This window comes from Mustela lutreola, chromosome 3 (genome assembly GCF_030435805.1).
Source record: "Mustela lutreola isolate mMusLut2 chromosome 3, mMusLut2.pri, whole genome shotgun sequence".
NCBI lineage: Eukaryota > Metazoa > Chordata > Mammalia > Carnivora > Mustelidae > Mustela > Mustela lutreola.
Window position 1 is genome coordinate 58,264,691 of NC_081292.1, and position 288,358 is coordinate 58,553,048.

At 35.2% G+C, this 288,358-nt stretch overlaps 1 protein-coding gene across 4 annotated transcripts; it reads right to left on the bottom strand.

The window, feature by feature from the left end:
* Window positions 1-56,939: 56,939 nt before the first annotated feature.
* HNF4G (hepatocyte nuclear factor 4 gamma) lies at window positions 56,940-179,755 on the bottom strand. Of its 4 annotated transcripts, none has more exons than XM_059166183.1 (10): window positions 179,559-179,755; window positions 80,786-80,957; window positions 76,048-76,142; window positions 72,710-72,816; window positions 70,505-70,660; window positions 67,575-67,662; window positions 65,228-65,380; window positions 64,864-65,100; window positions 63,798-63,920; window positions 56,940-59,401 (listed from the first exon to the last, which is right to left on the bottom strand). In XM_059166183.1, the coding sequence occupies exons 2-10, from the start codon at window positions 80,929-80,931 to the stop codon at window positions 59,280-59,282; spliced, it is 1,227 nt and encodes a 408-aa protein (XP_059022166.1). In that variant the 5' UTR covers window positions 80,932-80,957; window positions 179,559-179,755; the 3' UTR covers window positions 56,940-59,279. The 4 variants fall into 4 exon arrangements, with proteins under 4 accessions (XP_059022166.1, XP_059022168.1, XP_059022167.1 ...); XM_059166185.1 differs by lacking the exon at window positions 179,559-179,755 and adding an exon at window positions 115,690-115,792; XM_059166184.1 differs by lacking the exon at window positions 179,559-179,755 and adding an exon at window positions 84,115-84,216.
* Window positions 179,756-288,358: the final 108,603 nt, after the last annotated feature.

Sequence of the window (288,358 nt, forward strand, 5' to 3'; positions counted from 1 at the left end):
TAAATCTTTAAAAAAATAAAGTAAAATCATGGGGAAGCCTTATGATAACTAGTATTAGAATCTTTTACACTTTGGTCTCTTGGTTTCAATTCTTTCTCAATAAATTCATTAAAAGCTATAGTAATTTTGGTTGCCTATTAAGCCAATCATTTTAAGGACATCAAACCTTCCATTTGAAAGCAGGACATCATCTATATATTGAAGTAGCAATAAACAGAAAGAAGATCAGCAAACTGTTTAAAAGTTAAATATATGACTAGGGCAAAGATCACATTCTCTACTATCCATCGCTTCAATATCCAAGTACAAGACAAAGGGGAGACTGTCATTAAACCACAGCATGCCTGGTCCCCTCTTCCTCCTGAACCACCGTGCTCTTTTTCTGAAGCTGTCACATACATTGTGGTTATTACACCAATATGTCTGTGACATATGAAGAAGCAATTTTTTATTCATATCTGATTGAGAATTCTCAAGAATAGCCAAGTATTAATGCCAGATGGCTCTAACTGTGGCATTTCTAATTACTCAGCTATTCCCAAATTACCCTTTAGGAGTCAGGCTTATGCCTATAGTTCTCCAAAATCTATTTATTATACCAAAGGTCTTCAACAAATATTTGCACATTATCAAGTTAAATTCAGACTCCTTACCTCAGCACTCACAGCCCCCACTGCTCTTTCTTCCTTTTTAAACTTTGTATTGTAAAATAAGACACAGATTTGGAAAACCACACACAAAAATAGTACTGCTGAGTGAAATATTATAAGGCAAACACTCATGTGATCCCACTCAGGTCCACATACAGGTTTGTCCACCCAGAAGCTCCATGACATGCTTCATTCCAATGGGAGCCATTCTCTCTGCATTTCTTTATGGTTTCATCACCCAAATATGTGTGCAGCCCTTGTCACTATAATACTCTTTCCAAAATTTTAATTTGGTATCTTTTACATTTAAAAAAAAAAAAAACAGGGTTCCTGGGTGGCTCAGTGGGTTAAAGCCTCTGCCTTTGGCTCGGGTCATGATCCCAGGGTCCTGGGATCGAGCCCCGCGTCGGGCTCTCTGCTCAACGGGGAGCCTGCTTCCTCCTCTCTCTCTACCTGCCTCTCTGCCTACTTGTGATCTCTGTCTGTTAAGTAAATAAATAAAATCTTAAAAAAAAAAAAAAAACCCACCTCATAATCCCCTGTTCTCCCCTTTTTTCTATACAATTTTTCGGGTGAAGAACACACAACTGATGGTATCTTCAAGAACCCACAAACACATGACCTGAGTTTAGAGTCTAGATTTGCTGATTGAGTTCTCATCCTGCAATTTAACATTGTCCTCTGTCCTTTAGAGTTCCTGAAAATTGGCAACACTATGCAGAGACGCCATCAGTCTCAGGATTGATTTCTTTGATGGTGTGTTCTTCCAAGAAGAGACACAAAGTACCTATTCATTTTGTAATGTTTGCAGTTTGAAATGCAAAATACTTAGACCCACTCATTTATTAAGGATTGCAAAATAGTGATATTCTAATTCTATCATTTTGTTTTCACTTATTACGCGGAACAATTTCACAAGAAGGCTCTTTAGGACAGCTGATCTTGAAAAGCTGTCTCTCCATTTCCAGAGATGTCTGGATGTCTGGCTTTGGCTTTCAACCAATATAAGTGCAGTGGAATTTATGATGTTTTGTTTAAAACCCTAAACTCTCTGGTGACCCCCCTCCCAACCCTAAGGCCAGTTTATTTACTGAGAGTTTTCAGCTGGCATAACTATTAAGATAGACTGAGTGGTTATGTAACCAGAGGGGTATTAGAGACCCCCTGGAAACTTCCGCCTTGAACTCTTCTGAGACCAAATTCACTGCTCAGAACTTGGTGGTGAATCAAAAGGTGAAGTATATCTGTCCCTGAATAAGAATCATGGAGAGCTTGCACCTGAATGCCTCTTCATCTCCAATGCCTACTAGCATTCTCTTTCTTTTCATTTGACTTTAGATAATAACCTTAAATGAGCATGTTCTCTTTTGAGTCTTAGGAGTCTTTTCAACTATCCAAAACTAAGAAATACTTTCAAAGTCAACTCCTTTCACCTACTAGGTTTTTTTAAAAGATGTATTTAGGGACGCCTGGGTGCTCAGTCAGTTAAGCGGCTGCCTTCAGCTCAGGTCATGATCTCAGGGTCCTGGGATCAAGTCCCATGTCAGGCTCCCTGCTCATTCTTCTCCCTCTCCCTCTGCCTGCCACTCTGCCTACTTGTGCTATCTCTCTGTCAAATAAATAAAATATTTTAAAAAATATTTAAAAAATTTAAAAGATGTATTTATTTATGGGGGGGGGGGGGTAGAGATAATTCCAAGCAGATGCCCTGCTGAGCCCAGAGGTTGACAATGGGGCTGGATCTCAGATCCCAGATCATGACCTGAGTGAAAACGATCAAAAGTCTCAGGCTTGGGGCCCCTCGGTGGCTCAGTGGGTCAAAGCCTCTGCCTTTGGCTCAGGTCATGATCCCAGGGTCCTGGGATAGAGCCCCTCATCGGGCTCTCTGCTCAGCAGGGAGCCTGCTTCCTCCTCTCTCTGCCTGCCTTTCTGCCTACTTGTGATCTCTCTGTCAAATAAATAAAATCTTAATTTTTTTTTTTTTTAAGTCTCAGGCTTAACCTACTGAGCTACTTGGACACCCCTCATCTGCTACTTTTTTATATGATGGTTTAATTCATATGTAAGTACAGGACAAATTTGATTTCTTTCCTTTGATTTAACCACTTTTCAAAGTAGTGAATTGGTTCTGTTATCTTCAACAGGCAATCAATTATGTTTTTTTAAATATATTTTTAAGTTTGTTTAAACATAGTTAACAAGCTTAGATTAATTTCAATGTTTACCCTTTTATTTTCTTTATTTTTTGCTGAGCCTTTAACTACCCTCGTTTTATTAAGAATCAATCAACAGTAAATTATGACTAGTGATTGCAGTTATTTTCAAATATTCACAGGGACCCTGCAAACATCTTTCAGAACTATTAACGACACTTTTGCAAAAACATTTGATGGCAAGACACTTTTCATAAAATGTAATGAAATGATAATGGTGAATGGAGGTAAGATGCTTCAGTTACTTAAAGTGTAGTCATGGGTTTATCTCCATATGTTCTACTTTGCATTCCCCTTAAGTTCTTCCACTTCTGGTCTGGACATAATCAAAATTATGGCCTACCCTTCCCAATGAGGCCTGTCATCCTGAAAGCATGAGCTTGCATTTGTAGAGTAAGGGTGCCACTGAGGCTAGCTGGGGTGGATATTGGGACGGTACTGAAGCTAGGAAGTAAGGCACACATGGTCAGTGCAGGGTGCCCACCTTGCTACTCATTGGAATGACCTTGGGAACTCCGTAGGTCCTAGAGCTTAGATCTCATCCCTAGAACTTCTGACTCAATTAGTCCAGGGTCTCAATGTTTACCCTTTTAGAAGCTCAATTTCTCTCATTTGTCCCAGTCATCTTTGATGACTGTCATGCTTTTTGGTGTATCAAGATGCTCTAGAGTTATCTTTTGTATTTCTCCTCTGCTTGACTTAGTATCATCCATCAGCACAATCTGTATCCTGGGAATGCTCATTCCTGCTGGGTCAGCCATTGTCTTTAGGTCTTTTCAGTGAACAGAACTAATTAATAAATAAATATTTTAAAATGCTTTAAGAGTTTATACTTCTATTTTGGACTCTAAGTGAGGACTATAGGGTGTTTACTTAGCCTCTTTTATGTATATCTTCTCCAGACTGAATACACAGTGAACTCTAATGGATATTTAGGACGTTTATTTTTAGAAGGAGGGAAGTTACAGATGTTTGGAATATAGAGGATTCACAAAGATCAGGACAATAACCCAGACCTTGTCACAGGTGAGGCTTTACCAACCCTATGTACAAATGAATGGGAATGAGAGTATTGTCTCTGGAACCTAAAAGGATAGACAATTATGTAGAGTCAGTCATCTTGTTAAGAAATATGATCATGGTCATTGGACACAGCCAGTTCAAGAAAAACTTGCAGGGAGGAAGCCAAGAATTATTACTCTGGTCTCACTCTCTTTCCTCCTGATTTCCTTCTCCTGGCAAAATTCATGTTAATCATATTGCTTTAGAACCTGTTTTTTATACTTTCTCTGTTTGTTAATAACTATTCTTCAAAAGCAGTATTTCAATTGCTGAAAGATATTCTGTCACATGTATATCCTGCAAATAATGTACTCAAATAATAAATATTTAATCACTTTTTCTATTAATTTTCTGTTATTACCAAAATAGTTTTTTCTGCTATTATAAAAAAAATATATATGTAGCTAATTGTTTGCATAGGCTTGTAGCTCTACTTTGGGTAATTTGTATAAATACAAATGATATTCCAAACAGTATGTACATTTTTAATATTTGGGGGATATTTTGTAAAATCACTCTCTTGAAATATAGTACAACCTTGCACTTCCTCCAGCAATATTTTTTTTTTTCACACCCTGATTAAACATGTGGGCTTTGATGTAAGATTTCCTGGCATCAAAACCTGACTCCACTACTTGCTGGCTGTACAAGTCAAGTTCCTTAACCAGTCTCAGTCTCATTGTTCTATAAATAGAGATGGTAGTTATGGTATCTTCTTATAGGTTAGAAAGAGTAAACAAGATGCTGAATGTCTAAAACAGTGTCTGGCATATAGAAAGCAGTTGATAAATGTCAGTAGGCATTTAACTCTAAAAGCACTTCTTTGCCAATTTGATAAGTACAAAAGTTCCTTATTATTTTAACTTGAATTTCTTTAATAATCAGCTTGGATATTTTTTCACTTCCCTCTAGGTAATTTAGGTTTATTCTTTATGAATTATTTATTTATGCTTTTTACACATTTTTTATTTTGGTGGTAATTATTTTAAATATTAAGAAAGTCATCTATATATTAGAGATAGTTTGTATATTATATATATTTTAAATTATTTTCAGGTTGTCATTTGGGTTTCAGTTGGACATTATAGGTAATTGATTCTGTAAGTTTTTTTAAATGATTTCTGACTGTTGTCATGCTTAGAAAGCCCTCCACAACCCCAAATTACATAAAACAGCTTTAGATTCCACCAAAAAACAGACTCTTAACTATAGAGAATATACTGATGGTTATCAGAGGGGAGATGGGTGGGGGAGTGGGGGCTAAGGAGGGCTCTTGCTGTGATGAGCACTGAGCACTGGGTGTTAGATGCAAGTGTTGAATCACTAAACAATACACCTGAAACCTAACAAATTATTTTTCTTTATATAGCTTTTTAGTAATAACAGTATTATATAACTTGTATACCTATGTTTTGAATGCATTGGCAAATAATTTAGATATAAGTTGTGAAATAGGGAATCTAAACCTCATTTTTCCAGATGATTAAGACCTACACTAATAACTTTTTATGTACAATATATGATCTTATCCCGGATTGGAACTTTATTTTAGGTGAAATTGTTTATATAAACACGGGTATAACTCAGGGCTTTCTATTGTTTCACTCCTATGCTTATACTTTCTTACACATGTGAGTATATAGTAAGGTGAAGATGCCTTTATAACTCTTATTTTTAGCAATTTAATTGAATATTTTATAAAACAGTATATTTTAAAGTAACTAGGTCATAATTCATTTAAGTTTCCATGAAATAATTTATTGAAAGTCACCAACATTTAAGAGATAAACCCAATAATATTAGACTTCATTGTATGTATTTGGGATAATATTTTATGAAACTTACATTGCCTGTGTGTGTGGGGGGGGTGTGTCTGCATGCAGATCAATTCACATGCTGAATATGCTTCATACTGTAGGTTACAACAAAAAAAGAGTAAAAATCACTGCTGTGATAGTATTAATTCTTTCAGATAATACTAGAGTATTTTTTTTCAAGTTCCAATGCCCCCTACCAAAATTTGTCCACATGGATATTTACTGGCATTTTGTTAGGGATCACCATCTTTACAAGGCAGTTTTGTCCAAAGTAGTTTGCAAGACATATCCATTCTCATTACATTTTAGCATTTTTCAACATGTTAAAGAAATCTAATTAGAGCTAATATGGATTTGTCTTCTGTAATTTCTTCTCTGCATCTCCCTGAATTTTGTTCACTGCTAGGCAATGTAATATTCACTCACTGAATTTATAACTTTCCTTTGCATCAAGAAAACCTTATTCCAGAGGTGCTGGGTGGCTTAGCTGGTTAGGCAACACTCTTGATTTCAGGTCAGGTCATGATCTCAGGGACCTGAGCTTGAGCCTGGCATCTGGCTCCAAGCTCAGTGTGGAGTCTGCTCCAGATTCTCTTTCCCTCTGCCCTTCCCCCTCTCCATTCCCCCACAGTAACCTTCTCATCGGGCTTATATGTGCACACATTTGTTCTCTTTCTTTCAAATAAATAAATAATCTTAAAAAAAAAAAAAAAAAAAAAGCTTACTCCTTTAATATGTAGGTAAGAGCCATTTCCCTGCCAAATTAATGGGTAGCATACCCTGGATCATTTTTATCCTGAACTTTAAAATGCAGTTGACATATCACTGAGAGTTACAGGTAGCAATGAAACATTTGTCTACACTAAGAAATTGAAGAGTAAAGCTTTCACATACCACCTGGTGTTATATAAGCCATGATAGGAAAACAGTGATAAGATTATAATCTTTTACAAGCTTATTCAGCATTCATAAATTAATAGTCTCAATTTTAGAGATAGATAAATAAATATAGTTATATATAAAATTCTTTATGGTATCCTTAGCAGCACCAAAACCTCATATCAGCATGTAATATGTGCCTGAAATGTGCTCGGAACTCGACATGCATCACCGTATTTAAACCCAGCCGATGAGGTTTAAATCTCTATTGTACAGCTGACTCTTACGAGGTTATAAACTCACCTAAGTACACAAAACTGGAATGTGGCAGATCCAAGGTCATAAAAAAGAGTTGCTCACTCTTGTGCACTACAAAAGGAGCAAGAAAAAGAGTTATCTTATGGATTCCATCGTTTTGGAAGCCAACAGACAGAGAGATTCTTTTTCCCAAGTCCAGAATGTCCTTGCAGCACCTAATGGTCTCACTGAGAGGACTGGTTCCTGATTCTCTCCTAGCCATCCAGCTTCCTTTTGTAGCAGCTGGCCCAAGTTCAATGTCTCTCTTTTTTTCCTTTTTCCTGAATTCCCATTTTTCATTCATGTAACTTTTGAGAGAATAAATGATTCATCTAGTTGTACTTCATATACAAGACAAAGCAAGACAAGTTGAATGTTTTCATTTTTCACTTTGGGGAAAAAAATAAGCTTTTAGCCAAATCAACTTAAGAAACAGCTTGAATTGCAAGATAATACTGCTCCTGTAAGTAATTGCTTATGTGCCTGTCCTATTCATAGTGGAAGAGCTATGATTTATGAACATTTTTATTTAAAGTATAATCTTGGATTTATTCCAAATAATTGTCATCTTTGAAATGTTGTCAACCTTGCTAGCCACAGGGATGCCAGAATTAAAGTACATATCAGCTCACCACATGGTCCGCCCATTGGGCTCAAGTACGTTTTTATCCGCCTTTCTTTTATCGCGTATTTCCTTGCTTCACATTTATATTTAATCCATTGGCTTCTGTGATTTCTTTTATACCAGAGAGTATGTGAAACACAGGAGAAAATGAGTAGACATATTCACTTAGCAGGAGCTTTCTCCCTGATTCTCTCTCTCTCTTTCTGGCTGAAACTCCATTAGGCAAAAGTGCCCCTGGTATTAATCTAAGATGATTAGCTGTGAAGTGGAACACAAAGGCAAGCCTGGGGTGGAGCCATCTGAGGGCAGGAAGACACTTTAGAGCAAAAGGATCAAGAAGAACATGAGTTTAAGAGGAAAACTTTCAAATAATAATAGGCACAGGAAATAATGTTAGCTACAGCTGCAAACCAAATGGGAGAAGAGATCCACCAGGGCAGAGATGAATACCGGCCTCGCAGAAGCTGTGCGGCGAGCCCAGAGACCACCATCGCCATATTGCAGTTCAGTTGTTCGTCCCTCCCCTTCCCTTTCTAAAATTGTCGTAAAATTTTAAGTACTTGTTTTTTCTCCTACATCCCATCCACATCTTACTCCTGTGTCTTGCCTAACTTGCCACTGATGTTGTGTTTAGGCAGCACTGTTTATTGTATATATCATACACTCCCACAAATTAGAAATTACAGACTCTCCCTTGCAATTCTCTTAGGGAATGGATCTAGTTCCAACCAATACTAATTTATCAGCCATGACGCGTTTCACTTCTAGACTCTTAACAAATAAGAGTGTGCCATGTCCAACTCCCCAGGGAAAAGGTCACATTACAACATGTAAGAACACGATGGCTCGCCAATGAAAGAGCATCTCCAAGGACCGGCATCTGCCTTCCCATGAACAATTATTAAAAGTTGTATGTTAGACTTTTGTGGTCCTGAGGTCAATTTGTGCCTAATCTAATTTATACATTAAGCTATATTTTATTTTATTCTATTCTATTCTATTTTATGGGGCGAGGTACTGTTATGTATTCACTCAACAAATACACACAGGGAGGAAAAGAAGTCACCGCTCTCATAGAACTATCACTCTAGTGGAGGTAAAATGCAATGTAGTACAATGGTATGATGTTAGCTGATTGTATTTTCTCCAAAATGATCATAGATATGTGTGATTTTTCTTAATTTGTATTTATTTATTTATTTATTTATTTATTTCAGTTTTTCATATGAGTATAGTTGGCACACATGAAGCTACATTTTAACTAATATGTACATTGGTATTCATTTTTAACATACAAATTAAACGGACAGAATGCACGCTGGTCATGTATTAGGAGACTAGGATTTTACTTCCATCCATTCGATGTTCCTTTAAACAATGTGTATAGCGTTTCTACAGTATTTTAAATCATTGTTTCAGACATGCCCTAGGAATAGTCAATAAGAGAGATCCCTGTTCTCAGAAAAATGGTAAGATAAAAATTAGGTAAACAAATAAATTAGTGATGTAATTTAAAAAATTAATGTTTGGTTAAAAACAATGCCAGTATTAGGTAAGAGACCTAGGTTGGGGACTGTTCAACTGAATAGTTAGGGAAGACCTCTTTGTCTTAGAGTCAGACAGAGTGAAATAAAGGAGCTAGTCCAAATATTTCAGAGAAAGGTCTTGGGTATAAATGATTTTAGTGAACTAAGGAAAGGAAAGAAATACAACGTGATTAAACCATCAAAGCATAGTGAACCTGGAAAGAGTAGAAGTATATGAGGCAAGAGTATGTAGTAAGAATTAGAAATTTTTTAAAAAAATTCTGTATCAGAGAAATTTAAGTAGGGGAACTTATTAATCATGTTTACATTTTCCTAAGTTCATTCTGGGCATCATGCAGATAATGGATATATTTTTAATGCAGAACTGACCGGATCACTAATAAATTAGATGTGCAAAGTGTAGAAATAAAGAGATCAGTAAGAGCTCCTAGGATCCAGATCCATGGTGATACCATTCGCTAAGAAGGAGAAACCTGGGAGAAGTACTTGTTTCCAGATGGGATTTATGATACCAATTACACATCCAAGTGGAGTTGTTTAATAGGAAATGAAATGTAAAAATACAGAGCACCGTGGAAAAGTTACAGTGAGATAAAATTTGGGAATATTTTTATGCAAACTTCATTTAACTTGATTTGATTAAGATCGCTTAGGGAGAAAGCTTCGAGAAGAGTCCGCTGAGGATAGAATCCTGGAATATTCCCGTATCTGGTAATTCAGAGTCTTATTTCCTCAATCTCTTACTCCCCCTCAAAGCAAACTACTCAAAGTTGCTAAAAGCTTTGTCTTGAGAGGATCCAAAGGAGTGATTCTAGTGAAAATTTCAGGTATGGTGGTAAACTATTGGGAGAAATAAAGTCAGTAGAAGAACACTTTTGAAAAATCTATAAATCATGCTGTTTAGGTGGTTGCTCACTCTATCTGCAGCCCAGTCCTAGCTATGAAATAGTTACCTAACTCAGAGAATCCTCATCCTATGGCTCTACATAGGGAAAGTAAGAGCAAATGATCCTTTAATACATAAAGGGCATACAATCATAAATTTGAAATAAATTATCACCCTGCCACAAATCTTGATTGGGTTTCCACAAATAGCCCACTAGTGAAATATTCACTTGGCTAGTCAAGGAAGTGATAAGGGGGCCACAGAAATGAGTAATTGTTCCAAAAATGATCTGACCTAGTTTGTTACATGGCTTGGGGACATCACTCAAATTTTCTGTCTGTGTTTTGAAGCAAGTGCTTTGAAATGATCAGCAGCATACGTTCCATTTGCCATCTTTGTGGCCTATTTTCACAGAGAAACAACCACCATTGCTTACCAGGTAACACAGGTAGAGTTGTTACTGGTAACAAAAGGGACATCAGGGACAGAAGCAAAAGACGTCACAGTGAAATAATGATGTTCCACTCTTGAAAAGCCATGGCTGAATTCCAGAATACTAGCCATCAGCCTTTCTCTAGCACTTTAAATACTGTATCCTGACAAACCAGAGAAAGTTGCTAAATAAAATGCTTGGATCACAGTCTTAATTAGCGATTTCATGAAGGATCTTGAATTGTTTGAGAAGGAGAAAAATGATTCACTCTATTTTGGTAATTTCTTGAAGTCTCTTATAAATATACTTAGCAAAATTAGACTCACAGAATAGGCGTGGATGGGTTTAATTCGTCATGAGTGATCTTAATGCACAGATTAAGTGTTGCCTACATTGGACTGCAGTGGAGTATGTCGTCACCATTAGCAATTTGAGGAGGAATAAAAACAAAGGAAAAGGGGGCAAGTAGAATACTGTAAGAGGGCAAATGTATCTTCACCTTAGATCAAGCCTTGGCTCTTGGGATCCAGCAGTCTTCAGATTCATATGAAACATAGGATCCTGCTACTCATTGTCCCTTCTCCAAAGTTTTTCACATCCCAACACTCCCAACACGTGCCTAATTTACTTACTTAACGTTCCACGAGACTTACCGTGTTTCTTTTTTAAATTTTATTTCCCAGTTATATGTCTCACTCTGGGGGTTCTCCATTTTCTTCTGCTTTTCCAGCTTGAATCAAGCCAGTTGGGTATTGGGTGACTTTGAGTGTACCAAAGTTTATATCTATTACCAGTCTGAGAAGCCAAGGTAATAACTGGGTTTAGCTTGATGAATATGGTATATCCAGTCACTTTGTCTTGCATTTATATTTAGAATTGTTTTTGTTGTTGTTAGCTCTAGGCCTAACACAGGGCTTAAATTCATGACCCTGAGATCAAAAGTTTATGCTCTACTGACTAAGCAAGCCGGGCACCCCTAGATTTTTGTTTAATTTTGACTGAACTTTTAAATATCAAACACCTTTAGATAGTCATCCAATTAATCAATTTATTTATTAAACATTTATTGAGTACTTATGCTATGCCAGGGATCCCCTTATGATATGCTGGATATAAAGCAGTGAGCAAAATAAATATGCTCTAGCCCACAGGCAATGTGTGGGCTTCTATGGAAGTAGGCACTATACAAAAATTTTTCAATGAAATGAGATGACTGTTATGTACAGAGTGATTCTGGAGCTCAATGTAACTATCATCAGGAGCAAATCAGGTCCTGCAGAAGACCTGTGGGAAAACGAATCCCAGACCATCCCCTGAATTCTGATTCACACTGATATAAATTCCTGACTTTCAAATAAATTAATATGATTAAATTCTTTGTCTTCAAGGCAGTCTACCAGAGCATCTCTTGACATACCCAATATGTACACCTTGTTTTCCATTCATGTAAATCCTGAATACATAATGTCAGACACAGTAGAAATATCATAGAGTAAGGATTGTCCATTAAAATTAGACATTAATGTAGTTTCAAACCAAATGCTAATCTACACTTTGTTGAAAAAGGTTCTTGAGTCACATTTGAGATCAGCAAGAAGAGGATCACTTCAAGTATAAGTGATGTGAACATAAGAAGAATAACTCTTATTTGCCATCCCTGTGCTACACTGAGCACACCCTTTTGGACTACATGGAGAACACCTCTCCAAGACTGAATTTCTTGATGGTTAGACAGGGCTGCACCTTCTTAATTCACACGATGTCTCTCACATTCATATATTGATGTCATTATTTTCTAAATTCATACTGCACCTAGAAAAGATGGAAGCACCAAATGCAGAAAAAAAAAAGCTAAATCAATTTGGCAAGGTATGACATATATGCAATAAAGTAGATGCTCTTCTACTTTTTTTTTTTACTGAATTTATCCAACAATTGAAGTACTCATAGGATAAAAATTCATAGAATAGAGAAAAGGAAGAAAAAATATACATTTGTGCTCTAATAAACAACATGCAACTACTTATAAAACCTCCAAGTTCTGATAGTTTTCTCTCCATTAAAAACATTTTATTGGTATGAATGCATAATAATTGAATTTTTCACCTGAACAAAATGGCAAATTATTGCGATGTTTATTCTAATATGATTTTCATCGTTTCTTAAGGAAAAAATGTTTCACAATTTTCTCTTTACCAATACATTTCTTGGGTCTTTCTCCCTCAGTGCACTGTTTGTGCTGAGCAACTTATCATTTCGCATGCTTATTTGGCACTTCCCTAAGAGCTTATAAAAAGCCTTTCAAATAATCATTCAACCAGATTAAAATTTTAGAAGAGAATGCAATCGGTAGTTTTGTTGGGGATAGGGTGAACAACATTAAAAGAAAATTGTTAATGTTGTCTATACCACTTACATTGATTCATGGTGAAAAATGTTTCTTAGTTTATTGCCTCCATCTGAACAGCAAATCTATGTAGAAAATCTGATCAAAGCACACTCTTTAATAATGCATCATGCCTCACTATTGACATTCTTAAGTTGTGTTGACTTTTACAACACTGGTAATGGTAGGAGAAGCCTAACGTTAATAAGTAGACTGATATTTAAAATATATATGCTCCATCTGAGTATTTGGAAAGTCATCTGAATGCTGTCTGAGGTCAAATGAGAAAAAAAAATCTCTCCCAATGGCTGATGGAATAAATGTAGATGAATGTAGAAGAGTGTTTGTCTCTATGAATTTTCTTCTCATTGAGTAGAAACGTGTTGCTGTGTATCAGGGTTGCACTTTAGCTGTTGGGTACCCAGTGGACTGGTCATGAAGTGGCTGATTTGTGAGTGGTGAGTTTTCTGATTTCAGCACTAGAAAAGGTGTTCCAAGAGTGTTGTCTCCTCGGTCGGTATTCTAATAACCTTTCAGCACTGAATTGAGATAAAGCAATGGACGCCACTAATAGAATTTGCTGCAGGGAGGCCCATGGTGAATTGCTGACTTCACCATGAACTCTAGTGATGTAGGACACTAAAACAAAGCTGTAGTGAAGGAAAGAAAAGTGAATAGAACATAAAGAGGAAATACAATTTTTAAAAAATTATTCTGCATATGCAGAGACTATAAAATGGTATGTGATCTAACATACAACAATTTTCTGCATTCAATCCACTGTCCTCTTGGTTAAATAAGCACTATGGCAATGCACATGTTTCTATGCTGCTTTGCAGTACTTAAGATGGTATTATACATTATAATAAACAAAATGCAGGAATGTCACAGTTGGCTAAATTCCTATCAATTATGAACTTAATTTTTACACACATTTAATACTTATCTCATTTCAGACTTTGCTATACTGAGAAATTTTCTTTTAAAGAAAAATGGTTTATACAGTTCACTTCCTGCCATAATCAAGGTCTTTCTAACCTGATATCTGAAGGTTATGCTTCAGTGAATAATTCAGTAGGTTAGTGAAACTCTGGCAGCAAAGAAAGTGCTAATCTTAGATGGAAGCTGTGAGGGATATTAAGAAACAATTGCAAAAAGTGACATATTTAATAGAGAACGATTACGCCGTGCTACATCTATTTAATTTGAATTGATAAATTTTGCCAGTATTTTATGAGATGCAGACTAGAAATTATGTGAAACTTCAGAGTGTCACTTGAGTCTAGGAGAGAGAATAAAGACCTTAAAAATATTTTATTGTGATTTGAAAGACTTTTGGACCACTGAAGAGAATTTTGAAGAAACTGAAAATAAATTCACTGTAGGACTCTATTAATTTGAATTAAAAAAATAAAGGATATAGAAGGTGATTGGCCAAAAAATACATAAGGTATGGAATCAAAAAGAAATCGTGTCAGATGAGTCCTTGAAATCAAGGAATTCCTTCTGGACTGTGACTGAATGCAACTGGCTTCTCTCTCCATTTTTCAAGGGAAATGTAGTTGATCTGGCTGAGACAAGTCTGAAATTATGAATAATTGCAAGTGTGAAAATGATAGTGGGCAGTTTGTGGCCTTAATCACTAAATAGATCCGCATACGAACCCATCTTTGACATTTATAATTCTCTTTTGCTATGTGTTCGCCTGACAGTATTTCTAAAAAAGAGAGCATAAATTCTTCTAGTGCTTAATCTAGCAGTAGTTAATTTAGGAAATTTAAAATGGAAAATTTATTAACGAATTAACTTGAACAGTATTTATGTGTGGGGAAAGATATCTAGTATAAAACATCTCAGAATCCATTCTCCCTACTCCGAATATATTCCATGAAAAGTAGGATTCCACATCGAATCAGCTTGAGGGAAATACATAGTGTCTCTTCTTTTTGGCTATTCACAATATAATTTAATGAGTTAAAATGCCTGAAATGTCCTGCAGGTAAACAAACACAATTTTTTAAAATATATATTAACCAAAAATCATATTGCTTAAACTTTCACTTTCCAATTTTTCTTGACTTCCATATTCAGTCCTCTTCCATATAATTAATACTATTAAGATCCTGCAGAATGTAGTTTTTGAAAATTTCTCCTTATATTGCTGAACATGTATTGAAATTCCTATGTTTAAGTCACAACCTTCAATATGATGGTATTTCGAGGTGACCCCTTTGGAGACTAACTAGGTTTTAAACAAGATCTTGAGAGTAAAGCCCCTCATGATGAGATTAGTGCCCTCAAAAAGTGGGAGAGATATCAGAGCTCCCTCTCTCTGTGCACACATTCCCAGGAAAGGCCAGGTGACTCACAGCAAGAAGGTAGCTATCTTCAAGCCAAGAAGAAGTTTCTCACCAGAACCCAGTCCTGCTGGTACCCTGATCTTGGACTTCCCGACTCTAGGACTATAAGAGAATAAATGTCTCTTGTTAAACCACCCAATCTATGATATGTTCTCTTAATAGCCCAAACGGACTGAGACAATTGATTTATCATTTCTCATTTTATGTCCTATTTTATTCATATAGTATCCTTGGATGACCAAAGTTTCTTCTCTCCTCAACCCATACAGGGACATACATCGCAATCTTGTAAAAGGTAAGGCCTTTTAAAAGTGGAAAGCACAATGGCCTTGCCATTTTTCTTAACATGCAGGTTTTGCTGCTATGTATCTTGGAATAATTTCCATATGGACCATAGTCTTCTCCCCTAAGGCTTAGTATAGAAACTCTACATTATAAAAATTAACTAAGTCACCTTATATAAAAATTTAGAACAGATTCTGTAGTCAGTAGACAATTAGTGTGTGGTAGGACATCGTTATGATCATCGTTACAGCAAATATAAGAGCCAAACCAAACAACTCAACTATTACTAGTATGCATGTGTGTGCTGTAATAATACCACAGCAGCTTTGCAGTACAGCGATATAGCAGGTCGCGTTAGGAAAGAAGTGTGCCGGTTCCCTTTCCTTCCTAGCCCTCTGGCAGATTGAGAGAGGTAACCTTGCCTACCTAGTTACTGTAACAGATGCTGTCAGTGCCTTTTCTCACACCCGTGGACCTTAACCTTTCAGGATGCTCCTGCCAAATTCTGGTCTCCATACTGTGGTCTATGGCCCAAGTATGCCTGAGTGGGCTTTTGATCTGGGACATGGCCCATATGAAGCAGGTTGGACATACTGGTGAAATCAGTTATCTAGCATCCTCATTATTCTTTAAGAAGTGACTCTTAAGGATGTAAGGGCAATCTGGCTGTGACTTTTGTCACCCCATTGATCATTAATGTTGATGCGGCTGATCTGGCTGGTCAGGCCCAGGTTGCCTTCCTCCCTCAGCACTCCATGTGCCTTCTTCCTGAAGTTATATGCTCAAGGGGGTGGTGGGAAGCGGGTGACCTTCCCTGATAGAGGAGGACCAGGGAGCTGATCTTCTATCAAGGGTATAGGAGTAGCTGTACTCCCCTGCTTGAACCTCCAAACAGGCTCTCAAGGTCCATTTGGAGGAGAATGTAGGGTAGTCAAGCTTCCAAGTCTCCAGACACATCCAAATGAGGTGCTGCATGTAACAGCGTGTCTTTCTTGAAGAGAAAGAAAAGGAAGGAAGGAGAGGAGGAAGGAAGGAAGGAAGGAAGGAAGGAAGGAAGGAAGGGAAGACTCTTGAAAGTTGAGTATAAATCTCCCAGTTCACTTGCCACTGAGTGGGATAGTTCTGAGATAAGTGCACTTACAAATTTCCTTGAGGGAATAAACTCACTTCCTTACTTTTCCTTTGGTAAACACCAATTGTTTCATATTCCAAGCATCTATTTGCACTTGTAGCTTTGTCTCAAAGTCTGCTTCTAGGAGAATCTAACTTCAAACAACTGCACCTCCCTTGGGTGAGTAGGAGGCAGCCCTGATGTAGTTGTGACACACACACACATAAACAGTTTCCTCAAAGATGCTAATTTTTTGATCTGAAGTCTAGGCTTGTGACTGCAAAATTCTTATGCGTACCAGTTGATTCCATTGCCTTTTCCTGAAAAATCTTCAAGACTTATTTTCTGAGAACATTATAAAAACTACAAAACCAAAAATGAACTAGCTGGGAACTGAATATACACTCTATGCAATGGGAACACCAACTCTAATTGACCTTGACTCTGAAATCATTTCAGATCCATGAATTCCACCCGGGGAGAGCTTTACAAATATCCTGAAACTTCTAGGGAAAAACACAAATTTGTATAATCACCTGTGTCTCTGGAACCATACTTCCATTCCAACCTCCTTAATTTATATAAAATTCCTACTCACACAAATTAGCAATAAGTGCAGTGACTTTAGTGAATACTGGCAGAGGTGGGAAATGAGAAATAGTTTGTTCTGTAACAAGAAAGAAGCCATTTTTCTCTCCCAGAGCATTGCACAACTCATTGTCAAAATATTACCTGGCTACTATCACCTCTGCATTATAGAACATTTTTTACACTGTAACAGATATTACCCTCGCTTTACCTAAAGTCATTCGCTAAAGTATGCATCTCTCATGCCGCAATCTCTCTTCCTTTCTCTTCTCTTTATACCTCCTCTTTGACAACCAAATTATTTGTTGCCTAGACCCTCAGAGTTTCACCATCTCCCCCAAAGTCACTGCAAGAAATTTTCCTCTTGAAGAAGAATAATTCTAGTTCTACTTCTATACTGTCTACTTTACATATATAATGTTTATGTTTATGTAAATAGAATAACAACCACCAAAATAATGGGTTTTGTAATTACTTATCTCTTCTCACTCTGCCAGAGTTAATAACTCTAGTTAAATTATAGTGTTCAACACAACTTTAGAAGATAAACAAGTGAATATTGTTTATTAGTTACTCGTTTATTGTATCTGCATGAGAAGCAATACATAATATTGAAATTGAAATTTCAAAGAAATCCATGTATAGAAGAAACTACTTTTAAAAATTCTAATTCAAACTAAAATTGATATGAAGTATTATAAAGAAGTCAGTAATACTTCTGACACGACCAAGTGACATGGCAAGCATTACAAAGGTAGTGTTTGACTGAATGAAATTTCTAAAATATTTCCCTAGGGTAATGGCGATGTTTTTGTTTTTGTTCTTGTTTTCGTTCAGTTCGGGGCTTGAACTCATGACCCTGAGATCATGACATGAGCTGAGATCAAGTGTGGGATGGTTAACTAAGTCAGCCACCCAGGGGCTCCTATGGTATACGGATATATTTAACAAAGAATGGCTGGGGTAGTGTTCATCGTGATTCAGGTTCTATTTTATTTATTTTGAATGTTATATATTTTTAAAAAATATTTGATACTCCTAATTGTACTGTTAAATTTATTTTATCAGAGCTGATATACGAATTTCAATTAGTTGTGACTCTGCACTTCATCAATTGTTCAAAGTTTAAAACTGATCTTATTAGGGAAAGTTACTTTGCCCTACTTATTTTTCTTGTTCAATATGTCATACACACCTTTGCAAAGATACACAGATAGAAGATGGTAGATGATAGGTGGATAGCTAGATAGATAGATAGAGAGAGAGAGAGAGAGAATTAGTTTCATCTGTGGTACCCTTTTAATATATTATCTTCCATATTTCTACTTTCAAAATGCCATCTTCTACCCTTCTCTAAAGTGAGTCACCTTCTGCAGTCTACTGTAGATTTGAAATAAAGAGAATAAACCCCAAACTAAGTACTTCCTCAAAGAGGTTTTCCCTTTTCTTATTCCATGGTGATTTAATCTAAGATTCTTATACCGTAGGCCCAAAATTTCTGAAACCATGACTAAAAATGACTTTCATGCTGCTCTACTAAACTTTCGTTAGCTAACAATTTTTGGATACTTATTCAGTTACATTAGATTGCTTCGAAAGTTGGAACAAGAGAGGGTGAAGGTCATAGCCATCCTCCAGGATGCCTCACGGTGTCAGTAGTTATTCATTTACCAAATGTGTATGGAACATTATGCCAAGATTCACATAAATGAAGACCAAATGGATTTTGTTTTACAACAAAAGTAAACTTTATTTTTTACTTCTCCATCTTCAGAGTGAATACAGTAAAGTACCCACACAGATATTAAATATTAAAACATTTATCTTACGTGGACTGAATGAGCCACAGCCTAATTTCAAACTTCGCCATCAGTGCAACTTTTTCAGAGGCTAAAATAATTATGCAAAATCTTCTCCATCTGTGTTTTGCTTCCTAACTTGACTTTTCCAAAATATTTTCCACATATTGGCTAATTTTATCCTCACAGCAAATGGATAGATTATGTCATTGCCCCCGAACTCATCAATGAAGTAATAGACAGATGAGAAAAACACTTGACCCTTAAGGATAAACATGTTCTTTTCTAAGCTTCCATTCCAGTCCCTCCCATTTTGATTATGTCCCCATCACCCGGTTGGCTATGAACAAACGGTTCTATGAAGCAGTAGTAACTAGGGAACCAGTCATTCAGTTGTAGACTTCAACTATCCAACCATTATCTTAAAGCATCTGTGCTTGCACCTTTGTACCAAGTAAAACACTCTGCCAACACATCTCCCCAATCACTGCTATTGATAGAAAAACAAACAAAAGAATGACCTATCAGACTTTGTCCAAAATATGTGATTTAGTGGCTCTGTTTAGACACCACATAGAAAGGACATTTGTCTTGTAAGATACCAGCCTTTCCACTTCTGCCCTAAATCCTGTAATTTTCACTTACCTTCTATTTCATTTCCTCTCCATCCATCCATCTCCTCACTTCTGCCTTCAAGCGCACCCAAGACATTTACTATTAAAGAAAAAAAATTCAACACTGTAGCTTCCAACTAGTATGTATTTTATTTTTCCTCTCATTGTGTTTTCAAAACTTAACTTTCCACGATCTGTCTCTAGATAAACTTTAAACGATATGTTTTATAAATACTTGAATGTATCTAACATTTCAAATATATTAAATAGCACTCAGTGAAAAATACATCTTTCTCCCAACAACTGCCCATCCGCTTTTCCTAGAGGCAATCACCCTTTTGCCAGGGTACAGTCCCGAAGGTAGTCTAAAGGCATTTCAGTATATATGTTTATATCCTGATTGTTTTTGACACAATCAATTACATACAATGTGTGTTGTTCCCAGAGTTGGTTTTTTTTCACCTAATATTAATTACATTGAAAGCTGTCACATATCAGTACATATCAAAAGGCCTAGGTTTATTTTCGATGTTTCTTTTATTTGTCTGTTTGCTTATTTGTTTTAATAGCTGCTCTGTTGTCACTGTGTAGGAATACCACAATTTATTTACCTGTTGATGAGGTATCTCAAAGTTTTGATATTTAATAATATGGCAAAGGCTATACTCTGTAGACATCATTGCTCACATGGGCAAGTAGTACATGTACCAGATAAATATCTAGGCTTAAAATTTCTTATTTAAAAATAGAAAACAGGTGCCCCTGGGTGGCTCAGTCAGTTAAGTGTCTGCCTTTGGCTCAGGTTATGATCCCAGTCTTCTGGTATTGAGTCCCGCATTGTGCTCCTTTTCTCCCTTTGCCTGCCACTCCCCTCTGCTTATGCTTTCTTTCTATCTCTCTGAAAATAAAATAAAATAAAATAAAGTCTTAAAAAAAAATAAAAACAGGGTGCCTGGGTGGCTCAGTGGGTTAAAGCCTCTGCCTTCGGCTCAGGTCATGATCCCAGGGTCCTGGGATGGAGTCCCGCATCAGGCTCTCTGCTCAGGGGGGCGCCTGCTTCCCTTCCTGTCTCTTTGCTTGCCTCTCTGCCTACTTGTGATCTCTGGTGTCAAATAAATAAATAAAATCTTTTAAAATTTTTTTTAAAAATAAAATAAAATAAAAAAATTAAAACAGAACAAAAAATTCTTTTAATCTTTTCTCCCAATGTACTACTGAGTTATTCTATGCTTTAGTCAAAACAAATGACTCACCAATTACTCATCTTCACAACCTTCTTGTTTGCCTGCCTTTCTACTGATAATTTTGTGCCCTTTTCTTTATTTGCCCTGACCACAAATGCCACAAATCTAGGTTATCTTCTTTTTAGGTAACCAGACTTCCCCTGCTTCCTGAACCGTTCTCTAATCCTTCATTCATTGAGAGCACCCCCTTGCTTCCTGAGACCTCCGTGAACCCTTGTTGGCAATGAACTCTCATGATGACTTACTAGCCTCGACTTTATAATGTAGTCATTTGTATTAACACTTCAGTTCCCATCTGGTCTTTCAGAGGGCAGGCTATACCTTTTCTGTTTGCTTGTTCCTTAGTTGCACTTGAAACAGATCTGTATATTTAATAGACTCAATAAATGTTGGATGAATATTCACATTATTAAACAAATGAATGAAAATGAATGGTCATACATATTGGGTTTAGATATGGATTTTCTTGTAGTATTTGAGAACAAACATATTCTTCATGAAGAAGGATCTCTCTGACTCATCATGGCTTGAGGAAGTGTTGCCTTCTCTGCATCCCCTCCGTTGTCTGTTTTTTTAAAGATTTTATTTATTTATTTGTGAGAAAGGGAGAGAGAGAGAATACCAGTTGGGTGAGGGGTAGAGGGAGAAGCAGATTCACTGCCAAGGTAGGAGCCTTACATGGGGCTCAATCCCCAGACTCTGGGATCATGACCTTAGCTGAAGACAGATGCTTAACCAACTGAGCCACCCAGGTGTCCCATTATTTTAGGGTCTATATTCTACTGGGGTTTGGGAAAAAACCCTGGGTCTCATGTAAAGCAAACTACAGAGGTTCTGATTAGTTCTGTAAGAATTCTACAATTAAGAGAACTGCTATCATAAGGCACTGCTAACCTCCTTTGCTAGACCCACTGTACAAATAACAGAATGTGAAATCTTATGAGGTAAAGCTCTGTCATTCCAAACAGAACAGCCCATGGAGACTACTTTCTTAGCTCTGACTCAAAGGATCGGGTCAATTGTGCAATATTGTAAGTATTAGGACGGTTTCAAAAAAGAAGTTTAGATATTCTCAAATTTTGTAGGAAGAAAAGATTATTCAAAATGTGGTTTATAGGGTATTGTAGTATAGAAAAAAGACCGATGAATTATAAATTATAATGAGGGGATCTTGTCCTAATTTTACTCCTTTCTCACATTGTCCCGGCCCTTTTCCTCTCTGTCCTCCATCTTCTCATTGAATAAATAACGATTTAGCTAGAAAATGTGAAGGTCCATTTAAGTCCTAATGATCTATTTAGGAGTGGTAGCTCTGCAGATAGAAAACCTGCCTCCCAGATACAGTTCTACCATTTCGTGCTAAGTGAGTCTTGGCAAGTTATTTAAGTCTCTGAGTCTCTGTTGCCTTATTTTATTTTATTTTTTTATTTGGAGCTAATGATGCCTACTTTACACAGTTATTTTGGGGTTCAAATAAAACAAAATAAGGAAAAACAGTTATAAATTTAAAGTTATTCAAATATAGCTCTTATAACAGTATCATTATTTCCTTCTCAATTATGAATAGAGACAATTTTCATTCATATTGCAGTGTTTTTTAGGTAGCATATGTGGTGAATAAACCTGATGGGATTTTTTGATGATAATGATCAATTTCCACAACTTCTGCACTATTTTATGTATAAGGTATAAAATTTTGGGAAAGTCACATTGTCTTTTATCCAGAAGCTTTCAAGGCTTCTGGGAAACAAACAAAAAATTGGAGACAGAAATACATGATAATATAAAAGTGTCAAATACCGTGCAGGAAAATTTGAAAATAAGCCAACTGATGTCAAGATGTGTTAGACATTTCCAGATTCCATATAGTCGCTGCCATCATCGTCATCATTATCACCATCATCATCATCTTCGGTAACATTTTACATTTGAGCTCCAGATGTGCTCACTTTGGCAGCACATATACATTTGAGCTCCAGACATTTTCTTAAGGATTTTGCATAAATTAACTCAATTAAGATTGAAATCAGGTATATATCATTTTAATTTTGCTGGTGAAATTATGAGGAATATCTTCTTTGATAGAAGTCACATTAGTGATATCATCATTTTACTTCCCCAGAATCCATTTTATAATCTGAGATTATGAGTGTAAACTACCTAGCTCTTGATTTGCTGAATCACAAAAAGCATAACTTAATAGTAAGAATTAGTCCAAGTTCACAGAAATGAAATTCAGTCTTGACACTTTCTGGTTACTCCTATGTTTTCAAATATAACATGAAAGGAATGAAAAGAGAGAGAGTATGTGTTTGTGTGAGATGAGAGGTCTACAAAGCAGAAGAAAACATTAGGAAAAATTACTTGAAGGTTCATGATGATTTTTGTCCCTTTAAGATAAATTAAAGAACCACTCTTTTGAAATTATCATTGCTGAGGAAGATGAATATTGATGTTGATTGCAGTTTGGGGACCATTATCAATAATAATAGTGGATTCAGTACCAACACAGTATTAGCACGTAGCATTAATGCATGAAGGTATTTCTAAGCATCAAAAATGTAAACAGGATGTGTTATCCAGTTACTTTCTTTTTTTTTTCTTTGACTATTTGCATGTCTTAAGACTGCCCAAAAAAAGGGAGAAAATATTGAAGAGATGTTCATTATAAAGTCCACGTGCCTATTCTGAAACCGGTATAGTATGTAATTGTTTTTTGTTTCTTTATCCAAGTGAGAAAATTGACACTATTTGTCTTTCTGAAGATTTATTTTATTTGGTTATAGAATGCAACATTTTCAAAATCAGTAACATTTGTCTGTCTTCCAGTTAAGAACTAAATGAAAAGTCTAAAATCGTCAACATTATTATTGCACTAATGCTACCAACTGGAAGCAATTTGAAATTTTGAGAAACTAACTTGCTTTAAATGCTTTAGGCTTAAATAGCTTTTAGAATCTAAGGTCAATTATATCACTGATTTTAACAACATGGATTGGTCAAAGACTCAAATTGGTAAAGGTTGTGTTTCACTGAGCATGATTTATTTACTTTCCATATACAAAATTCTATTTTATTTTAAAAATAACAGGCTGCTTGACATATGGCCGGTTAAAGTTACCGTGAGCATGGTAATACAAAATGAAAGGACCATCCACACAGATAACCACAGAGGAGAGAAAACTATTTCCTCAAACCTCAAAGACATTGAATTCATTTACATATGATCAAATGTACTTAATGGGCTTAAACAATTTACCCAAGCAAAACAATTGAGTTTCCTTTGCTTTTGTGTGTTTGTTTGTAGGGGACTTTGGTATAGATGCCTTCATTTACAAATGAACCTTTGTATGTGTATGCCACAAGAGATGAGAAGTGGTATTGTCGGAGAGATCCTTGAACTTTAGGATTCTATTTCTTGGGAAGGGAGAAAGAAATCCTGTCCCCCAAGTGTTAGTTGTTGTGCTTGGTAACTCAGAGCTTCACATTAAACTTGCTCTTGAAATCTTGCCATCCCTAGATTTAAGGCAGTTATAAGTCCTTTGTTTTAAGCCTAGTTTGTTCTTAACCAGGAAAGAACATCCTTCTGCCTGAAGAATTTAAAAGTCCTGGTTTCCTGGAAAGCACTTGAATAAGATTCACAGGAAACATTCTGTTCTCTAGCAAAATAAGAAAGAAGGAGGAAATAAAATGCTTAGATTTCTAACAGTATGTAATTAATATCTTCCCATGAAACAAGCATCCACATGAAAGACCAAAACAGAAAGGAGTCCTCTTAAGAGTACTTCTTTTATTTCTTGCTTTTTAAAATAAATTTCTTAACTGTGTATGTTTATAGAATATGCATAAGTGACATAAATTGCATTATATAAAAATGCTAATATAAATTTAGGTATGTGCATATGTATATGTAATTTCTCTATATCTACCCATCTAGATGGATGTGTTATCCATATGGATAGATATACATAAAAAGAGAGGGATCGAGAGAAAAAAGAGGAGAAGAGTGAGAAGAAAGCAAATAGAAGGAAAAAGGAGAGAGAGGAGACAGACCTTTATGACTCGGGGATCTTGCAGGATCTGGTAACCACTTCATTTGCTTTCATACCCTTTGCTTTCTAGCAGTCATAGAGCTAAGTGGAGCATTCTTAACTGACTCAGAAAAAAGGAAAATCTCCTATCTCTTTTCTAACCCCTCCAATTAAATCCCTGCCAACAACCTGTACTTAGTCTCAAAGCATCTGTACATAATGCTGGGGATTACATTTAACTCTACTCTGGAATTGTGAATATTCATTCAACTGTATTTTCCCATATATAGAAGGAAATTATAAAAACAAAATCAATTCAATCAGTAGTCTTTATTTTAGAATCTGTAATAAAACACAAAAACAAAAAAAGGAAATGTAGATGGATATAAAATAATATTCAAGAAAACTATAGACCCACATAAGAGTATTATGAAGCAACAATTAGGGTGTGCATGTTCAAATTGTGAAAATGAATATTTCTTTCATAGAGCGTCATAAATGTTCAGGTTGTTCTAAACCTAAAAAAAAATATAATTTTATCTCCACCTAGTGGATACTGATGGTAAAGCAGGGATAAAAAATAAAATCTAAGGAATTCCCACCGTATAATAGCAAAGCAGGTTTGCCATAAAAATCTTGGAAATGGACACCAAATTGGTTTATGATATCTTGAGGAATTCTAAGGGATACGAGGGTACCTGTATGTTTTATTATTATTATTTTTTTAAATCTGGGACTGGATTATTCTCTCTAGATGTTAGAAAATAGTCCCTGCTCCTCATTTTGGGCAAGGGGTCTTGGCTGGGCAACATTAAACCAACTTTATGGTTTGCACATTAGAACAGTGTATTGCAACTTATCTTATATAGGAAAACATGAACTCTAAATGGGATTGAGATTGCTTTATTTGATTTGGTGGCTATTTGGGTGGGCATTGCCTCAAATTTTTGTCTAGAGAAAATAAAGAATTTGATGACAAACATTGGGAGCTGAAGGGAATTCTCCATAAAATAAAAAAATAAAAAAAAAAAGAAAGAAAGAGATCCTTAGATTTCATTAAGGATCTGCTTCTTAGACATTATTTTGATGGTTATGAAGGAAAAGCTGAACATTCAGGCATACTCATCTAATATCAAAGATTTAAGTAGAGGTTATTTGGTCTAACTTAATTTCCCTAAAAACAAAAACAAAAACACATTTTTTTAACCAGCAAAAGCATTTTTACCGAAAGAGGAAATGAAAAATTTTATTTTGGCTTTCTCCTTTAAGTGTTCAAGGGAATGTTATAAATATTTAAAAGCTGTGATTTACGGCTGTAAGATCAAGAAGTAGTGGACTGAGGTAATCTGCACCATGTAATATATTTAGCACAATAATGTTCATCACAAAGACAGATTTCTGGAGTATGTGTTGGGGGGAGGGTAAAATGCACTTCCTGGAAAGCCAAAGAATAGATGGCATTAAAATACCATGATTTCTGAACACTAAAAAAATGTACACTAAAATCAATCATTGCTAGAAAACCAAGATCATTGGTGGTTTTTAAAAAACTAAGGAAGGACCCAAACTAAGGAAGACTTAAAAAATCAAAAATATTGTTTTAAAAATATAGGAAGAGAAAAAAGAAAAGAAAGAATTTTTTAGCATTGAACAGTGAAAACTATTGGTACCTATAGATTTTTTATGATATAGAGGGATGAAGACTGATAATTGAGTAGATCTCTACACATGTAGGAAGATACATTAATACTAGCAAACATTATTCAAGAATACAAAAATTATACCACTTAAGCTGTAATTACACATAGAAAGTAAAATAAAATAGCAGCAGAAAAATAAATAAAATTCCAAAATAATCCAGCAACAGATCCTGAAGATTTGTTTTGCTTGTGCTTTGCTGGTTTCTTGATATTGCTCTTTGTTTTTTGGGGTTTCATTTCTCAAAATTCTTATATACTACTTATTCCATTCTTTTCATTTAGAAATGTTGTGGCACATGAGTGGTTATTTCAAAGGTCAGGTTTTCTAAAACATACTTTCATTGGATAGTTTCAAATAAAACTAAAATAAAACTTCCTGTCCAATTCTATTTTTCCTTTGATTGAAAGTTAATTTATAAATCCATACTATCCACCATCCTATTTATTTTTTGTTATTTCTCACAATCCTTTCCTGGCTTTCTATTTAGAAAAGGTTTTGGGTATCATTTTCACAATGTTAGCACATTTAATTTCTCGCTACTTTATTCTATTATTTTCAAAATTAGCATTAAAAACAATTTTCTAATTTAGTGAAACATTTTTTAAGAATCTTGAAAATGTTAATAAAGATTCCTCTTTTAAAACACTCTAATTGACAAATATTATCTCCAAAATCCAAAATTGAGTTATGCATATCAATATTTAGTATAATTTTTCTGGCCTATGTCATGATAGCTGAGAAAGCTAATTTAATCTCATAGTTGCTTTCTGTGTGTAATAACAGCAATGAAACTCTTTCCTATTTATCCCTGCACATGTTTTTGAAATTTTTCCTAGGCTTTCTCATTTCTTGTGAAACTAAATATAGACACTATGGCTGCTGTTGTCCTTCTACTAAAGATTTAAATTTAAGAAATAATAAATGCCTGTCTAGACAACCCTAAAATTGTTTTAGTTACTGATGTATGGATGACTGATAAATGTCATCTTTTCTGCCTGCAGTGCATTTTGAATCTACTCTACTGACATTTGTCTATAGCTGACCTGTGTCTACATTTTAGATTTACATGAAACGTTTAAGTTTTACAACTCTTAACTTTCAATTTCATTGTTCCTACTCTACATCCAATACAATAAAACAATTAGATCCTCTGCCATGTTTCTTCTTTCTCACATGGATATTTTTAATTAAACCAGCAGGGAAGATTGTAATCAAACGAAAGGCAACGGAATTTACTTCATCCCTTACCTAGTGAAACAATTATTAAATTCCCTAGCTTCATATTTCTCATACCGATAAAATTAAATCTGCAGCTCAGCTAGGAAGGGCAAAAGGGAAAAAAAAAAAAAAGGCAGTCCCAAGTAATCAAAGTCTATAGGTCTTCAGAACAATAATGCAAAATATATAACTCTGTTGTCTGGGAAATTGTTAGCTTACTCCTGTAGATATCATATCAGTTTTCCTCATTTTCACTTTATTGGGAAGTGTTCCTATATTTTACACATAATAACAGAACAGTAGCCCTTAGAAATGTGGTTATAAGACCTAATTAGGTTATTCCTGAACAATGTTTTTATAGAATAATGGCTTACCTTGAGTTGACCCACAAGTCTACTGAAAGAAATAGTTTTCTTGGCTTATGTTATATTATGAACAAGAAATTATCAAGAGCATGAATACGAAGAAGAGTTTTTCAGGCTGTATGTCTATGAGTCTTTGTTAGACATCTCATTACCCTGATACACTGTGACATGTGACATTCTTACTTTTCACCCTTTGCACTATTTACAATGCTGGAGAAGTTAAGAAATTTATGTAAAAAACAATCATCCTTATATGGAGAAAATAATTTAATTCCTAGCCAATAAAGAAACAAAGGCTGAGTGGCTATAGAAGTGATCACTTCAAGAACATGAACAATGATTGCTGACAGCCTTCCATCTGATTTAGGTTTGCACTAGACATTTAGCTGGCAATGGTCAGTGAAGATGTTCTTTCCATGTACGTATTTCGTTTAAAGAGCTTATCTCAAATGTATCAGTATTTGTTTCCATCACTTGGCTGTGAGATTAAGATCAGAAAACATAACGTTTATAGCCATCAAATACTTGACTTAGGTAGGCACTCAAAGAATGTTAAATGAATTAATGAATTAATTAATATTAAGAGAATGAAGACCCATAGGGGTAGGTTAAATGTTGATATTGTTACTGAATCCAGACTCTGTCATCTTTAACATTAAAATATCAAAAATGCTTGTTAATTTTCTGTAGGATCCTATAAAGAAACCTGAAAGTCATAAATGAGATTAAGCAGCAGATAAAAGCACAAAGACCCTGAAAACAAAGGGAGAAAAACGTTCTAAGTGAAAACTGTGTGAGATGAGAATACTGGATGAGATAGAAAGAAGAAAGATTACACGATTAAGATGGATATGATTTTACAACATTTTGATTATGAATTGAAGGTTTAAACTATGCTAATGAAGGAACTTAATGAAAATTAGGCTATCCTAACTTCATGATTCTCCTTTATGATTTATTTTGTTTGGATTTAAAAATGAATCCATTTTCTGTGAGGAATGCAGACTCTAATTTATGAAGTGATTTATATGGGCAGATGCAGACGACGTTGACTGAAACTGGTATTTGTTCAGGGATCCAGGAAATGGAGTTAGATCTGTGGTAAATGTGACTAGAGTCAATGCAAATTTTACAGATAATATAATTAGTAAGATGATAATGATTTTGAAAGCAATTTACAAAGATAAACTATGCTATCTTGTACTGTTTGGAATATGGATATGGATATAGGAAATCAAGAATAGAGTGCAAAAAAGTAAAAGGAAATCTCAGGGGGAAAAAAACGAATATTCCCCAAAGAGGATATAATAAAAGAAATTTTTAAAATGTAGGTGAATCCAGTATTACTCTCCTTAAAGGGATTATTACTATCTTCATTAATTTCCTTAGTTATTATTTTTCATCAATTTCTTACTTATTCTCTACTAGTTAACATAAATGGAACGTAGAAAAGAAGTCCCTACAGTCTGAATAGGTAATTAATAAATAAGAAGATAAAGTCAATAAATTTATCCAGAATGCACTACAGAGAGATTAAAACAAAAAAATATAAACAAGACTTTGAAATATCATGCCCAGAATGCAAAGATACTAGAAATACCCAACAGATGATATAAGTTTAACTTTTGATATGGCGGAATAAGTTTTCAGTGGACTGATCTCCCTACAGCTATTTACTGTTATAAACTCTGGGCAAAATACCATGAAACAACCACCTTATGGGTTTAAAGAGTGAACAAAAGCAAGCCTGTTTAGGATGAGATCAGAGACTTGGAAATAGAAACTCTCAAGGGGTGATTGCCTGTCCTTGTGGCTTTAGCCTGAGGGCAGGCTGAACTAGCAGTGGGGCATAGCTCCTAGAGAATTTCTGCCATCTTTCTGGCCTCAGGAAAAGGAAGACAGGACAACTAGAGAAAGCCAGAAAGCAAGGGAAGAATCTGCACAAGAGAGATCCAAAAAAAGGGAACCCACTTCTCTATATAAAAATCTGTTCCAGTCCTAGACTCTAGACCCAGCATATAAGAAGTCCATAAACCTCCCAGCTAATGTAAATGCTCAAACTGAGCTGCCCACAGCAGTTGGAAGAGAGTTTGCTGTTTGAGTCTAACCACATTAGATGACAAATCAAAAGTGTCATCTTTTTTTGGAGGAAGCTAACAGAATCCAGAGACTCTACAACCTAATATTCAAAATGCAAATAATGCAATCCCAAATTGTTGAATACACAAAAAACTCAAGAACCATGATTTGTTCCAAAGACAGAAGATAATCAACAGCAACGACTGTGACATGGCACACATGTTTGTACAAGAAGAGGATTTTAAAGCAGCTGACATAGCTCTGCCACGTTGTTCTAAAATTTCAGAATAAACTCATTTAAATAATATTCACTGAGCTCGTACATGATACCAGTCACTGTGTACAATAAAGCAAAAAGAAATAGCTGGTCTGTTTTTCAAAGAACTCATGACACAGTGGTAAGTCGAGAGAGTGTCCTACTGTTTAAGGGTGAGTGGCTCTGAGTGTATCTGTTTAACAGAGGGCAAAAATGTCAACAGAGTTGAGTTGTTGAGGTGTGATGCAGCTGAAGTCCTAAAAATGGGAGTGGGACGCGGAGAGTGGTCCCACTTCAGAGGGTACTGAAGAACGCAAAGGCTGTAGTATCAAAGGGAAATGGTAGAGACAGGAAAATTCACATACAGATAGATAGGATAGATAGATGAACCGTGGAATTGATCAGGTCCTCTGGTATTAACTGCTGAACCTTTCTTATGAAAATTGATAAAACCAATGAGTTGTGGCTCTCAAGAATGTCTCTGTTGTGATTCTGGGCAAGGTCCTCACATTCTGTTATTCTGCCTTTCGGTCATCTAACTGATTTCTGTCTGCCTCTCCTGTAATAATACCAGTAAAATACACTTGCAGAGAATTATTTTCTAAGTTTATATATGTTCAACAGTAATTTTTTAAAACCAAAACATTTGTTATAGACAGTATTTCCAAAGCTCCCAGCCATTCTGTTTCTCCTCACTATGTACACTTGTCTGTAAGTTCCAAGTCCCAGTGTGCTGGTTGTGGATGACTAGGACTTCCCGGGAAAGCCTTCGTCTAGGTGCTGATGCGGGGACAGAATTTCAGAGTCCTCCATGCCTCTCAGCAGTTTGTGAAAAGCTGCTCCTACTGATGCTGTTTGGAAAAAACTAACGGGGAAATCCTATCCTTGCATTTTGCTTTGCATGACCTACATTTCTCCTAATGGCTCTGATCTGATAAAATCGTCCAAATATTACTTAGGGGTTAACTATTTATCCCTGTGAATATGCAAGTTAACCGAATCTTCTTTAGAGCGCATAGCACAAATATAAATACCACTTTTTTCCAGACCAGACAAATATCCCCCCACAGCTCTCCGGAAAGAACTAGAGGCAATTGCATATGAACTGAACAGTGGTCAGTCTTCAGTCAGATATTTAATTCACTATAAAAAGATGACTTTTTCTTCTTTTTTTGCTGATTTAGCCTGCAGAGGTAAAGTTATGGTTTATTCAGAGGATGTTTATCCTGTATTAAAAGATGGAAGTGATAAGAAGATAAACAGAGCAAAGGAGAAATATGGTATGCAATTTTCTTGCTGATTTATTTTTATTGCTTTGGGTTTCATCATTTGCTTGGTTGTGTTATAAGGTAAGTAATTACTTAAAACAGTGGGAATGGGGTATCTGTTCATTGCTCCCTCTGACTCTGCAGTGATCGGGGATGTTCTAAGACAGTGGGTACCCTAAGATGGCTCATAACCTGAGAGTTCAAATAAATATTGCCAGACCACTGTTTTACATTTGTTTAAATAAGGAAGATGCTGGGATCTATAGGAAGAAGAAGGGGAAACAAAGAATTGTTTGTGGAATACCCTAATGCTTTGAGGAATGTACCTCCAAACTCCAAGCTCCAAAGGTACACTTTTTCACTTAGCAGAAGACTAGAATTTCCTAAGAAAAGACGCTAACGTAACCGTTGGTGAGGAGCCAAAGCTCGTCCTAAGTATTCCATCTTCCCACAATTGACAGAACTTCCCGTGAAGAAAGTTAAGGAAATACAGTTTTCTTCAGCCTCTTACATTTCTGGTCATGTTTAAGCATCTAGAGAACATTGAGTAATTCCCATATTGCTCCTCCCATTAAACCAGTTCCCATATTTTCAGCATTAAGCCTAGTTGTCTGACCTCTTTGACAAATATTACTTCTATGTCTCATAAGCATAAATATGACGACTTTTTAAAAAGCTTCTTTACTTGCTCAATATACACACGGGCATTAAAAAACATTAGACAGCTACGAGTAGCACCAATCCTAAACCAAAGAGGAAGTTAAGCTTATATTTGTCAGTTTTCTCTCTTTCTTGTCTCTCTCGCTCTCTCTCCCTCTCTCTGCCTCTCTGTCTCTATCTATCCTTTTTCTCTTTCAGCAATCTCTTCTTCTTCTTTTTTTTTTTTTCTTACACAAAGCCCTGTGTCAGAGCACCTTTCCCCGGCTTCAGTGTTATATGCTAATCCTCTCAGTAAGATTTGTCCCAGCCTTACCTACTCCCTTGAGACTTACCTTTTGGTATTATGTGCCTTTGGAATAATAGTCATGGATCTGATGAATAATGATGCAATAGGATATGTGTAAGTTCCTCGATAATTTGTTTGTATTGTTGAATTGATTGATGTAAATTTTCGACCAGGTCCACAGTGTTTTGTTTTATTTTGTTTTTTTCTTCTAATGGGTAGAACATTTCAAATCTCTTAAGTACACCAAGTAGAAAATTTGCAAATACTTCCTTAGGTAATTATTTATCTAGGTAATGAGAATTAAAAAACCTGTCAGATATCTCTATATAAATGCAGGTAGGCTATGATTAAGAATCATCTGTGGATACCATTTACTGTCTTTGTGCTCTGGGAAAATCATAAAGCCTCTCTAAGTCTCAGTGTCCTCACTGTAAAATGGATATTAATGGTACCTACTTCACAGAAGGGTTTGAGTCAAAGGGGAAAAAATAACGTACATAAAGTACTTAGTACAGCATGTGAGAAATAAAAGATTTATAATAAATATTATCTACGATTGCTGTTGTCTTAAGTCATCATGAAAATAATCAAGATCTCCTTGGTTTTATGGCCTAATTTAATATATTCTGTATTCAGATATTACAGAATACAGAAACAGAAGAATTTAAAATGACATAATCTTTAAAATATCTCCAAACTCTAGGGTCTAATGACTCTATAATTCATACAAGTATGAATTACCCTTGTGAATAAGCTTCCAGTCAAATACAACTCTAAATACAATATTATTAATTTTTTTTTTTTTTTAGTTTTCTCTTTTTCTTTGTAGATGTTTAATGGAGACGTGATGAAACTCAAAAACAATGAGATTCTAGGGTCAATTTTCTTAGTTTTACTTGAATATTAGATAAAACAAATGTGGGGGTACCTGTTTATTGATGCTGAGAAAATGAAACTAAAATCACCATTGAAACAAATAGAGGTCGATGATTTCCCCATCAGGTTAGATGACATCATTGTTAAAGATCATTTCTTTGGGGATGTGTTTGCTGTCGAGTCCTATTGACATCAGGGAAGATGCCTTCATTATCTGGTTGCCCTGACTGAATGCTCATGCCGTGAAACTTAGAAAATGTTTCTGCCAGTACACAGCAACAATTTGATGATTTTAATGTTTTTGCTCTTTCAAAACTCAGATTTTTTTTTTTTTTTTCCTAAATGGCCAAAGGCGGTAATGCCAGACAGGCTGTCCGATTATTTGGTTTAAAAATCAAACTAAACTCCTAAGTCCAGTTATCATCTTTTTGACAGATTTTGAAACAGAGCACCAGAGCTACACTACAAACTGTCAAAAAAAAAGTTGTGTTTCAATTCTATAGCTTCCCCAAGGCCTGGTTACCATTTGGTATTCTTAAGTTACTTATTGAATTTTCACTCAAGTAGTGTGGGTTTCTGAGAATTGTCAAGCTGTTCTATTAGGAAGAAAAGTTCGTTTGTAGAATGGCAATGTAAACATGGCTAAACTAGAGTTATGTCAATTCACTAATTTTTACTTCTCATAGGAATATATGTCATATTTGAACATGATTGTCACTCGGCTCAGAACGATCAATTTCTAGAGAGTTCTTGGTGCAATGAATACAGATAAAAGAGGGCCGGGGTTTAGTTTTATGCCAAATTTAAATATTTTGTTTCAAATTAGTATGTATATTATAAAATGGTTTTACAAATTATATTAATGGGATCTAGGTGTTCTCTAAAAAAGAGGAACCTTTGGAATACATTTTCCCCCCTCAAAAAATAAATGAGTGACAGTAGATATTTTGCTTTACACATTCTTGACATATTTCACTTCAGGGCATTATTTATAGTTTCCTATATTCCTTTCAAAATGGAAACATTATGGAAATACCAATTATTAATGGCCCTGGAAATTCAAGTAATTTATAGATTATGAGTGATCTAGATACAAGTGAAAGAAAGCAGGCCAAATTTCCATGTATGTGGCTAAACATTTGTTTATTAATGAGTCAGGTGTTTCTGGGTTTTGTTTGTTTTGTTTTAATAGTTTCTTTTTTAAAAAAAGATTTTATTTATTTAGCCGACAGAGAGAGAGAGAGAGAGAGAATACTGCAGGGGGAGACGTAGGCAGAGGGAAAGGGAGGTGCAGTCTTTCTGCTAAGCAGAGAGCCCAATCCATCCCACAACCCTGAGATCATGACCTGAGCCAAAAGCAGACACTTAACCCTCTGAGCCACCCAGGTACCCCTTGTTTTGTTTTCTTAAAGAACAAGAATCTGGGGGCGCCTGGGTGGCTCAGTGGTTAAGCTGCTGCCTTCGGCTCAGGTCATGATCTCAGGGTCCTGGGATCGAGTCCCGCATCGGGCTCTCTGCTCAGCAGGGAGCCTGCTTCCTCCTCTCTCTCTCTGCCTGCCTCTCTGCCTACTTGTGATTTCTCTCTGTCAAATAAATAAATAAAATCTTTAAAAAAAAAAAAAGAACAAGAATCTGATAGATTTTTAGATGTTCATTTTAGAAAATATATAGCATAATCTTCTCAGTTTACAGATATGAGGAAAATGTACCAAAGAAGGAGTGAACTTACTCATGGTCCTATCTACAGCATCCCACCAGCTGTTCTGTATGGTTGGCCATGAGCTCATGCTGCCAGAATGTAATCATTTATTTCATTCCAATTTTGTTCCCTCATACCAATGCATCCAGCGGTAAGGATAACTAAGAAGAGTTCTGACAACCATTCACCAAACACGACTTTCCAAAGACTCTCCTTTTATTTTGAAATATCTTGCAAAGAATGGAAAGCCAATTTGAGACAGGTCTACCATCTGAAACTTCGATCTCTCTAAGATAGAAGGATTACTAGGAGACAAATTAATGCTCCAGTGTTCTTTTAAGCAAATTTGGTGATAAACGAGGTGGGAAAGATACAATGGGAAAGGGAAATATTTCGTACTTTAAGGATGGAAAGCTGGATTTTGGTGGACATAGATTCTTCATCTTTGGCTCAAATGTACCCCAGCCAGCAGAAGCTTCCCTGCCTTACTATTTTTGTATATTTGCATCTGTCTACATGTCTACAAAAATAGAAAAAATAAAGAGGAGAATAAAATTAATCATAGTGAGTTACATCTTTACTCTGTATGTAATTCATTTCTCATAGCATTTTTGATATTGCTGTTAATTCTTAATTTCAAAGTTGTTGGGTTTTATATAGATCATGAGCTCAATACCCATAATATCCTCTTCTCCTCCTTAAGTATTTAGATATGTCTCCAAAATTCTACAACTTTATACTATGTTCCCTGACAGCAAAATGCAGTGATAGAAAAAAAAAAAACAATTACCTGGAGTGCTGTGTGGTTACTACTATATTAATATTTCCTGTTATTTTTATTCAGGTTCATGAATGATGTACTGTGCAGCTTGTTTGATATTCAATGATAATCTGACTATTCTAATTAAAATGTCTCTGTCCAAATAAATATTATGAAACATATAGTAACTTTACATGCAAATGGGTTGAGATGATTTTTTTTATACCATTTGCTAAGGTATACTTTATTATTTGGATTTAAAAAAAAGGTTTTGCTATATTGTGATCATTGTGACCATTTTATGAAATCCTCCAGAACCTCTTTGACTGGTTTTGACCATTCTGTCAGGAAAGGAATGGGAGACATGAGACAAAACAAAGGAAGAGTGTTTGATATTTCATTCTATCACCAGCAGGCTAATTTGCAATTTTCAGAGTCTATAACCCAACATTTCCTGTCTGCCACATACAGATAGAAATATGACACATAATGCATATATTCTAATTCCAGAAATTGAGAAGTAAAATTAATTATTTTTAATTTGTCTTTCTTAAAAGATAGCAATAAAATACAGCAATATCATAGTGTCATGCAATTTTTAAACTTATAACAAAAATCAGTTTTTATCCGTCTCCCCTAATTTGTCAAAATCTTGCCAGTCAGATTATTAAAGGATGTCATGACACTATTGAATAATTTAATTTTGTGTGCTGCATAAAGTAAATATCCAAAATACTCAGTAATTCAAACTCATATAATACATGCTGCTTTCAAAAACCTTTGCTGTGTAAAATATGTTTTCTCCTTAATAGTTGCTCTCTGTCTCACTTTCTCTCTCCCCCACTCTCTCTTTACATCAGCAGAATATGTACTGTTTTAAAGAGCAAACTCTATTTTTTCATCATAGCTTGGCAGTGTCTGTAACTTTTAATTATTTAAAATTCCTAATCTTTGGAGACAAAGTTTGCTTTTGCAAATGACTGTGTGGAAGATTATATAATTCTCTGTATTGTTCTTTCATTATTAATTTTAGCAGGGCATTTGCTTTGCTTTGCTTTTCTGAGTGGGTTATGGCAGAGCTTGAAGTCTGCTCAGTTGCAAGGGTGCCCTGTAGCAGTTCATATTTATTTCACTTGAAAAAAAAAACCAAAATACGTTTTGAGGCTGTACAAAACATTAAGCTAAAACAAGCAGAAGCTGATCTGGTTTGAAAAATGAAAAGCAAAAACAAGATTTGGAAAATTCTCTGTGGAGTCACTTGATGATATGAGGTAGGTAGGAGTCTGAGAGAACAGTCAAGATGGTGCTGGCAAGTTTTGTATCCTTTAGAGGAAAATAGCTAGGATATAGCTGGATCCTTTTGCCTGGACAGGTGTTGTGTTCAGGCAGTAGCCAGGGTGACAAGACAGCTCACAGGGAATTCCCAGCACATAGGCACTGTGCTTCAGGGGATGACTGACAACCAGGGTCAAACATACAAGTCTAGACAAGGCAGCAAGATGGCTACCAGGCAGGACTTTGAACATGTACAGTAACAACTAAAAAGTTGTAAGGCTGAGAGTTTGTGCAAAGCTGTATTTTTCATAGGAGTTTGTGGAATTATTAGCAGTTTCTTCCATGTGGATTAGAAAAGGGTAACTGAAGGTGCAGCAGCTAACTGGGATGGTTGGTCATATACTGAAGGGGAACAAAAGCTTTTCACATTTTTGAATACCCCAAATCTAAATCTAATCATTTAGTCTCAATTCCTTATGTGGGCATCCTTGTCTTGTTCTTGATCTTAGCATGATGTAATATATAATATCAGAATACTCTAATATTGTAGTATGGTAATATTCTAATATGTAATATAAGAAAGAAAAAAATAAACTAAGCCCAAAGTTAGCATAAAAAAGGAAATAACCATATTCAAAAAATAAATAAAATTGAGACCAGAAAACAAAAAATCAAAAAAAAAAAATCAATGAAGTTAAGACATTTTTTTTGAAAAGATAAAAAACAAACAGACTAATCTTTACTAGAGTAAGAAAGAAAAGAGAAGACTCAAATAAATAAAATCAGGAACAAAAGAGACATTACAAATAATAATGAAGATACAAAGTATCTAGAAAATACTATGAGCAATTACATACCCACAAATTGGATAAACTAGAAAAAAAAGTGCATAAAGTGCTGGAAACAAACACCCTACCAAAACTGAATCATGAAAAAATAGAAAGCCTGAACAAATAAAAAATGAGCAAGGAGATTCAATCAGTAATCAGAAACTTCCCAAGAAAGAGAAGTCTAGGATCTGATTACTTTACTGGTGAATTCTACCAAACATTTAAAGAAGACTTAATGCCAAAGATTCTAAAGGTCTTCCAAAAAACTGAAAAGGAGAGAACAATACAAAACTCATTCTATGAGGTCAGCATTACCCTTATACAAAAGTCAGACAAGGAACCATAAGAAAGAAAATTACAAGTAAATATCCCTTATCAGTATAGATGTAAAAATCCTCAAAATGCTAACAAACAGAATTGAACAGCATAGTTTAAGAAGCATGCACCATGACCAGTGGGATTATCAAGTAGGATTTATTCCTGGAATGTAAGGAAAGTTGAACATAGAAACATCAATGAATATGAGACACCATATTAGTAGGACGAACCATAAAAATCACATGATCACATCAACAGGTGCAGAAAATGCATTTGACAATATCCAACATTTTTCATGTAAAAAAACTCTTAATACATTAGGTATAGAAGAAATATAATAATATATATGCTCAATGTAACAAAGACCATATAGAATAAGCCCATAGCTTACATTATGTTAAGATCAGGAACAAGACAAAGATGTTTGTTCTTGTCACTTCTGTTCGACGTAGTACTAGAGGTCTGTTTAGACTTCCCAAATTCAGAAAGCGGAAGAGTGAGAGGGAAAGAGAAAGGAAAGAGGAGGGAGGGAGGGAGGGAGGGAGGGAGGGAGGGAGAATGGAAAGAAGGGAGGGGAATGAAAGATATCCGAACTGGAAAGCAAAGTAAAATTATTTGTGTTTGCATATAACATGATCTTGTATATAGAGAACCTGAAAAAACTCCACCCAAAACTGTTGGGACTGATACATTAATTCAGTACACTGGCAGGATCAGAACAATATTACAAAGCTATGGTAACTAAACCAGAATGGTACTGGCATTAAAAAAGACACATGGATCAATAGAACAGAGTCAGAGTCCAGATATATATATATAATATATATATATATATATATATATATATATATATTATATATATACTCAGCAAATTTTTGACAAGGTTGCGAAGAATTCAATAGGGAAATACCCAATAAATGGTATGGGAAAAACTGGATGTCCACATGCAAAAGGAAACTGGATCCCTAGCTACACCATTCCCAAAAATTAACTCATAATGTGTTAAAGACTTAAATGTAAGACCTGAAACCATAAAACCCCTAAAGGAAAACAGAGAAGATGCTTCTTGAAATTGGTTTCGCAAAGATTTTTTAGAGAGACACCAAAAACATAGGCAACAAAACAGAAAAATAAACAGGTAGGATTACATCAAACTAAAAAGGTTCTACACAGGGAAGGAAACAACTGACAAAATGAAAAGGCAACCTACAGTATGGAAGAAAATATTTACCAACCATGTATCTGATAAAGGGTTAGTATCTAAAATATATAAGGAGCTTACACAACACAAAAGCAAAGAATCTGGTTTTTAAAATGGGCAAAGGACCTGAATAGACATTTTTCCAAAGAAGATATAAAAATGACCAATAGGCACCTAAATGATTCTCAGTACCACAAATCACTGTAAATCAAATGAAATGTAAATCAAAACCATAATGAAATATCATCTTGCAGTCATAAGGATGGCTTTTATCAAAAGACAATAGATACAAGGCCTGGTAAGGACTGGAGAAAAGGAAACTTCTGTATTTAAATGGTGGCAATGTAGAATGGTCTTCCACTATAAAAGTAGAACTGACATTTTTCAAAAATTAAAATAGAACTACTACATGATCCAACAATCTTTTCCCAGGTATATATCTAGAGGAAATAAAAACAGTGTTTCAAAAAGATATCTCCAGTCCCATGTTATTGTAGCATTATTCACAATAACCAAAATATGTAAAACAGTTTATTTCCATTGGTAATGAATGGACAAAGTAGATGTGTTATATATACACAATGGAATATTATGCGACCATGAAATTGAAGTCCTGCCACTTACAACAATGTGGGTAAAGCTAGAGGTCAAGGATGAATCATATCATGCTAAGTGAAATTAACCAGACAGAGAAGGACAAATAGTGTATAATCTCACTTTTATGTGGAAGGAAGGAAGGAAGGAAGGAAGGAAGGAAGGAAGAGTAGTGGATCTTATAGAAATAGAGTAGAATGGTGGTTACCAGGGCCTGAAGATGGGAGAGAAGAGTGAAGGGAGATGGGGAGATGCTAGACAGAGTTCAAGCTCTGGGGTTCTATGGTACAACATGGTGATTATAGTTAATAATAGTGTGTGGTATACTTGAAATTTGCTACAAGAATAGACCTTAAGCGTTCTCACTACACATACATACACCTAAAAAGTTAAGTATGTATGAGGAATGGGTGTGGTAATCATTTTGCAAAATATATATATATATATATATGTCAAATCATCACATTATATACTTTAAATAGATAAAGCTTTGTCAATTACACCTCAATAAAACTGAAAAATAAAGAAAACTATATCTGAATAACATTACCATCCAAAGCAACAAGAGAACACAGAAGACTAGTGATTTTAGAAAGTCATAAACCAGTAAATGACGGCCACAGGGCTTCAGAATAAAAGAAAAATTATCTTTGTAGGTACTTTTTAATAGCAAAGATTGGATACATTTAGTTACTAAATAAAAGCCTTTTAACTCGTTGGTACTTTTTGAATATCTGACATAAAAGGCAGCAAAGTCTATTAAAAATATTCTCTATGAAAACATGTCTTGGTTAGCTGATTGAAGACACAGTGAATCTAAAAATTTTCACTAAAATACTCTGCCAATAAAACAACAAAAAAAATTATTCTAACATCCAAATTAACTTAACATTTCTTCTCCTTGGTTTTCTGCTTCCATCCACAAGTTTTAGTGAAGTTTCTCAGTAAGTTGATAACCTTAGTACATTTACTTCTCTACGGAAATGCAGCTACTAAAAGAACATTTTTTGTTTGCTTCAATTTTGTTTTGGGTACACTTTGGAAACATCTGTGAGGTATATAGAGAGATACCTGTTAGCTAACTCAAAGTTCCAAGAAAACTATATCTAACTCTGAAGAACATGATACATTGGGATGGAGGAGACATTTCTATGACTACGTAATTTAAAATGCTCTTTCTTGGTTTCTCAAAGAGTATCTAAAAAATAAAGTTCTAGCTACTTATAACGTGTCTTTGGTTATGAGTTATAAGGTATCCCACGGAAATATTTCAAGGGATGTTTACTAAGTTCTAATACTTCTAAACTGACAAAAATCCTTACAAAGGAAAATTCAAATCAGACCCCCTCACTCCTTAAGATTAGAGCTGAGTTAACATTTGAGATTTTGTTTTCTCCTACTTCTTATGTTTGAATTATTGTCACTCTTAGTTGTTTTCACTGATAGGCTTTATTAGTTTATCTAACTGCTTTTTTTTTAACAATTTTTTTTAAAGATTTTATTTATTTATTTGACAGAGAGAAATCACAAGTAGATGGAGAGGCAGGCAGAGAGAGAGGAGGAAGCAGGCTCCCTGCTGAGCAGAGAGCCCGATGCGGGACTCGATCCCAGGACCCTGAGAACATGACCTGAACCGAAGGCAGCGGCTTAACCCACTGAGTCACCCAGCCGCCCTCATCTAACTGCTTTTGATGGAAAAATAACGCTGTGACAAAGTCATTGAAGCCAGCAGGCAGACCTTTCCATAGTGTGGATACATTATCTCAAGGATCTCTACAAACGTTGTATGAAGTAAGATTGAAAATAATTCTCTCATTTGTAATATCCCATTGCCTGCCTTTACTTTTTTTTTTCATTTTTTAAAAAAGATTTTATTTATTTATTTGAGAGACAGAGATCACAACTAGGCAGAAAAGCAGGCAGAGAGAGAGAGGAAGCAGGCTCCCTGCTGAGCAGAGAGCCTGATGCGGGGCTCGATCCCAGGACCCTGGGATCATGACCTGAGCCGAAGGCAGAGGCTTTAACCCACTGAGCCACCCAGGGACCCCTGTCTGCCTTTTCTTATTAAGCATTTTAACATTAATTTTGTGCTTCACTTTTTCCTGTCAAGGTCTTCTCTGTCTCTCTTTGTCTCTCATAAAATAATCACAATGACCATTCACACATTAACAGAACTGAATTCACTTCCAAATGTCTATGCGTAGGATAGTCAATACCATTGGAGTCCTCCTGCCTTTTTCTGTGCTAGGATCAATAGTCATATTGAAGGTATTTTTTTCTGCATTTGGTTGGAAATAAAATTTTAACTCTGCCTTTTATCAGGTTGTTATCATTCCCTCTAGTTAATTATCACTCTACAATTTAAATCAAGCGTTTATCTGATATTTTCAAATTTCCTTTTATCACCTAAATTATGTATAAAATTTTGGGTTGTCGTCACACATACCTTAGTACGGGCCCACCAAGTTCATGGAATTTTCAAAGATTTTAGTTGGTTGACTTTTATCAATGTCTTACGTAACAGGCAGGAATAATTAACACAATTATTAAGGGAAATGATTAGCCATCTGATCACAAGCTTGATTAGCCATCTGATCACATGCTGAATGTAATAATTTTCCTCATACACAAATACCCCAAAATACCCCACAAGTTATTATTCTAACATACAAATTAGCTTCAGGTTTCCTCTTACTAAGGTTTTGTTTTAAAAAGTTGAAACTGCAGGTTAGTAGGCAGCAAATATTACTATCAATGATAATGAGTTCTTAAGAATTTACTGAGGATATGAATAATGAAGACAATAAATGAGAGGAAAGAGAAATATTTCTGTACTCAATTTTGCTGAGAACTTTTTAATGATTTATATACTACCATATGAGCTTTTTTTTGGGGGGGGGTCCATGTATGAACTATTAATGGTAGCCACATTTTTTAAAAATATAACAATCTCATGGACAATGTTATTTCTTCCATTGGAACTCAAACCATTAAATCCATTACCCATTTTTGTTTCCTTGTCAATGCAATCTGTCTCTTTGCTTTGCCCCTATTAATGCCACATTGAAAAATTGAATCTGTTCCGTAAGTTAGTCTCTAACCTCTTTTATTATTTGAAAGAGAGTTTAGTGCTTGGAAACTTGCTCAGGGAAATAGAATTCCCTTCTTAAAATTTTCCACAGCACAAACATCAGTATTGCAAGCATGTTCACCAGTAAGCCCCTGGCCTGCTTTTGAAGAATTGCTGAACAAAATGACTGAGGTCAATATGGGGCCTCTCAGAGGCTCAGCTAATTCATATGTTACAGGTGATGCTGATCCCTTCAGACTGAGAAAAGCCACTGCTTTCCTAGGCCCATTGTATGTGGGAGGTACAGGAATGGTGGGGAGCAAAGGGAGATGGTCTGGTCTATGTGCTTTCTGGACCTAAAGAGAAAAAAACCTTAATAAAAAACCATAATAAACTCAGTTTCAGATGCCTTAAAAGCACATTCCTTTTCTAGTCCCAGGCTTGATTTTTAAAAATATTAAATTATTTTATCACTTGACAAAATTATTGATCATTACTAAATGTAACTTACACATATTGGATCAGCTAGGATAATTTATTTATTTATTTATTTTTATTTATTTTTTTAAAGATTTTTATTTATTTATTTGATAGACAGAGGGAGATCACAAGTAGGCAGAGAGGCAGGCAGAGAGAGAGGGGGAAGCAGGCTCCCCGCTGAGCAAGGAGCCCGACATGGGGCTCGATCCCAGGACCCTGAGATCATGACCTGAGCTGAAGGCAGAGGCTTAAACCACTGAACCACCCAGGCGCCCCTAGAATAATTTAATAAGTGCTCAGTATTGAACATGTACTATGAATGAGGTCATCTAAAAAACACGTCAAGGGTTTCTTGTTTGTTTGTTTTTTTGTTTTTTTGTCTTCAGATGTATGGCAAAAAGATAAGACTAGCATATTTCAACCATCTGAGCTGCGCTGGACTCTGGGCCTTCTCAACTCAGTGAGACCACTTGGCCCTGCTTTGGAGTCCTCCCCCTACCTCATACAGGGTTTGGCTGTTTTCTCCACACACAAAAAACAAGGTAATTGTAGGAATCCCATGATTTTTTTCCCTTTCTAAGGGATCATGATCCTGAACTTTCATCTCTCCAATGTCTGAAAACAGTAGTTGCATTTACTTCACCCAGTTTTCTGTTTTTATTTTTATTTTTATTTTTTTACAGTAGAAGAGAAAGTCCGTTCTCATGGACTTCCCCAGGACAAGAAGCAGAAATCCCTACCTACATTTTTGAATTATAAACTTTCTAATTGCAGTGTAGCCCACATATTTTAAAAATGCACAAATCATAAACACAGAAACTAAGTTTATTAAAAGAGACCTCCATGTATGTAGCACCCAGATTAAAAACAAAACATTACCAATAGCCCTCTGCATGCCCCTTTCAACCGCTATAACCACTATTTTGACCTCTAACACCATTGCCTGTTTTTCCCTTTTATTTATAGTACATACTCTTGCGCCTGACTTGTTTTACTCGGTGTTATGTTCTTGTGATTAACTATGTTGTTGCATGTCATTCATTTATCTTTTTGTTGCAGAATATTCCAGACTGTTCCTTCTACTTACCACAACTAGGCAATCTCTGGTATGAAGCTATTACTAGTGGTGCTGCTGTAACCATTCCCAAAGAGCTTGTTTCAAGAACATAAGACCATACGCAGTTACATATCGCTCTAGAAATTAAACTCTTGGGCCATCAGGCATACGTTCATTTAACAACATACATACTGAAAAATAACTGTCTTCTGGGGCACCTGGGTGGCTCAGTTGGTTAAGGAGCTGCTTTCAGTTCAGCTCATGATCTTGGGGTCCTGAGATCGAGCCCCAGCTTGGGCTCCCTCTCAGAGGGAAGACTGCTTCTTCCTCTGCCCTTCCTTCCTGCTCATGCTCTCTTCACTCTCTCGCTCACTCTTTCTTGAATAAATAAATCAAATCTTTTCATTCTTTTCCTTCCCCTCTTTCTTCTTCTCTTTTGATTAGTGCTGCATTCACGAAGTTCACTACTACTGTAGATTCACCACAGAGCAGTATGGTAAGAATTAAAACCTGAACACTTTTGGGTCTGCCAATCTACACCTTAGTGTATCCTTCTTCTCCACTTTTTTCTCAGAAATATTTTTAGTACTCATTATATTGGTCTTGCATGTATTCCATTTAATTTTTTCTTCTTAAATTTTGATATTCCTGTAAATGGTATTTTTTATTTTATTTCCCAACTGTTACTTGATAGTATACAGAAATAATTTCTTTTTTTCCCTCTTTCTTTATAGTCTTTATGTCATTTATTTCTTTTTCTTACTTTAGTGAACTGGATTTAACTTCCAGTACGATTTGAACAGAAGTAGGGAGAGTAGATATTTTCGACCAACTCCTCAAAAGGAAAATGACTTTTTATCACAGTACTTCAGGTTGAAGAAGTTCCACCTTTGCTGTCATTTTCTGAGAGTTTGGAAATTAATTTGACCAGTTTTTCTCTGTATCTATTGATATTATTAGATGAGTTTCTTCCTTTATTCTGTTAATGTGCCAAATTATATTTATTGAGCGTTAAAACAACCTTGCATTTTCAGGATAAATTGCTCCTCATCATGATATATTATCCCTCAAATATATTGTCAGATTTCATTTGATAATATTTTGTTGAGTATTTTTTCATCTGTGTTCATGAAAACTATATGTCTGTCAGCTTTTTTACTTAAACTGTCCTTTTCAAAATTAGGTCTCAAGGTTATTCTGGCTTCAGAAGGAAATTGGAAGAATTTTGATCTCATTTATTTTCTAAAAAGGTGTGTATAAAGTCAGTCATATTTATACTTTAATGCTTAATAGAATTTGTCACTGAAGCCATCTGGGCCTGGGAGAAGGTTTTACATTAAGAATTTAATTTTTGGGGGGCACCTGGGTGGCTCAGTGGGTTGAGCCTCTGCCTTTGGCTCAGGTCATGGTCTCGGGGTCCTGGGATCGAGCCCTGCGTTGGGCTCTCTTCTCGGCGGGAAGTCTGCTTCCCCCTCTCTCTCTGCCTGCCTCTCTGCCTACTTGTGATCTCTCCCTGTCAAACAAATAAATAAAAATTAAAAAAAAAAAAAACTCAATTGTTTTGATGAATATGTTTACTTAATTTTTATAGTTTTTCTTATGTCTATTACAGAAATTTTAAAAAGAAATATCCATTTCTTATATATTTTTGTATATACCCATAAATTGTTAATGATTTTCTGTTATACTTTAATGTATGAAGAAGTTATATTGGTGATTACTCTTTCTTCCCTTATGCAGGTGATTCGTGTTCTCTCATTTTTTCTTGATTATTATTATTTCTTGATTATTATTATTTCTTGATTATTCACAAATGTTTCTAAGAACAATTTTTTACATATATTAATTTTCTCTAATATGTATCTTATCTTATTTTATTGATTTTTCCCCTCTAATATTTGTTATGTTTTCTAATTATTTTGGATTTATCTTATTTTTCTAGCTTCTTAGGTAGCAAGGGTACATCCTCGATGTTTTTCAACATCTGTTTTATAAAACAAGTGTTTAAAACTATAACTTTTCTTCTAAGCACTGCTGCAGCTACATTCCACAAGTTTGGGCATGCTATCTTTCATCAAGTTTTAGTACAAATGCATTCTGATTCTCCTTGTGATTTCTTCTTTAACCCAAGGGTTATAGTACCATACTGCTTAACTTTAAATATCTGTGACTTCCTAGATATGCTAATTTTATTGGTTTTTAATTTGATTTTGTTGGAGTCAGAAATCATATCCTATATGATTTCAGAAATTTGAAAATTATCAAGACATATTTATGGTACCACATAATGTTTATCTTTGTGAATGGTCCATCTGCTTTTGAAGAGTGCCTAATTTAGTTATTTGGTGTAATATGTCTCAATTAAATAAAATTAGATAATAATTTTGTTTACATCCCTTATATCCTTACTGATCCTATTTCTCAATAGATTTTTGTCAATTACTAAAACATGAGTATATAACTCCTCTAGTTTTGGCTGTGAATTTGTCCATTTCCTTCTTTGGTTATCAATTTATTGCATATAATTTTTATCTCCAATATTAAATAATGCAGATTTATCATTGTGTCCTTGATTGAGTCTATAATATTATAAAAATTTCCCTGATATTAACATAGCCGATAATTTTTTCTTACTGAACTTTTAAAGAATAATTCTATCCTTTACTTTTAGTATACCTGTGGCTTTATATTTAAAGTATAACAATATACAGTTGAATCTTGCTCTATATTCAGGCCGAGCATCTCTGACTTTAAAAGTTTAGTTAATTTATATTTAAGGCTATTATTGATAGGTCTGTGTTTGTTTACCATCTTGTATCCGTTCTTTTTTTTTTTTTTAATTTATCCTGTATGCTTTTTCCCTCTTTACCTCATTTCTACTTTATGATAGATTAATTCAGTATTTTTAAGTATTCCATTTTATCTCTATCATTTTATTTACAGCTCTTTTTAGCACTTTTTTGTGGTTGTTCTAGAGATAAGCAAGTGCTGGCTGTGTACAATACCTCTGAAGTTGAATGTCTGTCTTTTAATCAGTGAACTCAACAAATATTTGTTTATGTAAGCTTCATTCTGTGTTACTCTATTAGCAGTACAAGGATGAATAAACTGGACATGATTTCTTGTCTCATATAGCTTACACTCTAAATGGGGGAGAGGGGGAGACAGAGGAGGTGGACAAACAAATAGTAAAATGATTGTTAGTTGAGATACATTGTACTGATAATAGGAAAGGTAACTCAGGGGACGGAGTCAGGAAAAGCCTCTCTGAAGAGGTGACACAGAGTTGACACGTGAATTATTAACAATATGTTAACCATGTGAAGAGTATTCTGAACAGAGAAAACAGCATGGCCAAAAGCCTTAAATATCACTAACCAAAATGGTCCAATTTTACAATTTCCTAAGGTGGTGGTCTGTGCCAAATAAAGGGAAAAAAAATGGCTCTTTCAAATCCTATTTTAAACAAACCAAAATATCTTCACTTGCATGAATTGTAATTTCATTTATTAAAACGTAACTGTAACTGTTTTCTTTTTTATACTTATTGCTACTGAATTTTTTTTTTTTTTTTAAAGCTGTTAAAATGCACAAGTTGGAGAACTAATTTTGTGGTTCTTCAGGTGGTCTCCTAGGGAAGACTGTTCTTGTATCTGACCTTATCTGAATCCACCTGGGAGACAGGAGGCAGTCTTAGCCCCAGAGTGAATTGCTGTGAATACTTGGCCGATCTCAAAATCTATGTGTGACCAGCACTCTGAGTTTTCTGTAATTACAGAAAATTCTCAACCTGTAGGAATTAACTTAGAGTGATTCTCATTTATAGCACTCTCGCAATTGCACCTGTGTAATAATTTATGGCACTTAGGGCAGCAAGAGCACAGACGATGTCACACAGACTGTCTGGATCTTAAAGATTGCCACATAAAATTTGAACCCATGGAGTGTGTACTTGGGGTCATTCTAGCTACCTGGTTTAGGTGCGCCATTAATTCTCAAATGAGATGAACCACTTCCTTGCATATCTACTATTCCCTTTTTAGCTACATGTTTTTCCCATAATAATAGAGATATGTATTAAAGTAGATATTGTATATCCCTTTTAATTGTTGTCTATAGTGTCAAAAGCTTTTTGTTATACAATATGCAAATAATTGGTTTTCATTTCATAGTTCAATGATTAGGGTTCTACTTAGGTTTATAAAATGTTGGTCAGTAGATCCTTGGCTAGCTTATGTAATTTCCTATTGCAGTGCTTTACCACAATATGAAAAAAGCACTGTCATTTTAGACTACCATATAAAAAAAGGGAATATGCAATATTTTTAAGAATTCCTGTATATATTCAAGTTATGATCAATACCAGTTTCTTTCTTTTTATTTTTAAAGATTTTATTTATTCATTGACACAGAGAGATCACAAGTAGGCAGAGAGGCAGGCAGAGAGAAAGAGAGGAGGAAGCAGGCTCCCCACGGAGCAGAGAACCCGATGCGGGACTCGATCCCAGGACCCCGAGATCATGACCTGAGCCGAAGACAGCAGCTTAACCCACTGAGCCACCCAGGCGCCCCTCAATACCAGTTTCTGAGGCTCACATTTTAACTTGAGACTTTATTTAACTGGTTAAAAAAATGGATTTATTCATCTACCTTCTTGAAATTCTTGAAATATATGACAGCATTATTAAAATGTTTTTATCATAAATTGAATGAAAAAGAACATTATTTTCTAAGATGATATTTTAAAGAGAATTTTCTCCAAAACATGTCCTAAGAAACTAGGGGAAGAAATAGGTGTTACAATATACTGAAGACAACTGTCTAATACTTGCATTAGATCATGATTTTGAACTAAACATTACAACAATCATAATAAAAAATTATTGATTTTTTAATCTGTACTCTCAGGCCTCATGTGTGCATCTATTAATGGTTGTGAATATTTTTTAGTATTTACTAAGCCTCAGATTCCATGATAACCACATTTAACACTTTCTCAATTTATCCTTATCATAGCCTACCTGATGTTAACAGCATAATTACTTTTTTGTTTATGTCTGTTTTGTTTTATTTTGTTAAAAGTGGAGAAAATTGACACTCAGGAAGAACTTGCAAATAATTTTACAGATATTACACGCTAGAGCCCACATTTGAATCTAGCCTGAGCCTAAACTCTTAATCTCTCTGGTACACTGCATCCTAACTTATCTCTTGTCTGTTATAAATATTAATAACTTGTCAATCTTCTTCACTATATTTCAAACCCTTTAAGAACAAAAATGTGTTTCCTTCATTTTTGCATTTCTGACCAAATTCAGCTTAGTACATTAGTTCATTCCGTGAGCCCAATGTGTCTAAAATAAATATTTATGCAGTATTAAGTAGGCTTTATTTTAAAATTCCCCTTAATTTTATTTTTATTCAAGAATGAACACAATAGGGGCGCCTGGGTGGCTCAGTGGTTAAGCCGCTGCCTTCGGCTCAGGTCGTGATCTCAGGGTCCTGGGATCGAGTCCCGCATCGGGCTCTCTGCTCGGCAGGGAGCCTGCTTCCTCCTCTCTCTCTCTGCCTGCCTCTCTACCTACTTGTGATTTCTCTCTGTCAAATAAATAAATAAAATCTTTAAAAAAAAAAAAAAAAAGAATGAACACAATATATTTGACAGTAAAAATATTTTTTGTATGTTGGTAAAAGAATGTAGAGGCAATTCTATGGCAGTTCTATAAGATACATAATACTTTAATTATACTGTAGAGATGCTGTCGTGCTGTGTGTCTTGTGATGGCATTAGAGGTCATTTCAGATTTTCTTTTTTTAGACAAAGCAAACCAACCCTAGCTTAAGATCAGTATTTTCTTACACACACACCACTACACGTTTTGATTTGTGTTTCTGAACTTATTCATCTGCCAGATAACTGCTCATTAGATCTTTACATTTATATTTAAATTGAATTATTATGCAGTACAAGGGCACCAATGGCTTATAAATAAAATAATCAATAATATAACCTAATTTTACCTCTCTCTTCTACTGTCATTATCTTAGGGTGAATGAGCTTTACATGTTTTTCCTAGATTACCAGTGTATTAGGTCCACATCATTCCATAGCTTAAAAAAATAAACAGGCAATATTGCAACTGTCTACTAACCAGCCTGTTGTCTTAATGTTTAGTATAAGCAGGTGATTGACTTGTGTGAATTACAATTTAGATTAAATGAGTACAAACTCCTACTATAATAAAAAACCCTTTGTGTTCTGATGCTGTTTTGCCATTTAAATATAATACATTTTGTGTGGCAAAATATCTTTTTAACAAAGTTCATGTTTTAAAACACGAAAAATAAGTTTATGAAATCAGACTTTAAAATGTCTCTGAAAAAGATTATAGGCTAATAATACAGAGATTAAGTGATAATGTTTTACTTACTAAAAACGGGTTTTTTTTTTTACTATTTTTACTTTTAAAAGTTAATGTGATAAACTGTCTTACAGAAATAGTTACCATTATCTAAAAATAATCCATTAAATAATAAGTAAATATATTATTTTATCTTCAGCTCTTTTCTTTCTTGAACTTGACTAACAAAAAAGCATTCATAGTTGTGACTAATTTCTTGTCTTATTTAGAAACCACTATTGATCACCTAATAATTGTGAAGAATGCTGTTGGATCTTGGGAATGCAAAATGCCACCAACCTGTACTTGGCCATCACTCTAACTGACAATAAACAAGAATTAAAGCCTTGAAATAAATGCTATAAATAGCAGTATAAACAACAAACAGTAAGACATATAAGCAAGTCCTTAATTTACCTGAGAAGGAGGACCAAGAAAAGAAGGAAACATCAGAAAAAAAAAAAAAAGAAAAGAAAAAAAAATTGCCTGTGAAAAGGGGAAACCACAAGTTTGTTATTCAGAAATCTTCCATTACAGAAACCTTAACTATCATAACTTTCTCTTTTTTATTTTTAGGGGAAGGGGACAGAGGCAGAGGGAGAGAGAGAATCCCAGGCAGGCTCCAGGCCAGCACAGAGCCCAATTTGGGCTCGTCTCATCACCTGAAACGGAATCAAGAGGCAGTTGTTTTGGGCGCCTCGGTGGCTCAGTGGGTTAAGCCGCTGCCTTCGGCTTGGGTCATGATCCCGTGGTCCTGGAATCGAGTCCCATATGGGGCTCTCTGCTCAGTGGGGGCCCTGCTTCCCTCTCTCTCTCTCTGCCTGCCTCTCTGTCTACTTGTGATCTCTGTCTGTCAAATAAACAAATAAAATCTAAAAAAAAAAAAAAAAAAAAAGAGTCAGTTGCTTAACTGGCTGAAGCACCGAGGTGCTGCTATGTAACTTTTTCTAATGGAAACTCTGATCTGACCAGTTTCTTCATGTCCTAGTAATTACTATCTCCATGCATTTGTAAGTTGACTTCATTAACACTTTTCATGCCCCCTTTTCCTCCTTGTGCACACCTTAATTGGTGCCTTAATTTTTCTGAAGATAAATTTCAGAAACGTTTCATAGTTTTCAGCAGCTCAACATAAATAATTCTCATTAGATTTTTTTTAAGTTTGACATCTGATGGTATTGCAATCTCTACTTCATAAATCTGATTTTTACCAATTTCATTCTTGATGATACTGTAATCTGTATGTGTGATTAATTTCATTTGCAGTTGCCTAAATGAATCTAAATGAATTTTGTAAGTTTTTTTAGGTTGCATTCCCTAGGAATCAGACTTTGAGATTAGCAGGGAGGATATTCTGAAAGGAGGCACAGAGGCCAACTTTGGCAGAGCAGAAGTTGTGGTGCCTACTCAGTAAAGATGGCCCCGCCATAATGATTGATGTTCAAATGGTAACCCAATCATGCATTTAAATATGTTGCATTGTCTTTTCGTTATAGCAGCCAATTATTTTTCCAGTATTTTTTTTCCGATAGTTCGCAGTTATATTCATAAAAGTTATTGGCCTGTATGTTTCTTTGTATTCCCTCCATTTTTCTCGGGTAATTTAATCAAAGATTTCATCTAACTTATTTGTCATTTCAGAGCACTAGCAACCGGATTTATTACAAATTGTGTATTTTTTCTTGTTATATTTGTTTGGACTCTCTTGTTTATATATTATTTCCTACAGCACTAATTATGTTTATTTCTTGTTCTTTTTGTAATTTTTAAATAATATAGTGCATTTCACTTTTGTGAACTTTATTGCGATGTAATTTATATACAGTAAAATACACACATTTAAATGTAAAGCTTGGCAAATTTTGACAGATATGACCACCAAAATCATGCTGCAAATCTTCTTCCCCCAAATCCCCAATATCCTCCTGCCTCTTTGAAATCAGGTTCAAACTCAAGCAATAGTTGATTTGCTTTCTCACACTATAGAATAGTTTGCTATTTTTTTTTAAAGATTTTATTTATTTATTTGACAGAGAGAGATCACAAGTAGGCAGAGAGGCAGGCAGAGAGAGAGAGGGAAGCAGGCTCCCCGCCAAGCAGAGAGCCTGATGCGGGACTCGATCCCAGGACCCTGAGATCATGACCTGAGCCAAAGGCAGCGGCTTAACCCACTGAGCCACCCAGGCACCCTGCTATTTTTTTTTTTTTGATGGTATATACTTTTGTCCAGTTTCATTTGCCCATCATGTTTATGAGATTTGTCTGTTTTGTAACATGTATCAGTAATTCACCTTTTAATTTCTGTATTGATTTAATCTCAGTGTGAATATAACACAATTTATTTCCCCATTGACAATTTTCCGACATTTAGTTTGCTTCTAGTTTTCAGCTCTACTGAATAAAAAACTTTGCACAAGTCTTTATCTGACATTTATTTTCATTTCTTTTGGGTAATACCAAAGACTGGTATTTCAGGCTAAAATATGGCAACTGCATGTTTAACCCAGGTAAGAATATGAAAATTCTTTTCAAAGTAGCTGTACCATTGTACATACCCAATACCAAGTCTGGAAAAAGTCTTACTGTGTCTGCTTCCAATAATCATATATATTGGTATATATTTGGTAGCATTCTATTTGGTACCAAATTTGGTACTCTCACATTCATCCAGAATACAGGTATCTCTTTTTACTTCCTTTCAATGAAAATGTTTCTTCTCCAACTTGACTCATTTTCCATTTAACAGAGGGATCTATTTCAAAAAATCAATTTGGATCACGTTCTGCCCTACTTAAAACCAGTTGGTGAATCACGTCGATACAGTTACACTAAAATCTAACATACTTAGCATGGGTCATTAGGAACCGTGTCATCTGCCCTCTGACCCCCTTCACACTCTCAGGTTTTGACGCTAATGTTCTTGTTCACTGTTTACCTAATGTTCTTGTTCTTGTTTACCTATAGTCTTCTTTTAGCTTTTTTCTGAGAGCTCTCTCCTGATCTGTAAGTAAACTCATCTGGGAAACTCTCAGAACATCCAGTTGGACTACAAAGTAATGATTGGTTCTCTATAATTATTTGTATGACTTTAGCTTAATGTTTTCCCTCCTCAAAATTCCTCCAGGAATTTCAGAGCTCCAGTGGCCACAAATTTATGGCAAAGTGTAGGGATTTAATATATATATATTGGATAACCCATAAATGTTGCTTACGAGATCACTTTGTAAATTATGTACTAAAGTATTATGAAAGAATTATGTAATAGAGACACAGATGAACTTTTAATCTAATCTAAAAATAATTATATTGCACTAGGTAATTTTTTTAAACTGTGAAACTTCATGAGGTATCTAAGTTTGGGCATATATCTCCCATATTATTTTTAGTTGTCCGTTTCCTTTAATTTTTTTTTAAACTACTTTTTCACCAAACTATTCAACTTTTCTTTTTTTCTACAATGGTATATTTTATGAATTCTATTTTAGTTTGGCTAATGGTTATCTGTAAATTTTTAATTATATTTATTTTCTGAAGTATCAAGAAGAAATACTCACACATGTATGTATTTGTACCATTATTTGCAACTTGTGTAAAATTAGAGCTACTGTACAGTGTCTTCCTTCCTTTTACCTGTCCCTGTATTCCTTTGAAGCTTCTAGTACTTTTTTGTTTTAATGGACAAACTTTGTATTTTTCTAAATAACTATTTCTCTAAATAAGGGACCAAACTGGTTATAAGAAATGGAGTGCTTGGCTACCATGGTCATGGCAGCAAAGTTCACTGACTTCTTCAGTAATTGTTTATTTTCAGTTTCCATATCTGGGTAGGTAAATAGAATTCCCTTTGTCTCTCCTCTCCAGTTGCATCCTCCTCACCCAAGGTGTTGCCTTCTGCATAGATATGCCTATGTATTCACAACTTCTATTACCTGTGCCTGTAAGAAAGAACCTGGAGTGTTGGGGAGGGGATGGTGGGAAGGATACGTTGTGGGGGGAAGTTCACCATTGAGCTGAGTCCCTTCTTTCTTATAATTATTATAGTACTCTGAAGTTAGGATCTCTCTCTCTCTTCTGTAACTGAATACAACTCTCCCAATTTGGAAATTGCTGTGGCCCAGACCCTCTTTCAGTATGAATCCATCTGCCTCAAGGTAAATCAGGTGAATCACACTATGAGCCCCCAGCAGTGGGTCACTACTGTAGCTCCTTATGTCCTTTGATTTGATTTTCATTGACTGTCAACATTCTCTTCTCTTGGTCTTAGGCTCTCCTGTTACAACTTTGACATTTTTGAGGGCTCTATTTGTGGAATTTCGTATCACTTTCACAGACGTACCATTATGCTTGTGGTTAATCACGAACAAGTCTGCCTTTCTTTTACTCTGATGACATCTGCCTCATATTTGCAGAAAAAGAACTGAAAATTTCAGGACATGTATAGATTTTTTCTTACTTTTAAAGTCTTTCTCTGGGCAGTTCAGCAACATCTTGAAGGGAAGGAAGGAACGTAAATTTAAAAAATTTGCTCAAATGCCCAAGTTAAAATAGATGTCAATTTGCACTCGAGTATAGAGTCCAATAAAACTTATTATTAATACATGCAACGTTTTTCCTTTATTCTAAATTGCAATCCTCCTGTGACTGAAAGCAAGACTCTTCTTTGTCTTCTGAATTTCTCTATAAAATTAGAGTATATTTCTTATATTATCCACAAAAATATAAAAATTATGTTTCATATTTTAAAACAAGGTAGGCATTTATTTAAGTAATAACTAGTAAATAAGGAAAAAAAATGATTTTTAAAAAGTTAGGAGAATGTGGCATGAGTCGAATGTTGGCAGAGAGAGAGGGTCTAAAACTGAAAAAATGTGATACAAACCAATGCTTTCAAACTATGGAGAAAAATACCAGATAAAATAGCTACAATATTTGAGTGTTTTACTGAAAGACAGAATGTGGGGAAGAGGGCAGTGGTCAAATGGGAGTACTTCAGGTGTTCACAATAAACCTTAAGTATAATTAATGTTTTTAAATGATGTAGGCATATAACCCTGATAAAAGTAGAAATTTCACAAAAGAGTAGAATTTCCATAAAAGAGTAGAATTTCATAAAAACAAAATTTACTGGTCTTCACATTTTAAGAAATTTTACAAAGAAGCTTTAAATATGAACGAGGACAATGGCAATTAAAACATCTAGGTTAGGGCGCCTGGGTGGCTCAGAGGGTTAAGCCTCTGCCTTCGGCTCAGGTCATGATCTCAGGGTCCTGGGATCGAGTCCCGCATTGGGCTCTCTGCTCAGCAGGGAGCCTGCTTCCTTCTCTCACTCTCTATCTGCCTGCCTCTCTGCCTACTTGTGATCTCTGTCTGTCAAATAAATAAAATCTTTAAAAAAAAAAAATCTTAAAAAAAAAAAAAAATCTAGGTTAAAAGGTATTGCCGGAATATATGTAAGCCATGCTCGCCTATTTATTTTAATTACTGTCACAAAACTGTCAAAAAAAAAAAACCACATAGTAACGTCCAGATATGAATATTCTCCCTTTCATTAGCATCCAATTCTACAATTATTTAGAAATTGCTAATTAATTTTGCTCCAGCTTTGAAAAACCAGTATTGGTGAACTCCTTATGAATTTAATTAAATGTCCAAATAAAAAATACTATCAGTATCTCTAAAATTACAAAATCATTTTAAACAGTAATGAAGCAACCCTACTTCAGTTTTTTTTCTCAATTTTTATTTAGAAAGTCCAGTGAAACAACATATCACAGTTTGGAAATATTTTAATCTCACTATAATTTAACACTTACAAAATTTAGTAAGTTTTGATTTTCAACAATAAAATTTATAAAAATAATTTTACATTTATAAAATGAATCACTATTTCACAATAAATTATTCATAGTTATTACCTGAAAAAAAGTTTTGTGCTATATAAAAGCAGTAAGTTTCATTATCAATATTTTGAAAATATGCTGAAAACTTCAGTTCCTCTTTGCCCAGCATTTTTGGCAGTTAAGTATACAAAAATATTATATTAAAAATTCCCTGAACATAGTTATTAAAACAAAACTGTTAGCAATAATTTCTAAAACAAAGTTGTTTAGTAAGTATATGCAGATAAGTTAAAGGGCTTGCTAAGAATGAATTTTATGTTTTATATTTTAAAGATTTTTTAAATATCTATTAAGAGAACAGCACAAAAAGTTAAACAGAAGTCTACAAAAGACATTTGTATTTTTAAAGATGAAAAGCACAAAACTGAGACGCTAAGTAAATTCCCACAAAATAAGAGTTAAGTAAACTTTCCTCTTCCCTCATTCATTTTCAAAGATGCATTTGACAGTTTTCCAGTACCAGCTATTGAAGGAATTTTGATTTTATTTAAATCAATAATACCTTCTAATAAATCATTTCCCACTCTGAGTTAGTAAGTTAGTTAACATTAACAGAACCCTCTTCTTTATAGAATTAAGTGGGGATTATGAAATTTCAGAAATTTTGAGGTTCTGTAAAAATCACTGAATTCAGGTTGGGACACTGTTTTTTAGATCACTGATAATTACTCAACCAGTTTTTCCCTGCTTCTGAATAAATGTATGGTGTGTGTATGGTGTGTGAGAGAGAGAGGTCACTGTTTCCTGAGGTGGACCAACATTAACTGTTTTAAATAAGCTTCAGCTTTAAATCAAATAGGGTTTCCAATGAACTATACTCCTCAGTCCACTGGATTTTTGAAAATCTGCCGAGTCAGTGATTTGGATGCGTTTGTTTTCATCATAACCTATCTGGGATTCTATCTTTTTTTTTTTTAATTTGTTTTCAAATTTTTCTTTTTGGTGGGGGCGAAGACATGAAAACTACAACAGTGGTTTCTTATTCATGCTGCAACAAATTTACACTCATTGATTACATGTGAGTATGTGCTAAGGTAATAGGATGGACAGTATTCAGCATCTCTCAATTGTATACATTTGAAGACCATAGTGAGAAGCTCACATTTTTCATTCCATCTCAAAGATTTATTCTCATTAAAGTCAAGCAGACCTGGGCGTGAAGCTGGTGGCTCTCCTACTCCTCAGGTTTATGAATGTTTGTTACCTGTGAGTCTTAGGTGTGACAACACACGGGTGACAGATGGGGGTTTGTCTCCTAATAGCACTCTCCCTGACTGGTGCAGTTTAGTGGGTGCAAGGCTTGCCACCTAAAGGCTGCTCTCCCAGCCTTGCTGGGAACTGGATGTGGACATATGCTAAGTTCTAGTCAATGGTGACTACTTCTAGATTGTTTCAGGAGAGAATATCAATGTCTCTCTTGGTTGAGCCACTATTTTAAGGGTTTCATTTTTTTTTTTCTTAAACCATTTTTTTCTGTATCCTAACTGGTAAAACAAACATGTTTTACCCAGGATACATCTTCAAATAAAGCAGATTATAAGGAATAGCCAGTCATCCTTGGAATGGCTTTTTATGATTTCTTAAGGTAAAGATGGGCATATTTAACTGTGGGCCAGAAAGATGCTTTTTAGCCATGGGATACCCACAAGCGATCCTTCCTCAAAGAAGTATTTCCTGTTCTAGAGCAACTGCTTGGCAAGTTTAAAATTGATAAAAGAAACAAAACAAAAACAACAAAAAACCTTGGTTCATTGTACATTAATCTGGAGTTGCTGATCTACTGCTCTGGTCAAAAAAGACCACTTAGTTCTGCATCACATCACCACGAAGCAATTATTTACAGATTTAAATTAATATCAAGACAACAAATGAAAGCAGTCCATAAGATTCAATTAGTTCAGGAACAGTGCAAGGGAAGTTGGAAAAATACACTATACAAACATATGGAAATTCAGATATACACTGCTTGCACCAGAAAGTTTTAAACAATACGGACAACAAACAAAAGGAGCCTATAAACAAAAAACCCAGGATCCCATCTTACAACAGCACCATAAAGAAGCCTTGGCTCAAAGTTTGCCAAAAGTACTATCCTGAGTTATGTCAAGACCAACAAGTTTTCACATTTACGCAGTGCCATTCAGGAGTAAACACACTCTCACAATTGCTTTTGTTTGGAGAGAGGCTGGTGTGATATCACTGAAGCTTGGTTGGCGGCTATTTTGTACTGTTCTTGTCCAGAGCCCTGTGGTGGGGAGGGAAGCGGGGTCTCAGGAGTTGCTAAAAGAGAAGCAGAGAATTTGATGTGAGGGTGACCCAGCAAGTACTGTGTGACACCAATATACATTATTTTATATTGGAGATACTTTTATTTTTATTTTTTGGAGATTTTTTTTAAAAGATAATAGATAAAGTAGGATTATCTAATACATTAGGAGCTCCTTGAAGACCTATTGGAGTTGCACTGCCTTCTGAACTCTAGGATAGCATTCAAATGGAATAGAGCATGCTTGCACATCTTTTTTTGTTTTTTCCAAGATTTTTAAATTTATATATTTAAGAGAGAGACAGAGATAGCTAGAGAGGGAGCAGGAGTGAGGAAGAGAAGGAGAAGCAGGCTCCCTGCTGAGTAGCGAGACTGACATGGGGCTGAATCCTAGGACCCTGGGATCATGACCTGAGCTGAAGGCAGACACTTAAACGACTGAGCCACTCAGGCGTCCCATACTTGAACGTTTAATTTTTTTTTAAAGATTTTATTTATTTTCATTTGACAGAGAGAGATCACAAGTAGGCAGAGAGGCAGTCAGAGAGAGAGAGAAGAGGAAGCAGGCTCCCTGCTGAGGAGAGAGCCTGATGCGGGACTTGATCCCAGGACGCTGAGATCATGACCTGAGCCGAAGGCAGAGGCTTAACCCACTGGGCCACCCAGGCGCCCCTGAACATTTTAATGGTCACTTAATAGTCCCTTTAAAATCACTTCCCGCCTTTTTTAACAGCATTTATGAGCATTTCATTCTCTTACAGACACAGCAGGAAAAAAAGTCAACAAAAACAATTAAAAGGCTATTTTTTTTCAAATCTTAGAAAATGTCACAGTTTTTGCAATAAAAAATGCACATAAAATAAAATATATTTGGTTTGGATTCCACTAACTCAAAATATTAGATGACATTACAACTTAAGATACTTTTCAAGTGCTTTGAAACCTATATCATAGGTAAGAGCATCTGAAAAATACCAACTTTTTTGCTTCAAAATTATTCTGTTACACTGAGCTCATCTGTCCCTTCCCTATCAATGCAAAGAACCAGCCCAAGTAACTGAAAAACAAAGTTACAGCTTGAATACTTCATTGCGTAGAATAGTATGTCCTACCATTGCAAACTTTTACTATATTGTAAAAGAATCTAGGAACTATCCAGGCCTTTAATTTTTAAAAACCTGAAATATTTTAACATTCACATTTATTACCATTCCACATATTTAACAGAACAAGTAGAAAATGTTTTATGATCATACTGAGGAACTGCAAACTTTATAGATTTTTCTCCCCAAAATAGCTTTTAAAAATTCTATACAAAAACAAGAAAAGTTCCCTTTTGCCTCAATATGGCTTAGCAATTACTTAGAACCAACATCTCTAGGTATAGTTTAATTGACAAAAGGATAACCATATTTGTTTTAAAAAATTATTTCTGGATATTTGGGATGAATCTAAGACTACAATGGTCTGCTCTAAAAGGCCAGAAAAGTACACGTGAGCTTAAATTTCTGTGTGCGTATTTGAGGTTTTGCTTTGTATGAAACAAATGATTCTTATAAACATTATGCTGAAAGATGAAAAATAGAATGTGATTTTAAAAACATTAGAGTCAGTAAATATGCTTTTAAAAATACTAGAAAACTAGCATTTAAAAAGCAAAAGATTCAACCACCAGCAGAATTGTTAAACTTTCTTGCCAGTTGATGCCGACAATGTTTAATATGCTGTTAATGTGTTTTATTTTCTGAGTTTATGAATAACTCATCTCTAAGAGAGATGGTAATGGGCTTCCCTCTCTGCTCTTGACTATGAAATGAAAACGGTAACATATGCTGTGCAAGGATGGTCCCAAATTAATGTCTTTCAAGTACATTTATAGCCACAGGTTATACCTTTTCTGTAATTTGTGTGTGTGTGTGTATCTATATATATATATATACATATATATGTATATATATATATAAAATAACAATTTTACTTCTGCCTCTATCATATATTTAAAGAACTTTGTGTTTCAGACACAATTTACACATAGGTTTCCCAGTACTTGTATCTAAGTGATAGCAGTGGTAATAAGTATTTCTGTGGCCTCTACTTTTCATATCACTAGGTAGCAGTGAGATCATATGCAGTGAATTGTTACATTTCATTGAACATTTCCATGAAACCACAATGTAACTAGTTATTAAGGGCTGCTGTAAAGTCAGTAGGTAATACCAGTATGCATCATAATTACATGACAATAACTCATGGAATCTCAGTGAGTTAGTTGGTTTCGTGTTAAGAGGTTATACATCCGGGCACCTGGGTGGCTCAGTTAGTTAAGTGTCTTCCTTCAGCTCAGGTCATGATCCTAGGGTCCTGGGAGGGAGATGGAGTCCTACATGGGGGTGGGGGGGGGGTGTCCCGGCTCAGCAGGGAGTCTGCTTGTCCCTCTTCCTCTACCACTCCCATATGTTTGTGCTTTCTTTCTCTCTCTCTAATAAATAGATAAAAATCCTTAAAAAAAAAAAAAAAAAGAGATACATCCAAGGCAAATCTGATTACTTAGTATAAATTCAGACACAATTCTAGAAAGTTTGTCAAACAGAGGTTTTTATCTCTGAGGTAGCTTAAAAATTAGAATTTTTGTTAAATCTGCAACACTATCAGATGAACTCAGCTACTAACCCTTACTATTCATACAATCATTTTAGTTCCAAAGAGCTTTCCCAGAGGCCTCACTCTGCACAAATCTGACATGCACAAATTTCAGTTATCACAGCTTGGGTAAACAGACCGGTCCTGTAAAAACATGGTTCAAATTTCAGCGAGCTCGGGAACTCACAACTAACTGTGAGTAACTTGATACATAGAAACTTCCCCGTTAACTCTCTGGTCTATGTTACTTAGCTCAATAACAGATGTGCATTATGATCAGTGACCAATCACATCACATCTTTAAGTTTGTCTGTGACTGGTCACTGAATACATTTTATTCAGTTCGTGTACTGACAACTTTAATTGTGTAGTTGCGTTGCCTCCTTGTCTCCTAGTGATACATTCTCATATTTACCACTTAGCAAAAAGTGGTAAAGCAAAATTGGCAAAAGAAATAAAGAAAAAAGAAAGAAAAAGAAACAAAAAGTGATTATGCTAGAAGTGAATGGAGCATGGATGGAGTCAGACAAGAATTAGCTGCCCCTGGGAATGCAGATGTTGTTGCTGTTTGAGTCTCTAAACCTGCATTCTAAAGCTTAGTGAAGGAGAACTGATGGACATTAGTGAAGAAACTGATTGTGCTGAAAAGGATGATGATGTCTCTGAGGAAGTGAAACCTGTTCAAAAACAAAACAAACAAACAGAAAAACTTCACATTCAATGGATTCTCAGAGACAGTTCAGAGATGGAAAGTGCAATGGAAAATGTTGGAAGCCGATCCAAATTTCCAAAACAGTAAAATTCATCAAGGCATAAAAAAGATGCTCACTTCCACTTGCAAGTTAGAGGAGGAGAGAAGGTGGCCAGCACTGTTTGAGCTACACTTTGTAATTTTTTTGAAGACTTTATTTCTTTATTTTAAAGAGGGAGAGCACACACGAGTGATGGGGAGGAGCAGAGGGAGGAGAAACCAACTCCCCACTGAGCCGGATTCTGGGATCAAGACCTGAGCCGAAGACACACACTGAACCGACTGAGCCACCCAGGCGCCCCTACACTTCATAAATGTTTTAACAAAGAATTAAAACACGCAGATGAATCTAATGTTTATATTACACTGAACTAAATAAATCTCAGGATTTTTATTTTTTAATTTCTCACGATATTTATAACCTGTAGTTAAGAGGGTTCTTAAAGTTTTGGCAAACATTTTTAAAGGTTACAAGCAAACTATAATTTTCCTATTGATTATTAAGATTTCTTTGCATGGGTCCAGCTTGCACAGTCCTTCTTACAGTCCTGCATGATCAGGGAATACCAGAACTGCCCTTACATCCTGGTGTACTTTGGAAGCATTTACGTGCTCACATCCTACTTTAGGGAGTAAGGTTGGGCCTAAAGAGAGTAAGTGAATTGCTGAACGTCAGAATCTCCCACAGTTGAGTCCTAGAGAGGAAATGGTACCTAATTTTTTGCAATTTCTGGATACTGACAGATTCTTTCCCCAAATCCCACTTTTCCTCAGACAATTAAGTTTAATAGTATCACAGTTGAAAACCAACTGAGGGTTGCTGGGGGAGGGTGTTCGGGAGAGAGTGGTGGGGTTATGGACATTGGGGAGGGTATGTGCTATGGTGAGTGCTGTGAAGTATGTGAACCTGGTGATTCCCAGACCTGTACCCCTGGGGCTAATAATACATTATATGTTTATAAAAAAATAAAAAATTTAAAAAAAAAGTATCACGGTTGAAAAGTGGCCCAGATACTTACAGATCTGGTCCGTATGAACCAGCGTTGACATGGGACCTAAAAGTATAGTTTGTCCAGTTAATGGATCTTGAGACAAATGTGGGTGCATGGGATGATGGAGATGACTAGCGTCATTGGAAGCACCTACAGAAGATAAAAAGATGCTTACATCAGTGAAATTTAATCAGGGACACCAGCAAGTTTACCTTGCAACAAATGTTCTGATTGACAGCTTGAATATTGCTATTTTGGCAAAGTGCTTTTTGGGATTTCAAAAAGAAATTAATAGAATTGCTGCCATATTAAGGACAATGTCAGCTTTCACTGTGCATTGGTAGATTAATGTTGTATCACATTATGTTGTATATTAATAATGGACCTTGTGTGCCGTTTCCTGGAATCATTAGGTTTGCTGCCTGTTGTTAAGGCAATTCCAAGAATCACTTACCTCAAGTTTATAGTATTTGGGATCACACTAATAGCATAAACAACTTTTATTTCAGAAAGATGTCATTAGGAACACATTAAGTACCAGAAAACTAAAGCTAAAATAAAATAAAATAAAGTGATTTTACAAGGAAATTTAATCTAGATCAGAGCACAAAATAAATGATTTCTTAACTCATTCCTGACATTTATTGCCTCAACGAAATCTCATTTTTCCCTTTTTGTTGTGTTATGTCAATTAATTATTTCAGGAGCAAAGTGTTTATTTTTCAGGTTTTTACTATGAATATTTTTAGGTTATGTTGCAATGCTGGTATCCTTGAGCTTTCAAAGGAGTCAAGGCTTAAAAATATACAATCCAACCCCAAGGAGTACTAAAAATAGGAAGTGTATTTCTACTTACCATATTTGAAAGAATAAAATCTAAGGCAAGAGGAACTGTATAGCATAAAGATGGTGGACACTAGTAAGAATGAGGATTTCAATACGTTCAAGTATTTTTGTCTCCATCCAGTGGGTTCTGCAGACTTTCTAAATGTAAAAAACTGAGTTCTATATGTCACAGGCAAAAAATCAGTAGGTCAACCTTGTACAGAGTGGGATGCCCAGAAATAAAATGGAAATTCCTAAATGTACTCACCACCCAGTAACATTTCTTGAAGTAGATTGTCGATTTTAACCATCCCAAAAAGCTTCACGAACTGTATTTGCTCAATCATTTGCCAAGTGATGCTCTGCAGTGTGGGCAGGAGCAGAAGCAGCTCTCCAAACCTCCCCCGGGAGTCATACTGCCGGTCGTTGATGTAGTCCTCCAAACTGAGCTGCACTTGGAACCGCATGTTCTTAATCTTCACCGGATCACTCAGCCCTTTTGCGTCTAATAAAGGAAGAAAAGAGTGATCTAAAGATTAAATCTTACTAGAGTGTGAGAGTAAACAGTCTAATATGAAATAACAGTTTAGTTTTCATTATCGTTGTTTTTTAATGGAATTCTGAAAACAAACCTGGATCAAAAAATACGATTGCCTTCAAACAAGCGTATTCGTTGTCATCTATCTGAATTTCTTGAAATGGTCGTACCAGCTCGTCTAGAACCCGGTTGGCCACACGGCTGATCTCAACTTCACTGCTGTTACGGTGAATTACATAGTTGTTCCCTGGGGGGGAAAAAAAAAAAAGGTCAGCCACCCCCCAAAAAAAGACCGTCAGATATGATTTAATTTTTTACACATCAATGTTTTATATAGTTCTTCTCTTGAAGGAGTAGTAACAGTACTTCCTCTCAGCAGTGTTAGGTCAGTTATGTTAGAAAAACTTAAGAACACGTCAAGGATCAATGACATTGATAATATGATCACATGCATTTTAACAGCCTCAGTCACTAGTGATAACATAAAAGTACAGACCAATAACAAGCTAATAATTGACAAGGGAGAAACAAAATTATAATGATTAGCTTTCCACTATGTCAGTTATCTCTTAGTTTCTTACTCATTAAAGAGTGTAACACAAAACCTAAAGAAACTTCCTTGTTTACACTGGATAAAAATAGGACTCCTTTAGTGGTCTAGGTATATGTAGCTGTAATACCTCTCGAGACACGATTTTAACAAGTCTAAGTAGATGAATTCTAGAAAGTTCCTGAAATTGGATAGAGACTAGACGACCTACTCCCTAAGGACGCTCTAATTTCAAAATCTCTGGCTATAATGACAATAATGACAAAAGCTCCTAACAAAACAGCTAGGTTGCTATTTTCTGGTTTTGTAAAAAGCAGAATATTCTGAATTCTTTCACTGCAGGCAAGATAATCTTCAGTGTAACAACATGTGCCAAAGAACTCGAAAAATGTAACCCTGTTCCTCTTAAGAAAAGTCAGTTTATTTAATTATTCACGGTAAAACAATTTAGAACTAGGTAGCAAAGACATTTGGGTTTTTAGGTATATTGTATTCAAATCTATATTGAGAACAGTATAAGAGCAGTCTTCTAAATACAAGAGAGTATTTAACAGAATCTAGGAACATAGTCTCTAAGTCACATTATGCAGTTTAGAATCCTGGCTCTATCCCTCACTAGGTTTGTAACTTTAAGTAAGCTTTCTCTGCAGGCATTTCTCCACCTACAGAATAACAATGCCTATCCCTCAGGGTCATCATGAGGATTACATGAGATAGTGTGTGTTTACATGTAAAGCACGAAGAGATATGCATCTTACATAGTATGTCCTCAGCAAATATTAGCTATCGTTATAGTACATTCAATTTATTTCTATTTTGGGACATAATATCTATCACAAAAATAGAATAAACAATCTGGTCACCATTTCATACAGCCAGAGAGAGGTGGAGGTAATAATTATTCCAGGGACCTCAACTCTTTCAGTAGGAAACCTAATTTAAAAGGTAAGTAAGGTATGGGGGATTGGAACAATTACTTAAGGAAAACAAGAGCTTTCCCTTCGTGACTTATCCCTTGTTCAACCTGCCATTCTACTTTTGCCTCTTCCAGCACTGCTACTTAACCAACAGAATTCTCAGACACAGTCACCAAATTATTTTTTTTAACTCGGGATTTTGCATCGTACTGTTAGCCACGATATCCTAGGAAATAAACATGTTCCTTCACGTGTATTAAACAATATAATTACAAGTATTAAGTAGACACTGAAGGAGTGTGAAACAACACTGAGACTCCAATAAAGTGGTCACACAGATCACTAACTCTTTGTCCTGTAATGATTTAAGCATAATTCAATATTATGTTTATTGAGCAACAGCTCACTTTTATTTTTAAATTTTTCTCCTTCAGTGTCATTGAGAAATTATTGACATATATCACTGTATAAGTTTAAGGCGTACAGCATAATGACTGGATTTACATATATTGTGAAATAATTATCATGATAGTTTCAGCTCATGTCCATTTTCTCATCGATACAATAAAAAGAGAAGGAAACAAAATCCCCTTGTGATGAGAATGCTTAGAATTTACTCTCTTCACAATTTGCCCACATATTATACAGCAAGTGTTTATAGTCCCCACGTTGTTTGCTGTATCCTTAGTATTTATTTAACTTCCAAATGGAAGTTTGTACCTTGTAACCACGTTCTCCAATTCTTATTTTTAGATCTCAATGCACCCTGAATGTCTCAATGCCCTCTAAACTTCCTTGCAATCAAGTCAAGGAAAGATAGGGCCTTGAGTGAGGACACAATCAATTAAATCTAATTTGTAAAGTACCATTAGACAGTGTCTATGAATTCTTGGTACATACAGAATAGACCCTGTATAAGGATGAAGCATGCATAATTTCTTCTTAAATTAAAAAAAAAAAAAAAAAAAACTTACCCAAAAGCAAAATATCTTTATACACCATGGATCTCTTCGTAGCTCCAAGCAGTAAATGTTCCCCTGCGTGAGCTCTCAACAGTGCTACCTTAATGAAAAATTTCAAATTTAACAATTAATTATAAAATATGATGATTAGAAGATGGTATAATATGTATCTGATTAATTCAGAGTTCTTCAAGCCTGGGATCTTTTTGTTGTTGTTGTTTTAATAAACTGTAATATTCATTGAGACCTGCCATCATTAAGCTTTCTATTTTTCTATTTTACCATGTCAACAGAGTTTTACTTTTCAAAAATCTAGAACTTCCAAGTCAGCAGAAAGGAAACAAACCACCACCAACAACAACAAAAAGCAGAAAGAAAAGTATTTTAGGATGAAAAAGAATCAAACAAAGCAGAGTTCAAATCCTGGCTTGGTCATGTACTATCTGTTCAACCTTAGATAAGCTCACCAGTATGCTTGGGACTCTTTTGTTTTCATCTATCAAATGGAGACAGTGATAAAAAATCTCCAAGTGTAGTCAGAGGACTACGTAAGAAAGTATATGTAAAACACACTCTGTTACACATAATAAACCGAATAAACAAAAGCAAGAGAGGACTTGTGAAGAGGATGGGTGATCTGCTTGCTGACACTCTCTAGACTGAACCTCTAACTCTTTGCACTAAGCTCTCAACTGAGCTCTATGCATATACTCAACTGCCTATTTAACCTCACCACCAGGAAGAACAGGAAGCATTCCAAATACAACGCATCAAATTAATGTGTCTCCAACATCTTCATCGTCTTAGTAAATGGCCCCATCATCCAAAATACTTGTTCATGTCAGAAACAAGAGTCCATTTTGATTCTGTTCTAATTGTACAGCAAATCTAGGCACTGCTTCGCCATTGCTCCCACCCCCTGTGGAGCCTTTGTCATTCTTGATCTTGCCTAGCCTGAGCTAATAGGTATGCCTGCTTCCTTTCTGGTTCTTCCATCCTAAATCCTTGACAGAGCTTCCCAGAACATATTTGCAAGATAATAATCACTTAATATCACTCCTCTGCTGAAAACTCTTCACTGGTTCCTCATTATCTTTACGATAAACCCCAGAACTCCTTAACCTTGGCCTCGCTTTGCCCCCACCCACTTCTCTGGTTTTATCTTTCCATATCCCTTGTTCACGTTTCTCCAGGCACATTATTCCTACTTGCCTCAGACCCTTTGAACGTGATGTTCCTGTCCCTGGAATGCTTTGCCTGGCCCCTTTTCATTCAGGTCTCAGGAAAAATGTCTCATCTCCAACTTAATGTATGTCTTCCCATTCCACTCCAGTTATTCCCCAACTCATTCCATTCTATCTTATAGAATTTATCCCCACCTAGAATTGACTTACTCATAATCTGTATATTTTTTATTGTCTGTCTCTCCCAAATAGAGTGCAAACTTTATGAGAATAGTGCTCAATCTGTTTTTTTATTGCCAAATCCTCACAGTTCCTAAAACTGAAATGTAGTCTTACTAAGTATTTGTTTGATGAATTTTCTGAGTGAATTTCACTGATCTAGGGTCAGTTTTAAAAACTGTTAAGTGGAGATAATAACATTTATGCCAGAGCTCCTGAGAGGACTAAATAAACTAATGTAATATATAATGCAATTGAAAGCTACTTCTATTAGTGACTTAACCACAATGGACATTTGCCAATCCATGGCTATTAATGTTATATTGTTAGTATTCAAGTGTCCTTTGGTAAATACAAACTCTTTCTGGCAGGTTACTGGATTTTAATTTTCCAATTTTAAAATCACTGTCTTCATACACAAGTCAGCAACTTTTAAAGAGGAGTGATAATAAAAATATAAAACTGATAAATAACATAACCCTACTTATATGGCTTGAGGTGAGACACACACGTATGTTTTAGCAATTTAGCATTATTCATTCTGAAATAACCTTCCGAGCCAAGCTATCTTTATGATATGTCAATAACCCTGACTCACACCAGGAAGGCAGTTACAGAACATTTTAAGAATGATTTCAGATTTCATAGCACTTTTTTTTTTTTTTTTGGTGAAATGCTGTCTTAGAAATATAACTGCTGACTTCCTATGATCACTTTTCATTCTGGTTGTGTAAATATTTTGCCCTTCCTGGATTTTTTAAACAACATGCACCTTTCCCTTTGTTTCTTTGTTTTTGCGTGTTAGTGGTAAAGGGCACTGATCAGAAGATATAAAAATATATGTTAGGTATACATACGATGGTTTACTCAATGTGACAGAATAAAAATTTTCCAACTACTGGCATCTACAAAATATTATTAACTACCTATATGGAAGCATTCAAAATGAATCTGAAGTGAATAATCTAGTTTTCATAGACTACAAAATTAAAATTCTTAGCTATTAATTAAAATGTCTTAGGTATATTACAAAATATGAAAATATATGTAATAGGAAAAGATTATTATATCTGAATTCTATCTCTCTGTATATTTCAGAGTATGATTCTAGAGATACTTTTTGCCAGATATATTCTTTTTATATAGTGAGTGCTAGAATAAAATTGACAACATGAAAGGCAAAATTTTACGTTAACTGAATAAAGTGCCTACAAAGACACCAACACAACCTATGTGGTTTCTGTCTATGAGTGGTCTGGTATTTCAGTAAAAACTAAAGCTTTTTAAACTCTAGGAGGGAAGAATCCTGTCTTCCTCAACTTCACCCAATAAAGAAATCTGCAGGACCCCTAAAATAGAAGTTAAATAGATGTGCCTTTTGAGAGAACAAGATGAACAGACAAGAAAACCAATCTTTTTCTCATAACTGAATCTTTGTTAAATATGGCCAATCTACTATAAACATAATTTAAAAAACACAAAAACATAGCCAAGTTCGAAAAAAATTCCAAAAGCATTCATGACATCTTTTAACTATACCTGGTCATCCAGTGGCAACTCACAGAAGGCAGGAATATATTTAGCCCATTCCACCAAGACGAGGAGCTGTTGTTTCATGGACTCACAGACATCACCGATACTTGCAATCTTCTTAACATTTATGTCAGTGCTTGAGCCAGGGCTGGAGACTGAGATCTAGCATGAAGATCACATTAATTTACCATGTAAAATAATAATGAGCAGTATTTCTCTTTTTTCTATGACTGCAACAAGTACATAGCTTTGAAATGGGCATTCTCTTTGCCACAGTATCTTGAGATACACAGAACATTTTAAAATTGAGACAAACATACCTATCAGTACGAGCTAAATTGTAAACATTCACTGCACAGTACTATGTTCTGGGAGCAGTGCCTCTTTTTACAGGCAAAACCATAAAATAAGTTACTCAACTTCCAGGATATCCCTAATTCAAAATGACTATGCAAAAAGATATGCCACAGTCACATGAACATGCTCTGTGATTTAATTTTTATGGAAAAAAAAAAAAAAAAAACGTTTCCAGTGGATACAGTTTACCAAACAGGAAAAATGATTTAGAAGAGAAGCCAGAACTAGCAATGTTGCTGCATGACACGGAAACCCACCAAAGTAAAATTAAGAAACCAACTTTTGACTCAGCAACACTGAGAAACTTAACCTGTACTGAAAAAATTTTTCAATTATATATAATTTTGAACTATATAAAATATAAGTGGTTTTAAGATGTTTTTCTGCTAAAATTGCTTTCTAAAAGTTCTTATAAACTTAATTTTTGAACATATGTGTGTGTGTGTGCGTGTGCGTGCGTGTGTCTATCTCTGCGTATGTCTATTTCTTCACAGCCTCCTAAGCCATTCTGCAAACGCTCTATAGGATCATTAAGTAATCAAGGATTGATGATAATGGGGATGTTAGTCTCATCATACCACCCTCGTGCTATCAAAAATGAAAGTAGTTGCACTGACTCATTATAGAACCTGATTAATAGTTAGCTATTTCATAATTTTTTATAATAGAAAAATATCATTAACTTTTCTCATGGGGCAATGGTAAAATAAACTGTCTTCAAAAGGTTTTCTTATTCGATTTTTTTTTTTTTTACATTGACCAGTTTATCATAAAAAATACAATTCAGGAAAAGCCAAATGGAAAAGATGCATAGAACAAGGTAGGTAGGTAGGGGTGTGGAGTGGTGGAGAGCTTCCATGCCCTCTGCGGGGAAATCACTTTTCCAAAACATTGATGTGTTCACCAACCTGTTTGTTGTTCAAGAGTTTTTATAACCCAGTCTTCAGCCCCCTCTCTTCACAGATAGCCAGTGGGTGGGGTTGAAATTTCCAATCCTTGAATCCCAATTTGGTCCTTCTGGGACCCACCCTATGTCACCTCATTAGCATAAGTTCTGGAGAGGTCTGTTGGAGATTTTATGACTAACAAAAGGCTCTCTTATCACTCAGGAAATTGCAAGGATTTTAGGTCTTCTTCTTCTTTTTTTTTTTTTTTTTAAAGTAGGCTCCACGCCCAGTGTGGAGCCCAACATGGGCCTTGAGTTCACAATCTTGAGATTATGACCTGAACTGAGATCAAGAGTCAGATGTTCAACCAGAGCCACCCAGACGCCCTTCTTCGTTTGATTCTAAATGATTTATTTTTAGGTATATAACTAATGACAAATAATTTTAAACTTTGGAACTGATATTCTCATTCCAGAAATTTAAGATAATAAACTCCTTCTCTATTGGTTTCTGGATTCTGGCTCTTCCCTTAAATACTTGTTTCCAAAACGGATGCCAAGGTGGATTCTTTAGTTCAGAAACCATTTTCAAAGAAGGAAGCCCTGAGGATAGGTCTCAACCAAGCTTCCCAAAAGTCACAGTAACTGATTTTACAGACGTAATCAGTAAAGCAAGCTCCTGTCCCCAGAGGATTGTGCTATGCATTCAGTATTATAAACCAACCTTGTAAACAAACTTTCATTTAACAACATTAGACTGAAATACATTGCATTTTTCTGTTTAAAAATAGGAAGTTGTCCAGGAAGAGTCAAAATTAAGTCAACATTTCACCTAATATTTTCAAAGTAAAACTGTAGTTCATTTTAGAAGTGAGCCCATTTAAATGAACTTAGATTATTTTTGAATTACGCCTAAGTAGACATTTGATTCTGTTGGACAGGACTGGGTGCTGGAGTGCCGCAGGTACCTGGCGAGACCGAATTTCTGCTTGAGCCAGTGTGTTAATGGAGGGGATGTTGCTGCCATCAAATGTGCTTCTTCTGGTGCTTATTCTATCCCGTTCATTTTGCACAGCTAGGAGAGAAAAATCACAGTATTCATTGGCCAATTCTTTTCACTACATGTCAGGAAATACAGTTTTAAATTCAAAAGTAATAGTATAAAAAGAAAGAAGGGTTTACGGGGCAGAGAGGAAACCATGGTATGACTGAGGCTATTTTTTATTCTGCACCACTTTTAAAAAGAAGGCCAAGCCTATCATTAGATCTCATAAAATACTGCCTTTTGAAACTTCGTGATCGTAGGCGTGCCAGAAAGTGTTGGGTCAGTCAAGTCAGTTCAACCATGCAGTATCTGTGATAGGATGGTTTTTCCATTCTCTCAACGTTAATAAAACTGTAAGATAAGTAGAGGAAGAGTATCGCCTGTGAGATTGCCGAAGGCAAAGAGTATATCCACCATCAGAAGATAGGAATCACAGATTTTGAAATTTCCGTTTTTTTTTTTTTTTTTTTTCTCAAACACTAGGAGAAATGGAAAATGAATTTTATTTAGGAAAGGTGATTTTAAGCTTGCAATCTCATGATCTCTTATGAAACAATGTGCTTGGGACAGTAAACAATAATAAAGCAAAAGTTGCAGGAAGGGGTGTCTCCTGAGGAGACTAAGGTTTGAACATCAGCATTTTGGAAGGGCGAAGACATTAAGTATCAAATAAAAAGCTTCTAGGAGAGAGCTAGATCTACTTGTTTCAGAAAGGAAAGGGAAAGTAATGTGTGTTTCTGAATTCCTTATTGAAAACAAGACTTTATTTTATTTATTTATTTTTTAAACATTTTAGTTATTTAGTTGACAGAGAGAAAGCACAAGTAGGGGGTGTAGCAAGCAGAGGCAGAGGGAGAGGAAGAAGGAGGCGCCTTGCTGAGGGGAAGCCCAGTGTGGGGCTTGATCCCAGGACCCTGGATCATGACCTGAGCTTAAGGCAGATGCTTAACTGACTGAGCCACCCAGGCTCCCCGAAAACTACGTTTTTAAATGTAAGGAAGAGTGAGAGAGAGAGAGTATTACCTTGTATATTTGTCATATAAGAATAATATAAGTCAAATATCAATGTTAGATTTTTTACTTTTTTTTTTTTTTTAAAGATTTATTTATTTATTTCGAGAGAGAGTGAGTGAGTGTAGAAGTAGGAAGGGCAGAGGGAGAAAAAGAGTGAATCTCAAGGAGACACCATGCTTTGGCTCTGACATGGAACCAAAACTCAGAGTCCAATGCTACACTGACTGAGCCATCGAGGTGCCTCTCAACGTTAGGTTTTAAAACTTAGGAGTAAATATATCTTCAGTTAACCAAAAAGAATGAAAACAAGGCCTATCGCCCCTAAATTACTTAGATCAATGCTCTACCCTGTTCTGCTGGAGAGAGAAGATATAAAACTACTAGAATTTTTAATTAAATTATTCTTTTATTAAAGAGATGCACCAATTTCTATGCCAAAAGCTACTATCTACCCCATACTTACTATTAGCCATGAAGTCATTAATTTGGAAGAGAAAATACTGGACTTGGCTTTTAAGAGTGAGTAGTGTTGAAGCTGGGAATGAATCATTAATATTTTATCTTAAAATCATATTTACTGGTAGCTTACTCTTTTTTCCCCACAGAAATGATCATTGATTTTCAGCCTAAACTGACTCATATGGAAATGCATATGTGGAGATAAAAAATTAAAATGTAAGCTATGCTTTAGTGAATTTCATTTACATGATCAATCCTCAGAAACATACCAAAAGATATTGTGAACATTTGTAATCTTACTGCTATCATTTTTAAAAAATATTTTGTTTATTTATTTGACAGAAAGAGATCACAAGTAGGAAGAGAGGCAGGCGGGGTTGGGGGGGAGAAGCAGGCTCCCCACTGAGCAGAGAGTCTGATGAGGGGCTTGATCACAGGACCCTGAGATCATGACCTGAGCTGAAGGCAGAGGCTTAACCCACTGAGCCAGCCAGGCGCCCCACTGCTATAATTTTTAACATAAAACCATGTTTATATAGGATTCTATCCAACTAACCTTGGTATTATGTTATTACTGTAAATAAGAGAAATATATCTTCAAAAGTTACTTCCTAATCTATTTAGAAAAAACTAATGCATTATTCTATGAATGGTAGGAGACATAATTTAACTATTTTTTAAAGTAATTTTCTTTCAAAACCTGTGAATTTTTAAAGGAAATAGAGGATTTTTGACTTTCTTATACTTATGTAGGAGTAGTGCTGGGGTTCAAATAGAAATAAATGAAACTGATTGACAAACTATGTAATAAATCCTAAAAACTACTAAATATTGACATTAGAAATAAGTCATTTTATAATGACAAAGTGCTTCTCCTTTAATTTTGTAAACTTTATTTTGCCTTCTTTTGGAGACTAGTAATCCAAATGAAACCAATGGAATTTAGGTCTCTTTAAAAATATTATGACAGAGAAAAAACTAGCTATGTTCAAGGTAAGTTTGATATACTTTACATTTCTGTAGTATTTAACTTAATTTTTTTTTTATGGTTTGTGAAATAGTTCTGAAAAATATTTCTTGGTATGTAATGGGTATAAGCATGTGAACTGATAAGCATAAAATACTGCAGTGGTTATCTACTGCCAAATGTCTACATGTGTTCAACAGATTTGTTTCCAAATTAACCACAGTTAGAATGCAGAATAATATAATCAGATTATTTACTACATTTGAAATGAAATTAAGAAACAGAGTATGTGGTCCACTGTCTCTGTTCCTCAATGGAATATAAGCTCCCTGAAAGGAAGGACTCTTTTATCTGTTATGTTTACCACTGAAGCCTTAGCATCTGCAACAGTTTTTAGAAAGAAGTGCTCAATAAATATTTGCTAAATAAATAAATCAATGAATAAAAAGTTAATATTCAATCAATGTTTATGAGATAAAGATATTCAATTATTATTGACAATAAATGTGTGTTTAAAAGGTTTATACTTTCAACCTATTAAGAGATTTTGCCATTTCTCTTTTGAACAGGGTATCGGGATATTATTTAGATAATACTTCTCTTTCCAGGTATAACACAGTAGCAGAGGTACTAGTGTCTGGAATCAGACAATCATCAAAGACGGTGTCAGTGTCCTTGGGTAAATTCTTAAACTTAGGGAATTAGAGATTTCTCACTGAAGAAAATCAGAATTCACTTGAAAAAGTTATGTGAATGCATGAGGATGTATGTGTATAACAATTTCCACCAACAGTTATCATTATTATACTATGTATTATTACCTTCTTTTTTCATTCCTGCTCTGAAACACTTTCTTAATCGACAATATCTGCATTGATTCCTTTTGTCCTTGTCAACAACACATTGCCGACTGAACCTAGAATATCAAAGATATATTAATTTGCAGAAAATTGTTTATGAAACAAAAAACAAAAACAAAAACAAACACACACAGATAAACAGATAAACAGACCTTGTGTATATATGGTCAAATTTGGCCCAACAAGAAGAATGTGTGAGAACAGTTACCTGCAACTTTTCCAGTCTAATGGTCAGCACATATGTGGAAATACAAGCCTCACTTCTCATGCAGTCTTTATAACAAAATAAAACTGAATGATATTTGACTTTTCACCAGTATACACACTATACATTATCACTCCTATCCTGAGTTGGGAAAGCCAAACCTCGTTTAAAAATCCTTGGCATGTGAATTCTAATCGCTTATTGCTAAATGATTTCAGTGTAATGGAGAATATATCAGAACTTCATTCCTCTGCACTTTCATGCTTTTCTCTTTTAAATATCCTTCTATTAATTTTAAATGTGCCTCAAATGCAACCGAAATTTACTCTGACTGCCAAACTACATATCCAGAGGTGAAAACAACACTTAAAGTATGGTCTCTGCATAATTAGGTACTATCTCACAACCACTAAAATGACTATAATCAGGGAAAAAAAGAAAAAAAAAAAACAGACAATAACAAGTGTCAATGAGGACGTGGAAAAACTGCAACCCTCATACACAGCTTCTGTAATATAAAATGATGCAGCTGTTTGGCCAAAAGTTCGGCAGTTTTTAAAGAAAAGTTAGACATTACAGTTAGCATATGACCCAGCAGTTCCACTCCTAGGTATATACACAAAAGAAATGAAAACATATGTTCGCTCAGAAAGATGCACACAAATGTCCAAACTGCCATGATTCCTAACAGTCAAAATAAAGGTACAACCCAAAAATCCATCAGCTGATGAACAGATAGATAAAATATGGTACACCTACACAATGGATATTATTGTCTGGCAATGAATGGGAATGGAGTACTGATACATGGTACAACATGGGTGAACCCTGAAAACATATTCGAAGTGAAAGAAGTCAAGCATACCTGAGAGATACTGCTGTTTTGGTTTCAGGCCACCACAATAAAGCTAGTATCATCATTAAGTGAGTCAAATGAAATTTCTTGGTTTCCCAGTGTATATTAAAGTTATGTTTACACTATACCATAATCTACAAAGTGTGCAACAGCATAGTCTAAAATACCAATGTAATACCTTAATTAAAAATATTTTATTGCTAAAAACTGCCAACCATTATCTGAATGTTCCAGGAGTTGTAACCACACTGATCACAGATCATCATAACAAATATAATAATAATAATGAAAAAGTTTGAAATATTGCAAGAATTACCCACTGTGACTCACAGACACAAAGTGAGCAAATACTGATTGGAAAATGGCACCGAAAGACTTGCTCAACACAGGGTTGCCACAAACCTTCAATTTGTCAAAAAAAAAAAAAAAAAAAAAAAAAAAGCAATGTCTGTGAAGCGCAGTGAAGTGAGGTGTGCTTGTAATTTAATTTCTATCAAATGTCCTGAAGAAACAAATCTATAGAAACAGAAAGTGCATTAATCATTGCCTATCATTGGAGGGGAGGGAGTTAAGGGAAATGGGGAGCAACAGCTTAAGGGAGGAGGTCTCTTTACAGGGTGATGAAAATGTTTTAAGTTGGTTGTAGTGATGGTTGCACAACTCTGTGAACATACTCAAAACCTGAATTAAACACTTAAGAAAATTAAAATGTATGATCTCTGGAATTAAATGTGAGCTTGATGTCCAGTCCACCATTCACTCCTGATGGAACACGTGAGGATGTTATTTAAGATTCCCAAATTAATTTACACTGCCAAATTGGAAGGACTTTCAGCAAAAAGTTGTGTGCATGTAGGGTAAATATAAATCATAGACTTTGGAGCAAATATCAATCATCTAATAAAATAATAGTATTTCTTCCAAATTGTGTCATAAAATTACCCACATCCATATGTATTGGTATATTACTGATTATTTGTAATAATACCAATACCATTGATATTGATATTGTATCAAAGTACACTGATGATACAATGTACACTGTATCAGTATTACAAATATCAATTTGTAATAATTGGTATGTTACTGATTATTAATGATGGGAATAAAAGAACCTACTGATGATCTACAAAAGAAGATAGTTCTTCTCAAAATGATGGGTAGCCACTTTGAGCTGACTGAATATAAAATCTACTATAAAAGAACTGAGCTGGAAGAGAGGTATTTTTAGGATGAGGAAAAAGAACTGTTCACTTGGGAATTCATGGCTTCAGGAGAAGGAATCCAATTACCAATAAATAAAAGAGGAAAATACAACTAACTAACATTAATGCAAAAATTGAATAAACATATTGAGCACCTTTTGGGTACAAGATCCTGGTGTAGGGATTAAACAAAGGAATATGACCTGTCTCCTCCATTCGAGGAAACTATAATCTAACAGAGTACACATACAAGTTTACAAACAGCCATAATAAAGAAAACACGATGTGAAAAATATTGAAACAATTTAAAAGTGGTTTAGAGGGAAAGCCCAACTTCAATGGGACAGAAGAGCTAAAATAGAAATAAAATTTGTACATCTGAGGAAATGGATAAATTTGAGACCAGCAAAATCCGAGCTTAAAAAACCTTTACATTCCTACACCTTCATTATTATAATAAGTATTTTCCAAATGGAAAATCACAGCATTTTTTGAATACCAAAATATGTAAAGAAGGCTAAGTTGGCAGCAATACTCATGATGAGAAGGTGTGAGTCGCCAAACTGTACATGTGGTGGGAATATTTTTTAATTCCAAAAGTTGTATGGGAACACTCCTTTCTCACTTGAAGAAATCTTGAAAGCCAATGGTGCTGATATTTTGATTCTTAAAAGTCTTTGTTGAATTTAGTTGTTTGAATCACACTATTTTTCATATATACGTATTTCATCTTTAACAGAACATATGACTCAAAATATATTGTTTACATGTTATGTTGTGTTTATTATCACTGTTAATTTTGTAAATTTTGTAAAATCACTGAATATTTAATGTAATCATAGAGAAAATGTTTTTAATGAGGGAATCTACATGGTTTTTTTTTTATATCTAGAGCTTTAATGTACATAAAAGCAAGACTCATGTAAATATACTTTTTTGTTTATCAAGAAGATTTTAAAGTAAATGATTTACTTTTTTTTTTTAACCAACTTTAAGCCCTCCTGGAAAAATTACTAGACAACATTAGTTAGGTATTTGGAGAGTTATACATTAGCTTTTTCCAGACCCTAGAAATCAAATGGCGTCATATTGTAAGGGAGATTAACTTTTTCCTAAATGTCCAGTTTGTTCATAAAATAACACAGCAATCCTATACATGCTACTCATCAGTAGAGCAAACATTGATATTTTTATGTTAGCATCAGTCACTTTTTTAATAGTCCATATTTCATACAGATGTAATCTACATTCCAGAACTGTCATTCTGAAGATTCAAGGTGGAGTATCTAATCCTAACTTGTACTACAATGTTCACTAGATATTTTTGAAGCTTACTAGAAATATGTGACATATACAATAGAGTTAAATATATTTTGGACAAAACATTGAATTCAATGGCAAAATTGTGGCATGAGAAATACACTTAAAATTTTAAGACTGAAAATTTAAGCTCACTCACTGACTTTGACAAGCTACCAAAATCATCCACACTTTTATAATTGTGTTTGAAAGACTCAGGAAGTAGAGATGTTAAAAAGAAAATCAAGATGCAGAAAAACCCCCAGATTGTGAAACCATTTAAATACAGATTTAAATAGGTCCACTGGTATATGAACATGTGGTAAAACAATAAAGAACAAAAGAAAAGACAAACACCACATTTCAGACAGTAGCTACTCTGGGAGGGAGGACAGAAACAGAAACCGATAGAGGAGGTGTGTTCACTAAAGGCTTCGACTATATTGTCTAGGTTGGATGATAAGTATGTGGATTTTTTTATATGTTTTATAAGTCTAAAATGTTTCATAAAAAAGAACCACCTGTAGGAATGCATCCTGCATACACACCCACATACCCATACTTTTTTTTTTTTTAAGATTTTATTTATTTATTTGACAGACAGAGATTACAAGTAGGCAGAGAGGCAGGCAGAGAGAGAGGAGGAAGCAGGCTCCCTGCTGAGCAGAGAGCCCGATGTGGGCTCGATCCCAGGACCCTGGGATCATGACCTGAGCTAAAGGCAGAGACTTTAACCCACTGGGCCACCCAGGCACCCCCCACATACCCATACTTTAAACACAGCTTACAGATTTTTTTTTTTCCATACAGACTTTGTATGAAAATTCTGACTTCTTAAAAGATTTTATTTATTTATTTATTTATTTGAGAGAGCGAGCGAGCGAGAGAATAAGAGAATAAGTGAGGGAAGGGGGAGAGGGAGAGACATAAGCAGACTCCATGCTGGGTGGGGAGCTGGACTCTGAGCACAATCTCAAGACCCCAAGATCACGACCTGAGCTGAAATTAAGAGTCAGATGCTAACTGACTAAACCACACGGGTGCTCCAAAAGCCCTGATTTTATCCCTTACTTCTTGCACGCCATTTTGAAATGCCTCTAAAGATAACTTTCTCAAAAGGAGCATCTCAAGTACCTGCAGGAATAAACATGACTCTTGCGTATGCTGCGTCTGAAGAAGCCCTTACACCCATCACAGCTTGATGCTCCGTAATGCTTTCCTGTTGCTCGGTCCCCACATATGGCACATAGGCAGTTGACACCATTGTCTGTGGTATTCATACTTGTTGTCTCTGGAGCAGAGCTATCTGTTAAGAAAAAGCAGAGTAGCCTTCAAGTTAATACTAAGTATTTCTTATTTATATTACCCTACTAATTATTCACAGGCTCAAAACAGTCCATTTCCTTGACCTCTTGGAGCACACTAGTGCTCTCCTTTTAACCACTGGCCACTTCTGCCAGTTTCCATTCCAGTCTTCCCTCACATATTTCTGAAGATTAAACTTCGGGATACCATAGGTCTAAGTCCCCCCAAATATACTCTTTCCTAGGGAAAACCCATTTGGTCCCATGATGTTAAATATCATGTATATGAGAGAAAAATCCCCAGATTTTCTCTCTAGCCCTGATGTCATCTGTGGGTATCAGTCTGAAATGCCCAAATACCTTTTTAACTACTTCACTTTAAAGTTTAATAGGAGGGGCGTCTGGGTGGCTCAGAGGGTTAAGCCTCTGCCTTTGGCTCAAGTCATGGTCCCAGGATCCTGGGATCGAGCCCCATACCCAGCTCTCTGCTCAGCAGGGAGCCTGCTTCTCCCTCTCTCTCTGCCTGCCTCTGCCTACTTATGATCTCCGCCTGTCAAATAAATAAATAAATAAATAATCTTAAAAAAAAAAAAAAGTTTAATAGGAATTGCCAATTAATGTATCAAAACACAACTCTTCTATTTTCCCCCTTAAATTTGTTCTTCCTTCAGTCTTCCCTATGTCATTCAGTCAATGGTTCCATCCAGTACCTTGGGCCAATAACTTGGTGGTCTTCATTGGATTCTCACCGTCATTGTTCATATCTAATCTAAGTCCATATTTGAAATACATATCGAATTCACAACTTTTCACCCTTTTACCGTGCTCACCCTTACCCAATCGACTATACTCTTTCCCCTACATTACTGCAATAGGCTCTTATCTAATTTTTCTGTTTCCACCCTTGCTCCCCTACTGTTTATTACCCCAAAGTGCTCTTGGAACAAGAAATTCACATCATTATTAGTCTTCTGTCCCTAACCCTCAGAAACAGAATAAAGCCTGTGCTTCTCAGGCTTGCTTTAAAGCCTTGTGTGTCAAAGCCCCCTCCCACCTCTCTGACTCCATTACTTGGTACTACTTTCCATCCTGTTCACTCTTCAACAATGTCGCCTTTTTAACCTCCTTCGAGTTGGCAGCTTCCATCTCTGAATCTTCACCTTTGCTACTCCTGCCTCGAAGGAAAGTTCTTCCTCAAGGATGTTTTTGAACTGGTGGTCTGATTTCTGCTCCAGTCTCTGTCTATGAACTATTCTCTGAACACATCTAAGAGTCCTCCTTCATCTGCCCTCCAAGGAGAATCTAGAACCCTAATTATTTTTTTTTAATAACTACTTCATTCTTAAAAATTATGTACTAGTCTGTTCATTTACCACCCCCTTTCCCTACAGCATATAAACTTAATGATGTTAGAGAACTTAGATCTGTCTAAATTCTAACATAACAACTCATCATATCTTGAATATAACAAAAGATAAAATTAAAGTCTGTCATGTGTCAATTATATTCTGTGAAAACACATATATTCTGCTTACTAATACTTCTGACAGACATTACCATATATAATTTCGTCAAGGAAAACCTTAATGAGAGTATGTTTAAGGGTTAATCATGTGATGTTATGGAGTTTAACGTGAGGAATTTTTCTTTTTGGTAACATAAACAAAATTGGTTTAGAAATAAGACAGAAGTGTTAGAATTGATTATATTCTAGATTTATGGAAATGGGAAAAAAATTCAGCCCTAGCTTCCAGTTTAAAGTCAAACTTACATATTGTTAACAACATTATTACAAAACAAGGTAGACAACGCAAAAGTCAGTTGTGTTACATATTTATGCTAAATCTGTCCTTATTTAGTAATACACAGTCTTTTAAAAAATCATGATTCTCTGGAGACAAATATACTATTAAATATCTTTAATCAAATCTAAACCTAAGGAATAAAAATGGTGATTTCCCAAGATTTGCACTAAGGGTTTCTTTTAATTCTCTTCGTGCTAAAATTTCAGAATTTATCTTCTAAGGATTAAAAAAATCTTCCCACTAATAAGCTGTTGTTTATTATAAATATAATGAGATTAGCAGTTGTAAAACTGAAGAGCATAGCAGAACGTTGCCCTATCCTGAGTAGAAGATACATTCTCAATCCCGAACTATACCACACACACACACACACACACACACACACACACACACACATTTTTCAAAGTATACATAATTACTAGATTTGAGGTGTTCTGACAATTATAAGTAATCTTGGACAAGACATTTACTTGGGAAAAACCTAAATACAAAGTCAACAATAAACTATATTATATAAAGACCTGAACTCTAAGCAATCCATGCCTTATTTGAAGTTAAAAAGTTACAGTACATAAATACCAAGAGATTTGTGAGGCTAAACATTAGCTTGTCAAGTAGTAGAGTTATAATATAAGCCTTTATTTCCTTTCATACTGGGTTCAGTGCAAAACTTAAAGTAATTTTAAATGAAGTTTCTCATCAACAGCCATTGAGAACTGAAACGACAGGAGGAGGCAACCAGTAAAAGCCTCCAGAGTTCTGTATGTCATTTTAAATACCGCATAGAAAATGTACTTCACAGCCAGTCTGCCAACGTTACTTACCACTGGGATTTACAGTAAATAAAGTAACTTCTGAAACTGTTCTTTTTACCTTAACTGGCCTATGACAGAATTCTGAGGTCACTTTGTTACGCGAAACTAGACTTTTAAAGACTCAACATAAATGAACCATAACAGTATTAACTTAAATTTTGTGAGGAAATGCAGATACATAGTCTTAAAAGCCAAGCCCTGGATTCTTCAGCAAGGAGATACAGAGCGACCACCTGGGAAGCTCCGTTCTTACCCCTCCCATTATACCTGCTTTCCTTTATGTCTACAAGTAGATGAGGACTCACCATTGGAATTATACAGAATCTGCATAGTTTCAAACTCCAAAGTTGTGTAAGTTGGGTCCAATACTTCACTGTAATTTGCCATCTCCATGTCCAGTATCGGTTCTGATACCCTCATCATTGACTTAGAAACACACATACAAGTGCCACCACAGGCCAGCGTGTGTGATGGCTGCTGGGCTTTTCAATCTGTGAGTGATAATCCAAAGTTAACTGTTACTGTTAACAGTGACTTACGTGGGAGGAGCTGTAAAACTGTAAACTCCTCTGCAGGCCATATTCTGCTCACTTCTTTCTCTTTTATGGCATATGAAAGCAATTCCTTGTGATAATCTTGGAATGCTTCATGGAATCACCTTATCTGAAGTGCTTAGTGGACGAATATGATTTCCTAAATTGATTCCCAGTAGACAATAAATGATGTCATTAAGTAGTTAAAAATAGAAAAGAGAATCTCTCGGGTTTCAAGTATTTGTAACATGATTTATGCCATGCAAGGGGCTGAAATCACATACCACATGTTCTAAAAAATGGGATTTTACTGTTATAAATCTGATGCCTAGACTGTAAGTTAACACTTAACATAAGCACTTAACAATTTCCATTTTTCTTACTGTACAATAGAGCTAACTTTGTTTATGTTGGGGTAAAACATCTATAATTTGAAATGACAAGGATTTGTGATAAATTACAGTAGAAGCCTGGACATAACCCTAATACGGCTGGACATATTCTCCTTAACTATCTACTTAGGAATCTGTGTCCCTTGAATGTTTGTAAACTTCCCAAGGACACAACTACTATAGTTGCTAGCACGTTGTAGGCATTTTATAAAAATAGCTACATGAGTAAGTTTTCATTTCTTTTGACTTCTGATGCTTACTACATTCTAGGCACTGAACTGAAATAGAATTATCCTTAACATGTGTGGACCTATCCATTCCCATCATCAACCTCTAATACCTAGCATCTATATAGCACAGTACACCTTTTACACGCACACGTGGCAAGGGACATTTAGAATTTGGGGAACATTTAGAAGATAGGATTCAATGATTATATTTTACTTCTGAGAATACATTTATTGATTTTATTTTCCAAGAAAGCCACATTTACATTATAAAGTCAGAATCTCATTTCCTATGCTTGTTAAAAACTATGGCAAAGTAATAGTTCTTATTCAATTTCTTAATACCATAAACCTTGTGAATATTGTATGTTAGAAAATTGTTACATTTTTCATAGGAAGCCCAGCCTCTTAAAATATACTCAAAACAATGTGAAGAATTTGTGAAGAAAATAGTGGAGTCATTTTAGCAATCAGATTCACTAATTAACTCAACAGTGATCACTGAATAGTTCACTTGCCTTCATATTCTGTAGCACTCCTAATTGCGAGGATTGTATCTGAGGGATACATTTTAGGGACTTGATTCTCTTTAGTGAAGGCTAACTGTATTTATTCATTTTGGGAGATGTGGACAGCAAGAGAATCCCGTGGTTTTCATTCGCATGAATTAGTTCTCACTTGTGAAGAAGTAACACAGACATGTTTCCTGTGTGAACCAAGGCAGTGAATTGTGCATAGCTCACAGTCTTTCTCATCTATGTGGTAACTAAATAAGGCTGAGGAATATCACCCATAAAGGTGTCCCAAAAGAAGGAAAAGAAGAAAAGAGAAAGGTAGAGAGTCATTCATTTACAGAACTCAAAACACTAAGAAAAATGTGGATATAGCTCAGAAGAACAGTGCTGTCATAGTTTATTGTTCTACTCCATCCTGCATCCCCCGGGGGGGGGGGGCATCACTATTGGGCCAGGGCATTTTCCTTGAAGGGGGAAGGAGCTACACTTCATCCCAGCACAGATCCTCAAGCAGTCACTAGCAATTAATCAGAGCTGGCTTTCAAGATGAAACCTGTTTCCCATCCATGTTATTGTAAATTTTTTTTTTTCATTCTATAGAGTAAAAACTTGAGAATTTCCAGAAGATAAAGCAGATCCAAATAGCAGGCATATCACCTCAAGTGGGTAGTTTGTCTTCCTAATGATACTCAGATGTGGAAACACCCACAGCATCCAGTCAGGTTCAGTCCAGTGAAGAGAAAACTCTTTATGTTCTATATTCTTGAATAAATTACAAAGTACAGTAGAAGACTTCTTGTCTTAAGTACCAGGATTGGTAATTCACTGAACTCATTCAGCAAATAAAATAATTAGAACAGAAAATTGTGAAAATGGTGTATCCGTTCTTAATAGCGTTTTCGACTTAAATGTATAAAATGCTGCTGTTTTGTTGGCTAACCAAGACTTCTTATTCGAGTAAGTACTCACTGCTTGTGATTTCTTACTAAATTTTTTGTTTGTATAAATCTCATACACTGCCTTTGATGTCTATTTTTATTTTTTAATTGAGGAAAAAGTCAAAGCTATCAGTAAAACCTAAATGCAGAAGCCTTTTAAAATTTTATACTTTTTAAAAATACTTTATATATTTTAATCCACTTGCTTTTATCCACTTCCAAAGTATCCACTAGGTTTTTGTTGGGAAAAAAAAAATCTCTTTTAATACTCAGGCTTCAGTAAATTATGCAATGTTTAACTAGAAGGTGATGAAATAAGAAGAGCAAATGACATAACCATGCTACATAACAAATACAATTGACCTTTGATAACTATATACAGTTGGTCAGATGGTCAGGGGACACTGCAACACTTTTCCCAATAGCCAAGATGGAAAAAATATAAGTGTCCACAAATGGATGGACAGAGAAAGTGTGCCATACAATGAAATACTATTCAGCCTTAAAAAGGAATAAACTATTGATACACACTACACCATAGATAAACCTTCAAAACGTGATGCTAAATAAAATAAGCCAGTCACAGAAAGAGCTACTACATGATTACACCAATATGAGAAATCTATAGTCAAACCTACAGATTCAATGAGAAGAACTATGGTTGCCAGGGGCCAGGAGGATGGAGAAATGGGGAGTGATTAATTAAAAAGTATAAAATTTCAGTTAAGCAAGAGGAATAAGCTATAGATAATCATACAGCATCCTAACTGTCAATAATATTATACTGTAAGTTAAAAATTTGTTAAAAGAGTAGATGTTAAATGTTCTTACTAAATTAAAATAAAATAGATTTATGAAGAAAATCATGGGGAAATGATCTACCTTAGCAGTAATCAGAAAAAATGTAGAATAGAACAGTTAATGGTACAAACAAAAAAAGGTGCCTACTACTTAAGGAAGTCAACCTACTCTGAAAACTAATGAGTATGTTCCACAAAAGGAAGTTCAAAACCCGAGTTAACTCAGGGAGTTGGCTAAAGGGAGATTAGAGTTTTTCTTGTATTGATTTTAACATGAGATAGCTTGTTAATTACTTTCGTATATGACCAATACCTCTTCTCTACTTCCAAAATTAATTAGGCTAAATTGAGAATATTTTTATTTGCTTAAAAAAAAAGTAGGAAAAGGACAGCAAGATGGATGTGAAAGAAAAGAAAAAAAAAGGAAAAGAAGAAAAGGTCACAGAGAAAAAGTTTTAGTCATGGTTACTTTTGGATTTTTAATTATGCATCATAATCTGAGGAAGTATCACATTCTTTAGTATTTTTTGTGTTTTTTATGCTATAGTGATTGTGGAATATACATAATTTAGGATATGTGATTTTTGGAAACGTGCATAGCATAATTGAACAAAATAAAATTATATAATTTAATTGTATAAACCTTAGCTACATAAAACATTTATGGTATTTGTTTGCATATTTTCACATTAAAATTCAGGTATTTTCGGGAAAAAGACAGATGGACACCACACAGGGAGTCTTTCATTATTGCTTTACCAAGTACTTCTTATGGGTAAAATTCATTAAGGCTACATTAGATTAAAAGCTTAAGTAGTTATTAAGAGAACTATATTAATTTTATGCCTAGGTGATAGAGAAATAATTATCCTTAAATAAATGGAACTTACTAAACCCTATATTCAGCATAAATTTATGAGTACTTTTAAGCTTATTTCTAAAGGTTTAATTGGGAAAAACATCAAAAATTCATGTTAATTCCTAAGATAGTAATTTATAGTAAGTAGCATATATTTGCTAACGTAGAATTATATTAACTTAATCTAGATCCAAAAATATAGTACATGTGATAAACTATGACCTACTGAAAATCTCCCTTAACAGAGGTCACTTTGTAGTATATGTTCTGTAAGCTGAGCAAAATGTTAGTGTTATCATGGTTTGTGGGCCAAGATGTACCTTCTTAGCCCCAGTGTAGGGTAGTTCACTCCAGAGAGAAAAACACTATTAGTTGTAGGTAAAAGGTCAATATTAAAAAGCATAACTAATATTCCTGAAAAATGTTTCTCTTAGAGCAATGGTTTTCTAAACCGACATGTGAAATATTTATTTAAATTTCTTTAGAGCAACATAAATGAAAACTATATGGTGTTTAAAGAAGACAAGAACTCAGTTCACTATTGACTATCCAAGATAATAGCAGAAACATTTCTATCTTATCTGTAAGACTATTAAGTCTGTTAAATTGTTCTATATTTCATATTTAATTTAATCATTCCTTCATAGCATGTTTTAAAATAGAAAACAGGCTAATAAAAATCAAGGTTATTTTCATAAAAGAATTTTCATAAAAAGTATTTTTGTTTTATTAACAGGTTTTCTATTTTAAATTATGAAAAATAATTTTCACGAAAATAATCTGGAATGTTAATATCAATATTAAAACATTTCATTTTAAACCTGGTGATTCAAAGACCTGGGGATAAAAATATATGTATATAAAAAATATATGTTTATAAAAAATAAAAAATTAAAAAAAAAATAAAAAAAATAAAATAAAATAAAGTTAGAGTTAATAAACTTTTTCCTGTAATCTGATTTCTTTGAGGTTAATTTTCATTACCAAAAATAACATATTAACCCCAAAAGCACATTAGTAGTTTCTCTTGTTTCCATATTCTACCTTTTCAAGTATGAAGATTAAATAAATGTGATCCCTAAAAGTTAGATGAAGAATAAAAACTATCCACATCAATGGATAGTTTTCAATGTAAGGAAACCATTAAGTGGAGAATTAAGGATTCATTTAAAGCAAAGCTACTTTTCACTTTTCAAAAATAACTTCATTTAATATGCTTGTTTCTCTCATTATGCTTGAGAGAAACAAGCATATTAAAAAATTAAAACAAACGAAAATAGACATTTTAATTGTCAAAGCAAGTTGCTATTACTGACGTGCAAAGAAAGAAGTTTGGCACTGGCTGTAATGATGGGATTCTATTTTCAAAGAGCTTCATAATTCCTTTCTTAAAGTCCAGATTATATAGCATTTTTATATAAACCAAAACAATTCTCCTTGTCTTTTCTTTCTTCTTTTTCTGATGATCATGCAATGATCGGAATGACCACATGACTTGCCTAATCAGTCATTCCCAACATTAAAAAATGTCCACTATTATTATTTCTGGAACACACCTCTATCCTAAAATTGATGAAAAATTTTCACACTTAAACTGAGCTTCTATAGATTTTGTTTACATATTGTTATAATTCTCTGTGAATAAGTATAATTATCCATAGCTCACTGTTCAATTTACATTGCTCTTTAATTCATGACTATAGCCCAAGGAAGCAACTGTAAATCTTTATTTTAGATTCACCATTTATCTGATCAATGCAAATAACTCCCATCACTACTAAAAAGTGCCATTTTATAGAAAAATCTAAGTACACTGCACAGAGATAAACAGCATCTTATGAAATAGCTGAATTTGTTTAAAAATATGTTACTATTCTTTATAATATGCACAACTGTCTCAAATATTCATATTATTTCCTTTTTTCTCATTAAAAGATCAGATTATTTAAAAGCAGTTATATAAATAAATGTAAAGCCTAAAACTAAAGAGTAGAGACTGTATTAGCATGAAATCAGTTACTGTTAGGATAGACCAAGGGGTACTGCACAGCCCAGACATAAATGTAACCAAGAAAACATTCTGAGGAACAGGGGAGAAGTGATAGGAGAAATCTGCATATATTAAACCTGCCTTCAAGGTCAGTTGCCTTGTGATTCAAAACAGACTCTCCTTTTCAGGAGATAAGGAGCTGATTAGTACTAAATTATTAACTGAAATATAGATTATACTGGTAAGGAAAATAAAAAAAGTCTGGATATAAGGAACGTTAGGATTCGACAGTCACTTATTTCTGCATTGCCTTTTTACAATGGGTATTACCATTGTTGCCACTGCAAACTCAGCGAAGTTAGTCAGAATATTCAAGATTGTGGTGGCACTCTGATACCAAAGTTGCTGCATTATGCAAAATGAAGAGAAGGAAGTTGTCAGTTTGGGTCAGTACCTATTTCAAGTATGTTCTGAAGAGGTATAATATTTAATAAAAATAGCAGCAGTTTTACTATGCTGAGTGCAGTTAGATTTGAACATTTTGAACAAATGTACTATGACTGTAAATTTACTATCTTGGAGCCCAATCTATCCATCCAGATATCCATCCATCCATCCATCCATCCACCCCTACCTCTATATAAATATGTAAGTTACTGTTTCTTCATTCAAAAAATGTCGTAACACACCATACACACATAAATGCATGCTCTTTCAAGCTTTTTTATATACACAGGAAGAACATATTAATGTGACTTCTTTTTTTTAAAGATTTTATTTATTTATTTGACAGACAGAGATCACAAGTAAGCATAGAGGCAGGCAGAGAGAGAGAGAGAGAGGGAAGCAGGCTCCCTGCTGAGCAGAGAGCCTGCTTTGGGGCTCGATCCCAGGACCCTGAGATCATGACTTGAGCCGAAGGCAGAGGCTTTAACCCACTGAGCCTCCCAGGCACCCAGGCGCCTTAACATGACACTTAATTTAGAGAAAACTAAGTAATATTTGCCTCTCCATTTAATAAAGGTAGTTATACTAAATTTATTTCACCTCCTTTTAAATAGATTTCTTTTTGAAAAAAGCAACTGATTTTTTGAATATACCATAATGAAGTGTTCCTTTTGGAATAAAAACACAGGACCAAATTAAAATGATATTAACAGGTAAGCTCGTGGCTTTTAGCAAACTATTATTTCAAAATTAAAGTAACAGGCTATTATCGCTCTCAAGTAATTTGTACTTGTTTAATGTTTAACTTATACATTAGGCCAGTGATTCAGAAATTTTGCTGCACAATAGAATCATCTGGAAAATTTCTAAAGACCACAAGGCCCAAGTTGCATCATATGTTAATTAAATCAGAACATAGGATGGAGTCAGGTATCAGAGTTTTTTTTTTTTTTAATATTTTATGTATTTATTTGATAGAGAGAGAGATCACAGACAGGCAAAGAGAGAGGAAGGGAAGCAGGCTTCCCGCTAAACAGAGAGCCCGAAGCGGGGCTCGATCCCAGGACCCTGGGATCATGACCTGAGCCGAAGGCAGAGGCTTTAATCCACTGAGCCACCCAGGTGCCCCAATATCAGAGTTTTAAAAGATTTGTAAGTGATTCCAATGTGCAATGAAGTCTAGAAACCACTGCTTTCAGCTGTAAGTTACTCTTTATTTACTATTCATTCAAGTTACTCTTTATTCATTATTGTATCTCTAGGGCCTAGAATATTGTCTGTCACATGAGGAGTCTGCCACACTCCCCAAATACTTACTGAATGTATTAACAAAATACATATGTGAATAATTAACTTTGAGACAGGAGAGAATTTATATTGAACATGTAAGTATATTTTGTATGCCAAGAACTTTTCTAGTCACTGAGTATTTTCACATGAACAAAGAAAATCCCTGCCCTCATGAAACTTATAATCACATAATAATAATAATAAATAATAAACTTATAATCACATAATAATAATAAATAATAACAACAGCAGTAGCAATAATAATAACAATTTATATCTTTATAAAGAGATGAATAATGAAAACCACTTTCCACTGGATCCACAAAGCTGGACTGAAAAATGTAAATCTGTTTACCTGCAAAGAGGTATAAACCCTCCTATTCACTGATTCTTCAGTGACTGTCTTATTTTACACAGTTGTGTTCTCTTAGGAATTTCAGAGGGACAATACTGCAAAAACTGAACTGGGAAATAGAACCTCTGCTCCTAGGAGAAATAGAGGGTTAAGTACCTGTGAGCCTCTGACCAGATTTTTATCAGCCAATTTGCAACCTTGGTTTATGTGGGTTTCTGTTTTAAGACCCCTCATATTCATTAACATTGAACTTGTAGCCAACAGCATTATTAACTCATGCCTGAACGAAGCTTATCTAAAACATATTTTTCAGAGTTCTTGCATTAGAAACACTAGACAGTACTTTAGTACTACACTTAAGAGTCATTTTAAATAGCAAAATCACCAAACAAAACAAAACAAAACACACACAAATGAGAAAACCATGGCATTAAATATGTTGCGAAAAGGACATTTACTGGTATGAGAGCTGAAAGAAGAAGGCAGAGCATTGCCTTGCATGATCTCAACTGGGCACAAGCCTATTGAGCAACTCATACTTTTCACCAGTCAGCAGATCCAAGAATGCCTGCAAATGGACCTTGAGTATTGATTTTGAGGTTAGAAATATACAGTAGTAAGCAGGCATATTTGCAATCACGGAACCTGCAAATAATGAAGAACCACCATACATATGTATATGTGTTACTGAGATTTTCAATATGCAATAAAAGGCAAGATATTCATTGGCTGTGTAACATATTAATTATACATTGAAACAAAGAAAATTTCCTGAGAATTACAAAGTCCTTTGTAGTCTTTCATATATATATATATTTCTTAAATTATATATATATAATTAATATAATTATAATATAATATAATTATGTAATTATATATGTAATTAAATAAATATATAAATTTCTTAGATTAAATTTTAAAAAAGCTATGCGACTATGTTTCTGTTATAGATATTTGGGCTTAAATGTAAAGAAACAACTGGTATGTATTAATAAATCCTTTCGCTTTTAGGTTTGTCCATTTTTGTTGATATAATCTCTTAATGTTTGTTATTTGCTACAAGAAACCAAATAATAACCTTTCGATTCTAGAACCCTAAAAGTAAGAAACCTAATTCTAAATATCTTTCGTAAGAAAAAAAAAAAAAATTCAGCCTGATGCACCTGGGTGGCATAGTTGGTTAAGCGTCTCGCCCTTGGTTTTGGCTCAGGTCGAGCCCAGAATCAGGGTCCATGCTCAGCTTGGAGTTTACTCAACTGTTTCTCTCCCTCTCCCTTGTGCCCTTGCCCCCAATATAGATAAATAAATCTTTTTTAAAAAGTCAGCCAGTAATTTCACTGTGATACTGGAATATGATAGTAAATGGAATGTTTGTTCAGGTAAATACTGTTACACTAACATTAATGAGGGTAATTTCACTTTTCAGTGATTAATATGCATCATGATAGCAGAAATATTTTCTTCTAACTGTTCTCCCTCCAGCTGTGGAAAGGAAAATGAAAAAGAACAACCAAATTAAGGTTAGAAACATAGGCCTCTGGAAAAATTTAAACAATGAATATCTGTAAAATTTAAATAAATGAGTATTTGTATCAGAATACTGGGGGCAAAGATTGTTTTGATTAAGTGTTAAGAGCACATCATAATAATTTTATGGTATTACCACTGTATTTTAAATGAGTAAAAACTAATATCAAGTAGAAAAACTATACAGTAAAACTATATAGTATCTGATCTATTTTTCACAGAGCTGAAGCTTATACAGTTTTGATAGAACTCTTGAAGAGAAATAAATTTCTAGAAATAAATTTCTAGAAGGCTTGGACAGGGTCCAGAAGGGGCTCAGACAAGTGACGTCCTTTGAAACTGAAGTTTCATTAGCTTCCCTTGAAATCTAACCCCGACTTACCAAATACAATAACTGTTTTTATTTAAATTTATATTATCCTGATTTCTCCTTTACCTGTGGGGCAACTCCCTCTTTTTCTCTTCCTTATCTACCTCATAAATGCTCATTTTTTAGCTTGCTGCTCTTCTATTTTCTTTCAGAATCTCATGCACTTAAAATTACCATCACTATTTAGAAAAATAATTCCAAATTTTTTTGAATTTTTTATTAATTATTTTTATTAACATGTAATGTATTATTTGTCCCAGGGGTACAAGTCTGTGAATCATCAGGCTTACACACTTCACAGCACTCACCATATCCAAAATTTTATTACAATGAGTACTCCACTACAAAATGTAATTTTATATCCTTGGTGTTTTTTACGTAAATTCTATGCCCACTGTGGGCACAGAGATCATGACCCTGAGATCAACAGTCACATTCTCTACCAATTGAGCCAGGCAGTTTTTGATTAATCCTTTCACCTTAGAAAGCTTTCAGTCATATTCAGTAAATTTTCCACAGTATTCTAAGTGAGGGCCAAAAACTTCAATCTGGTTACTGTGAAGTAGCGAGCCAGGTGAGCCTACAGAACTAGCTGGTTTAGAGGTGAAATGTCAGGTGCCTCCATCCAAGCCTTTCCAGGTTTCAGAGGTAGTTTGGAGATGATAACATTTGTCTGTTAAGGCTGAAATATTACTGGAGCAGATTCTGGATATTGTCGTTGGTTAAAATTACATCAAGAGTATCAGAATTGCCAAAAAATATTATCCCCGAACTCTTATTATTGTGAAACAGGTCATTGCACGTTATATACATATACACAGATATACATATACACATAAAGTTTTATATATAAAGTGGAACCATTTACTTGGAGGAAACAAAAAGCTTTCCTTTCTGATTTTGTTGACTTTATCTTAGTATAATTATTCTTCCAGTAATATCACATATACACACACACAATCTTAACAATGAACAGCAAATTTTGTCCACTTTAATCTTATCAATTCAATGACCAAGTCAGGTTTATCCTAAGTAACACATTTCTCATTTATCCCTACCTATTCATTCCCAGTCTTCCTAATTCAAGATGCAATCACTTCCTGTGTGAGCTATTGCAATAGCTCCCAATCTTTCACTTGCTCCCTCCTCTCCCTCATTCATTTTACTATGTATATTCTATTCTGTATATAGGCAACTGTTTCTAAAATATGCATTTTATAATGTTAACATTCTGATACAAAAAAGTATGACTCTAACGACTTAAAAAGCATATAACATGGACATAAATATATAATGTAGGTTTTCAAAACTACTCACTATACAACACTAAATAATGATACATTTCTCAAGACAATCATTTTAATCAGACAGACTGATCTTGTAATTGAGTCTTTTCTCCTCATGGGGGATGATGAGGTTGGGTATGTAATTATAGAACGTTTTGAGTTTTGACTGACATTTCCTTTCATTGTCTCCAAACTCAGCACCTCTTTCCAGAGTTATAATCTTACCTAGTCATTTATATTTTTTATTGTACCTAGTATAATACTATGCATATAATACATGTAACATAAAATTTTATTTAATGAATATATTAATAGAAAGTCAATCCACATGAAATGTGTATATATCATTGGTTTCAAAAAGGTGCTCATATCTCTGTGTTCAAACTCTAATCTGTGGCTACAAGGGATTGTAAAGTTGCAAAAATTTATCAAGCTATGCTAATGTATCTATTATACTTCAATAAGGAGTATAAAAATTAATCTGCTGGAAGATTGTATCTTAAGGAAGTGTTACTATTTCTAGCAGTTTAAGGTAGTCCACATAAAGTGTCTTCTGTTAAATGTTTTCACTATATAGACAGCAGACCATTAAGAATATTCTTAGAAGTGACAATTATTGACAGTTTTATGAAAATTACAGAAGAGCAAATAGACAGTTATTTTTTTCTGGTCAGTTATAATCAATTTATTTTGTTAATGAAATGTCTTGGGAACCTTTTTACTAAGTTTAGTACACGCTTCAGTATTATGGATTTGGGAGAGGTTTTAAAAAAAAATCCATTGACTCTCATTACTATAAAAAGAAAAAAAAAACTTCAATAACTCTCCAGTTCCTGATATACTACTAGTTTCTTATATACTGACACTGCACATATGAGCTTTCCCTACATTCAATGTACTCAAAGAAGATTCACATAGATACCTCTCCACTTTTTTATTTATTGTTCATTACTAGGGTCCAGAATATTGGGACAATTAGTTTATTATATATATAGCAATGGGATCAACGTGTTTTATTTGTAAAACTGAGGGAAGAAGAAAATGAATTTTTTTCTTCCTACGAAAAGAAGCCATTGCAGTAATGGGACTTGGGGCTACTTAGAGAGCCTACCAGAAAATGATGAAGATATAATGTTCAAATCCTTGATTCTAGAAGGCTGAATTAACATCTAGGAAAAGCATGAGGGAGAAGAAATTCATCATCCTGTGGATTCAAGGGGTTATTTATTCTTTTGCATCTTTGACAGAAAGCTGGAATTCAAATCAGGTCTTTCTGGTTCCAACGGCTTTCCCTTCTTTTACATCATCTATTTTGTGTTCTTCTTCAATTTACATTATCTACTTATTTGAAGACAAGAGCCAAACTCCAGTGAAAATATTTCCATTATATAGGCGTGGCATAATTCCAGTTTTACATTAACTTATACGAAGTATCATTATTGAAAAAAAAAAGAAATACCACTTTTGAAACAACACTTCACTAAAATTTAGGAAAATTACCTAAAATTAGGGAAAAAATTGGGAAAATTATCAAACTATAGCAGTGGTTCTCAGTGAAGGGTAATTTTGCCAGCCCAGGGAAAGATCTGAAGATGTCTGGAGACATTTTAGGCTGTGACAACTGGGAGAGAGAGAAGGGGAAGTGATACTAGTATCTAGTGGGTACAGGCCAGAGATGCTACAAATCCCTAACAATGACAGAGTGCTGATGGCTCAGAGCAAAGAATTAATAGGTCAAATGTCAGTTATGCTAAGGTTGGGAAATCTCAACCTATAAAATTAAAGATATTTTAAATGAGAATCAAGAGTAAAAATGTATTTAAGCTTTCTGAAAATCACAACGCTCGACCATGATCATACGCTTGATCTTTTTGGAAATTATAAAGAACTGCTCAATCATTATTTATTTATTTGAACTTATTACTAGAAAATAAATGTTCATATAAATATATTGTGGTTTACCTATATAGACACAGCCTCTTATGCATCATCGTAACCCCAGTATCTCCATAGTCTGGTAGTAATACATACATAAAAAGTTTGTTTAATAGGGGCACCCAGTGGCTGAGATGGTTTATTATCTGCCTTCCTGGGTCCCAGGATTGAGTCCTGCCCCGGGATCCCTGCTCGGCGGAGCCTCTGCTTCTCTCTGTCCCTCTCCCTCTCCCCACAGCTTGTGCTCCCCCTCTCTCACATGAATAGAGAACACCTTAAAAAAAAAAAGTTTGTTTAATAAGTGAACTAATATACTAGCATAGCAATTGTACTTCCCAGGCAGAATCTTTTACAAAGAAGTCTAACAAATACAGCTTATTTTATTTTATTTTTCCATTGAGAAAGAGCTTTGTTGCCTCCAAAGTTAATTTTAATAACCAATTACTGGGAAGGGAGATATACAACAGCAGGAGATAGACGTGAACTATAACTTTATAATAAACATACAACGACATTTTAGAAGACGGTTTTCATTCAAAAGATAATGACTGTGTGTTTTAATGTTGTTAAAAATATGCTTTTAATATATTCTTTTTGAATTTTCTATTTGTGTGTTTCCTCAAGTGCACTGTCAGCCCGATAGTCACTTATACTCAGTTTTGTGTAATATCTTTGCTGTTTTAGCTGTCAGGTCTTACACTCTACAGTTTGGCAATCTCATCTTTTCTCATGGTTGCAACTATGTGTGTGTGTGTGTGTGTGTGTGTGTGTGTATGAATATATAATATATAAACATATAGATATAAATAAGAATAGGCAGAGAGAGACAGAGACAGACAGGGATACAGTCAGACTAACTAACACAGGCCTGTTCCCTCATCCAGCCTCACCTTGGTTGTCTCTCAGGTTGTCTCTCATGTCGAACTCAACATGCCCTAAATGGAAACTGTCTTCACAAATTACCTACATACTCCCAAGTCCAGACTACTTCTTCAGCATTCTCTTACCCTATAAATGGCATGCACCATCATCAGCTCAGAAACCCCAAATAAATTAAGTTTTACCAAGTTCTCTCCTTTTTTTTTTTTTTAAGGTCTTATTTATTTATTTGACAGACAGAGATCACAAGCAGGCAGAGAGGCAGGCAGAGAGAGAGGAGGAAGCAGGCTCCCTGCTGAGCAGAGAGCCCGATGCGGGGCTCGATCCCAGGACACTGGGATCATGACCTGAGCTGAAGGCAGAGTTTTTAACCCACTAAGCCACCCAGGCACCCAAGTTCTCTCCTTCTTCCCGGGTCTTCAGCTACTCAATAATCAATTCCTATCACATTTACTTCAAAATCAGCTCTTGAAGCCATACAACTTCATTCTATCCTTTTTATGCTGGTGGTCATGGAAGTGTGTAGTCTAGCGAATCTGCTCTGGGAGGCACAGTCACTGACTAATGGCCACAGCGGCTGCCCCTCTGAATCTCCTATAATGATCCTTAGTGAGGTCATGTTCCCCGTAACCACTGTTTTACACCATACACAAAAATTAACTCAACGCCGACGAAACACTTGAACATGAGCCCTGAAACCATAAAGCTCCTCAAAGAAAACACAGACTGTAAGCTTCTCGGCATAGGTCTTGGTGATGATTTTCTTTATCCAGCACTAGAAGCAAAAGCAATGAAAGTAAAAATAAACAAGTGGGACCATTTCAAATTAAAAATTCTGCACAACAGAGGAAACCACCTAGAAAATGAAAAGGCAATCTACTGAATGGGAGAAAATATTTGCAAATCATAATCTGATAAGGGGCTAATATTCAAAATATATAAAGAGGCTAATATTCAAAATATAAAAAGAACTCATAAAATTCAATAATGAAAAACAAACAATCCAATCAAAAAATGGGCAAATGATCTGAAAAGACGCTTTTCAGAGAAGGCATACAGACAGCCAATGAATAAATGAAAAGACGTTCAACCTCATTAATCATCAGAGAAATGCAAATAAAACCCCAAGGAGCTATTACATCAGATCTGTTAGAATGGCTATTATCAGGGCGCCTGGGTGGCTGAGTGGGTTGAGCCTCTGCCTTCAGCTCAGGTCATGATCTCAGAGTCCTGGGATCTAGTCCCACATCGAGCTCTCTGCTCCGCAGGGGAGCCTGCTTCCTCTTCTCTCTGCCTACTTGTGATCTCTGTCTGTTAAATAAATAAGATCTTTAAAAAAAAAAAAGAATGGCTACTATCAAAAAGACAAAAAATAACAAGTGTTGGTGATTACGTGGAGAAAAGGAAACCTTTGTGCACTGTTGGTAGAAATGTAAATTTGTATAGCCACTGTGGGAAATGTCATGAAGGTTTCTCAAAAAATAAAAAATAGAACTATTATATCATCCAGCAGTTCCACTTCTGGACATTTATCCAAAGAAAACAAAAAAACTAATCTGAAAAAGAGATACCCACTCCTAGGTTCACTGCAGCATTATCTACAATTGCCAAGATATGGAAACAACTTAAATGTCCATTGATAGATGAGTGGATACAGAAATTGTCAGATATGTGTGTGTGTGTGTGTGTGTGTGTGTGTGTGTAGAATAAAATATTATTCAGCCATAAAAAAGGAATGAAATCTGCAATTTGTGAGGGCATTATGCTAAGCAAAATGAGTGAGACAGAGAAAAACAAGTATTGTATATTCTCTCCTATATGCGGAATCTAAAAAAGGAAACAAAACAAAAGACCAAGCTCATAGACATAGAAAAGAAACTAGTGGTTGCCATTGGCAGGGGGTTGGAGAAACGGGGGAACTGTTCTGTTTTTATTTTGTTTCAGGTTAAATAAATTAAAATTTTAAAAAGTCTTCAATGATTTCCTACTGCTCTTAAAATGGAGTCGCATTCCTCTACATGGATTACAAGACACTTAAAACTCAGTGCTGGTCTTCCTCCTCAACTTCATCTTTTTTCACTCACCCCCCCCTCTATGCTTCAGTATTAATGGACTTCCTCAGTTTAGGTGTTGTCTCCATGCCTATTTACATGGTTACAGCTTCTCTCTTTCCCTCATCACACTGTTCTTCCAGTATCAGATCAACATTTGTTATTGTAATTACTTTGGGTTGTGTTTTCAGCTAGACTCCAAGCTCTTGGGAAACTGGTACTTTTGTCTTCTTACAGCTGTATAACTAATACCTGAAAAAAATGGGTTTTCAATAAACAATTTTTAATTAATTGAATAATTTTTATTTTTTTATTTTTTATAAACATATATTTTTATCCCCAGGGGTACAGGTCTGTGAATCGCCAGGTTTACACACTTCATAGCACTCACCAAAACACATACCCTCCCCAATGTCCATAACCCCACCCCCCTTCTCCCAACCCCTGGGGATCTAACTTCCTTTCAATTTGGATTTAAATAAACAGTTTTATAGGGGTGCCTGGGTGGCTTATTGGGTTAAGCCTCTGCCTTTGGTTCGGTCATGATCTCAGGGTCCTGGAATAGAGCCCCTATATTGGGCTCTCTGCTCAGCAGGGAGCCTGCTTCCCCCTCTCTCTCTGCCTACTTGTGATTTCTCTCTCTCTTTCAAATAAATAAATAAAATCTTTTAAAAAACACACTTTTATATATATGTATGCTAATTTATATAAAACTATCTTCATATTTATATTAATATTTATATAAGAAATATACAATTCATATTTTATATATACACATATATATACACACACATACACACGCAGTAAATCCCTGTGAAAAACATATCCTATTTGAATTTATATTTGGCTCCAAATGGTTCCAGCCCTCTCTCCAGCCCTTTTCTCAAACAGTGTCTGAAAATTCTTGCTGGGGAGGGAAGGTAGAATAGATGTTCTACCCTAACCTTCTTACTTCACAGGAGAATGAATTTTCTTACCTATACATGAGAGTTTCCCTCTGGTCTCTCCATTTGTTACAATTTTCTCTCTGTATATTCCTGCCACTAACACCATCACCATAGCCTAATAACAATATTGTTTAACATCAATATGATTAGTCCCTCATTCATTTTTGTCCTTTTTTTTTTTCAAAATTACTATCTCATCCTGTTTATGTTTGTAATGTTAAAATTAACTTTAGAATCCTTTTGACAAGTTTTACCCAAACTGTAAATCAATTCAAAAGCTTTCTTTACATTTTAGTTGTCTTACCCCCAAACCTGGTAATTCCATTTATTACTTATTATGTTTTATTTTAAAGCACTTAAATATATAATTATCTTACACTTGACACACCTCTGTTCACAATTATTTCCAAATACCATGTATTTTAAAAACGTATTACTAAATTTTAATGGAATTAGGTAATACTTTTTGAACCAGTTTTGAAATTTTATTAAAAATATTAAAGTTTTATAAAATATATTTGTAAAAAGACAATACTTATCACTTTCCTTGTATTTTTAATTATAAAAGTCTTATAAGGGGCGCCTGGGTGGCTCAGTGGGTTAGGCCGCTGCCTTCGGCTCGGGTCGTGATCTCAGGGTCCTGGGATCGAGTCCCGCATCGGGCTCTCTGCTTGGCAGGGAGCCTGCTTCCTCCTCTCTCTCTCTCTGCCTGCCTCTCCATCTACTTATGATTTCTCTCTGTCAAATAAATAAATAAAATCTTAAAAAAAAAAAAAAAAAAAAAAAAATAAAAGTCTTATAAGATTGATCATAAAAACAGGAAATTTTATAATCCATGTAAATTAAAATTTAAAAGTCAATTCTTCTGCTTCCCAATTTTATTCCCCGGTGATAGAATTATAGAGACAAAGATTGTAATAAAATAGGTAGGAAGGCAAGTGATGGGTGATATAAAATTGGTAATTATTTATCATTTCTATAGATCTATATATAAATTAAACATATATTTCATGAACACTCATTCTCCTATACAACATACATATATACATGTAGAATTTTCTATACATGTAATCATTTCATATGCCTACAGAAATTTTTAGCCCAAATAAAACTGTAATGTGCAACCATCGAGACATGAATATAATTCCACATTGATACACGGAGACCTATCTCATTTTTAATCACCAAATAAAATTATTTTTGCCAAAAAGATATCTCAGAAGTTCCCACCTAAGTTCCTGTGTAGCCCGGCATCCTATCAAAAAATTGGCAAAACTGAATGGGGAAAATAATCCTTGCAGATTATCTCTTGATATTATATAAGAGGAGAAAAGTCAAATGCGGAAAAAAAAACCGTACGCAAGCAGCATATTCGGAAAATATTTAGGAACTATAATGAAGTGTTAGTGAGCCAGTTCAATCACAAAACCTACTAAACCTGGAATTAAAAAGGTCAAAGGGAATGATATTCTAGTAATCAAGATATATGCTCCCTTGTAGGAATTAAAGGATATGAGAATGAGGTGGCTTGTTAATTATTTTCTCTGATTAGGTTACCTATTTATCCCCATGTACATTTAAATATTAATCAGAGATCCACTTTAGTACAGTGTTATTCAAAAGGATAAAATGAGGGAAGAGTTCAAGTACAAGATAAACAGGCACTTAAAATGGAAGATAAGAGTTCCCTGCGTGCAGAATCTAGTATTTAATAACTACTAAAGATGCTTGTAAAGCTTACGACAGATTTTATTTTTGCTACTTTTAACTTTTGTATTTATGAAATTAGTATTTGTTTGAACTTCCAAACTCAAGATTTTTATATAAAAACCACTGAATCTACTTTCAGACCTACTTAACGTTCAGGCTACACAGTTTTTAATACATTAGAAGATATGTATGCTGTGGTGGAAAGAAAGGGCACAACTGCCTGTAATAGATACCTAATCTTGAATTACTTACATAATCACTTTTAAAATCAGCTTCACATTTTTAAAATGCAGAACACTTTCATTTTCATTAAGAAAAATCACTAAATTAACCAATTTGAAAAGTGCAATTTTACCTCCAAGAACCTTAAAACTCTAGGGATGTCTATTCGCAATTTAAAAAAATAATAATTAAAATGAACCGTGTTAGTTATTACAAACAGACTGTCAAGGGTCATTCCACTTAAATCATTGAGGAGTAAGCAGAGTTAATTATTTAGAGTCTGTGTATCTACAAAATATTTAAAATGTAACAGAGTTAAATGAATTCATCACATTCTTCTTCAGATAATTTTTAAATTAGTTTAACATGCCGCAAGAATCCCCAAATACATATACTTGCAACTCTTGTATCATGTACTTTCTGCAACCCTTCTATTACGGAGGTTGCAATATAATTCTCCCCAGCATAAGGCATGTCTGTGTTTGTTTGTGAGTAACAGGACAGAGCAACACACTCAAAAAGACAGCCAGGTAAAATAATGCTCTTACATATTTTGCTTTAACTTTGTATTTTAGTGAATGAATATAATTTCAAAACATGGTTTTTGAGTTCCAAACTTCTGAAACTTTGGACTACTTATCTTGTGCTGAAAAAGGGATTAAAGAATTAGATAAAAAGAGAAGCCAACTCATGGTGGACCATAGATAATCCTAAATTCATTTGGAAATTCCAAAGGTGTATTTGGGAGCAAGAAATGGGTAGTATAAATCAATCAGAAAAAATCAGCTAGCGTGGAGCTTAGAGACATCTTAGACTAACGCTTCATTCATGCTTGAGGAAACCAAAAGGTTAAGTGATTTGTCAAAGGTTCACCAGTAAGTTAGCAGAAGAATCGGATTCAGCAATCAGTAACCACATCAAATATTTAGCGGGTAAAATCAGTACACCCCCAGACTAACATCTTTTTAGAAAATGTCACTCTACAAAAACAAGAGACCTTCTTTCTTGTTTTGTTTTTTATTTAAATTCTAATTCCTTCTTTCTAAATCCTAATAAGTTACCAATAAAATTCTCTGGAAAGAAAATTACTCAGTGATCATCATAGTAAGTATTAAGCATTGATTATATCCCAGATTCTGATAAAATTACTATAATAACTTTCATCAGTGAATGGAATGACAGAATATCTACCCTCCTTTCCACTCGTAGCCCACCAAATATGATTGGTGTAATTCAAAATCACAATACAGAGTCTGGCAGACAAGAGACTCGAACTAGCTTCCACAATTCATAATTCACTGTGTAAGATCTCAGGATTATTTATATGTAAGTAATAAGAGATCATTTAAGTTTGTAATAGAAATATCAAAAACCTAATAAATAAACAGTCATCAGGAGAACATAAATAGACAATTTAGACAAAGGGAAATGTAAATAGGTAACTAATACATGGGAAAATGCCCAAATTTGGTAATATTCAAAGGACATTCATCTCAAAATATAATTTAATGCCTAGTAAATTAGCTTATTTGGTAAATGACAACACTTTATGCAGATAACCAATATGATTCATACAATGCTGATAACCATGTAAACCGCCTTCCCCCAAACATGTATATGCATACTAACATGTATATATCAAAAGCTATTAAAATGCTTATAAATTTGCCCTAATAATGCCGGGTCTAAGAATGTGTCTTTCTTGAGATTTGATAACCAGAACTACCCTGCATTTATTATTATTATTATTATGTTCCATTAGCCAGCATATAATATATCATTAGTTTTTGATGTAGTGTTCAGCGATTCATCAATTGCCTATAACACCCAGTGCTCACCACTGCACTGGTATTTTAAAAGCAGAAATGCTATCGTTTAATATAAAGAATAAGGTTATATTTTCGTCTTCTTTCCTGATCATGCCTAGAATTTTACTGGCCTTTAGGATTATGGAGGCAACTCAGGCTCATGTATTCTGAAAATATTCTACAATGATTCCTAGATCGTTAAATCATCTGGAACTTTGCATTTATTGACTTTGAACTAGTTTCTATCCATAGCAAAGGATTACAGCTTGTGATGACATGATTTTCCCATATGTTCCCATACACTCCACTGGCACACCCATAGCTATCAACAATTTCCTTTCTATCCCACTCAAAAATTAATTTCCTAATTCAGGAGAGTGAGAGGGTCTTTACAGGTACAGCAATGATTTAGTTCTAACATAAACAATCTTCTAACTTTGGTCAAGAATTAAACAAATTACTCACAAAACACATAATAATTTTAACTCATCAGCTTGTCATGGCACCATGAGTAGGAAACCCTGATCTAGATCAGCTGCTACTGTGAGAATATCTTGACATCCTCTCACTGGAAGCCAAACCCTTGGTACATTCAATCATTCTGAGGTACTACTATTGCTAATAAAAGTATTATATAGCATTTATCAGATGATTCTTCTTTGCCAGGCCTGGTGTTACTTTATATTCTGTATTCAATACCTACAGCAGTTCTGCAGGTGACTACCATTTTTATTTTTATTTTATGAGAACACTAAGGTATAGACAGTTTAATTGCCCAAAATGAATTCAGTAACAAATCAAACACACATACAGAGCTACAGAATGTCAAAGCTCGTTCTCTAAACTCATTCTCTAAACCAATGCTTTTCATTACCACGTGAAATTTCTTCAAATGTTTGAGAATTATTTAACTATAAAGCTTTCTTTTTGGAAAGTAATCTTCCCTTCCTTCCAGATTCCCAAATTGCCCTTCCTAGTGGCTCTACCACTATTTTTGAGTTATTGTGGGTCTGTCCAGAGAAAAATCTATGCATTCAAACACTGTGTGTGTGTAGTACTAATATATAATTAATAGGGACACCTAGGTGGCTCAGTTGGTTAAGTGTCTGCCTTTGGCTCAGGTCATGATCCCAGGGACTTAACTTGAGAGCAAAGGGCTCCTTACTTAGCCAGGAGCCCGCTTTTCCCTCGGTCTGCCATTCCCCCTGCTTGTGCTCTCTTTCTCTGACAAATAAATAAAACCCTTAAAAAAATAAAAATAGTAATTTACATTATGTCCTACAAATGTCTTTTTTGCTTGAGAATATATCCAGGAAATGTTTCCAAATCATCCTCTAGTGGATAATCACTCGTCCAATGGACAATCAGGTTTTCCCCAGGGGTTTCCTTTTATAAATAATGTTATCATGAACAACCAGAAACATCTTTCCTAACAATGTGTGTTTTTGTAGAGACAAGCAGAGACTCTTTTTTTTTAAGAGATGAGGTCAAATTACTTCAAAGTGATTCCAATAATTTACATTCACTCCAACACTATATGGTTAACAGAATACCTCACAATCTCCTCAAATATTATCACTTTTATTTTTGCTAACCTGAACACTAGAAATATTGTTATTGTTTACATTTGCATTTCTTTAATTATTTATATAGACCAGGTATTGTACATACATACACTCATGTATACACTATTAAATTTTATAAATATGTATGTATATACATATTAATGAATATATATTTTATATATGTATATTTACAATTCAATGGTTTTAATAATATTCAAAAGGTTGTACAACTTTCATCACTATCTAATTCCAGAACATTTTTTATCAGACCCCAAAAAACTCGTACTTATTAGCAGTCCTTGGAAACCACTAATTATGATTTTCCCATTCTGGACATTTCACATGAATGGAATTACACAATATTTGCGTGTTTGCTTTCAATTAGCATGTTTCCATGATACATCCATGTTGTAGCACGTATCAGTCCTTCATTCCTTTTATGATTTAACAATACTCTATATAATGGCTATTTCCCATTTTGTTTATTCATCCATCTGCTGATGAAAATTTGAATTGTTTCCACTTTTTATTAAGAATAATGATGCTATGAACATTGATATATGAATTTTTTGTGTGGATATATATTTTAAATTCTCTCGGGTACATACCTGGGAATGGAGTGGTATGGTAACTATACATTTACTTACTGAGAACTGCCAAACTTTTTCCCAGAGCAGCTGCAACTTTTTGCATCCATCGAGTAATGTGTATGAGGTTTCAATTTTTCCACATCTTTGTCAACACTTGCTATTGCCTTTTTCATTATAGCCATCATAGTGGGTGTGAATTCTATCTCATTGTTGTTCTAAATTGCATTTCCCTAATGACTAATGACAATGAACTTTTCATATTCTTATTGGCTATTTACATAAGTTCTTTGCAGAAACATCTATTCAAACCCTTTGCCCATTTGTAATTGGCTTTTGTATGATATACTGCAATATAAGAGTTCTTTATTCTGAATATGAGATCCTTATCAGATATTTGACTTGCAAATACTATCTCCCATTCTGTGGGTTAACCCTTTCAATTTCTTGTGGTCCTTTGAAGCGCAAGTTTTTTGATTCTGGTTAAGTCCAATTTATTTTTCACTGTTAGTAGTTGTTTTGTTTTTTCTTCTCTTCTGTCGGTGCTTTCACTGACCAATCCAAGATCATGAAGAGGTAAAGCTATGTTTTCCTCTGATAGTTTTATGGTTTTGGCTCTTATATATAGGGCATTTATCATTTTAAGTTAATTTTGGATACAGTGTTAGGCAGGGTTTCAACTTCGTTCTTTTGCATATGAATTTCCAAATGTCCCTACACCATTTGTTGAAGCAACAATTCTTTTCCCACTAAATTGTCTAGGTGCCCTTGTCAAAATCAATTGACCATAAATGTATGGTTTTTATCTGGACTCTCACTCTTTTTCACTGATCTATATGCTATTTTTATGCCAGTATTTACTCTTCTTTTTTTCTTTTAACATTTTTAAAATTCAAGTATAATTAATATGTTGTGTTGTATTAATTTCAGGGGTACAATATAATGTTCAATAATCTATACATTCCTCATCAAGATAATATTCTTAATCCCCTCTATTTCACCCACCTCCCCTCTGGTGACCCCTCTGATTTATTCTCTGTACTAAAGAGTCTGGTTGTTTTGTTTGGGTCTCTTTTTTCTTTGTTTTGTTGTGTAAATTCCACATTTGCATGAAATCATATGGTACTTGCCTTTCTCTGATTTATTTTACTTAGCTTTATACCCTCCCCTCTAGGTCTACCTGCAAGATTTTATTCTTTTATATGGCTGAGTAATATTCTACTATATATATATATATATATATATATATATATATATATATATATTCCACATCTTCTTTATCCATTACTGTAGCTTTGTAGTAAGTTTTGAAGTCAGAAAGCGTGGGTCCTCCTATGTCCCTTTTTTCAAGATTGTTTCATCTATTCTAGGTCCCTTTCATTTTCTTTCTTTTTTTTTTTTTTTAAGATTTTATTTATTTATTTGACAGAAAAGGATCACAAGTAGGCAGAGAGCCAGGCAGAGAGAGAGGGAGAAGCAGGCTCCCCGCTGAGTAGAAAGCCCGATGTGGGGTTCGATCCCAGGACCCTGAGATCATGACCTGAGCCGACGGCAGAGGCTTAACCCACTGAGCCAATCAGGTACCTGGTCCCTTCCATTTTCATATGAATTTTAGAATCACCTTGTCTAGTTCTGCCAAAAAAAAAAAAAAAAAAAAAAAAAAACCTGGAATGTATTACAATTATGTTGAATCACTAGACCCATTTGATCCATCTTAATAATATTAAGTCTTCGTAACTATGAACATGGGATGTTTTTCCACTTATTCAGTTTTCTTCAATTTCTTGTAATCACGCATTAGACTTTTTAGTGTACATGTCTTAACTGTTTTGTTTAATTTACTCTATATTTATTCTTTTCAATGCTATAGTTAACAAAACTGTTTTCTTAATTTCATTTTTGGTTTGTTCAGTGCTGGCGCAACTTATTTCTTTTTAATTGGCCTTATGTTCTGTAGCCCTATTTAATTTATAATGCTCTAATAACTTTTTGGGGATTCCTTGGAATTGTCTATATACAATATCATGATCTGCAAACTGAGATCATTTTACTTCTTTTTCAGTCTGAATACATTTTTTTTTCTTTCCCTTTCTTCTTTTCTTTTTCTTTTTTCCTTTGTTTATTTTCCTATTTGTCCTAGCTAGAAGGTCCAATAAAATGTTAAGTAGAAGTCTCAAACACATACATCTTCTCCTGTTCCTGATATTTAGGGAAAAGTTTCAGTCTTCAAGCATTAAATGTGGTGACAGATGTGGGTTTTTCATAGATGCATTTTATAAGGTGGAGGAACTTCACTTCTATTTCTAGATTGTTAAATGTTTTTAACAAGAAATGGTGTTGGGATTTGTCAAGAGCTTTTTCTATGTCTACTGGGATAATCATGTGGCTTTTATCCTTTACCCTTTCATATGCATTGTCTGTAGCTGATTTTTGTACAGTAGATGAATGTTGCATTTCTGAGATAAATCTTACTGGGTTGTGATGAATCATCTTTTTTTATGTTGTCTATTTGGTTTGCTAGTAGTTTGCTGAAGATTTTTTTTATCTCTTCGTTGAGTCCTGGTCTATAGTTTTCTTGTGATACCTGTTTAGCTTTGTTATAAAGGTAAAATTCTGAACTCACAGAATAAATTCAGAAAGGTTCCCTCCTCTTCAGTTTTTGGAAGCATTTTCCAAGGATTTGTGTTAATTCTTCTTCAGATGCTTGTCAGAATTCATCATTGAAGCCATCTGATTGTGGGCCTTTCTTTGTGGAAAGTTTTTGATTACTGATTCAATTTTTTATTTATTGTAAGTCTTCTCAGATCTTGACTCACTTTGTATAGTTAATATCTTTCTAGGGATTTATTTACTTCATCTAGTTTATTAAATTTGTTGGCATATAATTGTTCATAGTGGGGTTTCATTGTTGTTTTCCTCTCTTATTTGTTATCTTGACACAGAAGATCTAAAAGGCTGATAAAGTTTTGAATAGTATACTCCAAAAAAAAAATAATAATCGTAATTAGGAAAATATAATTCTCTCAAAAAAATTTAATTTATAGACATTGTTGTCTGAATAAGAGTCTATATGCATCTGTGGCATTAAGCATGATTTTCCTAAGAGTTATATATTGATGATTGATGCTCTAAGTAATTATATGATGGAATTTAAGGATCCTATTGGTTCCCAAATGTCTTAGTGTTCGCCTGCAGTATGAATAATTAAAATTTCTTTTGAAATTTTCAGTGAGACCTCCTTTAATATGTATACTTAAAAAATTAAAATGTACTTTTTTGGAAAATTTTGTATCTAAAAACAGACACCAGGCTAATATTAAATGCAATTAAGCTTAGTTTCTCAATTGATTTGGCATATCACAGGATAATCTTCTTTTAATAAAACAGTAATTTAAGGAATCCTATGAATAAATTCAAACACGGAGTAGCAAAAGCTAGAAACACAAAAATATCTGGAGAGATTCAATGCTGTAGTGAAAACGAAGATACCTAGGAAGATCAGGGAGCAACCAAAAGGAAAATAGATTTGATAATAGGAATTAAGACGAAATAAAGATTTTCTGCCCTGAATTTATAATGATGTGCTCCTCTTCAATAGCTATAGGAAACAATGCTAACTTTGCCTCTGTGTTATTTATTAGGTATATTATTTACTAAGGTTTAGTCCTCTTTTAATTTCTCTACTATGTCCACAGTTTGGACTTCTTTCTATAAGAAATCAGATATTATGTCCTATGCCGAATAAAGTTAAATATGTTTTTCTAAAAAAAGATTTTATTTATTCATTTGAGAGAGAGAAAGAAAGCACGAGTCGGGGGTGGGGAGGCAAATGGAGAGGGAGAAAAGCAAACTCCCCACTGAGCAGGGAGCCCAAGGACCTGACATGGGGCTTGGATCCCAGGATCCAGAGATCATGACCTGAGCTGGAAGAAATGCCTAGTCATCTGAGCCACCTAGGTGCCCCTAAAGTTAAATATGTTTTAACAACACACGGCACACAAATACGAAAGCATTTCTTTCTGCCAATAAAGGGAACAGATTTTGTTTTACAATAGTTTTTTAATGTACCTAAGGAACTTTGGATGGTTTTAATATAGATTCAAATAAAAAGACAGCTCTGTTTACTTCTCAGTCATTAAACCCTTCTCATCTACAGAGCATTTACATACCCATTCAAATCTAGGAGCAAGCAAGCAAAGGGCTATGGAATCTACTTAACCAGGCTATTCTGGATCATAGGTCGCTAGAACCAAGGACATGTACTTTCTACAACAAAATTCATACTTGTTGATAAGACAACATGTCAAAATCTAGTAGACACTATTTTAGATTTTCCCTAAAACTGCAATTCTCATAACCACAAAATATTATGCTGGTTATCTGAGACAAGCAAAACTTCTTCTACACTTATTTTAATGTCATTTACACATGTAGTAATGATTTATTTGATACTGCTCCATTTTAATATAATTTCCACATGACATTGTTTCTATGTTTTCTGTGTCTTTTCCCTACTTTTCTAATTGCAGTAACATTAAGTCCTGTTAATTTTTGTGAAACAAAAGCCAAACATTGTAAGAACTCTTTCATGACAGTTATGAACTGTTACAAGATCAGTTTTGAATTTTGCAGGGGAGATTCTCCCTTTTTATAAATTAAATGGTAATAACAGGTACAATCTTAAAAATATAATCTGTGTCAGTCACACAACTATGAATAAAATGAGAATAAATTCATTTCACTCCAAAATCACTGCCCTTCCCACTTCTTCTATGATACTCATCTCATTCTATCCTTGATTTTTGTGATTTGATGACATACACTAGCTTTCTACTGGATCGTAATTATTCTTTGATGGAAATGAAACTACATGAAACTATGTTGTTTCCTTACCACCAAAAAATTACCTTGTACATAACTGCCAGGCCATAATTTATAATTAAATAAAAACTGCTATTGTCACTTTCTAAGGTAGATGTTCATTGTTAAACTAAAACATTTTTCTATGATTTTATATTTGAATGCATGTTTATTTCTACATATGCTGAGTTAAATGACATTATCTTAAATTTGGCCCTTTCAAATATTACATTTTACCACCATTTGTTCATTCAAAAAAAATTAATGGCCACTTTTATGTTCTAGGCACTAATCTAGGCAATAATTTCAAGGATTAATAAGTCAGAGTACCTGCACTTGATAAAACTGTTTCTAAATACACATGATTCATGATATCTGAATGTACAGTCTTTATTTATTACATTCAATAAAAACAAATTCAATCTGTAGCAGTATTCTCAATGGTCACAAATTAAAGCCCAATTTATGCAACTACAATAAAAACCTTATTAATGTTCGTCTCATTATTTTAGGCAATAAAGATGACTTAAATTTTCACTTACCTACCACATGATTTTTCCTTAGTCTCCTTCTACATTGTCAGCTGTATGTGTGTGTGTGTGTGTGTGTGTGTACTGGAAAGACAGGGAATGCTTTTTCCTCACTTCCTGCAAAAATACTCTGTCTGACTTTATTATATCACTTATTTTCATGCTGTCTGTTAATTTATTGACTACATGTTCATAGACTCATTGCACTCTGGTTTTTATAAAAAGGTTCAGTGTTTTATAAGACTTGGATTTCCCACAATTTTTTCAAAAAGTATGTACTCAATGAATTTTCATGATTGAATTCAAAGTTTATAATCATTTCGTTAGCAACCCTAATATTACCATGTATCAATGGATGCTGTTTGGAAACCTCACTTTTGTTAAATATTAATATGGTGATGACAGCCATTCTATTATTTGGCACTGATGTCTATGTCCGCAAATCCGCCTGAAGTAGGAAATGTAGTAACAGAGACAATAAAAGAATACATACTCCTAATTACCTGGGACAAATTTTCAAATTTCTTTTGGAAATGAAGCGCAATAAAAACATAATCAGGCTTAAAGAAATTAGTAGCAAAGAATTGATTTTCATGCAAACAACTCAACATTTTTAATATGCTTGTTTATTTTTAAACAATAGAAATATAAATAGATATACATGTTTTCACATGTATTTTAATATTTTATTATTCACATATATCTGAATATATGTGTATGTATGTGTGTGTACATATATATGTGTATATTGTATGTATGTTTTTAATGTTTTAAATCATGTCCCAGCTCTTTTCTGTCATGCATCTCTGTCATGCATGCAGATAGTAAGTCTGCAGGCTACCACTTGTTTTTTGTGTCAAATCAGTCTTATTCAGAGAAATGCCCCCACCTCTCCTGACTCGAAAAGGAAATAGGCAGAGATTGCTTAGGATGGGTAGTTATTCTCTCACTTTTTATCAAGAGAAATCAGCCCCACTGCTTACTAACCAAAGATAGAAAATTTCTTCCTGGCCTTCCTCATGTGGTTACCGTGAGGATGAAGGAGCCACAATATGTGAGGTTACCTGGGACTGAGAGAACAACAACTCAGAACCAATCACGTAACCATACGGGCTTTGGTTCTTCTCTGCAAAATGAGGTTAAGATTAATCTCATAAAATTATTTTGAAAAATAAATGAAATAAATTATGTGAGAGCTTTATGTAATCTCTGAAGTAGTGTGGTAAAGTCAGTTATTAATAGACGACAGTAGGATATATATGTAAGATGTTGCACAACATAGAGGATTACTAGAAAGCTCTTGTTCAGTGCTGGAATGTGGATTTTATCTGAAAATACTCTGACTTAACCAGCTTTTCAGTTTTCCTTTTAATCTTTCATTATGTAGCTACTGAAGGGACAGTAAAAGAATCTTCCTTGCCTTACATGTTTCTAGCTCTAGAACAGTTTTATAATAAATAATTACTTAACCAAATAGGATGGTATCTAACCTAGAATAATGGTTAGGGTGATTCATAGTTACCAGGGTCAAAAGACTTTGGAAAGAAAAGAAACAAGTGAGTGGGAACTCTAGGGATAGATGACGGGAAGGTGGCATTTTTAGCGGAACCTTGAAACATTGAAACAGTTTTAAGAAACAAGTATTTCAAGTCAGAAGTAAAGTATGAAAATAGGTATAGACAACTCGTTTTAAAAGCAACTGCCAGGGGCACCTGGGTGGCTCAGTGGGTTAAGCCTCTGCCTTCGGCTCAGGTCATGGTCTCAGGGTCCTGGGATCAAGCCCCGCATTGGGCTCTCTGCTCAGCGGGGAGCCTGCTTCCCCCTCTCTCTCTGCTTGCCTCTCTGCCTACTTGGGATCTCTCTCTCTCTGTCAAATAAATAAATAAAATCTTTAAAAAAAAAAAAAAAAGCAACTGCCATTAAAGTATGCAGGGAAAGAATGAAACAAGGTCATAACAATATATCTTGACATAAAATGGTGGACAAGAAAATCAGCATTGCCCTAGACCAAACTTTGCCTGGAAAGAGTATCTCTGAAACACGCTTGACATGTATGGCTACAATGGTCTCATTCTCTAAAGATAGCTTTCTGGTTTCCAGCTTTGCTTTTCCTGTGCACTCTCTTGCCCACAGCAGTCTGTCTGGAAATAGTTGGCTTCCTCTGCTTATAAATCTTCATAATGGATCAAAAGCTGTGTCTTTCAATGGATTTGTATTCCTGATTTCATTGCGAATCACAGTCCTCCTTACATTTCTATAGTTAGAAAAAATTTTCTAAAAGATGTTATGGTTTCAATGTACCATTATTTGCTACATATTTTCTTTATTATCAGCAATATCTATTGGTATTACATAAAAATATAAACATCCTAAAATTAAATTCTTTAGCAAAAATTATGTACCACTTATATCATAACCATGATAAATATCTAATATGTGCTTGTGCTAATACTCTATATTACCACATTTATTCTTCCAATAACCTTCTGGGTTGTTATCATTATTATTGTTGTTTTATTTTACGGAAGAATCTAGTACGTACAAAACCTAATTTACTTTCCTCAAGTCCCAGAAGCTCATAAATGATGGAGATGACATTGAGAAGTCCACACTTTACAAACATAATCAAGTGAATTTTAAGGAATGGATGGGATGAGAAGCTTCTTGAATTCCCAACCTATAAGGGATGCTACAGTAACTCCAGCCCCGAGTCACAAAGTAAATAGTGGTCTTGAGCCTAACAGTGTAGGAAACCAGGGAGAAAGGAAGGAAGAAACTCATATTGTCAAGCACAAAGCTTTTATGTTGAGTATTTTTATATGTGTATATATGATCTTAGTCAGCTCAAGGTAGGCAGTCACAGTCTTCAAACTGCCCGGTTTACAGACATAACAGTCTGTTTTTTATTATCCATATTGCGAACATTAAAAATTTTATGGTACACAGAATCACAAAAGAAAACTGAAGTAAGAAGAGAGTAATTTTTTAAAAAGGATCTGCAAATTTTTTCAGAACATTGATTCTACTATATCAGTGTATGTGAATTAAATGTGTATCTGATCTGATAAACAATTTTTACTTATAAAAACTATTTCCTCCAACATTAAATAAATGGCCTCCAAATATTTTCAACTTTTTAAATTTGAAAATGTGCTACTTAATTGTCCATGCAAAGTTCCAGATTGCCAGCCTGTCCAGGGCTCAGTGGGGAACATACCCATATAAGCATTTATGACAATTAGTAGACAACCTATCAGCCATAAGAATGACAAAGGTATGGTCATAATATGGTAGAACTAGTCATATTTCCAACATAAAGTTGTAAGAAAAACTTATAGGAAGGTGTGGTCAGTATACACTGAGACCTTTCAATATAAATGAGACCTTCGAAATCACAAGCAAGTCAGACAAGAAGAAAAGAGGTCTTTACAAGGTGTCAAGTAATAAATAATTTACAAAGCAATTTAGAAACCTCAGCAGTCACCACTTACAAGGCTGTGGTAGGGAACGGAGTCTATATTTGTAGAGAAGAGTAGAATCAATACAAGGAGTAAGCTGTCAGTTTTTTCTATAGTGTCAATATCTCAGACTGGCTGCTTTCACTGGTGCTCCTGTGGAAACAATTTCCAAAAGTATACTATTGAGTGACATGCTGCATGGATTAAATGATTTACTTTAATCCCCTAACTGCATGTTGAAAGACCAATAGCCCAAAAGGAATACTAGAAAGCCTGAGGACAAAGCAACCTATAATAACAGTGTGATTTTGGAATGGTTTATTCTTAAGAAAGCCCTAGTGCCACAGCTAGTTCCATGCAGAACAACAAGTAAAAATGAGAAGTGGCCACAATAGACTTATAATATCTGGCTACCAGGAGGATCATTCACAATATTGAGAGATCTGATTAAACAGATTTATTGGTCATCTTTCCCTTTTGTAAGTCATCAAATAAAATGGTGATTTCATCTTGAAACAGCAATGAGCAGTCTAAAGTCCTTTTTAGTCAGTATGTATGTGATAAGATTCAATAACAATTTTTGAAGTGTGTCTTATAAAACTAAAACGTGGTTTTAGCACTAAGTAATTAGGCATAAGAAGTACTTATCTCATTAAATCAGAAGGTCATAAAATTAAATTGACTGGTAAGTATAGAGCAATGGGCAGGTTCAGAGCTCATCTCTAGCCAAGGAGGTAGGTTTTTAAAAGGTGGCTGTCCAACGCCATTACTATGCAATTTTGACCTTTTAAATTAAGAGAAGATGGGTTCAATTGAGTTCTAGTTCCTTCCAGTACTAACAATTCTATTATTATAAACACTATTACTGTTCAGTGGTATAGCAGATTCCTCATTTGTGAACTACTGAGGTGTGCGGAAAGGCACCAAACCGTTGGAATAGAGAAGTAGTAAAATGCAAATATAAGAATAAATTTTTTTTTCTGCCATTCAGAAACATTTGCATAACATTTACAAGGTGGAAGAGATGTAGAAGCTATTGCTCATGCAGCAACAGGAAGCAAATATATGCCTGAGCTTTACCATACGGAAGTTTCTATAAAGCCCTCTGCTGTTTTCCTGGAACCCAGCCACCTTGATGTTGGAGATAGCTTCATCAGTGATGGCAGCTCCCTCGCTCCAAAGTTAGCAGTGAACATGAAAGCTAATAGCCTTCTTTCCTGAATTTTGTTTCTGTAGGTTTTCCAATGGTGTTGTGAGCTCTGTGTTTCTAGAATTTAATTCCTTCCTTCTTCAAATTCCTAGAGTGGTTTCTGCCTTTCTGACCAAAGTATAAATAAGACACAGTATTTTAGTATCTTTTAATAGATGAGAACCATCACAACACATATATGCCACTTAAAGTCAGAGGAAACAGAACAAGAAAGGATATCAAAGACACTGAGATAAAGTCCACCAGGAATGGATGATCCATACTGTCTCCATTTAAATTTCAGTCCTATCTGTACCATGAAGAATTGAGTATATTAATCCTTAAGATTCCTAATGCTTAAGACTTCTAAAATTGCATGATTCTAAGCTTATTGTCCCAAATGTCCAAATGGTCAGTTTTGTCAAATTATATATAACAGAAGCAATTTCTAAACTCCCTGTTAAGTGGTCCTTAGTGAGGAATACCATTGTGCTAGGGTCTGAGGATATAAAGAGAGAAAACACGCTTTCTAGACTTAAGGAGTCTTAACTATTTGTGGAGAGAAAAACTGGTAAGAATAATTAGCATGAATAACTGCAATTACATTATTCTGACTCTAGTTACTTCTGAAATTCAGAGGACAAGTCATAATTGAAGATTGGAATGATCAAGGATATTAGCTCTAAGCTAGACTTTACAGAAGGTGTAAATTTTGACTGGTGAACAAAAGAAAAGATTTGGGGGTTAAAGGAAATCGAGTAATAGATGTTTGAAAGAATGTGTGAGAAATGTCATTGGATCTTTAGAGTGGGATCATATTATGAAGGTTTAAAGGGAGCTAGGCAGAAATTTTCAGATTTGTTTCCATGAATGATTGGAAGCCATTAAATGTTCAGAAAGCAGTTTACAGATAAAAAGATCAAAAAATGATCAATACACATCTATCTTGGAAGTCTTCAATGTGGCAGGTCCTGGAGCTAAGAACACGTTATAAATAAAATAAATAAAAAGAAAAGTTGATCCACACATGCAATTATGTGCAAAAGAACAGCCTGTTTGTGAGTTGGCAAAAGAAGCCTGTCCCAAGGTAAACATAATCATGAAGGAAATTAAAGATTTTGAAACTGAGTTTTAAAGCACTGATATCATTCAGAAAAGAGTGAGGGAAGAAACAAGTGGGTTACTAAGTTTTGTCGTATTTTAAATTGTTGGGATGTTAAATAAGATTTTTAAAGTACTCAGTTTTTGAACTCACTTTTGGAGAGGGAATTTTCAAAATCAAATTTAAAATTTTAAGCCTAGAAAAGGTTTTTAAATTTTTGTTTGTCGTTTGCTTGAATTTGGCCAGGTTCCATCTATAAGGAAACACACTGATTTCTGCAAATGAACCATAGCAAATTATTACTAATTTAACTAAAGTACACAATACCATTAGGCAAGGACTATTGTTTAAGTGCACTTGTCTTCCCTCTCAAAGCTTAGCTCACTCCTCTGTAGATAACACAAACTCAACATGCATATGATCAGTGAAGGAAGAATGGAAAGCCAAGCCAAGTTATTTAAATCTAGTTGTTAAAATATATTAAAATTACTGTCAATGTCCAGAAAGAAATTATGCTGGGGTCCCTTCAAGAGGGACAATTAGAGCTTTACTTTAAGAGAGCTAAAGGGGAAATAATTTGGCAAAGTTGGTCTTTAAGGATAATGTGCAAAGGAAGAACAATCAGGTTCATCTGTAAGGTCAAGGTCAACAAGTCCAATGTAGTCACCAAGAAACAACAGCTAGAAATTAAGAATCCAGCTAGGGTACAGTCCGTTCACTCATCATTCATTCATTCATTCATTCATTCAAGGCAGGTAAATCATATGTAAGAATAGGCCCTGTATAATCACATAGGATTCATACCTGATTCTTTGGACCCAGAATATAATGAATGCACAGCTGAAGTAGACTTATATGGAGCCATCAGCTATCACAATCATCAGGATCCAGGTGTAGGCAGCATGACCTAACTTCATGCCTATCAAATGGTATATTCCAAGATACTTTATCCTTCCCTGTTAAAAGTATTTAACAAACTAGAGTGGTAGGAACCTGTAATGTTATTCATAGTCCTTGCTCATTCATATCTATTTCAAGAGCAGGAACAGTCCAGATAATAATCATGGGGAGGGAAGTCAAAAGTATGGTGAAAATTACAGAAATAAATTTTAAATTATGTTACCTTGGTGGGTTCCAGGAACAAAAAGAACTTCTGAAAGCTAAGTTTACATTGAATACTAATGTTTATAATAAATAAAATGTGTGTCTTTAAAACTTGATGTTATAAATTTGATTGCTAGTAGTGTAAGAGAAAATATCAGAAGAGGTGAAAGGCATATTATGAAGAAATAGGTTTAACCAGCTCAATACATTAATTATTTCAATGATACAGACTTAATGTGGTTTCCTGTTCTGCGGCCTTAGATTTTACACAGAATTTCAAATCGAAATTTTAAAAATGTATTTTAAAGGTTGACTTTGGATTTCATTAACCAGAAAAGTTGGTCAGCTGTTAGTTTTAACACCAAATCACAAGAGAGTTATCAACTCTGCAATACACAGAACTCTGATGTTCTCTTTCACAAAGTCTATTTACTCAGTGTTAATTCTTCGGGATTTGGTGCCAAAGAAATAGACTTGAGATCTAGACTCACCAGTTCAGGGTGAATAGATTTTAATAATCGTCTTTTTTTTTTTTTTTTAAAGATTTTATTTATTTATTTGAAAGAGAGACAGAGGAAGTATACATAGAGGGAGAGGGAGAAGCAGGCACCCTACTGAACAGGGAGTCCAATCTGGGCTCGATCCCAGGACCCCGTGATCATTATTTGAGCCAAAGGCAGATCTCCATTGACTAAGTCACCCAAGTGCCCCATGACTGTCTTTATTTTTATAGAAAATGATAAATACATGGTATAGAAAATTTGAAGAATATAGAAGAGTATGCAAAAAAACACACAGCAATTCTACCACTATTTTCATGTATCATTATTAATAAATAGGAAATTGGTGATATATTACCATATTTGACCTACAAATATAAACGTTTAATATAGTTCAGTAAGATATAGCTTTCTTATTAGTTTTATTAGTTATGCAAACATGCAATCAGAGGCTAAAAGCTTGGGCACTATAATTAAAGATACCAGAGTTTAAATTTAAGCTGTCCTACTTACTTGCTATATAACTTTGGATGCTTTTCTCCTAGATTTAGTTTCTTTATCCATAAAATGTGACCAAAATGTTCCTTACTCCACACCATTTTTGTGGGGTCTCAATAAGATTACATGAAAAGTTCTCAGCATAGTGCCTTGTATTCATTCATTCATTCACTCATTTATTCAGGTATTTACTGAATTCATTTTATGCCCCAGTCTCTGTGCCAGGTATTTGAGCAAACAAGTCTGACACAGTTACTGCTCAATTAAGCTTAGAGTCTACTGAGAGAGACAGATATTCAAAAGATACTATAAGGTGATTAACTATAATCATAAAAAGTATTATGAAGTAAAATTTAAGTGTTACGAGAATTACGTAACTGGTGGAGCATACCTAGTCTAAAGTGACTCTGAAGGTCAGCAAATGCTTTCCTGAGAAAGTAACATTTAATCAGGGACCTGAAGGAGGAGTAACCAGGCAAAGAAGTGGACCAAGAGAATTCCAGAGAAGACCCTGAGATCCTGAGATGGGTAGAAGCCTAGCACATTGGAGCAGTTAGGCTCAGGACTCAAGAGGTATGTTTCCATAAATGTGATAATGTGCATTGTATATTGTACATCCTGCTCTTTTCACTGACCATTACTTGTGAACATTTTCTGATATAACAACTGTAAATATTTATGCACCCAACACAGAAGCGCCCAAATACATAAAAGGAACTCATTGATAATAATGCAATAATAGTAGGGGATGTTAACGCCTCACTTACATCAGCAAACAGATCATTTAAACAGAAAATCAACAAGGAAACAATGGCTTTGAATGACACACTGAAACAGATGGATTTAACAGATATATTCAGAACATTTCATCTTAAACAGCAGAATACACATTCTTTTCAAGTGCACATGGAACCTTCTCAAGAACAGATCACATATTATTAGTCCAGAAAACAAGGCTTAAAAAATTCAAAAAGACTGAAGTCTAACATGCATCTCTTCTGACCACAATGCTATGAAACTAAAAGTGAATCACAAGAAAAAATGTGGAAAAACCACAAATACATGGAGGTTAATTAACATGCTACTAAACGATGAATGGGTCAACCAAGAAATTAAAGAAGAAATTAAAAAGTACACAAAAAAATATGAAAATGAAAACACAATGGTCCAAAACCTTTGGAATGCAGCAAAAGAGGTTTAAGAGGGAATTTATATCAATGCGGGCCTACCTCAAGAAGCAAGAATAATTTCAAATAAATGACCTAACCTTATACCTAAAAGAGCCAGAAAAACAACAACAAACAAAACCTAAAACCAGCAGAAGGAGGGAAATAATAAAGAGTAAAAATAAATGATGTTAAAACTAAAAAAAAAAAACAAAAAACAAACAAACAAACAAACAAAACCAGTAGAACAGATCAGTGAAACCAGGAGCTGGTTTGTTGAAAAAAATCAGTAAAATTGATAAAACTCTAGCCAGACTTACCAAGAAAAAGAGAAAGGACCAAATAAATAAAATCACAAATGAGAGAGGAGAAATACCAATACCATAAAAATACAATTAATTATAAGAGAATGTTATGAAAAACTATATGCCAATGAATTCTACAACCTGGCCAAAATGGATAACTTTCGAGAAACATATAAACAACCAAAACGGCAACAGGAAGAAACAGAAAGTTTGAACAGACTGATAACCAGCAAAGAAATGGATTCAGTAATCAAAAAACTCCCACAAAACAAAAGTCCAGGACCAGATGCCTTCACAGGTGAATTCTACCAAACATTTTAAAGAAGAGTTAATACTTATGCTTCTCTAACTATTCCAAAATATAGAAAAAGAAAGAAAAAACTTCCAAATTCATTCAATGAGGTCAGAATTTCCCTGACACCATAAAGAGATAAACATACCACTAAAAAAGAGAACTATAGGCCAATATCCAGATGAACACCGATGCAAAAATCCTCAACAAAATACTAGTAAAAAAGATTCCAATAATGCATTAAAATAATCATTCATCATGATCAAGTGGGATTTATTCCTAGGTTACAAGGGTGGCTTAATATTTGCAAATCAATCAACATGATATATCACAATAACAGAAAGGATAAAGAGCCATATAATCATTTCAGTAGAAGCAGAAAAAGCAATTGACAAAGTACAACTCCATTCATGATAAAGACCCTCAACAAAGCAGGTTGAGAAAAAACATATCACAACATAATAAAGGCCATCCATGAAAAACCCACAGCTAACATCATCCTTAATGGGGAAAAACTGAGAGATTTACCCCTAAGGTCAGGAACAAGATAAAGATGCCCATGCTGATCACTTTTATTCAACATACTACTGGAAGTCCTAGCCTCAGCAATCAGACAACAAAAAGAAAAGACATCCAAACTGGTAAGAAAGAAGTAAAACTTTCACTATTTGCAGATGACATACTATATACAGAAAACTCCAAAGACGGAACCAAAAAAATGCTAGAACAAATAAATGAATTCAGGAGAAGGGGGTGGGATTATGGACATTGGGGAGGGTATGTGCTTTGGTGGGTGCTGTGAAGTGTGTAAACCTGGTGATTCACAGACCTGTACCCCTGGGGATAAAAATATATGTTTATAAAAAATAAAAAATTAAAATAAATTAAAAAAAAAGAAAGAAACGGGAAAGGAGGCAAAAAAAAAAAAAAAAAAAATACAATCCAACTTACATTTGCACCAAAAGCAGTAAGTTACCTAGGAACAAACCTAACCAAAGAGGTGAAGACTGTACTCTAAACAGTATAGAACATGGATGAAAGAAACTGATGCTAAAATAAAGAAATGGAAAAACATCCCATGCTCAGGGATTGGAAGAACAAATACTGTTAAAATGTTTAAAATATGCAAAGCAATCTACACGTTTAATATAATCCCTATCAAAATATTAACAGCATTTTTTCACAGATCTAGAACAACACTTAAAATTTATATGGAACCAAAAAAGACTCTGAATAGTCAAAGCAATTTTGGAAAGAAAATCAAAGCTGGAGGCATCACAATTCTCGACTTCAATTTATATTACAAAGCTGTAGTGATCAAAATAGTATGGTAGTGGCACAAAAACAGGCACTTAAGTCAGTAGAACAGAACAGAAAACCCACAAGTAGACTCAAACTTATATGGTCAAGTAATCTTCAAAAAAGCAGGAAAGAATATCCAATGGGAAAAAGACAGTCTCTTCAATAAATGGTGCTGGGAAAACTAGATAGCAGCGTAAAAAGAAAGAAACTGCACCACTTTCTTATACTATGCACAAAAATAATCCAAAATGGACTAAAGACCTAAATGTGATACCTGAAACCATCAAAATTCTAGAAGAGAACACAGGCAGTAATTTCTCTGACATCAGCCATAGTAACCAGATATGTCTCCTGAAGCAAGGGAAACAAAAGCAAAAATAAACTATTGGAACTACATCAAAATGAAAAGCTCTGCACAGAGAAGGAAACAATCAACAAAACTAAAAGGCAACCAGTGCAATGGAAGGAAATATCTGCAAATAGCATATCTGAAAAGGAGTTAGTATCCAAAATATATAAAGAATTTGAACAACTCAACATGCAAAAAACGAATAATCCAATTTAAAAATGGGCAGAAGACATGAGCAGACATTTTTCCAAAGAAAAAATATAGGTGGCTAGCAAACACATGAAAAGATGATCGAATCACTCACCATCAGGGAAATGCAAATCAAAACTACAATAGAGTATCACCTCACACCTGTCAGAATGGCTAAAGTCAATAGAAGAAACAACAGATGTTGGCAAGGATATGGAGGAAAAACGAACTGTCTTACACTTTCGATGGAAATGCAAATTGGTAGAGCCACTGTAGAAAACAGTGTGGATGCTTTTCGAGAAGTTAAGAATAGAACTACCCTACGATCCAGCAACCACACTACTAGATATTTACCACAAAAATACAAAATACTAATTTTTAAAGGGATACATGCACCCCAACGTTTATAGCAGCATTATTTATAATAACCACATTACAGAAACAGCCCAAGTGTCCATCGATTGATGAGTGGATAAAGAAGATGTGAGGCATATATCTATATATTTATATATGCATATACACACAAATACATATACATCTATACAATGGGGTATTATTTAGCCATAAGAAGGAAGAAATTTTGCCATTTGCAATGACATGGATGAAGCTAGAGAGTATTATGCTAAGTGAAATAAACCAGAGAAAGACATTAACAGAAAGATAATGAATCACTACATTGTACTAAAACTAATAATACACTGTATACTAATGAACTGGTATTTAAGGAAAAAATTTTAAAAAAATAATGTAAAAAAAAATCTGTGAGATTTTCCCATGTTACTAAAAAACACACCTTGTCACGCAGGTTTAATGCTTATCATGAAGATATATAATTAACCATTCTCTTATTTAATAATTTGATTTGTTTCTAATAATTTCTACTTTAAGAAATTCTGAGATTAAAAATTCAAATTTACTTGAGATTATTGTCCCACAATGATATATTGGGTCAAAAAGAAAAATATTATCAGTTTTGCCAAAATTTTATTTCATTACAAGAATAAAAGATTTACATTCCGAAAGCTGTCATCCACTGGCTTCCTTAACTTTAGTCTTTCTTAACCTAACTTTTGAATCTTTACTAGTATCTGTAATAACACTACTAATACAATACTACTACTAAGACTAGGGTAGTTATAATTCAATGAAGTATTTCATATGAAAATGTCTTCTGCATAGAAAATTGTGTTAAGTTGGTTTTTCTTCTCATCATTGTTGTTAGTTATTATTAACAAACAGAAATAGTTCTAAGCAAATATAACTAGTAATACTTACTAAGAACTTAGCCTGTTTAGTCCTGCAATTGATCTTTATGATAAATCTTAAAGGAAAATATCTGGTATATACTTAGTTTAAAAATATTATCTGTACTTTCTTTTTAAATACTAGCTGCCTCCGTGTGTTTAAAGAGAATAGACTTATCACTGAATAAGCTCAGCTTTAGATCAAGGATACTGAACTTCAATGAAAAATTGCCGACTATACTTTCTTAGGGAGAAAAGAGAGAGGAGTAAGCTGAACAATTTACAGTGTGAGGCCGCTTGGTGAGATGCAGGGGGCAGTGTAACAAAGGCTGAGGAAAGAAATGGCAGAACTGTAAGAGTCTGTGCAGGGCGGGGCCCTCCACCGGAGGGAATTTCCGCGGGGAAAATAGGTGGATTACCCTTTCTATAAGAAATGATCATCTCTGTCTACTTTGTTAACAGGACTATTAGAAAGAAAAGGTACTGCGTAGTGCAGAGAACTCTGAACTACCAAAACTACTTAAAGAATTACATTTGTGCTGGAAAGAAAATGTGAACTTCTCTTGGCTGATTTATTAAAATAAAATCAAGAGAAATTTTATTCAAATTATTTGAAATAAATGAATATATATTTTAATAAATCATCACCTTTTTTAGGAATATAATCAATCTTATACTTAGTTTCGTAGAGTGCAAGATGATAAACAACTGGTGATTTCCTCATAATTGAAAAGCTGTCATCTTATCATAAACGCATCATTCCAAACTTTTTTTTGTTTGTGCATGTTAAGTTCATAGGTCATTGAGTTCAGAAGTGCTCAAGCATCCCTCCGAAATGCCCAGTCACTACTGAATACTCTGTTATTTAGTCATAAACAGAATAAGATTAGATTATTCTTTTAACTAGAATATGAAAGCTAATTGGGAATTATTTCAAATAGGAAACAATCATAAAACACTAGTATAAATCTAATATAAATACTATCACTGTTATATGAGGATTAAAATATGAGTGCTTGAAATTTTGTTTAGGTAGTTTAAAATCAAAACTATTTTGATGAGAATAAGTAAAGTGTGATCACTGGCAGATCAAGATTTAAAAGAATATAAACTTGTCAGTATTCTGGCATATTCTACTTTATTTAGTAAGTACTAAAGTTGCTCAGGAAAAGTGACAAGAAAGAAAACTATCTCCTTTGAGATTAACAGAAGAAGCTGGCACTAAAACCCTCCTCAATTTTTTTTTTTAAAGATTTTATTTATTTATTTGACACAGAGAGATCACAAGTAGGCAGAGAGGCAGGCAGAGAGAAAGGAGGAAGCAGGCTCCCTGCGGAGCAGAGAGCCCAATGCGGGGCTCCATCCCAGGACCCTGAGATCATGACCTGAGCCCAAGGCAGAGGCTTAACCCACTGAGCCACCAAGGCGCCCCACCCCTCCTCAATTTTCAGATGAGACTATTCTTCTAGGCAACTGACCAAGCCATCTGCCTCTTACTTAACTATAGTCATTCTGTGAAACGTCCCTTTTCTTGTTCTGGAAGGTATTTACATTATACTGCAGAGCATAGAGTAGGAAACACTGAGGTGAAGAGCAAAGATTTTACCTTTAAACATGAACCCCACTTACAATTTTATCATTCTGAGGATATTGTCATATTGTTCTTGACAGTGAAGCTTGACCTGGTTTTAAATAATATCATAATTTTACTCAGACCTATATAAAAAGGCTGTTCCAATAATACACACTAAATTTTGTTGTTGAACAAAGGTATAAACACATAGATCATGCTCATGTTAAGGAATGAAGACGTACATGCATGTGCGGTTCAGAGCTGTACATAATGGGCCATCGTACATTTTTTGTTATTGTTATTCTGGCATTATTTGGTTTCTATTTTTTAATGTAAATTTCCAAAAGCTAAAACTTTCGTAAGACCTTTAGGTGTATATTCTGTTTTACTGAAATGCAATTTGGTACTATTGATCTTAAATTTCCCTGTGGACAGTCTCCAGGAAGTCCATTAAGGCTCTGACCCCTCCTGATGACACACATGCTCTCCAGGGGGTGCCCTATCATTGCATCATTATCTTTCATTCATCCCTATACTCTTGCTATCCCTACAGGAATTAGAGACGAAGCTTTTCAAAGACATAAAAACCATGATAGAATGCGGAACAGGTAAGTGCCTCATAAAGAAATATGCTAACATACTGTTACTAAAATTCCAAGGAAGGAGAGTTTTTCCCTGGTGTATGAAGTCTATTCATCAGAGAGATGGCCATAGAGTTGGATCTTGAAAAATAACTGGAACTGCCACTGGTACAAATGGGTAGGTGAGTATCCCCCGAAAAATCTAGAATATAAAGCACTGGTAATTTGTGTGCCTAATTCTAGCCCAGGAATTAGAACAGAAGAAATGGATCAGAAAATATTAAAGATGGAAGGATTTCCAGATGTAATGTAGTCCAGGAGCTTTTCAAATCTTTATTTTATGGGAGCATCTTTTAAATAAATATCAAGCACGCAACCAAGAGGTAAAATACAAAGTCAATTATGTGGGAAACTAAAGTACTCCAGATCTGCTGGACTTGGCAGAGCACTGTTTGAAAGCCAACAACCTAATTCCAACCCTTGATGAGAGAATGAGATCCAGAGAAAGGAGGTTACTCACTCAAGATCAGTTTTGGGATTGGAGACCAGGCATCCTCTACTCTGCGGTAGTATGTATAACACTATGTATTACCTCAGCTATTTTAGGGTAAGGTTCAAGAAATAAAGTAAAATATTATTCTGGTATCACACCTAGATACGAGGAAACAAATAGTCGTGAACAGTTTCCCGCTCTCCAGCTGAGTTTGTATTTTAAATGCTATCTTTATTATTCACACTTAATTTCCCTGTTTTCATGTAAAACTGAAAATCATATCAAAGACCTGTATTTGCATATTCAAGTGCAGTCATGGAGAATTTTTCCAGAGCTGCCTGCTTCGCTCTCCTTGGCACTTCCAGCCTGGGTTCCATCATGGCGGCACACATGGACCATCAGTATGTGTCCCTTTCAAAAAAGGGAAGGCTATTTTTCCCAGGTTCAGATTTAATGCACTGCACATGGTAGGTATTTTCCAGTGTGTGTTACTAGTACTGGATAAACTTTTAAAACTATTTTGATTAATAACATAATTACCTTACATATAACATAAATAAGCCAAATATTACCTATTAGGCAATTAAGCATCCATTCAGTAATAATTATACTGTTCTTAAATAGCAGAGGATTTTTTTTCAAAAACAAAATTCTTACCTAAACACCAAAAAATATCTAAACTTTACTCAGAATTGAGAAAGTGTATGTTTCCATTTTTTTCAGTTTATGGTGAAGTGCTCCTTCATGTTCATACATGAAGTTAAACAAATATAGGACACTTGTTATATTCCCTCTTGTTACCTAGTTTCTAATAAACAAAATGTCTATTTAACCACTAAGTACTCACATAGCATAGCAATTTCTTTATACAAAACACACACATACACACACACACACACACACACACAAACTATTAAAAACAAGAGACAGGACCTCATAAATGACAGAGCCTGGTATTATTTTCCAGACTGACTTTATCTCTGATTTTTTACTGTGCTGTGAATAAGCGTAGCGCTCTAAAGACAGTCTCTGAAAGTTTAAATCCTGGCTCTACCACTTATTAGTTACGTGACCTCAGGGAAATGTACCTGAATTCTTTTTGTCTCAATTTCTATGTGTAAAAATGAAATAATATCTCACATATAACTGAGAAGTAAGTATGTTAATACATGTGAATCATTTAGGATTGTAACTGGCATCATAAAATTCTCAGTGTGAGTTATTATTTGTCTGGAACTATAAACAAATGAAGGAGTCACACACTTGTTTTTTTCAAAGAAGGCAGAAGAAAATCCAGATATTCCATATGGGTTATGAGACTAAAAAAAAAAACAAAAAACAAAAAAGAGGTATAGATTTTTAGAATTTTTAAGCTATGCAAGAAATTAAAAAAAGCTTTAATTAACTTGCAGGAAATATAGCCCACCTCCTTTTTGGTGTATGTAACTGCTGACTGTTAAAGGTAATCATTTCTATTTTTTTAGGTAAAACAATCATTTGCCTTCATTCATGAGCAAAACTAGGAAGATAATCTAAGAGGCTGATCTCTCTCTTACAAAGGGTTGAAGCTTTGGCAGGACAATTCCAGAGCTGTACTGAAAGAAGAGTTCTGTGCCTTAACATGTACGATGGGCCAATTCTGAGCAAGGCATTTTGCAAGGCCCTTTTCTAATTTAATCCTAACCAGACCCTACACTAAGATGTATTATTGTCCTCAGTTTTATAGATGAGAAAACTGAGACTCAAAAGGTGTAGTAACTTCAGCAGGGACATGTAACACTGACAAGTGACAAGACCAAGATTCTAACCTAAATTTATTTGATACCAAATGCACTCTCAGATCACTGCATCGCACTTGGGGACTCCAGAGTCTAACAAGACACTTTATTTAGTTTTTACAGTGGGCTCCATTAGCTACTCCATTCCCAGATTCAACATCTAGCTCTTACTTTGCTATAAATTTTACTATCTTCACTGACAGAAAAAGATGGGTTAAAAAAAAAAAATCCACTCTAAGATACTTGGGATTTCAGAATCTATATAATGACAAGTTTTAGGACTTTATTGTCTATAGAAGTATTATTACAGCTCTCATATCCAGGAGTTCCCTTTAAAGGTTTTTATCCTCTGTCTGCAGAATCATTTGAATTTCAAAATCATTTGAATTTATATGAGATTATGAATCATGAGAATTTGTTTTCATAATTTTTACAAAGGTGTAAATTGTAATACGAAGAAATGCAAGGTCTAGCAGAATAATAAACACTAGATTTTGGTTTTATTTAACTTGGACATAAATCCTATTTAGAATATTTATATACTTGGAAAATAGGCGTTTCTTGCTTAGGTATCCTTTGACCTTACACTCCAAATTTGGTCACCAGAATTAACTGTTCTTCCACTCTCATACATGTAAAGAAACTTTAATTCTAAATATACAGGATTCAACTGATAGATATGGAATAATTCTCCATAGTGTGATTTTAATAAATAGTCTAGCACTAAAAGTCATGATTCAAAAATTAACCTAAGAATCCCTTCAAAATCTCCAGGTAGGCTTTGACCACAGGGAACACATTCATGTGTCAAGTGAAATGGTTTTTCCTTTTTCACTTTAGGATAATCTAAAAAAAAAAAAAACAACCCAAAATATTTACAATACCTGAAGCCAAACTGGCAAACTCTAGTAGAGGCATTATCAATAAAAAATGACAAGATGCTAATAAAAAGAGTAGAATAAGGAGTTTACTTAATTCTAAAGCTAAATATTAAATCTTTAGTTTTATTTTGAAACAGGTAGGTTTTTATTTTGAAACAGATTAAGTAAACCAAAACAACAACTACTACATGAAGTGAAACTTCTATGCTTAATTTTCAAGTCAGATCTATTCATATTAGGAATGTTAATATTTTGGTCAGGGGCATTTACTTGTCTAAAGACTCTTCAAGTCTTTTTCTGTGGAACTGGAGCTGTCTTTTTACCTCACAACACTGATTTATTTTCCTAGCTCTAGAAGGGGTGAGGGACTTACCTGGTTGGGAAATTTGGAAAGGCTAAACTGGAATGGTGCATCACTCCATCTAGGCCCACCGAAAGTTACACAGAAAGAAATTCTCAAAAAAAAAAAGGACATGAATAAATTACATGAATATATGCAAATTACAAAATAAATTACAGTATATGCAAAAGCAAAACATAAAACAAATTTTAAAATTTGTGCTTCATTACACATTATTTCCTCACAAATGCTAAACCACACAACCCTGTCAATTTTGCCAGTAAGTTCAGCAAGTGTAAAAGCAACATCGCCTGATACTGAAGTTGACAGTAAAACATATACTTTAACTCAGAAGTTCAACAGTTTGCTTTGGAAATTGAAAGCAGATTAGAAAGTCATAAACAAATTACCACTTATAAACACTTAACATATATTTTAGTTTCTTCTCTATACTAAAAAATTTTATTTCTATGGTTTGTTGTAAATGAAAAATAAGACTTGGAACTGGCCATTTTGTCCTTGGCATTTTAAAATAAAAAACAATAAATAAATAAAATCTCTTTGAAGCCTTAGGTTTCCAGTGCTCATCAATATAACTGATCTAAGGGCTATTAGTGGCTCATAAAATAAGCAAGCTCAATAAAATAATCATAAACTTACAGTTTATTTAGTTCTGAGACTTAAGTGCTGGACCTTTGTACCTGACTGTGCCTGGAGACAGGTTCATTACACACACACACACACACACACACACAACACACATGCACTCATGCTCTCTTAATTATATAAAATCACAAAACCATGTTTATGGAACACCTATGATGCCATCATCTCTTTCCTTCAGTAAATAACAAAGGGGCATTATTTAGTTTCATTTTCTAAATAAATAAGTCAAGTAATGGCTTTTTATTTAAATTGTAATTATTTATAATTCTTGACCTCTAAGTTTCCTCGGAATGGCAGATAAACCATATTTTTTAAGAAAGGCTTGACTAATGTGAACATATTTTAACACTCTAATTATATTTCTAGCTTTCTGAACTTGCTTTACCATTATCAAATTCATTTTAAGTAATTTTTAAGAATCGGGAAATCCAAAACTTGAAATTGTATTTTCATACAATACTCCTCTTCTAACTTCCTAATTTACCACATAAATGGAAATGTTAACAACTTTGTAATTTCTCAAATGGCAGTAGTGTCCTAGACATATTTGGGGTGAATAAAGCGTATGATTCCTACACAGCAAATAAAATGTTTTTACACAAGAAATGTCTCTTGTTAGTAACAGAAAATTAGTAAAGTAATAAGATCCTTGATTTAGTTATCCCTGTCCACTTTCTTTAAGCTTCTATTGCCTACAATCAGTATCCCTGGTATTGTTGAAAGTGAGACATTTCTGTCTGCACTGGGAATAAAATGGAAAGAGCAAACAAGTCCCTGCCCTCATGGAACTGGCAGAGTCCATCCCAAGAGAATCATCATCCGTGTTCCTCTTTTCTTGAAGTATTTACCTATTCCATCCATTTCATAGCTGTATCATACTACCTTACATTTCATCTTTGTTTTTAAGATTTTATTTATTTATTTGACAGACAGAGATCACAAGTAGGCAGAGAGGCAGGCAGAGAGAGAGAGGGAAGCAGGCTCCCTGCTGAGCAGAGAGCCCCATGCAGGGCTTGATCCCAGAATCTTGGGATCATGACCTGAGCCGAAGGCAGAGGCTTTAACCCACTGAGCCACCCAGGCGCCCCACACTTCATCTTTTTAATCTAAATTCCATCTCCATAAATCAACTATTATCCTTCAAGAGAGGAATCTTAAATATACACATTTGCCCTCTGTACCTTCACTTAGTAAGGGGAACAATAGGGTAAAGTGAAAACACAGTGAATTCTAGCCTTAGCTCACCACTTACCCACTTTGCAAGTTTAGGCCAGTCACTTAACTTCTCTCAAGCTCAGTTTCCTCATCTGTAAAGTGAAGGGGATGGCCTGTATCAGTGGTTTTCAAATTCTACTGGGAAAAGTTTTCAGGATTAAAGGGAGGTCCTACAGCATGAGAGGAAGGGTCTTCACTCAAAAGAGGCAAATGGAGGCTTGGAACCCCTTCTCCTTCCTCAACTGCAGCTTACAATTTTGTTGTAAATAGAAAAATCTTGATGCTAAAAAATGTTTTAATTATTCCATCTCAAGGTTTTGCAATCACGTACTTCATCTTCTCTGCCACACAAGCTAAGGTGGAGGAAGAAGAATAGGATAGGAAGAAATGAGGTAGTAAAAAGGGAGGAAGGAAGACAAATTATTTTTAATAGAGTTTAAGTACTACTATATTTCAAAAAATTGTGTTAGGAACAGCATGTATGTTTCCTTATTTTTTCTATTAACAACTTCACAAGATAGGAATTATTAGGCCCATTTACACATGAGAAAAATACAGCTCAAGGTTAGATAACTTGATCAAGTACTACAATTAAGAAGCAGTAAGGCCAGAATGTTCTCTTTCTGTTATCCCAAGATCCCCTTAAAAAAAAACCTAACAAGGACATTACATTTGCTTTTTGCTCTGGTTTTTTTTTTTTTTTTATGTTTCCTATATTTCACCTTAATCCTCGCAACATTGAGGAGTAAAGCTCTGCATTATTCTTATTTTGCCAATTAGGAAACCAAGTTTCTAAGAAATGGAAGTGATCTGCCCAATACCAAAATAATTCAACGGGAGCAAGGATGGAATTAAATACCTGAATTCGTATTCTGTGTTCTTCCGAAACACCAAATTTTCTCCTTTAAAAGAAAGAAAGAGAAATAGGGAAACAGTAAAAGGGAAGAAGGCAGAACAGCGGGGACAAGTGGAGAATTATAATTCCACTGCTTATTTAAGAGGGCTAGGGAGTTAAATGAGATAATTTAATGGAAAGCACCTTGAAAAATCTGAAATACTCTATCAATATAAGTCATTATTATTATTATTTATTCAAACAATGTATACTGAAGTCGACATCTGATATTTTTGTAAAATTCCATGTGGTAACTGCAAATATAAAAGAGCTATATAATGAACTAATTGCTTAGACATACCACAGAAACTCATATAAAAGAAGGACAATCTGACACTCTTGAGATTATGATACAACAGTTGGTTATATATGCCTGCTTTCTGCTCGTGATATACAGTTCCTACTGGCAGTAGAATAATTCAAATTTTCAATTTTTCTTGAATTTCATCACAAACTTAATCAAAAGCATGGAAGTCAGTATTTTAATATCCTTGCACCATGTGAAAAATAATAGCATGCTCTACTACTGAACTCTTAGAGCATTTTTTATTTTGATTGTCTTCCCATTATACTGAGAGATTGTCAGGACCTTATCAGGAAGATCATCCAAACAAACTAGAACATTATTAAGGTTCCAGCAGTGCAGTAACTCACTGAATGTATGAGTGATTAAAAGCCATACAGTTGTGACAAGGACCATAAGGAGATCAGACAAAAGAGTTACATGTCTTTAAAAGAAAAAAAAAAAAAAAAAAAGACTAGAATGATTTAACCCTTTGTATCTTTTACCAGTATTAAAACTGCAGCATTATTTGATCAATTTTTAAAGCCTTATGTGACTGAATTCCTTATGGCAATTAATTTCCAAAGGTCAAAACAGAGGAAAATAGGATCAACAAACAATTACAACATAACTATCACCTTGCCGCAGAGCCAGCATTCCAAAAAATGATATTTAACAAAACAAGATGTCCTGACACTAGTAAAATGCTACCACTTTTGGATATTATCATTGAGGATAGTTAAACTTTTTTTGATTCATTGAGATATTTGGACTTAGAGACATATTCCCATTGCACTTAACATTCACAAAACTATTAATTAAATGCCTCCTATTTGCCAGACATTGCACTGTTCACTGTAAGTAAGGCATTATGTGGGAATAGATGCTCCTGGGAGGAATGAACAGTCTAGGGTGAGAGAGAAAATGCTAAATTAATTTTTACAATGGGATGTAATTGAAAAAATGCCTCTGCCACGTTGTTAAATGAAGCCGACTGACCTTTAAAACAAAAGAATACCAAAGTATTAATGCATTCTCCTAAGCAGGGAACAGTGATTACTATAGATTTTATTTTCTTCTTTATAAGTCACCTGATTTTTGTAAGAATTTTCTTATACATTTATAATCAAAAGTAAAGGATCCAAGAGAGAAATTCTTTAAGGGTATTTGGGTAGAATGCTATTAAAAACCCCAGGAAAAGAACACTGACTGAGAGTCAGGCAAAGGCTAAGAGCAAAAGTGACAACTGAACTGACTTACTGAGTGTAGAAGACAGTGGATGATAGCTGGAGTAGTAACAGAATCATCTAGAAGAGGAAAAAGTTTTAAAGACAGCATTCCACAGAGTTTGAGCGATGAATGGAGAGGAGATGGAAACTGAATGTTCCTCGGGAGAGAAAAATATTGAGACCAAGCTCTAAAGAGCTATAGATCCTGTCCTAAAGACATTCAGATTTTATCCTGTAGTCAACGTGGAGCCAGAGCTCTAGCAGTTGAAGCTTCTGACATGGGACATTCTCAGATTCCTCTTTTCCAAGATGGCTCTGACTCCAAATGTCTGTGAGGTAAAACTCTTGGTTGGAGACGAAAAATTCTAATGGAATTAAAATTGAGTCCACAGATTTGAAAGGCCATTGAGCTGGAGCTGACAGGACCTGTCCACCAAGTGGATGGATGGGTGAGAAAGAAGAAAAGCCAGCAGATAACTTGGAGAGATCTGAAGATTGGCAATTGCGCAGCAGCAGGATTAGGGGAATGAAGAATTAATGAAATGACTGATGTATGTTGAAGAATATTCACTGGACAGTTTGTACACAGGTCTTCTATTCACAGGAGAGACTGAGGCCCTTTGTCCTCTGATTTTCACCACCATTATAATAAAGTAACTACTTACATATTATTAACAAGTAAACAAGTAACATTTTTAATCTTACAAATGAAATTTTAAAAAAAGCCTGAAGAAGTTTCTAATAATGGCAGAATAAACAGAAAGTCATAAACTTCAAGAATACTCATATTCATATACTTTCCTTCTGATATAATTGGACTATTGTCCCAATTATTCAGTTTTTTACACTAGGATTATATATCCACACCCTGTGCTCGGTAATTTTATAGCGCCTGCACTGTGAGTGGAAGATACTTCCCCATCCCACTAATGTTGAGCTTGGCCATGAAAATGCTTTAACTAGTGAAACATTAGTGGACATGATGTAACAGAACTTTTCATGGCTTGGCTTGTTCTCTTGTGTACCTGTGATCTGCTGCAAAAAGAATATGCCATTCCACCTCCTGCTCCTTCCAACAGAACTTCAGGCCTGAAATATAATCAGAGGCCTGTAATATAGCTCAAATCCAAAGGATCCTAGCCTACATCAGCCCTATTACACCCTTGAGAGTATAAAAATAAAGTAACAATTAGCCACTGAGCATTTTATGGCTTCTTCTTGTCATGCAGCATGAGTGTAGCAACAGCTGACTAACACAGGTTTTCCTTTACCTCAGAGTAAAGAAAACAGAGGTATGTTTTTATTTTTCGTTAAGACTCGTTTTCTATAAAAGCATAATGTACTTGTAAAATGTATATATAATGTTTTTGTGCAGAAAACCCCAAAGTTGAAGATGGTATCAACAGTTGACTCCAAAAACCAAGGTCTTTGCAAATTTACCAGTAAAGTTACATCATTTCAACGAAAATTCATGCATGATTTTTAGTGAATATTAATAAGCCCATTGTAAACATCTATGTAGTTTTCAGAAGAATAAGAACAGCTAAGACAATCTTGAAGACAATATTTTATTTGCTTTTATGCATGTATGGTATATTTTATAGTTTAAAAATATTAAAATAAATAATAGAAATAGTTACAGAGCTGAAAAGAGATCTTAGAGTTTAAACATATAATAACCAAAGCACAAAATGTAAAGAACAAATGTAGAAAGAGAATAATAATAAGAAATAAGAGTCAAGACAAAGAATATTAATCTAGGAGGTCCAACTAATAGAAATGAGAATGAGAAAATTTTAAAAAATGGGAAAGAAGTAATCATTAAAAAAAACTTAGAAAACATCCCCAAATTAAAGCAGAATAGAAGTTTCAAAACTGGAAACTTGAGATCCCTAAGGGGGATCTCAAGTCCAAGAATGAAAAAAGGCCCACACTCATATCCTTTTGAAATTTTCTAACTCTGTGCGTCGTGAGATTTTCAAAAGCATATAGAGCTCCACAAGGGATGTTTTAGGGAGGAAGAAAATCTGAGACAACATTAGACTTTGAGGGTGAAAAAAATATGGATAATATAAGAGGAGGGAACAAAAAGAAACATAATTTGAAATTTCAGAGTTAAAAACAAACCTGTCTGAAAAAGTTAAAGCCCAGATATAAAGTAAATGTTAATTTAGAATATAGTCAAGCAATTGAGTTTAGTAATAATAAGCAAAAATAATAATAATAAACAAGAAGTAAGAGAATCCATTTGAAGACAGTAAACTTTTTTCCCACCACATCCTAGGTTTCTGGCGTGAACCTATACCCAAGCAGAAGAGTATCCTATGTGCCTCAGCATTAGATAGTACTTGTGGAGAGTTAACACAGCTTACATATTTCCAACCTTTACAGTCAATATATAGAAAAAAAAAGAAAGAAAGAAAAAGGACGACTTGGTGGTGGTTATAGGAAAATATAAATACAAACAAGCTTAGAGATGACCAAAGTAAGCCACAGGAGGAAGGAAAAGTTGAGGAAATGAGTATTAGCAGTAATAACTTATCTTAAAAAATTAAGAACACAGACCTGCTGAAAAACAGAAATGAATTTTTAACCACATTATTTCAAGTTATAAAAGTAATCAATAAAAGAACAAAATGAAACATATAAATGTCAAATACTGAAAATAAGGGCTAGGAAAGATGGGGTAATAATTTAAGGGGGACATATCCTCAAGTTTCAGAGCAGGAGTCAAGGAGACTGCTTTAAAGTTGACAAGCATGTGATCAAGAATTACAGAGTAGCACTCCCAACAGAAAAGAACTGAAAACCAACAGTTAGGAGTTGCCCTGAGAATTTGATGAGAATGAAAGAATGACGAGGCAGGGAGAGTTCTTCTTATTGTAACCGTCCTGTAAGAAGAGATTGCAATTAATTTTTAAAAAAATGATTTTTAAGACTGACTCACAATTCATGTCCCATAAAACTACCAGCTGTAAATTTGGAATAGCAACAGATAATAAAAAAAAAACTTCCATCTTAAAAAAATAAGTACCTAAAATGGAATGAGAAAAAGCCATCATCAGGAGAATGAATTAATTCAAATGCCCAAATTTAACACTGTTAGGAAAAAAAAAATGCAGGCATGAAGATGAATGCGAGTATAAATATGAAAGGGAAAAAGGAGGGAATACTGAGTACCATATTATTATCTGTTCAATAAAAATAAGGCCTGTGCAGAATGTAAACATACTTAGAAAACAAACAGTTTTTGCATGTTTAATCATTATCACTCAGTACTTGGGCCATTTGCATGCAGCCTGTACTATTTGACCACTTCTCTTTGTTATTTTCTAAAGGAGAAGAAACAAGCATTTGTGTTAAACACCTACCAGTTAAGTGTTTAAATACGTTTTTATTTGTTCTAAGGAATAATATTTGATGTAATTTTACCACCATATCAACGCTAAAGAAATAGCACTAAGAGATTAGATTTTTTTTTTTTAGGATTTTTATTTACTTATTTGACAGACAGAGATCACAAGTAGGCAGAGAGGCAGACACACACAGAGAGAGAGAGAGAGAGGAGGAAGCAGGCTCCCTGCCAAGCAGAGAGCCGGATGTGGGGCTCGATCCCAGGACCCTGGGATCATGACCTGAGCTGAAGGCAGAGGCTTTAACCCACTGAGCCACCCTGACCCCTAAGAGATTAGATTTATCTAAGATTAGAAAACGATAGAGCAAGGGTTTATCTGGATCCTAAACTACTTCTCTTATATTATACTACTATAGTCTTTTTAGTGATTATTAATCTTACTGACTTATATTTGGTCTACTAAATTATAATATCAAAATATTAATCTTAGAATACACACAAAACTGGGGCACCAGGGTGGTGCAGTGGCTAACAGTCTGCCTTCAGCTCAGGTCATGATCCCAGGGTCCTGAGATGGGACTATGCATTGGGTTTCCTGCTCTGCGGGGAGCCTGCTTCTCCCTCTCCATCTGCCTGCCATTCCCCCTGCTTGTGCTCACTCTCTCTCTCTGTCAGATAAATAAATAAAATCTTAAAAAAAAAAAATACACACACAACTGTACTGTTTAACTGTATCTTCCTTAGCTTCTGTGGTAGGCAAAATAATGGCCTTCCAAAAATGTCCTAATACTTGGAAGCTCTAAGTATGTTACTTTACATGGCAAAAGTGACTTGGAATATATGATTAAGTTGAGAATCTTAAAATAGGGAGAATATCCTGAATAAGCCAGGTGGGCCAAACGCAATCAGAAGGGTCCTTAGAAGATGGAGTAGGGAGTTAGAGGAGTCAGAAAAGAAGATGTCCTAACAGAAACAGAGGTCAGAATGATGGGATTGTTAGCTTTGAAGATGGAAGACAGAAGAAGGGGCCATGAGCCAAGGAGTAGAGAAAAACTCTTAGAAGCTGGAAAAGGCAAGGAAATGGATTCTCCACCAGAGTCTCCAGAGCAATGCAGCCCTCCTGACTTCTTAAATTCAGTCCAAGGAGACTCCTTTGGGATTTCTTGTGTTATAAAATAGCATCATGTATAATTATATGTGTTATTTCAAGCCACTCCATTTGTGGTAATTTGTTATAGCAGAAATAGTAAACGAATCTAGAATCGGCTTTAGAATCAGAAAGATCTGGGTTTAAGTCTGGGTAAGATTCTAAACCTCTATGAACTTCTATCTCTTTATCCACAAATCTGAAATTATAAAAAGCAAGTAGGGTGATCATTCATCTATAGTTAGAGCTCATTAATGGGTAAATACTATTATTAGGTACCAGCTATAGAAGAAAAATAAAATCTCTAAGAAAAAAAAAATGGTTAAGATCAGTTTTTTTTTTGCTTCCCAATGCCCAAAGTTAGCTAGCCAGTGATTCTTCATAACATACAGGCTACAAGTTGAAATATGAAGGAGGAAAACTGCTCCAATATTGAAACCACTTCATGATTTGAGCTCATTCACTGTACTCCTTTAATATCTAGCCTCTTTGGGGAAGAGGCAATATCCTTGACTGGCTATAAATTTATGAGTGTAGTTGCTTTTATGGCTCTGAATGTAATAGAACTTAAGTAAATACTGATAAGTTCTCTATTCTTCTGAGAAGTTTCCACCCACATAATATTGTCCTATCATTGGAAATCCCCACAGTTTTGATAAGAACGAAAGCAAGAACTCTTTTTTATATAATACTTGTCAATTAGAATCAGAACAACATTCATCATTTTAGTAGGAAAGGCTAGGTGATTTTTTTTAAAAAACCCACTTGAAGTCGGTATAATGAAATTTTATTTTTATTGTCTTTTGAGCACTTCAGCTGGTTCTTGGGAGGTTAATGTTGACTTTCAAGTTTATTTTTTTCAAGCATCCCTTAACATGGTTTGCATTTATAGATTAAATGGTAAACTGGATTAAAGGAAATAAGTATTTTCTGTCACCACAGTCTCCCCACATAAACTGACTATATTTGAAGACCATGTTCGTCTTTTCAATATAGGGATAGGTACTGCCTTCATTAACTAGGCCTGTAGGGAATTATAGTAACTCTTTGAAACCATTTAGATACTAGTTGTTTTTCAGGAATTCTTTGTGTTCACAGTGTATTTGAAGAGATTTTTTCCTCAGACACAATGAATTACGTTTTCTATGTATTGTATCATAACACTGCATGAGTTAATTACTATCCAAGGGGCCTCACAATCAGGAAAACTCTCACTGAAAACCATAATCACTCTAAAAAGTGTAGAATGTGACAAAGGAAAAATAATTTACTACATAATTCCCCCTATTTAGTTTTTTCACTGGTATGTACATCCCTTTAAGACATGATCTATGTTTTCTGAAAAACCACTCTTTAGGGAACCATAAATAATAGTAATAGTAATTATTATAAGAATAATTATTATTGAATAGAATTACTCAATAGAATTCTATTGAATAGGATGATGATGATGATGATGATGATGATGATTTTAAGTAGGCTCCACACCCATTGTGGAGCTCAATGTGGGCTTGAACTCAGGACTGACTGAGATCAAGATGTGAGCTGGGACCAAGAGTTGGATACTTAACCGAGTGAATCACCCAAGCGCCCCCAGGGAACCATTATTTATATCAACTAAAAGAAGATCTTACAGATTTTACACGTTTATTTAGCTTTGGACTAAATAAACTTTTGCTTTGGGTATTTCCTATCTGTAATGTGATAATGACTATTAGAACTCACCAAACAGAAAAGTCCCCATATCTTGTATGAAGCTAATAGATGTTCATTAAACACTTACAGAGTTTCATATATATATACATATATATATATATGACAGTATACATATATACATACACACACACATTTATGAGTTAACATTCCAGAAATGGGGAGCTTTTCCAGACTGCTTCAGCATTCTGAAGATAACTGCCTGTCCATGCTAACATGGACCATTCGTGTCTGGATCACTCCAATGGATAGGAGGTGTTATGGGCTGATTATCCATTTCCCCAAAATGTGGGTGTTGAAATTGTAATCCCCATTTGATTGTATTTAGAAGTGAGGCCTTTGGAAGGTAACCACTAGGTCATGAAGGTGGGGTCCTCTTGAATGAAATTAGTGTCCTTAGAAGAACAGAGCAGAGAGCTAGTTTGTTCTTTTTCTACCACGTGAGGATACATCAAGAAGTCAGCTATCCACAACCCAGAAGAGGGCTTTCACCAAAACCTGACCATACTGGCACCATGATCCTGGACTTCCAGCTTCTAGAACTGTAAGAAATAACTGTTTGTTGCTTAAGCCAACCAGTCACTGGAAATTTGTTAGAGCGGCTTGAACGAAGACAGGAGGTATGAATAAACAAGTATATGATTAAATGCATAAATGAATAAACACTTCCTGAAGGAACATATGTATGAATTAGTTACTTGATTTTACACAAGGACACAGCAGAGTTTACTTCTCTTTGCTTACACAAAGCCAAAGTACACAGTTCATTTATAAACACCAATACACAAGCAACATTTTGAAGTGAAGACTAGAATAAATATTTTATTACCCAGAATCCTATCACCTAAAAAAAAAAAAAAAACTATATTTTTTTCATGTTCCTATTAGTTACCGGATAATATTTTATATCATCTATCCATTTGGCACTGAGAAATAAGAATATTTTTTCTATATAATGAGAACAACCCAGGTACAAGTTTAAAATACTGCACATATATTAGGTTTCATATTCTTGACAGGCCACAGTGATCTCTCCTTCCTAAAAACTCATGACACTTTAAGAATTTCCTACTGACAAGGGATATAGCCATATATTGTTACAAGACATACTTGGTATTATTATTTAGCCTGCACTCTATTCAATTTTATATGTCATTTGCCCAGCTACGATGAAGCTCCTTCCTACTAGGAAATAGATATTATGTCTCTTTATAATTCCACCCTGGCTAGAAGAGTGAGGAAGATGATGGATAGGCAGATAGACAGATAGACAGACAGACTGCTGAATGAATGTCAAACAGATGGAGTCGTTATAAGTGAATAAAAAACAAATGAAAAAATTAAAATGCCTAATACTTTATATTGTATTTTGAATATAGTTACCATAGCTTGTTTCATAATTTTAACCACCTATGATAGAAACCATTACTGTCCCTTAAAATATATATTTTAAGATAATCAACATTTTTTCATTAATATCATATCTGTTCAATATGTAGTTAAAAAATCAGAAAACCATTAGGAAAATGGGTGCAAGAGTGATTACCATTATTCCCCTTAGCTTTCACTTTTGATTTAAAAAGCATTCGCGTGAGATTAAAACTGTTCTTAACTCTGACCCAGTTCCAACGCTGAAGCAATATGAACTCTGCCCCTGGAATGCCGACCTGTAAGTGGCGGTTATTGCTTCTTCCAATGAAGGTGTAAATTCGATTAAGTAAATGTACCTGTATCAGGCATTCAGGAAATGAAGAAGGAAGACACAATTCCTCAGCCTTCACGGAGCTTACGGGATAGTGCAGACATTTACATATGCATATCTAATTGTCAAAATCAGAACAAGTTTTTTGTTTGTTTTTGTTTTGTTGTTTCTTCTTGTTGAGTTTTGTTTGTTTGTTTTTGGTCTCCAGTGGAAATCATGAAAATTTGATTCCTGTTCCCTTTGGGAAAATGACTTGGGGTGTCTCTTTGTTCTCAGGATTTTTCTCATTTTGACAATTATTCCTCTAAGTAGATAAAGGCTAGCCCTCTAAATACAAACATTGGTCTTTTTTCATGGGATTATTTTCTTCTTTCCTCATTTCCTTTGTTGGGGTACACATTTTCCTCCCACCCTTAATACAAGACTTGGTCTTTAACTTTATCTTCTTTACTTATATACGCATTAATTCAGGGACTTCATGAACCACAGGGGCTGCTACTATTATTACTATTATTACCTCCCAAAGTTAGACTTCTAATCCTAACCACATATCAGTCCCCAGCCTAGTCTTTTTTTTTTTTTTTTTTAAGATTTTATTTATTTATTTGACAGACGGAGATCACAAGGAAGCAGGGGGGGGGAGGTGTGGAGAAGCAGCCTCCCTGCTGAGCAGAGAGCCTGATGCGGGACTCAATCACAGGACCCTGGGATCATGACCTGAACTGAAGGCAAATGTTTTAACCCACTGACCCACCCAGTTGCCCCTCCCCAGCCTAGTCTTAAAACACAACTTAACAGCTCATTATATTCTCCTTAAAATTAGTATCATTCTCTAATTTGTCCTCTACTGAGAATGGCCATCATCTCACTCCTGGTAATACACAAATATATATGAATGTGTATAAACACACGTGCACTTGTAAGGATGCATGTATTCTTACAAAGTATATATAGATTTATTTTTTTTTAAGGTATAGCAGATCTTTCATTCTATATACTACATCTGTCACAAACTCAATTTTATAATTCCTCAGGAAGGAGAACCTAATTTCTGCAACTCCTATGGCAAGTTTTTCTTTTCTTAAAAATTTTAACTACCTAACGATGAATGCTTCCTTACTGGTCACTCCTCTCAATTAATTAATCATCCTGTCCTGAATCCAACCTAATGCTGATGCCAGGCTCCTCATGAAGCCACTTAGCGCCCATGAGCTCAGGGCCATCTCTCAAGTTTACACCTCAGCCCACTTTGACCACCAATCTAATTTCACCTACAGATGCTCTTTCTAACCACTCCTACCAGCAAATCAAGCCCTTACTCCATCAGATCTTAGATCCTGCCTTCTCATTTCCAGAAAGGAGCCTACTCTCCCCTGTAGTAAAGCTCCTAAGAGTAAATACCCCTTTGCTGAGCAAGACCTGAGCAACCACCAACCCCACCTCCACCACTCCTTCACCCCAGATGTTCCACATACCTTCTCAGAGGTGTTCTCTAGTGCAACCAGAAGACCCACCTCTTAGATTCAATCTTACATGTCATGCTCCATGAAAGTTTCAACCTAAGAGATTACCTCTTTCCTCAAATAACTCACAGTAAAAATCTAAGAGAATGGCTTTAAAGTCACATAAACCCAGATTCTAATTCTGGCTCTGTTACTTGTCTCATTCTGGACATCCTCAGTTTCTTCACTTAAAGAAAGATTTACTTCAGGAGTATATTGAGGGATAAGCATAAAATATATACCCCATGGTGGGCACCAACTTTCCTTCTATTTTTTTTTTTAGATGTTATTTATTTATTTGACAAAGAGAGAGATATCACAAGTAGGCATAGAGACCAGCAGAGAGAGGAAGGGAAGCAGGCTCCCCGCTGAGCAGAGAGCCCGATGCGGGGCTTGATCCTAGGACCCTGAGATCATGACCCAAGCAGAAGGCAGAGGCTTAAACCCACTGAGCCACCAGGCACCCCCTTCCCTTCTATCTTAAGGCCAAGAAAGAATATCATACAAAGCTGCCTGATAAATCAAGGCTACCTTACTATGCTAAAAAAGGGGAAGACTGGCAGGAGTTAATACACATCCTCATCTCATTTTCTCTTAGGTGAAAACTGACGCACATGTATTCTCTTTACAACTAGCCTGCAGACTAGTCCATTGTTATTAATATGGAGACTTGGAACCTGCTCTGAATACTTGGTAAATGACTAAATTAATTAGTCAATGGATCTGTCCCAGATATATCAGACTTGATAAATATTTTAAAAAAATAACTGGTTAAAACAGATTCTTTATTCCCACATGGCTTTTATATAGAGTGTTAATTTTACCTTCACAATACCAGGAACATATTTCAGTCCATCTTGGTAAGAACTATATTTCTTACACTTTCTAAGGAAATTTTGAAGTCAATTCTTTATATTCTTTCTTTTTTTTTTTTTTTTTTAGAAAGAGAGAGAGCACATGTGAGCAGCAAGTGGTGAGGGAAGACAGAAGGAGAGGGAGAGAGAGAATCTTAAACAGGCTCCATGCCCAGGGTGTTATGCTCCACTTTAAAAAAAAAAAAAAAAAAGGAATTAGGCCTAAAAATATCCCAGATAAGATAGAACAGCAAATAAACTTGAAATGAAAATTAAGTAATTCAATAAAACACAGAAAGATTTATATTTTTCATAGGGCTATGCTTTCAAGGAAATAGAAAAAAGATTTTTAAAAAATCTTGGGGCCTCTGGTTAGCTTGGTTGATTAAGTATCTGACTCTTGATTTCAGCTCAACTCATGATCTCAAGCCCCAAGTCAGGCTCCACATGCAGCTTAAGATTCTCTCTCTTCCTCTCCTTCTTCCCTTCCCCTGCCAAAAAAATCTCAAGTATATAAATCAACAAATTCTTATAGTAACCCCATAAGTCCCTTCTTGAGTTGTGTTATTTATCATACCACCCTCAAATATTTGTAATCTCATTCTTTTTTTTTTTAAACATTTATTTTATTTATTTATTTGACCGACAGAGATCACAATTCAGCGAGAGGCAGGCAAAGAGAGAGGAGGAAGCAAGCTCCCGGCAGAGCAGAGAGCCCGATGCAGGGCTCCATCCCAGGACCCTGAGATCATGACCTGAGCTGAAGGCAGCGGCTTAATCCACTGAGCCACCCAAGCGCCCCTGTAATCTCATTCTTAGTAGATGCTCAATGTATTCTATATTAACGCTATACATTTCTATTTCCTCAAAATGTTTATGTTGAATTTTGAATAATTTAACTAAGATCTTATACAGAAAATAAGATCTCCAAAGTGTAGAAAAAAAGCCTTTTAGATACATGAAGCTCTGGACAGGTTTGTAAAATTTTGTGTACTTCTAGACAAAGAAGTCTCGGATAAGGAGTGCATTTTATGGTTCCCATAATCACTTGGTCAATAATTCACTAGATAAAAAGGTCCATACAACTCATTGTAACTGGTTCTGACTTAGAATACCTAATTCCACAAAACTATAACCATATTCTGTTAAGGCATTTTTTTCTTCTGTTTTGATTTAGTTTTTTGAAGATGAGATTAAATCAATTTGAATACAAAAAATATGCAAACACTGCAACTACTATTATTATTTTTAAGATTTATTTATTTATGGGGGGAGGGGCAGAGGGAGTTTGCTCAAGCACACTCAGCATAGAGCACTATGCCTGACATGGGGCTTGATCCCACATCCCATGAGATCATGACCAGAGCTGAAACCAAGAGTTGGATGCTAATGGACTGAGCCACCCCGGCATCCCTAAAACTACTAGTTTTTTAAAAACAGCAGTAACTTACTGAATTCCATTGTGTTAATTCAGTTGTGTTAATAGAGCATCATGGTTATTTATTAAAATCTTTTTAACATCCTGCTCAAAAATATAAAGGCAATTACCACTTTTATGAGCTTTTCAGTTATTTCAAGAATTCAATGACATTGTGGATGTGTCTGCAAGATGAAACATAGAACTGAAATAATTTATCAAGATAAATGTTACTAAAACATTTTCTTTAATTATTTGCACATTTCATTTTGCTACGCTTTAAGATAAATTATCCAGAAAATTATAGTTCTCTATGTTCATGTGTAACAAAAAATACCAGGTTCTACTAAATGATTTAATTGTTCCCTAGAGTACAAATACTTTAACATTACTTACCACATTGACTGTCATTGTTGGATATGTGTATAATTAAAAATACCAACATTTTATGAAACTTAATTTTTAATTATTAATCACTTCTATGCACCTAGAAGCAATGTTATTACCAAAAAAAAAAAAAAGATAAAATAAATAAAACAACTTTAAATTAAGAAGGATGGAAGAGTTATATGAAACATATCACTTTTTTAAAAAGTTCACAAATTTTATGTTCTCAAAAACTACATTTTGTGTTCTCAAATAGTGTACTCTGGCATCCATTTCTTAGGAAGTCAATCTCCTAAAAAGTTAATGTTTTACTGTTTCGAGGGTTGGTATATTTAATTTGAAAGATGAGTTATTTGTTTGGGTTTTGAAAAGATAGAAAAATGTTTTAAGGACTATGTTATCTGCATAAAAAGCATGGGTGTGGGAACAACAGGGAAGGACTGAAGACCTATATTTCATTTTTTATATGTGGTTGACAACCTTATTCCCTAAAAAATGCTAATGTTTTTAGTGATATACATATATACAAGTATTTCTACGTAGTTTGATTTTTTTTTTTTTAATTTTATTTAGTTAACATATAGTGCAATATTGGTTTCCAGAGTAGAATTCAGTGATTCATCACTTACATACAATAGCCCGGGTTCATCAAAAAAAAGTGCCCTCCTTAATAGTTTCCTTTTTTTTTTTTTTTAAAGATTTTATTCATTTACTTGAGAGACAGAGTGAGAGAGAGCACAAGAAGGAGAGAGCTGCAAAGGGAGAGGGAGAAGCAGTCTCCCATGGAGTAAGGAGCCCAATGAGGGGCTCAATCCCAGGACCCTGGGATCATGATCTGAGCGAAAGGCAGACAGTTAACCAACTGAGCTACCCAGGTTCCCAATAGTTTGATTCTTAATAGCAGCATTTTCTTATACAATTCCTTTCATTCACTCAAAAAATAGGTGTTTGATGATGCAATAGACTAAGTTCTCTCCTATGCACTGCATCTAGAGAAGTGTGTAAAGAAGATAAAGTCCCGGCTTTCCTGACCTCATTCTTGCAAGCCAGAGGGGCACTATAAAAAAATATATATCAAAATATCAATGACTGCTAAGTACAATGAAGAGAGATTAAAAAAGATGAGATGATAGAATGAGCAGAGCTATTATTGATAGGCTGATTAGGTAAGAGCTCTCCAAGAATTTAATGTTTAGGAAAAGACCTAGCAAAAATAACTGGGGAGTAGAGGGTTTCTGTGGAGGGCACAGAAGGAGCAAGACCAAAGCACCAACAATTTCATATTCTGGAAAGTTTAGGTAGGCCAATGTGATTGGAGAATGACAGGGTTGGTCAAAATGTACTAGCCAATGTACTAAAGACTTACTACACATGTTACTTAATGTTCAGTACCATCACATGTGATATACATTATTTTCCTCATTTAAAAAAAAAACACATAAAACATTAAGATCAGAAATATGAAGTAAGGCAGATCAATCACTTAATTCCTAGAACCCAAGTCAATGTTAGTAGTTCCTGTGCTATTTCATTTCCAGCAAGGAACAACACAGCCACAACCTATAGTCCTGGACCAGGGAATTAGACTGAAGATACTAGAACAGGCTGGTGGTATAGGGTATAGAAAGCTTAAATTCAAGAGGCCTGACATTATTGCTACCCTACTGAGAGCAATCATTTAATTCCTCAATGTTCCCTCTGAACATTAAAATCCCAATATAATCATTCATTTCTTTATTAATCACTCTGAACATATCTATTAAAGGCCTAATATAGAGTAGGCAATATGATTAAGAATTACAACAAATAATAATTTTATGTGCCTTCAGAGATCCCTCTTTCAAGTGGAAAGCAAACCTAAGGACATATCATTCCAAGATAATATAAGTTCAATAAATACACAGAAAAAGTGCTATGAAAATATAAAGCCAGGAAATATGGGGAATAAAGATGCATGATCACACTGGGCCTCTAATATTTTATTCAGTCATTGCATAACATTCTATGTATCTTGTGAGAAAACAATATTGCATAAATTCCCATCATAAAGTCTAAAAATTTTTTGGCAGACATGGGCTATACTAGGTTCTTCTGTCTCTCTCTCCTGTAACAATCCCTGTAATTTTAAATTAGTTTTCTAATAATGAGCCATATGCTCAAAAATCTTCACAGATCATGAATTTCTTCACTGATAACAATAATAATGGATGGAAATAATTTAACCTAGGTATAGAAGTATGGCCTACTACTAAAAAATGAAACATGTACATAGGAAAATAATGCATATTCTTCTTTCTTTGAATACTTAAGAAATAAAGTCAGGTTTTTCAGAATAATTTTAGAGTAAAAAAACTTGAAAAGCTCAAACTTCTATAAATGGTGACATGTGTCTTCTTTAACAACTACTCTGGATACTTTACAGCTGCAAATTTAGCTTTCGAAGGTTTGAATAAGCCCAAGAATAAGAAAGGAGCTCGACCAGTGATAAGCTATGTGCAGAGACTCATATGATGAAACTCTAGATAAGGGAATAATTGTAGATGCAGGTCACTGAACTCCAGGATGAATTAAGCTGAACCCAATAACTCTACCTTAAAGCGCTGGGGTCATTCTCTATACAGTATATGCCATCCCTTGTAAGGAATTAAAATACTACTTTTCTAATAGTGTGCTGGTGAAACAAAGAAAACACATAGAACTCTAAGAAATGAATCAGAAAATAAAATTTTTGATGAATTCAGAAGTTAAATGTTGAATTTTAGGTTGTATCTATGACATAAACAAACTTACCACTGTTCCAAATGGAAACAAGGAAAGTTAGTTCCTACAGTCTGCACCCTCCTCTACCTGAGACAATATATCATAAAGATGGAATCATTTAATTCCTCAATGTTATTATCATTCTAATAGAGTCAGTAAAACCAAATGTTTTAACATAAATGCTTTGTTAAAAGAGGTTTATGATTACTTCAAAATTACTAAATAGCAAATCTTCCACTGAATATTAAAATTCAATTTGACTGGTCATAGTTAACCCTTGTTACAGCGACCAGTAGCCCAAATTTGCACAGGGTGACAGTCTCTAACTATTGCCCAAGCATAATTAATAACAGCTTCCCTTGCTACTCTCAAGTCTCCTGATTTGCAAGGTAAGTTATGTTTGGAATACTATCACCTTTCTTAAGACTTAAAATAGTGTGATGGTGCACCTGGCTGCCTCAGTTGGTGAAGTATGTGACTCTTGATCTTAGGGTTGTGAGTTCAAACCTCATGTTGGGCAAAGAGCTTACATTAAAAATATATACATATTGTGACAAAGAATAACTAAATTTAATATCAGAGAGAAAAAGGGTAAAAAGCTGGAATTTACTTCTTCTGAAATAACATTTGATGGACCATTTCAAATGTTTTTTGTGTCCCTGATCCATTCACTCTATTGTCAACTAAAACTGAATGTTCAGTTAATTAAGCTGAGAACTTATTGGTACTATGCTACACACTAAAATAAAAAGTGCTTCAGAAATATGCCCTTCCTGGCAGAAAATAAAACCAAAAAGAAAATAAAGTGGCCTACCAACGGGCATATAGGACTAAAAGCTAACAAATAGAAATACAAAAGCAGCCACATAAAGGACATGCATATACCATACATTCTCATTTCCAAAGTAAACCTGAAAATAATCTAATGTCATAGAGTTCTTCATTACAGTAATGCTAAGACAAGTAACTTTTATTTTAGTTACTAACACTATTGGTATTTTCATTTTAGATACCAGAAAACTGGATGATGCCATTAAAATCATGAGGTCAGTAAGTAGGAAAGCCTGAGATTCAGCACCCCTGCTCTCTGTCATGATTTCCAATGATCCTGGTATTAATTCTACAATGGTCCTGGCGAACTCACTGAATGCAGGCACCTTATATATTTTATCCCAGAACACCTTAAACCAAATTTTTGTGTTGTCATGATCAAATCCTTATACTGAACTCAGTATGCAATGATGACCTCCTCTCCTTCAGAGACATTAAGATATGGATATTAATTTTTGAATTTTATTTTCCACATTTTTCTGATTGAAATTGGAACAAATGTATAGAATTCATGTGAACTAGAAGCTTTGTAATTCTGAGACTTTCCATTCAGGAATATCTTCCTATTTATTTAGATCTCTTTACAAGTTTTTCAAAAAGTCCTATTTTTAGTCTTACATATTTATAATTTTAGTAATTTATTATGAAACCTCTGATACATACAAAACAACATCTAGTATCTGCTCAATTTACTAATAATGAAACAAATATCCATATGTCCAGTACTTAGTTTATGAAGTAGAACATGCACCATCACTTTGAAGGCCCCTGGATACCATTCCTTGATTGAACTCCACTCTTAGAGTTAATTACTATCCTATGCTAATAATTCCTTATAGTACTTTGAGTCTTACCAGATATCTGTAAATTAATAACAATGTGTTATTTAGTTATTTCTGTTTGGGTCTTTATAGAAATTAAAATATTATTATTATATATATTTCTTTGATTTTATTTTTAAAACTGAACTTTGTGTTTATGAGATTTAAGTTGATAGAGGAGTGATTTATTTTCTCTGTTTTATAATACATTACCATGTGAACATAGCACAATGCATTTATCCATTTCACTGCTGACAGACATTTGGGGTATTTCCAATATTTACTTTTAGAAACAGTGCTGCCATAAATATTCTAGTATATGTTTCTAGTGCACATATCAACACGTGGTTTGTGGACTCAAGCCAGTCCATGAATTGTTTGTTTTAAGTCCATGATAGGATAAATACAGAAATGGGGGTAAGCATTTAGAAGCTTTAATAGTAACTGGATTTTGTTTTAATATTTGAGCTAGAATCAGTCAACTCATCTCATTTAATAGGGCTTCACCAGTCTGATGGTTTGAACTCATGTAAGTCACACTACGGCAAAAACCACATACGAGTTATGTGTAGTTACAATCGTGATATTTTAAAGATATTTACAGATTGGCAACTGTAATCCAAAAATGTATGAAAGTTGGATAAAATTTAAATACATATACATTTTATAAATATCTGTACATTCTTTTCATTTGTAAATAAGCCTTTTTTTTAAGATTTTATTTTTCTTTATTTGACAGAAAAAGAAGAGCGAAGAGCCAAAGGATCACTCAGACTACCAAAATCACCTCCCTTTAAAACTGCTTCACTGTTTAAATGACAGTCAGTAATTCCTGTTTAAACCCTACTGGCCGGAACTAGATGACTAAGAAACAGTTTACAACTATCCATTATAGGAAGGTATCTTTGGTAGCCAGATGACCAAGCAAAATGTGTGTGGGGTTTTGCTAATAAGTATTAGGAAATTGAAGTTCACTGTGTAATAAGCTACTTCAGAACTTAGTGGTTTAAAATGATAATTATTATGTCCTAGACTTCTCGGGGAGGGGGTGGCGGGCAGCTCTGACACGATTCAGCTGAGTCTGGAGGATCTACACTGGTCTCGTGCTCTTGTGTAGGACCTCAGCTGGGATGGCTGAGTTGTCTTCTCTTCTCATGTGACCTCTAGTTGCTCAGGAGGTCAGGCCTTCTTCCCATGGTGGTCTGAGAGTTCCCAGAAGCAAAGGAAGGCAAGCCCCAACACGCTAGTTTTTTTCTTCTTTTAAAAATTTTATCCATTTATTTGACGAAAAGAGAGACAGCAAGAGAGGGAACACAAGCAAGGGGAGTGGGAGAGGAAGAAGAAGGCTTCCCGATGAGCAAGAAGCCTGATGCGGGGCTCCATCCCAGGACCCTAGGATCATGACCTGAGTTGAAGGCAGATGCCCAACAACTGAGTCACCCAAGTGCCCCAATAAGCCCATTTTTAAAATTTATCATTTAACATTATAGCCAAATTAGAGTAGTAAAATTTGTGTAATTTATTTTAATGCCTAATTTATTGATAGCAACGTAAGCTTCAACTGATTTTTTGTTAAGACAAAACATACCTTCAAGAATGTAGTAGTACCCATAAGCAAAATAAAAGACAAAAGAAGTGATTCCAAATAAATCGAAACTAAAATATTAAAACTACCTCTGTGTTCAACCTAAGATGTTGGCTGTATATACTGTGATGCATTCACACAATGGAGAATTATGTAAAAGAATGAGGAAGGTCTTTGAGAAATGAAAGAAAATCTCAAGAGAATGTCATGGGGGCTGGGGGGGAGAATCAAAATGCAGAAAGCATATATAATAACCCCATTTGTTAAACTGATATATATTCTAAACACAGCAAAAAAAAAAAAAAAAAATTCCAGTGAATTTGGTTTACATGAGAGTTGTATAGAGTGGAAGGAATACAGGAGCGGGCATGGCTTCTGTAAAGGAATCTCTTTTTATAAATAATTTTTACTTTTGAAAGCATAGCATTCATATTAGAAAAATAAAATAATTAAAAACAAGAAGCAGAAAAACCAAAAAACAAACAAAAACCCAAACACAAAAAACCTGAAAGCGCGGTGAAACAAATGCGTTAAACTGTATTTCGAATGAGCATCGTAACTATAAGGGAGGAGAAAGAGAGAAGGGGAAGAGGAGAGGGAACAGGGCGAAAAGGAAACAGAGTGGGAAGGATTGAAAGCGGAAAATTTCAAAACTAGGATTCCTTTGTCCTGGATATCATTCGAGAAGCCCTGGTCCGAGGTACACTTAGCAGTGGAGCTACTGGCTCACAGTTCTTGCTGAATTTTACAATTAATCCCACACCGTTTTCTGAAGCATGGTACATCTACAGCATCTGCCAGTTCTAGTTGCTCAGTAATGCTGATATTGCCATTTAATCCTGGATAGAAAGGGAGATGTACCACTCACAGCGGTTTCAATTTGCCTTTCCAGTGATACAGGTTAGTGTCAGCATATTTACAAATTTTTCTTGCTTATTTGACTTCTTTTCTATGAAATGACTTCGTCTTATCCCCACTTTTTCATTGGTTGCTTGTCTTCTTCTCATTAGCTCACCACGTTTTTATATTTTAGATTCTAAATTCTGTTGATCATGGGCAATGCAAACATTTTATTCCAGCTTAGAACTGTCATTTCACTACTCTCCCAGGGCCTTTTGATGGAGGAAGTCCTGAATTTGAATGAAGGGAAATTTATCAAACTATCTCTAGGGTTGTGCTTCTTTTTAAACGAAATCCATTCATAGGAAGAGATCAAAAACATTCTATTATGTCCCCTTTCAAATTTAAGTTATTAAGCCAACTGGAATTGAATTTTATGTGAAGTGTGAGGTGGGGTCTAGTTTTATCTTTTCCATATTAATTGCTAATTTTCCCACCATATTTTGCCAGGAGACTAGGCTCCCTCTACGGATTTGCAATACTAAGGGAACAAGTTTCCATGTATGTGTGGGTTGCTCACTAGCTAAGCACTCTGTTCCAGCACTCTATTCCTGAACTAGCACATTGTGATAATTATAATAGGTTTAAAATAGATCTTGATATTTGATAGGCTAAGAGGTGCTTCCTTGTACTACTTTTTCAGTAGTGAATTAGCAGTTCTTGTCCTTTTGATCCACCGTATGAATGTTAAAATGAGGTAGTCAGCTTAATGAAAAGTCTTGTTGAGACTTGATAGGAGTTGCATTAAATCATGCAACAACTTGAGGAAAATGTTCATTTTAAAAATAGTGTGGTCTCCATTTATTTGGATGTATTTTAAGGTTTTTCAAAACAATTTTATAATTTCCATAAAAAATTTGCATGATTTTCATTATTCTTAGATACCTTATAATTCATGTTGCTATTAAAATAGCTAACATTTTCCAAGTTAAAATATTAACTAAATATTACTAAATTAACTAAATATTGTTAATATATGGAATTGTACTTGAATTTTGTTGGGGCACCTAAGTGGGCTCAGTTGGGTCATGATCTTGGGGGTCATTAGACTGAGGGTGCGGACTCTCAACAGGCTCCTCACTCAGCAGGGAGTCTGCCTGAAATTCTCTTTCTCTCCTTCTCCCTCTCGCTCTCACCCTCCCCTTCTCATTCATTCTCTCTCTAAAGAAATAAATAAATCTTCAAAAAAATTACTAATAATTTGTAGATTTTATTCCTAATAGGGAATCAAGTCATCTATATATCAAATCAAAATTTGTTTATTTCCTCTCAGAGTTTAATAACTTTCTTCCCATGCCCTTCCACCTCCTCTCCCTCCCTCTCTCACACATTATCATTTCTGGAATATCTTATTGGTTATACAGATGATGCCTAACCATTGGGATAAGAGACTAAACAAAGCCCTAACTACCAGGAAGCAAGGATCACTAGGGGGTCATCTCAGAGGCTGGCTACCACATGGAACATTTTTAAAATTTTTCTTTATCTTCTACTTTAAAAATAAACTTTTTAAAATTTTGTTGGTTATCAATTATTTGGCATATCTTTCCCAATTTTTATTTTCAACATTTTCTTTATTTTTCAGTTTAGGAGCTTTTCTATTAACAACAGAACTGGGATTTGTTTTGTTTTGTTTTCTGCCCAATAATCCCTTTTAACTGGAATTTTTAATCCATCCCTATTTATAATGATCACTGCTGTGTTTGGATTTGTCTCTACCATCTACTTCTACCTTCTGTTCTTTGTTAACTTTTTTTTTTTTTGGTCTTTCTTCATCTTGATCAATGTTCAGTGATTTTGCTATACTATATTAAAGTGTTCTGTTGGAGGGCCTGGGTGGCTCAGTAGGTTAAAAGCCTCTGCCTTCGGCTCAGGTCATGATCTCAGGGTCCTGGGTTCGAGCCCCAAATCAGGCTCTCTGCTCAGCAGGAAGCCTGCTTCCCCCTTTCTCTCTGCCAGCCTCTCTGCCTACTTGTGATCTCTGTCAAATAAATAAATAAAATCTGGAAAAAAAAAAAAAGTGTTCTGTTGATTATACTATACTGTATTACTGTCCTGAGATTTGTTTTGCTTTGTGAATATGAAGATTGATGTCTTTCATCAATTCAAAATCTGTTTCAGCCATCATCACTTTAACTATTGTGTCACCCCTATTTTCTCTCTTCCCTCCATCTGGCTGTCCAATTAGATATATGTGACATTTTATCTTTTTATCTTCCACATCTCTTAAAGTCTCTTTCGTATTTCCTAGCTGTCTCTCTGTTCTATATTCTTTGTATTTTCTTTAGATCTTTTATCTCAAAAAATTCCCATTTCAGCTGTGTTTCCTCTGTTACATAACCCATAAAATGAATTTCAACTATCATTTGCTATTTTTTTTAATCTCTCAAACTACTGTTTGGTTCTTTTTTTCAAATGTATGCTTGCTTTTAGTCTTTGTCTTTGGCTGTATTTTAGATAAACTGTATTATTTTTAAACATATTAAATATAATTAATTTATATTTTATAAGTGAAAGTTACAGTAGCTACAATCTTTTTGAATTTGTTTCTTGGTGTTTATCTTCTGAATAAATTTATGCTTTGTTCTTCCTTATTTAGTGCTGATTTTTAATACGATCTCATGCCCTTTGAAATTTTATCTTTAAGAATTATTTAAGGCCTTGACTTAAAGAGCTTTTCTTTTTGTGGGATTTTTGCTTGCTTCTGCAAAGTACTTGGGGAAATTATCAACCTTAAAGCTGAAATTTATTTTTCAATGTGAATTTGAATTACGTGAGGGTGAAGTTAGGAATTCGCTTCAGGTAAAACTTTCCTATGCTTACACTGCACGCAGAACCAAGACCAAGAAAAGTAACTATTCCTATTCTCCATCAAGAGCATATACATCCTCTCTCCCCCACCTCCTTCGTATCTGTTCTGCTTGTTTAACTGAACTCACAGTAAGAGTTTCCTTCCAGAGATCCTAATTATACAGAGGGTTTTCTAGTACAATCTAACCAATTTTTGCCTGCCAAAGCTATTTTCTGTTTATCAAAAATGTTCTCAAATCCTAAACTGTATACTATGAAGAACTGTCAAATATCCCAGAAAGAACATCTGTTTCAGGGCTTGCTAACTTCTCTTGATTTGTGATTTTGTGGTATTCATGTACTCTTAAAATTCCCTTTACTTTCCCACCAACTGAGCTACACAATTAAATAATCTTATTTAAAAATAATTTTGGGGGGGCACCTGGGTGGCTCAGTGGGTTAAGCCTCTGCCTTCAGCTCAGGTCATGATCTCAGGGTCTTGGGATCAAGCCCCACATTGGGTTCTCTGCTCAGTGGGGAGCCTGTTTCCCTGCCTACTTGTGAGCTCTCTCTCTCTCTCTCTGTCAAATAAATCTTTAAAAATTTCAAAAAATAGATTTCTCAAAAACTATATTCTGTTGGCATTTTGGGGTTTTACTAATGGGAAGATTTCTCTAGTTACACAGTCCACCGTACTATCAGATATTAAAGGGAAGAATGACTATATTTCTGGTTTGAAGAAAATAATGAAACGTTAGGATTCTAGCCATATGTCTTAGACTCAGAAAGGCCCTAATTTGCCTTCCCTATTCAAAGGGGACAGACAGCACAGAGCTACTTTTCAATCATTACACCTATACGAAATTCTCAAACAAGCCTAACATTAGACACCACTTGCTTCATTACTGAGAAAGTATATTATTTTAGCCTGGTGAGCAGTAAAGAACCGATAATCCTCTAATATGTTAAAGGGTGAGTCAGAGATTCCTATAGTAGAAGGAAGAGGTGATGACTGGAAATTGAAATGCAGAGAGAAAGAGACAAAAAAGACTTCCTTTATATTCATGTCTGTCTGTACTCTAAAAAAGGAGGGAGAAAAAATTGGGTCTTCTACCATATGGAATATTCAGTTCAAGACGTAACGCAAACCGTATAGAAACACACTTTTGAAAGAAGGCCTAAATTAAATCAGTATCTGTGCTCAGAAGTCTAATATACCCACATTTAATTTGTACAAATATGAGCCAAGTAGAGTCCCTTTAACCGATGGTCTTCTTCCTCTGTTCCCTCTCTCAGTTAAAGAGTACCACCAACCATTCATTTACGCAAGCTAGCAACTTAGAAACCATTCTTGAGGTATCTCTTACTCTCTCCTCAAATCCACTTCATTACCAAATCCCCTACATTTTGTCCTCAAAAGTTTTCTAAATCAATCTGTATCTTCTCATCCCCTCTACCAGTACCTTCATCCGAGCCTTCATAATGTGTTACCTGGACTACTAAACTGGTCGCTCAGCCAGTCTCCCCACTTGCCCCTACCTTTGCCCCTACCCAGCTGCAGCCACAGCGAGATACTCAAAATGTCAATCTGTTCACATCATCTCCCTACTTCAAACATCTCTACAGCTTCTCATCATTCTGGGAGAAGACAAAAGTCTTAATATTAACTATCAGATCCACGTTGTGATCCCACCTACCTCTCGAATAATATTCTTCCCAATACTTGTTTCTCTCTTTGCACCAATACATTGTCCTTCTTTCTTTTCTTCATTCACACTGCTCCTTCCTGCACCACAAAGCCTAGATCAGTTTCCCTACAACAAATACTCTTACCTTTCTTCCTTCTTTTCCAAGTTAGTTTCCACTCTTTATTTAGATATTAGCTCAATTCTCACTTTCTCACTGAAACTCCTTCTGCACTTCCTTGATTAGTTCATATCACCTACTGCAAAGCCTTATGGCACCATGTACTTCTTATTCAATAAACCTAGAGTAATTGCAATTATTGAATTAATGTCTACTTTACTCTAGCTGAAAGCTCCATGAATACAAAGATATTACCTAACATACTCGTGCCCCTAAGAAGCAGTTTATTTCGTTAAATTGTAAAATATATCAGAAAAGGAAGCATGCATATAATGTACTTGTACAGGTTAAATATTAATAATAAATGAAACACTGAATACCATTACCCAAGTAAAGAAAGAGCACATTGACAGCCTGCAGAAGCCTCATTTATGCCTTTCTACAGTCATACATCCACCTGCCAGATACATGACCAAATAATTAACCATTAACATGAAGTTTTGATCAATATTCCCACTCTTCCCTTCACAGAATATAATTAAGTACATTCATATTTATGTATTATGTACAAAAGTGTTTAGATTTTCTAGTTTTTGAGAACATAGAGAAGAAATCATACTCAACATGTCTCTCTCTGATTTGCTTGTTTCACTCAATGATATGTGTCTGAGATTCAACCATGTTGATGATGTACCTCAGGTTCATTCATTCTTACACCCATATAACGTTCTACTGAATGAGTGGAAAGCAAAGTCTTACTTTTGCTCTAGTGACAGACCCTGGGATAGTCTGTTGATTTCTGCATCAGGTGTTGCAGCACCTGACTCCTCAGACGTATGTGCAAGTGCTCGGCTAGGGTTTATAGCTAGGAAAAGAACTGCGGCTTGACATGCTACACAAACCTTCAGAGATCAGTTCAATTCATAAATTGTGAATTATATTTTTTGCTATACATATGTATTTATTGAAGTACTATATAAATTTTCTTCATTTTCTACATTTTTAATATACCTGTTATCTAAATCAAAGAATATGCTTTTGAAAATTTTTATCTTTTTCATTAATATAGTCATTTATTCAACAAATATTTACTGAGACACTCCTTATGTATCAGATACTATAGTAGATACCACAGTATTCTTCATTTTTTTTTAATAGTTATTCTGACAGTTAAGAGTCTGGATGCTTTTAGATGCTTATAACACCACACCCCACTCATGGTCTTCAGAAGATCAGGTTCATTCAGATACCAAGAACCAGAGTGAGAGCATACGTGAAAACATACCTGTGAAGAGCCAGTATGGGGTACATTGTCATTTGTTGGTAAAACTGTCCTTTAAAAAAAAAAAAATCACATCCTATTGCTTTACTTCCAATGTAATAACAGTGTCTTTAAATGTTCCATCCCAACTTTTTTTTTTCCCCAAAAGTAAAGGCACTTACATAACCATATGGAAAGGAACATACAAATTTAAAATGTTTAAATCTGATGTTTGTCTTGTTTTTAAAATAAATCATTCTATTTCTCCCCCACCTCGTCACGACCCCCAAACCTGGAAATGGCTTCACATGATGGAGTTCTAACAGGTCACTATTACTCCTGAGGACTAAAATAAACATTAACATAGTTTGATCAGTGGCAGAGAGTTTCATAGTAATTAGCCCATCATTATCACTTCCCAACTACTCTTTTCACTTTACACCCTTTTATCTTCCAATAAATAAGAATTGCAATAATGGAAACATTGTCTGGTCTGCAGTTCAATGATATAATTAAGCTTCAACACCGGGCTATAATTTGGGTGTCCCAGAGAGAAGATATTTATTGCCAACACACCCTGACAAATATAAAAGCTGCTTAATGACTATGCAGGAAAGCCAGTGTTAAAGAAATTTTTTGTGCTCACTTCCTGGTTGAGAGGTGTAAGAGAGGATATAAAAAATTCATCCATTTATTCAAGGGAATTTTTACCATAATATGAGCAGAAGATCTAATTCATAAGAATAGTTTAAATTCTTTAAAACTTATTGTTTTCATAACCTTACTTAAATGAAAAGCATGTTTTCAAAATCATATTCACTAATACACAGTAAAGCTCAGGATTTGTGTGTGTGGTGTTTGCATGTGCTGTGCTTACCTAAATTATTTACATGAACTCTATCTTAAACACAGTGCAAAGGTATGGTTCCATGAGGCTCATTAACATAAACAAATACCTACCTGTCAGTTGGTAGTGTGTGCTCAGTACTTACTAAATGGGAGGTGATACACATGAGCAAATTCCATGAGAAGTAGAAGTGAAAGGTGTCTGTAGCCAAAGCAGTTATAATAGTTGTATGCCAATTACATCTCAATTTAAAAAATAGTTATCACTATTTTTGTTGTTGTAAGAAAAGTTTAACTGTTTAGGAATGTATTTATGTGGACTAATATAGTTCCATGTATGATAGATGTGTACAGAAAGAAAGGGAATCATCTAAGACAGATCTAACTTGCTAAGTTTTGCCATGAATGAAACACAGTTTCTAAATACAACTTTGTTACTGCTTTCCTAAACTATTTATTCTCTCCCCTTTTGTATGATGAGTATAATTTTCTTACCAATATATAATACAGAAATATGTGTACTGGTATTTTAAATTGATTTTAAACCATAAAAAATTAATATTAGCTAAATATATGTATCCTCTATGATCCAGTAATTTGTTCTTGAGAATAATATATCCATTAAAAATTGGGGCTCAGGTCCAACAAAAGACATGCGAAATATGTTCGAGGCAGCTTTATTTGTAATAGCCCCAAACTGGAAACAATTCAAATGTCCATGGACAGTAGACCAAGTAAACTCACTGCTGTTTATACATTCAATGGCATACTGCAGAAAAATAAAAAAGAATTAGCTACTAATATATACAGCAACACAGTTAATAGGCAAATTTAACCTGTGTGTAAGTAGGAGCATAATGATATTTTTTTAGGAAACTGGAAATACTCTGGGTGTCAATGGTTACATTTTACATAAGTAAACCTTTGAGTGTATGCTTAAGAACAGTTAAAACTCTATAAAAATATCCTCAGTTAAAAACAAAAGCAATACAACAATATGTGTCAAAAGCTAAAGAAGGCTGACTTATTGACTTACTGAATTAGTAGTAGGGGGAAAAAAATCAATCTGTTTTAAAAAGCTGTGTTCATGTACAAACATGAACAAAATTATGAATAGGAAAAAAATTAAAATCAACCTATACAACAATAGGAAAACAGGTGATTGTGTTATTTCAGTTTAATGGAATTTTATGTGATATTACAAAAATAATTTCAAAAATTTCTCTAATAAGAAAAAAACTTAATTAAAAAAAATCAGTGAAAAAATTCAAATACAAATTACTCATGGTGAATAACTGAAACGAAAGCATGCCCATAAACACTTATATAAAAGACTAGGTAGAAATGTACAAAAAAGAAATTTGTGTGTGCTGAATAAGTACTTGTGTGTGCTGAGTAAGTACTTATTATTCAATTTTCATTTTAAAAAAATTCTCTGAAGCTGTTATAATTCTCCTCTAATAACGGTAAGAACATGTATAAATATATTCAATATTTCAAGAACTAATTAATGTAAAATGTTACCAAGGGGCAGAAAGGGGATTACATGTCAGATAAAGTAAATGACATAGGGAAGACATAGAAGAAAGCAAAAGTACTAAATTAATGCAAAAGGAAAAAATTCTAAGCAAAAAATTCAAATGGCTGTGTAGTTGGGTATAGATTTGTAGAACAGAAAACCAAGGAAGAGAGAATCCTGCCTTAAAAGAACAAACTAAGCCAACTGAGTATCCAGTAAGAGTTTAAGCAGGTAAGTGTTTCAGAATACCATCTCTGCTATTAACTAGCTGTATAATGTCCCTCTAAAAACAAGAACAATAATAACAGAATCATTGGGTTGTTATCCTCATTACTAAACGAGTTAAGGCAGGTGAAACATTTAGAACAATGCCTGCCAATAATAAGTACTCAATTAATATTAGATAATACAACAGGAAAATTAAAGCTTGCAGAAGAAATAAAGATTAATTTCATTTGACTTTTTTCTAAATTTAGCCTTTAAATATTTTCAAGCTCACCACTTTATCAAAGTTATATTTAGTTTGGTAATGATTTTTCTCATTACTCAGAAATTCAACATTAATTTTATCTAGTATTCGCAGAGGCCAGATTCACACAGTGGCAGCTTTGTAGAAATTCAACATGATATAGTAGGTATATAAGCAATATATAAACATATAAACAATAGTACTTGTTTCCATGTGAGCCTCACAGCTGATTTTTAAAATCTGGAATGTAGTGGCATTAAATTGCTAGAAACAGATAAATTACAGCCAGGATATATTAGGCTTGTGGTTGAGTATTCAACAGAGCTATTATTGCTTCAATAAAAGTCTATCATCTAGACCTAGAATACAGACTCCGTTCCCCACCCCTCAAAGCAAAAGTGACAGAACAAGAATAAGACACAATAAGATACTGTCATGAGGGAGCTCGTACAGCACACCCCCACCCCCCATCTCAGAGGCATTTCTTCAACAATTTCCTGTTCTGAAATTTGTTATATGTTTCTCTCTTTCCTCCCCTTTTATGGTTCTTTTGCTCCTCTATTCTCCATATGAATGGTATGAATGGACAGGTAATGTCCTCCATTGATCATCACCAACCCCCCAACAAAGGAACACGCACATACACACATACACACACACATACAAACAAAAGTAGTGGTTTCCAAGGTCTTCATTATGAAGCACAGGAAGAAATGAAAGGTGCTGCTCAGGACAATCCTGACAGGCACGGTGCCTGAGGGCAGAGGAGTGATCTGGCCCCTTAACAGTCCTCATCAGCTGCAGCAGCAACACCTGGAGGCATACTGGAAATGCAGATTCCCATCTCTAACCAAGAGTCAGATTCTCTGGTGGTCCCCAAAATCTGCAGGGTTATGAGCTCTCAGGTGATTCTGATGCCCACTCAATTTTAAAAATCACTTGTAAATGCCATTCCATATAAACCGCCTCGCAACTAAATCTTACAAGGAGTAGAAAGTCTAGCAGTGCCATTAACTCTCTGGTGTAAACTAACCCTTGTTAACTCGATTTATCTTCAAACATAATTAAGACAGAAATGATAGGTTTTAGACAGAAATGATAGGTTTTTCATTTTCATAAATGTCAGAAAATATTTTTCCACAAAATGATGAAAAAGTCTTCGAAAACAGAAATCTAACATATCTAATCTGAAAAAAACAATTCAAAGTTATATTGTCCCAAAATTAAATCAAAAATCATCCCAGACGTTGAAAGAGTAGTATACTGAATCTCATTTGAATCACCATTGGATCCTCACTGAACAACACGATAGCCACTGGCCACATGTGGCTACTGAGCACTTGAACTGGGATAAATGGAAACTGAAATGTGCTGTAAACATAAAAATGTACTAGATTTTGAAGGCTTAATAAGAAAAACAATGTAAACCATATCCTTAACAATTTTTATGTTTATATTGAGTCACATGGAAATGACTGCATTTTTGACATACTGGGTTAAATAAACGAGATAATGACAATTATTTTCCCTTGTTCCAACCAGCAGTTACTAATAATCATATCTTAATCCAAACAAAAAAATTATGTCATGAAATATAAGGTTTCAAGTTATTAAAGAAATTTTCAAGAGTCAAGAATGTGTCAGACCTTTTTGACTTTATAAAATATTTAGCATTTCCTTTCTTCTCTTGCTCTCCTGGCTTTTGTTTTATCCCTCTTTACAATGTCCACTCAAGTTGCTGCTTGCTGAGACGTCTCAACCAGCTGGGCTGATGTGATTATCTCCAAACAACAATAACAATAACTACAGAAGAACACACAAATCAGAGGAAATGCCTAGAACCCTCTCTGTGGAGGTGACATTTAAACTGAGAAGGAAAGGATGAAGACATTCAGGTCATGTTTATGTGTGGGAGGCTGGGGTGAGTTTGGAAGGAGTTTTGAATGAAAAGGGCAAAGTTGTGAAAAATAACTTGGCCTTTTTTTTTTTTTTTTTGAGAACTGAGAAAACGTGAATGTGACCAGAGGTAAGAGAGTGACCAGGGGAAGCCAGAACATCAAATGCCTCAGAGGCTGCAACAAAGGGTCTGGCCTTTATTCCAGGCACAATGGGCAACCAACTGGATGGATTCAGACAGGGGGTGATAGGTTCTTATTTATGTTTTAAGATCACCATTGAAGGGAACACTATGGAAACTGAAAGAACAGTTAATGGGCAGCTGGAGTTGTCCAGGTGTGCAATTACTATGCCTTGGATGACACAGCAGCAGAGAAGGAAGAGGTTATGGAAACTGCAAGGCTCTTTTGGAAGTAATATTGGTAGATCTCTAATTCACTGACAAATTAGACTGGGTGTGTAAGGAAAAGGCAGAAAAAGAAGAACTCCTGGCTTATGGTTTAAGCAAAAAATTGAGTTTTTTTGTTTGGTTGGTTTTTTGTTTTGTTTTGTTTGTCTGTTTTTTTTTTTTTTTTTTTTTTAAGATTTTATTTATTCATTTGACAGACAGAGATCACAAGTAGGCAGAGAGGCAGGCAGAGAGAGGAAGAAGCAGGCTCCCTCGGAGCGGAGAGCCTGATGCAGGGCTCAATCCCAGGACCCTGGGATCATGACCTGAGCCGAAGGCAGAGGCTTTAACCCACTGAGCCAACCAGGCGCCCCTGTTTGTCTGTTTTAAATATCAACTTCCAGGATCATAAGAGAAAATTAAAACTCATGGAGATGAAAAGAAATGGTATTTCCATCCATTTAGTAACTGCCACATACTAGAAAATGATGCTGGGTGGTTTCTTCTACGTTTTTGTCCAACTTAAGTTTTTCAGGAGCCCTATGAAAGTAGGTAACATTCCTCTAGATGAGAGACAGGCAAACTAAAGCACAAACAAGTTAAGTTACTTGTCAAGAGTCACTCAGTAGTAGCTCAGTCTACTGTCTAATTCCCTCTGTCTTAAATGCTTTACACATACCACCCCATACCAAGACTGATAATTTTCTCTAAATCAATGACCTACTGTTCCTAAGATATTTATTACAAGATGGCTGAAGACATACTGCAACCAATCTTCCACAATTTTACAACAGACCCACTGGAGTAAAGCACACTGCTCCAAACACTGTGATTTTCAATTATACTGTTAGTAAAACAAAAGTGTTTGTGAGGATGAATCGGAGTGCTTTTATTGCAAGCTGAGCTGTCAGGATTCTACCTGAGAAACTCTGAAACTATCTGTTTAATGCATCACTTCAAATGCAGAAACTCCCCTTTGCACCTGAAAGGCCTTGTGTGTTTGTTTATCTAAACGCCAGGGGAGACAGGATGCTGCCCTGGACAGATAGGATGCTGCCATGGATAGACGGGATGTGCAGCTCTGGGTAGGCGGCATGCAGCCATGGAAAGCGTCGCTCAGAACAGGCCTGGCATTTGGGTACTTACACTACCAGTATCAATGGTGCTTTGCTGTATGTCTCTTTCCCGTTAATTCCAGAAATACATAGTTTATCAGTCCTTGAATTATATCTAATGCTTCTTACCAGCGCTTCTAAACTACAGTGAGGTATGTATGTCTTATATGAGGTCTTAGACACAGCAGAGAGTAAAATCTGAAAGACATATTTAAAATGCTCCTCCAAAGTGCAAACACAGTATCTATCTGCCCTATTTTGGAGTTCAGCTTGATTTGGCATTGCTCTTTAACTTCTCATAGTCTCAGTGACACAAATAAACATTCATACCCACTGAATCTTCCTCTACTGCTACTTAATCAAAACACTGCACCAGTTACTCAAAGGCCAAGACAGGGAAATAGTAGTATGTACACATGCAGCATATAGAAATAATCTTGAAAAATAACAGACTTACTATTCATAGTCTAGATTATTCAGAGAAGATTCATCTTTCTATGTATTATTCAGTGATTCCAGATGGTATGCTCAAGCCGTATCATTTTTTTGCCATTTGTCCTAATCAGACTGGTCAAAAGGGAGGATGCATGAAAGCAATAATGACAGTGTGGATGGGGGTGAGTTTTAAGAGAGAAGAAGGCTTTCTAGATATCAACATGAATGGTTTGGGTTTTGGACTAAGTTGATTTAACTTACAGTCTAAAATAAATACATGCATGAACCATAAGGAAGATTTAAACGTGTAAAACTGTAGTAAGACTAACTCACTTCATGGTTACCCTGCTGTTACTCTAACCCCCAACCCTACTCTAACCCCCAACCCTAACCCCCAATACCTCAAAATATGATTGTACTTACGATAAGGTCCTTAAAGAGTAATCAAGGTAAAATATGGATGGGCCCTAACATAAAACTGGTTTCCTTAGAAAAGGAGATTAGGATATAGACATTCACAAAAGGAAAATCAAGACACAGGAGAAAATGGCCATCTCTAAGCCAAGAGAGAGGTCTCAGAAGAAACCAAACATGCAAACACCTTGATCTTGGACATCTAGGCCCCACAACTATGAGAAAATCAATTTCTGTTGTTAAAACCCCCAGTATTTTGTGAAGGCAGCCCTAGCATACTACCAACACCTATGTTAAAAAATATTTTATTCATTAATTTTCTTCAAGTAGAAAAAAAAATTTTTTTGAGATAAGTTCTGTATACTTTCCCAGTATCTGGAATATACTATATCAAAAAGAAGAGCTATATAAACTCTTGGTGTATATATTTCTATAGAAATTGATTTATATAATTCTTTATTATATGTATTATCAGTATCCAGGAAAAAGCAGTTTGTATATTCCAACATTTACCATAAACCAGTTTGAATGAGAATTATTTTTGTATTTATTTCTCCAACTATTTTGCTAGTTCCTAAACTCTAGGGATTCTATTTATTCCTTATACTACTTAAGCCACTACATGTTTTGTACATAATATTTACTCAAAAAACTCTTGCCTAATTACAACCCTTTTTAATGAAGGATACATTTTTATTATAGCAACTTATTTCAAATATACAAGTTATCAATTCAATTTCACAAAACAAAATGTCAGGTTTTGGACTCACGTATAAGGAAAAATATGTGCTTTATATAGGTAGAAAATGACAATGTTACTCAAAACTGTTTTAGGCTTATATAAAAGAACTATGTATTATGCATGCATATTGTTTACTCTTCTTTATTATTTAAGTGTTTAATGCAGTTTGAGGACATATATCAAAAATACTCTACTCAGATAACAATTACTCTACAAGTTGTACAAGTTTCAACTTTCTGGAACCAATGCATAATAGAAGAAAAATTCATAAGCCATGTGGTAACAGAAAGTAGTTCAGTATATACTATATATGCTAGGTACACATATCCTTACATTTACTATTTAACATATCCATAATTTCAGGTAGCAGGATTCTTTGTCCAGAAAGAAGCTGATCAACTAAACTAAGAAAGGAAAATCATCTTTTAAACACTCTAGGCCTTTTAAATTGTAAGCCTTCCTTCTTAAGAAGTTTCATTATCAAATAATCATAATTTAAGAGACTTTTCAACTAATACTTATCCCTAACACCTGAAGAGAAGATAATAATGTACACACAATTACAATTAAGTTAATATTCAAAATGCTTCAATTCATTGTGCAAAACTAGTTAAAATTCTGAAAGTCCACCCCTTAAAAGCCTCAGGTTTTACGTCATCAAACATGTGCCTATTATAATTGTTATCCCTGCTTTTAATAAATTATCTACAATTAAAAGCTCCAATTTAGTGTTGTACAATCTATTCCAGCTTGATTCAGGCATCAGTCCACCAAGGTGTTTGTCTACATATGCAGTTATTAGTAGGTTACCTTAACCTGAGAGATGCTCAGATGAGTCCAGTGAAATCAGTGACACGCTTCATATGAATAAGGATGGGACACAAAATATGAGGAAACTAAAATTACTTTATTTCATTATTAGCCTGAAAAGATACTGTGAAAACTGAGAGGAAATCAACTATGTAACATCTCTGTAAGAAGAGGAATCTAAACTCTGGAGGCGAACAGCCTTGATTCACCCCTGATGCTTACATTTAACTAGCGGTGCAGTCTCAGCTACGTCTTTCCCTCTTTGCCTCATTGCCTCAGTTTCCTCATCTGCACAATGGAGATAGTAATAGTCTATACCTTATGGTGTTAGTGTAAAGACTAAATGATTTACATGAAGCACTGAGAGCCCAGTGCACAGAAAATATTTAATAAATGGTCACTAGTCATGGTAGTTAATGGTCATAGTAAGTTATGGGTATGTGTTTATACCTATATGCATGTATATGAAACCTAAGAAGCAGGATAAATATATAGAAATATTAACATGATATAGAGAGGATGCAAATGAGCAAGTGATCTCAGTATTTGTCTCATGTCCGATTCTATATTGGATACTTTAAATAACGTCTCATTTAGCTTTTTTTTTTTTTTTTTTTTTTAAAGTAGGTTCTCTATGCCCAGCATGGGGATTAAATTCATGACCTGGAGATCAAGAGTCCCATGCTCTACCAAATGATCCAGCCAGCCGCACCTCGTTTAACCAACACACTGTGCACATGAGCAAGGCGGGGCTCAGATCACTTGGCTAACATCCTCATAGCCTTACAGGTTTGAGTCAAGTCTGTTTGACCTGATAGACTGGATCCTCTTTCCATTGCCCCAAACTACCTAAATCGCATACATTTGATGAGAAGGGCTTTGCAATATACTTCAAAAGACCCTGTGGCATTCCAGATTAATCAGTAAGAAAACAGCAGTCCCATGCTAAATCTGCATAGATATATTTCACAGTACCTGAGCAGTTTTTAAAGTGATTTTGAAATGATTACACAGAAGATATACAGGTAACACAGCAATGTGTATGGACACACTAAACATAATTATTAATTTGCTTTTACATACTTGGTAAGAGGGTATCTAAATATGAGTATTTGAGAGTATGAATATTTCTTTACCATGAAAAGAAGCCACAGAAATTAAAGATGGATGAAATTTCCAAAAAAGGAGCAAATGTGGAAATTGGAAATGTCAAAACTTCCAAGAGAGAAAAGAGAAAGAAAGAAAGAAAGAAAGAAGACATAAATTGTGAGCTTGTTCACCATGTAATTTTTTTCATGTTTCTAAGGTTGATCAAAGGGTGCATGTCAGTGATATGGGAAAACAAGTCAGGGTCCAGAACAGGACAAAAGAAACCAAATATACTGAAAGAATTATGTTAAAAAACTTCCTGTTATCTTTGAATTTCTCAAGAGAATTTTTTAAAAAATTAAAATTAAAGAAAAAAAAACAACAACTGGGTCATCCTATATGTTTCTTTAGCAAATTAACAAATACATATAATTTTATTTTATTCATCTAGAATCAGCTTACAAATAAAGGACAACTAAAAACATTCAGAGTCTACAAAATCCTCTGAGATTCTGGAATTTTTGTACCACACTGACTGTGAATTGTCATTTTCAAAGTATAACTATACTCCCAAACCTTTACCAGGGTCTACTACACCATTTCCCAGAACTCAGCAGGACTCTATCCCCTGCCCTGCTGGGAGAGTGTACTCCTTACAGACCAACACAACTATCACTCTTGCATCACACATTAAATTCAGACACACACACACACACACACACACACGCACACACACACTCACTAAAAAGACATTGGCTCAAAATCCAAAAACCCATATTTAATTCTGGCTGCACATGCTTCCAAGTCTTTTTCTTCCCATGGCTGTCAAAGGACTTAAATAAAATAGGGTAGGGGAAAACACCACAAATCATACATATAAAAGAATTCTATAAACTGTAAAGCAAGTATTAGAATCATTATTATTATTATTATACTGATATTTATTAATGTTAGTGCTCACAAAAAAAAAGTCTAAATTCCACAGCATGGCATAAAAAAGTGTCTATGTTCAGACCGCTTCCTATTTTTATAAACTTACTTCCACCACCTTTTCCTCTATTACCACACATCGGGGTCTCATAAAGTCATTAAACTAACTTTAATGACTGAAATATCATTTACTGTCTTCTTCTTTTAGTCAAATCCTAGCCCTTATATAAAAATAAATTCATATGGAGGAGAATAAACTTCTATCTGATAAAGGACTTGTAGCTATACTATATACAGAACTCTTACAATTTGATAATAAGAAAACAACTCAATTTTTAAAAGGTGGGTAGACAACCCATGAGAGACTGTGGACTCTGAGAAACAAACTGAGGGTTTTGGAGGGTTGGGGGGGGGGGTTGCTGGGTGAGCCTGGTGGTGGGTATTAAGGAGGGCACGGATTGCATGGAGCACTGGGTGTGGTGCATAAACAATAAATTTTGGATCACTGAAAAAGAATAAAATTAAATTAAATTTTTAAAAAATTTAGAAAACACACATACACACACACACACAAACACACACATACAAAAGGTAGATGGAGATGCATAGGGTTTTAACAAAACTTCACCAAAGAAAATACATGCATGTACATAACCTCATGAAAAAATGCTCAGATTCATTAGTCATTAGGGAAATGCAAATTAAAACCACAAAAAGATCTCATTACATAACTTTTAGAATGTTTAAAATTAAAAGACTGGGCATACCAAGTGTTGGTAAGAATGTAAAGAAACGAGAACTACTGGTGGCAACATAAAGTGGTATAATCAGGAACGAGTTTGACAGTTTCTTCCATAGAATCCAGCCATCATACTTCTCAGTAATTATGGGTGACCTCTGAACAACACAGGGGTTAGGGACACTGACTCCACACACACACACAGTTGAAAATCCACATCTGACTTTTGACTTCCCAAAACCTAACTACTTAGAGTCTACTGTTAACTGGAAGTCTTACCAATAGCATAAACCATCGATTTACAGACAGTTTGTATGTTATACGTATTAAATACTAGATTCTTAAAATAAAGGAAGCTAGAGAAAAGAAAATGTTATTAAGAAAATCAGGGGCTCCTGGGAGGCTCAGTGGGTTAAGCCTCTGCCTTCAGCTCAGGTCATGATCACAGGGTCCTGGGACTGAGCCCTGCATTGGGCTCTCTGCTCAGCAAGAAGTCAGCTTCCCCCTCTCTCTCTCTGCCTGCCTCTCTGACTACTTGTGAACTCTGTCAAATAAATAAATAAAATCTTTAAAAAAGAAGAAGAAAATCATATGGAGGAGTAAATATATTTATAGTACCATACCGTATTTATTATTTTAAAAATCCACCAAAAAAGTGGGTCTGTGCAGTTCAACAACAACCCATGTTGTTCAAAGGTCAACTGTATACAACACAAATGAAAGGATATGTCCACACAAAGATCTTGTACAAGAATGTTCACAGTCCCTTTATTTGCAAAAGCCAAAACTGAAACAAAAATGACACACTCCAAATGTTCATCAACAGGTCAACGAATAAACAAACTGTAGCATATCTTTGCAGTGTCATGCTATTCAAAAAGCAAGCAAACAAACAGAGAAGCACTGATAAATGCAACAAAATGAATGACTTTTAAAATAATTATGCTAAGTGAGAGGACCCAGACCCAAAGGAATACTGTGTGATCTCACAGATATAAAATTCTAGAAAATACAAACTAATGTGCAAGGGCAGAAAGTCTATCAGTGGTTATCTGAGTAAGGAGCAGGAGGCAGGGTTTACAAAGGAGCCTGAAGAAACCTTTAGGGGTGTTAGCTATATTTATTACCTTTATGGTGATTGTTTCACTAGTATAAATATGTCAAAACTTTTCAAATCGTGCTCTTTAAATATGTGCAATTTATTCTGTCGATTGTACTTCATGTATCCGTTTTTTAAAAAAGAAATAAGCTACTGATACATAAACTTAGACAGTGGGATCTCAAAATTATTATGCTGAGAAAAAGGAGGACACGAAGGTTTATATGATACTATCTTATTTATATATTATTCTGGAAAAAGCAATACTGGAAACAGAAATCACATCAGTGGTTGCTGCAGAGAGATGGAAGGGGCTACCTGCTCAATGGCATAAGGGAATTTGGCGTAAAGTGGGCACAGAAATGTTCTACATCTTCATCGTGGTACTGGTTGTATGACTGCATACATCTGTCAAAAATCACTGAAGGGACACCTGGGTGACTCAGTTAGTTAAGTGACTGCCTTCAGCTCAGGTCATGATCCCAAGGTCCTGGGATAGAGTCCTGCATCAGGCTCCCTGCTCAGCAGGAAGTCTGCTTCTCCCTCTGCCTGCTGTTCATCCTGCTTGTGCGCTCTCTCTCTCTCTCTCTCTCTGACAAATAAATAAATAAAGTCTTAAAAAAATAATGTACGTTTGGATGGATTTTATGCAATGTAAATTCTATCTCAATATAATTCTCAATGTAATTTTTTCTCAATTTCAAATAAATTATATCCTTCTTGACTTAAAAATAAAGAAATCATTGTCATATCTTGTATAATTTACTCCAAGAAAATTTAGTGGACCTTTTGGTAGGTTTCTATAATCCTCCAATACTCAACATTTGCACTTACACAGTAATAGTTTTTTTATTCATAATTCCAACCAGACATGAAAAATTTAGGAATCATTTCTAGTCACTGCTTTAGCCCCAATAGAGAATACAGTGCTTGAAAATTAGGTTTTTAACAAGCATTTTAATTCCACTGTTGGTATTTCACCTTCCTTCTCTATTCTAGTTGTTTGATTCAGTAAACACACTTTCATTAAGCTTCAGCTAAATGCCCAGCTGAAGAAGTGGGCAAGAACAAAACAGTTCCTACCCTCAGAAGCCCAACAGTCAGCTTGGGAGAATGATCAGCAAACATCCAACCCCAAGCTAGACAAGACAAACTAGTAACTTGTCTTGTCAGGGAAGCAACAAGATATAAGGAAATTGATATATTGGGATCAGGAGTCAGGAAATATTTTAAAGGTTTTTTGTTTTGGTTTGGTTTGGTTTTTTTAAGCAAAGACCTGCAAGATAAGTTGAAGTTGGCTAGAATGATGGGGGGTGGGGATGAGATGATGTTGGTGGTGGCTAAGAGTGTCAGAAGGAATAGAAACCATACTTTGAAGGCACCAAGCACAGTGCGTTTGAGGAACTAAGAGATTTATTCCAGCTGAAGAGTAAAGTAAGGGATCTCAAGAAAAGAGAGATGAAGCTTTAAATGGACATCATGGACCAATTCATCTGGCACTTCACGCTAAGGGCATTCAGAAGTTAACAAGTTGTTTTAAATGGAGGGGAAAAAAAACCAAAACAAACAAACAAACAAACAATGATCCAATCTATCTCCTCTACATCTCCCCACCTGTTCTCTGGGAAACTGACTGGAGGCTGGCAAGACTGGGAAAGGAGAACAGTTGGTTGTTGCAAAACTTTGGATTAGAAAAACTAATTATATTGTTGAAAATTAGCCCCAAATAGGGAAATAATATTCTCCCTATCTCCGCAACCCCCGCCCAACAATCTGACTCAAATGCTGCCAGTGCATCTTAGGGGAAAAAAAGAAGGAGAACTTTCATAACCCAAACTATTTCTAGATTTTGGGTGGCTCCCCATTGCCTAGAGGACATAGCTCAATATTTGGCATCGAGTCACCATCTGGCCCAGTGTTCCTTCTCCACATCATCCCTTGCCACGCCATCTACTCCAACTGTAACCACCTCTGCCCCAAATGCCTTTCGGACATGGAAAAGATCCTTGTTCAACAACATCTAATCAGAAAATCATTAACTCCTCTCTAGGCTACTCAAGTTAAGTGTATTCTATGTGTTTCCATTTTCCTTGGTATTTCTACGGTTTTGGGTTTTTTTTTTTTTTAAGATGTTAATTATTTGACAGAGAGAGATCACAAGTAGGCAGAGAGGCAGGCAGAGAGAGAGAGAGGGAAGCAGGCTCCCTGCTGAGCAGAGAGCTCCATGCCAGGCTCAATCCTAGGACAGGGATCATGACCTGAGCAGAAGGCAGAGGCTTAACCCACTGAGCCACCCAGGCACCCCGGTATTTCTATGTTTTATACTAATAGAACAGTTGTCACCTTACATTATAGATGATTATATGTATTGGTCTTCTAAGTAGATTATTTTGTTTGAGGGCAGAGACACTATTCATATTTGTATTATAGACATCTAGTACAGTATATATAACTTAATTTGTGCTAAATTAATATGTAGCAACTTTATGTGCAACTTACAGCCATGATGTCTGAAACAAGAAAGCACAAAACAAATGAACAAACAGTGGGACAGATATCATAATCTTAAGTAAGCTAAAAGCACAAGCAAAATACAACACAGTATGTGACCTAGAGGAACAATACTCAAAGATTCAAAATATTAAAAACATACTAAATTACTGGGCCCAGATGACGTTATTAGCCAATACTTTAAATGAGACAGGGACACACTACCTAGATGTTTATGATGACTTTTTGCTATCACAGATAAATGTGGTTCTTCTATATTTGAAATAGAATATAGAGAAAGTATCAAACATTCAACAAGTAAAATGCTTAATATAAATAACACAATAATTAATACACATATACTTTGTGAGTAATGACTATTATTCTCATAAACTCAGGCAAGAAACAATAACTTACTTGGGGATACACAGCTGGCAGAGAGAAAGGCTGAGATTGTGCCCAGATTTCAATGATCCAAAGCCCATGTTCTAACCATTCAACATACTCAGGGCAATCTTTAACACTGCTTAGCTGAAAAGCCCCCATGAAGTCAGGAGCTATGTCTATCTGATACATTTGAGGCCCATTAGAGGGCTTAGGCAGGTCTCTAGAGCTCCATAAACTCTTGAAGATATATGTAATTTGTTTGTGTATGTAAATACAATTTCTCTAGAGAGAGGGTCAATAAAAACAGGTGACACTTATTAACAACTTACTATAAATCAAGTAGTAGTTTAGATACATTATCTCATTCTATCAAAACAATAGCAGCAACACAGAATACATACTGGATACTTAATATATGCCAAATCATTGTTCTAATGTTTTCATGTATTAACATATATATAATCATTATACCAATTTTATGAGATACGTATTATAACTCTATACACTTCAAAAATTAGGCTGGTGGACTTTATAAGTCCCTTAACCTCGGCTCCCCTTTTAGTAAATGGTGGGACAGGGATATAAACATCTCTGTATGACAACAAAGCCTCCTTTCTTGGCTTATATGCCATGAGCTGGTCATCCTCAAAGACCTTCGTGTCCTTCAAGTCCTTCAAAATGTTAAGAAAAGTCACAAAATAGAAAAAAAAAAAAGGAACTTCTTATACATTTTCCAGAAAACCATCTTGATAAACCCAATGGTTTTCATGCCAACACATCAGAGACTAATTTTCCCACGCATGGAGCTTGTATTAAATATATGTATTATTACAATATCATGTATTATATACGTATTAAGTGTAAGTTAGGGAGTACAGGCAATAAGGCAGATTTGTTCTTGAACGGGCAAGATAGTACTGAGTTACAAAGGGACTTACTTATATAAGCAAATGTGTTTATACACAGCTATCGATACATCAGGAGGAGGGTTGCTGTGAGCTCTTACAGACATTCTGTGCCTTCCCTAGGGAACACTCAGACAAGACTAAGGGAATATAGCTTGGGCTGGGGGAGTGGGGGATCAAGGTTTCAGTTCTCACTTCCCCCTTAGTTGGTCACCCTTGTGCAATGAGCAACCTGATGACCAGGTAGAGCAGACATGGTTACTCTCCTGGCCTAGAGCCATGGTGCCTGGATTTGAATCTCCAGTTTTATCACCTGTAGATGTGTAACTTCAGTAGAGTTTTTTTCCCTCATCTGGGAATAGGAAAATTATTGATATGAACTGTAGAAATTTGTTTAAAGAATCTAGAAGAAAAAAATGCATGTAAATGGCTTGAAATAGTTCAGCATGTATTAAGAATTCAGTAAATATTAGCTATATATATATACACACACATACATGTATTTGTGTGTGTGTATATATATATATTTTTTATATATATGTATACATATATATTATATATATTATATATATATATATATATAAAACATTCCTAAATAGGTTGTCCAGCTGTAAGAGTAAGCCATACTTGAAGGATTCCTTGTGTCTGTGTAAGCTTATTACTAGCAATAGGGGACAATTCCTACATGGAGGGTGAACAGAAGTGATTCTACACAAAGGTATCATTGTATACCAAGTTACTTTGTTTGCATCTATAGCTTAAGGATCTAAAGCTAAGACATCTCATTTAAAACTGTGTTTTCATTCCCAAGTGTGTGGAATCCTCTTTTATGAAGGTGGCAAACACGGAAGTCAAGAGCCAAAAATCACAACAGCAAACACTAGGTACATACACGTTTGTAACATAGAAATTCTCACTTATCATGTACCAGTACCTCTAGCCATTTAGTAAATGGATAGATAGTAACAAATGCAATGGCATCCTTTACAAGCTCAAAATGAGATGGTATTTTGAAATGCATGTAATTACCTTTCTATTTTACTCTTTTTTAAAAAATTTACTTTATTTATTTATTTGAGAGAGTGCATGGGGGGGGGGGATGGGCAGAGGAAGGGAGGGAATTGTAAGCAGGTTCCACACTCAGCAAAGAGCCCAACATGGGGCTCAATCTCACAACCCTAAGATCACGACCTAAGCTGAAATCAAGAGTCTAGGCTTAACCAAGTGAGCCACCTAGGCACCCCTCTACTTTATTATATTTTTAAAACAAAATTCTCAAGCTCTCTAAGTCAGATTTTCCAAGACAGGTTTATATAATTTCCAAATTATAAAACTCCAACAATGACAAATCACTTTTTCAATCAGACTGGCAACACTTTAAACACATCAATATCATCCAGTGTTGGCAAGAACATGGTAAATACACTGTAGGTACTTAAGAAGGTTCCTTGCAATACCTATAGAATTTAAAGTGGAATATCCCCCTAGAGCCAGCAATTCTCTTCCCAGAATAAATCTATCTTCTTGAAAAGATAATGTACATAGACATTTACTACATCACTATTTGTAAGGTCAAGATTTCAGTCCTCACTTCCTCCTCAGCTGGTCACCCCTGGGCAGTGAGTCATCCTATGAACTAGTGAATATTCTGGGAGATACTGGCTGGTTATGTTGGGTAGATATATTAAAACAAACAAAAAAAACAAACAAAAAACTTCATATATTGACAGAGAAATATTTGATAAATATTAAATGAAAAATAAATTTCAGAACACTGGTAGAATATGAGCCATTAACATTTTTTTTTTAAATAATGAAAGGAAAATTTCTGTGGTTACGTAGGTGAAGGGAAACAAACCATGCCACCAATGGTGGTTACACACATGAAGTAAAACAGGGAAGGCGGTTCACTTTCTATTTTACCATAGTATTCATGTTCTTTATTACTTTTGGAATTCACAGAAATAACAAAAATTTTCAAAGAAATGGGGCACACAAAAGCAAAATTATTTGCGTGTGGGTATTAAAAAAAAATCTTAGCAACCACCAAAATTTGCGCTATTCCATATGCTTAGAATCACAGCTACAGAATAAAAGGCTTGTAAGATCTTAATATTCGTATGTAGTAAAAGTGGTGATGTGTTACCTTCATAAAGCATGCTGAGAAAAATTCTGTATTTGTGGCCCGCAAGTGGAACTTAAGGAGAAATGGAAAGAAGAGAACAACGGCTCTCAATTTCCATTCCACTTTTATTTTTAAGATTTTCTTTAATGTAATCTCTACACCCAACATGGGGATCGAACTCACGAACCCCAAGCCCAAGAGTCACATCCTCTATGAACTCAGCCAGCCAGGCGGCCTTTTACTTCATTTTGAAAAGAGACAAATGGGTAGTTCACCACCAACCACTCTTAGCGCCCTCTCCTCCACTCTCTCCTACAAATAGAACCAAGGAGGAGTCAACTCCGCCACTAACTTCAAACACAATAAATTAGATCAGGTGGCTTCAGGAGGAGTCCACAGAGGAGGAAAAGAGGAAGGTGTGGTGAGAGGGTGGGGACAGCAGGATTATTATGTAAAAATAGTGATAGCTGGAGAGGAAGAATAGTTTAACAATGAATAAATGTTTGTGGAGAAGAGAGAAGATACCTGAAAAATGAATGGCAAAGTGGGAAAAGGAACAAAACACTAACAGGAAATGTTGCTATCAATGAGGTGGTCAGCTTTCAGGACATCCCTTTAGGTCTAGAACTTCTGCATTCTGTACCCTCTAGCCCTTGGTGTCAAATCAAAGTTTACCTTAGATTGCAGGCTGGAGAGGGGTCCTTTGACTCTATTTTGGGCAAGACTCATGAACAGGCGGATCAGGTGGGAAGCGCATATATTCAATTCAAAGATCTTATCGGGTGTTGGCTTATTCCCCTTAGACAGGGAATGATTTTGCTTAACTGGTGCATTGTTCAAACAAGCTTCTAAGGGACATCTCTTTCCCAAGGAAGCTAAAACGGCTTAAATAGAACTGTATATATTTATGTAACTATTACATACACATACATAGTTTGCTTCTCAAATAATACTGCAGCAGCGTCACCGAAGATACCCAGTCCCAAAACGTCTTTGTGGGAGAACGGACAGAAGCTGAGCAGGGGGCTGGGGTGATGCTCCAGGACCAAGCATCTCCCCCACGAAACCTCCCCGGCCCGTAGATATCCATATGCCATGGCCTTGCCCCAGACCACAAACAAAACAAAACAAAACTCCACCAAAGCCCCCAGAAACCTGGCCACCACGTGACCCACCGACGGCACCAACGCTTTCTCGCCCCAACAAATCCAACTTTTATTTTACTTTTCCTGGGCGAACGGCCTGCGCATGCCCCCCACTGCCTCTCCCGCAGCCCTTTCTTCTTCGCTCCACCGCAGGCTGTGGGAGGCCTCGGGGTATCTACTTTCATCCCTGCCCCACGCAGGAATCCTAAGGCTCAGCCCCTCGCGGCCGGGCGGGGGGCCCCCCCTCCTTCAGCAGCCCGAGGGGCGCCGAGACTCCTCCTGCTGCCCGACACCGGCCGGGAGCGGTGGACTCCGGCTCAGCCCCCAGCGCGCCGCGCGGGCCGAGGAACTTACCTGCGCGGAGGCGCTCCCGGAGCTCCCGCGTCGGTCAGCTGCGCCGCAGCCGCCGCATCTCCCGGCAGCAGGTCCCCCCCCCCCCCACTAGCACCCACCCCAGCAGCGGTGTCCTGCGCCGCACTTTTCCCAGCTTGGGAAGTTGGCCGAAAGCGCGGAGGTGGGAGGTGGGAGGTAGGGGTGGGAGGTGGGGGTGGGGCTGGGTGATCGGGGAGAGGAGGCTTAAGGATTTTGTTTGTTTGTTTGTTTGTTTGTCTGGATCTCTAGCGAAGACTTTTGACCATATGCCGGAGAGTATTAGTTTTGCTCAATGGCGACGGGGCAGCGGCCTGACTCTCACAGAACGATCGATTTACTAAACAAACTGAAACGTGGGTGGGGATGTTAAACAGTAACCAGCAGCCTCAATGAAAACTGAAAGCAGCGAGGCCGCCGCCGCCTCAGCGCGCTCGTTTCCCTGTTCCCAAGGCCCCAGGACGACCGGCGGGCGGGCGGGCCAGCGAGTCCCAAACCCCGGTCTCCCGCTGACCCGGGCAGCGGCTCTCCAGGGCCTCCCCGAGGCCGCCAGGCGGTATCTGCCGCGCGCCACATGCCCAGATTCCCACCATCAGGGCGAGGCCCTCCGAGGCTTGACCATTCGGAGCCCTCTCCCCGCTCCCGCACCAGAGGAGCCCCGCCAGGTTCCGTGTCGGCGGCCTGAGGCCACGAGCTGCCCGCAACGCGGGCACCGTCAGCCCCCCCGGGTCACGCCTCGTCTAGGGCGGTGTCGACCCCGAGGCAGTACGTTTGCACCAGCCTCGGTGGAGAATGCAGATACAATCCCGAGCCACCGAGGTCCAGAAAAGGGCCGGAAGTATTATTAAAGGGAATGGAATCGGTTCCTAGGGACAGCGCCGCGGCCACACCGCTAGGGGAAGCCGCAACCATTTCATTAAACTGCACCTTGGCTGCCGGGGTTACCTCCTTCCCTGATGCTCCTGACCACCGAGAGCTCTAGGAAGAAGTGGTGGTCGAGTTTCCCTTCCCCTGCAACCCAGCCACCTGTGGCTTCAGTCATTAAGTACTTCTTTACATATGTATCTGATGGAAAGCTTTCTTTCTCCTAGGCTCCTTCCCAAGCCTTAGACTTCAAGAAATGATGTTCAAACCCGGTCCTGAAGCGCTGGTCATCTGGACCAGGCTTTTGTTAATCCGGCAATATAGCCTAGAAGCTGTGGCTTTTAAAAACATCTCAACAATTTAACTTGGTGGTGTCGGGAATGAATGACTTCGGGTCAAACAAGTAATTATCCTCATGAGATAAATAGTTACTTAATCCGTAAGGTTTTTCTTTTCCGACCAGGGGTTGGCGGGTATTTTAAGACTGTAATAACAATGCCAGGGAGATCAAAGAGCTAGTTTTTTTTTTTTTCTTTTTCTTTTAGATCGGGCTTACTGAACTTTCTCAGTTTCCTTCTTCTGAATCTCTTGCTGAAAGGCTCTTAAAAACAAGTAGTTGGTCGTTCTCGAGATCAGAACAAAGTAGAGAAATCATATACTATTTTCTTTGAATCGACCTTCTTGAGCAAAACCCATACTTTGGGACCCTGTTACCCACGAGGTCTGCAAACTGAGTCACGAAATCGGCCTCTGTCCACCGTGGGCTCCAGGAAACCCTCCTGGGAGTTGAGGCGGAAGAGTAACGATTAACGGGTTATGCTTATTCAACAGATCTTTCACAGGTGTGTTGTTTAAAGATTACCTGTGGACATTCTCCTTAAAACTATTTCCAGATCCTTAGGGAAGGTGGTCATATTATACGCCAAAATATAGATATAATTCCCATAAAACGTTAAAAATCTGAAGACAAATTTTCCTTCCCCATTCACTGAAGCATTAATGCTACCTGACATCTGTTGTTCCCAGCAGAGAAACCACATTTTAGTCCAAGAGTCCCCATTTACTTCACTGTTAACAATTTACAACGTCAGTGGGCTCGGTTTTGGGTGATCAGTTCATCGTCGATGCGTGGTAGAGTCACTGATCTACCAGGAATTGATCATCAACATGTTCTGCGTTCAAAATTATTTTGAAACCAGATGTAGAACTTTTGCCAGAGAATTTTGTCGCCACAAGGATATTGACTAACAATGAGAGAAATGACAGTGCAATCCAGGAAGTATAAACTCTGTTAAGACTTAGTTATTATTTAAATCACGGTGTTTAATTTAGAAAAATCTCAAGAGTTTATGTAACACCGCCAAATCTCCTTGGTCCATGGCTTGGAGAGGGTGGTTTCAGATGACTAAACAAACAAACAAAAAAGGGACATTAAGAACTAAAGAAAGGTATGAGGCGCTGGATCGGCAGTTTTTTACTAGATCAACCAATGCCAACTGACAAAGCTTTAGAGCATCACTTTTATTTTTTCTGAAACTAATTTATTACAATTCTTCATGGCATGGGTTTATGATGCTGAAAATGAAAAATGTGTTCTACAGAGATTGTGCCCTGATGCACTGCGCAGGGAGGTGTGTGGGGGGTACACAACGAGAAAGAAGAGATAAGGATAAATTTTTAGGGAAAGGTTCTCAATAAGAAAGTTCTGTTTCAATATTTTCAATATATAGTGTTTAAGGGTGAAGTATATACATATGTATTTGTCATATCTACTCTTTAAACCTAAAACTAAATAGAAAATGTAGAGTCAAAACCCTTTTACTTCATTTTCCTGTTAAATGTCTCATTTAGGCTGTTCTTTTCCTTTCTGCTTTGAGCATCTTTTTTACACCGTTTCTTCTTCTTCTTCTTCTTCTTCTTCTTCTTCTTCTTCTTCTTCTTCTTCTTGCCAACGGCACCTGATCGTCTTGATAAGAGCTCCGTTTTTTTCCACGAGCGGTTCTGATGCTTTTAATTAAAGCAGAAGCCATGGGCAGAGCTCTAGGTGGGGAGGGTGCTGGCTGGAGCGGGGAACCTGGAGCGCAAAAGTCTTCCAGATTTAAGCACTCAGGGACCCCATTTCCGCGGGCAACTCCACGACCCTAGCCCTGTACGTGAAACCATCACGAGACGCAAACGGGAACTTCCTTTTTCCTGCGGAGACGTTCCACGTCTGCTGACCAGGTTAAGCACCAGACCCTCCGCGATCGCGGTCGCACCCACACTGCAGCGGCCACCCAACGCGCGGACGCAGTCAGTGGGGATTACCATCCACCTTCACGCGCGTTTACACGCAGGAGGAAAAAAAAAAAAAGAAGAAGAAAAGAAAAGGAGAAATCAAAAACTCATCCAGTTCTCCACCTACGGGTCCTTTCTGGATTTGGGCAAAGCCCAGTGACCCTTTTACAAGGTCCTCATAATGTCTGGGACTGCGGGCGGGAGGGTGGCCATGGGGACTCAGGTGAAATTAAGGGTCTGGTTGGCGCTAAAAGCGTCCCTCGACTCAACCGTTGGGGTTGTATTTGACCCTAGGGCCGAAACAACGGGTAAAGCAGCCTACGCCAGAATTTCAAAAACTCCCTGGAGGCCACTGAATGTTTTATGCATCAGAAGGGAAGGCCGGGATTCCGGTCACTAGGACTGGGAGCGGGGGAAGGGCTCTACCAGCCAGGTTGGGGGTGGGGATGGAGGCGGGAATAGCCTGAAGCCTTCCAGGCCTTGGGAGCAGGGCCGAGGACTTTTTCTCCCACTACCGCTGACTACCTTGCTGTCCTCGTCCCTTTTAAGGCAAGAACAATCTTTTGCTCCCTAGCGCAGCCCAAAGCAAGGGCACAGATTGCCGGAGCTATAAAGCGGCAGGCTGCCGCCCCTGGGAAGGGGGATGCCTAGTCATTTCATCTCCTCTGACCCTGCACAGTTAGCCCCCAGCTAGGTCTGTGCCTTGGCTTGGAGCCGTAGCGGATTGTGACTGCGATTCCAGGGCTTTGGTACCCTCGTCTGTTATCTGATTTGCCGGACATTTCACGGAACACCCACCTTTCCTGTCTGGAATTTAACGTGGTGAAACAAACAAAACCAGTATAACAGGCAGACTGAATACGGAGGAGGGACTGATTAGCATCCCTCCCGCAGCACCAGTACCAACACGGTGTTGATCCTCAAAAGCAACGTCTAGAAACGTGCCGGGCCCTTTTGGGGAATCAGGTGCTTACAAAGAGTTGAGAAAAGGTATGGTCTCCAGGACTAGGCACACTGCTTGTTCACACATTGATCCAGATAAAAATTAATCTTTTTTTATGTTCAAGTCACAGATGAGGAGTACCAGGAGTAAGCCCACAGGAGTGTCTCCAGACTACTTACCTGTTAATATAATAAATAATATAAATAAAGTCAAGATTTCAGATTTAATGTCTAAATTGAGACTGCTCTTCTTATGTTACCAGTCTGGCTAAGACACTATGAAAATCGAACATTCCATGATTCTCAGTGTCAACGAGCAGATCCCAGCCAAAAAAAAAAAAAAAACCCAAACTGGTAGGCTGGATCTCTTTTTCCCACCCTCTCTCTTTGTAGATTTCCTACTGAAGTATGGATTGCCAAGGTCTCTGCAAGATTTGCAAACTTTTACAGTCATTTATGGTGCGTGCAATAAAAAAAAAAAAAAAAAAAAAAAAAAAAGAAGTGATATGAGCACGCTAGTTCAAGTTGTAATGCAAAGATGTATTTCGTGCCCTTGGCAACTATCTGCGAGACTTGTTTGTCTTTGCAGAACACGCCCTTCTCTGCAATGAACCCCTCGGTGACAAAGATTGGCCCTTTATATTTCCAAGGCCTTGGCCCCTCAATGGAAACGCACATGTGTTCAAACCAGAAAATCTGATTATTTCGACCTTGTTTTAAACAAAGAAAAAAAAAATTCCAATCAAAATTGTGGAGAAGAAAGAGAATCTTTTTAAAGTTTCCTACATCCCTATTACCTCCTATCAAAAAGACAAAAAAAAAAAAAAAAAAAAAGAAAGAAAGAAAGAAATCAATTACTGAGTTATCATATAATTTCTAACTGCCTCTTGCATAACAAGGATCCATTTCCACTGTGAGAAAATAAAAAGATTGGGTTATACAGAAACAACACACTATTTTCGGTTGTATATGCCCAAAGGAGAAAGGGAAAAAAAAAAAAGAAAACCTCAAACATGTTACATGAAAATACACGTCTAGGTAAATATAGATTTGTTGTTAGGATTTAGGTTTATAATTTTTCAATAAAGAAAACAAACATGAAAGAGGGCTGTGTAACTGTAGATAAAACCTAAAGGCATTATTAGAAACTTTATATCCCTTTACCAGTTTTACCAGTTTTTTTTTTAAGGCTCTGTGTAGGAAATGGGGGCGGGAAGAGAAATAGAAAAAAAGAGACTAATTTCTAAAATTTCCTGCTTTGAACCAAATCGGTTTTCTCATCTAGTGCTGCAAATAAGAATAGCAGATACATAGCTTCTGAAAGGTATTCAGAATCCTATACCTGCCATCTAGTGGTCATAAAAGAAAATGCTGATTCTAGACATCCTTTAAGGACTGTCTCTAGCTGTTTTCTTACAAGTAAAACAAGTCTAAGAAATGAACAACAAAATTTAGTTAAATCTGAAGGAAAGGAGATAAACAATTGCTTTAGGGATTGTATAACATGACCAATCAACTGAACTCCATTTCCTTTTGTTTTTAGCAATCGTTAAGATTACTGAGCATTGCTAAGATAATCATTTCATTATTATATTTGTTTTTCTTCTGCAGAGATTTTCACATAGATATTATGTTGTTTGGTTTTGTTTTGGATTAAATTCATTATCAGTTTGGGTTCCAGTTGATATTCAATTTTAAGAAAATTGAAAAGGAGGCTAATATCTTTCCTATTTGGACAAATAAATAAACATCTTCCATTTCGCAAGACAATGAGAAAGAGAGAAGAAAGGAACAAATAAAGGAATAAAGGAAAGAAAAGAGAAGAGAGAGAAGATGGAGCTAATTATATACTTGAGTTTGATGCCTTGTTACAAGTATTGTACTCCTTCGAAAACTGATTTCATCGAATATCAAAAAAAGGATAAGTTACAATCTATTTAGTATGGCACCTTAAACTTGAGGTTCACATTATAAAATATTTAGCATATGCAGAAAGTTTGCTGAACGGAAAAGTCATTAAAAGATCATCTCCATAGTTTATTGATAACTGATTTTTTTTTGAGAGCTTACATTGTGCCAGGCATAGTTTTATGGGTTTTTAATCAGTTAACACATGAATATTTACAACAACCTTAGAAGACCTGTGTTATTAACACCCTTTTGTAAGTGAGAAAGCTAAAGCAGATTTATGAAGCTGGTAAATTCCTGATCTGATTCCAGAGTCAAGGCTGACAGCTTCCATGTCCTACTGCCTCCCATAGAGAAAAGAGGCAAAAAGAGACCATTGAAATTCATGTTTTGGGATAAATAGATATGAGATACACCCCAAAGAAACATTTGTTTCAATGTTAAAATTTGGTCTTCAAAATATTAGATATCCAAATTAAAAAAAAAAAAAAAGTACGGTTCATAAAAATCAAGTACTAAAAAACACATACTGTTGTAAGTGATGTATTCATTTACCTCATCTGCTTAGTAGAATTTTTGACAGCTATCATGCAAACCTTTTCCATAGGTTTGTCCTACAATTTATGTTCACTTGTCCTTCGATTTTAGTAATGAGTTACCAATGCTGAGCAACACAGTTCTTGAAAAGCCCTCCAGCATAGTGCCAAAGATTTATCCCTGAATTTTACTGGTGCTGTCAGCTCAATTATCTTCCCTTCTTGCTTCATTCTAATTTCAAATTTCATTTCCTAAACAAAATGTATATACATTTGGAACATATTTTTCTTTTCTAATTATGCAAAATAGTTCCTCTTTTCAGGGCACCTACTTTTAAAATATGAGTTAGTTCAGGAGTCAAGAATTTTAAATCATTACAATTAAATGTATTCAAATTCTCTGCATAAGGCTGTGCCATAAGAAAGAGGCTTTCTCTTCTGGAAGCATATTGGTAATTTTAGAAACCGTAGGTGAATGATTAGTCTTTGACCTAAGTTGTTTTCTGTTTTGTTTTGTTTTAACCCACACTATTGAAATATTAATTATGAATAGCACTTAAGAGTAGTGAATGTTTTTCCAAAGCCAATAGAAGCTGGCTTGGGATTCCTGACACAGTTTAATACTCACAGATGAAGTCACCAGTTCTGCCTTCCTGATCTCTTACATACCTCCAATCAAGATCAGACATCAGATAAAAGCTGGAGACTACAGTAGTCAGGCCCTTTCTATCTCTCCTGTGTCTCCCTGCAGATCTAAGCACGCTTTCCCCTTCCCGGGTAGAAATGCGGACACTCAAAGGAAGAAGAGATTCGGCTCCCATTTAAGGTTAATCCCATCACCTGTGTTCTTGATCCTAACCCTTCCTGCGGATGCCTGGCCTTGTTCTATCAATTATTTCTTTTTCTTATATCTTCAAACTCTCCCTCTCCAGTGGCTTCTTCCCTGCAGGCTATAAATATGTTTCTCTTACCAATAAGCAAAAGATTTCAAAAAGAAAGAAAGAAGGAAGAAAACTAAAGGAAGGAGGGAAGGAAGGAAGAGAGGGAGGGCGAGAGAAAGAACCTGCTTGCTCTCCTCGGTCCCTTTCTAATGTTGCCCTATTTTTTGGTCCTTTGCAGAGGAAAAATCACTAGTCAAGGAAATTTTATGGTCTCTTCATCAACACCCTCTGTTCACTCCTCCACACACCAGATTCTGGCTTGCATTGGTTCCCCTCCACAGATTCTCCTCTTCGGAAGGGTAGCAGTGGCCCCCTAGTTGGTATTTAGTTCATCTGCTCCAGTAGGTTAAAGTAATGGTTTTATTTTTCACATATAACCAAATGTCTGGAGGTAAGCAATTCCTACCTATTAGGGCAATTAAACAATGTTGCTAGGGCTCAAGCTCTCTCTGTGTCCCTGTCCTACCATTCTTACTGCGGGACTCCCATCCTCCTGGTTCAAGTATGCTTCCTTGATTTGATCTGCATTCCTGGAAGTAAGGAGAAGGAAGAGGAAAGAGGCAAAGGATCACTCAGACTATCAAAATCACCTCCCTTTAAAACTGCTTCACTCTTTAAATGACAGTCAGTAATTCCTGTTTAAACCCCACTGGCCGGAACTGGATGACTAAGACACAGTTTTACAACTATCCATTATGGGAAGGTATCTTTGGTAGCCAGATGACCAAGCAAACTGTGTGTGGGGTTTTGCTAATAAGTATTAGGAAATTGAAGTTCACTGTGTAATAAGCTACTTCAGAACTTAGTGGTTTAAAATGATAATTATTATGTCCTAGACTTCTCGGGGAGGGGGTGGCGGGCAGCTCTGACACGATTCAGCTGAGTCTGGAGGATCTACACTGGTCTCGTGCTCTTGTGTAGGACCTCAGCTGGGATGGCTGAGCTGTCTTCTCTTCTCATGTGACCTCTAGTTGCTCAGGAGGTCAGGCCTTCTTCCCATGGTGGTCTGAGAGTTCCCAGAAGCAAAGGAAGGCAAGCCCCAACGCTCTAGTACTTTTTTTTTTTTCTTTTAAAGATCTTATCCATGTATTTGATGAAAAGAGAGACAGCGAAAGAGGGAGCACAAGCAGGGGGAGTGGGAGAGGGAGAAAAAGGCTTCCCGAGAAGCAGGGAGCCTAATGAGGGGCTTGATCCCAGGACCCTGGGATCATGACCTGAGCTGAAGGCAGATGCTTAACGACTGAACCACCCAGGCGCCCCTGCCCTAGTACTTTTGAAGCATCTGTTGTTATCATATTTGTTAATGTCCTGTCAGCCAAAGCCATTGACCTTGTTAAGCCAGGTTCAAGAGGTAGAGAAATTCTACTCCCTGATAGGAAGGTGGTCCGGTCACACTGCTTTTAGGGATGAGAGTAACCTGTGGCCATTTTTTCCTCATCTACTTCCTAAGAAAGTACAAGAGAATAGGTATTGGGTGGGCAACAGTAGTGACTGCCTCATCTTACATATTTAAACTCTGTTTAATTTGTCAGGATCTTAATTAAGAATACTTAAAAAAAGGTCTGTCCATTCTATGTAGCCATTTAACTTTCTAACTCTCTACCTCCAATTTTTTTTTTTTAAGATTTTATTTATTTATGAGAGATAGAGAGAGAAAGAGAGAGCACAAGCAGGGGGAGTGGTAGAGGGAGAGGGAGAAGCAGGTTCCCCACTGAGCAGGGAGCACAATGTGGGATTCTTGGGACTCAATCCCACGACTCTGAGATCATGACCCAAGCCGAAGGCAGGAGCTTAACCCACTGAGCCACCTGGGTGCTCCAGATTCCTGATTTTTAAACCATGCAGTCTGTGGTAATGTGTTATGGCAGTCTGAGCACGTGGGAACAACTGTGCAATACACAGAACTTGTTATGTAATGTCAGAGTAACTCTGGACACCTGGAATGCCACCTAAGAACCTTTGAGGCAATCATCCATCCTAGGCAACAAATCCCAGTTCCCAACAATATGAAGATAACTTTCAAAAATATTTATTTATTTGGGCACCTGTTTAAAAGCCTATTAAAAATAGGTTCCCATCAGCTCCAAACTGCTTAGTGTGGCATGAAAGTTCCTTCCTAATGTGGCTTGGTTCTTCCTTGGTGCCACTGATTGTCACAGTCACTCATAGGTTCTCCAGCCAAATGACAATAATGAATTGGCTTCTGTTCCTTGTACCCAAGCCTGCCTCTGTACTTTTATACCTGTTGTAACATCTATCTGGAATATCCCTCCTTTTTTATCTTTTGGGTGAATATTCACTCACTTTATGAACACTGCTTTTTCTTTAAATGAATCTTTAGCTGTAGTCCCCCCCCCCCCACCAATCAAGCTCCCTCCAAAAAAGTCTGTCAGTTTTCCCTTCTGTGCTATATATATATATATATATATATACCATACGTGTCTTGCTTCTTCATCCCTTGGTTGTTTATATGTCTGTAATCTTTAACAATAGGTTTTGTGAAAATGAACTAATAAATTTGGCTTCACCATCAGAATGTTTTATTCTTCTATGATTATATAATATGTATTTGAAGTTCCTTTTACATTTCTTTCAATAACATTTTGAGGTAGTAATAGAAATTGTCTGCATTTGGGCTGCCACAGCCTTACTTCAGAAAGCACCTTAGGCTCTCTCTTTATTCCTCTTATAGATTCCTCCATATAGATGAGCCACTGATGGAATATGAGATATACATGTATGATTACTGATAGTTCAATGCTTTATTTCTTCCAAGGATATCTGCATTTTAATCGTGCCAGGCAAAGATTTTAAACCAAGGAAATAAATCTTGAATGGTGGAATTTCAGCCAAAACCAAGAGTAAGGACAGTGGGATTCCTCAGTGTGGCCCTTGAATTTTACCACATTTCTGTCTAACTCTTTCTTGTAGGTCTAAGTTTACCAATGTTCCAATTTATACATTGCAGACATAGTATGTTAAAAAAATTAAGGAATCCGTGAATTTTGTGGGAGCTATTTGTCCAGTTTTATAGATGCATTTGTAATACTTCCAAAATTATCCTCCTGCCATTACTACCTCTTCATAATCACTAATAATGGTAACAGTCATTAATTAAAAATGTTCATGTGTCAGGAACTGGGCTAAACACTTTACATATTATTTCATTTAATCCTCATAAAAACCCTAAGTGGAAGGTGTAAAAACGGAAGCATCAAGCAAGAGTTAAGTGAGAGGCACAAAAAAATGTAGTAAAGGCTTGAACCCAGAAAGCTCGCTTTTAGTTTCTTTTAAACAATGATGTTACGTGACTTGCTCAAAACTGCCCCTTATGCTGAACTTGGATTTGACTGAGCCATCATTTTAATGTAGTTCAAAAGGATTTTCAAGCTGGTAGCGTTTCAGTTCTACCATGGACTTCTGACACCTGATGTTAATTAACCAGCCTATTTTGCCTCCGTGGAATTCCTGCCAACCTGACCCACAGTGAGCTCTCAGGACTGCTCTCACCAACACCCAGTCTTCTTACTTCTCGACCGGTCACATGGTGTTCACACCAGGTCACACAAAGTCCTTTCCACTCTCAGAACATCTCTTCCCCAGCCTCAGATTGTACACCCAGTCACAAAAGCAAGCTTCCTTTCCACACCATAAACTGAAGCTTCAACAAAGCCTCTGCAGGTGTGAATATTCATATTCTTTCTTTATATCTCTGTTATTTAAAATGGCCATTCCAATCCTCCAATCTGCTGAAATGTATAACCTCAGTCTGTGACTCAGTGATTCACTCACGCAAACACTTCTTTGGTTATCATTGGTGCCTCACTCACATTTAACCATGCTCCAAACCTCTTTGGCCTGACTTTCTTGAATTCCAACTCTGTATTTCTATCTGCTCAGAAACATCTTCATCTGATTGCACCCTACCATCACCTCAACCGAACTCACTGAAATATCCTCTCCCTACAAAATACCGATTTCTGAGAAAGTTGCCATAATTTTCTGTATCACTTCTGCATGACACCTCAGAATAATTTCCCTATTTCTCGTTCTGCAAGGCCATTTAGTAACAGGCTGCTGGTGTTTTTCTTTACAAAAGCTCTTGTACCTGGGGTGCCTGGGTGGCTCAGTGAGTTAATGCCTCTGCCTTTGGCTCAGGTCATGATCCCAGGGTCCTGGGATCGAGCCCCAGGGAGCCTGCTTCCTCCTCTCTCTCTGCCTGCCTCTCTGCCTACTTGTGATCTCTGTCAAATAAATAAATAAAATCTTTATAAAAAACAAACAAACAAAAAAGTTCTTGTACCTGTCTTTCCTCATCCATTATATCAATGCAGTAATACATGAACTGGTTCCTTTGCCTTTAGTTTCTTCCTTTCCAAGCCAACCAATGTGCTGTTAGTGTCATTTTTTTTTTCTTCTAAAACACAATATACTTTGTTTATTAAACTTTATGTGTACAGTATTTTAAATGACATCAGAATAACAAAGGAGAACTATTACAACTTCTAACAGGAGCATATGTTGATGTTCACATCTGGTCCCAACTTATTTCTACAGCTTTTTTCCCCTATGTTAATTAGATTAGTCTAGGCTGTGTGGCAGCAAACAGAAGTCCAAAATCCAGTGGTATAGTTTAAAGAAAAAAAAAGTAGTCTACCTTCCAGGTAATGGCTGCTTCAGTGAATTTGTGCACTAACAGGTGACAAATTATCAGTGCTACTTAGAACTTGTGGTGCCTCCGTATTCACCGCAGCATGACCTGGGAGAGCCTGGAGAATCACGCAAGAGCTTTTCAGCACCTCAGCCTCAGACAGATACGTGTCCCTTTGGATCAGACTTCATTGTCCAGAAATAGCTACATGGCCCCACCAAACAGTGAATAACAAGGAAGTGTAATTGTCATGTGCCTAGAAAAGAGGAATATGAAATGGAACTTAGTAAACTTACAGCATCTGTTACTTCTTAAAAAGAAGTCTCAGGGCCATCCGTCCATTTATGCGGGTCATCTCACTCTCCTGCAGCATTCTTTCCACTTTTCTTTTAAGGCATAACAATCAAAGCTCCCTACATTCAGGAAAAACAAAAACAAAAATTGTTCTGATCACCATAATTCAGAGAGTTTTCTATTTTCCTTAAATTCTTCTAGAAACATTTTCTCCCCTCTGTCATTGTTTTGGTGATGGGATAGCTCTTAATGTTACCCTCTGAATATTTCTGAGTCTCTATCTTCTCTGTACTTACTGTATGGCTTTAGGTAGGTGGGACCACGTGACTGGTTGTGAGCAGAGGCTGTGCCACTTGTGAGCTGAATCATTTAACTGATGCTAAGACATCCTGAAGAGCTTTCTTTGAGTCTACCTTGGTCATTAGGCATGATCCAGATAGTACATGCTCCATCAGCCTCGGTTGCAAAAGTGAGTGCCTTACGGAGTACAATCTACAGCTGCTCCACCAGGGGTATGTGTGTAAGTGACACAAAAGTCCTTGTATTTAAACTGAGACCTGTGGGTTTGTTAATCCAGCCAATTTTAACTGAAACAAATTGCTACCAGTAGTAGGATGCTACATTACAGAGATACTAAGACTCTAAAAGTATGTAGCAATAGTTAAAGGGCTAAGCATACCTGTGTGGTGAACAAACAGGTTTCACAAACTGGGATCTGGGGTGCCTGGGTGGTGCGGTTGGTTAAGCACTTGCCTTTGGCTCCAGTTATGATCCCAGGGTCCTGCATTGGGCTCCCTACTCAGAAGGGACTCTGCTTCTCCTCCCTCCCCCTCGCCCCGTGTTCTTGCACTCGAGCTCTCTTTCTCTTTCTCGCCCTCTCGAATAAATAAATGAAATCTTTAAAAAAAAAATGGGATCCATGAAATATGTCAGTGAAGCATTTGGTAAACTGTAGATTGTATTAACTTGGAAGAGAGATTATACGTCTAGTTAACTTGAGTGCTAGGAAGCACAATTGGAAAGTAGTCATTAGATACAATGCTTGTTGCTGTTGGGTATGTTTGACAAATATTATAAGTATGATTACAAAGTGATTTTTCTGGTTCATAAGTGGAAGTGAAAGAAAATAGAAAGGCTTAGGGAACTTGTAGACTTGGAAAATTAAAAGATTTCATAACTGTAAAAGAGTAAAAGATAGATTACAAGCCCTTGGCAGGTGAGGAGGATACCTTATTGTTGGTGGATAGAGCAGTGATAAACACTGGTGCAAAATGGCTTAAGAGCTGCTCAAGATTTCACTGAAGGGGACCCGGAAAAAGTTTCCAGTGGAGGAGAATGTTATGGAATAGATGGTAATGATACAAGTATTTGTAAAAATGTGGGGGGAGCAATGCCTAAAAGGAGAGTGGAGGTTTCTTATTTATATATGGCCCAGGTTATAAATTATGGTGTCCATTACAATGTGACTTACAAACCTCTGACTACAGGGAACTTAACTGATCAAGCTGCTGCACTTTGATATCTATTACCGTGTTTACCCTTGTATCATTGTTTCCACGTGTCCTCACAGTCAGCGACTGAGTCCAACAAGGTAGCCCACTTCTAGCAGTTAAATGATTACTCTGACGGCTGACTTTGGCTACAGAAACTCCTTTGACAGTATGGCCATCTAGGATGCTTCTACCCAACCTTCCTTTCCTTTCTCCTTCACTCAGGGTCAGATTTACATCACATGCTGCTATCTCTCCTATTCTTCTCTGGATCCTTCCCCATTCTCTCTCATAGTTTTTTCCCCTTATAGAATAATTAGACATTTATTCCCATCTTGGCATCTGTTTCTTGGAGGACCTGAAGGAACACACTATTCTTAGGGTATGGGGTGAGAATAACTTGTCTTTTTTTCACAGATGTCCATCTCAGGAAGAGCTACAACCAGACCTGCTATAAAGACTATCATACATCACCCTCAACTTTAAGAACTCTGATACATCACCCAAAGAATGGGGACTTTGAGCTTCGTGCCCTGTTAGGTGGGACTTTTGTTTTACTCCCGTGGTCAGAGGGTGAGTGTGTTTTGACTGCATAAAGAAGAATGAGCCAAATATTTGATTATCAGATTCTGAGCTGTGGTCATGATAAAAGCTTTTCACTATCTCTGAATCTAAACTTCCAGGGATATGTTAGATAGAATTTTCTGATGCTTGTCATGGGGTGGCACCAAGTGACTAGATTTGGCTAGTGAGTTCTAACTAGGTGAGAGCAAATGTATATATTTAGGCCAGGACACACATTAAAAAAAAAAAAAAAGTATCCTACATGGGTAAGAAATAAACCTTTAGTGTTTTAAGTTATAAGAAGTTAATTATTTGAACATAATTCATCCTAGCATTTCTCCAACTAAGTGTGTATCAGAATTACCTGGAAGATTTGTTAAAATACAGATTTTGGAGCCACAACCCTTTGAGTTTCTGATTTAGTACATCTGGGGTGGTACTCGAGAATCCACATTTCTGAAAATTTCCCAGGTGGTAGTGGTGCTGCTGCTCCAAAGACCACACCTTGAGAAACTGATCGAACCAATCCTGATTTACACAAGTATTAACCCCAACATTCTTTTGAGCCTATGTAACTATGAGCATGAAGCTGTTTAAGGACAAGCCGAATGGAGGTCACTTTTCTGCACAATGGGGATCCTACTCAAGTCCGAAACAATTGGGAAATTGCTTTTCCCATCAATGGAAATGGGAGATAATCCCAAATGTTCTCTACAGTGTGGGCAATATACTTAGCAGTCAAAGCATATTCAGTGAAAGACAGAAGACTTTGGGACTGTGCAAATATAAAAGAAAGCATGAGGAGTTGTACTGGTCAGCACTCAGAGAACAGAATCTACTCTAGTCAGTTTAAGTGGGAATTGTTTTAGTACGTAGTATCGAATGGCTTATAAAAATGTTAAGAAAAATGAAAAAAAAAAAAAAAACCTATAGGCATTGTGTCTATCCTCTTTACTGCTGTATCTCCACTTTCCATAAGTACCTCATACTTAATGTGCGTGTTTGATTGAATAATGCCAAGAATTCACAACTTTTATTCTAGCCTCTCATCAACCTTGTTCATTGTGCCTCATTATCAGCAAATGTGTAGGTTATAGTTGGGTTTAACTGAAAACTGTTTAACATGACATTATTTGAGAAAATTTACTCTTTAATTTTCTCTTCATCTGTATGGTTAGAGGTAAGATAATGGACTCTGCTTAGTGTTCAAATTACCAATTTCTTAAGAGGTGAGTTTAGAGATGTCATGGATCATTTTAGAGATACAATCAACTCCTAGCTTTTACTGAAGCCACCTTTCAGAAGTTCACCGAATAAACCTTACTTTAAAATTGGTATAGGTTTGCTGAATTGGACCCTTCAAATAAACTAATTCCATCCTATGCTAATAGAGTTGATTAAAAAAGGAAAACACATACAAAGATCCTGAAAATTAGGTGGAAGTGAATAACAAAATACTACAAAAAAGAGATTTACTGAAATCTAACAAAAATGTTTTATTTTAAAGATGTTGTTTATTTATTTGACAGAGAGAGATCACAAGTAGGCAGAGAGGCAGACAGACGGGGAGGGGGAAGCAGGCTCCCCGCGGAGCAGAGAGCCCAACATGGCACGGCACTGGGTCCCCTCCCAGGACTCTGAGATCATGACCTGAGCCGAAGGCAGAGGCTTGAACCCACTGAGCCACCCAGGTGCCCCCAAAAATGTTTTTTTAATTAAGTCTTTTCTGTTATGGAAACTGAGTCAATATAGCCTAACCTATTTCTATCATCTATACATCTTAGTTATCATGTGACACCTATCTTGCAGAGAAACAAAGTTGAATTGAAGCTGGTATTCAGGAGTAAAACAACTATTTTTGTTGCTGAACATTAATTTTTTTTTAAGCTAGCAGCCAGGTGTTTGAAATTGGACTGATTTGGGAGGAAACAGGTGAAAGAAAGATCATTATTATGAGGTCCATTTTTATGCAGCTTCAAAACAATGATATGGGAAAGCATACATTTTTCTTAATCTTCTTTTTTTATGTGAGGAAACCTGTTCATGCAAATGTTACATGTTACCAAGCACTGCTCGTATATCAGGCAGTAATCAGTTCACATAATGTTAGCTCCTTCCATTCTCTGTTCACATCTGTAGAGCATAAATTGGTAATTGTGTGGTAACTATGCAATTAACTTATGACACCACTGTACCTTTTCATTAGCATCACCAAGAGTAGTATTACCCTCTCGGTGACCTCAGTGTAAGTGATAACATCCTTAGCTGTTAAAGTGGAAAAAAAAATTAAGAGAATTTAGTGTTGTGAAGGGTGATGGAGTGACAGCCTTGAAGACTGGAGCCCTTTTTATCTACCTTGGCACAAATACTGAAAATGCAAACCTCTCTAAGCAGCCTCATTAGTACATCTCACCTCTTTTCTCTAAGAACAGAGGATTTCCTACTTATTCTTTTACTTGCTAAGATCACTTGCAGAGTTATCTATTGAGTTCACAATTTTTTTCATGAAGGTTAATGGCTGAGAGAGCCCTCCCAGTGTTACTGGTTTATTTGCCCTGCTTCCAGACAGTACTCAAACTAACAAATACATTCACTCTATCTGTTCGTACAGCATAACTTTGGAAATCCTTATCTTTAATTCTCATTTATTAAATGTCTATTTGAGGTATAAACAAAAACTATTAACCATTTTGTAATTACTTTTACATTAAAAAAAAGAAAAAGGGGGGATGTCTGGTTGGCTCAGTAGGTAAATCATGAGACTCTTGATCTCATGTGAGATTGAGCCCTATGTTGGGCATAGAGATTAATTTTTAAAAAAATTACTTTTACGGAAAATTCATTCAGTGTTGGCCAGGTTTTGCTCTTTAGGTTCATGTTCTACTGAAGATAAAATTGAAAACAAATCATGTATTTAGTAGTACAGCCTTTCTTGAACTATGAGATAACGGAGAAGGGAACTTACACTGGAGAGGGTTGTGTATCTTAGTGATTAAAAAGTAAGGGCTCAGAAATCAGATTCACTTGGATTTGGGTCTAGATGTCCCCATTTCTGTTTAATGAGGGCATATAAGAAAAAACAAATTATTAGAAAATGCTTCTCTGAGTTATTTCAATATGAAGGAGTATTAGAGTAATCTAGGCATAAGGAAGAATATTCTAGAAAGAAAAACTAAGAAACTGTTATATGAAATGGCCCTATCATAAAAGAGAGCCCAGCATACCCACCATGACTTCTAAATGTGTGTATGGGGTATGTGTGTGTGTTTGTGTGTGTGTGTGTAGGTGTGTAGGTATGTTGTGTGTGAATGTGAAGAAGAAGGGAAGAAGGAAAGGTGGGGAATGCAAGGTAAAATAGAAGGATTTTCATAAAATATGTGCTTTTGAAAAATCATACTAGTTGCAGTATAAGCCATAGACGGGACAAGAATCTATGTGGGTGATTAGCTAAAACTTTATTGTATGGTTTCAGGCAAGAAATCAAAGTAGTCTTCACTAGGGTGCTGGCAGTGGGGATAAGAAAGGTGGATACAGATTCAAGAGCTATTTAGGAGACAAAGCTGATAGGACTTAGATATTGGGAAGTGAGGAGAGGGAATACCATGGATGACCCTAGGTTTGGGCTTAAAGACGTAGATAGTTATTTACTCACATGGAGGATGCTAAAGAAAACCAGATTTGTGTGAGAAGACCAGAGATTAATCAAGGTGACCTTCAAGTCCCCAAGAGGAGATCACAAGTCCACAGCATCTCACATCTACCTTTTTAGTAACTTGCAACTACTTTTGTGTCTTCCCATACATTTTCCACAGTGAAGCCAGAACCATCTTATAAAATCTCAAATTTGATTACCACACTTCTCCTTCAGCTTAAAACCCTTAAATCACTTCTCACTACACTTAAGATTTAAAACAAAACAAAAAAGTTAACAATCTAAAAAGCCTGTCTGATCTGTTCCCGCTTCTTCTGTATTAGATTATGGCACTCTTCCCCTTACTCATTAGACTTCCTTTACATTGGCCTTCTTTAGTTTCTTGAAAGCATCATGATCTACAGTGACATGCTGAACAATCTTGGCTTATCTATCTTCTACCCATCCTTCAGTTATAAGCTCAAAATCTTTCAAGGACATCTTTTTTGCTATATGTTCTCCTGGTCCTCCTGATTTTCTTTTATAACAGTCATTACTGTTTGTAAATTTGTAACTGTGAGACTATAAAACATCAGACTCTTTATGAAAGATTATATCTGGATTGGTAGGATATCACAGTTTATTTGGATGCTGTGGTGGGCAAAATATTGCTCTCCTCCAAAGGGTTCCATGCCCTAAACTGGAACTCGTGAACATGTTATTTTATATAGTAAAAGGGATTTTGTAGATTGATCAAGGGCCTTGAGATGGGGAGATTATCCTGGATTATTTGAATGGACCTCATCTAATCTCATGGGTCCTAAAAGTAGATAACCTTTTCTGCTATGATCAGATAAAGAGGTATAGTGGCAGAAATAGGTTCAAGGGATGCTACTTTACTGATGGAGAAAGGGGGACTCAAACCAAGAACATAGGCAGCCTCAAGAAGCTGGAAAAGGCAAAAAAATAGGTTTTCCTCTCCATGAATGAATGTAGTCCTGCTGCACCTTAATTTTAACCCATTGAGACCTGTGTTGGCCTTGTGATCTAATGAACTATCAGATAGTGAATCTGTGTTAAGTCAGTAAATTTGCGGTAATCTGTTATAGCAGGAGTAGAAAACTAATAGAGATGAGATTATGAATTTTGTTTGTACCACAACTAATTCTAAGCATAGTTCTGGTACACAGGTTCCTAATTCACAAATTACATTGTTTATCATGATGTCAAATCTCATGAAAATATAGTAGTCTAAATTATTAATACAAAAAATTATCTTTAACTTTGATCTTCTTAATTGAATTCTCAGTAGCAATTCATAATAATATCAAATGTTTCACTTCAGAAAAAATAAACTTACAAAGCTCTACATTGATTCCATAAATTGTACAAAGTAATTATTGTTATTATTAAAATTGGCTTATGTAATTATTGCCCATAGCTCTGAGAGTAAAATTAATTCAGAGTAATGGTTTTTGATCTATATGAAAAGTCACAGCACAGTGTTATAGGTAAATGTACCTTCTACCAGCCATGCTTGTTCAGTCTTTGTCTTCAAGCACCATCTTTTTAGTGTAACTTCTGAAACAGTTGTTAATGCTTCTTCATCTGGTTTGTTTCTTCTTTTTTTTAATGTGATTAGTGATGTTTTCATACTCCCACAGTGGATGAGAGGGTTCACAAATATTTTAAACCAGTTATATATTAATTACCAACTCTCCTAAGGAACAAATTTTTGTACTTTTTTTTTTACAAATATGATTTTTTTGCTTTCTTGTTGCCAAAAGTGTTTATTGCAAAATAAAATAGTATATTTTTATGACATGTAACATGATTGTTCATCTTCCATTTTACATTTTATGTAGGCCTAACCTATAACTCTCCTTGTTTCCAGATATGGTCTATGGCACAACTGGCTAGAATATCAAGTGGTCACCCAGGGAGGGAAGGGGTCAAATAAGTGAGCCGATGGCCCCTCCATCATTCAGACCGACCAGAGAATTAACTGTCCCTAGCCACATGTGTCCATCTGAGTGTCATGAGGAACTTATACTCAAATTTCCCCAGACCCATGTCCCTCAAGTGTCCTTTAAGTTTGTATGACTATTTTCTTTAGGATGAATTTCTTTGTTCTGAGGAGTCTTTGTTCTTAGTCTCCTTCAAAACTGAAGAATTTTGTCACAAAATGCTACTTTATCAATATCCATTTCCTCTCACAAAACATTACCACCCCTGATGCAAATATACCTCTAGCTGTTCCCTCTTGCCTACAGTCCACATAGTGCTCGGCATGTCTGCTTTCACAATTTGAAGAGCTTAGGGCCTTGCTCTGGAACCCCTGCCATCTGCTTTTCTTCAAGTCTCTGTGTTCCTAGATCATTTGACATAGTAATAGAAACTCACAAAAGAAAAATTCAAAGCCTAGAGTAACTGCCACAATTATCTGCTTTCTTGAAACAAATTTGCTTTGCAAATGCATCAGATATGACTCTCAGTCCACAAACCAGTTGTACTGGAAATGGAAATTCATATTTTGATACCAAACTTAATGTCTATTTCAAGTTTCCAATTTCCATGACAGAAAATTAACCTCAGGCAACTCCAGGTGATCTTAGTTAATTCAGGATCCCTCTCCAGTCCTCTATCTTCACCTCGTCAGAATTATCAGTGGCTTTCTTAATGCCAAACACTAAGCAATAAAGACTTCCTAGGATCCACCTGTCTCTGCTCTCTTCTCCTAAGTTGCACGGGTTACTGGAAGATTCTTGGTCCTTGGTCTATCAGCTGTTACACCATTGTTCCTGAATCCTGACTACAAGCCTTCTCTAGATCACCCTTCTTAGCTACTTCCACACTTCTCTCAGGGGCACATGATCTATTCGGATCTCACTCTATGCTGCTCTAAGGCTGCCTTGGGCCCATATCCATAGACACACAGATCCTTTCTTCTGCTTCTACTCCCTACTGGCCAAGGGAGTTCTGGGTCTAAAATCTACCTGAAAAGAGTCAAATATGGCCAGTCACTATACTCCACTGAAAGAACTTGTGTTCTAAATGGGCAAAGTAGAATCAGCCACTACCAGATGCCATGCTCGGGCCTCAAGGGGAAATATACTTCAAAGTCAGAAATCAGGCTACATTTTCCTAGTCTTTATTACAATAAAAAGAGTTGCTAGCTATTCATGTGGCTTTATCATTAGTAGATTAAATTTAAGATTAAGTCCAACTGTATTTTTTCATCACTGTTATATTATTTTGTATTCTTGTGCCTCTGTGTTTGGAACCAAAAATATTATTAGTTCTTACAGAAGTGATTTACAGACCAAAGGAATATGTCATCTGAATTTTTTTTTATTTTAAAGTTTTTTTTTTTTTTTTTTAAATAATTTCTACACCCAAGGGGTGGGACTTAAACTCATGACCCTGAGATGAAGAGTCCCAGGCTCTTCTGACTGAACCAGCCAGGTGCCCCATATGACCTGAATTTGAAATCATCTGAGGTGTAGAAATAAGTGATGTGGGAAATGGATTTGTTTGACTTAGTTATGTAATTTTAGAAATTTATCCAGTGTATTAGCAAGGCAGCAAAAGTAGGGTAGAGCTTTTATGAAAAAGAAAACCTATGCCTCCACCTTCATCTTAGTAAGGACAGAGCAGTTAAAACTTCTTTACATAGGGCTAGTATTTGGGTTCAAGTCTCTACTATGTACTGCTGTTCCAATAATTGGAGACAGCTCTCTTGCCCTGTAACTTTCATGGACTCTGGTAACAAATTCAATTGAGGAAAGAACCCTAACACAGATGTTTTCTCAGGGAAATACATATATTCTTTGCTGTATTTCAGGTACGACAGGCAAAGTAGATTTGGTTATATTTTGAAAGAATCCTTTTATTTTCAATTATTTATATCCTGTCATTTTCTCCAAAGAATTTAAGATGAACTCCAGTAGGATCTAAATTGTTGTTCCAGTCTGAATGGTGTAAGAAGAGAAATATCTGGTCCCCTTATTATGTTGAAGACATGTTTTCAGAAGCCAGTGGAGCTTCCCATCTTTTTCTCTCCCCTGATTATACTCTTATAGTAGCATAAATTCACTTACTAAGAAGACAGTGTTATGACATTAATCCTCTTCTTTTCCAGATCTCTAGTAGGAGGATGGTAAACATCTGGTGTCTATAACAGTAAATATAAGAATGCATATTTTGCAGACATTATGCCTTTTTTAAAAGTTACATTCAAAGCAATAACAAGATACATCCTACTGAAAGTTCTTGATATTCCATTCTGATTCTTTACTGTTCACAAACATTAGCTGAAAGACTGTATGTTTAGAACTGTGAGCAGTACTATGTAGACTTAAAGGGAAACAGAAGGCATGCCATTTTCCATAGAAAAATCTAGAACCTAATGGAGAGAGTAAAGGCATACTTATAAGAAATGACTAAAGGAACTAAGCATATCATTATTCTGTAATGTCAAAGGAATGATCAAATTTCTATTTTGTGGCAATACAAAAACAAAGAAGCAGGGTAGGACCAGTCAAAAGAGGCTGATAACGGGTGGAGTTCCACAGATCACTAAGACTGAAATGAGGGGCATCCGTCATGCCTAGAATTATGCATCAGATCTGGGGAGGTAGAGAAAAGTTATCCTAACTCTACAACTAACATAAATATATTTTCCTATTCCCTTCCACTGATTGATATAAATCTTAAACTGTTTGATCTCAACTTTTTTACATTACCCTTTAAACATTCTATCATTCTCTGATTTTTTAAGATACAATATCTAGCTCACCAATGTTTAAATGAAAAACATCATGCAGTTCAGTTCAAATAAAATTGTAAAACAAAACAAAATTTCTTATGAATATATTTTAAAACTCTATAATTTTAATCAATAAACTTAGCCCACAGATACTTCCTATGATCAGAGGACCTCTGAAATCACTTTCTCTGTTCAGAAGAAAAGTGGAAAAAAACACTAAAAGATAAGCTATAATTCTTGTTTTCCAGGAGCCTGTTGTTTTCATCTGCCCAGAAATCCTCTTCTTTTCTGGGTACTATCAGAACAACCCCACATAACTCCCACACACTCATACAGAATTTGGGACCTACTTCAGAACCCTGAGTGTTTTGATAGGTTATGATGTCTTGCCAGGCAGATTATTCAGCCCCAGCCTAGCCCATTCACCAACCACAGAACACATCTCAGGCTGAACTAATGATAGTTTTATATCCTCTTGGTCATAGTGTTCAAGAGGTAGATATGTGACCTAAAGTGGGACAATCAGAGCCCTTCCTTGAATTTTTAAAGTGGATGGAAAACAGCTCTTTCCTCGAGAATTGTAAACTGTTAAGATATAAACTTAAGACAAGTTCCCCACTATATTGAACTACCTGACTCAAAATACATTACTGGAAGTCAAGACCAGTGATGGTGGTTGTGGCTGAAGAGAGAAAGCTGGAGGAAAAAAGTAAAAGAGTGTGCTAATGCTATTTGAAGTCCAAGCTCCAGCTTGTGTTACTGAAAGATGCTCTACTCCTATCTTTCTATGGCTTGGTTATGTGAGACAATACATTTATTAAGCTTTTTGAGTTGGGTTTCTGTCACTTGTAACTGGAAGTTTCATAATACAGAATTCAGGATGTGTGAATGAATTATAGAACAAGAGAACAAAACATAATAAAATTATATAATTAAAATTCAACAAAAGTTCACAGAAATAAGGCAGAGCCATAAGAAGGAAGCATGGAGGGGCACCTAGGTGGCTCAATGGGTTAAAGCCTCTGCCTTCGGCTCGGGTCGTGGTCCCAGGGTCCTGGGATCGAGCCCCGCATTGGGCTCTCTGCTCGGCGAGGAGCCTGCTTTCCTCTCTCTCTCTCTCTGCCTGCCTCTCTGCCTACTTGTAGTCTGTGTCTATCAAATAAATAAATAAATAAATCTTTAAAACAAAAACAAAAAAAGAAGAAGGCATGGACCACTAAATCTTGTTAAGAATTTTGAATGGAAAGTAAGATTTTAAGATTTTAAGAAAAGAGAATTCTTTACTTATATAAGTTTATAAGCAAAGGAATGGAGGCAGAAAGACTATAATATAAACATACATTTACATTTTACAAATATACAAATTTACAAATATACTATATACAATTTACAAATATACAAATATACAATTACATTTGTGTAAAGTAAAAATATAAATTTCAACTATATACATAACCTATGACTGAGAAGTATTAGTTCATTTTATCAAATTACCTGAAAATTCATTAATAGGAGTCTAATTTGGGATAATAATTCTTTTGAAAAAGACATTAGGCATTTAGAAGTTTATTAGTCACTATACTATATTATGGCATAAATTAATGTGGTTATTTCAATTCTTCTTAAAATATAATTGTTATCAACCAAATTGAAGGAATGGGTGTTTTGATAAAGAGTCAAGAAGCCAGGAGAAACCATGACAATCTTGAGGAAGAAAAAAGATGGAAAATTTGTCCTAACAATTATCAATACTTATTTTAAAGCTGCAGAGACAGTGAAATATTTGTGCAGCAAAAGAAAGATAGGCACACACACTAGGAATTAGGCATTGATTTAAGATATGTATTCTTTTTAAACTTTTAATTAATTAATGGAATTCTCTAAATTTTTATTGTACTTCACTTAAACTTGGATCTACATTATGTTGTGTCAAATATAGAATGTAGATAAATGGCAGTCCTCCTAGGCTGTAAAGCTGTGAAAAAACCTTGCTTCTATAATAACAACAAGAAAAACAAAATTTAAAACAACAACAATGTCCTATGCAGCTAGTAAAGAACATTGAATACAGGGAACGCTCAATGAATTGAATTTTAGACAAAGAAGCCCTCCACATGTGATCAGAGAAGCACTACCGGAAGTGAGCATCTAGTCTTGATAACAGTGAACAGAAGAAAGTCCTACAATAGAAAGAGAATAAATAGGAATAGAAGGAATCATCTAGGTCTTAGACAAGAGTGTGGGCTGGAGAGATGAGATAGAATCTGAAAGAAACCCAAATATAAAACAAATTGCATTAACAATTCTCTCCTACCTCCCCACAATGTGAACTTAAGTTTCACCCCTCACAACAAAAGGGGAGAGAGCAAGAAAGAAAAGAAAGAACAAAGAATAAAGAAAGAAATGGAAATAAAGGGGAAAAAGAGTGGTTTTGGTAAAAAGCATAATGAAATCACAGAGAATCACAATTAATTATGGGTTGCCACATGTGTACCACGTTTTGGTTTAAAAATATCTGAAACTTCGATCCAGCCTCAAATGATCAAAATGGTAATAACATGGAAGTTTGGGGATTACTACTATCATGGGCAAATTCAACTGAATTTGAAGCTATAACCCAACCCCATTCAACTCAATTTTAAAAGGTATCTAAATAATTAGCCCTTCACCCTAAATGCCAGGCAGAGAAAAAGGTTTGGATTTCCTGAGAAATAAATAAAACCAAATTTAAGAAAATCATATCTTAATCTCCACTGTTCTCTACACAATGTTTAATAACTCTTAAAAGTAACAAACAAGGGACATCTGGGTGGTTCAGTGGGTTAAATGTTTGACTCTTGATTTCAGCTTAGGTCATGATCTCAGGGTGGTGAGATTGGGCACCACATTGAGCCCTGTTCTGGGTACGGAACCTGCTTAAGATTCTCTCTCTCCCTTGCTCTCTGCCCCTCTCCCCTCTTTCCCTCTCAGAAGAAGAAGGGGGAGGAGGAGGAAGAATAGGAAGGGGAGGAGGAATAGGAAGAGGAGGAGGAGGAAGAAGAAGAAGTAGAAAACATTCTCTCATTCCTTATTTCTCAATGAAAAATACATTACCAATATTACCTTACTACTGGACATTTTTCAATAAAATATTTTATTAAGCAGTTGAGTTCATATATAATTAGGAATATCTGACTCTAGAATCTTCATTCTTATCCATTTATTTTAAAAAGCACACAGCATACACACAAAAATCCTAAAACCCATAGTTCCGAGTATAGTAATAAAGGCATAAACATTTCGATATAGAACATTTGTACCAATATTTTGGACAAAAAAAATAGGTGTGGAAAATAAATTTCATACATATGATTTTAGTTCTTCCCACACATATTTGCCTAATTTTTGTGTCTTCAAAATTTTATGCTTCTAAGGAAGAAATCTCAAGAGAAATTAAAAATATTTTGAACTATTTAAAAGTGAAAACACAAATTATCAAAATTTGTAGGATGCAACAAAAAGCAGTGCTTAGAGGGAACTTGACAACATTTAATGAATATATTAGGGGAAAAAGGAGATCTAAAATCAATAATCTACCCTCCATCTTTGAAGCTAGAAAAAGAGGGGAATGTTAAATCCAAAGTAAGTAGAAGAAAATAAGTAATATGAATTAGAGCAAAAATCAATGAAATTAAAAATAGGAAATCAATAGAGAAAATAAGTGAAACCAAAGCTTGTTCTTTGAAAAGATCATTTAAATTGATAATCCTCTAAGAAAGCTAAGAAAAAAGAGGACGTAGATATTAATATTGGTATTAATGAAAGAGAGGATAATACTATAGATCCTATGGATATTAAAAATAATAAAGGAATATTATGAATAATGCCCACAAATTTGTTAACCTAGGTGAAATGGAACAATTCCTTGAAAGACACAATCTGCCAATACTCACACCAGAAATAAATGATTTGAATAGGTCTATACCCATTAAAGGAACTGAATCAATAATTAATAACCTTCCAAAACACAAAACACCAGTCCCTAATAAGTTCATTGGTAAATTCTACTTCATATTTAAGGAAGAAATTATAAAAAATTCTTTATATTCTCTTTCATGAAATAGAAGAACAAGGAATACTTCCTAAGTCATTTTCTGAGGCAAGCATTACCCTAATACCGGATTAAGACATTACAAAAAGAGAAAACTACGGACCAATGTCTCTAATGAAATAGATGCAAAAGTCCTCAACAAAATATTAGAAAATTGAATCCATTAACATATAAAATAATTATATACCATGACCAAATGGGATTTATCCCAGGTATGCACGGCTGGTTCAACATTAAAAAAATCAATAAATGTTGGGATGCCTGGGCGGTTCAGTTGGTTAATTGTCTGCCTTACGTTCAGGTCATGATTCCAGGGTCTTGGAATGAAGCCCTGCAGGGCTCCTTGCTCAGCAGGGAGCCTGCTTCTCCCTCTGTCTGCTTTTCCCCCTGCTTGTGCTCTCTCTCTCTCTGACAAATAAATAAATAAAAGCTTAAAAATAATCAATAAATGTAATCCACCACAGCAATGGGATAAAGGAAAAAAAAAATCCCACGATCATATCAACAGCTGCAGAAAAAGCATTTGACAAAATCCAATAGCTATTCATGTTAAATACTCTCAGCAAACTAGGAATAGAGGTGATCTTCCTCAACTTGATAGACTATATATACAAAAACCCTACAGCTAATATCATACTTAATGGTAGAAAATAAAAGTTTCCCATTAAGATCAGGAACAAGGAAAGGATATTCCCTCACATCACTCCTTTCCAACATTGTAATGTAAATCTTAGATAATGCAATAAAACAAAAAGGGAAATAAAAGGTATGCAGAATGGGAAAGAAGACACAAAAGTATCTTTGTTTACAGATAACATGATCATTTACGTAGAAAATCCTAAGGAATTAACAGTAACAACAAACCCCTGGAATTAATAATCAAGTATAAAAAAGTTGCAGATAACAGGGTTAATATACAAAAGCCAATCACTTTCATATATTCCAGCGATGAACCAGTGAAATAAAATAAATTTAAAATAAAAGCATGGTACTACTCACATTAGCACCTAAGAAAAAACCACTTAGACATTAACCTGACAAAACATATACAAGATCAATATGAAGAAAACTGTGGAATCCTGATGAAGAGAATAAAAAAACTGAATAAATAATAAATAGATAGAGAAAAATTCCATATTCATGGATAGGAACACTTGAAACTGTCAAGATGTCGGTTTTCCCCAACTTAAACTATAGACAATGCAGTTCCAACTAAAATCTCAGCAAATTATTTTGTAGATATCAGCAAACTGATTCTAAATTGGAGCTTGAGAAGCAAAAGACTCAGAGTAACAAACAACAATATTGAAAGAAAAGACAAATTTGGAGGACCAAGAGTACTCAACTGCAAGGCTTGAAAGCTACAGAACCGAGACAGTGTACTATTAGTAAAATAGCCAAATACATTAATAAAACACAATAGAGAGCTTAGAAATAGGTCCACAAAAATATAGTCACCTGCTCTTTGACAAAGAAGAAAGGGGGCAATGGTAGTTTTTTCAATAAATGGTGCTGGATTACTAGATACCCATATGCAAAAAAAAAAAAAAAAAAAAAAAAAAAAAAAAAAAAAAAAAAAAAAGAGAGAGAGAGAGAGAAAGAAAGAAAGAAAAAAAGAAAGAATCTAGACACAGACCTCCCACCCGTCACAAAAACTAACTCAAAATGGATCACAGCCCTAAATATAAAAGGCAAAACTATAAAACTCTTAGAAGAAAACATAAGAGAAAACCTAAATGGCCTTGGGTATGATGACGACTTTAAAAACAACAGCAAAGGTGCAATCCATGAAAGAAATAATTGATAAGATGGACTTCATTGAAATTAAAAACTTTTATTATGTGAAAGATATTGTCAAGAGAATGAGAAGATAAGTCACAAATAGGAGAAAATATTTGCAAAAGACATATTCAATATAAGACTTTATATTGAATAATAAATGTATAAAGACTTTTTAAAATTTAACAATAAAAAGACAAATAACCCAATTAAAAAATGGGCCAAAGACAAACACATCACCAAGGAGGACTCACAGATAGCATTATAAGCATAGGGAAGGATAGTCCATGTTGTATGTCATTGGGGAATTGCAAACTGAAAACTAAGATACCACTACACACCTATTAGAATGGCCAAAATAAGAAACAGGGAATGAATTAAATGGTGGTACATCCAGACAATGAAATATATTTCAGCTGTGAAAAGCAATGAACTATCAAGCCATGAAAGCCATGGCTTGTGTGTATTTCTAAGTGGAAGAAGCTAATCTGAAAGACTGTATACTATATGACATTCTGGAAAGGACAAAGCTTGCGGAGAAAGTAAAAAGATCAGTGGTTTCCAGTTATTGAGTGCGGGGTGGGAGGAAGAATAGGTGGGGCACAGAGGATATTATGGTAATGAAAATACTTGGGATGATATTATAATGATGGATACATGTCTTTATACATTTGTCAGAACCCATAAAATACACAATATCAAAAGTGAACCCTCAGGTAAACTGTAGACTTTGACTGATTTGGAGTGTCAGTGTAAGCTCATCAATTGTAACAAATGTACCGTTCTGGTATAATATGTGGATAATGGGGAAGCTATGCATGTGTGAGGGCAGGGTTATGGGAAATCTATGCACCTTCCTATCAACTCTTATGACCTAAAATGCCTCTTAAAAATGAAGTCTAGGGGCGCCTGGGTGGCTCAGTCATTAAGCGTCTGCCTTCCGCGCATGGTCCTGGGTCACGGTCCCAGGGTCCTGGAATCAAGCCCCACATCCGGCTCCCTGCTCATTGGGAGACCTGCTTCTCCCTCTCCCCCACCCTCAGCTTCTGTTCCCTCTTTCGCTGTGTCTCTGTCAAAAAAAAACGATGAAATCTTAAAAAAAAAAAATGAAGTCTAAAAAAATTAATGTTTCCATATTTTTCTTGGTTTGAGAAGGAGAGGCAGACAAACTACACTGAAAAGTCGGACATTGAGGAAACTAACCTTGATCCATTAGCTATGTGCTACTTCAACTAGAATGATTTTAAAAGTCACACGTTTCAATGAGAACTTATTCACATTACCATTTCTAAGATGAAATGCTAAAGTTGAAAAATAAGTGCTGTTGGTTGTTTTAATGTTTTTCTTAGTTATCATAGTGATCGTATTCTAAATTTGCATCCTCACCTGACTAAAACTTTGTATATTGCTTCTCTAAGTTTTATTGACTGAAAAACTCACTATTCATAAAATTGGCAATAAAATCATACAGGATAAAGATATTACACATTTGAAAATCAATTCTAAGCAGTTTTCACCTCAGTTATATGTGTAGATGAGCCTCCATATTTAAGTGAACATTACATTAAATCTCATATGGAATGATGCCACAAAACCCTAGCAAAACACTCTCTTACCAATAAAATTATTGTGTTATGCAAATGCACTGATAACCTCATATACTTGTTTTACTGAATAATCTTTACATTTTAATGTATTGAGAATATTGTTGCTTTTTGGGAAAATAAACTACATGGATTATTTTTCATAATTTTAAATTTATTTTTCTTTCTTTTCTTTTTTAATAGACATAAAACAAAACACTCCTTTAGTAAATTTACACATTTGTTTTGTCTCTGCCTACAAAATCTCTTATAATATCTATAATTTTTCTTCATTTCATCTTGTTCAAGTTGTTATAAACTTTTTATTTCACTTCTTAGAAATAACTACATTGAAAAGGAAGTCTCTTTTTTAAAAGACATATTCAGAACGTTTGTAAAATTATGTAAATGATATATAGGAAATTAAAGCAATATATACATAGGCTTTTTTCTGCCATTACCTTCCTTTAGAACAGCATAAGTTCTTTCTTTGATTTTTTTCTACTTTAGTGAAACTTAACAGTGTTAGCATAGGCTTATCTATTACAACACAGATATTGTTTCATTTTATTTATGAAGCTTGGGCTATGCTTTCCATAGGGTTATGAAACCTGACATTTAATTGTATTTGTGTATGTGTGTATATATGTCTTTCACATATATATATATATATATATATATATAGTATATTTATTATAAAAAGGTAATACATACAGTTATTCAACTTTAGGTGCTTAGTGTGTGGGGATGATGTTTTACAGAAGCTGTTATCTTGAAAATGTATCAGTGAACTAATTTAGAATAAAGAACAATGATATTAAGATGGAAAAATTTTCTTGCTATGAAGAAAAATATAAAAGCAAGCATAAATTCAGAAGTAATAAAAATATTTTAGATGATCTTAGAATCATACAAATACTAACTTAGTGTAAGAATAATTTATTTTCTTTAATATACCGATTTTCAAATATTGACTGGAAAATTCAGATGTATTTCCCTAAAAAGCCACCAGATGGCTATATGGGGCCAAGATTTTGAAGTTTTGTTGTTGGTCTTTTATTCCCCCCCCCCCTTTTTTTCCCCTTCCTACAAAACCAAAGATTAAGCAATTCCTTACATAAATTTTATGGAGTTTTGAAATAAGTGAAGTGTGATGCTATGATGGATATGAATGCAATGACGTGTGCGTGTGTGTAATTGTTTCTTTTGATTTTATTACAAATATTATAATGTGATGAATTTTAAGGAATGTCCAAATCATACAATTTTAAACACTTAAATATTTAGCTCTTTTCTAGTCCAAACTCTTGTTTTATTGGTTGAGAACTTGAGATCTGAAATATGTGTATTTCTCCATCTTCTGGGCTTTATTTTCACTGGCAAAGTGAAGTCTAAGAGCATTCTCTAGATAATTAAGTTGCAGGATTGGGGAAAGGACACAAGAACTACCTGTAAAACTACTCTACAAATAAAAAAATAAAAAATAACAGGATAATTTGCTTAAATGACTCAAGATATCATATTATCCAAATGTTGGAATTTTCATGTTGCTTTCATTCTGTCAAAGCATTTCAAGGAGAATTAGGCAAAATAGAAGGAAATCTAAAATATTTTTATGATTAAATACTATCAGTATATTTTGATCTGGAATATAATTATCTTAAAAGTAATTCACTTTATGTTACCATAAAAATAAAAATAATTAAATAAGAGTATCACAACTGTGTCAAGTACTACTATTTAACATAATCAATTCTTGTAAAGCTTTGTGAAGGCACATTAGTTTAGCACATCCTTATTTTCCAAAAATAACAATCATCTTGACATATTTTTTTTTTTTTTTTTTTTTTTTTTTTTCCTGAACTATTTCGAAGCTATTTCACTAGTTTGTTTTGGTTATGATTTTAAGTATACTTTAAATTTTTATAAAATTATATTTATAATTATATCCAATGATACTGAAATGACAGCGTAATAAGCCTTTACTATCCTTTCTGTGGGAGAACATAATTGTACATAATCATAATCAAGGGATTTTACTCAGAAGGAACAAGTTGCCCTAGCCTCCAAAACGCAATTGTTAACCTGGGAATATTAATACTACCTTGCTACAGGCCCACAGCTAAGAATGGAAGCAGAGCTTAGGAAATTCCAAGGAAGTCTGGGTAATGCCATTTTAGTGGGGTCAGAATTTATATACTACAACTCAGACATGCTAAAATGCAGCATGGTTTATTTCTGTGTTTGATCTCATCTTACTCTAAAGTACCCCTTCTAACTGATTAAGGAGAGGAAAAAAGAGAAAACCAAAATCAAACCTACAATTTTAATAAGCCAATATTTAGTCCTGTTGTTGGTGTCTTTTGGATGGTCGTTTCAAATACATCCCCATCTGGAAGGGTCTTCTCTTCCCCCTTTCTTTACTAATATGGTATGACACAATGGAGGGCAAAGAGCACCTGTCTTCTTGTTTGGGGGAGAAAAGTCATCGAGTTGACCTGTTTTCTCAGTCTATGCTGTTTCATGGTGATGTCCCTGGTGCCTTCATAGCACTGGTATCCTACAACAAGGTCACTCTGGAAGTCATGGTTCACCAGGATTCTCATCATTTCCATTTCCCCTCTCCAATCTCTCAAGAATCTCTGTGTATGCCACATAGACTATGGGGAACTGGCCCACACTTGAAACTTCTGTTTTCATCCTGCTTTGGCAGAACCATGATGTTATGATGTGCCCTATAATATAGTTTTTGTTCAGCTTTCTAAATAGGAAGCTGGGCACAAAAAGAGCCTTTGCTTTCAGTTTCCCTATCATCTTCTTTGGGCTTTATTATTTCTCATCAGAACATCCTACCTTCTCTTCCAGGGTGTAGTTGAGGTTGAGTAAAGGGAAAGTTGATTCTGTACCATGATGTCATCTTCTCCAAATCTTTCTGACCCCAACCCAACACCAAAAGACTATCTTTTTCCTGTGGATTGCAGGGACTTTCCATATATTGTTTCATCCTCTCTTCCATGTCTTTTAAAAAGACTCTAAGCTCAGACTCTAAAGCTTTGCTCTGGCTTTGCAATGGAAAGTTTTGTGAACAGAAAGCAATATTTTTCCCTCTCTTTTTTAATTTGAAACAAGATTTTATTTTTCAAAAAGGCCTAATGTTCAAAACTTCCATTTCACTATGAAAGTGTATTTAAAAAGTGTGATACTCAAAGTTGAAGAATAACCACTTTGTTTTAAGCTCTGTTCACCTTTCCTCTATAAAATAAGAAATTAAAGAATTAAATGGATAGGGAGACATGGAAAACCAGAATCTGTAGTGAAAAAGAAACACAATGATTTCATATTTCAAATATATTGTAACAAATAATCCTAAAATTTGTATAGGATCACACACACACATGATCACATCAAAACAAAAACAAAAAAAACCCAAATAACAAAAATGATCTTAAGAATGAAGAATAAAGCAGGAGGTATCACAATCCCAGATTTCAAAATATATTACAAAGCTATAGCAATCAAACTAATATGGTACTGGCACAAAAACAGATATATAGATCAATAGACCAGGAAAGAGACCCCAGAAATAGGCCCATGCTTATATAGTCAATTAATCTACAGCAGAGGAGACATGAATATACAATGGGGAAAAGACAGTCTCTTCAGCAAATGGTGTTGAGAAACTGGACAGCTGTATGCACAAGAATGTAACTAGACCACTTTCTTATACTAAACACAAAAATAAACTGAAAATGGACTAAAGATCAAAATGTGAGACCTAAAGCCATAAAGCTCCTTAAAAAAAAACATAGGCTGTAATCTCTTAGACATTGGCCTTAGCAATATTTTTCCAGATATGTCTTCTCAGGCAAAAATATGCTTTGGGGACTATACCAAAATAAAAAGTTTTTGCATAGCAGAGAAAACCATCAACAAACTAAAAGACAACCTACAGAATGGGAGAAGATATTTGCAAATAATATACCCAACAAGGGGTTAATATTTAAAAAAAAAATAAAGAACTTTTACAACACAACACCTAAAAAAAGAATTCCCTCAAAAAATCAATTAAAGTCTCAAATATAGTATCACTGCTTCATTATTGACTAAATTATAAAAATTCTTATGCTTAGACACTGTGTTCCTGATATTGCTACATAATTCTTGGCAATAAACAATGAAGTGGAATAAAATTTGTATTTGATTGGCACTGTATTTTGTTGTTTGCCCATCTGGTGAGCCATGAGAAAATAAAAGAATGTCTCATGTAAAAGCAAATTCACTTACTCATTCATATATTCATTCATTGAGTGCCAGATGCCTATGAAAAAGAACTAGAGCAAAAATAACAATAACAATACAACGCTACTTTTAGCCAAACATAGACTCTCTACACCAAAATGCAGTATTTAAAGAAGACTTCAAGACATTAAAAGGGCAGGATCAGGGCATCAGTTTGTGGTTAATTTTTTCATGGTGCAGTTAACCTGAGAGAATCTTCTGGAAAAGAAATTGGTTCTGTTGCACTTGTTAATACTTTTATAATCGGGAAAAAAGCATCATAAAAAGATGATTTTGACCTCACCCTGGCCTAGAGTTTGGCAGCTCTAATTAAAAAGTGAATGTACCCAATGTCTTACAGAATAAAGCTCTTTTATAACAAATAACCTTTTGATGGAGAAACCACACTGTTTGTACACCAAAAAGCAATTTTAAGGCTTATCTTGAGTTAATGCCAGGGTAAATAGAAGCTGAAGCTTCTTGCCCTTCTTTTCTCTTTACTAAGGAATCAAAGCAGATCTATTTCAGCATTCTGCTTTTACAAATATACTACTGTAAATTTTATGCAGTTTGTAAGGACAAAATCCCTCCCAGTGACATTTTGGAACAAAAATGAAAATTCTGGATCTTTGGTTGTGTGGTGACCAGATTTTAACAATCTGTACAGAAGAAGCCTTATTGTGAGGGAAGCCAAATTTAATACTGAAATGTTCCAAAGAGTTGTCAACAGTTCATTTAAGGAAACATTAAGGAAACATCTCACTCTTGAAATTTAATTTTGACCCAGTTCATAATAGTTGGAAAGTTAGAGTATTTATGTTTTAGTTAAGGACGATTTTTTTGGGAATCCGGTTTAACTCCATAACTTAATGTATGGAACCAGATTAAAGGTAGGTTTGTTTATACAGGAATTTCAAATTGGCTAGTTCTTAAAAGTCCACCAGTGACAAGTTAACAGATAGAAGGAATTTCAACAATCACCAGAAAATCAGTTCTAAAAGGGCAGACTCTAATCTTTTAAACATTGATCAGTCTCTTGTGATAATTAAATGCCAAATGAGATGGGCAATTTGTAGCTACACTTCTTGTCCCATAACCACTTGCAAACAAACCATCACCAATGAGTATTTATAGACTAAGCTCAAGAGAACTTAAGCAGTTCTTCGTAAAGTACTTTGTTTAATAATGTCATATAATATTCCCATGCCTTTTATAATTCATAAAATACTTTCATGCATGTTATCTTATTTGGTCTTCTTATAATGTGGGCTGGCTAGCCTTTTAAGATTTTTGTTTCCTACCATTTTACAGATAAGTAAATAACGAGAACTGCGTGCTGTGAAAAAGGTTATGCAGCTAAACAGAGGAAGACCTGGGATATAATCAAATGTAAGATTTCTCATTCAAAACTCTTTGCATTGGTATAAACATACCATTCTTATCTATAAATCTTATCTATAAATGTATCTTCTTTATTCTTTCTCAACATTTACAACAGCAAGACATCACAATGGTTTGATTCAGTTGTTGCCTCTAATGTACCTCTTCTTAGCTCCTAACCACTCCCATTAATCTCCCATTAGTCTTCTCCTATAAAAGATATCCAACTAGGAAGAGCAAAAAAGATAGGGCATCTATCTAGAAGATTTTCAGTTTATGTTCCACATGTAAACAGCGTAGAAAACATTACTCTAACCTAAAAATAGGTCAAAAGATGAACAATATGAAAAATCAACAACTCTTCTGGATCTATAATAGAGTAGAAGACACAGGGTAAACCATCGTTCTCAATACTGGAGAGAAAGACAAGTGAACACAGGGAGTAAAAACCTAACCAAAACAGGAATTCACATGCAAAAACTGTCTCTTGGACTAATACCAGGGTAAGAAAACCTAAACTGTAACTGACAGTTTTTGGAGGCTCAATGTGGACAACTCTGATAGTTTAAAAAAATCCAGGGGGAACACAGTTATAAAAGACCCCCATATTTTTGCCAGTTTTCGCTTTGGGAACCTGACCAGGTTCTCACAGTAATCCAAGAAAAACAACCTTGTACTTCAAGTAATAAGAGAAGAAAAGGAATCATTTTGATATATGCCAAAGTACTTTGTTTTTATCAAAGCTTGCCCTCAGGGGAAATTAGTCAGCCAGAGTCTAACCTGCTGAGATATTAACAGTCTAACTGACCTCTTGGGAAGGTAAATATCCAATTATGGCCTATTCTAACCATCCTATTCTACATAAAGGAAGGATAAAAAGCTTGAGAAACTCTCGTCAAGTTCACAGCCTAGAGGCATAGACTTTTAAAGACTGAGACTTAATTATAAGACTATAGAACTTCTCTCCTACACACATCTCACCTCTGCATTTCTAAAGTCTTATTTACAGCAGGTCTTTTTAACAAGTACAGCCTGTGTCTACAAAGAAAAAATTAAAAGTCATACTAAAAGGCACAAAACACAATTTAATGAGACAGAGCAAGCATCAGAACCAGACATGACAGAGATGTTGGAATTATCAGACCAAGAATATAAAACAGTTATGAAAGGGGCCCCTGGGTGGCTCAGTCATTTAGTGTCTGCCTTCTGCTCAGGTCATGGTCCCACGGTCCTGGGATCAAGCCTGGTGTGGGGCTCCCAGCTCAGCAGGAAGCCTGCTTCTCCCTCTCCTACTCCCTCTGCTTGTGTTTCCTCTCTTGCTGTGTTTCTTTCTGTCAAATAAATAAAATCTTCAAAAAAAAAAAAAACCTGTTATGATATATATACTAAGTGCTCTAATGGATAAAGTAGACAGCATGCACAAACAGAAAGGCAGTATAAACAGAGATGGAAATCCCGAGTGTTAAAAAAAAAAGGTTAGAAATCAAAAATATTGTAACAAAAATAAAGAATGACTTCAATGAGCTTCTTACTAGACTGCGCATAGCTTAGGAAAGAATCTCTGAGCCTGAGGATATCTAGATAGAAGCCCCTAAAACTGAAAAGCAAAGAGAATAAAGACTGACAAAAACAAAACAGAATTTATAAAAAATGTGGGACAACCACAAAAGGCATAATATATGTATAATGGGAATCAGAAAAAGAAAGAAAAGAATGGAAGATAGATTTGAAACAATAATGACTGAGAATGTCCCCAAATTAATGTCAGACACCAAACTACAGATCCAGAAAGCTCAAGGAAAATCAATTAGAATAAAAGCCAAGAAAAATACATCTAGACATATCATTTTTAAACTGTAGAAAAATCAAAGATAAGGCAAAAATATTGAATGAAGCTAGAAGAAGAAATCTTACCTATAGAGGAGCAAAGATAAGAATTACACTCAACTTTTCTTCAGAAACTATGGAGGCAAAAGAGTAGTGTGTAATATTTAAAGCATTAAGAGAAAAAAAACCCCACCAACCTAGAATCTGTACCCTGCAACATTATCCTATAAAGGTAAAGGACATTAAAAGCTTTCTCAGACAAAAATTGAAATTTGTTGCAAATAGACCTATTTTGCAAGAAATAGTAGAAAAAAAATTTTTCAGAGAGAAAAACAATAGTACGGGTCATAAACTTAGATCTAAAGAAGGGGAGAGCATTAGAGAAGGAATATCAAAGATAAAATAAAAACTTTAATTTTTTATTATTCTTAATTGATCCAACAGATAATTTATTTGAAATAATAATAATATCAACAATGTTTAGATTATATATATGATTATATGGATATATTATGTATAAATATGTATCTATGTTTAGCTTATATATAAGTGAAATGAATGATAGGAATGCTAGCAAAAGACAGGGAGCAGGAGTTGGAATCATTTTCTCATTATAAAGTATTCACACTTCCAGTGAAGTGGTATTATGTTGTTTGTGGATCAGTTGTAAAATGTATATTGCAAATTCCAGGGAAACCAATAAAAAACATTTAAATAAAGTATAACCAATATGTAAGAAAAAAGAAAAAATGGAATCATAAAATGCTCAATTAAAACCACAAAAGGCAGAAAAGGAGTGGAAGTCAAAAATAGAAACAAGAACAAGGCAACAAACAGAAAATAGTAACAAAATGATAAATATTAATCCAACTATATTAATAGTCAGTTTGGATGTTAATATTCTAAATCCATCAGTTAAAAGACAGATTGTCAGAGTGGATCAAAAAACAAGACCCAATAACATGTCGCTTCTAAGAAACTCTCTTTGAATATAAAGATGCATACAGATTAAAAGTGAATGGATGGAGAAAAATATACCATGCTAACATAATCAAAAGAAAGCAAGAGTAGGTATTTTAACTTTAGACAGAGTGGACTTCAAAGGAAGTAGGGATAATGTGAAACTTTTTCCTACCCTCCTCAATGTATCTTTTCTTACTTCTGGGCTCCACTCAGGTGCTGTAATTCCTCACCTGGAATCTTTAGCTTTTGTTAAGGTATTTTTGTTCATGGATGGTTGTACAAATTGATGTTTCTGGGAAGGGACAATTCCAATACCACCATCTTGCTGATGTCACTCCCACATTACAGTTGTATTTTTTTTAATTTATTTTTATTTTTTAACTAAAATTCATACTTTATTCACATTTGCTTGGTTTTTTTGAACTTTCTGAGTATAGTTGGTACACAATGTTACTTTAGTTTCAGGTGTACAACATAGTGATACAACTTCTCTATACTATGTTCACCTCAAGTGTAGCTACTATCTCTCACCATACAATACTATTACAATAACATTGACCCTATTACCTATGCTGCATCTTTTATTCCCACAACTAATTCATTCCATAATCAGAAGCCTGTATCTCCCACTCCTCTTTACTCATTTTGACCAGCTCCACACTTCCCTTTCTTCTGATGACCATCAGTTTGTTCTTTGAATTTATAGGTTTGATTCTGCTTTTTGTTTATTCATTTTTCAGATTCCATATAGGAGTGAAAACATACGGTGTTTGTCCTACTCAATCTGACTTATTTCACTTACTTCACTTCACGTAGCAGAATACCCTCTAAGGTCCATCCATGTTGTCTCAAATAGCAAGCTCTCACCCCCTTTTTGGCTGTATAATATTCCATTATATATATACACACACACACGTGTGTGTGTATACATGTATATGTACATAAATATGTATATAAATACATATATGTGTGTACATACATATGTATGTATGTGTGTGTGTGTGTGTATATAATGGAATATTATGCAGCCAAAAAGGGGGTGAGAGCTTGCCATTTGAAACAACATATATGTACATATATATGTACATATACACATGTGTATATGTATATATGTACACACACACACACACACACACACACACGTCTCCTTCCTTAGCCATTTGTCTATCAATGGACTTAGTTACTTCCATATCTTGGCTATTGTAAATAACATTGCAATAAACATATGGGTGCACATATCTTTTCAATTGTTTTCATTTTCTTTGGGGAAATATACAGTAGTGGAATTACTGGATCAAATGATATTTTAACTTTAATTTTTTGATGAATCTCCATACTGTTTTCCATAGTAGCTACACCAATTTACATTCCCACCAACAGTGTACAAGAGTTTCTTTCTCTCCCCATTCTCTCCAACACTTGTATTGCTTATCTTTTTGATTTTAGCCATTCTGACAGGCGTTAGGTGATATATCATTGTGGTTTTGGTTTACATTTCCCTAAGAGTGATAGTAAACATCTCACGTGTCTGTTGGCCATCTGTACATCTTTGAAAAAAATTCTGCTCAAGCCCTCTGCCCACTTTTTAATTGGATTGTTTGTATTTTTGGTGTTGAGTTTTATAAATTCTTTATATACTTTGGATATCAATGCCTTATCAGACATATCATTTACAAGTATCTTCTCTCATTAAGTAGGTTGTGCTTTTGTTCTGTCAATTGTTTCCTTTGCTGTGCAAAAGCTTTTCATTTTGATGTGGTCCCAATAGTTTACTTTTGCTTTTCATCCCTCGCATTAGGAGACATATCTAGAAAAATGTTGGTATATCTAATGTCAGAGTAATTATTATCTATGTTCTCGTTTAGGATTTTTACAATTTCAGATTGCATATTTCAATCCATTTTTAATTTTTGTGTATGATATAAGAAAGTGGTCCAGTTTCATTCTTTTGCATGTAGCTGTCCGGTTTTTCCAACAGCATTTATTAAAGAAGAGACTGTCTTCTCTTCATTGTATATTATATATACTTATATATATATATACACTATATATATAATATATATATTAAAATCTATATGTTTTACTGTGTATAAAAGATTATCCTTGGTATAAATTAATTGACCATCTAAGAGTGGGTTTATTTCTGGACTCCCTATTCTGTTCTATTAATCTATGTATGGATTTTTATGCCAGTATCATACTGTTTTGATTACTACAGTTTTGTAATATATCTTGATATGTGAAATTGTGATACCTCCAACGTTGTTGTTGTTTCCCTCAAGAGTGCTTTGGCTATTTGGGGTCTTTGTGGTTCTATACAAACTTCAGTACTATTTGCTCTAGTTCTATTTCAAATGCAGTTTGTTATTTTTATAGGGATTGCTCTGACTCTTGTAGATTACTTTGGGTAGTATGGACATTTTAGCAATATTAATTTTTCCAATCCAACAGCATGGAATATCTTTCCATTTGTTTGTGTCACCTTCAATTTCTTTCATCAGTGTTTTATAGCTTTCAAAATACAGGTCTTGGGGCACCTGGGTGGCTCAGGTGGTTAAACAACTGCCTTAGACTCAGGTCATGATGCGGGGAGTCCTGCATCAGGTTCCCAGCTCAGCGGGGAGTCTCTTTCTCCCTTTAACCCTTTCCCTTCTCATGCTGTTTCTCACTCTCTCTCCTCCTCTCTCTGTCTCTCTCAAATAAATAAATAAATAAATAAATAAATAAATAAATAAAATTTTTAAAAAAGTACAGGCACTTTCACCTCCTTAGCTACAGTTGTATTTTTTTTAAATATTTTTTTAATTTATTTGACAGATAGAGATTACAAGTAGGCAGAGAGGCAGGCAGAGATAGAGAAAGGGGGAAGCAGGCCCCCCACTGAGCAGAGAGCCTGATGCAGGGCTCAATCCCAGGACCCTGGAATCATGACCTGAGCTGAAGGCAGAGGCTTTAACCCACTGAGATACCCAGATGCCCCTACAGTTGCATTTTTTAACTATTTCACCAGATGATTTCTGAAACACACTGATATTTGAGAACCACTGCTTTAAAGAGTAGCATCCATAATTCAAGCAGCGCATTCCACATTCTTTGACATTTGGATCTATCCATATCTCATCTCTGCTCTACCTTCTATTTTTCTTCATGAAACTTATTTCAGTTGAACCTAATTCCTTGCCATTCTCGAGTTCACCAAATTCTTTCTTTCCCTGAATGTTTCTTTGTTCATTCAGCTCAGTCTGCCTAAATACCTTACACAATGCACAGATTCTTTTTTTCAATTACATAGATAAATCAACTTTTCTCCAGTACCTAGTACATCCTAAAGGAGATATAGTAGAAACATAAGTATTGAGTCTGAATCATTTCCCTCACCAGGCAGACTTCATATGTGTATTTGTCTTTGAAATTAAGTGAATTGTGGAATTTTTATCAAATAGTTGCACTTAATTATACACTTTAATGTATACATGTCACGTTCAGACATAGAATATTTAATACAAGAGATATTTAATATAAGAAAATTTATTCTTTATTCTTTAATTCAACAATGTTTTTCAATAGCTACCTGTATTTAGAAGATATAAATGAGTGCTTTGTTTCTGCCATAAAAAAAGAGCAGAGTTCTATAATTATATCAGAGAATAGCCTATTATGTCTATATTGATGATGCTCATTATTAAGAACCACTTACTTATATTAAATGTCTTCTTTTTCTGAAATCAGGAAATTGTTCAATACATTAAGAAAGATGTATAATTGAAATTGTTTAATTAATAGTAAATACTGAAATTCTACTGTCAGAATTAGACAGCAGAATTCATGTCGGTTTTATGTATATAATAGTCTTATCCACTCAATCACCTTAACAGTCCCTGATGGTGCCCGTTAGACTTCTGAAAGACCAGGAAGGCTGGGGACATATTAGGCAAAGGTACATTGAAAATATTTTTAGAATGTCAGCTTGGTCAAGAGAATACCCCAAACATACCTTTCTGCTTCAACCCTTTTAAAATGAATGGGTAACATGTATTCATGTCTTAAATGATTTGAACCAATTTATGCAAGTAAAGAACCAAACAATCACCACCTATGGCAAATCCATGTATCCCTAGTATTATTATGTGGTCAATTCTGATTTTTCCACTTTAGTCTTCTTTTCAATTGCTCAGATTTGTCAGATCATATTTTGCTTCTATGATTTATCTCCTTTGATTTCCAACTTGTTCCAGACTTTGACTTTCTACATTTTTTCCATATAGGGCTTTTATCTCTGGTATTAGAGCAAAGCAGTTTACTCCGAAACCCCAGAGAACCTACAGCAGCTTCCTACCTCCCTCATTGCTCGCTGCAACCTTCCTCAATCCCCCACCTCCTACATGACAAAGAATAGAGACTGAGGAATAAAGACTTTGGGCTCTGGTCTTTCTTTCTTTCTTTCTTTCTTTCTTTCTTTCTTTCTTTCTTTTTAAGATTTTTATTTATTTATTTGACAGACCGAGATCACAAGTAGGCAGGCAGAGAGAGAGGAGGAAGCAGGCTCCCTGCTGAGCAGAGAGCCCGATGCGGGACTCGATCCCAGGACCCTGGGATCATGACCTGACCTGAAGGCAGAGGCTTTAACCCACTGAGCCACCCAGGCACCCCTGTTTTGGCTCTGTTAACAAGAATATCCCTTAAACATACTTTATGATACTTAGTTTATAGTACTCACATAGTGGTGTAATTATTATATTTAAATAACAATAAGAGCAAACTAAAATAAAGAAAAATAACCCAAATTATCTTTTTATAGCACACCATTTGCTCGACACTCTGTGCACCTGTAATAATTTTTGTGTATTTTTCCATTTCATCTTCACATGAGATATATATACCATAACCACTCCCCAAAGAAGTGTCTGAGATGTAGAGAAGTTAAGTAATTCCCCAAAACTCTCAAGTTTCAGTGACAGTTTTGAATCTGGATATGTTAGCTATAGGACTGTCTTTGATCATTACACATTGCAAGTCCTACTAGCAGCGAATGAATCAACTTTCTGTTCATATTTGTTCTATTCATTATGTACTCTTAGTAACATATAAAGCAAAAGAAAGCATATAAAAAGCAAAAGAAAACATAGGTTTCCAAAAAGGTACAAGCTGTGAGGTAGACAGACATGTAAATAAACAAATATAATGTGAATGACAAAGACTAATGGAAGTAACCAGAATATCTCAGAATACACTGTGCGAATATGGAGAGGGAAAGCTTGAACCTTCTCCAGAGGATAAGGATCTATGTGGTCCTATCAAACTTTATAGAAGTCAGACCTTCAGCTAAGCTTAAGGATGAGGATGAGATTGTCAGGTGATGCCTGATGTCAAAGATGATAAATACTCATAAGGACATTTCAACCTCAAGCTTAAAAATTGGATTGATTTGAAGGATTAAGAATAAAAAAGTTTAAGTATGTGTTATCCAGTCTAATTACTTGAAAGTTAATTTTGAATTTAGTTATGTTAATGGTAATTTTCCTTTAAGAACTCTTTTTGTGATTATAAAAAAAGACTGGGTCTACCAACAGCAAATTTTGGAATAGAGAAAACTTTTCATAATGTAAAAGATTATCCTAAAATACCAGAGTTTCAAAGTAATGAGATTTTGTTTTATAATATATCTAAATGTTATATTTTAAAAACATGGATTGGGAAAAATTCTTAAGCATGATGTCAGTGAAAATAGCAAAAGAATTAAGATACAGATGAGATTTTATGCCAAAGTTTAATTTTTAAAATTTTACCATGAAATCAGTTTTATAAAATAAAACACATTTATAGTAAGATAAATACCATAGTAATATGTAAAATTGTATGAACTTACATACTCATTTTTTTCATTTTTTATTTTAAATTCAAATAGCCAACACATAGTACATCATTAGTTTCAGGTGTAGTGTTCAACAATTTATCAGCACATATAAAGCCCAGTGTTCATCATATAATGTGCTCCCCTTAATCAAGAAATGGACAGAAGATAAGAACAGACTTACATAGTTATTTTAAAAACTTACTGCTGATAGGGTACCCTGGTGGCACAGTCATAAGCATGGGATTCTTGGTTTTGGCTCAGGTCGTGATGTCAGATGAGATCGGTTTCCACGTAAGGCTCCCTAGTCAGCAAGCAGTCCATTTAAGACTCTCTCCTTCATTCTTTTGCCCCTCTCATACAGGCTCCCTCCATTTTCTCTAGTTCTAAAATAAATAAATTAACCTTTAAAAATTTTTAATAAAAAATAAAAATTTACTGCTGGTAAATAACTTCAAAAGAGAACACACCAGTGTACTGATACAGAAAGCTACCTTGATTACTTTTACATATAAAACTTGTCTTGGGGCGCCTGGGTGGCACAGTGGGTTAAAGCCTCTGCCTTCCTCTCGGGGATAGAGCCCCACATCGCATCGGGCTCTCTGCTCAGCAGGGAGCCTGCTTCCTCCTCTCTCTGCCTGTCTCTCTGCCTACTTGTGATCTCTGTCTGTCAAATAAATAAATAAAAATCTTTTAAAAACAACTTTGTCTTTCAGTTGGTGTATAATGAGATTTTACATGTGTTGAATTATAAACAATATAGAAAGAAAAACAACAAAATGCAGCCTTTGTTCTTAAGAGATTACATAGTTCAGAAAAGATATTAAGTACATAATTAACAACATCAACAATAAAATTAGGCAAATATACATACCTAGAAAGGTATAATCATCTAGGATTAATGGTTATGAAAGCTACTATAGAAGAGATAGCATATCTAGGCCTTAAAGATTTACTGACATTTAGGTAAGTATAAAGAAGGGAGAAATAACTGTAGATTAAGATTTTAACATAAGCAAATATATAAATTAAGGCTGTCTTAACTAATAACAACTTTACCCTTTGCAGACACTGCTAATGGCATTCTTCCTCTCTCAGAAGTTGTTGCAATCCTCAACATAGTTAATATCAATCAATCATCACTGGCAGGGGTGAAGCAAATCTGCTACTGTTAGGAAAATATGTGCAAAAGTAAAGTAGGAAAAGGAAGAAAGTCAATTTATAATAAAGGAAATTTGTAATAAAAATAGAGCAGCTTAGTTAAAACAAGTTTTTATAAAAACAGTAAGGGATGATGGGAAGATAAGTAGTAGTCCCAACTGGCACACAAGATTTTCTATTTTTTTTTTATTTTATACAGGAATACTTCAGAGATATTGTGGGTTCCACTGTAGACGACCACAACAAAGTGAATATCACAAATAAATTTTTTGGTTCCTCAGTGCATGTAAAAATTATGTTCACACTAAAAATTATGTATGTATAGATTAGAGGAAGTAGTGTGCAGTAGCATTATGTCTAAAAAAAGGAATGCATATACCTTAATTAAAAATACTTTATTCATAAAAATATTAACCATGATCGGAGCTTTCATTAAGTCATAATCACTGATCACAGATCACCATAACAAAAATAATAATAATAGAAAAGTTTAAAATATTGTGTGAATTAATTAAATGTGAGCAAATGCTGTTGGAGAAATGGCACTGATAGACTTGCTGTATGCAGCACTGCCACAAACCTTCAAGTTTGTCAAATATGTAATTACCTGTAAAGCACAATAAAGTGAAGTACAATAAAATAACATATGCTTGTATTTATGTTTTTGTATTGTCAGTATATTATTTTTTCTCTACCTCAATATTTGATACAATAATTCTGGTATTCTTACTACTTTTAGAACCTATGAATATTTCTATAGTCTCCACTCAGTTTTCTTTATCAGACATTCAATATAAATACAAGTTTAGCAAACATGTATTGAGGGTCCACCATGTGTTGAACACAGTACCAGAGACTGGAGATACAGTCATGCAGTACAGATAGGGTTTCTGTTCTCTCGAAGCTGATGATGTAACATACAACAGAATTAACTAAATGATTACATTCTGAGAAGTTTGTTTTGTTTGTTTTGAGAAAGAGAGAGCAGACAAGGTGGGAAGAAAGAGGCAGAGGGAAGGAAAGAGAGAATCTTAAGCAAGCTCCATGCCCAGCATGGAACACCACATGGATCTCATGACCTGAGATTATGAACTGAGCTGAAATCAAGAGTCAGAACTGATCAACTGAGCACCCAGGTGCCCCTCTGAGAAGGTTTATAACAGAGAAAGTACAAGGCATTTTGCTCATATCCAAACTTCTTAAGATTGTTCTATCCTGACATTTACTTACTCCTTTGTTTATCTCTTTATTTATGATTCCAAAGAGTTCTTAAAAGTCTCCAAAATTTTCTGGTCTTTTACTCTTTTTTTTGATAATTCTCTGGTCCCCAAATATATAACCACATCATTATGTTTAAAGTAAATATCTCTCTTTGATATTTAGGATAGTTCTTAAGATTTTGAACATAACAGCTCCCTATTCTTGTTTAAAAAATACTAGTATGTTCCATTCCAATTGTATTATCTTAATAGGTGATAATTCCAGCACTTGTGCACTATGGTCTTGCTTAAACTGACTGAAAAATTATATATCAAAACCAGATCCTTGTAACCATGGAACTATGTGTGGGAGTACTTTAGGAAACAATAGTAAGACAGCAAATGACCTAACTCCATGAAAAATTCATGTTTCTTTGAAAAAAATCATGTGACAATATACTATCTTTTCCTATCCTACTTCATGAATTGCCTGTGGGTACAGGATACACTTTTGGGCATTTTTGAATTTAGAAAAATAAATTTCACCTCTAGGAAATGAATGTGAGATTGGGGATTACTATCTTATTTCCACCCGTATTTCAGAACCATGGTTTAATTTTTATATATTACTAGGCAGAGTAAGCAGTACCTCCAGAAATACGAATGTAAGTGAAATCTACAAGTAAACATAGGTAGCAAGTGTTTTAGTACTCTACACATCTTTATATGAAATTGCATTTCAGAATATATTGAATATAAAAAGTTTGATGTCTTATTATCATGATGAGACAAGAATAGAAAATGGCAGGGACTATAGGCAATTTATTTTCATGACAAGCCTGCAATCATGAGAATTGTAAACATAAACCATTCTCATTGCCATTTCAAAACTATAATCTTGTCCTCCAAATATGTCACACCTGGGCCTCAGTTATTTTAAATGACTCATTTCATATTTCTAGATATTCTTGACCAGTCTAGTTATCAGATCCAACCACTTCTAAAATAAATGTATATTATTCTTGTCTACTCTATTGAATAAAATTATACCAACACAGAATGCTAGGTTTAGATATTTATGAACCACCTAAGCTACTTGATAAGAATTAAAGTGATTTTGTTAAAAGTATACTTTCTGAGTTTACATTTTGATGTGAATATAAATAAGTGAATATTATAGAAGATGTTATTAAACGTGCTTCTTAAAAAATGAATTAGACATTAGGGATGTTGTGTGCATGTATGAGTGTGCATGTGTTTGTGCCTGTGTCATAATTAGAGCTCTTATAACCTTAAGTGTCTAAATTACATTGTTGACATGCAAACATAAAACCAAATAAATGTTAAGAAAAAGGTATCATAAAGCCTCATATCAGAGACTTAAATACATTTTGTAGTTCAAAGCAAATACATATTCATTATCAAATGTATTCTATAAGAATTATAGAAAAAATTTTCAATTTTAACAAGGTGAAGGATCATCTTGGATTTCAGTTAACCTACTGTCATGATATACTGGCTAAACATACTGACCTTGATTTAATAACACATATTTTTGTTATGCTATGTTCTTTGAGAAACATAATTTTAATATTATATTGAGATAAATACTGCTATATGCCTATACATTTTTAGATTCCATTGATTATTATAACTTTGTGGGGATGATTAATGAATGAACTGTGATTTCATTTATTTCTGCTTGGTTAATTTACTTATTCTCTTATTACTAACTCAAATACTTCTCAGTTAAGATAGGACTTCTGCCAAATAAAAAAATATTTATTGGATTCCTAATGTACATCAAGAAGAATTACAGAAAGTACACTTTTAGGTAACTTAGAGACAACATTTGAAACTCTTTAGAATAGTTTGTAACCATTTTTTGAAATACAAACTACTTTCAAAATCAACTGTAAAGATGGAGATGTTCTACCTAGAAGAATCTAACCAAATTCTTCATGAAATTTTATGGGGTTCAGAGAGCTCTTGAAATTTAAGATATATCCTGATTATAAAATCTTACAAAAATTATGTTGAACTAGTTGTATAACTATAGGAACATTAATTTAACTCACCGTGACTATGCCCTCATCTGTATGTTCTGAAAAATTTTAATACTTATCTTTTGGGATTGTTGCAAGCATTAAGTAGATTAATATATGTTAGGTATTAAGTTCAATGCTTGGCTCAAAGTTGTACTATACGCATGTTTGCTTTTACTGTGGTTATTGTAAAATATTTTAAGTAGGCCAAAGGGAAAGTAAAGCTTCAATTTTTTAAGCCCAATTTTATGAATATATTGAACTTAGGCTAAGTTTTCAGATAATTTTGGATTGGCATATAGGGAAGCCAATTGTTTTCAAAAACTGTGACTATACTTTTAAAAGTAGAAAAATTAAATGGCACGATTCACTGAAATACATTCAAAAGCAGAGTGCTCTGTTAATGGAAGCCAGGGCAGCCAAAAGAAAAGGTGAGAAGTCCTCACTTTTGATCCCATGCTAAGGAAGTTTGTTTGGATAAGTCAAGGAGAATCTATGTCTCTATCACATACTTTCCTAACTTCAACCTCAATTATTTTTACTTTGTACAAGACAAACAATGGTAACAAGGAGAAAAAATACTTAAGCACAAACATAGCTAAAATTAAATGGCAAAGAAAAGTTAATATTTTCAAAGCAGCATCAATGAACAATTTTATAAAAACATTAAGACATTATGGAGAAGGAATGGTGGATTAAAGAAAGAAAAAATAAAGATTAAAAAATAGAATAATTATTTGGCCTTAAAGGTGTAAATATGTAAAGAGTAGAGTATAGGAAAATACTTTCTGATACTAATGGAATGCATTACATTCCTATGAATTCCATTGACATGTGGTAACATTTTGAAAAACATTAAGTCCATTTCTCTTTTTCCTTTGAGGTGACTTTCATCTTGGCAGCCAGAGGTCTTTGTCCATCTATTTGGTAGAGGTAAGTGAAAATGGAGGAGAGTTATACTTTGCTACAGAAGGAATGAAGTTATGTTCAGGTTTTGATAGGCAAAATATAATTCTCTAGCAAGACTACAGCCTAGAAAGAGGATTTCTCATGGTTTCTGTAATCTTCCTCTCTGTTTAGCACATTTTAGGAAAGTCAGAAGGAAGCAGCACTTAAAAGTTGCCTTGCAAGGTGAAGATGCAACTTTTGTCTATGACAACTAGGTTGGTTAAATGGGAATTAAGAAGATATGACAGAAAGAATGAATTTAAAAATCCCAACTGCATTTTTGTCCTTAAGAATAGCTAGGAGGAGAAATGGGAGAGGAAAGTGCTTATTTCTCTTGCTTTATCTTGAGATGTTAACACGGAAAAGACATATGTTAGATAAGGTAATGGACATAATGAGAGTAGAGGTCCTGTTCTAGCTTCTTTTTTGGTTCCTTTTGAAGTGGCCATATTTCAAGCTTCTTAGAGTACATATCAGTGGACTAGGAGCTGTTCATTTCTTGGGGGAGAGAAAGCTCTGGGATTATTCTCAAGATCAGATGACAGGGATTTACATTAGATTGGTCTTTTATTTTCTTCCCATTAGCAAGTGAGTAGAATCATAGGAAGAAAGCCCAATTACTTAATGATTAAATAAAAGTGATTATGTTAATTTCCTGCATATTTGAATATTTATGTTAGTTAAACCATTTACTCAATATATTTTATATGCTTGATCTTCATGCTCACCCTCTGTTATGTTCCAGTGTACTAGGGTCTCTAGGGTGGGAAAGGGGCAGCTTTACATATGTCTGGTGCCCTAGTTTTTGTACCTGTTTACTGTGATTTTTGCAGCTGTTGCCCAGTGGACACTCCTTGACAGCCTGGCTTTGGTGCTTATGGGGTTTTCATTCTTGGATCCCATAGGACTGTGGAAATTGGAGAGACAGTTCTCAGCAGGCTGCCACCCCAGGCACTACACAGAGATAGCGGGCTGAGCCACACTCCCAGTCTTTCTGTGAGGGAAGTTGCTATGTCCCAGAACTTTGGCCTGAGTTGCAGACTTTAGGTTTGGCACAAATTTAGTGACCTATGGAGCTGTTCTCCAGGAATATTGGGTATGGAGGTCATCTTGGTTCTCCCCTTCTGCCTTGCTCCAATTCACCAGTATCTCTCAAGAAAGAGTTTATACACTAGCCTCTGCAGCCCCAATTTCTGCAACTGCTGCTCAAGGACACCTCCAGATCACCACACTCCAGGGTCCAGTGAGGCTTTTGCTTGTGTCCCACAGGACTGTGAATGTTTGTATACTTTTAAAAGCTGATGCCTTTTAAAAGCTAAGGCTGCTTTCAGTCACCCAGAATCTAGGTGCTAGGTTCTCCCCTGTGGGACACGAAGAGTCTTAGCACATGCTCAACTATTGGGAGTTATTAAAAATATAATACGCTGCTTGCACAAGCATGGAAGTTTGAGAGAGAACCAGGAACTGAGACAGGGAGGAAGGACAAGTTCCATCCCCTATATGAGGCCACTCCTTAGAGAGAGGGAGAGAGAGACTGGTTATTTTACCTACTGTAAAGGAACGAAGGTAGAGAGTCAAACAAAATGAACAAACAGAGGAATATGTCCCAATTGAAAGAAAAAGATAAAACCTTGGGGGGGGAATACTTTAATAAAATTAAGATAAGTAATTTATTTGATAAAGAGTTCAAAGTCATAGTCTTAAAGATGCTCACTAAATTGGAAAGAAGAGTGTATGAACATTATGAGAACTTCAACAAAGAGATGGGTAATATAAGACAATACCAAATAGAAGTCAGAGAGCTGAAGCATATAATTGAAATGAAAAATACATTAGAGGGGTTCAATATCAGATTAGATGAAGCAGAAGAAAAGACAAGTACATTTGAATAGAGGACAGTGGAACTCACTCAATCAGAACAGTAAAAAGAAAAAAAAATTAATCATGTGCCTAAGGATTTGCCCTCCAGGATATTTATCACAGTATTATTATTATTTTTTTAAAACATGAAGTTGAGGAATGTCAAAGAAAAATGTTTAATGATACTTATTAAAGTTTATAGTAAGGAAGGATTTATTTAAAGAGGTTGCATACCACTGTGCTAGGTATAGTGACTACTATCAGGTGATTTTGCAGTGAGGAAGAGAGGTTGGGCTCAACTCTGAATACTCCATAGGCAAACTGGAATTTATAGTCAAGGAGCAGGGTGGAGGCTAGTGGATAGTAAATTACTAAAAGAAACTATTAGGGGAAAGGGGGATTCTGGCTTACCCAAAAGACAGATCAGTATAATCAGACATCACCTGGGGGATGATGGAAGATGAAGAACCCAATCAGATACTGAAGGCAATAAGATATTGAGGTTGGGGGGGCTGTGAAATTGAGCTAGAGAGTTCTCATTAAAATGGGATTTTATAAGAAAATGAACAAATGGGCCTAGAAGAGGGTTTAGTAGTAAGTTTAGTCAAACAAAGAATCTTTGTCTGATGCTTTATCCATATATATCAATTATGAAGTTACTACATTATATTTCACTTCCAGGACAGTGAAATGATAAATGTTTTTCTGTCAGAAGAATTTTCTTTCAGTACAATATGCTTAAGCAAAAAGCAAGTGATAATAATAAATTTCTTCATTTGTTTTAATTTCAAACCCATTCTATTTTGGTTGCAATAACTATCTTCCTGTAGTCACAAAGAATTGAGGACAAAGAATAATACTGTGTCTATGGTTTTATTTTATCCAGATCTCCTACTTCAGGAAACAAAGAAATTTTCTCTTAGTATTCATAATGTGCTTTACTTTCTCTAGGTAAAATCTGAAAATTCTATATAGAAAATGATAAAGTTGAAGGCATTTTAAACATATAGAATTTTTCACATAAGAATACCAGAGTAAATTTAGTTCAGATTATTGGGAGAGAGGGAGAAAAAACCTTTGAGGTAAAGTATAGATTATAAATAGAAAGACTGCATATTAACCTCCCAGTTCCTTAACCAGTAATTATACTGGAGAAAATTCTGATTTTTTAAATGTATGAAAATAAAATAAAGACTCATGATTTGGATTTGGGAAGAATTCCAGAAATGACTGAAGGCTGTTCACACATTCTTTTTTTATAGCATTGCTTTTCACATAGTAGGTACTTGAAAAATGTTTTCTGAATGGATCAATTATCCTTTGAAACACCTGGAATCAGTTAACCTAATATATTTACCTGGAATACAGAGTACATTTTTCCAGAGCTGAAGATTTGTCTGCAGCACATTTGAATAATACAGCCGTTTCATTTCCTCCATCTCATTTCCCTTCCCCTTCAATCTTGGCTTTCCTGTAAATGCCTTCAACTTCACTGAAAATTTCACCACTGACTATTCTATGCCAGTGTAGAGCCTGAGTGGTGGTCCGGGCCCAGACCAATGGCCCCTGGGCATTTCCCTGAAGTAGCTCGAACTTTCAGTTCTGGAGTTTGGATTTTAAAATACCTGCCAACAATATGCCAGCCGTACAATGAGCCTTTGGATTTTTCTTTCTTTTTTACTGAAGTTTTTTTTTTTTTTTTTCATACACTAGTTGTATTTTTTTAAAGAGTTTGCACTTTTTTCAAAATGTTTCCTTAATGACATTATTTTATTTGACCCAACTCAGAAGGAACTCAATGACAGGGTGGTAATAATAGTTTATTTTATTTTAGCTCCTGTTGTTTCTAAGTAAGAGCTCCTAATTTAGTTGTTTATGTGTGAATTATCATACCGAAATTTTAACTAGGGTGTCCACATAGAAAAATGTGTCTTCTCTCAGTTCCTTCATTTATTAGTTATAGACAGTTTACAGTTTAGGGGTCAAAACCCCTAAATCTATATCCCAGCTCTCTTCTATAAAAGCTGTGGCTTGGGCAAGTCACCAGACCTCTCCAAGTTTTTGTTTCTTTATCTTTATAATGAGAATAATATGATTAAATGAAGCATTGTGTCCAGCAGACCTTGGGTATCTACAAAGATGAGTTTTACTCTATCTTCTCACTTCCAACTGAGAAACCCCAGGTTACTCTCTGTGCTTCTCACAAATTACTCTATCATCTCTTTATATAGTTCAGATCTACTGTCATAAACCATTTCCTACCGAACAGAATCAGAGGCAAGGGTGCTAGTGGTGATGCTTTACTTGTTGGTTGGGGGGTGGGGGTGGGTAGGGGCAGAGTACAAAACCAGAAGAGCAAGAATGAATGTCAAGGGGAGTGAGGCAAAGAAAGATGTGAAGCCATGTGAAGCACATTACTGTGCTCACTACTGTTTCATGATGGGCCATGAAGAGTTACAGTGTCACTCTGCATGCAGGACTTTTCTGGATGGGCTGCACAGACATACTGTCTCAGAGTAATTCATGGGATGTAAGAAAAAGGGGGAATTTATCTGCATGGCTCCACTAACTCTTGCTTTCCCATCAGTCAAAGTTCAATCCATGAAGAGTTAATGCTCTTACCTTGCTCTGGGATGAGGCATTTGGAGGCTCCTTCAAATCCAGATCTCAAGACCTGTAGTGGTGTAATGTTTCCTTCTAGTTCAGAAGTGGTCACAGGGGCTGGTTGACTGGATGACAGGTGACTTTGAAGGAAAAAGTCCAGCAACCAACAGCAAAAATGGATTGATCTCATATAGGCCCAAGACTATCTCTTAGGAATATGCATATGAATCAAAGGGATCACTCAATTAAAATTTACTCTGTGAGTATTCTTTTCATAAAAATTTTATCTGGGGCCACTACTTCTCTTAACAAAATCAAATGTCCTTTTTACTCTAAAACAATGCCAACTTCATTATGAGTACTACCAAGATTATATTTCTGACCTGGAGAATGATTACATTTCTCATTGTGATAAGAACATATTCTGGTAATCTTATTTTATATTAGGTATTTATATTAGCATCTTCTTGTGTTTAAAAAAAATTTTGTAAAAAAAAAAAAAAGCATTAGTAAAGCATAATTTAAGGACCACATAACTAAGTTCAGAACAACTTAATTTTCCTGGTATACACTCTGAACTTTAGCAATCAAGTATAATATATTTAAATCATGATTTAACAGTACTAAGTTGACATATTATTTAATGTATCATATCATGTGCCTGCACAATTTCATCATTATACTGAAAAAGCAAGTCACTAAATAAGTGCTATGGTTTCAACTACTCCTTTAGTAGTAGAATGCAGGTTTGTCATTATTCATATCTATTTCATCTTATGCCATGATAATTTTAAAATAAAATGCCATCCCCTATTTTCCTGTATATAAATGTATATTTGTAGCATGTCCAAAGTAATCAAGATGAAATGATGCTTAGTATGAAAGTCCTTTCACGATCAGAAAAAGTGGTTTTGTAGAATGAAGGTCCAAAATAAAACCATAGAACTACATATGTGATGGCCTAATGGCTTTCTTTAAAATATTTCTGACAGAGTCAATTTTGTTAAAAAAATAACCCTGCAAAACTAACTTCACTTCTGAAAAAAGGAGGAATAATTCTAAGGTACAGAACCCATGAGGCTTTTTGGTCTCGTGAGTTTTAAAAATTTAAAATCAAATTATGATAGTCATTGGTATATTTGGTATGTCAGGATCTTCTTACATTAATTGGCCATTGTTACTTTGAGTAAGCTACTTAAGCTCTCTGAGCCTATGGCTCCTTTCTCACTAATCATAAACAGTAATTGCTGCCTAGGAATAATGAGATATTTAAATTTCTGTCACCCTTGGAATAAAGCTATGTCAAATTTAATTTCATTTCTGGGTCTTGCTCCATCACTTACATTCTCTTTCCCTAGTAACTTCGAAATTGCTCTTTGCCTTATCCCCTTTAATCAGTGCATCAAATCATTACCCTAGTCTCAGCAATACTCCTCCACTAACCATAACTCTCTTTTCCATGAAAAGCTAAATTTCTTAAGAGAGTTTTCTCACTTTTGATATAATCATATATGAGAACAAAGAACATTAGTAAAGCTAAGTCTTGACCAGTGTGCCTGGAGTAGAAGTACAGATAGATACAGTGAAGTTAAAGGTATAATCAGAGGGATTTCCAGATTCTTGTCTAGCATGGAAGGAACTTAGAAATCATTACTCTGAGGGCACCTGGGTGGCTCAGTGGGTTAAAGCCTCTGCCTTCAGCTCAGGTCATGGTCCCAGAGTCCTGGGATCGAGCCCCGCATCGGGCTCTCTGCTCAGCAGGGAGCCTGCTTCCTTCCTCTTCTCTCTCTGCTTGCCTCTCTGCCTGCTTGTCATCTCTGTCTGTTAAATAAATAAATAAAATCTTAAAAATTAAAAAAAAAAACTGAAAAAGATACAGCTCTTCTTAGATCTTCTTAGAAGTGAGGTCACAGGACAAATTGCTGCCCTCATAATTGGAGAGACAGGTTCATAAAGAAACTCACACCTTACCAGAACAGAGATTCTCTCAAAAATCTCCACAGGAACCACTATTGGGGTAGGAAAATGTGAATTGTAATTTTACAAATTGCTAGGGGTTCAGAGTAGACAAGTCTGAGAGTTAAAAACTCCAGGGCTGAGTAGTCACAAGGGGTTCCCATACTTATGTGAGTTTGACCTCCAGAAATTTAACCAGATTCTTACAGTGAGTATTAGAGAAGAGTACTTTCCTGCTTCTAGCAGAAGGAGGAAAAAAAGAAGCATCTGGAAATATTCTGTAGCAGTCTACTTTGAGAGAAAGAAAGAAAGAAAGAAAGAAAGAAAGAAAGAAAGAGAGGTTTCTTTCTTATTCACAAAATAGCCCAGATGTCAGTGGTCAGGGCTGACAGGGAAGCTCTGTCACTATCACCCTTGGCTTCTGTGTCTCTTACCAGAGTGGCTATTCCAGCTTCCACCATCACATTTGTATCTTATTGAGCAAAGACCATGCATACTCATTCGTTTTTTTCCTCAGATTTACTGAGGTATAATTGACAAGTAAATATTGTATATATTTAAGGTAGATAACATGATGTTTTGATATATATATACTTCATGAAATGATTACTACAACTAGCTAATTAACATATCCATCACCTGATATAGTCACTTAATTTTGGGTGAGAAAACTTGAGATCTACTCACTTAGCAATTTTTGACTATATAATACATTATTATTATTATCATATGAAGTATATTATTTATGGTATTGTATATAAAGTATTGTATCTTTTTGTGTATGGTGAGAACTCTTGAGATTTACTCTCAGCAAATTTCAAATGCACATTATTATTTAATATAATACATTATATATATTAAATCATATAATATATTGTATATTGTATATAGTCACCATGCTATACAAAAGTTCTCTAGAACTTATTCATGTTAAAACTGAAAGTTTATACCCTTTGACCAATATATCCCCATTTCCTTTATCCTCAACCCTTAGAAATCACCTTTCTACTCTCTGTTTCTATGAGTTTAACTTTTTAAGATTCCACATGTAAGTGAGATCATACAGTTTGTCTTTCTGTGCCAGGCTTATTTCACTTGGCATAATGTCTTCCAGGTTCTTAACAAGGCTTTCACTCAAGAGAAACTATTTTATCATGGTCTAAACTACAGGGTTTTATCACAGCCTAATCGACCTTGGGGAAGAGAAATACATAATTCCAGCACACTGTAGTCATCATGTCCCATATATAATGGGATAAGGAAAGGGGGAACTTCAGAATTGAGGGGGAAATGTTCATTAAAAGACTGAGATCTAATTGTAGGACTGTAAAATGCTTCCCCCATACACACACATTATCACCACTTTACTAAAGGCCTACTTATCACAGTTCTTTTTAGTTTGTACATTAGGTGTGGCTATCAAAAAAAAAATTACAAGGCATACTAAAAAGCAAGAAATACAGTTGGAATAGACAAAACAAGCACCAGAATCAGGTTTAGTTTTGACAGGGATATTGGAATTATGAGACCAGAAATATAAAACGACAACATTTAATATGATAAGAACACTAATGAATAGACAGCATGCAAGAGTAGATGTGCAATGTAAGCAGAGCGATGGAAATTTTAAGAACAAATCAAAAACAAATGCTAGAGATCAAAAACATTGTCACTGTAACAGAAATGAAGATCATTTGATAAGCCCATTAGCAGACTGGACATGGCTGAAGAAAGAATTTCTGAGTCTGAGGGTATCTCAATAGAAATCCTCTGAAAAGCAAAGAGAACAAAAACTGAAAAATAAGAACACAATACACAAGAACTGTGGGACAACTCCAAAAGGTGTAACATATGAAAAATGGAATAGAAGAAGAAGAAAGAAAGAAAGAAATGAAAAATAAAATATTTGAACCAATAATGACAGAGAATGTCCCCAGATTAATGTCAGACATCAAATTGCAGAACCAGGAGGCTTAGAGAATACCAAGTGCCATGAAAACTATACCTGGGCATATCATTTTCAAACTATGATAAATCAAAAAGAAGGAAAATATCTTGAAAGAAGCTGGTGGGGGGTGGGTGGGGAGAACACCTTACCTATTGAGGAGAAAAGATGAGAATTATGTCCAACTTTTCAGAAACTATGTAAGCAAGAGGACAGTGGAATGAAATTTTTAAAGTGTTTAGAGAAAAAAAATACCAACTTAGAATCTGTACCCCACAAAACTATCCTTCAAAAGTGAAGAAGAAATTAAGACTTCCTCAAAAAAACAAGAATTAAGGGAATTTATTACTAATAGGCCTTGCAAGATATATTAAAAGAAACTCATTAGAAAGAGAGAAAAAATATAGGTCAGAAACCTGATATATACAAGGAAGAGCATCAGAAAAGGAGTAAGTGAAGGTAAAATAAAGATTTTTACTTTTCTTATTCTTAAGTGATCTAACAACTAACAGTTTATTGAAATTTTTAAAATTTTATTTATTTTTATTAAGGTACAATCAGCATAACATTGGGTGATCTTCAAGTTTAAAACTTGTTGATTTGATATATTTATATATTGCAATATAGTTACCACCATACTATTAGCTACCACTTCTATTGTGTCACATTATTATTATTTTTTTTTTACTTTTTGCAGTGAAAACAACTGAGATCTAGTCTCTCAGCAACTTTGAAGTTTACAATACAATATTGTTAACTATAAGCACTGTGCTGTGATTAAATCATCAGAACTAATTTACTTACTAGTTTCAAATTCGTACCCTTTAACAAAATCTCCCTAATTCTCCCACCGTAATATATAAACATAAATTCTTTCATACATAAGAAATAAATACTCATTTGGAATTTTCCTGAACTGTATTTAAAGAAAAGTTCCTTGTCTTAGTGAAAGAGAAATTTGACATTACGTCTTTGTTGAATTATCTAGAAGAACAATTATTGGATTGAGAACAGTAGACTATATGAATGAACACATTTTAAAAGGGTGGTTCCTCCTGAACTGCCATTTAGTAATTATGAAATTAGAGATATTAAAAGGTCTTAGAGAAATAATGGAAAAAGATTATCACAGCCTCCAATGATTGGGAACAGCTGGTCTTAGCACTTCCTATGTGGTGAAGCTTTCTATTAAAAAAAAAAAATATATATATATATATATATATATATAAACATACACACATATAAACATATATATATGTTTATATATATATATATATATATAAACATACACACACACACACACACACACACACACACACAGAGATATATGCACTCTATAGTTAAGAGTCCATTTCCATGGAACCTTCTCCAGAATAGACCACATACTGGGTCACAAATCAGGACTCAACTGATACCAAAAGACGTACATTATTCCCTCCATATTCTCAGATCCCAGTGCTTTGAAACTGGAGCTCAATCGTAAGGAAAAGTTCAGAAGGAACTCAAACACCTGGAAGCTAAAGACCACCTTGCTTAAGAATGCTTGGATCAACCAGGAGATCAAAGAAGAACTGAAACAATTCATGGAAACCAATGAGAATGAAGACACTTCGGTCCAAAACCTATGGGATACAGCAAAAGTCGTCCTAAGGGGGAAATACATAGCCATTCAAGACTCCCTCAAAAGAATAAAAAATCCAGAATACACCAGCTAACACATCTTAAAGAACTGGACAATCAACAACAAATCAAACCAACTCCACACATAAGAAGGGAAATAATCAAGATTAGAGCAGAGATTAATGAAGTAGAAACCAGAGATACAGTAGAACGTATCAGTGAAATTAGCAGCTGGTTTTTTTTTAAAGAATCAATAAGATCAGTAAACCACTGGCCACACTAATCCAAAAGAAAAGAGAGAAAGCCCATATTAATAAAATTATGAATGAAAGGGGAGAGATCACAACTAACACCAAGGAAGTCGAGACAATCATCAGAAGTTAATATCAACAGTTATATGCCAATAAGCTAAGCAACCTAGATGAAATGGATGCATTCCTGGAAAACTATAAACTCCCAAAATTGAACCAGGAAGAAATTGACAACCTGAATAGACCAATGTCTAGTAACGAGATTGAAGCAGTGATCAAAAACCTCCCAAAAAACAAGAGCCCAGGACCTGACGGATTCCCTGGGGAATTCTACCAAACTTTCAAAGAAGAAATAACACCTATTCTCCTGAAGCTGTTTCAAAAAATTGAAGCAGAAGAAAAACTTCCAGACTCTTTTTATGAAACCAGCATTACCATGATCCCCAAACCAGGCAAAGACCCTACCAAAAAGGAGAATTTCAGACCAATATCACTGATGAATATGAATGCAAAGATTCACAACAAGATCCTAGCAAACAGGTTCCAACAGCACGTTAAAAAGATTATCCATCATGACCAAGTGGGATTCATCTCTGAGTTACAAGGATGGTTTAACATTCACAAATCAATCAATGTGATAGAACAAATCAATAAGAGAAGAGAGAAGAAACACATGGTCCTCTCAATTGATGCAGAAAAAGCATTTGACAAAATTCAGCATCCATTACTGATTAAAACGCTTCAAAGTGTAGGGATAAAGGGAACATTCCTGAACTTCATTAAATTTATCTATGAAAGACCCACAGCAAATATCATCCTCAACGGGAAAAAGCTTGCAGCCTTCCCGTTGAGATCAGGAACACGACAAGGATGCCCACTCTCACCACTCTTGTTCAACATAGTATTAGAAGTCCTAGCAACAGCAATCAGACAACAAAGAGAAATAAAAGGTATCCAAATTGGCAATGAAGAAGTCAAACTCTCTTCACAGATGACATGATTCTTTATATGGAAAACCCAAAAGACTCCACCCCCAAACTACTAGAACTCATACAGCAATTCAGCAACGTGGCAGGATACAAAGTCAATGTACAGAAATCAGTGGCTTTCTTATATACTAACAATGAAAATACAGAAAAGGAAATTAGAGAATCGATTCCATATAGCACCAAGAACCATAAGATACCTGGGAATAAACCTAATGAAAGAGGTAAAGGAACTATACTCAAGGAACTACCGAACACTCATGAAAAAAACTGAAGAAGACACAAAAAGATGGAAGACCATTCCATGCTCTTGGATCGGAAGAATAAACATTGTTAAAATGTCTATACTGCCTAGAAAAATCTATACTTTTAATGCCATTCTGATCATAATTCCACCGGTATTTTTCAAAGAGCTGGAGCAAATTTGTATGGAATCAGAAGAGACCCCGAATCGCTAAGGAAATGGTGAAAAACAAAAATAAAACTGGGGGCATCATGTTACCTGATTTCAAGCTTTACTACAAAACTGTGATCACCAAGACAGCATGGTACTGGCATAAAAACAGACACATAGACCAGTGGAACAGAGTAGAGAGCCCAGATATGGACCCTCAACTCTATGGGCAAATAATCTTTAACAAAATAGAAAAAAATATACAATGAAAAAAAGACAGTCTCTTCAATAAATGGTGCTGGGAAAACTGGACAGCTATATGTAGAAGAATGAAACTTGACCATTCTCTTACACCGTACACAAAGATAAACTCAAAATGGATAAAAGACCTTAGCGAGAGACAGGAATCCATCAGAATCCTAGAGGAGAACATAGGCAGTAACCTCTTTGATATCAGCCACAGCAACTTCTTTCAAGATATGTCTCCAAAGGCAAAGGATACAAAAGTGAAAATGAACTTTTGGGACTTCATCAAGATCAAAAGCTTCTGCACAGCAAAGGAAACAGTCAACAAAACAAAGAGGCAACCCATGGAATGGGAAAAGATATTTGCAAATGACATTACAGAAAAAAGGTTGATATCCAGGATTTATAAAGAACTTCTTAAATTCAACACACACAAAACAGATAATCATATCAAAAAATGGGCAGAAGATATGAACAGACACTTCTCCAATAAAGACATACAAATGGCTATCAGACACATGAAAAAATGTTCATCATCACTAGCCATCAGGGAGATTCAAATGAAAACCACATTGAGATACCACCTTACACCAGTTAGAATAGCCAAAATTAGCAAGACAGGAAAGAACGTGTGTTGGAGAGGATGTGAAGAAATGGACACTAACTTTTTATCAGATATGACATTTACAAATATCTTCTCCCATTCCATAGGTTGCCTTTTAGTTTTGCTGATTGTTTCCTTCACTGCGCAGAAGCTTTTTATTTGGTGGGGGGATGGGTTAAATAGGTATGGGAGACTGAGGAGTGCACTTGTGATGAGCACTGACTGTTATATGGAAGTGCTGAATCATTGAAACTAATATTGCACTGTATGTTAACTAACTAGAATTTAAATAAAACTTAAAAAAATAAAAATATAATATAAAAGAATTAAAGCAGATTATTTTGAGACAAGTGAATAAATTATTCACAAAAATAAATAGTTAAGATAGAAAATCTAATTGTGGCAGATATGGTTGAAGTTTGAAGAATAAGATAGATAGGACATAGGATAGTTTTAAGATTATCTTAGTATTATAAACAAATTGAAACTAACCGGAGATTCATTTTTCTCCCTTCATTTTTCTTTGTTTAAAAAAAGATCAATTCAGTCTTGTTATTAAGTTAAAAGAATTTATAAGTATATATAATAAAATATGAAAGGTTCCTTTCATTTTCACTTTCCTCACAACTCAACTATAAGACAAAAGTAGAGACATATTTGGTTTGAATTATTACAGAACGATTTCTTACAAATCTATTTGTAATTTGTTTCATATATACATCGCATTGTACACATTACTCCACAACTATTTTTTTTTATTTGAAAGAATTTCATCAACATCTTTTCATGTCTGTGTATTTGTGTCTCCTCTGTGCTTTTTAAATGCAGTGTTAATACTCCACAAGGTAGTAGACCATACTTGTTCTATGTACAATTAAGTCGATTTCATTGTTTTGTGTTGTTTTTAACTTTTAATTTTGAAATAATATCAGATTAATCATTTTATAAAACTTCCATAAATTTTAACATCTTAGACAACTGCCGTAAACTAATCATAATTAAAAATTTAAATCAATATCATACTTACAACGCATCAAGAAACTTCACTCAAATTTTCCAAATTGAATTTGAATTTGGATTTGAATTGCATTAGTGGAATTCTTTTAATGCTCTTTTTACTGATTAATACCTAAATCTAAAATCACACATTGTGTTTAATTGTCATGTCTCCTTAGTCTCCTCCATCGTGGGACAGTTCTGAAATGTCCTTTGTCTTTCTGACCTTAAACAACTTTTGAAGATTACTGGCCATTCATATTGGAGAATGTTCCTTAACCTAGATTTATGGTGTTTCTTCATAATTTAATCCAAATTATGTATTTTTTGCAAGAACACTATGGAAGCAACGTAGTTGCTTAATATATCATTTCTGGAGGTATATGATGTTAGTTTGTCTCATTGATGGTGATTTAAAATTGGTCACTTGGTTAAGTTGAAACTTTAATAACAGCTTTTAAAGTACTTTTTAGAGGTTTTACCACTCTAAAATTACTATTTTTTCCTTTGTAATTATTAAGTATCTAAGAATATTTTGAGAATAAGAAATATTCTGGTTCTTATCCAACTTTTGCCCACTAAGTTTAGCATCCATTGATGATTCTTGTCTGCAACAATTAGTGGTTTGTTTATTAATTGATAATTTTTTATTTTTGTCATTCTGTTTACTAATTGGAATTCTATTGCAATAAAAAGTTATCCATTCTCCTTTAGTTATTTATTTATTATTTGAATATTATCTGGGTTATAGTCCATTACTATCAATATTTATCTCTTTGCTCAACTTGCCTCATATTTTTACATTGGGAGCTAATTAAAGTTGTCTTTGGGGTCTTTTTGACATGACCTTGTCATTTTTTTAGTACTTTCTTATTCTTATACTTTCTTATCTGTATTTCCCATGACCCAGAACTAGAATCAGCCATTTCACCAAGGAGCCCCAGTATATATTTATTTACTCATACATCCACACACATCTGTTTCTATTTCTATATTATTTGTCACACACACACACACACACACACACATATATTAAAAAGCATGATTTCGTACTTCTATCTTCAATTTCTATTCAGGACTGCAGTGTTCACTCTAGCCTTCTATTTTCTCCAGCAGTGGGTAGACTGGTTCTCATTATTGACATTATATTTATTTATTGTTTAATCTTAGAATATATATTAAAGGTTTTCAGAATTGCTAACATATAATCCTGTGAAAAAATTTTACTAACTATAGAACTCCATTTGTATATTTTATTTGTAAATTTTACTAACTATAGAACTCTTATAAAATACAGTTGAAATATTATTTTCCAAAATTATTTGTTAGTGTTTTTCTTTATCACTGCCTTCAGTGTGGTGTGTTACTACTTTATAATGCAGTTACCTTTTATTTTACTATTTGTATCCCTTTTTGGGTTTCCTCATATTGGGTTAAATTTATGATTTGATTTAATTTGATTTGATTTAACCCATATTGGGTTAAATTTATGATTGATATTATAAACAATGCTGTCCAAAGTACCTTTGTTCTAATGTCTTCATGTGCATCTATAAGTATTTCTATAGATAGATTCCTAAAAATGGAATTTCTAAGTCAAATACATGCACATTTAAAATTTATATATAGGCAATATTTTTCATAAATGTTAATACTATTTGTACAATCTAATCAATTACTTCTGACCCTTCTCTGTTGCTCATGAAGATCAAAACTGAATTTTAGAAATCTTTTTAAATTTTGCTAAATTCATTAGCAAAAATTGTATCACTTGTTATTTTAATTTGTTTTTATTTTAATACTGCTAGAATTCAGTATCTCTTAATAATATATAATTTGTTTTTATTTCAATAAGGTTAGACTGGAGTATATATTAATATATTTAATGTATGTCTTAATATACTTATATTTTTCCTGTTAAATTCTTATTCATTTACTTTGCCTATATCGCTAGGCATTTTTCTGTACTTTCCTTAGTAATTTTTGGAGAGTTTTTTATTTGTTTGTTTAATATAGTGGCCATTAACCCTGTTATTTATAAAATATTTTGCAAATATTTTTTTCCCAGATGATCACTTAACTTCCAGGTTTTTGGGTGGCTTTTGCCATTTCAATGTTTTTAGTTTTTATAGAGTGAGATCTATCAATATATTTCTTTATGAGTTTTTGTTTTCTTATGTGGCTTAGGACAGCTCTCTCTATGGTAAGATAATAAAAATACATACAAAATGTGTAAATAATTCCTCCTCACTGATTTGAAAACATTTGTGCCATATTCTAAATTCCTATAAAAACTTGAACCTATGTCTACATGCACAATTCTGGTAGTTTTCAAAGTAAGGCCTGTGGACCCCTAAAGTCCATAAGACCTTCTACCAGATCCACAGATCAAAACTATTTTCAACATATTTTAAGAGTATATAACATGTCTGATTCAATGACAACATACTCATTGGGAAAACATTTAGTGGATTGGACACAACTCTATTTTCCAAAATGCAACCACAGATTAGCTACAGAAACAAGAGTTCCATAAATATCATCAAAATATTCTGTAAAAATCAATTCCCTATATAGAATTTACAGTACTTAATTTTTAATTATAAATTGTGTACAACATATTCTTTAAGTTTGCAAAGTTTAATTTAATGTATATGTATACTTTTACTACATACATTAAAAAAAAACTTTTTGTTTTATTTATTTTAAATAAGTAAGAGAGAGAGAGCATGCAGGAGCAGGGGGAGGGGCAAAGGGAGAGAAGAGAGGAAAAAGACTCCCTACTGAGCTCCGAGCCTGAATGGGGCTTCATCCCAAGACCCTGAGATCACAAGGTGAGGCAAAATCAAATCTGACAACTGACTGGACCACGCAGGCACCTCCACACAAACATTTTTTAATTAAATGTCATGGAGAGGGGCAGCTGGGTATATCAATTAGTTAAGAGTCTGCCTTTGGCTCAGGTCATGATCACTGGGTCCTGGGATTGAGTCCTGCATCAGGCTCCCCAGTGAGCAGGGAGCTTCACCCTCTGCCTGCTCTGCCTGTTGCTTTCCCTGTTTGTGCTCTTTCTCCCTCTGACAAATTAAAAAAAAAATGCATTCGGATGTACCTAAAGCTATTGAACATGAGCAATGAACATGAGGGCAATCAGAAAATATGCCAGGAAAATCACTTCTATTGACCTCTGATGGAGCTGTAGTTGCTCAAGGGTCTTGGATAGATCTCTAAGCACGAGTGTTAACTTCTGCTACTCCGGGGTTTTGGTGAATAATGGGAGGTGCTCATGAATATCAAGTATCATCGTTTGAATGCTAAAACTAAGAATCAGAAAAATCTGAAAAGTGCCTTGGCACAGTGAATCATGACTCATCTATATGGCTGCACTCAACAGTAGGGAACTTGAAGTACTAGCCCTGAAACTCAGGATACATTAAACATCCCTTAGCAAAACAGATTGGCTGAGCTGTTCAATTAGTTTTTCAACACTGGTCCAATATACCTGTGGTCACATGCCCAGAGCCTAGGAAAACATTTCCCTAAGAATGGATGTTCAGGGTAATAGAATATTTAAAAACAGAAAAATAATGAATAGATTTCTCCACACTTATCTTTCAACAGTCTCTAGATATTTAACAAATTTTGATTATCTCTCTATATATATGATTTTATTTATTAAATAATTATTTAAGTATTAAATATTTATTTGGAAATTTGAATATATATTTAAGATTTTATTTATTTATTTATTTGAGAGAGAGAGAGACAGTAAGAGAGAAAGCCACAGCACTGGGGAGATGGAGAAGCGGGCTCCCTGCTGAACAGGGAGCCCGATGTGGGGCTTGATTCCAGGACCTGGGATAATGATCTGAGCTGAAGGCAGACACTTAACTAACTGAGCCACCAAGGTGCCCTATACTTTGGAATATTATAGACAGCATGCTGTCTGGGTATTACAATGTTTGGTCATTTATAAGATTTATTCTTTTCATTCAAATATGTATTGAGCCTCTAATATGGGCCAATACTATACTAAGTCTTGGGGATACAATGGATGAATTACCATAAGAAAAAAAGAAGGCAATATCTAACCTTAAGGAGCATATTTCTGGTGAGGGAGAGTTTTTGGTTAGATAGACAGATACATATAGCAAGATTTTATCAAGAATTTTCAGAAGGGATGGTTCCCTTCTTGATTTAAATCCAAATAATTATGGTCATTCCCAGTATATTATAGGTAGGTTTTATTTAAAAATACATTATGAATTCAATACTCATTTATATTTCATTCTTTTTGTAGCCATATATACTTTCAACATTTACAAAAACTTTTCTTGTGACAGTGATTTCTTTATAATCTAATTATATTATAGTTAATATAATTAGAAAATATAAATTTGATCTTTGAAAAAATAAATTTTCAAATTTATAAATTTATTTATAAAATTTATAAAATTTTCAAATTTATATATTTATAAATCTTTGAAAATATAAATTTTATAATGTTTTTATAAATATAACTTTTCAAAGATTACTTCGCAGTTATAGTGTAAGGGAGTTTAATGAACAAGTCATTTTTTACCCTATAGACAAGTATTATATCCTGGCAGTATGTCTTTCTAAACCTAAAAATAGTTCCAATATCTTTTCTATAAAAAATTACCTGTTGGCTAATTGAATTTAAAGTAAAAAATAAAATCACAAAAAGCTATTTACTTTTTCCTTTCCATGTTTTTCTGTACATTCAAAAAATAATATCTTTAAAAGAAAGTTTGAATTCATTGCCTTAATAGTCACTATCAACTCAGACTTTTAAAATCTGGTTTCTATTTCCTCTTAGAATTACCATTTGAGAGTCACCACTGACTGCGGTCACCAAATCTACCACCATTTTTGTTCCTATGTTTCATTACTTTTCTTCAGCAGCTAAGATTTTTCAGTATCCTCATTCTCTAAAATGTCTGAATCAGTCCCAACTCATTCATTCAATAATATTTTCTGAGACTTAGCATGTAGCTGACCCTGTGCAGGTGCTGTGGACAAACAGTAAACAAAACAGAACAAAGACTTGCCTTTATTGAGCAGATGTTATGAGATAAGTAAGTTATATAGTATACTGGAAAATGATAAGGACTATGTAAGAAAATAAAGCAAGGAAAGGAATAGAGAGTGAGGGGTGAATGAGTTTGTAGTCTACAATTCCCTTAACAATGGCTAAGAATACATCCTCAAGAAGGTGCTATTTGAGCAAAGATTTAAAAGAAACAAGGGTGTGAGCCAAATGGAAATCTGGCAAAAGGGTATTCCAAAGAGGGAACAAACCAGTGTCAAATCCTAAGACAAGAACATAAGGGCAAGTGTGGCTGATACAGAGTGAGCCAGGAAGAGGGAAGCATGACATGAGGTCAGAAAAATAAGTAGAGTGGGGCGCCTGGGTGGCTCAGTGGGTTAAACCTCTGCCTTCGGCTCAGGTCATGATCTCAAAGTCCTGGGATCGAGCCCCGCACCAGGCTCTTTGCTCGGCAGGGAGCCTGCTTCCTCCTCTCTCTCTGCCTGTCTCTCTGCCGGCTTGTGATCTCTCTCTCTCTCTCTCTCTCTCTCTGTGTCAAGTAAATAAATAAAAATAAAGAAAAATAAGAAGAATGATACAGATATTTAATAGAGGTCTTGGCTACACAGACAAGCCTCACCTGGGGGAGGCAGTTCAATTTTGTTCTGAATGATAAATAGGAGCAAACTAGAAAGAGAGAACAATATGTGTAATGTGTCAACATGTCACATTTGGGGGACGGCACATGGTTTTAGGTGACTGGAGCAAGGGTCCTTTAGAGAATGAGAAGATGAGATGGGAAAGCGTGGAGCCAGATCATAAAGGGATATGATCACAAGGGTAAGACAGCTGAATTTCAGTCTACAGACAGTAAGGAGTCAAGGCATAAGGTAAAGAGAGTAGCATCCATGATATGGAGAAAGAAATGTGAACCAAGTGCCATGGCTCTCCTAAAGGCAACAAATTTCCTGACCTCTTGGATTTCCTTAGCAGCCTTCTACAGCCTCCTTCCCACATTTCCCAATCCTCACACACCCAGTCTGCTCCAGTCATATTGTGTATCTTTCTTAATTCAGTTGGTTCCCTCTACATTTTTTGCATTGGTTATTAAGCTGTTGTCCCTCATAGTCATCCATATTCTGTTCTGTGATTCTGCAGTTAAAACTCAGAAACCACATGTTTGCTTTGGCAGCTGTTTCCTATTAGGTTCTCCCAATGAAGAGAGATTGGAAGGCTGGAGGAAGAAGGGAAATGGTCCCTTCTTTTTGCTTGCTATTCCTGTCTGTGTCACCTGAGGAATGACTCTTAATCCCTCTCACGCAGCTCAGTGGTAATGGGTTTAAAATTTTCGCTTCCCTTGTTTGTTTCACAACCTATATAGCCTTATCAGAGACACTAGCACCGGTCATCTGGTGCTCAGCTTCTCCGAGGTGTAGACATAGCTCCTTGGGGTTCCTCTTCAAAATTTCTGAGCTATCGGTATCAACAGGACAGCACTTTTCCTTAGAAGCTGTGGGTGTCAACCCCATGGAAAGCCTACTCCAACCTTCTAGAGTCTAATGAACAACTCCTTATTTTTGTTCTATTAGCCCTATGGATGAAGGCTGTCCATTGAAATTACTATCTGTTATCTCAGTTGTGTTTGTTTGTTGCCTTTGTCATCCTTCAGTCCTCTATTAAATTTTCCTCACGAAAACAGGTGGTGCAAAAAGATATTTTCTTGACTAGATGCTCACTGATAAATTTCTTTATTTTCCTTTTCACTCCAAATATTCAGCTGAAAACACTTTATAGGCTTTTGTTCCTATTGAATCTTCGAAAGATTCTTCTCTTACATGTTTTTATTTTTTTTATGTTTTTACCTAAAAACTCACTTCAAACTACTGAACATGAGTCTGAGAGCCTGCAATTGTTCTAGACATCATAAGGGGTGCAAAATAGTAGTAGTGGAGTAGTGGTGGTCATGTGTTAGAGGACAGAGAGATAGAAAGAATGACAGACAGATACATCAATATACATATAGATAGATAGATACAAATATATAGACAGATATCTGAGTTAAACAGAAGACCTCGATATTATATGCTACTTTGGCAACGAAATAAAAGAAAAAGCCACCACTTATATTGTTTCTATAATTGGTAAATTTTTTAAAAAGATTTTATTTATTTATTTGGCAGAGAGAGATCACAAGTAGGCAGAGAGGCAGGCAGAGAGAGAGGAGGAAGCAGGCTCCCTGCTGAGCAGAGAGCCGGATGCAGGACTCGATCCCAGGACCCTGAGATCATGACCTGAGCCGAAGGCAGAGGCTTAACCCACTGAGCCACCCAGGTGCCCCTAATTGATAAATCTTAATGAATACCATTCTTCTTGGTATGTTTGTCTTATTTCATCTTAAGACTGAACTAATGCAATCTTTGTAGTTATTTTACATGGATAGTTCAATTCCTTCATATATACACTGAAATAGCAAGAACTTAATGTTAAACTGGTTCAGTTATAACCACTCTCCTCATGAAAATGTGCTTCAGAATCCATAGCTTTCTCTACCTCTTTCCTTCATGACTTCTCTTCTTAAGTAGACCATGTAGGAGAAAAGGAGAGGCAAGAAGAAAATGTATAGGGGATTGTTAATTTGTGTAAACAAAGCAGCATCAGTTTAAAAATTGGATGAGAAAAATTTTCAGGTCTAGAAGGTGAAAAGAGAGGAAAATAATACAGAGGAGTCAGTAACACTGTAAAGAAGGAACATTGGCTCTGCTTAGAAGCTTAGAAAATCAAATAGCAGTTTAAAGGCAGTTGGTATATTGGGCCTCTTAAGAAGTAAAGAAGACACATTTCATAACCTTTGTTTGAGATGAATGAAATCTCAAGCTGCTAAATTTCAATGAACTGAAAGATACATTATTTGTGGAATATGTTTAAGAATTCCTAAGAGTGCTAGATCAACAGGAACTGGCATAATTTATTATATTTCAGCTGACAGAGTGAAGAATAAAGACAATTTTGTGTAAGGGTCACATGAAAAAGGAAGTCAAGTGTAAAAGAAATTGGATCTTATTTTTTTCCTGATCTCTAGCCAAACATTCAGTTAAGAGGTGAACTTTTCTTCCAGCAAAGAAATGTCGCTTGCCAAGAATGTGGAGGTAAGCTATCTTGTTCCAGGCCAAGCTGGGAATGAATTATGAAAGTGAAACTTATATCTTTTGAAAAACCAGATCAACTAAAGATCTGATGCAAAATGTTGAAAGGAATTGAATTCCGGAAGATCTGGATTCTAACATAATCTCAGAGGGAATTCAAGGATTTTGTGGCTTCCTCCTCCTTGCCACCCTCCCCAAATCAAATATTATAGCTCTTATATTTGTAGAAAAAATATATAATGTTTTCTGAAATTTGTGTATGCTTTGTGGGGCCTTTAAATTGCTAGTTCATTTAAATAGCAGCAGATGGTGCATTTAATTTATGACACTTCTGTGTATCATGTGGGGCAATATTATCCTTTGAATGTTTCTGTAGCATCACCAACAATCCTTTGGCCTGCCAAACAACATGTCCTTGAGGAAAGATTATCAGTAAATCAAGCACAGTGGTGCCATTTTTTGATAGTAAAAAATTACAGAAATAATGATATACTCATAATTTGAATGCATTAACTATTCAAAGTTACTTTTATTATTTATGTTCAAAGAAGAAAATCAATCACTATATGTGACACTTGTTTGTAATATATATTCATTTGTAATTGGCCAGTACTGAATTCTCTTGAAGTAAATAAAGCATTTCTGGTAGAAGAGTATAACCTAACGTAGACAGTACATTTGTAAAATATTTAAAAAGGCAAAAAGAATTTTAAAGCATAATTTATAGTAACAAATAATATGGAATGTTTTTTAATTAATATAATGTCTGAAAAATAATTATTACTTCCTTTCCCCACATTTTTTAAGGTAAAGATGTTATATCCATTCACTGTCAGACTATGTTTTATAAAATTATTGTCTGGATCTAGGTTTCAATGAGAAAGAATGGGTATTACCTTATAAACCAATCTTCTTTAGTATGAGTTTTAGATTCATTTTTCAGTGTGTAAAATTTGCATCTATATGGCAGAAGGCAGAAACTCTGTGGTATACTTATCTTAAGACCATGTGAAAATCAGCAATTTCTAAGTGTGTGTGTGTGTGTGTGTGTGTGTGTGTGTGGAAAGTAATGCAAATACAGATGAAAAGCCATTGGAACTGTTTCTAGATTTCAAAAATATTTTGTTGTAGTAGAACTTTGTTTAAAAAACATTCCACTGTTAAAAACCACAATGGCATGCCATGAGTCCAGTAAGAAAAAAATAAATTTGAATCATTTTGCCATTTTTCTTCACTGGGTATGTTGGAAGTTCATGCTGCTTTTTTCTGGTTAGAGTGTTCATGATATTTGAGGTAAGAGTTTGAATAGAAAGGCACTGATGCTGATTCTCCTGTTAAGAGAGATTATGACAGATAGAAACCATTCAGCAATATTTAGTCAAAAGTACCATACATAAAATATAGTGGTAGATAGAAATATATTGAGAATTAAATATATTTTGGTCAATAGCTAGTATGTAGGAAAGTACTCTAATAGAAAGGAAGAGTCATTAAGTGGCACAAAAAGGAAGCCAATCAACTAGTATAAGAATTCAAATACCAACCACGAAAGATTTGTATTTTCTGAGAGAAACAAGAAAAGGATGACAGTGAAGGAGGGTTACTGGTCGACAGATCTGATGATCCTTGCTTCCTAATATTCATATCTTTATGTAATCCCCTCTCCATGACTGATATTCTACTAAGGGACAGAATACCGTAAATGATTGGATGTCATTTGAGACATTTCAAAATGATATCGGCTTCCATCTTGCTCAGTCTCTCCTGCTCTCTCATTTGCTTGCTCTGATGAGCAGAGAGGCAAAGAACTGAAGGTAGCCTCCACTCAAAATCCAGGAAGAACGGGGCCCCAGTCAACAGTCCACAGGGGGTTGAACTTTGCCAACAACCACAAGTGAACGTGATTCTCTTCCTAATCAAACCTTGAGATAACTGCAGCCCTGGCTTACACTTTGATTACAGATTCGTGAAAGAAACTGAGACACAGGCACCCACTAAATTATGCTTACCATCCTGATGCAAAGAAATTATGAGATGATAATTATTAGTTCTTTCAAGCTGCTGAATTTTGGAATAATTTGTTACACAACCATAATTACTACAAGAAAGCCATGAAAAAAGCAGAAGATTTCATGTAAATACACTTAAATAGAAGGGAGATTAAAGTGTATTGCTTTTGGGGAGGGTGCCTGGATGGGTCAGTCAGTTGAGCATCCAACTGTTGGTTTCATTCAGCTCATGGTCATGATCCCAGGTTATGAGATTAAGTTCCGTGATGGACTCCACATTCAGTGGGGAGTCTGCTTGAGGACTCTTTCTCTCTACCCCTCTCATGTGCTCTCTTTCTCTCAAATAAATAAAAAAATTTTAAAGTGTATTCCTTTTTTTCAAAATGATTTTATTTATTTAGAGACTGAGAGAGGAGAGAGAGAGAGAGAGAGAGAGAGAGAGAGTGTGTGTGTGTGTGTGTGTATGAGCTGGGGGAGGGTCAGAGGGAGAGAGAGAATCTCAGGAAGACTCTCTGCAGAGCACAGAACCCAAAAGAGGGCTCGATCTCACAACCCAGGTGCTCCTAAAGTCTATTCCTAATGGAAGGAATAGCATAAGAAATGCAGAGAGGTAGGAAATTTAATGGTGTGTTTGAGGAAAAGCAATTATTTAAATTTTCTGGAGGATAATGTGCATGAAGACTTTGTAGAGGTTAGAACTTAGAACAGTACATTCAAGTCTAAACATCATAGATGGTCTGGAAAGTCAAGTTTAGGATTTATATTTTATTTAGTTGAATTAGGTACATGAAGGGAGCTAAATAGTACTTTCGGAAATTTTTCTGGTAGTAATATATAAGATGAATTAAGAAGGAAAAACATAAAATGTACTACTGAAAGACTATATAAAAGTACAGAAGAAAAATAGTAAGGAAAGTTGATAGAATAAAGATGTGAGAAATTAAACTAAAGGGAGAAGTGACAGAATTTTTCTTCTTTTATCAAGTGACTTTTTTTGGGAGTCTTGAGGAGAGAGATAAGATATTTGCAAGGATTCAATCTTGGAACACTGGGCAAATAGAAAAAACATTAAAAATATTGAATTCAAGAGGAAAAATGGGAAAAGACAAGTATCGTTTTTTGACCTTCTTAGGCAAGATAGCAAGTAAACCCTGTGGTGACAAATCAAAGCTACTGGTGAACATTTTAGGAAAAAATTTGTATATGAGTTATATTAAAGATGTGTGAAACGATCAAAGTCAGAGTCTAGAGGGAACCTTGGAAAAGGCCCACATTATACATGAATGAAAAAGCATAAAAGAGCCAGAGAAAACAGGGCATCGGTAGAAGAAAGCATTTGGTATCATTGTAGATGCAGATAAGTTCTTATACAAATAGGAGATCAAAAGCCAGTGTTTTAGGCCAAAAGCTGTGTAATCAAACTTACCTCTGAGCCATGCAAAAATAAATTTCAGAAAAGCTGCCATATAATTCCTGCGTTTTGATATGGAATTTGCATGTGTGTTATAGCTAATTTTTATTGTGCTTTCCAAAACAAACCAGTTATAAATACACCCAAGTAACTGAACTAAGCTACTTGCTACATGGTATTTTTGAAAAGGAAGTATCTTTGCAAGAAAATTCTTAGATTTTAGGTCCTTCTTTGTGGCAAATAGATCAACTGTGGACTTATTTACTTACTTAACAAGCCTGCATCTCCTACCTTCTACAGGCCAAGCATCATTCTAGCTGTTGGTGGCACAGCAGTTAATAAGATGAATATAATTCTTACCCGACAGAGCTTACATTTTTAAGAGGTCACTTCCAGTTTCTGAATAGAATGATGACTTCCATAAAAGGGGATGCTTAACTGTATATTCACTTATGGAAAGGGCATGCAGTGACTTGTAGCAATTACAATAAACAGCAGGAGTTGCTACCATGTAGGAGCCACTTTAATATCATGGATTTGCGGGAAAAGGATCGAGATTATTTTCAATGCACCTTAGCACTAGCCACTTGATAGCTGCTGCTCCTGAGTTGTTAGCACTTCGTATTCCACTGTTTACTTCACTTATGGCTGGTCTGGGATTGGAACTCCTGGACTCATGTTCCCCTCGGTACTTGATGGTCCATATCCCCCTTACGGGATTTGGCTTCAATCTTAATCCAACCCTCTTCATCCGCTAACCCCGCCAGGAAGTCCAAAGGATACAAGACTGTTCAGCAGTATGTTTCTACACATACGCCTTACTAAAAGAATAGCACCATCACAGTGGTGGTCATAGTGAGGCGGGGGGTAGTCAAATTGGAGTGCTGAGCAAGCCAAACCAAATTCTCGGAGTTAGCACTCCAAATCCAAGAACTGTCCAGTTTTGTTATTGACATTCTTAGTACCTGACAATAATTGAGGTGTGATAAACAGCACCCCAAGTCTAATCCCTAGGTAAGATTTCCTATCTGCATACAAGCAAAACAAAGTCTGGGATACTAATCTGTTTAGTGATGTATCTAATCTTTTAAAAACAATATGTAGCATAAGCAAACAATAACTATTGTTCAATTAATGAGTATGTGGCGATATAATTTTATCTTTTCTTTTTTTCTGGAAGTCTATGTATTATCACTGTTAATTTTTTTTTCATGCATACACATACACAAAACCCAGAGGCACATCTTACTTTTCCTAAGATACCACAGTATAAACCTATAAGAAGGATAGAAACATTTTCCTTTCTTATATTTTGGAAAAATATTCCTTTTTATGATGGATTCCATATTTGTATTATTATGCAGCACAATAGGTACTTCTTCCTTATGAAATTTTATACAAAAATCCATCTCTCTTTTAAAAGATGACTCTGGGAAAAAGGGAAGTATCTTCTTAGGCTCATCATTCAGAATACTTTTTCAAAAAGTGGCCTCCTCAGAATTATGAATTCTACCCCTGCTCAAGAGTGTTTTATAATCTCCTAAACACAAAGCTTTCAAGAACTACTTGTCTTGAAAGGAAGGTATAAGATATTGAATACCTGCTATGGACTGAATGTATGTGTCCCCCACCCCAAATTAATATGTTGAAGCCCTAATACCCAACGTGATGGTATTTGGAAGTGGTGCCTTTGGCAGGTAATTAGTTTAGATGAGATAATGAGGGTAGAGCCCCCATAATGGGATTAGTCCTTTATAAGAAGAGGAAGATACCAAAATTCTTTCTCTTTCTCTATCCTGTGAGGATTCAGAAAAATGTCCATCTGTAAGCCAGAAAGAGTGCCCTTACCAGACATGGACTCTGCCAGTCCCATGACCTTGGACCTCCTAGCCTCCAGAACTGGGAGAAAAAAATTGCTATTTAAGCCATCTAGTCAATGATATATATATTTTTTTCAGAACCCAAGCTGACTAACATAATAGTATAGATATATATTCTATTTACTTAAATATATCCTAACATAATTGTTGGTTGGATGATACATAAGTACATGTTTATGCTACTCGATATTACATATTTAGAAAAAGACGGCAAATGCAATTGTGCTTTTTGGAACATATGTCTTTCTCTTGTGACCTCTTGTGAAGGTCAGTGCATCTATATATTTGTGGTAAACAAGTAGATTTTCTATGGACTTTGGTTATACTTAAAAATTCCATTACTATCATAAACAAAGTATAACACTCCCTAATAGTAACTATATTATATTGGCTTGAATGAGTAGAACTAATTGATATTTAGTGTACATGATGGTAATTTATTTGTATAAAATTTTGCATTTATTGGCTTAGAATATCTTATAAGAACTTGAAGACATGAGATTGAGAATAGCTGAATGATATTGATCAACATCCCTAAGAATTAATATCTTCTTCATTTTTGTGGGAATTATTTAAGACTTTTACATAATACAGTTGAATAGTAAGAAAAGGATTTTATTTATTTTTTTTTAAATATTTTATTTATTTACTTGCTAGACAGCAAACAGAGAGAGAAAGAGAGAAGCAGACTCCCCGTTGAGCAGAGAGTCTGACACGGGGCTCAGTCCCCAGACCAGAGGTGATGACCTGAGCCTGAAGGCAAACACTTAACCACCTGAGCCACCCAGGCATCCCACAAGGAAAGGGCTTCATTAAACCTTCCTTTTCCTTGTAAATCTACAAACTTATAGAATATGTGACTGTACATTTCTGAAAATCTATAGAAAAAGATAAGAAATAGTATTATCAATGCCATGTATCCAAGTACAGTATTATTTGTCCCATGATTTATAGTGGGGACTTCTGGCATTGATTTTAATTTGAAATATTTTAGGTTAAAATACATTTCCTCATATTAGACCATATTGAACTTAGAAGCTCCATAAAATACAATTAACACAATAACTGTTTTTAATAGACTTACGTACTAAAGTTATTTATTGTATTTGTTTTTGTTGAGTCCTCTTAATTTGTATTACAATTGGTTGTCTGTTAACTTGGTTCTAGAAAAGTGATATCAAAGAATATGTCCTAAGGTTTTTCCACATTTGAACTGATTTGCGTTATTCAATTCTATAGCCCCAAACCATAATTTCAGCCATGGCCAGTAATGCCAACAGTTAATCAGTCAACTAGCAGACCCTTGCTGAAGACCCACTACCTTGTGTTCAAAATTGAGGAAGTTTCGATAGGCCTGAAAATTATACACTTCCAAATGAATGCATGCCAGAAGGAACAAAGAAGACAAAAAGTCAAGCAAAATACTAATTTAGCAGGATTAGTGCTTCATTACAACTGGAGAAAACTGGAAAACCAAGAAGTTAGAAATTCCATCTTTATTAAATGAGGTAGTTATCTTTTATAGGTAATTCTACCCAAGTAATAAACACCTGAACTTTATAATGATCAACATTAAGTGAAGCAGAGTGTTAGACAATTTCCAGCAAGTTGGGAAACTGGGAAGGGTGGGCAGCACATTTTGGACTACTTTGGTTCAATTGGGAAAATTTCCTTTTCCTTTTCTTACTTTGTCTCTTCGACATATTGGTAAAAATTGCTGTAAAGTTATAATTTTACATAGTGACAAGGTCATTGGTATTTACTCTTGCTGCAGCCATCTACTCTACATTTTTGAAAAAGTTAACAGTGATGATGGGGGGAAAAAAAAAACCCATAGGCTTCTCTCTCTCTTTCTCTTTCTGACTCATAAGTAATCACCTTTCTCCATCTGAAACAAATTAACTCCTGGGGAGGAGATGTTCCAAGAGCTTTCACATAGTCGTTTCCAAGGAAACAGTTTCTTTTGTCCACATGCATCCTGCAGTTCAGATAGTAGATTGCTTTGTATCATCAGACAAGAGTTTAGAGAAGCCAGCTAGTTTACATATACCTTAAAGTGTCAAAATCAAACTAATGATCCCATGTAATCACTACTGGATTACCATCTTAAAAAGTCTATTGAGACTATAAGGGGTTGTGGAAAATGCTATGGGTGGAGTTTCAAAATATTGTTTACTATGTTGGGCATAATCATAAAATGGCTTCATAAGAGGAACCTCCTCATAGCAGTGGAATATAACATCTTTCAGTCTTGTGGAGCCCTCTACTGGAAAGCTCTGTATATCAAACTTTGAAAAAAGATCCTGTTTTCCAAAATCCAACAAACCATGAATTATTATATTGGTATCTATTATTTAGCTTCTTACAAATTTATCTGTATTTCAACAGTTCAAAGTTACTTTAAACAGTTGCTCTTAATTTGCTTGCTATTGTTTTCTGTTCGGAGAAGACACTGTTGTTGAAAGTACTTGATCTATATTCCTCCATATTTACAAAAACCATTGTTCTAACTGAATATTTTTAACCCGAGGAATTGAGTAAGGTCTTTTTGACTGAAAAATCTTCAAAAAACAAGGAAAATTGAAATTATGTGGGTTTTTTGGTTAATTATCTTGAGTTCTACTTTTAAAAAACTTATATCAATGTATTTAAAATATATGAAAATAATAGAATAAGAAAAGATAATACTATCTTTAAAATGACATGATAAAAAAAAAAACTTTAAATGTTAAACATGAGAACTGTATTGACTTAGGCAAGACAGATTACAATATTCACCATGTAAAGAACAATGCAAAGGGAAAGTTCAAAATTCAGTATAAAGTCAAAGTAATTTTCTGATTGAGAAAATTTTAAATATAAAACATTTTATTTTAGAAAATGAATCACTAGGGATATATTGCCATAGGTTACTCTGTATTAACTATGTAGTACAAAATTTACTGTAATGACATTTGAATAAAAATACGTATTTAAATCATATTTATATAAGAATATAGGAACGTGAATTAGAGTTCTTCATAATTTATGGTTTCTGACTTTTTTCCAGTGTAAATTAACCTAGGTAACTACTAGAAGAGTTGTGGAATACAGGAAGCAGTTTGTAAATGTTTCACCACATCCAAAGGATGGATATCTCAAAGAGTAACTTTGAGATTGTGATTTTGAATGAGTGCAGGCAGAGTCCGTTACTGGTAGTAGCAATGATAGGATCTAGCCTTCTAGGCTTAGTGAGAAACATTAAAGTACGCTGTTCATATCATTCACTGTCCAAACCAGGAAGCTTCTGAGAGTAAAAGGTAATTGATTATGCCATGGCAATAGCACAAATCAAAACTGTCTCGGGCTAACACCTATAGCCACACAATACAATGAATATTGCATAAAGGCTTAGTTATTTGGGGCTGGAAATAGAATAGAATAATAAAATTTAAAAAATAAAATAAATAAGTAAATAAATAAAAGATAATATTGGAAATAATGATTATCCTAAATTTTACAATATTCTTCCATTTTTTCACTAAATGGTTTATATTTAAGCCACATATCTAGGGGTTCCATATTTTGAAATATGACTATACCAAAGGCCTATAGTAATTCTGCTTACTGTTATGTAGCACTGATTACCCAAAGTATTCATTAATATTAAGAGAATAGTATATATTAAGAACATTACCTTGAAGTCAAAATGGATTTGAATCCCACCTCCATGACTTAATGTTTGTCACTTAAGCACACTTTTCTCCATGTATAAAAGCAGATGTACTGTAATATTTTTGTCAAAAGATTGTTACGAGGATTTAATTAGATAATAAGTATGAATACCAATAAAATGCTGGCTATATCACAAGCACTCTAAATGTGAAAGATACTATTCATTAAGAGGAGCAACATTTACTAATTTAGTGCCTTTGAGTTTTCCAATAATTTTCATATGCATGTTTTGATATTTTCTCTTCTCACTCTGATGCTTATATTATCTATTTGTATTTTACAAGAGAGGGCACTAATGTTCACAGAGATTATGTGATTTAACCAATCTAGAGTCCTATCATGAGAACTCGTAAAAACTTCTGGCCGCTATTTAAGAAAAGGAAGAGTAGGAAAGATAAGTCAACTAATTTCGTTAGATGAACAACTAGACTAGAGTTCTTTCAAAGGTGTTTCAATATTTAAACTCATCTTTGGAGAAGGGATAGAGCCTCTCTTTAAAACAGGGTAAAGGTCCTTTAAACAACTAATTGTGCCACTTACATACTGGAGCTAACTAGATTGGGCTTCCCTCCCCCTTCCCTTCCATCCCTTCCCCTGCTCGCTGGTTTCTCTGAAATCCTGAGTAAGGTCTGCAGCCTGCAGGTTTGGAGGTGCAGTTGTTGCCCCTCTTACACTGACACTGACATTTGTTAGGGAACCTTATAATGGCATAAATGTGCTGTGCCTTATACTGCTGTAATCTTGAGCAGTAGCAAATTGCAAGCCAAAGTGCAAGTCCTTCCAGTCTCCCATCGCATTTGCAAAACTGAGTTCCTAAATTCGTCATTACCTTCTCTCTCTGGAACTGCATCTTTCCATCATTATAACACAGCAGTTAAGAGTATGCTCAGGTACCAGACTTTCTGGCTTGAAATTACTTTTGCCTCTTACTTCCTTCACTAGTTTGGGCAAGTTGCTTAACCCTTTCATGCCTCTCTTCTCTTATCTGTAAAATAGGCTAAATAGTATATATTCCATGCGTTCTTGTGATGATTCAAAATGGGATTACATTTATGATTTTTACAAGTATCTGGATGATAGGAAGGATCTAAAATATTAATTTTCATTATTATTGATACTCCTTCCAACTCCTAACAATTTCCTGATGTGATCCACTTCCAACTGAGTCAGATATCATTCAATTTCATAATAAAGAAACCAACTATTCCAAACTACTTCAGTCTTTTGTTAAGATCAAAAACTGACCATGTGAAGAATTCTGCTTCCCCTATTATATCTTTAAATGGGGGTTTTCTGATAGTCCAAAATTCTGTACTTTGCAGGCTAGGAGGAAAGAGTGTTAGAATTCTACTTCTTTCCTCCTAAGATAGTATTCCACTCCACTCAAAGAAAAATGTCTTCTTTAGGTTTGTGGTGGTCTGCAGTTCTACCTTCCATTTCAATGCTGGTATCTAAAGCTAACACTATTTCTTGCACCTGGCTCAAATCTTTCACCCTAAATTACACTATCATCCACGTTAGCTTCAATATCTATACCAATCTATCCAGTAATCTTGTATCACAATTTACCATCTATTTTAATGTCAATCACCTGCACCTCAATTCTACTGCAGCCAACCACACTCATGGTAGTAACTTAGAACTGGTCATTGCTAAGAATTAGCCAACATTCCAAAATATCAACCCTAACACTACTCCACCAAGCTCTTTCACATTTTTATGCTTAGGCATCTTTTACTTTGACCTCTTGGAGATACTTAGTTCATTATTTCCTCTCTTCTCCCCACTTTCTTCTCTCTTTCTCTCTCTCTCTGTCTTTCAGTCCCCTAAAACCTCATTACTTAAACCATTAGATTGCTTATATCTCACTGCCTTGTCTATTTTTTCTTCTAAACAAACTTAAAATTCTACAATACCCCCTGAAAATTTCCCAAGTCTGAATTAGTCTATTTATTCAGGCTCTGTCTTACAAGAATTTCTATACAAACAATAATTTGAATTGACATCAGGATAGATTCATGGTCTTTAGTCTCAGCTAGAAACCCAATGCTGTCTTAGTGAAATTTCTTAGGCCACAGTAGAAATCCAGCTTCCATTTCTCAAAACAGCCACTTTAAACTTTCTTTACTTTCATTAAAATTCTTTTGTATAACATTGCCACAATCACACCAAGCAGAAAATTCTGCCTCCTGACTTAATAACTAAATAAAGGCTGACAGAATTCTTTCAATTCTTGGCCTTCCCTCATTAACAAACTCATCTACTTGGTAATAAATAATTGACTCAGGAATGGGGGTTTCACACGCAGGCTCAGAGCTTGCAGAGATGGGTTCTTTGCTGCTGATGGGTTCTTTTTTGTTCAATAACACAACTCTTACTGTTTCCCTGACAACAGATGACTGTATCAGCATGTAACTCAAGTTGGGCCAATTAGATTTTCTTTTCTGGGAATTTAAAATTTGGTTTCAGAGATCATAGCCAGTCTTAGATGTTTGTTTGAATTGCTATATGTAAACTCAGGGGCCATATGCACATAGAAAGGCAGGGAAAGGAACATTGAAGCAGACATACCAAAGGAAGCAGAGATAAGAGAACTACAGTCCTGAAAGGAGTGATTTTTTTGGATCTTGATGAGATTCTGATTTCTTTTTCCAGTCTCTAGTGATGTGGGTCACCTGCTTTGAGATCCTAGTAGATACCTCGGAAGCCTCAATCACCCTCAAGCCCCCTTTGTTTAAACTAGTTTGAAGGGGTTGCAGTTACTTGCAACCAAAAAAATTTCTACTTAGGCAAACGCTCCTATCAATTCATTCTCCTCTCCAATTTCATAGAATAGTTTTTCTTCTATCATAGGTGATTCCCTCTATATGTGCTCTAGATCCATTCTTCTTTTATGCCATTGGTCATCAACACTCTCTCCCCATGTCTTCAGCTTTACCTTTTATCGCTTTCCACTCAGAATATAAACATCCTTCACCATTACAACCTTGAAAATAACAGATATGTTCATGCATAGGGCGAGGGGTAGAGGAAGAGAGAGGAAGAGAGAAAATCTCCAACAGACTCCCCACTGAGACGGAGCCCTACATGGGGCCTAATCATGACCTTGAGATCATGACCTGCCCCCAAATCAAGAGTTGCTTAACTGACTGAACCACCCAAGTGCTCCAACACCATATCTTTCTTGAACTCTTGCCTCTCACAAATACTGCCATATTGTCACAATTACACTCAGCAGAAAACCTTTTTCTCTCCACTGTCAAATTTCTGGGGAAAGCAGTCATATCTCACAGTTTCCAATTACTTATCTCCTATTTACGTCTCAGCCACTGGGCATTTTTCTTCCTGTTCTCAATACTCTTCACTGACAATTTTCAAGTCTCAAATTTTTTCTGATATATTCTAGCATTTGACATAGGTTAACTCCCCTTTTCTTTAAAAACCAGCTCTTTCCTTGTTTCTGATGTATTCTAGTCTATACTATACACATTCTCCTTTGTGAAACTGATCCCTACTAATTTTAATGACACAGAATTGTAAATGTAGAGCTCAGCTCTCTCTTCTAAATTCTAGTCACATACATAAATACACACATATATACTATATATATTTCTCGCATACAAGCCAGAAATCTCAATGTCTTCCAGGAGCTTGGGATTACTAAAAGTTCTTCTTAATTGATCCCTCTACCTTTACTTTAATTCTCCTTTAATACAGGATTTAAACTGTTGGCAGATAACCTTTCCATATTGCATATCTAATCACCCGTGCCCAGGCCTGCTGCTAAGAGTATTAGGCTCGGAACAAGAGTGCAAATGGGGGCTCACATACTACATGTCTAAATATTTAAAAGTGATAGACAGCTATAACAAGCTGTTAAGTAAACTATATCCTCCTACCTTAAAAAAAAATATGTTTCCATTACAACAAAATCATAATCAAAACTATTTTTTATGTATTTAATGTTTGGCAGATTATCAGAAAACCAAATGAATCATTACTGTCCATGTTTAGGTTTTCTTTCTTTTTTTGTTTAATTTTTTATTTTTTATAAACATATATTTTTATCCCCAGGGGTACAGGTCTGTGAATCACCAGGTTTACACACTTCACAGCACTCACCAAAGCACATACCCTCCCCAATGTCCATAATCCCACCCCCTTCTCCCAAACCCCCTCCCCCCAGCAACCCTCAGTTTGTTTTGTGAGATTAAGAGTCACTTATGGTTTGTCTCCCTCCCAATCCCATCTTGTTTCATTGATTCTGTTTAGGTTTTCTGATGTCAAGATGATAATATTTGTGTAAGAAATAAAAGCATACGAAATTATTATATACTTTTTTCAATCAATTTTATGTTTCTTTATTTTGGCAAATCACAGACTATATTTTTAGCAGGATTTTCTCATAATCTCTGTGCTATTGATAGTAATACCAAGTTAGAAAGTTTCCTTTGAATTGCTGTAGCTCTTAAATAGCTTTTTATTAATGACAATTTGGAGAAATTTCTCTGCTGAGGCAGTAGCAATTGGAACTGTCGATAAAATTCTGAAAGAAATACTTAAATCAGAGATGAACAATGAATCTTGCATATAATATCCAAACTCTGAAGTGGGATTGCACATGATAAATAATCATTATCATAGTAATTATTACAGAAATCTTAATTTTATTACATAAACCAATATTAATCATATCACATTTTGCCTTCTCTTAAAGCAATGTCTACACACTAATATAAAATTTACTATCACATGCATACTTCTTTTATGGTGTATCACTTACTTCTTATCCAATTTTAAAAGTTATAAATTGCCTAATAATACAAAATGCTCCTCAGTTGTTATATGTAACTATTGTATGTATCATATTATTTTGTGAGTGCCTCCATTTGTGAGTGCCTTGAATTGAAATACAATAAACAAGAAATGGATGATTAGCACAACTGGAAGCAATAAAATAATTCCAGATATTCATTATATTTATGATACCTGAAGGGAAGGATTTGACAAGTTGATGAAAATTTCCTTTTTTTCTTACTTAAATATTTTTTGCAGCTCCAATTATGCCCATACTTCAAAGTAGTATTTACCTGAAACCTTAATAGTTGTACAACGTATAATCCTCCCTGGCTTTTAGATATGGTCACCTTTTGTTTTGAGAATGTGTGGGAAAAATATGTAAAAAAGCATTTTCCTGGAACCTGAACAGGTGTAGTCACAAGAGTAGAAGTTCAGTTCAGATTGCAAATAATGAAGTTAGGGTGACTGAACTTTCTGATTTGCCTGGAGTAGAGGGACATTCCTGGGATATAGGAATTTCAGTGTTGAAATGAGAAAGTTACAGGCAAATTAGGATGAGTTGATGACTCTACTAGAAGGTCCATGTATTTTAAAATAAAATTTATGTATGTTTGTAACATGTGTGGCTCCATGTCAGTGATCCATCTTGCCCATGTCTAAGGGTGGTGCTATGCCATTCCTTTGCTGGACCTATTTGATCTTTCCTCATTTACAACAGGATAAAATCCAAACACTTAAGACTTTAGGCATGATTCTTCCCACCCCTTCTCATCTTTCTAGAGTTATCTGTCATTGCTCCTTCAATCCCTACCTTTGCTTTATACTTAACTTCTCATACTTCCCAAACCAGTTATGTATTCTCACACTCCTGTATCTCTACACATGGTCTTGTCTTCCAGGAATGTTCTTTTTCCTAATGCTTGGGTTATGTCTACTTACCCTGGAAATCTCTTATCAAACATCACCTCTTCTCAGGAAATAATACATAATCACCCCCCTGGTCTAAGTATAGCATAGCAGTGCTTAAGAACATGAGTTCTGAAATCAGCCTGCATACATTGAAATCCTAGTCCTACCACTAACTAGATATGTAACCTTGAGCAAATAATTTAACCTCTTGGTGCCTCAAGCCCCTTATCTGTTAAATAAAAATGGGAATAATACTTACTAATGCAGTTGTTCTGAGGATAAAAAAAAAAAACCTGAGAGTAATCCTAAAACATAGCGCATATTAAATAAATATTAATTCATTATAATACCATCCAGATATTATGATTGACACATAGTGGATAATCAATACATATTTTTGAATGCTTGGGAGAAGTTTCTGCTGTCTAGGTGATTCACAAGTCACAATGGAATAGAAACAAGGGGATTGATCTAGCTGTAAAATTTTACCTCAAGAGTCTTTAGTGATCAGGCCATTGGTGTCCAGATGACCTGAAAATCAAAATTAGGAGTCTGGAAATGGTCTGATACAAATATTTCCATTTGGAATTTGGAGTACGACTTCAGGGAATTCAGGATAGTTATCAGATGAATGAATGGTTATCATTTAAAGGATATACCCTGTAAGTTTGGAACTCAGACCCTAATTTATGAGGGAAAGGAGTCAGTTTTAGGGAGGAATACAGGGAGGGGGAAAAATAAAGAAAAAACAGGGTAAAGAGTACCATTATCATTCATAACTCTTGATTGCCAATTGAATTCCAGAAACTACATCAGAGTGGAAATTTCATTAGAACCCCAAACCTGAATGGAAAGCGTACTACTCACTCAGAAGGGGTTCAAGTTTAGTAGAGCTGTGACTTGAAGCACATCTGCCCTGGCTATGCTAACTTAGTAATCCTGTTTCCTGGACCTTATTTGCAAGGAGGTAGAAAAACTGTACAATGTAGGAGACCAACATGTGTCTGTGAGTCACTGGATTTGAGGAATAAGAATCTGCTTTTGGCTGTTAGAATGTTCCACATCTCAGCCATGATTGTCTTTTAAATTGGATTGTGCTAAGTATAAAATGGAAGGGAATTACTAAGCCCAAATGTATGGAACTAGGTATTGGCAAAGTCTCTGGAAAGAAGTAGAGACTTTTAAGTAGCTATGTCAGAACTTCAGTCTAGTTCTGATTTCTGAATCTTGTGCTTTTACCATTTTAAAGCATACCAGGAATCATCATTTACTGAAATAAATGTGTTCTAGAGAGTAAAAGTGGAGTAAATTGTGTTTCTACTAAATCCATTTGCAACATTTTTTTTTCTTATAAATGTGGTGATGTGTTTCTATCAGCACAGAAAGGAAGGACATTTCAGCATCTACATTTAAATGTAGATAACAGTTATTTCATTTATTACAAAATCCTGAAAGATAGGGAAGGAAGCTATAATATTATTGCCTCCTGCTCTCTGTGTAGAAAGGAAAATGAAGCACACTGGGGTCAAGTAATTTGTCAAAGGTCACCAAGTGAGTTGGTGAGACTAATACTCTTCCAATATGCTTTCCACCAGACCATGTTAGACCTAAAAGGTCATGGATACACACTTGTTTCCAAGTCTGAATTGCATTTTGGAGTGTGGAACCAGGTGACTAATGGAGAAATAGTGTTTGGATACCATGTTGTTGAGCTTGGAAGGAACATACCTATTTAAGCCAATGACTGAAACTAAAGGAATAACCTGATGGAAGACTTAGTGTTCCAAAGCCAAGTGCTGCCTGCCTATGTCAAGATACATGCAGTTTTACCTCTGTACTAAAGAGAGAAACATCTGTTACAATGGAACTACTCCAATGCAAGGAAGATGTGAAAAATGTTGATTAGAACACTGAAAATATCCAGCTAATTTCATAAAAATGCACTATTGCATAAAAACAATTTGCCAGGTTATAAAAACTGCTGGATTAACCAGGTGGTATTGTTGGATGCAAACCTTGCTTTTCCCTTTGCACAGTAGAAATTTAAATGTCAACAGATGATTCCTCCCAAGTCCCTTTCACTTCTGTGGTTTTTGGAAATGTTTAATTAGCTTTATTGACATTCCAACATCAAACATGCTAAGGTTGGAACTCCAAACATAGTAAATTTACAGACAGATATTTATCATATATATATATATATATATATATATATATATATATGTATATATATGTATATTTATTTAAAGTATCCTTATGAAGAGTGATAATGAATATATCCTTTCTATTTTCACCTTTTAATCTAAGTACCTTTTTCTATCTACATGCTTGGATCAGCAGGTAAACTTGTTTTGGAAAGACTTCTTTGTTGACTAACCCAAGAATCCTGAATAATTTATCTATATTAAGATGTAGAGATCATGGGAATCCCACATCTCTTTGCCCACTTGATGTCTCATTCTTCATTCATGTTAGCACTAGTGTCTGCCTCTTGAGGATGGTGGGCACTGTGATCGCACTGATTTGATATATGTGCTTTGCTCCATTCCTCTCCACTGTGAGACACTATATATTGTCAGAGGGGTTGGTCCATGTCCAGTGTCAGAGTGGGGCACTTGAGCCCGATTCCAAGTTTTCTCTGAATTAGGTCCTCATAGTTACTTTTTAAAAATAAGTTTGAAATAAATTATGATATCTCAGTCTTTAAAAAAGTGTATATTTGCACATTAAATTAAAAAATGAGTTCCAAACCCAAAGAGAAATTACTTTTGTATTTTCATATCATTATTTGCATTTTTTGCAGATAGCTGAGAGATGATTTAGGGACTCACTTGTATTTGTGGTCTAATCTAGTAAATTATGCTTTTTACTGAACTCAAGTCAACTACTAGGATCCATCAAAATAGATTATGTATATACATGAGAAGGAAATGAGATTATATGGAAACGTTTTCATTAAAGCCCATAGCCAATAGTGACATATTTGACATCATTCAGGTTATATACACAGAGATTTACACAAACAAATGGTTGCACACCAAAGCATGTAAGAGTATGCACACATACTGGAGAAAATAGGCTGGGAATCTGGAAGAACACATGTTATTTAGGATTACTTGGACACTGATTCTTATTCTCTTTTCCACCCAGTAATAACAAGATTTTTTGATGTTGTGCTTGTTTCAAAACCTAAAAGAACTCAGAATACTTCCCTAAACAGAAGCACTTCATTATTATAGTCTTCCACAACAGTGGTATACACTCATAGTATGCCAGGATAATAACAGTGGTGAGTATTAACATTTTGGGATGTAGTTAGACCTCACCTCCATAAGACAGTGATGGGCAATGGCGTGCTCTCATTAAGGATTCTAGGGACTAAAGGAAGTGCTCTTGATCTTAATTAAATTCTTTTTTCCTGGATAAATGAGTTTTATCTCAATCTGATATTCTACAGAAATGCTGTATACATCACACTGAGATATATGGGTCAACAATTGTGAATAGGCTCCTTATAACAGTAAATGAAACAGTACAAATTAGTTTATTCCTCTGCCTCACATTCATACTGTAAAAGGCTGAATGCCCACCTGTTTTCAGTAATCTTTGGCTAAACATTAGAAGGAAAATCAGAGTTTTTTTTTCTCATATTTATTACCTATCTTTTTGCCAATCAATCAATAATAAATAAATCAAGCCCACAAAAAATTATTAGTTTTAGGCTGTCAATAAGATAATTATTTCAGTAGATCATAAATAATGAGAATTTGTGCTTTAATTTTGTTGTTTATTTATATATTCAGATAGGTACATCACTATGTTAATGAGAATTTCTATAGACTAGTTCACCTTATACAACATTTTCACTCCCATCGAAACTATGAGATCACTTTTACTTTCATCACTTTACAGATGAGAAAACTAAAGTTCTGGAAGTTAATTGGTTTTCCAGAAGCAAACAGCTATTGAAACTGAACAAAGTGCGACTTGAACTCAGGTACAACAATGCCATATTTCATATGCCTTCCACTATACTATATACTTACTAACTTTTTCAAAAAAGATTTAGTTGAGAGGAAGAGAGGGAATGCAGGAATACTGGAGTGTGGGGGGAAAGGGCAGAGGAAGAGAATCTCAAGCAGACTCCCTGCTGAGCACAGAGCCTGACACAAGTGATCTTGTCACCCTGAGATTATGACCCCAGCCCCCCATTGGTGGTCAGTCCAAGAGTCAGTTGCTCAACTGACTGAGCCACCCAGGTGCCCTCGTGCTCATTATTTTTATATCTGTATTTTCAGCTACAAAAGATGTGTCATAAAGTGTATTTGTAGTTATATGATTTCTAAGAGGCAGAAACACCCAAAATAGTGGTTTCAAAGACTGGCAAAAACTTAGTTCATGGCCACATCAGGCTATAAGAGGTTTATGAATACCGCTTTCATTCTAGAGGCCATATACCATGGTCAATAACAGGTTAATAAAAAAAAAGACATGGGGCGCCTGGGTGGCTCAGTGGGTTACGCTGCTGCCTTCAGCTCAGGTCATGATCTCAGGGTCCTGGGATTGAGTCCCGCATCGGGCTCTCTGCTCAGCAGGGAGCCTGCTTCCTCCTCTCTCTCTCTGCCTGCCTCTCTGCCTACTTGTGGTCTCTCTCTGTCAAATAAATAAATAAAATCTTTAAAAAAAAATATGTATATAAAAAATATATGTTTATAAAAAATAAAAAAAAAATATAAAAAATAAAAAAAATAAAAATAAAATAAAAAAAGACATAAAAATAGATTATGGAATTCTTTGCCATATAATGGGAAATAATTTTTGTTCTTTGAATGCTGTTTTAAGAGTCCCTAGCTGGGTATTTAATACAATTTCCAATAAAAGATCTTAAAACAAAGATAGAAAGAAAAAATGATTTGCAAAGTCAATTTTAAAATTAAATTATTTTAAATAATAATTTTAACATGGGCTATTTTTAGTTCCCTGGAGTTTTGTTTTCCTTGCATATAGCATGAATTCAATGGGTAGAGGGTTATTTATAACATCTATTTTAATCTTTATATGGTTTTTAGTTGAAACTCATGATTATTTGAAATCAAAATAAATAATTTTACTGCTGCTAAATGAGCAGATGTGAAAAAACAAAAAATGGTAGTTAATATTTTATATTCTGCAAGTTTATTGATAATTGGCTTCAGAAAAAGTAGTAGAGATAGGTCTTTGCTCATTTAATTTGAATATCTAAATGAGTTATACTCTTGAAATATGTCTCAACCATCAGAAAATATTTATGGTTGGAAAGGAATGCCTTACCAATGGACCATAAACAGGTTAACTGGACATGCATCCTTTTGGGATTCCTACATTTTTCTCTTCAATGAAAACACAAAAAGGCAGAATAGTATCTTGATGCCAAATGTAAGACATTGTACATTCCTCCATCTCAAATTTGACTTCACATGATTAATCAGAAAACAGACTGAATTTTTAGGTAATAAATTCCTCTGGACCACACATTTTCTGTTTGTTTTGTTTTGTTTTTGTTTGTTTTTTTGTTTGTTTGTTTTGATGGCATATAACAATTTTCTCTGCATGGGGTATTCTTTTGGTATCAGTCCAAAACCTTAATTTTTAGCATCACTTTAACATCAAGCTACAGGGATTTTCTGACATAGGCCATGGGCAAGATTCTGAAGGACTAAGTTCAATATTAATATTAAGATTTAGGGGCGCCTGGGTGGCTCAGTGGGTTAAGCCTCTGCCTTCAGCTCAGATCATGATCCCAGGGTCCTGGGATCGAGCCCTGCATTGGGCTCTCTGCTCAGCAGGGAGCCTGCTTCCACTTCTCTCTCTGCCTGCCTCTCTGTCTACTTGTGATCTCTGTCTGTCAAATAAATAAATAAAATCTTAAAAAAAAAAAAGATTTAAATTACATTTATTCCAGTTCTAGTTTCCTTCTCTTAAAAATTAGCAGTTATTATGATTGCCTCAGAATGTATATACTTTAATTTCCTCTAATGATTCATACTCTCTCATAGTGCATCTTGCTCAATTATGGTACAATGATATTGGATAGAACTGTCATTTAGATTGAAAATCGTACAGGGGATACAGGCGCCATGTGATCTGTAAATTAGGATTTTAACTTAAGGGATGTTATTAGAATGTTTTGTCTTACTATAAGTTTATTTGAGGCCACATGTCCTCTTCCAGGCTTATTAAATTTCTAGAGTAGTCAAGCTCAGAGAGAAGGGATAGCTGGTCTTGGACGGATCCCTAGTCAATGAAACAGGGAGAAGGTGAAGAGGAAGAGAAAACAGAAAGAGTTCCAGGTCCCCAACACCCCTGGAATTGGTGTTTCCAGAATTGTCTGGTAGTGTTTTTAGTTGCTGTGTGAATATTTATATTATTAAACACACTAATACTTAAATGTAAACACAAAACTGTATTCTAAAGCCATGTTTCCCCCCTCTAGTCCATTGTCAATGCAGCTGCAGAGGATCTGTTTACAATCTGTCCTGCCCTTCATCTGCTCAGAGCTCCGCAACAACTCCTCACTTCACTCAGATAAAAAGCTGCGATTCTTATGATGGCGGAACATCCCTCTCCTGCAGATGAACCTCACCACCTCCTGACCTCATGTCTTTCTTCTTCTTTACTGACTCAACTCCACCTTCATTCACTTCTTTGCTATTATTTGAATAGCCAGCATCTTTCCGCTAGGCCCTTGCTTTAGCTCTTCTCGGCCTAAGAAAGGTTTCCCCTCACATAAACTTACTTATTTCACACTTCATCCTCTTCCTCTTCCTCAAGTTCCTGCTAACTATCACCTTCATAATGTGGCCTTCTCTGACCACCTATTTAATTTACTCTCCACCTGGACCCTTGACAACATTTTTATCTTGCGTTCATTTTTTAAATAGTACTTACCATCTTCTAAAAGTCTGTATAATTTACTTTTTACTATATATATATTAATTTACCTGTTTATTATCTTTTTCTTTCCTACACTATAAGTTCCATGAGGACAGGGATCTTTGGCTTGTCCTCTCTGTATAAAAAAGTGCCTGTATATCAGCCACAGCAACTTCTTTCAAGATATGTCTCCAAAGGCAAATGAAACAAAAGCTAAAATGAACTTTTGGGACTTCATCAAGATCAAAAGCTTCTGCACAGCAAAGGAAACAGTCAACAAAACAAAGAGGCAACCCATGGAATGGGAGAAGATATTTGCAAATGACATTACAGACAAAATGCTGATATCCAGGATCTATAAAGAACTCCTCAAACTCAACACACACAAAACAGACAATCATATCAAAAAAATGGGCAGAAGATATGAACAGACACTTCTCCAGTGAAGACATACAAATGGCTATCAGACACATGAAAAAATGTTTGTCATCACTAGCCATCAGGGAGATTCAAATTAAAACCACATTGAGATACCACCTTACACTAGTTAGAATGGCCAAAATTAGCAAGACAGGAAACAACATGTGTTGGAGAGGTTGTGAAGAAAGGGGAACCCTCTTACACTGTTGGTGGGAATGCAAGTTTGTGCAGACACTTTGGAGAACTGTGTGGAGATTCCTCAAGAAATTAAAAATAGAGCTTCCCTATAACCCTGCAATTGCACTCCTGGGTATTTACCCCAAAGATACAGATGGAGTGAAAAGAAGGGCCACCTGTACCCAATGTTTATAGCAGCAATGGCCACGGTTGCCAAACTGTGGAAAGAACCAAGATGCCCTTCAACGGACTAATGGATAAGGAAGATGTGCTCCATATACACTATGAAGTATTTTATCCATCAGAAAGGATGAACACCCAACTTTTGTAGCAATCTGGACGGGACTGGAAGAGATTATGCTGAGTGAAATAAGTCAAGCAGAGAGAGTCAATTATCATATGTTTTCACGTATTTATGGAGCATAACAAATAGCATGGAGGGCAAGGGGAGATGGAAAGGAGAAGGGAGTTGAGGGAAATTGGAAGGGGAGGTGAACCATGAGAGACTATGGACTCTGAAAAACAACCTGAGGGTTGTGGAGGGGCAGGGGGTTGAGGTTGGGGGAACAAGGTGGTGGGTATTAGGGAGGGCACATATTGCATGGAGCACTGGGTGTGGTGCAGAAACAATGAATACTGTTATGGGGAAAAGAAAAAAAAAAGTGCCTGTATAAATGGCACATTTATACACCTGACATATTGTGGATGCTCAATAAAAATAAGCTGAATGAATGAATTTAACCAACCTTCCACTCCTAAATACCCCGCTCACTCTCTCTGTTTCTTTTTTACTACCTATTTCTTCCTTTTTCTCTCTCACATATGCACACTCACACACATAATAATTCAAAAACACAGTAACTCTTCCATTCAATATCTCAGATCCTAATTAAACGGATATGGCTAAAAGTAGCAAATGGATACCTACCTCCACAACAGAATTCTTTGCTACAGAAAATCTACTGTGGAAATAAATGAAGACCAACCAAATGAGCAGAAGCAAAAGTTATTCAGAGTTCTAGAAAGGAAGTCAGCCATCATCACTTATGGGGTTGGGAGATTCAAAGGTAGGCAGAGGAGTAGAAAGAAGGAAAGGCTTCCATCCTGAGCGGAAGCTGTTGGCAGAAAGTAGCTGGAGATAGGCTAACTAGAAGTGGGATATCTTCTATGATTGCTTGAAGAGGGAGGACATATTTGCTTTCTCAGGTTGGTAGAAAGTCAGAAAAAAAATTATGAAAGATTTAAGTTACTAATTCAGTCTAGTCTTTTTGGTTTAATTTTTACTATTTGGCTCTTGGATTGTTACTAGTAATCTGCCTTCTTACAAGTTTGACTTATCCATAGCAGCAGACTGGGTTCCTGGAGGGCTGGTTACTGTACGTAACAGATTTGTTTCCTTGGATGGTTGTTGCAGGCTGTGGGTCAGAGTTCTATATTGTATACAGTCTCACTATTGTCAAATTTGCATGTTCAGTCTCACGATATATAAAACAAATGGATACACAGAATAGCTTTTAAAAGTTGGAAAAACAGTGCATATCTACACATCTATTGGTGAATTTAAGTTTTAAATGGTCTCTAAATCATCCTTTTTAACAACCATTATCACTTCATCAAATTCTGTTGACTTCCAGAGTCTCAATGAATCACTTATAGGCTGGAATTAAACAAACAAACAAACAAAAAATCCTAAATGCAACCCTTTCTGGTCCCCACTGAGATTCTTCTTATTTGGTTATAAACACTCCAGAGGGTAAACTACTCAGATGTATTTAGGGATGAGGTAACAACCCATTGATCATGGAAGCACTGGGCTGAGAGACCTATATTCATTGGCTTCCACCATCCATTCTTACTGTACTCCCATTTGGTTTCCATATTACAACTATCAAAATATGTAAAATCTAGAGTGAAAGCGGCTCTTATTAAAACATCACCTCATTTAGTCCCCTCGTTGATTTATTAATGCTCTGAGGCTGGAGATACAAGACCATTAATATGGCCAGCAAGACCCACAGATGGTTGTTTTTACCTCCTTTTCAGCTTCTCCTCAGCCCAAAACCTCTATTTTTGCTCTAATGACTCTAGGAACATCCCCTTTTGCTGGCCATGTTCGCTTTTACCACATGGGATTTTCCTGCAAATTCTCAATTTTTAAGGCTTCTCCCCATCTCACCCCTGCCATCGTTTTGATTAGTTAACTTATTCTCATACTATGATGTCCACTCAGGCTTTACCCTTTTAACAGTTTTGTAACTCTCTGTTTATATCTACCATAGCATCTTAACACTTAACAGTTGTTATTAAAAATAAAACAAGTAAATGTTATGTGTGTATTCTCCACTGGACTGAAGCTTTGGAAAGAAGGCAATCATTATATTTTCAACACTATTTTCACCTTCATGCCTAACACAGTGCCTGACACATAATACATTCTCAACAAATGACAATGAATGAAGAAATCAATTAATGAGTGTTAAGAATACAAGAGTAAAATAGGGACAGTAATCTGAAGGAACTTACCATTTAGAACAGTAGTACAAAGTAATCTACAGAGTACTATTGTTGGGGTTAATGTAGAGCATGAAATCAGCCATAACACCTGGCTTGCTAAAATGTAATACAGAGGCCACTGGGGGTGAAGGAAGGTTTCGGAGAAGGATGTGGCCTTTGGAATGCCAAGGCCTGCGTGACTGCTCTGCCCTTGGAATGCCACGGGGAGTTGCCTTCCTCCAAGCTTTCTCAGTTCAAACAGCCGCTCTGTGGTCTAAGAGATATATGCATTGTCCCTTAGGCTTTGTTTAGTAGAACACACAGTTTAGCATACCGCACCTTTCCCATAAACATATCCTTCTAGTTTCAGTAAGACTCTTTCACTCACACACCACGTGCTTGAGAAATAGTGATAAGGATTTGTGATCATCTTGAAGAACAAATAAAAGCAGGAGCAAAGAAGAGCCAAGGGTTTTTGTCTTTGGGCTTTGACCCCTTCCCTTCTCCTCTCTTTCACTACAAAGTCTGGAAGAATCTCATTCATCAGTACAGGGATTGCAGGCAATTCCTGGCATATTATGAAATAATCTTGGAGCAGGGAACAATTAACTGCAAGCTTCTCAAACAGTATGTTCCTTGATTGGGGTTAGAGTAGGATTTTTTCAGATGCTGAAGATGAAGTGAAAATCAGAGACACCCTCTTATCAATGACTGGAGTAACATAGACCTCACCACAAAATATTTTTTGCAATTTGTGGATCTGCAACTATTCTTGATTATCCACAATAGTGCCCCTTTGTCTTTTGGGCATGATAATTTATGGTTCAGTCATAAACTATATAAAATATTTTGAAAAGAAATAATGACATTTCTTTTAAAAGGAATTAAACAATTATTTCTTTTATTATGCTTATTGTTAATTAACAAGGGGAAAAAAGGAAAAGAATAATCTTCCATAATGCTTGTAAATCAAGTTATTCAAAGCTATTCTTTGATGGATAGGGAAATATTGAACTAGGCAGAGTAAGATCTAAAACTAAGAAAAAGTGTGGTTATGAGACAGGGCTTTATTATGTTTTTCCTACAGCACTCAGTCACTCTTGCTGTTCCCAGTTCAAGAGGAAAAAACAACACCCTGTAAGTCTCTGCCGAAAATACAAACTTTCCTTACTTCCAAAATATTTCTTCTTTGAAGAACTGTATATTTAAAAGCCAACTGTTTCATACTCTTAAACAGCGTTGCCTTTTCAAATAGTAGCATTTATAACAGAGATTCACTTGCCCAGAATGATAAATATGTCTAAAGCTTTTAGGAGTTGATATATTTTAAGTAATTCTGAACTCAAATCTAAGTCTTTAACTAACACATGATATCTCTTTTTATACGGTGCAAGTGTATACAAGTAGTAATGTGTTCTGATACACAGATTTGCTCCTGAGAAGCAACAACAAATTCCTTTAACATTTCAGTGATGATCTATCACCAATAACTGTATTTTAGAAGACCCCTGAAGAGAAATACAATGTACTTACAGAGAAAATATAATACATTCCTAATCCCATCTGAACATTCAACAATTTTCCCAGTAGTTCTATCTGATTACATTTCAGCTGAGTCTACTGCAGAGAGTACTATTTGCAAACTCACTGGAAAAACTGAGGCAGATGTTGAAACATAGACTGAAGAGAACTGGCACTTGTAGGTTTTTCAAATTTTTCTATCTCTAATATTATTGCCATGGAAACGGGAGTACTGAGGACAATGTCTTTTTAGTAAGAGTCCAGCAGCACTCTGTCTGATGTGCTAATCAAGAGCTGAGACATCTACATATCTTAAGCCCAGAGGGTTTGTGCTTTCTTTTTACCTCCTTTAATGCCTAGTCATATATTAATCTCAATCAACATTTTATGTCCTGATAAATGTCACTGTATTCACAGAGAATGAAAAAAAAAAAATCAAACCTTCCACTTCAAGGTAAAAACATTTTGACTTGGCTATATATTGAACAAAAGGCAGTATGTGCAAAGGCTTTGTACAGGAATAAATTTTTGAGTGGAAGCTTAATGCCCCCGGTATTGCTTTTTAGTGCTGTCTCAGGGCCAACTTTCCCATTCCCTGTGGAGATGATCTACTGATATATTGTAAGGAAGATATATCTGCACCTAAATCTAAATCTATCTATAAAGTGTTTTAATTGCCACATTCATCTCTACTGTACCAATTGTTGATTGTGCACTCAGTGAAACTTAGTAGAATGATTAATTTTTACATTTTCCCATACTTTGTATTATTGACTTGTGGAAAAGTTACTTTTAAAAACAGACTTATTCATCCAGACAAGTGCCATTCTTAGTGTTTAACTGCTATGATTTATGTGTATTAGCTGAGTATGTGACCTATTTTTTATTTTTTATTTTTTTTAAGAAACTTCTGAGTAAGAACACCCACACAGCTGGATGACCTAACTTGATTTTCTGCCCAGGTCCACAGTCAAACTTTTCTTACAGTTCTTTGTGAACATTAGGTGTCAGCATAGGGCAATCTACTGCAATTATCCCCAGCATGCCATGTCCTAAGTTAGTGTAAAGTCATTCAAATTCTATTTTTACTTTCCTGATTAATAACCAGTTACAATAGTCTCCTTGTTAATTTCTCATCATTTCTTTGCCTCATTTGTATTTTACAGTGCCATGTCAGAGGCAGAGTCAAATTACTGGGGCCTAATTTTCTTTTACTTAGAGATAGATCTGGTCTATTTACATAAAAAAGTAATAGAAATGATAGAGAAGACCCAGCAAACTACTTCCTTAGCTATGATGATATAGTCAGATATGTGTGTGTATATATATAGTATGTTATATATTAGCATATGGATATTAGTATAAATATTTTATTTATCTATATATTACTATTCATTAGAACATTTTTTGGTTAAGTATATCTTAAGTATACATATTATAGCATTCCTTAAGTTTATTTTTTATCAAAATTAAATGTGGAAATATTAAAAATATAATAATTCTAAAAGGCTTTTAGAAAACAGGAACCCCTATCTGCCTTCTCTCTCTAATTTCCTCTCTGCAAAAGCATTTCACTTTTCCAGACTGACAGCATTTACATTTATAGATCCAAGTAATGTACTTACAATCTTACATCTCAATTTTTTTCTATTTTAGACATTATTAGATAAATTCCCATAAACAAAGAAAAGGATTTCACTCTTTCCCATTCCCTCCTCCACTAGACACTTCTTAGATTTTCCCTCCCATTATAATTACTCTTGAATCACAATTCATCCCTAAGTCATATTTACTCTATGATATGTCCTTTCTTGTATAAAATTGTGTTGTCCTTGAAAGTAACAAAGATCTCTTTATTTCTTCATTTGCTCACTTCTATGTAATTGTCACCATTTCACCCCAAAATTCCAATGTAAAGTATGAAACTCTTCTTAACATATTTTACTTTAGAAATATTTAACAGTTTCATTAAGATATAATTTATAGGGGTGCCTGGGTGGCTCAGTGGGTTAAAGCCTCTGCCTTGGGTTCAGGTCATGATCACAGGGTCCTGGAATCGAGCCCCACATCAGGCTCTCTGCTCAGTGGGGAGTCTGCTTCTCTTCCTCTCTCTCTGCCTGCCTCCCTGCCTACTTGTGATCTCTGTCTGTCAAATAAATAAAATCTTTAAAAAAAAGGATATAATTCGTATGCCATACATTGAAGTGTATGATTCAATGGCTTTTTTAGGATATTCAGATGTGTATGTCTATCATCACCATCTATTTCAGAAGATTTTTATCACTTCAAAAAGAAATGTGATACCTCTTAGCCTTCATTCTCCAACTCCCATTGCTCCCAGCCCTAGGCAACTGTTCTGTTTTCTGTCTCTAGAGATTGGCCTACTCTGGACTTTTCATATAAATAGAATAATGCAGTATGTGGTCCTTTGCGACTGCTTTTTTTGTATTAGTAATGCCTCCACTGTCTTTTCTAATGTTAGTTCTCTCTCTCTAGTCTAGCTAAAAATTTGTCAATTTTTCTGATTTTTTTCAAGAAAGCAACTTTTGTTCTATTATTTTTCTATATTCTACTTCTTTTATCTCAACCATAATTTTTATTATTTCCTTTCTTCTGCTATCTTTGAGTTTAGCTTACTCTACTTTTTCTTATTATTTACAGTTAACTTAGATTCTTGATTTGGAATCATTCTTTTTCCTTTTTTTAACATAAGCAGGTACCTCAGAGCACTCCTTTTACTGAATCTCACAAGTTCTAGTATATTAGGTTTTCACTTTCATTCACCTCTAAGCATCTCTTAATTTACCCTATTGATATCTTCTTTGAAGTAATTGGTTAAGAGTGCGCTGTTTAATTTCTACACATTCATATATTTCTCAATTTTTCTTCCGTAATTGATTTCTAGTCTAATTCCATTGTGTTTGGAGAAGATACTTTGTGTGACTTCAGTCTTTTTAAATGTATTGAGACTTGTTTTGTGGCTTAGCATACAGTCTACCCTAAGACTATTCCATGTGCATTTAAGAAGAACGTGTTTTTACTGCTGTTGGGTTATTCTATACCTGACTGTCAGAAGAACTTAGTTTTTGGAGTTCTTCAAGGCATCTATTTTTTTTTTTTTTTTTTTTTTACTGATCTTCTAATTATTCTATTCATTACTGAAAGTGGGGTACTGAAATCTTCAGTTGTTATGTAAGAACTGTCTATTTTTTAAATTTTCTCAAGTTTTGTTTCATATATTTTAAGGCCCTATTACTAAACATCTATGTATACATATAAATATATTTATATGTTTTTGATAGATTGATCCTTTAATCAATATATAATGTCCTTCACTGCCTCTTGTAACATTGTTTTACATAGTCTACTTTTTCTAATATTAGCATAGCCTCCACAGCCTTTTTTTTTTTTATGGTTTGCATGGAATATATTTTTCCATTTTTTTCTTTTAAGCCTCTTAGTTTCTTTGACTCTTAAATAAGTCTCTTGTATATAGCACATAGATGGGTCCTGTTTATTTATCCATTCCTCTAATTTATGTCTTTTATTTTTTGTTTATTTCTTCTTGTCACTTACCATTTTGATTCCCTTCTCAGTTCTTATTGTAAATACTTTAAAATTATATCTTAGTGGTTACCTTTGACGTCACAATTAACATCTTAAACTTGTAACAGCCTAGCTTGAAATTATACCAACTTAGTTTCAATAGTATACAAAACCTCTGCTACTATATATATCTATTTTTTCCTTTTTGTAGTGTTATTTTCATAAATTAAACATTATATGTGCCTACTAACATAGGCTTATAATTATTGTTTTATGCATTTATCTTCTAAGTTATAAAGAAACAATAAGAAAAGTTACAAACCAAAAATACAATAATACTGGTTTTTATATTTACATATTTAGTTACCTTCACCTATTCTTTATTCCTTCTTACGGCTTTGAGTTATTGTCTAGCATCCTTTTATTTCAACCTGAAGGATTCCCAATGGCATGTTTGCAGGGAAGAACTACTTGCAATGATCTCCCTCAACTCTTCTTTCTCTGGGAATATTTTAAATCTTCTTTCATTTGGCAGGATAGTATGCCAGATATAAAATTCCTGATTCACAGTTTTGTTTTGTTTTCTCTTCTTTTCTTTCAGTGGCTTGAAGTATATCACCCCACTGGCTTCTGGCCTCCATAGTTTTTGGTAAAAAAATGAAATGTTAATCTTGTAAGATTTCCTTTTATGTTGTAATTTGCTTCTGAGGCTTTCATTCTCATTGTCTTTATCTTTTGATAGTTGATTATAATAGTCTATACATGGATATCTGTTAGTTCATCCTACTTGGAATTCATTGAGCTTCTTGGGTGTCCAGATCCCTAATTTTCATCAACTTTGGAAGGCTTCTGGACATTATTTCTTCAAATACTTTTCTGTCTCATTCTCTTTTTCTTCTAGGTCTCCTATTATGTGTATGTTCTTGTGTTTGATGGTGTCCTAAAAGTTTCTTAGGCTCTGTTCAATTATCTTCATTCTTCCTCTTTCCGTGATACTTCAAAGTAGACAAATGAACTGACCTAACTTTAAATGTGTTTGTTCTTTTTGTCGCTTGCTCATATTTGCTTTTGAACTCCTACAATGAACGTTCCATTTCAGTTATTATACTTTTCAGTTCCAAAATTTCTTTTTGGTTCCTTATTGTAATTTTTCTCTTTGTGGATACTCTCTATTTGCCGAGATATTGCTTTCCTGTTTTCCTTTAGCATTCTGTCCACGGTTTCCTTTATCTGTTTGAGCATATGTTAGATAATTGATTTAAAGTCTTTGTCTTGTAAATCCAATGTTTGTGTTACATCAGGGACAGTTTCTATTAATCCTCCTCCCCCTTTTTATTTCCTGTGAATGAGTCACATATTCTTGTTTCTTGGAATATGTCATAAAATATTGTTGGAAACTGGACATTCTGAAGATTACTTATTTGAGAGAGAGAGGGGCAAAGGAAGACTGATAATCAGACTCTGCACTGAGCGTGGAGCCCAATTCAGGGCTCCCTCCGAGGACTATGAGATCATGCCCTGAGCCAAAGCCAAGAGTCAAATGTTTAACTGGCTGAGCCACCCAGCCCCAAAGCTGGACATTTTGAATGTTATGATATGGAAACGCTGGAAATCAGATTCTGTATTTTCCTATAATTTTTTGTTTATGTTTTATATGGGGTTGTAGTTGTTTTATTTTATATTTTGCTTAGCAAAATTTGTTTAGCAACTCTTCTAAACTTCATCTGGAAAACACTGTTTCTATCATATGTGGTTTCTGAAGTCTCTTTTCTCTTAGCTTAGTGGTTGGCTATTGGTTTGACAGATATTTCTATAAATGCCTTGAGCCAAAACCCAAAAAAACAAAAGAAGTAAGAAAAATTTAAAAATCCTTCTTGGTGAAACTCTCCTTCAGCATATGGCCAGATAATTTACAACTCTGCCTTAGCTTCATTTCCTTTTTTCCCTCCTGGGTTTACTGAGATATAATTGCCATATACATTATGCAAGTGTGTATACAACAAAATGATCTGATACACACACACACACACACAGATTGCAAAATAATTAACACAATAAAGTTAGTTATTACACCCATCGCCTGATGTAACATTGTGTTGTGTATGTGTGAGTGTGTGTGTGTGCGCACACTTGCAAATATGCTTCATGGTGAGAACATTTAAGATCTAGTTTGTTAGCAGTTTTCAAGTATATAATATGGTATTGTTAACCACAGTCACGTTTTTCATTAGACCCTCAAAATGTATTCAACTTATAACTGGTAGTTTGTACCCTTTGAGCAACATCTCTCCATTTACCCACTTGGCAACCACTATTCTGCTCTCTGTTTCTATGAATTTGGCTTAAGATTCTAAATATAAGTAAGATCTGTAGTATTTGTCTTTCTGACTCATTTCACTTAGCACAATGCCCCTAGAGGCCAACCATGTTGTGAATAATTTTCTTCTTTTCCATACCCGAAATATAATATGTATATTATATTTCACATTTTCCTTATCCATTCATCCACTGATGGACACTTATGTCATTTCCATGTCTTGGCTATTGTGGATAATGCTGTAATTAACATGGGGGTGCAAAAATCTCTTCAAGATAGTAATTTCATTTCCTTTGGACACATACCCAGAAGTGGAATTGCTAGATCACATAGGAGTTCTATTTTTAATTTTTTGAAGAATTTTCAAAATGGTTTATATAGTGGTTGTTTCAATTTAAACTCCCCCCAACAGTGCATAGGGATTCCCTTTTTTCAACATGTTTGCCAACACTTATTTTCTTTCATTTTTTAATAATAACCATTATTTTGAGTATGAAAGTTACCTCATCATGGTTTTGATGTGCATTCTCTGATGACTAGAAATGTTGAACAAATACCTTGTCACCTATTGGCCATTTTCATGTCTTCTTTAAAAAAGGTCTATTCAGATTCTTTGCTAAATTTTTAAGATTTTTTAACCATTGAGTTGTGCGTTTATTATATATTTTGGATATTAATCCCTTATCAGATGTATAGTTGGCAAATGTTTCCTCCCTTTCCAAATGCTGCCTTTTGATTTTGTTGATTCTTTTACCATGCAGAAGGTTTTATTTGATGTAGTTCTACTTGGGTATTTTTAGTTTTGTTGCTTGTGCTTTTGGTGCTAAAACACTGTTGTCAAGGACAATGTCAAAGAAAAAAAGAAAACCCTGTTTTCTTCTAGGAGTTTTATGGTTTCAAATGTTACATTTAAGTCTAATCCATTTCAAAATAGTTTTTGACTGATGTAATTAGGGGTCTGATTTCATTCCTTTCCATATGAATATTCAATTTCCCACCATTTATTGAAGAAACTAGGTTTTTCCTATTGAGTATTCCTTGTTCCCTTATCAAATTTTACTTGATTATTTATACATGGGATTGTGTTTCTGATTCTGTTCTATTTGTCTGTGTGTCTGTTTTTATGCCAATACTATACTGTTTTGATTACTATTGCTTTATAATAAAGTTTGAAATCAGAAATTTTGATGTCTGCAGCTTTGTTCTTTCTGAGAAATTTTTAGCTATTTGGGGTCTTTAAAATCTTTTTGCCCCAAAATATTATGTTTTCCAGCCTTTCCATCAAGGCTTTCAGCATGGCTATTGTTTTCTACAACTGCTATTTTATTACCCAGGCAGAACAAGTTGTTCATGTGCCTTTCATTTGTGTTTTTGATGAACATGCCCCACATAAGCATTTCTCTGCACTTAAACAGTTCTGAGTGAGGTGAAATGAAGGTTAGATCTCTGCATCAGTCCTCCATGGAACCTAAAGACAGGTCAAAATAAACACAATTCCTTGGGAACAAGGTCTGTTCTGCTCCTTTTGGAACCAGGCACTCACACCAAGAACATGGGCTGCAGTTTTCAAGACCACTAACATCCTGGAGAGCAGGATAGAACAAAGGTAAGTTAAAATGCCCAAAACCTCTCCTACCACGTTTCAGTGGCTTTTCTCCCAGTTAAATATTCACTTGTTTGCTTTAAACCTTTGACTATCTTCCAGAATTCCTTATAAGGTTGAATCTGACAGATTTGCCAGTTTTTCAGTGTTTCTGGTCAGGGATAGGCCCCTGGAGTTCGTGCTGTTCAATTTTTGCTGAGTTGGTGGTGGGGGGGTGTTAAATAAATGGTAGGGATTAAGGAGCACCCTCTTGATGAGCACCAGGTATTGTATGTAGGTGTTGAATCAGTACTTTGTACACTGAAACTAATGTAACACTATATGTTAACTAACTGGAATTTAAATAAAAACTTAAAAAAATAAAGCAATACCCAGCACATGAAAAAAAATTGCAAAGGTCATGAAATCTGGAAATAGCTAAACTTAACATAAGAAGTCAACCTCTGGAAGTGGAATCCCTGAGGCACCTTACAAATGCAAACACAAAACTATTCTAGAGTTTTCTTCTGTGTACCCCCAACCCTGGTTTTACAGGATTATTCAACATAAAGCCTCACGGAAGATTAGCACACATTTGAAAGTCAGTAATAAGTAAACACATGAAGGAAAGTCTACCACAAATAAGATTTAGAAGACTCAACTATAACAAGATTAGATAATCATGATACTTAAAAAATAGAAATATTGGGCGCCTGGGTGGCTCAGTGGGTTAAGCCGCTGCCTTCGGCTCAGGTCATGATCTCAGGGTCCTGGGATCGAGTCCCACATCGGGCTCTCTGCTCAGCAGGGAGCCTGCTTACTCCTCTCTCTCTGCCTGCCTCTCTGCCTACTTGTGATCTCTGTCTGTCAAATAAATAAATAAAAAGTCTTTAAAAAAAAAAAAATTTAAAAAAAAAAAAAAAAAAAAAAAAAAAAAAATAGAAATATTGCTTGCAAGGGTTTTAAAATTGATTTATATGATTACATTACAGTTATACAGGTCCAGATTATAAGACTTCAGGGCTTCAGGAGTTATATATGTTAATCTTTAAATAAAGCTCAATAATACGATATAGCAGTAGAAACAAAGCATATACAAACATTAAAGAGGTCTGAGACTTCCCAGTGCAGCTCCCAGGATCCTTTCTCACCAGACAGGGGACAGTAGGATACATTTTTTTTTTACTCTCCATCACTGCATTGTTCAAATTCTTCATGGCTGCTCATCTATTATAACAAAAAGGCCATCCAAAGACCAAATGTATTCAATTTCTAGTTCTTGTTGTCTTTGTTTGTTTGTTTATAAATTTGTAAGTGTTTTTGTTGGTTTGTTTTTTCATGGGCTTCAATATGCTCCGCTTGGACTTTCCTCCTTTCTTTTTCTTTAAAGATTTATTTATTTGAGAGAGAGGGAGAGAAAGCATATGCATGTGTGTGAGTGCACATGCAAGCAGAAAGAGGGGCAAAGGGAGAGGGAGAGAAGCAGACTCCCCTCTGAGTGCAGCCCAACACAGCTTGATCCCAGGACCCTGGGATCATGACCCAGGCTGAAATCAAGAGCCAGAAGCTTAACCAACTGAGTCACCCAAACACCCTTGGACTTTACTCCTTAAGATTTTCCATTCTGTAGCACCCAATGCTAAGAAACCTCTTATGTTCCAGTCTATAAGGCTCATTTTCTGAACAATACTTCTAGTTCATTGGCTTTTACCAAAAAATCTATAAAAATCCCTATTAAATCCTTATTTTTATGACCAGTTCCTTTGATACCACAAGGAACACAATTTTTAATTCTATCCATTGTGGAGACTTATCTTCACCTTCTTTATTCAAAGTGTAATCAATTATCTGTCACAATGCTTTCCAGACTAAATGTTGTCCTTCCAGCTTGAAATTACCATCTGTAAATCATGATGCTTGTTTGGCATCCTTGAGAAATGATCATAGGGTGTGGAGCCCTTCAGCCATGGAGTTTGTTAACTCCATCAGGGGGATCTAATAAAGGGCCCAAACGCATGGAAACCACATTTTTATGTACTCCAGTGGTCCGTTTCCATTTAATGAGTATCTGTTGGATTCCTTTCTCGGTTAGTATGTTGTTTTTACAGAATGCATGCTGTAATGTGTATTTCAGATCTTGAAATAATTTTACATCTTGCTGTAAAAGTAGGTTTAGCTAAAGCAAAATAACGGGCAAAAAATTGTCAGAGACTAGAGGTAGAAATTGAATTAGGAAAATTTCAAGTCCAAAATCTCAGTAGTTACCACTGGGAGGCAGTAACAAGCTTTTGGCCAAGACCTCAGCAAGTATGGTTGGAGTTGCTGACACTTAAATCATTTGATCATCATTGAGGTTGTGTGATTCCTGAAGTGTCCATTAGGTCATGGGGTTTTGACACTGCATGGTAGGCTGCTGTTATTCAGAGCTCCATTCAAATTCAGCTTTTCTTTTTTCTGATAGCTATGTGCATAGGAGCTAATTTTATGAAACAAAACAAACCAATTAATTTTTGTTTCAATTTTTGAGCTGGCAGAAACAGTAGCTTATTTTTGGTTGTTTGAAGAATATTGCTAACGTTTCTGACCCAAGTAATTCTTACGAATATTACCATGTATTCTTTTGAACCTACATTTTTAGCTAGCTATTACAGGTCTCTGATAGAGATATGATTAATCAGCACTTTTAATTGCTTTAACATCATCTTCGGATGGAGATCAGCATTCTTTGATCAGTAAAATGTATAACTACACATTTCAATAGAATCAAATTGAACCCCTTATTTCACTAAGCAGAATTTAAATATCCCTATAGAAGCTCAGTAAACCTGTATTGGATTCTGTCCAACATGAATAGAAAATGATTTTTTTTAATTGAGGTATAATTAACATACAGTGTTACATGAGTTTCAGATGTACAACACAGTGATTCAATAACTACATGTTATTCTTCCCACAAATATAGCAATCATCTGTCACCATACAATGCTATTATAATACCATTGACTATAGTGCCTATGCTATACCTTTTATCTTGTGACTTACTCATTCCATAACTAGAAGTCTGGCCTCCCACTTTCCTTTGCCCCTTTTGCCTATCCCCCCATACCCTTTGCCTGTTGACAATCATCGGTTTGGTTTGTCTTCTATATTTGAGTCTATGTCTACTTTTGTTTGTTTATTCATTCGTTTTGTTCTACATATAAGCAAAATCCTATGGCATTTGTTTTTCACTTATTTCACTTAGCATAATACCTCTAAGTCCACTCATGTTGTTGCAAATGGCAAGATCCCATACTTTTTTAGGGCTGAGTAATATTCCACCATAGATATACCACAGCTTTTTTTTCCATTCATCTATTGATGGATGCTTGGATTGCTTCCATACTTTGGCTATTATAAGTAATGCTGCAATAAACCTAGGGGTGGATGTATCTTTTCAAATTAGTGTTTTCATTTTTTAGGGTAAATA

What these genes read in the sequence shown, in the direction of transcription:
- HNF4G (XM_059166182.1), bottom strand. Translation starts at nt 84,016, where the DNA reads ATGTGTGTTTCTAAGTCAATGATGAGGGTATCAGAACCGATACTGGAC. An exon ending in AGCAGGAATGAAAAAAGAAG is followed by an intron (nt 72,817 to 76,047) that starts GTAATAATACAT and finishes TTTCTCTCCTAG; the next exon opens with CTGTGCAAAATGAACGGGAT. An exon ending in TCAAGAAATGTTACTGGGTG is followed by an intron (nt 63,921 to 64,863) that starts GTGAGTACATTT and finishes TATCTTCTGTAG; the next exon opens with GTGCTTCCAATGACGCTAGT.